Below are 284617 nucleotides of genomic sequence, written 5' to 3' on the forward strand. Positions count from 1 at the left end.
CCAAGCAGAAACTCACAAAGCGAGCGGTGCTGTCCTGAGGCAGCGGTTCTGACCGGCTATCGAGCCAAACTGACACATGGGTCTGATGGGTGGACCACTAGATGGGTAAAGAACTGGCTTGATGGCTGCACCCAAAGAGTGGCTGTCCATGGGTCCATGTCCCAGTGGAGGCCAGGGACAAGTGGAGTCCCTCAGGGATCAGTCCTGGGACCAGGCTTGTTCAACATCTCTGTGGGTGCCAGGGACAGTGGCACTGAGTGCACCCTCAGCAAGTTTGCTGATGACACCAAGCTGTGTGGTGCAGCAGACAGCTGGAGGGAAGGGATCCATCCAGAGGGACCTGGACAGGCTGAGAGGTGGGCACAAGCCAACCTCCGTTCAACAAGACCAAGTGCAGGGTCCTGCTTGTGGGTCGAGGCAATCCCAGGCCAGCACAAGTCCAGGCTGGGCAGTGACTGGCTGGAAAGCAGCCCTGAGGAGAGAGACTTCAGGGTGCTGGGGGAGGAGAAGCTCAACAGGAGCTCTCAGTGAGCACTTGCAGCCAGGAAAGCCAAGCAGAGCCTGGGCTGCATCAAGAGTAGTGTGGCCAGCAGGTCAAGGGAGGTGATTCTCCCCCTCTACTCAGCTCTGGTGAGACCCCACCTGGAGTACTGCCTCCAGTTCTGGAGCCCCTATTACAAGAGGGATCTGGAGGTGCTGGAAGGTGTCCAGAGAAGGGCCACGAGGATGAGCAGAGGGGTGGAGCACTCTCTTATGAGGACAGACTGAAGGAGTTGGGGCTGTTCAGTCTGGAGAAGAGAAGGCTCTGAGGTGACCTCATTGTGGCCTTCCAGTATCTGAAGGGGGCCTACAAGAAGGCTGGGGAGGGACTTCTCAGGATGTCAGGTAGTGATAGGACTAGGGGGAATGGAATGAAGCTGGAGGTGGGAAGATTCAGGCTGGACGTGAGGAGAAAGTTCTTCCCCGTGAGAGTGGTGAAGCCCTGGAAGGGTTGTCCCAGGGAGGTGGTTGGGGCCCTGTCCCTGGAGGTGTTTAAGCCCAGGCTGGATGAGGCTCTGGCTAGCCTGATCTAGTGTGGGGTGTCCCTGCCCATGGCAGGGGGGTTGGAACTAGATGATCCTTGTGGTCCCTTCCAACACTGACTGATACTATGAATACTATGGCTTGAGGATGGAATTGCACCTGGGAGAGAGATTTCAGAGGAATCAGAGCACATGAAATGTGAGGAGTAGCATGCATGAGCCCAGCAATCCACTGCTGAACTAGGAAGGAGAAACTGGGCAGTGAGGCAAAAGATATTCTTGGCCTCATACAGATGTGGCACTGCAAAATTCCCTCCAGACCCAACAAGGCTGCTGACTATTTCTTCAAGAGCCCACTCAGAAGAGTCTCCAATGCTCTGTGAGTCAGCATTCTCCCTTCCACTCCCTACCATGACAAGAAGCATCACTACCCAGCACAGAATGGAGGATCATGCATCTGTATGAAACAGGCCAAGGGGAAGGAGCTTCAGAATCACCTGGTTCTCAAGGAGAAGAACGCAAAAAAAGTGGATGAGAGAATGGGAGGTGCTGGGCTGGCTTTCATGGTGGCCCTGCATTGCCCCAGGCCCAGCAGCAGCTTACTGCAGAAGTGACCATTTTTAAAGGTGCTGCTGATCAATGGAAAACTTCCCAGCTAATGACATGGGCTGGTGCTTCTTTGCCCTAACACTGCCTGCTCATTTCTTCCATATGCTGTACCCCATCCCACCTGGAGGCTGCTTCTGATTGCTGGGATCAAGAAGCCACAGGATTTCTGCAGCAGGAATGTGTCCATGTTGGCAGAAAACTTTCTTAAGTGCCAGACGGGTGAGGTCCAGGCAAATGATGCTGGCCTGGGGCATGCTTGGAGGGGTTGCCTGTGGATGTGTTGACAGGAAGGCCTCCAGCTACTCCCGCTCTGCAGTCCTTGGCCAGCCACCCACGGCCTTTCCTTTTTGAAGTCATGCTGTGTCTTTATCTGTCCCCTCCTCCATCCCAACACAATGAGGATATTCCCTTGTTGAGTCTCCTGCTGCTCTCCCAAATCCCAAGGGAAAATTTGAGAGGAGTGATGTGGTTGTGAGAGAAAACATCTCTGCAGACACCAAGGGCAGTAAGTGTAATTTCTACCATGGACTTCTAGATGGATTCTGTCCTCTTCAAAGACCTATTTAGATATCCCATGGGACAGGACTCTAGAAGGGGGGGGGGGAGGCAGGATAGCTGGTTAGTATTCAAACACTACCTCCTCCAAGCTCAGGACAGAGGTATTCCCTTAAAAAATACTATAAGAAATAAAGTAAAGAAGGCAGGAAACCTGCATGGATAAGCAAGGAGCTCCTAAAACATCTCAAATGGAAGAGGGAAAGTCTACAACGCATGAAAAAAGGGTCTGATCAATTGGGAAGTTTATAGACATGCTGCCAGAACATGTAGAGACACAACAAGAAAGGCCAAGGCTCTCTTGGAACTTTAGTCTGGCTAGGGAAGTAAAAGGAACAAGAAGAGGTTCTTCAAACATACCAATGGGAAAAGGAGGAAAGGGAACAAGTAAGCCCACTGCTAAACGAGGCAGGAGGGATGACAGCAGAAGATGCAGAGATGGCAGAATTACTGAACGCCTTCTTTGCTTCAGTCTTCACCCCTAAAACCAACCCTCAGGAATCTCAGTCATTGGGAACAGGAGAGGAAAACTGTAGAGAGGAAGATATGCCACTGGCTGGTGAAGACTGGGCTAGAGATCACCTGGACAAACTGAAACTGCCCAAATCCGTGGGACCCGATAGGATGCATCCACATGTGCTGAGGGAGCTGCTGATGGTGCTGCTGAGCTGCTCTCCGTCAGTTTTGAGAAATCCTGGAGAACAGGAGAGGTGCCTGAGGACTGGAAGCAAGCCAATGTTACTGCAGTCTTCAAAAGGGGCAAGAAGGAAGACCCAGGCAACTACAGACCAGTCAGCCTCACCTCCATCCCTGGTAAGGTGATGGAGCAGCTCATTCTGGAGACCAGCTCTAACCACATGAAAGAAAAGAGGAGTAGCCAAGTTGGATTTACAAGTTATCAGGAGTAGCCAAGATGGATTTACTAAGGGGAAGCCTTGCTTGACTAATCCAATAGCCTTCTACGAAGCTGTGTCCAAATGCGTAGATGGAGAGCAGTGGATGTCATCTACCCTGACTTCAGTAAGGCATTTGACAGTCTCCCGTAACAGTCTTGTAAGAAAACTCAAACAATGTGGCATAGATGATTGGACTGTGAGGTGGACTGGAAACTGGCTCAACAACAGAGTTCAGAGGGCTGTGATCAGTGGCACAGTCAAGTTGGAGGCCTGTGGCCAGTGGTGTTCCTCAGGGATCAACACTGGGTCCAGTTTTGTTCAGTATTTTCATTGATGACCTAGCTGAGGAGATCAAGTGGACCCTTTGCTGATGATACAAAACTGGGAGGGGGTGGCTGACTGATGTGAATATGAAATATTAATAGGGCAGAAATATTGATAAAATAGTACTTATTATTTGTTCATATTAAATAGTGCAAAAACCTGATGAGCAGTATATGTAAAGGTACAGGTGTATGACCGTGGTGGCAATCTCCACACAAAGGAACTGGCAACAGTTGAAACAATTGTGAGCAAAAACAAAAATGCAAACCAGTTATTCAACTGGAACGAGAACCCACAGCACAGTGTGCTGCTTGCCCACTAGGGAAAGACTCGACCAGCACCCTGCTGCTGAAACTGAAACTGTGGCAAGGAGTCAAGCACACAGAACCTTTTACCAAGAGACTTGAGAGAAATAAACCAATTTTACTCACAAGTGATGATCTCGGGAATTTACCGGGGCTGCTGCGTTTATAATCCACAGATCACAGGACCACGCGAACACGCGCGGGGATTCAAACAAAAGCAAAATGATATTGAACACTTGAGCGCTGCAAAAGTACAGTTTCACTTGCTGAAGGCTGTGTAGCTGTAGCTAAGCTAAAATGCTGCCCAGGCTTGGGGAGCTCGGCGGTGCTGCGGCTGTCTCCAGGTCGCTCGCTCCCGGGGGCATGTGTGGAGGCAGCTCTCTGCCGCGGCTGCGGGGTGCGGCTTGGCTTCGCTGCTAGGCAGCCGTTCAGGCTGCCGGTACTGGCGAACAGGTTTCTGGGGCGCGCTGAATGCTGCCGAAGGCAGTGGGTCCACCTGGAACAAGCACTTGCGTGCTTTTCCCCTAGTGCTGGTGGCACGGCGGAGTTTGCAGAGCGCTGAGGGGAGCAGCTCCCCCGGAGCGGCTTGCAGAGCGGTGGGGGTGTGAAGGGTCCATCCCCCAGCTCAGACTGTAGCCGTCTCTCAGCTCGAAATGAGAACAGCAGCAGCTTCTCTCTGCTGCCGCTCTTCCCGGGCTTTTCCCGGTGCGGGCGTTTGGCGTGGCCCGGCGCCAGGCTCCTCGGGGCTGTGCGGCACTGTAGCTTATGGGCGACAGCTCCTTTCCCGGCTCGCGTTTCGCCCAGCTCGGGTAAGTCCCGAGTCTCCTAGGACGGGGCTGGCTGCGGACGGGCAGAGCAGGTCTCGAAAGGTTCCTGCACTCCGTGCTGCAGGATCGGTCCCCTTGGGCCCCTGTGCTGCGGTCTGCACTGGTGATGCTTAGAATTCCTCCCTGTGAGCTGGGAGTATCTGCTATCACAGAGAGGTTTTGGGGGTGGCAACTGGGTTCTGGTGAGAGCTGTCAGGACTTATGCTCACGTGAGAAGCCCCAGGGCCAAGGGGGGATTTCTGAGCAGCCATGGAAAGGCAAGGACTGATGGCCATTGGCTGCAGAGTGACTAGGGATGTCTTCCTCACCTTCAAGAAGCACTGTGTGAAAGAGGTATCACTGCAGAGTGTCCCACTCTCCAAAGACCCTGGCCCCCATCAATTTCCCCTGCTAAGCAAGGGCTTTGTCCCTCAGCAGTCAGCATGCAGATGGAAAGAACAGTCCAGGGACACAGGAAGCGTTGCAGCAAATTTTTAATGAGTCTGAAGACAGAAATGAGGTCACTCCAAGTGGAGGCACCCAACAAGAGGAGGAGCAGAAGCAGCCAAGAATCCATTTCCCTTTTCCTGTGACAGAGTCCCCACAGGACCTCTACTAACACATCCAACAAAGAGGGAGAGGCTGGAGGGTTCATCCAGCGTGCTTCCTGGGGCCCTCACAGCAGTTTTGAGCAGAGCACAAGACAATGAAGGAAAGAGAGAACAAGGCTGAGTGGAAGACAAAAGGTAGACATTGGCCATGTTTAGAGAGAGCCCAAAATATCACCTTTCAACTTGCACTTAAAGGACAAGCCAGAGGTGACCAGCAGCTCCTAAAACAATGGCCCAGAATACAATCTTCTGTCCAGCATCACGTTCAGAGTGCACAGAGGTCCTTGTCTCATGTAGTTGCCAGCAGCTCTAGCAGGGGCGGCAGGGCCGGCAAGAGTAGCGGTTGGTGATGCAGGAGAGGTCAAAGCCCCCGGAGTTGATGGGCACTCCCTCAGAGCTGAGGATGCTGCCAACAGCAGCCGAGGTGGAGGAGCCCACAGCAGTGTTCTGAGGGAAGGAGCTGAGGATGGGTCCAGGCAGGGTCACCACCACAGCAGGAGGCTCAATGACTACAGTGGAGTCCTGGCACTTCACACAGCAGGGCTCATTGCAGCTGTTGGCCAGTGGGGTTGGGCCACAGGGCTGGCAGGGTGGGCATGGCCTGCAGCAGGACATGGCTTGGGTCTGGAGCTTCACCTGGAAGAGAAGGCAGGGGAGGAAACAGAGAAGGTGAGTGGATGAAGGAGGAGCAGCCTGGTGACACTATCACAAAGGAGCCAAGGCCAAGCCTGAGTGCCCAGCTGGAATCTGTGCAGAGTCTTCATCACCCTGTTAAGAGCAACCTGGCCCAGGGACGCTCTCTCTGAGTTCAGAAACCAAAAGCTCTTCAGACACTTCCCTGCCTCCCCCCTTAGCAGACCCTCTCCCTGCTTCCCACTCTCCAGACACAAAGTTCCAAAACCCAGGACAGAACAGAGGCAATAGGAGCTGAGAGCTCCATCAGGGAGAGATCTCATTATGGAAGAGGAGCAGAAGGGGCTCCAGACTCACCTGGTTGCAAGGGAGAAGGAGGCAGGAGAAGTGGATGAGAGAGCAGGACCTGGGCTGCCTTTTATACCTGCCCCTCATTGCCGCAGGACCAGAGGCACCTTGGCAGAGGTAACAATCTTTGCAGAAGCTCATCTTGAATGCAAAGCATCACAGCTAAGGACATGGCTGTGCTTTCATTTCCTGCACTGCTGCCTTTTCATTTCCAGGTTTGTGTCAGGACCACACCCCAGCTAAAGCTTCTTCTGAGCGCTGGGAGGAAAGGCCTCAGCAGTTCCAGGTCAGGAATGCAGCAGTGCAGGCAGCAGAGTCATGAGAGGTTCCTCTGAAGTTGGCTGCCCTCTCTGAAGCTACAGGAAATGGGAAGACAAGACCCTGACATTAACCCAAATTTGAGAGCACTCCCTCTGCAGAAAAAAGGCACCCAGTGTGTGCTGGTGAGACTCCAAGGGCCAGCTGCTATTAATCCTGATCGTGATGAACACCTGAGAGCTTCCTGCCCCAACCTCATGTCATAAGTGTGTGAGAAGCCCTGCTTGTCCTGGCTGCAGCCACAGGAGTATGTCACTGCAGCACTGCTGTCTGTATGAGATGGGGATTGTGCCACAACGTAAGGGCTGCCCAGCTCATTATGCTAAGCTTGTCCTCTACTGACATGTAAAATGTCCTTGCAGAAGTGAATTTTTCAGTATTATAATGAATGCATTCATTATAATTGATACATTTAATGCAATTATATATTAATTTTAATAGATAATGTATAGAAGTATACAGTTATATATATGGACTTCACCAGAAAATGGTTTGAAAACCAACCTGTGTGATCTAATGGTTCCTATCACTTGCTTATAGTTCCAGAGCATCTCCTGCAGAAATCTGCTGGGGGCATGAGAGTCTCCTGGGCAGAAGAGGTACCATGCTTGCAGTGCAAGGCAGTGCTTACCCTGTGGTTGCCTCAGGAAGGCAGCCAGGATGAGATAGCCAAGGCACGTGCTGAGACCGATCCTGCTGCATGTGTGAGAGAGACTCCAAAGCTCACATGTCCCGGCCACAGCTCTGGATTCCCCATGGTGGGAAGAATCTGTGTGTTTACACCCAGAAGGCCTTTCACATCCTGGGCTGCATCAAAAAATGCATTGGCAGCAGATTGAGTGACGTGATTCTGCCACTTTGCTCTGCTGAGACCTCACCTGGAGCCCTATGCCCAGGTCTGGGGCCCTATGCCCAGGTCTGGGGCCCTCAATACAGGAAGGACATGGACCTCTGATGGAGAGGGTCCAGAGGTGGGCTACAAAAATTATCCGGTGGTTGCCCTGCAAGACCATTGCCTTTATCTTGACACAAACACTGAGGTATCTGTGAGTCATCTGAGGGACTGGGACCCTCATGCTGAGTGACTTATTGGGCCTCCCTTTTGGCTTTTGACCATGGCTATGCAAAGAATGACTTCCTGGAGAAGGTAGATGCATCCTGAAGGAAGTCATGACCTCATGGAGAACTGGAACAGGTTTTGGCAAGAACTGTGGTCCTGTGGAGAGGAGCCTACAGCAAAGCAGGTTTTATGTAAGGACCTGTGACTCTATGGGGCACCCACTCTGCAGTAGTCTGTTCATGAAGGACTGTACCCTGTGGAAAGGATCTAAGCTCTCCTCCCCTTTCCTCTTCTCTCCCCTAAAGAGGGAAAAAAAGTCACTCCAAGTGGAGGTCAGCAGTGCAGATAGCATGACAGGCAGCAGAGAATCTGCATTTCTTGGTCATGGGGCACCAGACATGTTTGCAGCTTTCCAGTGGTTGCTTCCACCATTGTCAGTCTTTGGTGGGTTTGTGGAATTGTTATGTACTCAGTTTTCCAGGCCTCTCTATTCAACCATAGTTCTCGATACCACAGAGGCTTAAACCACTTGGCAGTACCTCCAACTTGTCATAGGGGGCTCCGTGGAGCATCCTTCCACCTCACATTTCTGACAATGCAACAGGACCCATCAGCAAACAGGGCACATTGCTTCATGTTTCCTGGCCACAGTGGGGCCTCTTCAGAAATGTCATCTATAGCTGGGCTGGTGCAGGCCCTGTGCCATTGAGGGGCAGTTCAAGGATGATGCTGACCACAGAACCAGGTCCTTTCTCTGTGGAGCTGGGGTTATCTATGGTCACAGAGCACCTATGGGGACCAGAACTGGATTGTGGCATTTGTGTGTCTGTAGAGTTCCTGGGTGTGAGGAAAGCTGCTATGTGCTTGAGGAAGACAAGGCAGCAGGGAACAGTGTTGTGTGTTAGGGCACCAGGCAGCATCCTGGGGCTGCCTTCATCCAAGGGGTTGTTGGTTTCACAAGGGTGAGTGGCCTGCTGGAGCTGACACCAATATGAACTTGGAAACACCATGGCCGTACACAGATAGTCAACAGGGGGCCCTGCCAAATGCTGTGCTGGAAGAGTGACAAGGCTGCAAGGTGAACCTGTCCCTGCTGTGAGTGACTATGCATCTTGGTCATACCCCCTAGACTTGAGTGATGAAGGTGGGAACAAGTGGAACAGGGACTGTGGGCCATCCACAAGATTATTTACCCTTTCCCAATTCCTGATGTCCATTGGCAACACCATTTTCTGAGCTTCCTGGCTGCCAAGTGTTGTGGTTTAGGCTGGGTGCTGGCCCAGATGCCACTGCGCAGGCCACACCTGGGAGGTCCCAAGGGGTGGGCCCAGCCCAGGGGGTGGTCACAGGGACCAGGTATTCCATTCCCATAATGCCCTGCTTCCCTATAAAAAGTCCATGCGGGGTCTTCACTTCCTCTTTCGTCCCCTGCTGCTGCCTAGGTAAAATGGCGTGAGCCGCCTCCCTTGGGCCTGCTCAGGCCCAAGGCTGGGTTGGGGGGGGGGGGAAGAAAGAGCCCTGGGGGGGGGTTGGGTGTACCCCCAGGTGGGGATGGGATGTTCTTGGGTATGTTCTGGGATCTCTCTCTCTTTGTCATGGTGCTTGTGGGACTCTGTAAAACTTTCATTGTTGTTTGTTATTGTTTTCCTATTTAAACTTTCCATCACTTTTTGCAATCCGTTTGCCTGAGTCGTTATTTCTGCCTGTGGTGGGGAGGGGATCTGCCCCAACCCATTACACCAAGGGAGAAGGAGGCAGGAGAAGTGGATGAGAGAGCAGGACCTGGGCTGCCTTTTATACCTGCCCCTCATTGCCGCAGGACCAGAGGCACCTTGGCAGAGGCAACAATCTTTGCACAAGCTCATCTTGAATGCAAAGCATCACAGCTACGGACATGGCTGTGCTTTCATCTCCTGCACTGCTGCCTTTTCATCTCCAGGTTTGTGTCAGGCCCACACCCCAGTGAAGGCCTCTTGTAGTCAATGGGATAAAAGGCCCCAGGATTTATTGGAAGGAATGCTGCTTTGTGGGCACAAGATTCAAAGGAAGATTGCAGAGCAGACAACTGGTGTCAGCCTGGGATACTCTTTTGGAGCTGTTTGAAGTGCTGTTGTAAGGAAGAAGCTTCAGCAATCCTCAGTGGGTGCCTTGGGCTCCTGTGCATGAGGACCTGTCATGTCCGTGTCTCTCCTCAGCTCACCCCAATGGTCACTTGTGGCCTCCCCAGGTATGTGAATTGTGCTTCTTGATTTTGATCCAATCACACCTGACACTGTGTAGTGGTTTGAGCCTTAATTGGGATTTAAGAGCTCAGAATCCCTCCCCTGCTCCCCCTTCCTGTTTCCTGATTGAGAAAAAAAAAGGGAAGGGGAAAGAACATGGAGAGATAAGGGAAGAAAAGAAAAAGGAAAGAAAGGGAGATAAGGGAAAAAGGGAAGGAGGCAAATCTACCAAGAAATAATTTGGAGTCAGTTTGGAAGTAGAGAGTTAAAATTTTCTTTAAACAATGTTTATATATAAAACACAATAAGAGGAAGGGTTCACATGGGTAAGGAACGAGGGTGGATAGGGAGATACACAAAACCAACAGCCCTGCAGGGAAACGTGGATGCGGCAGGGAGAAAGACCAGACCCGACCACATGGCAGAGAACCAGGAGGCCAGCAGCAACTCTTGGTCTTCTCACCCAGGCAAGGCAGAAGCAAAAGAGAGCCAAATGGTCGCAGTACCCTCCCCTTTATAGCTTTGCTGGACAGGGAGGTGGGGTGGAACAGATTAACTCAGTTTCCCAGGGGGAAACCCTGTCCGGGGAGAGCAAGGCTCTCACAACCCCTCCCCTCCCCTGCTTTCAGGATGGGCATAACCCATCACACACTGCCCTCAGGAAAAAATTCTGGCCAGATTTAAGTGGTCTCCCCTTGCTGCAGTCTGTCAGCACACAAAGACTGCCATGGAAATGCCCAGAGTCTTGTCCTGCCCAAGAATGGTCTCGCCCTGCCATGGATATCCCTTGGTCACCTCAGCAGTGTCTGACACTGATGGTTCTCCTACATGTGTTGTTCTCCTGTGCAGCTTTGTGAGCAGTTTTGTTCCTGAGCACCACACAGTTTCATAGGGTCAGAAGGAGTCAAGTGCAATCTAATGGTGATGGCACCAACCTCCTGGAGATGTGTCCAAGGAAGAGGTCCAGAAATGCATCTGCTGACTCTTGAACCTTCCTTTTACTGCCTCTGTAGACCTCATACTCTGATGATGGTAATTTCAGACTCCAACATCAGTGGTTCCACTCCAGTTTGGATCCTTTCCTGGGGCAAACTAACCCAAGGAGGGGAAATCCCTTTCTTGCCTTGCAGTTGGGAACTGCCTGAGCCTTCAGCCTGGTCAGACAGATGGAGAAGCCTTTGGCAGCTGGTGACAAGTGAGGAGGAGAATGAGTCCAGAGGGAAAGATGCTGCAGTGCTGGAGAGATGGATATGGAGCCAGGCACAGCTGCAATCCCTTTCTGGCTGCACAGATTATGTGGTACCTTTCACTTCCTTGATGGAGCTTGGATTGTGCTGGAGTCATCAGCTCTAGGTCTGAGTTGGGAAGGACTGGGGTGCCTGCTGGGCACTGGCTGAAGGTTTCTTCAAGGTCAGAGTTAAAGAGAGGACAAGTGCAGATCCAAGTGGTTTTGAGGAAACTTAAAATGTAAGGGTTTTGGTCAACAGAGAAGGTTGCTTTGTTTTGCTTGAGTGTTTAAGAAGCAGATTCATAAGACAGGATGAGCAGTCTGGCAGGACACATCATGTATTGGTTCCTGAAAGAGCTGTTTTAGATAGTGGGAGAAAGAAGGGCACTTAGTGTCTGCAGAGTTTGGGGTTCTTTACAGTTCTGTTTGTGAGAGCTGCAGTCTTGGAATGCTGACAGGAGCTTGGGTATAGACACTCTGCAAGAGTCAAAGACCAAACCAGTAAGTGGGTTGAGGCTGGGGAGAGAGGAGGCAAAAGGCATCAAGCAAAGAAAGACTCCCAAGACATGCAGAGGGCAATGTGTCAGAGAGGTTGGTCACCAGGTACAGGCCTATGCCCCTTTTATCCCTCCCCTGGGAGCAGCAGAAGCTGTTGGCTGCAGGAGCAACATGTGTCACTGCTGGAGGAGACCACAGCACAGGCACTGCAGGTGTGCTGAGCAGCAGCTTTTTCTCCTCCCTATGGCAGTGGCTGTGCCCCTGGCAGAGTCATTTCCGGCAGCTCTGCTCTCGTGGGGCTCTGGCTGGGACCTGTGGCCTTTGGAGTCTCTCTCACACACGCAGCAGGATCGGTCTCAGCATGCGCCTCGCCTATCTCCTCCTGGCTGCCTTCCTGAGGCAACCACAGGGTAAGCACTGCCTTGCACTGCAAGCATGGTTCTTCTTCTGCCCAGGGCACCCTCATCCCCTCAGCAGAACTCTGCAGGAGCTGCTCTGCACTTATGGGCCAGGCTTGGGAAGCCTCAGCTCACACAGGTGGTTTTGCAGCTGCTTTCTCAAGGGGCTGGTGCTGATGGAACAGGAGAGCTCAGATGCAGAAGCAGCAGCTCCTCTCCCGACCATCTCAGCCCTCTTGCCTTCCTATCCTCTTGCCAACTGTCCACCTCTCTCAGCCCCTCTCTGCTGCTCTGTCTGGGCCCAGTGTTTCACAGCCATGGCACTGCAGAAGCTCTTTTGCCTCTCAGCACTGCACATTTTCTGACCTTGAAGCCCAAACACAGCGGGCTTTGGAGAGCTGAGGCAGGGACGTGAAAGCTCTCTCATGCCACTGACATTCTGATGTTGTCCCAGTCCCTCTCCTGGCTGGCACATGTCATTCAGCATGCCCTGGCTCTCCATTCCCTCTCAATCTCCACAGGGAACAGCCTCAAGGAACTGGCAGAGTCTCTCACATGGCAGAAAGTGTCCTGGAGGCAGTACAGTCTGTTCCCTAGAGACTCTGGGCAGCAGAAGAGTCAGGAGGGAAGAGCTGGGTGAAAGCTCAGATCTCTCTGGGGTATCTCTGTGGGAGGGAACTGGCATTCTTGTGCTGCGGGAACCACACTGAGCTGAGGTCTCAGACCTCCTGCCCAAAGACACCACCTTGCTGTGCCCATCCATGGGGCTCTGCTGCAGCTCTAGGCGCCAAGAGTCTTCTTCTCTGACACTTTGCATCTCCTCTTGTTCTGCACCTCAGAATCTTTCCCTGCACAGTCCTTGACCTTTGCTCTCTTCCAGGCACCATGGGGCAGGTCACTGTCACCCAGCAAGAAGGACAAGTCACAGTGAAGCAGGGAGACACCTTCCACACCAAATGCACATACCAGACCTCCAGCTTTAACAGCTTGTTCTGGTACCAGCAGAAGAAAGGCCAAGCTCCCCAGCTGCTCTCGTACCAGGCAGCAGCTGGCCCCAAGCACAGCAGCCGTCTGACCACACTGCTGAACACCACGGGGAAATACAGCCTGCTGCAGCTGGAGGAGGTGGAGGTAGAGGTGGAGGTCTCTGACAGTGCCTTGTACCTCTGTGCTGTGGGTGACACCATGGTGCAGGAGCTTGCTTGGCTGTGCAAGAAGCCAGGGGAGGAATGGGATATGTAGGACCTCCTCTTCTCAGTGTACTCTGCTCAGCTTGGAGGCCTCCCTTAGTCCTGCCTCATTTCTACAGCAGTGGGACAAGGCAGCACAGATGCTACTATAGGTGAGCCTTCCACCAGGCAGAGATAGGCAAAAGGCCCTGCCTGGACAAGAGCTGACTTTGGGAAGAGGTGAAGAGAATGGCCATGGGCTCTTTTCAGGGGTGCCCAGTGACAGGACAAGGGCATAAACTGGAACCCAGGAAGTTCCATATGAACATGACAAAAAACACTTTCCTGTGAGGGTGCCAACAGCCCAGGGAGATTATGAAGTCTCCTTTTCTGTCACCTTGACACTGTGTAACCTGCTCTGGGTGATCCTGCATTAGGAGAAAGGTTGAAATAGGTGATCGCCAGTGTTTCCTTCCATCTCCCACCATGCTTGGATTCTCAATGATCCCCACTCCTGTATCATTTGGGGCCTTCTTCTGAGTGAGTTTCTTTTCCCAGCACAGGGCTACTCAAACCGTGAGGAAATCCTTTCTTCATAGCCTTGTGAGCTGCTGGCACCTCAGAGCCTCCAGCAGCACTGAGCTCCTCACTGAGGAAGCAGTGATTGGGCTCTTTGTCTGCAGGACCTGCTTGGAGGCCAAGGGACTGTATCTGAGTTGAGCTGTCAGAAGCAGGGCCTGATTCCCACTGCCTGTGCAGGAGCCAGGGATGTCTCCCTCAGCTCCAAGGGACAGTGCCTGTAAGGGCCTCACTGCTGTGTTCCCTACTCTTTCCTTCCTCTGGGAATGATGAATTGGCCACTTGTGTCCCCACCTCATCCCCCAGCACCCAAGCCAATGCCTTTCTTACACAGCAACCTGAGGCAATGACACCAAAAAGGGATCCAGGTGGAGGCAGAGGCTGGGCTGTGGAAAACTTGAATGGCTCTGGAGTGGCCATTTGTGAAGGTGCTGATGATGAAGAGGAAACATCCCAGCTCATGGCATGGGCTGGATGCTTGCTTTCCCAACGCTGCCTTTTCATTTCCTGCCTCATGCCCAACCCATTCCTTCATGGAGGCTTCTTTTTTGTGCTGGGACTGAGACACCCCAGGATGTCCATGGCAGGAAGGTGTCAGTGCCAGCAGAAGCCTCACCTCAAGTGCCAAATGAAGCCAATGCAGGAAAGCAATTTTGTCCTGGTTGGGGTGTGGTGGGTTGAGAGAGAGCCTAGCTCTCCCTCCCCCACAGAGAAAGAAACCACAGCTAAACTCAGTCGGAGAAAAGCAGACTATGTTTACAAGCATATATAGGAAGCAGATTATATGTAACATGACATATACAAGTATTTTACAATATATACAGGAATATATAGCAAAGAAACACAATCAGAAACCAGACCCCCACCAGAGGGGGCTTCACCCTGTGCCCCCTTCACCCCTCTACCTCCCTTCTCCCCCAAAGAGGGTTAGAAAAGAGAAAAGGGTGGTTAACGAGGCAGAAAAAGAAGGCCTGGTAAAGGAGTTAGTATCTCTTATCTGTTAGTTGGCCAGAAGCCCAGAAGCAGTCCAGCTGAAAGGAAAAGCGAAGGGAGGAAACTGCCCGAAAGTCCCAGCCGCGCTGGGTCTAACAATCTCACCTCCCCCTTAATTCGCCAATGAAATTCGTTTAGAATACAAAATATTTTATAAACATTTAGCCAGAGTGCCTCTTCCTCAATGGCACAGCCTCGAACGGTCACATGGGGTTTCCTGTGGCTGTTTCCAGGAAAGGACCCTACAATCCTTGTCTGGTCCCCCAGGGGCTTCATTGCAAGAGCATGTGCTCACTTATGATCAGCTTCCCAGGCAGGTGGACTCTGCTGCTGGGTTACTTTCTCCTAACGCTGTCCAGATGTCTTTTCAGTATCTTCAAGTATTACTGAAAATATTGGATTGAAAATCTCTGAGAGCAGGCTGAAAGTTCCTGGGAGCAAAGGCAGCAATCGTTCGCTGACACTGGACGCCTGGCAAATCAGTGCACAAAGTCCAGGGACCCGAAGAGGATTTGGTTACAGCATTATAAAACACACATCAATACAAATTCATCACTCTTCTGATAAATCATTACCATATTCAGTACTCTCTTGCAGGTCAGGCTAATATATGCAAATGTCTCTTCTTCTGCATGCACACTCCCATCCTCCGATGAATTCTGGGGAGGGGGTTTCAGAAGACATCCCCCCAGTGTCCTCTTCGGTCTGTCTGCTAGCTGACCCCGAGGTTCACTCACGTTCAGAGAGGTGTGGACTCATTAGTAAAAGCCTTATCTGTTTAGAAGGTTTTCTGTTTTTTCTAGTCTTCAAGGATTCTGCTTAACTCACACTTTATCACCTTCCTTATGCAATTCATCACCTCCTTTCCTGAGGGCTTGCATTTCTCTTTCACAAGGATGCTCCTTCTCCAGCTGTGTTCTCAAAGAAAACAAAGCCTAACCAGATAATCATAAAGGTTTCTCTACTTTACTTATTCTATTTCACATTTATTTATACAAACTCATTTCATTATCCTATGCAATTTCCCATTCTACTCACACAAATAGGAAGTCTCACTGGGCAATGTGTACCAGGGCTTCCTCAACCCAGGAAGAAGGAAGGGATGGTTTATTCTCATTTATTTCTCACTACTCTCATTTGATTGTTGATCAATTAAATTAATTTTCCCAAGTCTAGTCTGTTCTGCCTGTGGTAGAAATTGCTGAAGTCTTTTCCTGTCCTCATCTCCACCCAGCAGCCTTTTGTTATCTTTTCTCTCCTCTAACTGGCTGAGAAGGGTTCTGACAGAGCAGCTTGCATCCAGCCTGGGTCAACCCACCACACCCTCCCAAAATGAGATCACTTTGCAGTACACAGAAGACTTCTCACTGCTGAGGCTCTAGTGTGTCTGAGGGATAACCTGATGGCTCTTTGCTGTGAGGTAAGAGGAGCTGTGGATGAAGGGAAGGGCAGGGGAGGTGTGTGCCTGGAGTTCAGCAACACCTTTGACAGCCTCTCCCGTACTTCATTTATGACTAAACTGGAGATGAATAGATTCAGTCAGGGGATTACAGAGTGGGTCGACATCTGTCTGGATAGAGAGTCATCACCAAGGTGCAAAGCCCAGCTGGTAGGTAGGCATCTCAGTTAGCCATCTTGTCACCAGCAGGACCAGGAACTACCAGTTCAAGGGATGGAGGGACCATGGAAGTGCAGTGTTCTGTGACTGAAGCAGAGGCAATTGAAAGCTGCTGGAACATGGAGAGCTCCAATTATGCAGCAGGGTACAGCAATGGCAAGACCTGGGAGGGATTTCTCTGGGAATTTCTGCTACTCCCAGCCTGCAGGAGTCTGGTCTAGTGGGAACTGTTCCACATGGATGATGACTGAGGTGACCTCTGGAGCTCCCTTCTGACTTGCCTATGATTGTCATTCCCCACCACCCCTGCCCACTCACAGCCACATTTGCCCTCACCCCCACCTATGCCTCAGCATCACTTTCAGGCACGGTGCTGGCAGTGCAGGGGGCAGCTGAAGGGAGGCTCTTGGCCTCCTCACCCCATTCACAGCTCCAGAACTCAACCAGCTCAGGGAAGCTGCTCCATGACTTGGGACAAGGGCCTGCTGCTGGGGCAGGCTGCAGATGGCTCTGGGGAGGCTGCTTCTTGCTAAGGAGGTCTTGATGGAGAGCGGGGTGAGGCCATTTGGTAGAAGCAAGCTGGGCAGCCCTGCAGACCCCTGAGTGCAGCCAGCCCCAGACCACATCCAGAGTGGCACTGGCACAGGGTGCAGCCCCTGGGCAGAGCTGGTGGAGGTGAGGGGAGCTGAGGGGAGGGGAGGCAAGAAGAAGGGAGGGGAGGCTAGGAGAGGCAAGGAGAGGAGAGGGGAGGCAAGGGGAGGGAAGGGGAGGCAAGGGGAGGGAAGGGGAGGGGAGGGAAGGGGAGGGGAGGCAAGGGGAGGGGAGGCAAGGGGAGGGGAGGGGAGGGGAGGCAAGGGGAGGGGAGGGGGTGCAAGGGGAGGCAAGGGGAGGCAAGGCGAAGTGATAGCGTGGGGCAACAAACAAGAACTGGAACACAGGAAGTTCTACCTCAACATGAGGAAAAACTTTCCTGTAACAGTACTGGAGCCCAGGAACAGGTTCACAGATTCACAGATTGCACTATGTTGGAAGGGAGCCTCAAAGGTCATCTTGTCCAACTGCCCTGCAGTGAACAGGGACGCCTCCAACTATATCAGCCTGCTCAGGGCATCATCAAGTCTGATCTTGAACATCTCCAGGGATGGGGCCTCAACCACATCCTGGCCAACCTGTTCCAGTATTTTACCACTGTAAAGAACTTTCTCCTAATATCTGACCTAAATCTACTCTGCTCCAGCTTCAAACCATTCCCCATCATCCTAGTGGTACATTCCTTTCCAAGCAACCCTTCCCAAGTGCCCAGAGAGGTTGTGGAATCTCCTCCAAAGGCTTCCAAGACCCATCTGGATGTGTTCCTGTGTGACCTGCCCTAAGTGATCCTGCTTTGGAAGAAGGGTTGGACTCTCTCCAGAGGTTCTGTTCAGCCTCTGCCTTTTTATGATTCTTGTTGCAAATTAATCACTCTCAGAGAAATTCTCTGTCCAGAACCTATCTCCATCATCTGCCAGCTGTCATAGTCTCTGCTGCTGAAGCAAAGTGATTATTCTCTCCTCAGCAGCAGCTGCAGGAGGAGCCCAGGTGCAGCAAGAACCTGTCAGCAGAAACAACCGAGGGCGCCAGCATCGCCTTTAGCTGCTCACATCCCAACGCAAATGTACTCGACTTCATCTACCGGTACCAGCAGCTCCCGAGCCAAGGTCCCACGCTCCTCGTTCGAGCTCTTTCAGGATCCAAGGAGCTGCAATCGCCTGCGGGGCAGCTGTCGGTGGCAGCAAACCATTGGCCCAGCACCCTGCGGCTCGCCCGGCCCCGGCTCAGGGACACGGCAGCGCATTCCTGCGCCCCGGGAGACGCGGGTCGCAGAGCCGGGGCTGTGGCCGCCACGGGTGGGGCAGGGCCGGCGGGACACGCGGTAGTGGGCACGCCAGGGGGCGCTGCCGTTCCGCCCGCCAGCCCCGCCCGGCCCCGGGTGCTTCCCGCGAGAGAGCGGCCGCGGCCCTGGCACGTGCAGCGGTGCCGTTGCGGCCCGGAGGTGCTGTGAGACTCTGCCGGGTTTGCTGCGCGGACAGCAAACAGAGTCACAAACAGATTAGCTGAGTTGTCCCCAGGGGCTGGAGGTCTGAGGTGACTGAAAGCTGGAAGGAGGCCTCTAGGCAGGGACTGTGGGTTCCAGAGAGTGCCTGCAGAGCTCTGTGGCTGGCAGATATGACAGAGCTATTCAATGTCTGTGGTCAGACTGAGAAGAGTCTCTTTTTCCTTCCCCCCCATCACCTATTCACACACATTGCTGGGATTCTCCCAGGAGCCGCCTTTTACCAAGCCTCAACACTGCCTACCCTCAGAGGAGAGATGCTGCAGCCCCTTGCTGCTGCCCTTCATGCTGCAGTACAGGATGCTGTTGGCCTCCTTTGGCATGAGGATCCACTGCTACAGCAGACTCAAGCACACCTTGAGCTGCTGAAACTGAGCAGGACACAGCAGTGAGTACTCAGAAGTATCTCAGCTGCTTGTTTAGCTGTTACTGTTGGACAAAGAGCTTCTTGGTAGGACACATGAAAGCTCCTGAGGCTTTTCTACCCAGCTAAAGGAACCTATGGAGGGAAAATGTCTTCCCATTTGTGCATCTGGGGATCAGCAAAAGCCTCAACTTGTGAGCAAGACCCAGCAGGCAACACATGGACAAAATTCCCAGTTCAGCCTCTTGGGCTGTCTGCCTCCTCCACCTCTGGGTAGACAAAATGGAGCTTTGTTGAGGGCTGTCCATGCCACTTACAGTAACTTCTGTGTGAGTGCCTGTGACTGGGCACACTGCTGTGAAAGAGAGAGATGGGAGCCAGTAAATGGGCGAAGATCCAACAGCCACAGGCCTGGCCAGAAAGAAGGAGGAGACCTGGTGCTGGGTGAGAGAGCCCAGGCTGCAGGCAGGGCCAGATTTTGGTCTGAGGCCTGTGGTGATGTCCAAGAGGTGCAGGAATGTGGCTGTGCTTGTGAGTGCAGAGGCTGAGGGGCTGTTGTCCCTGGGAGCTGTGTGTCACAGACACGCTGCAGACACTCAGGAGGAGAACCTCGCTGGGTGAGGAGGAGACTGGAACAGCTCTCCCGTGGTGCCAGGCTGAGAGCTGGGATGGTTTACCTGGCAGAAGAGAATCTGAGCAAATAGCTGAGGGCAGCTGTGAAGAAGGCAGAGGCAGGCTCTGCTCCATGGCACCCAGTGAGTGGCCAAGAGGCTCTGGGCACAAAGGCAATCAGCAAAGATTCATTCTGAGCATAAGGAAACACTGTGTGAGGGTGAGGGAGCACTGGCACAGGAGGCACAGAGACACTGTGGAGTCTCTGTCCCTGGAGGCATTCCAAAGCTCTCTGGAGGTTCTCCAGGACAGATTGTGAGGGGAGGCAGAGGCATGAAGGAAGGAGAGACTGCCAGGGCTGTGTCACTGGGGTCAGCAAGGGTGGTGGCCTGTGGAGGCCTCTGACTCCATTTCTGCTCTCGGTACCAGTGCAGAAGTCAATCTTCCTGCAGGTGTGGAGAGAGCCCGCAGGGCCCCTCACTGTTCAGAATGCCTTTGGCTGAGGGAGCCACAGGGGCTGCTGCTGGAGGAGGGAGAGCCCCAGAAGTTGCTTCTCAGGCACAGGAAGAAAAGATCTTTTCCCTTGCCCACTGCTTCCTTGGCTCCCCCAGCAGAGTCATTTCCAGGAGGTGCTTTGCTGACTCTCACTCCACAGGCAGCTTGGTCTCCACATGCTCCTCACCTATCTCATCCTCACTGCCTTCCTGGGGCAGTGGCTGGGTAAGTCCTGGCTCTTCCTCACTGCCTCTTTCTTCTTCTGCCCAGGAAACTGAGCAGCCTCAGCAGGTCCCTGTGGGGAAATTCTCTTCAGTTCCAGGAAAACGCTGGGAAATGTCAGCTCACTCCTGGGGTTCTGCACTCCTTGGCTCAAGATTCTACTCTTGCAGAGAGGAGAGGAGGGATATCTCAGATACCACCTTCTTTTCTCTCCCCTTTGATCCAGATCTCTGTTCATGTCTCTACTCATCTACCTGCTGCCCCCAGGCTAGATCTCAGCTGTCTCTGCTCTCCCACTTTTCTCCCTTCTCAATGCAAATTTGGAGTTCTGTTCAAAGCTGCAATAGGAACTTGAATGCCTCTTCTGGCCAGCACCTACCTACCATGGCCTCCAGTTCTCTCCTGGATGACAACACATCAAGAGCTCCCTCTTTTGTCCAGTCAGCTGAGCATTGAATTTAATCAACTACTTAGAAGCCCTGAGAGGTGACAGGGATGAGGAAGCAGGATGAATCTTTTTGTTGTAGCTCCATGGGCCCCTCAACTTGCTGATGGGTGCTGGTCCCAGCACACAATGATCAGGCATGAGAGGCTGTTCCCTGATCCTCCAGACAGTCACAAAAGAGAGAGGAGAAGCAGGAGCACTGCACAGGTCTCCTCAGGATCAGCTCCCACCCAAAACTACTCTGCACCTGAATGTGCCAAGGCCTCAAGATGCTGTGGCAGGCAAAGGAAGCTTTCTCCACCAGGGTTTTGCATCCACTCCTGGTTTGCTTCCTAGAGCACTTCCTTGTGGAGCTAGTGACATTTGCTTTCTTCCAGGCACCATGGGGCAGGTCACTGTCACCCAGCAAGAAGGGAGAAAACTTCCTGACCAAATGCACATACCAGACAACTGACTTTTGAGGCTTGCTCTGGTGCCAGCAGAAGAAAGGCCAAGCTCCCCAGCTGCTCTCGTACCAGGCAGCAGCTGGCCCCAAGCACAGCGGCCGTCTGACCACGCTGCTGAACACCACGGGGAAATACAGCCTGTTGTAGCTGGAGGAAGTGGAGGTCTCTGACAGTGCCTTGTACCTCTGTGCTGTGGGTGACACCATGGTGCAGGAGCTTGCTTGGCTGTGCAAGAAGCCAGAGGAGGGAGGAAATGTGGCTGGGCAAGGCTGAGCTTGGAATCAGGGGCCCTCACTTCTCCCTTGGTAGTGCTGCTTTCCCTGAGCACCCATGGATCTTCAGGACAAGGTCCTCTTCCAGAAGAGCACAGTGTCTGTGGCTGGAGAGGCAGAAGGTGGTGAATGAGTCTCAGGTTCCCCTTTTCCACCATGGGTGTTGTGTGAAGTGAGGAATATATTTGCTAAGAGGTGAATGCCCTTGCATTCCAGCTGAGTGCTCAGGGATCGGAGGGGCTCAGTGCTTTTGTGGTTTTGTCTCTTCATAGGATGCTGATTAGGGTGGGTTCCAATACATCCAACACCAGACACATGAACTCTTTTGCTGTAGGTTACTTGCAGTTCAGCAGTCAGATGCACCAGTCACAGGGTTTGTTAACTCTTGCACCATATGTATAGATTCTTTAAGCTTGGTGGTGCTAAGAACTGAGCTGCAGCAGTTGCCTTGCAGCTCTGAGAAAATCCAGTGGGAAAAAATCACTCAGTAGGGACTAAGGGCACATCTTACCCAAAGGACATCCCTCCTGGGGAGGGTGAGGAGAACAAAATCCCTCAATGTGTCCCCAGGGCCTTGTTGAATTCTGTTCCCCACCTTGTGTTCCAAAAGGGCCAAAATTGATACCTCAGTTACTGCAATTGAGAGATGAGACAAAGCTTGGTACAAGCAAAATGTCTCTTCATTGTACAAAGCCTTTTCTTTATATAGGCTAACACAATCAAAAGCAACTCGTGATTGGTTGTTAGATGTGTCTGTGCAACAGTCACAGATTCATGATTGGCTACTGAGGAAATGCCAGGGAGCACACATCCCTTGGCAAGGCTCAGACAGGTGTTAGACAAAAGACAAACAATCACACATCTCTTATCTAAGTTCAAACAGAAGACAAAAGACTCTATTGCAATGCTTACCAGCTCTTATTCTCAGCTCCTTGTATAGCTTCCCTGAGTCACAATGGTTCTTGGTAATCAGCTAAATGCTTTTTTCTCTCTACACAGCTGCAGTTTGTTCCCAGGGTTTATGGCCCACAAGAGCTAAAGCATTTCCTTCTATCAGCTGAGCATTGCTTGGGGTTCTACTCCCTAAATTCAATCCTTCACTCAGTTTTCTGTTGTGCGAAGTGTGGGGGTGGGACTGCAGCCACATCATGAAGTGAGCTCTCTGGTTCCACAGACATTTCTTGATGAGCCTTTCAGATTTGATGCCTTCTGCCAGGAAAATCATCTTCTGGAAAAAAATCAGCCTCTGCCTGGAAAAGTTTCTTGCAGCAGGGAATAGTAACTTCAGGATGAGTGATTTGTAGTGGTGTGGAAGAGTGAGGTAGCGAGCCTGAGGTATGTACAGAAATCATGGCTCCTACTGTCCCCTGTTTCCCTGTGTCTTACTGTGGATGACCCTCAGGAGCCCTGGTCCATAAGCCAAAGGGCACTGGGCTGGAGGTCTAGACCCACTGGAGAGGGGAGACCTGGTCACTGTCACTGTCAATACACCTAATATTGAGTAGCTGATTGAAAGTTTTCAGGAGGCAGCTTGCCTCCAGCTGATGTATGACAGGCAGTTGGTGCCAAGCAGACCCTCTGCAGTGCTAATGGTTGTGGACCCCACCTCAATGACTCCCCCTAGACAAGGTATCCTGGATAACTGAAAGGCTTTACATGGTCCAACTTCTAGACCAATTGAGAGCTGTACCTGATGGGCCATGGGAAAGAGGTGAAGGCACAGGGCAGGGCCAAGAGCCATGACTTGGAGGGAAATTTCCACCTAGTCTGGAGGTACTGATTAGAGCCTGGAAAGAAGCTGAGGGAACCCTGTACCAAACCCCCAAGAATCTCCTCCTGTTCTGAGGAGAAGCAGGAACTAAAAGCTCCCTTGGCTCCCCCAGAAAAGGCTTGAATTAACTTAGGGACCCCCAGATCTGGAAACTCCAGCACTATCCTCTGTATGTGAGCCTAGGGGCAGCAAATGGTGCTTATGGAAGGAGGCTCACAGAAAGAACCTTTCTAGTAGATCCAGGAGCACCTTATACTATGAGTGACTGATGCTCAAAGGACCTGGCCTTAAAGGACCATGTATGTGGTGTGTTGGGTTCCAGGTGAAGACACCTTGATGATAGCACTGATTGTACTTGGGGACATGCAAACACATGTTTTGGGATCTGAGAATGCAACGAACTCAAAAAGGAGGTGGTGGAAATGTGGATCTCCTGCATTCTCCATTAGCCTACTTCAGGTAGCTCCTCCTCTACCCACCTTTAAAACAGTGAATGTAAAACCCTATCCATTGCCTGTGGGTGCCTAGGAGGGGATAGCATCAGTAACTGCAGAGCTAGGGAAGCAGGGGAGAATTATTCCAATGCCCTCTCCTAGAACTCTCCTTTATGGCCAGTACACAACCAAACTAGAAACAGTAGGAACCATTGGTTGTGGCCTCCTCAATGCCAGCACCAACCCCCTAAAAGCAGTGGTACCTGACATGACTGAGCTGGTAACAGCTGCCCAAGAACAGTCTCAGATGACCTTACCCACAAGTGATCTGGTTTTTATGCTCCCCTTCAGGAAGCAGACAGGAATCATTTGACTCTGGCATGGCAGGGAGGGCAGCTTCCCTTCACTTGCGTGCCCCAAGGTGATGAACAGAAAATTCTCATTAACAGAATAACCGAGTAGATAATAATTTTCCTTGTTAGCTGAATGCTGGAATGCAGGGAGGGGGAGAGGAGTTGGCAGACAGCCTCTGCATAGATAAGGAATAGCAGGATTTTTCAGTGATTTACTTCTGTTAGTCTTGGACAAGAGGGTCTTTTGCATTAGATAAAGGACACCTGGGTGATATGTATACTTCTGCTCTTTTTAGATAGATAACCTTTGTGTAGATAGGAGGCATCTGGACTTTTCTGTGAAGTATTGACATACCACAGATAACTTTCTGTATAAAAGTTTGCCCCAAACTCTCTGAAGACACACAGGCCTTTTGAAATGATTCTGTGTCCGGTGCTGAAACAGAAGCATAATACAAGAAACTTACTGAGTCTCTTGTGTACATTTCTCTAAGTCAGTTTTGGCGACCGCGGCAGGATGATTCTGTTTGGCTGCAGGACCTGCTGAGGAGCCGGACCTCTCAGGGCCTGCCGAGACATTCTTGAGGAGAGCTCCGCTGCTCACCAGATCGCTGCAGGAACAGACAAGACTGCCAGCTAAGAGAAGGGATGCTTCTATAAAAGGGGTAACTCCGTAAGGCGTGAGGGGACGCCCTGCGCGGGAGAGAGGCATTTATTGCACCCCTAGGTAAAAGAGCTCTTGGGTTGGGACCAGGGGGGTCCCAAAGGGAACTATAAGTATCATTTAAGTGTGCGAGGGGCCAAGAGGGTCCCTAAAGAACAAAGTATTCGAAATACTGTTTAGGTTTTGAATGTGTGGCTGAGTGTGTGTGGCCAATAACTGTGTGCTAAGGACCGGTCATTATTGTTGTAATTGTATTTGTATTTGTTTTGTGTTCTGTGTGCTGTAAAAAGACAGTACTGTGTTGTATTGTGTAAAATGGGGGGGAGACAAAGTAGTGAGATCCCAAGACATAGCCCACTTGGTTGTATAATTGCCCACTGGGGGGAAATTGGAGGCCCCCCAGGAGGGTCAACAAATCAAAAGACTCTAATTAAATATTGTACCCAGTGGTGGCCATTATATAGATTAGACGGTGGAGAGAAATGGCCTGGAAATGGGACTCTGGAGTATGATACTTTACTGCAATTGATGTTGTTTTTAAGAAGAGAAAAGAAATGGGATGAGGCAATATATGCTGACATGTTTTTCTATCTCCGAGAGCATCCAGAGTTTCAAAGGGACTGTGGTATTAGAGCTCCCTCTGATCCAATGGTTTTGGCCCTGGAAAAAGAATACAAGGCCAAGAATAAGAGGCAGACAAGATTGAAAAGGTGTTGCTCTGCGTGTAGCATAGGGCAGAGGTGTCTTAAACTTGAGGAATTAAAGGACCTGCCTGAATTTTATCAATCTCCAGGAAAATTGCAAGGGGTAGTGACAGAGAGTTCAGAAAATAATGCAGGAAGTTCTGGGAGTGGCAGCAATTCAGATAGTGACACCGGAGTCAGTTCCCAGAGCTATGCTCAGGGAAGCCCAGTGGCAAGAAGGACCCGAGGAGAGCAAGCAAATGCCCCGGCTTCCCAGGCACTCATTCAAGCCCCCCTGCGACAAGCAGTAGGGCCTGAGGGGGACCCAGTCTGGACTAAGGTGCCTTTTACAAGTCATGATTTGGATAGTTGGAGAGAAAAGGCTAAAAATTATCGTCACGATCCCACAGGCACAGCTACACATTTTCGATTCATGATCAGGCAGCACAATCCAGACTGGGACGATATCCAGTTACTATTGGAACAAATGACTGAAACAGAGAAACAATTAGTTGAAAAACATGGATTGAAGCTAGCAACAGAAAGAATTCAAACCCGGGGAGGGGGGGCAAACATTGGAGACGTATTTCCACTCCAAAATCCGGAATGGAATACGAACAATGCCCTGCAAAGGGCTAGATTGGAGGAATACCGGGAGTTGGTAGCCAGGGGAATAGAAAAAGCCAAAAGCAATTAACTGGTCTGTGTTATACTCGGTCAGACAAGGGCCTGGTGAATCACCCTCGGAATTCTTAGATAAGCTGAGGGAAGTCATGAGGAAAAACACCTCTCTTGACCCAGGATCAGAAGTAGGTATACAACAACTGGTATCACTATTTATTGGGCAATCTGCTAGTGATATCAGAAAGAAGTTGCAAAAGTTGTCACCCCCGCAGGGAAGGGATTTAGAGGCACTTTTGGATGTAGCATGGAGAGTATTCTCTAACAGGGAAGAAGAAAATAGGAGAAAAGAGAAGAGAATGTTAGTAGCAGCGTTACAGGAAAGTAAGGAGACTAAAGGGACTAACAGAGTACGGTTGGAAAAAGATCAGTGTGCAATCTGCAAAAAGAAGGGACACTGGAAAAGAGAATGTCCAGAGAGGAAAAGGAAAAATAGAATTCAGGCACAACTAGAAGAGGATGACTAGGGAGGACCGGAGGAGACTATAAATACCCTAGCAGATCCTCTGGTTATAATGAAGCTAGGGGAACAAGAAAATAAACTGGAATTCTTAGTGGACACCGGAGCAACCTTTTCAGTCTTAAATCAAGCACTGCTGCCTTTGGATGAGAGCTATGTTTCTGTGGTAGGGGCTACAGGTCAAACTGAGAAGGCATATTTTTTTAAACCTCTTAAATATAAATATGGTAAAACATGGGGCTTACATAAATTTTTATATATGCCAAATGCCCCAAAGTCATTGCTGGGGAGGGATTTGTTGGAAGCATTGGGAGCTGAAATTAAATTTAATAAGGGGAAGGTAGAATTCAGAGTAAGGGAGGAACAGTTGATTGAGGTTTTAAGTCTTGCATTAATGAGCCCTCGACAAGAGAAAAACAGAATAAGAGAAAGCATAAAAGATCAAGTATATCCTGGAGTCTGGGACACTGAGCAGCCTGGAAGGGCTAAAAATGCCCTACCTGTGATAATAGATCTTAAGCCTGGAGCTCAACCAGTTAGATTAAAACAATATCCTTTAAGGAAAGAAGATAGGGAAGGAGTTTTGCCTATTGTAGAAAAATTCTTAAAGTATGGGCTGCTAACAGAGTGTGAATCAGCTTACAATACTCCAATCTTACCTGTAAGGAAACCAGCTGGAGGGTATCAGTTAGTGCAGGACCTAAGGGCTATAAATAAAATAACAAAGGATATCCATCCTGTGGTGGCAAACCCATACACCCTCTTGACTCAATTAAGAACAGAATTAGAATGGTTTACCATCTTGGATCTAAAAGATGCCTTTTTCTGTTTACCTCTGGCCCCCGAGAGCCAGCCACTGTTTGCCTTTGAATGGGAGAACCCAGAAACTAACCGAAAGTGTCAATTAACTTGGACAGTCTTGCCTCAAGGATTTAAGAACAGTCCTACTATCTTTGGAAATCAGCTTGCAAAAGAATTAGAAAAGTGGAACAAGCCAGAAGGCAATGGAGTTCTGCTACAGTATGTAGATGACATCCTGCTGGCCACCAAGACCAGGACACACTGTGAAAGGTGGACTGTGAGTATGCTGAATTTCCTGGGACTGAATGGGTATCGAGTTTCCCCACAGAAGGCCCAAATAGTACAGCAGCAAGTAACCTACTTGGGATATGAATTAACAGCAGGATGACGAGTGCTGGGCCCCAAAAGAAAGGAGGCCATCTGTTCTATCCCACTGCCAAACACAGTAAAGGCACTCCGAACCTTTTTGGGAATGACAGGGTGGTGCCGGTTGTGGATTTATAATTATGGCCTGCTTGTGAAACCCCTCTATGAATTATTGAAAGAGACTGATAAGGACTTGCAATGGAATGGGGAAGCTGAACAAGCTTTCCATACCTTAAAGAAGGAATTGATGAGGGCACCAGCACTAGGCCTATCTGATGTCACTAAACCTTTTTTATTGTATTCCCATGAAAGCCAAGGGATAGCATTCGGAGTCCTAGCACAAACCTTAGGACCCTGCCGAAGGGCAGTGGCATACCTCTCTAAACAACTGGATGAGGTAAGCAAGGGATGGCCAGGATGCCTGAGGGCCGTGGCAGCAGTTGCAATTAACATTCAAGAGTCTCGCAAATTCACAATGGGGCAGAAGATCACGGTCCTGGTTTCACACACCATCTCTGCTGTTCTAGAAGCCAAGGGAGGACACTGGCTGTCTCCACAACGATTTCTTAAATACCAAGCCATCCTAGTGGAGCAGGATGATGTAGAAATTAAAGTTGCTAACTTTGTCGATCCAGCCTTTTTCCTCCAGGGTGGTGATGGAGAACCAGTTATTCACAATTGTTTGGAAACAATTGAGGCCACTTATTCCAGCAGACCTGACCTGAAGGAAGAACCCCTGGAAAAGGCAGACCATAACTGGTACACTGATGGAAGCAGTTTTGTGACTCAGGGAGAAAGAAAAGCTGGGTACGCTGTAACTACAGCAGAAGAGGTAATCGAGGCAGAAGCCCTACCAAGTAACACCTCCACTCAAAAGGCAGAGATAATAGCACTCACCAGAGCCCTTGAGCTTTCCCAAGGGAAAAGTGCAAACCTACGGATTGACTCCAAGTATGCCTTTGGGGTGGTACATGCCCATGGAGCCATTTGGAAGGAAAGAGGACTGTTGACATCTCAAGGAAAAGGTATTAAGCATGCAGAAGAAATACTGAGGCTGCTAGAAGCAGTGCAGAAGCCAAGCAAAGTAGCCATAATGCACTGCAAAGCACACCAAAAAGGGAATACTGATCTTAGAAAGAGGCAACAGACTGGCAGATGAAACAGCAAAAAGGGTGGCCAGGGAGGGGAGGAAGGTGTCAGAGTTTGCTTTGATCCCAGATGGTAAACTGTCAATTGAGCAAAAAGAGCCAGAACCTGTGTACAGCACAGAGGATCAGAAATTAATCAAAGACCTTTCAGGGAATAGGATAGGAAAGGGCTGGGCCAGGACACCGGATGGGAAATTAATCATTCCCACTAACCTTCTCTGGGCTTTTGTTCAGATGGAACATGCAAAGACTCACTGGGGAGCAGAAGCCCTGTATGGAAAATTGGTTCAGGAGTGTATAGCACGGAAGTTATACACCACAGTAGAACAGGTAACCCGGCACTGTGAGGTGTGTCTTAAGGCTAACCCCAAAGTAAGAAGAGGAGTTAGACTGGGACAAATTAGCAAAGGAAATTATCCAGGACAACAATGGCAAATTGATTTTACTGAACTCCCAAGAACGGGGGGATACAGGTACCTGTTGGTACTCACTGACACCTTCTCTGGTTGGCCAGAAGCATTTCCCTGCCGCACAAACAAAGCACGAGAGGTTACTAAGGCAGTGTTACAAGAGATAATACCTTGTTTTGGGGTACCTGCTGCTATTTCCTCAGACAGGGGACCTCATTTTGTGGCCAAGGTGGTACAGCAGGTGAGCAAAATTTTAGGGATTGATTGGAAACTCCACACCCCCTACAATCCACATTCGAGTGGGCAAGTGGAGAAAATGAACCACTTAATCAAAAATCAGATAGTAAAAATTGGACAGGAAGCAAACCTGCCTTGGCCACAAGCATTACCAATTGCCCTGTTGCGAATTCGAACTAAGCAAAGAATAAAGGAAGGGTTGAGCCCATTTGAAATCCTGTTTGGAAGACCTTATGTAGTAGGCACTATGGACCCTTCTGAAGCAGGGCAATTTAGAGAGGAAATGTTGAACAAGTATGTTCAGCAAATTTATAAGAACCTGAGCATTGTCAACAAACAGGTGATTGGAACCAATGTGAGAGGGTTAGACAGACCAGTCCATGATGTGGAACCTGGAGATTATGTCTATATCAGATCTCTTTCAGAGAACCCTCTGGAGCCCAAGTGGACTGGACCATACCAGGTGTTACTGACATCCTTCACAGCCGTCAAAATCAAGGAACAAGCTGCTTGGATTCACCACACCAGAGTCAAGAAGACCTCAGCGAGAGAATGGAAACTCGAATCCCAGGGGCCCCTGAAGCTCAAGTTGTATCGATAATTGTGATTTGTTTGTTGATTAATACTATTAAGGGATGGGAAGGAAATATGTACTTAAATGTTAGTCAAGAATTGGCTTTGCAAACTAAATGGTAAAATTTCTACTGCACCAGGCCACCTGGCAACAGATGGAGTACATCTGTCCCAAAGAAGGGGAAAGGTCACAGTATATGAGAATGGCCTGTCCCCCAAAGGTAAAAAGATTCTGGGGAGGGAACTGGCAGCTCTCATCGACAGGGCTTTAAACTAGTTTCGAAGGGGGGAGGGGCTGAAACTAGTCCCCTCAGGCAAGAGTCTGGGGGCAGTAAGCTAGGGTCAGAGGCCAAACCAGCAGCCCAGCTGAGGTGCATGTACACTAATGCACGAAGCATGGGAAACAAACAAGAGGAGCTGGAAGCCTTGTTGCAGCAGGAAAGTTATGACGTAGTTGCCATCACGGAGACGTGGTGGGATAGCTCACATGACTGGAGTGCTGCAATTGATGGCTACAGGCTTTTCAGGAGAGATAGACAAGGAAGAAGGGGTGGAGGGGTGGCCATGTACATCAGGGAGGCACTAGATGCCATTGAGCTAGAGATTAGGGACAATCAGGTTGAATGCTTGTGGGCAAGAATTAGAGGGAAGACCGGTAGGGCAGACATCCTGGTTGGAGTCTGTTATAGACCACCCAACCAGGAGGATGATGTCGATGAAGCATTCTATAGACAGCTTAAGGCTGTCTCAAGATCTCCTGACCTTGTCCTTATGGGCGACTTCAACCTGCCTGACATCTGCTGGGATCTCAACACAGCAGAGAGGAGGCAGTCTAGGAGGTTCTTAGACTGCATGGAGGACAGCTTCTTATCCCAGGTGCTGCGTGAGCCTACCAGGGGCAAGGCTTTGCTTGACCTCCTCTTCACCAACAGGGAAGGGCTGGTGGGTGATGTGGTGGTCGGAGGCTGTTTAGGGGCCAGTGACCATGAAATAATAGAATTTTCAGTATTCAGTCAAGCTAAGAGGGCCAGCAAGAAGACCTCCACTCTGGACTTCCGGAGGGCGGACTTCAGGTTGCTCAAGGAAACAATTCAGAGGGTTCCTTGGGAGAAAGCCCTTAAAAATAAAGGGGTCCAGGAGGGCTGGACCTGCTTCAAGAAAGAGCTGATGAAGGCTCAGGAGCAGGCTGTGCCAATGTGCCGGAAGAGGAGCCGCCGGGGCAGACGGCCAGCCTGGCTGTGTAATGAACTTTTAATTGAACTAAGGGAAAAAAAGAGGGTGTATCATCTTTGGAAGAAAGGTGAGGCAACCCATGGAACGTTTAAAGAGGTTGCTAGGGCATGTAGGAGGAAAATTAGGGAGGCAAAAGCATATTTGGAACTTAAACTGGCCTCTGATGTGAAGGACAACAAAAAGTCCTTCTATAAATATATTAATAGCAAGAGGAAGGGCAGGGACAACCTCCACTCCTTGGTTGACATAGAAGGAAATGTTGTAACACAGGATGAGGAAAAGGCAGAGGTACTTAACACCTTCTTTACCTCAGTTTTTACTACCTGGAAAGAACGTCTACCAGACAGCTGGCCTGCAGAACTGGCAGAGGGAGCCAGGGAGCTGCATGGTTTCCCTTTGTTCCATGAGCAAGTGATAGGAGCTCTCCTCAGCAGCTTGGATCCCCACAAGTCCATGGGACCAGATGGGATCCATCCTAGGGTGCTGAGAGAGCTGGCAGATGAGCTGGCCAAACCACTCTCCATTATTTTTCATCAGTCCTGGCTCACTGGAGAGATCCCAGCTGACTGGAAGCTGGCCAACGTGGTACCCATCCACAAGAAGGGCCGGTTGGATGAGCCAGGGAATTACAGGCCTGTCAGCCTGACCTCAGTACCAGGAAAGATTATGGAGCAGGTCATCCTGAGTGCAATCACACAACACTTAGAGGATGGCCAAGGGATCAGGCCCAGCCAGCATGGGTTTAGGAAGGGCAGGTCCTGCCTGACCAACCTGATCTCCTTCTATGATCAGGTGACCCGCCTGGTGGATGTGGGGAGGCCTGTGGATGTAGTCTACCTGGACCTCAGCAAGGCCTTTGACACCGTTCCCCATAGCAAGCTCCTGGCCAAGCTGTCAGCCCATGGCTTGGATGGGACCACACTGCGATGGGTTAGGAACTGGCTGGAGGGCCGAGCCCAGAGAGTGGTAGTGAATGGTGCCACATCCAGCTGGCAGCCAGTCACCAGTGGTGTGCCCCAGGGATCAGTGCTGGGCCCCATGCTCTTTAACATCTTTATTGATGATCTGGACGAGGGCATCGAGTCTATCATCAGTAAATTTGCTGACGACACCAAGCTGGGCGCAGGAGTTGATCTGCTGGAGGGTAGAGAGGCTCTGCAGAGGGACCTCGACAGGCTGGGCAGTTGGGCAGAGTCCAACGGCATGAGATTTAACACATCCAAGTGCCGGGTTCTGCACATTGGCCACAGCAACCCCATGCAGAGCTACAGGCTGGGGTCAGAGTGGCTGGAGAGCAGTCAGGCTGAGAGGGACCTGGGGGTGCTGGTCGACGGTAGACTGAACATGAGCCTGCAGTGTGCCCAGGCAGCTAAAAGGGCCAATGGCATCCTGGCCTGCATCAGGAACACTGTGGCCAGCAGGAGCAGGGAGGTCATTCTGCCCCTGTACACTGCACTGGTTAGGCCGCACCTCGAGTACTGTGTCCAGTTCTGGGCCCCTCAGTTTAGGAAGGATGTTGACTTGCTGGAACGAGTCCAGAGAAGAGCAACAAAGTTGGTGAGGGGTTTGGAACATAAGCCCTACGAGGAGAGGCTGAGGGAGCTGGGGTTGCTTAGCCTGGAGAAGAGGAGACTCAGGGGTGACCTTATTACTCTCTACAACTACCTGAAGGGAGGTTGTAGACAGACAGATGTTGGTCTCTTCTTCCAGGCAAGCAGTACCAGAACAAGAGGACACAGTCTCAGGCTGCGCCAGGGGAGGTTCAGGCTGGATGTTAGAAAAAAGTTCTATACAGAAAGAGTGATTGCACATTGGAATGGGCTGCCTGGGGAGGTGGTGGAGTCGCCATCACTGGAGGTTTTTAGGAGAAGACTTGACAGGGTGCTTGGTGCTGTGGGTTAGTTGCTTGGGCGGTGTTGGATTGGTGATGGGTTGGACGCGATGATCTTGAAGGTCTCTTCCAACCTGGTTTATTCTATGTATTCTATGTATTCTATGTATTCTAATCTCTCTAACTGTTGGATATGCACTGAACTTCCTCGAGGCCAAATGAGGACCCCTTTATTTGGGGTAGCCTCAATGAATTGGACTTGGGGGCCATCAGACTGGGTGACTACATCTGATAGTAACTTCCACAATTGTCAGCATGGGAAAGATAGCTCAGAAAGCCTGGGTCCAAAGTTTGACTTATTAATTGTAGATCCTTCACAAACCCTTTTTGTAGAAAGCAATGAAAATAGTGAAAATAAGGTAGGATGGCAAAACTTAACAGGGTTGGGCTGCAGCTGGAATTACTCTTCCCCTGGAGAAGTCTCAGGTGTCAATCCATGGGTTCAGGGAAATGGCTGTACCTCTTCTAAAGAAAACAGGCTGGATGTTGTAGGGGCTGGTGTAGCCCTATTAAGTCAAACTAGTTGCTTACTCCCTTATGGATATTGGTGGTTATGTGTAGATGGGTATGCCAGAAAAAGCTTACCCCCAAAATGGACAGGAGTTTGCACGGCAGGCTACTTAACCCCACAAATCACTGTCCATCATGAGATCCTGCCTAGAGGATATTGGAGAACTCTTTGGAGAAGACACAGAAGGACAGCAAATTCCCTTGTCAGATACAACACTAGCTATCACAGTTTTGTTCGAGCATTGATCCCTGCACTAGGCGTTGCACAACTTGAAAAAGCAATAGTAAATATATCAGCTCCAATGGCAATCATTGCTAATTCAGCAGCTGATGCGGTGCAGAATCTGCAGGTGGAAGTTAAGTCTGTGAGCAGTGTGTCACTGCAAAACAGGCTGGCTTTGGATATTATTACAGCTGAAATGGGAGGGGTGTGCACCTTGATAAACACCACTTGTTGCACCTATGTAGATAAGTCAGGACAAATTAAAACTGATGTACAAAATATATGGGAACAGGGGAAAGTATTACATGAGGTGAGCAAGGATGATACGTCATATGGATTATCAGATCTCTGGGAAGAGTTAACCTCATGGATGCCCAATATGCTCTGGCTTAAACAGCTGTTGCTGGGAATTGTAATGATTATTTTATTAATAATATTATTGTTAGTTTTGGTTAAGATCATTATGTGTACTGGAAAGAGTAGTGTAGAATCTTACCAGAAGTATAAAAATGATAAACTCAGGCATGAGCTGGAAACAGGACATTATTTTAAGAAAATATAGTATAGGAATATACTCTTGGCTGTAAGAAAGGGGGGAATTGATGAACAGAAAATTCTCATTAACAGAATAACCGAGTAGATAAGAATTTTCCTTGTTAGCTGAATGCTGGAATGCAGGGAGGGGGAGAGGAGTTGGCAGACAGCCTCTGCATAGATAAGGAATAGCAGGATTTTTCAGTGATTTACTTCTGTTAGCCTTGGACAAGGGGGTCTTTTGCATTAGATAAAGGACACCTGGGTGATATGTATACTTCTGCTCTTTTTAGATAGATAACTTTTGTATAGATAGGAGGCATCTGGACTTTTCTGTGAAGTATTGACATACCACAGATAGCTTTCTGTATAAAAGTTTGCCCAAAACTCTCTGAAGACACACAGGCCTTTTGAAATGATTCTACCTGTGTCCGGCGCTGAAATAGAAGCATAATACAAGAAACTTACTGAGTGTCTTGTGTACATTTCTCTAAGTCAAAGGCATTCCCACACTTGTCCATCCTGCCTTGGCCCAGGAGCCTGCCAAAGTCACCCCAGGGAAAGGGGTCCAAGTCTATCAGTGTATTAGAGGAGCTGCTTATTGGTATCCCCTGGACACCTCCATAGTGGAAGAGGTCCAAGAAAGAATTAGTGACCTTGGAAGCAGGAATAACTCACCTGAAGTTGTGAGGTGGGTCCCAGGAGATGCAGTGAAGGGTTTGAAGTTGTGGGTTACTCACCTACCCAGGGCCAGGTCCATTGGGTCACATAATGGGAGGCACTTGAGGGCTGGAGCTATACAAGAATAGAACCTGCTGAATGGATTTCCTACACTCCCAGTGCCCTCAGGCAAAGGACCTGTAGAATGTTCCCTGACAGGCCATTAGAATGAGCCTGAAAGCCCCATGGCCCAGGATGGGCTCAGCAATTACCCCGTGGCCCCTGGGCAGGAAATGGCTGTCCCCAGCTTATTGCTTTTTGCTGTAAATCCCCTACAATTGTGCCCAGAGACAGAGAAAACCAAGACCCAGCCAGGTCCCGTCACTGTCCTGGGAAACTGCTCCTGCTGGTGTTTCCCACTGTGGGACAAGTGCCTTTAACCTTAGAACCTCCCTTCATCTCTGTGCCTGGGTGGCCTCTGACACCCATGGGAAGGAGCACAAAGTTAACAGCTGCTGAATCAGCCTTCTGTTGAAACCAGTTCTCACAGGGCTGAGTCCTCTTTTCTCTTGTCTTGTAGGCAGAGCTCACCACTGAGGACCCAAGGACCTGCAATCAAGCTGGAAGCAGATGCTCCTTTTAGGCATTTTGGTAACTGTTGTAGCTATCTGTTCTCTTTGCAGGGTGTCCATGTTGGTGCCACAGCGCTGCTTCAGGTGCCCTTTCTCCACTCCTTGTGGTCACACAGGATCAAGGAGTTGAGACCCCAGATGTCAGCTGACAAATGGCACAGGATTTCACGAGACTTTAGGGGCACCAAGATGAAGGGCTGTGTATGACATTACCTTGGGCTGCTAAAGAGGGATTAAAATTCTTTATGTGTCCTGTAAAACTGTCTTTCATTGTTAATATGACCACTGCCACTCTTGACCATTTCTGCCCATGACAGGGGATCTCCCTCAAAGTAAAGAGATCCTCATTTGGGGGGAGAACACAATTTGGGGATCAAATTACACAGCCTGGAAGAGCCTCCAAATCTTCCTGAAAACACCACCCTGTGGATGAGGACATGCAAAGCTACTTGACCAGGTATTATAATCTCTGCTCCTACACCAAAGCAGTTTCCAAACCTGTGCCTTGGCCTGAAGGCAATGCCACAGGAAGGGGTGAAGGATACAACACAATCTGTCCTGCTTGTCCTTTGGATCCTGCCTTTGATCCCTTGACAAAACCACATTTCTATGAGACAAATTTTTCCACCCCACAGTAGCCAGTATGGTGCATACAACTCCCCAGTGAGACACAAATATCACCTACCAGTGGGAGTAGTCTAATGTGGTCCTGGTCCATTCCCTCCCTGGGATGGCCTTGAACTGACCCTGCCTTTGGCCCACTGCTCAGAGGGGTGGAGAGTCCTCTTTGCAGCTCTGCTAGAGTGCTTGCTTGTGATACTGGCCATGGAGATCCCATCATTCATAGGAAGCATAAGAACTCTCATCAGAGATCTGTGCACTCGTTGGGGTTACCCATCAAAAGGATGGAGATAAACACTGTGATAGTACCAGCTGCCAGAGTAACACCTCTGAAACCTGTGGCCTTCCCTGTCCTCATTATCCCATAGCTGGAACATGTTCAAAGACTCATCCCAGCTTCACCCTTCTGAGTTACACTGACAATTGCAGTTGTAAGCAGCAGTGACACAGCTCCTTTAGAATCAGCCTGGGGTGCACAAATGGGAAACTTTATTCTTACCTAACATTGCAATATGACACAGGAGTAAAATGTGGTAGCAGAATTGCTTCTTTATGTCCCAATGCAAGATTTCATTTCAGTGTCCCTCAGACAAACACATCAACGAGGCACACCACAAACCCAGCAAGCCAGGTGTGGCCAGCAGGCAAACTCCAGGTACCCAATTGCTACAGCCCTGGGCAATTCATCTCCCTCTCTGGAGATATTCAAACCTCACCTGGATGTGTTCCTGTGTGATCTGCTCTAGGTGACCCTGCCCTGGCAGGGGGATTGAACTGGATGATCTTTAGAGGTCCCTTCCAACACCTAACATTCTGTGACTCTGTTATTTAGATGTCACCAGGGAAATGACACAGTATCAAACAATTCCAGCCCTGGGCAATTCATCTCTTGGATGTTTGAACTCACATTTGCCCCACGTTACCCTGCAAAGACACCAAATTGTTCTGCAAAACATTGCTTGGGAACTGCATTTGTGAAGCAGTTGGACTGGCTGTGCCCTTGGGGAGCTGACTTTACAAGCCCAGCAAGCACCAAAGATGCCTCTGCAGAACAGGCTGGTATTAGATATGCTGCTGTTAAAGGAACAGGGGTATATGGGATGTCAAAGCTGCATCACCACCCACAACACTTCCACCTCCACTCAAGAAGCCCTTGCCAAAATGAAGGCATTGCCACCCAGAGTACTGAGCTGTGCCCAGCCTTGCAAGCCAAAGACTGGTTGGGCAGAGTGTCCCTGGATTTCTGAGTTGTGTCCATCAGAAAGGCTTTGGGAGTCATGGGGTGGGGAAGGTGGTTAATAAACTTTGGGTTGACATTGTTGGTTGGATTTCTGGTTTTGGTGAGAGGAACAGCACCAGTTCAATGGATGATCCATTCCTTTGGCATCTGCTGCTGCTCCTCTCCTTTCTCCATCTGTCTGCTGCATAAGGATCACCAGCCCAGAAGAAGTTGAGACCCAAAACCTGGCACAAAGCTCTGTTTGAGTCACTGAGTGCAGTCCTGGCCTTGACCTAAAGGCTCTTCCTGAACCACACTGTTTGTGCCAGGCTGGTGAGCAGCAAGAGGGGACAAGGCCTGTGGAGGTGAGGCCCCTCCTGCAGCTCTGCCCTGTTCTGGATGAGTGCTAAGAGTGGCCATGGCAGCAGGAGCAGTCAGCTGACCCCTGAGACCCCCTGACCCCCAGATGCATTTTGGGAAACATCCAAAGCAAGAGAGTTCACATGCCCAGCAAAATCTGCCCAAGGGGAGGACCCCAAGAAACCAGAGACTATAGAAGAGACAAAGCAAGCCAGGCCAGCGGGGTGCCCCAGCACCCTGGAACTCCAGGTTGGAGGCTGTGCTGCACTGGTGGTGATATCTCCATATCCTTCTTGTTATCTCTGTCTTCTCTTTTCCTCCTTTGCTCTAATCTTCTCTGATTTCATTGAGCTAACACCAGGTTGAAGAACACCTGCTGTAGTGCACTGCCATTTGTGTTTGTATTTAATAAAGAGTTCAGTTGGGTTCAAAAGCCACTGGGTGCTGGGTTGACCTTGGTCTGTCTGTTGGGGATCTCAGAACCTGGCACAGCTCTGTCTCTAAGCCCAGGCTTAGAGGCAAGGGTTGTGACAGCACTGGTGCCTGAGCCTGGCTGAAGCTCTAATTGCCAAGTGCCCAGGACAGCTGGATACAGGAGAATGGCCTCCAGAAGCACCACTGCTTCCAGGAGAGACAAGCAGATGTTCCTCTGGGGCTGAGGCATCTCCCTCCGAGAGCTCTGCACTCAGCTGAAATCAATCCCAGCCTGCTCATAAAGGTGGAGCTGCTCTGGTACTGCCTTCTCCTTAGGAAGTGGCCTCATGGACCCTTCCCTGCCAGTGTGCAGGAGGAAGAGCCTTGAGGACATGATTCATCTCTTGTGCAATGGCAATTGTAGGAAGGGGCAATCAAGGGCCCTTTGGCAGTGCTAATGCCCTCCAGCCAGTGCCAGCAGAGGCTCCTGCCCAGCCAGCCCTTCCCAGCTCTGCACTCTGGGGACCTGGTGTAAGAGTCTACTCCTGGTGTGACTCAACAAAGATAAAATCACTTGCTGCTTGCCCAGACAGTACCAATCCTGGATGCAAATCACCTTGCGATTGCATCCTGATAACACTGGACTGCAGCTGGCCTATAACAATGACCCAAGGACCCAGCCATCACAAGATCATTCCTAGCTATCAGATACCCCCAGGAAGGGAAGGTGATGAGTCAATGGACTCTCCACCTGTCTCCTGATGTGTGATAAGTGGGTAGGCAGGGAGATGGAGAGGAAGGAGGTGGAGGCTCCCCTCCTCCCCCCCCCCCATCCAGACCACTGTCCAAACTCACATGAATACACAGAAAGATTTCCTGGGGAACGATACCTGGATATTTACAGGAGGATTTCCTGGCTCCTGAATTCCTGAGGGACAATGCTTGGACACATACCTAAGGACTAAAAACTGTATAAAAGACTTGACCACTACTGGCTCAGGAGGAAGAAAAACGCAGAGAGAGAAAAACACAGAGAGAGAAAAACGCAGAAGGAGGAGCATGCCACTGAGAAGGAAGGAAGCAGACTGAACCCTCTCTCCGTGTCCTAAGTCCCGCTTGCTGCCACTCATGGAGCTGACCCACGCTGCCCAGAGGGACCTCAACTATTCTCCAGCCAAAGCCTCAGCACCCTTTCTCTACAGACCCAGGCTGCCCAGAGGGATCACATCGCATCTCCAGCCAAAGCCTCAGCAACCTTTCTTTAATATGATTCCTTTCCTCTTCTCTCTCTCCCTTCTCTCTCTCCCTCTTTATCTTCTCCCTCTCCCCTTCTTATTTCCATTTTCTCTATGTAATAAATAGTCTAGCTGTTGATATTTTGGCCTCGTTTGTGCCTATTAATTTCACAACACGGGAATATTCAAAAGAACTAGTCTCCTTCCCTCTCCGGACTGAGACACCTGGGCAATCACACTCAGGGGCTGCCACAGCAAAGCCCCAGCTGGCTGGAAGCATGGAGAGTTAAATCATGATGTGGGGTTTTGGTGTGGAAATGCCCTGACACAGGGAGCAGGAAGCAGTGGTTTGCATTGCTTCCATTAGAAATTCCAAGTACAATCAGGTACTGGAGAGGGGCAAGGCAGGGAGGGGAATGGTGCTGTCAGCCTTACAGCAGGAAGGGTGGCTGCAGGTAGAGCTCCCAGACACTGGCAGGCTTTCTCTGGAACCACCCAAGACAGCTTGGTTGCATGGAACAGACACAAGGATGGGGCACAGCTGCACCCAGAAAACATCAGCAGCACAGATCTATCTCCTGAATCAAGGAGCAGCTGCTGGGACTTCTGATGGGGACTGGGATGAACCCTGAGCAGGGGAGGTGACTCCTCCAGCTCTGTCAGAGAACTGTTTCTGGATGGGTTTTGTGAGCCTTTCCAATCGCTGTTCCCCACTGCACTTGGAGCCATTGTGAGTTCCCCCAGGAGTGCCCAGAGGGTGGTGGAAGCATTAGGATCAAGACTGAGCCCAGTGAGATGAGCTGACTGGGGAACTGGGGGCTTTGCCCTCTCTGTGATGCCCAGGAGCACTTACAGTGCAGGGAGGAACTTCTGCAGGGTAGAAGTTGTGGGAGGGAGGGGCTGAGTCACTTTGCTGTGCCTGAGGCTCCTCAAAAAGCCACTTCATTTCTTCTGTAAAGCCCTCCACAAGGCTTGCTTCACTTCTTGGTTCCTGAGGGTGTAAATGAAGGGGTTCAGCACAGGAGTGACAACTGTGTTAAAGGTGTTGATGAGTTTGTTCAGGTCCAGGGAGCTGTGGGCTGATGGCTTGACATACAGGAACATGGTGGAGCCAAACCAGATGGTGACAACACTGAGATGGGCAGAGCAAGTCGAAAAGGCCTTCTTCCGGCCATGGGCTGACTGGATCCTCAGGATGGAAGAGATGATGTACAGGTAGGAGACCAGGGTGAGCACACAGGAGGCCACCACAACTAGGATGGAGACAAGGAAAGTTGCCAGCTCCACAGGCCACGTGTCACTGCAGGAGAGGGCAAGGCAGGAATCGATATCACAGAGGAAATGATTGATGAGATGTGGCCCACAGAACATCAGCCTGGATGTCAGCAAGGCCAGCAGTGAGATGGCCAGAAAGCCTCCCAGCCAGGAGCTGAGTGCCAGCCGAGCAGACAGGACACTGCTCATCAGGGAGCTGTACCTCAGGGGGCAGCAGATGGCTAAGTAGCGGTCATAGGCCATGGCAGACAGGAGAAAACACTCAGTGGAGCCCAGGGAGAGAAGAAAGAACAACTGGAGGATGCAGGCACTGAAGGAGATGGTTGGGCTTGTCCCCAGCATGACTCCTATGGCTTTGGGCACAACACCTGTGGTGTACCAGATCTCCAGGAAGGAGAGGTTGCAGAGGAAGAAGTACATTGGGGTTTGGAGGTGGCTGTTCATCCAGACCAGGGCTATGATGGCTGCATTGCCAGTCACTGCCAGGGAGTAGCTCAGTGCAAAGACCACCACAAGGGAGAGCCTGGACTGCCAGGTGCCTGGGAAGCCAAGAAGGAGGAATTCTTCCACACTCGTCCCATTTGCCATGGCCTCCCAAATGCTGAAGTCCATCTGCAGAGACAGGAAAGGTTCTGTGAGAGTTTCAAGCCTGTGCTGGTCCTTCAGACACTGCCAGCAGTGAAACAAACCCAGCTCCCTTGAAAGTGCAGTTGGTGCAGAGCATGGGAAAACAGCATCTACCCTGAGATCAAAAGGTCAGGGAAGTCCTTGGCTGCAGAAACACATCTGGGCAATTGGATCTGAGCCTCAAGGTCAGGCCAACACTGTCCCATGAAGCTGGAGAGCTACCTATCAGATCAAGCACAGGAAGGAGACAGATGGAGCTGAAGCAGCACCTGAAGGATTCCTTTCTCTCCTCTCTTCCTCCTTAGGAACTTCCATGCCAGAAATCTCGTGTGGCCAAAGGTCAGAGGATGCCCCTTAACCTGGCTCTCCTTAGACATTCAAGGCAGAATGAGGCCTTGGGCAGGCTTCACTCACCAGCTCAGCCAATGCAAATGAGCCAAACAGCAGCTCTGCACACACCATCCTCCAGATGAAGCCAGGGCCCCTTGGCTGAGGGAGAGCACTGGGAAGAGGTTGATTTCCGAGGAGCTCTGGATGCCCTGCTGCCAGCAGAAGCCTGGATGAACAGCTCCCAGCTTGCTGACTTGCTTCAGGCTCTGCTCAATTGCCCAGCGTTGTTTGCTCTCCAGCCATGCAGCAGGTTCTGAGGATGTGCTCCCGATTTTCTTGCCCCCCCCCACAGCCACCCCTGCACACCCACAAAGGAGGCCCTTGTGTGTACACAGAGAGTGAACTCTCTCCAGCTGAGCTGCAGGTACTAAGAGCAAACACCAGGAAGTCGGCAGCATCCTCAGCATAAGAACATCTCCACACCCAGCTCATTAACACACACAAGCCCAAACTGGCTGCACCCAGGAGAGGCTTTTCTGTGTTCCCTCTGTGTGCCCCAGGCAGTTTGGTCTCTGGAGGATCTCCTGGGCTTGTCCCAGCTGGATAATGCTCTCTCTCCACACAGGCCAATTAAGGGCCAGCAACAGAGTTCTCTCCAGAGGCTGCCAGGCTGGGTGTTTGCCTGCTGCCTGCGGCTGTGGTGCAGGGACTGGGCAGGATCCCAGTGCTTGCCTGTGTAGCCATTTGCTGACACCCAGAAGATGTCTGAGCCAAGGGACCAAGGGACTGGGAATGTCAAGCATCTGGTGCTGGAGGCTAACTTGTTCTTGAAAGCTCCAGGGTGGCAGAGAAGTGACGGCAACTATGGACACACGGACACAGGGAAGAGTGAGGCAAGGGGTGCAGCTACCTGGTTTCCAAGCCTGTAACCACAGTTAAGGGCTGAGAAGAAGATAAGAGTAAAGACCTATGGGCCAAGGCAGAGAAGAGAGGAGTTGGGAGAAATTAATCTCCCCTGCTTCCAGAGCAAGTGTCTCCAGGGGAGCTACTCATCTTTGATCCATTCATCATCAGTGGAGAGAATCAGGCAGTGTGTAATGGACTGGGGCAGACCCCTTCCCACCACAGGCAGAAATAATGACTCAGACAAAGGAATTGCAGAAGTGTTGGAAAGCTTAACTGGAAAGCGGTGAGTGTGTACAGAGAGCCAGAAGCACAGTGACACAAGAAACCCCAAAGCAGACCCAGAAACATCCCATCCCCACCTGGGGGTACACCCAAACCCCCCAGGGCTCTTCCTTCCCCCCCCTCCCCCCCTCCCCGCTAGGCTAGTCTCAGCTGGCCAGATCTGAGGCTGCCCATCCCCCCGTGGCCTTGGGCCTAGCCAGGCCCATGACCGGGAGACATCTCCCCCAGGTACCGGGTGTCGGAGAGGAAGGAAAGAGGAAGTGCCAGACCCCGCTGTAGATTTTACAGTGCTGTAGGGGATCATGGTAGGAAATACCCAATTTCCTTTGTCCACCCACTGGGCTGGACTTCTGGACACAGGAAACACCCCCATAGCAGAGGGCACCCAGCCCAAACTACGACACAGCATCAAGGTCATTTGCCATAATTCCACCCCTCGGCTTCTAGACTTTTCTCAAGACACCTGGGTTTCATGGCAGGAATGGGATATGAGGCTGCAGTGGCTGCCAGGAGACTTTTCCACTCATCCAAAGGGATGAGACTTAACTGTCAAAGAATCTTCTCCCCACAGCCAGCTCCTGAGCACAAACTCTCTGGAGGCATCAGTGATGCTGTCAAGAGCTCTGAGCCCATCTGCAGCCCTCTGGACAAGTGGAGCCAGTTGCCTGGTCCTGGCTGATCTTCAGCTTCTCCTTCATGCTCCGGGTCAGAGCAATTTGATCTCCCTCAGAAATGCACTGTTTCACTCTCCCCATCTGGCTGCTGACTGCCCTCAGCTCCCACAGGCTTAGCTCCAGCAAGCAGCTTCAAGTCATTCAGCAGCTGCTCCTTGCAACATCTTCTCCCTGCTCTCCTGCCCATTGCTGCTGGCCATAGCCCCAAGGTTGGGTCTTGGAGGGGACAGGAACCCACAGCAGCAGCTATGGGTCATGCCAAGGGCTGTTCCCTGCTTTACCACTCTGGCCATTCTGCAGAGCAAATCATCCTGTAGAGCCCCAGAGCCACCCCTGCCAGCCCAGCACAGCTCCTGCCACAGCAAGAGGAACAGCTCATGCTGCTGCTGAGACCTCAGGACCTCCTTGACAAGATCTGATAGTCCCTGGCAGCAAAGCAGAGCAGCCAGGGATGTCCTCTTCAGCTACCAGGCATGGGGCCCACAGAGGAACCACTGCAGAGTGTCCCAACCACCTATTCCTCTGAGAATGGAGAAGAGTCTCCTTGTGCCCTCAGTGCCTTTTACCCCACAGAAAAACCCTTCTCCTTTGACAGCTTGGGGAGTGTCCAGACAGGAAAGGACCACACAGAGGCCAGGCTTGAATACAGCAGAACTTTAATGAGTCAAAAGAGAAAAACAAAGTCACTGCAAATGGAGTATAGCAGTGCAGGAATGCCCTAAAGCCCTCAAAGTTCTCTGGTCCAGGGCCATGGAGAAGTCCCTGCATGATGTCTGTCTGCCTGCCTCAGAGAGGAAGAGGAGAGAGATGGTCCCCTCCAAGCTGGGGACTGTGCTGCCAAGGGGCAGCAAAGCAAACAAGGAAAGGGAAAGGTGAAGCCCAGCAGCTGTGCCGCAGGGAGTCCATCCTTGGGCCAGCAGCATCTTCTGAGCTCCTGGAGCTGTGTCCCTGGGGCTTCCCCAGCAGCTCTGTCAGCGCAGGTACCTTCTGCCATAGGAGTGGCTGGAGATGCCAGAGAGGTCACATCAGCCAGAGCTGATAGGCACTCCCTCACAGCTGAGGATGCTGCCAACAGCAGTGGAGCTGGAGGAGCCCACAAGGGTGTTCTGTGAGAAGGAGCTGAGGATGGGGCTGGGCAGGGTCAGCAGCACAGCAGGAGGCTCAATGGCCACAGTGGAGCTCTGGCACTGCCTGACACAGGGCTCATTGCAGCTGTTGGCCAGCGGGGTAGGGCCGCAGGGCCGGCAGGGCAGGCACTGGCTGTAGCAGGACATGGCTGGAGACTGGAGGTGCACCTGGGAGAGAGGGCAGGGAGGCAGCAGAGAAGGCAGCTGGGTGAGGAGCAGCCTGGTGACACTATCACAAAGGAGCCAAGGCCAAGACTCAGTGGGGAGCTGGAAGCTGCGCAGCAGCCACAGGGCCTTTGTCACCCTGTGAAGAGCAGCCTGGCCCAGGGAGGCTCTCCCCTCCCTCAGTTCAGACACCACAAGCTGCCTCAGCCACCTCCCAGCCTCTCCCTAAGCAGACCTTCTCCTGCTTCCCTCTCTCCGCACAAGAAGACTCAACCATCAGGAGAGAACAGAGGCAGTAGCAGCTGAGAGCTGCTCCGAGGGGAGATCTCCTTTTGGAAGAGGAGCAGAAGGGGCTCCAGACTCACCTGGCTGCCAAGGAGAAGGAGGCAGGAGAAGTGGATGAGAGAGCAGGACCTGGGCTGCCTTTTATACCTGCCCCTCATTGCTGCAGGACCAGAGGCACCTTGGCAGAGGTAACAATCTTTGCAGAAGCTCATCTTGAATGCAAAGCATCACAGCTAAGGACATGGCTGTGCTTTCATTTCCTGCACTTCTGCCTTTTCATCTCCATGTCTGTGCCAGGCCCACACCCCAGTGAAGGCTTCTTCTGAGCACTGGGTGCAAAGGATCCAGGATTTCCAGGGCAGGACTGCAGGAGTGCAGGCAGAAGACTCATTTCAGGTGCTGGAGGGGTCCGGATCAGAGCAGTGATGTCAGCCTGGGTCTCTCTGTTGGGACTGTTTGAAGTGCTGTTGTGTGTCCTCAGCTCACTTTTTTGTCTGTGCCTTGTCCTGCTCTGACCCCATCCTGTGTAACACTGCCCAGTCTCAAGGGTCTTCAGCAGAGTCCATGGCTCATGGTGCTCCTCTCTTTGTTCTCTTGTGTGCACTTAGAAGCAGACAGCTTTGTGTGGGTGCAGGTGGAGGCACAGAGTTGTGGAGAATCCACAGGGGTATGCATGAGCCTGTGAGTGAGTGTCCCTCTGTGTCCCCCAGCCCGAGGACATGTGCTGCTCATGGCAGGGACACTGCATTGCTCACTCCATGAGCACCACAGAGCAACAGAAGAAGCCTATCTCCAGCTGAATGGTGATGGCCCCAGCCTGCTGCAGATGTGTCCAGGGAAGAGGCACCACAATGAAGCTCCTGTCTCCTGAGGCCTTTTTACTGGCCCTCCAAAGCTCATGCTCCTCTGCTCACAACTCCAGCTCCAGCAAGGATGTTTCCACCCCACTTTAGGTCCCTAGTCTAAATCATTTTAACAACTCTGGGAGTGCCTGAGCATGGCTGGCTGTTCCCCTCCTGCCTCTGCAGCCCAGCACTCAGCTGCTGGAGAGTTCAAAAGGATGGAGACTGCTTCATGATTTCAGTGAGACCAGTGCCAGGGAGCTCAGCTGGCTCTGATTCCCCTATGCATGGCTCTGCTTCTGGCGGTGTGTGGGAGTCCTGCCCTTGCTGTCCTTGTCCTTGGGTGATGGCCATGGCCTCCATTGCAAGTACAGGTGGAGAGATAATGAGCAGAAGCTCTTGGGCTGCTTCTTTCTTCCAGCACAGAGCTACTGAAACCATGAGAAAATCTTTTTCAGGTTTGATCCCCACTGCCTGTGCAGGAGCCAGGGATGTCTCCCTCAGCTCCAAGGGACAGTGCCTGTAAGGGCCTCACTGCTGTGTTCCCTACTCTCTCCTTCCTCTGGGAATGATGAATTGGCCACTTGTGTCCCCACCTCATCCCCCAGCACCCAAGCCAATGCCTTTCTTACACAGCAACCTGAGGCAATGACACAAAAAAGGGATCCAGGTGGAGGCAGAGGCTGGGCTGTGGAAAACTTGAATGGCTCTGGAGTGGCCATTTGTGAAGGTGCTGATGATGAAGAGGAAACATCCCAGCTCATGGCATGGGCTGGATGCTTGCTTTCCCAACGCTGCCTTTTCATTTCCTGCCTCATGCCCAACCCATTCCTTCATGGAGGCTTCTTTTTTGTGCTGGGACTGAGACACCCCAGGATGTCCATGGCAGGAATGTGTCAGTGCCAGCAAAAGCCTCACCTCAAGTGAATCCAATGCAGGAAAGCAATTTTGTCCTGGTTGGGGTTTCCTGTGGCCCTGTTGAAAGGAAGAGGCCCTGCAACCCTGGTCTGGTCCCCCAGGGGCTTCCCTGGGAGCACATGAGCCAAGTCTTTCCCTTGCTTTTCCTTGTTCCCACCTTGCTCCTTTGTTCACTTGTGGTCAGCTTCCCAAGCAGGTGGCTCTGCAGCCTTTGGAATAACTTCAAGGAGGAACAATCCCCAGTTTCTCTGGGCAACTTGTGCCAGGGCTCCCTGTCTCCTCTCCACCCATCAACCTTTCATTATCTTTTCTCTCCTCACTCCAGCTGAGGAGGGTTCTGACCTCCAGCTTGGTGGGCACCTGGCATGTAGCCAGGTTCAATCTACCACACATTTCCTTCAGGTATTTATTCTGTTAATAAGATCCACCCCAGCCCTCCCTTCTCTGTGCTGAACAGTCCCAGCTCTCCCAGCCTTTCCTCATAGGAGAGGTGCTCCAGCTTATCCATCCTCTTTCTGCCCCTTTGGTGGATTCTCTCCAACCCAGAGCAGTTCTGTGTTGAAAGCAGATAGCATCAAGGGGTGTAAGGGACTGAAAAATATTTATAAATTTGTATCAGCATTGCTGGGAGAACAATTTGAGCCACAGAGGTTTCGTGCCTCTGGCTGCCCTTCAGGAAGAGGTTCATCTGAAGCCAATATAGGGAGGCTGGCCCTAGTACCCTGCTCCTGCTCCTGCACCTCCACCTGGTGTCTACTGATGGACTTTAGGACCCAGGAGAGTCCCTAGCAGCAGCACCAGGCCTGTGTTCCACAGCTGAGCTGGGGGACATGCCTGTTATCAGCCGTAGTGTGAACTTACAATAGACCTCACTGTGTGGTGGCTGCCAGAGAGATCTGCTGGGCTCAGGCTGCTGGGGATATGCTGGGGCACCCCCCTCGGGGGTCCATACTGGGACCTGTGCTGTTTAATATTTTTATCAATGATACTGACTGGGATTGAGGGCACCATCAGCAGTGTGCAGATGGCACCAAGCTGAGTGGTGCTGTCCATGTGCCAGAGGGACAGGATGGCATCCAGAGGGACCTGGACAAGCTGCAGAGGTGGTGCCCAGGTGAACCTCATGAGGTTCAACAAGAGCAAGTGCAGGATCCTGCACCTGGGCTGGAACAATCCTCACTGTCAATATAGGCTGAGAGATGAGGTCAGAGAAAGCAGCCCTGAGGAAAAGGACTTGGGGGTGCTGGTGGGGGAGATGCTGGACAGGAGCAGGCAGGGTGAGCTTGCAGCACAGAAGGCCAATGGGCAACTTGGGCTGCATCCAAAGCAGCATTGCCAGTGGAGACAGAGAGAAGATTCTGCCACTTCACTCTGGTGAGGTCTCATCTGCAGTGCGTCCATCTCTGGAGCCCTCAACACAGGAAGGACCTGGACCTGATGGAGCAGGTCCAGAGGAGGCCATGAAAACAATCGAGGGATTGGAACACCTCTACTACAGGCTGAGGGAGCTGAGAGTGTTCAGCCTGGGGAAGGGAAGGCTCCAAAGAGACTTTAATAGTGACCTTCCAGCATGTGAAAGGAGCTACAAGAAGGATTGAGAGAGACTGTTTGCAAAGGCCTGCAGTGACAGGCCCAGGGACAATGGTTTGAAATCAGAGAAGAGCAGCTTTAGATTGGATGTTAGGAACAAATTCTCTACCATGAGGGTGGTGGAACACTGCAACAGGTTGCCCAGGGAGGTAGTTGAAGCTGCATCCCTGGAAATATTCAAGGTCAGGCTTGACAGGGTTCTGGGCAGCCTGATCTAGCTGGGGATGTCTCTGCTGACTGCAGAGGGGGTTGGACTGGATGAGCTTTGGAGGTCCCTTCCAACCAGACTGTTAATGATTCTGTGATATGCTGTGGGGCCACCACTGCCATCATCATCTGTGAGGGCTGCCATTCCTGCTTGCTGTTTCTGGGCTGCCCTTTCTGCTCACTGCTGGCACTGCTCCTGTGCTGCTCCTGTGCTACTCCTGCTCACTGCTCCAGCCTGCTGTTCCTGTTGGCACTATTCCTGGTTGTGCTATCATGGCGCAGTGACTCCACAGATCAGACCATCCTGGTACCTCTACCTGTTGCCTGTTAAATAAAGTGGTTTGGCACTTGGCTCTGTTAATTCAGTTCCCAAGAATGTTAAGCAAGTCACCATAAAAGATCCAATTAAGCATCACTCAGAAGTTAAGCTCAGCCACGCCCGGCCCCTCTGGTATCTGAGGACAAGCTGGAAAGAAAGGGGGTTGAACTTCTGCCAAATTATCCACCATTGGATGGTGACAGGTGCCCAACTAGTCTTTGTTCCATGGATCATGACCCCCCTGGCTGAACACTGTTCAGGCAGTTTTCAATCCACTGCCTGCTTATCCAGCCTGATCAGCAACAGCTTCTCTGTAATGATCCTGTGCAGAAAACTATACTGAAATCAAGGCTGATTGTATCCACCACTCTTCTATTGTCTCCCAAGTCATTTCATCATAGCTGGATATCAGCGTGGTCGAACATCACTTGGTAAATCCAAGACCTCCAGTTCTTCTTGCTTGTTACCCATGCTGCGTGTGTTGGTGCACCTGCACTGCAACTGGGCTGCTGATTTCTCAACCCTAATTTGTATCCCACTCTCTCCTCTCCAGAGAGACTGGTTTCCTCACCCACCCACTTCAGACCTAGTTGAAAGCCCTCCTAAAGAGCCCTGCCAACTCTAGTGCTAGTACCCTCTTGCCCTTTCTAGATAATGTCACCCCATCAGGACCCAGCAGGTCAGGTGCAGTAAAAGTTGCCCCAGATCAAAGAACCCAAAATTCCGCTGCTGGCACCATCCCCTGAGCCAACTGATGGCATGGCTTCTCCTGTTCCTCTCAGTGTACTCCCCTGCCACTGAGGGAACTGAGCAGAGCACTGCTTGAGCTCCTGCCCCATCAATCAATTGTCCAAGGGCTTTGAATTCCTTTTTGAGCATCTTGGTGCCCTTCTTATCAATTTCATCACTTCCAGCTTGGATCACCAGCAATGGGTCAGAGGCTGGATTAGCTTTGGGAGTCTTCAGGTGATGTCCCTTTTCCATGCCCCAGGTAGGCAGCACACTTCCCTATGGGATGGGTCGGGATGACATATGGGTCCCTCTGTTCCCCTCAGGAGAGAGTCCCCAACAACTAAAACCCTTCTCCTTTTCTTTGTGGTGCTGGTCCTTATGGTTGGTGGGGACTGCTTTGCCTTAGGCATCTCCTTAGATGGTTCCTCTTCAGCCCTCTCATCCCCACTGCCCTTGGCTTGCAGGGCCTCATACTTACTGTGTAAGGGCAATGGGAGAGGGGCAGAGGGCTGGGATGGATTGGATGGATTCCCCTTGCTTCCTCTAACAGGGACTTGTATCCCTCCCTCCCTGTTTCTGGGGATGCCTCCCTCAAGAGGGGAGGTCTGCAAAGCCTGCTTCCACATATGTCTAACTCCCTTTCACATTCCCATATAGTCCTGAGCCTTGATACTTCATCCTTTAGCTCAGCCACCAGGTTGAGGAGAAAATTCACCTGGTTCATTTGGTTCCTCTTTGAGGGCTGTGAACCTGGTTTGTAGCTGTAAGCTCTTAGTGGGGCATGAACCTTCTGCTTGCTGCCAGAAGTCTCCAGCTTCTCCAGAGTTTGCACTTACTTTAATACCAGCAGGGGACCCTTGTCTGCTTCTCCACTGCCGTTGGGGTCTGGAGCCTTTCAAGCTGTTGCATCTCAGAGAAACTCCTGTCTCCCTTTCACCTTCTCTGGTGCCAGTCTGCTGGCTCACTGCCAACCACTGCCTGACTGAAGGATGCTGAGCACTCATTGTCTGTAATGCCTGAGGATATTCTGTGGTGTTAGCTGATGCCAGCTGCCATATCAGGAAGTGTTCTGGGAATATCCTTTAATCAGATTTGGGGAGGGCTTGCCTGGGTGTCTTTGTGATAACCATTTTTCCCACCTAGTAGAATAAATATGGTTGTGATGAATGATTTGAGGATCTGCTTGTGAGAGAAATGAAATTGAGAAAGCTTCTGCTAAGTTTGTTATCAGCTGAATCCTGGAGTCCTGGATGCCAAGGATGGTTTGGGTTTTTTTGCTAGAATAAACCCAGCTGCAGCATCACTCAACACACACAGTACCGGGGTATTTAAGAGCTCCCACTCTAAGCCCAGATTGTGTGGAGCCCACAAAGGCATTCTGGGAGATGGGGCTGAGAGTGGGGCCGTGCAGGGTCACCACCACGAGAGGGCGCTCGACCACAGCGGTGGAGCGCATGGCAACTTCTGGCCAGCGGGACTGGGCTGCAGGGATGAAAGGGTTGCACTGCTCGTGGCAGAACCTGTCCTAAGAGTGAAGATGCCCCTGGGAGAGAGGGATGTTGGGATGTGTGAGGAGTAGCCTGTAACCAATACCAAGGCACATGCAGGGCTGAGAACTGAAGGCTGTGCAGAGACGTATGGAGAATTTCTTGGCCTCATCCTGCCAGGGTCCAAAAAGTGCTACCAGCTCTTATGCAACTACTGCTTAGCCCCTGTGGCCAGAAGCCATCTCAGTACAGTTCCAGCCTCCCTCCATATCTAACATTCTCCCTCTCCCACAAGCAGCCCCCAATATCTGGCACAGGACAAAGCTGGTATCAGCTAAGAGGTTCATTGACATGACAACTCCTTTTGAGACAGAAGAGAAGGAGAAGGAGCTTCAGCCTCATGTGGGGCTCAAGGAGAAGGAGGCAAGAGAAATGGATGAGAGAGTGAGGAGCTGGGCTGGATTTTGTCCTGGGCCCTTCTTGCCCCAGGCTGCCAGACACATCCCTTCTACAGCTCATTGTTTTCTGACAAGCTCATCTTGATCCCAGCTAATGCTGAGGGCTGTGTTCTGGCTTCCTGAGTTGATGTCTTTTTGTTCACTGTTTCATGCCAGGCATTGTGACCGTTTGAGGCTGTGCCTTTAAGGAAGGGGCACTCTGGCTAAATGTTTATAAATATTCTGTATTCTAAATGAATTTCATTGGTGAATTTTTGGGGGAGTGAGATCTTGAGACCCAGAGCAGCTGGAACTTTCGTTTCTTTTCCATCGCCCTCCCTTCTAGCTGGACTGCTTCTGGGCTTCTGGCCAAATAACAGATAAGAGATACTAACCCCCCTGTACCTAGACCTCTGTCTGCCTTGCTAACTCCCTTTTTTCTCTTCTCTACCCTCTTTGGGGAAGAAGGGAGGTAGGGGGGTGAAGGGGGCACAGGGGGAAGCCCCCTCTGTTGGGGGTCTGGTTTCTGATTGTGTTTCTTTGCTGTATATTTCTGTATATATTGTAACATTCTGTGTATTTGTGTACATAATTTCCCTGCTGGGCATTGCTTTGTAAATGCAGCATTCCCTTCGCTACACCAGCTGGGCCAGTCGTGGGGTTTTTTTTCCTTACTTCTTCTTAGTAGGGGAGGGAAAGCTGGGCCTTTCCTTTCAACCCACCACAGGCATGTTCTCAGTGAGGGCATCTTTTTTGTGACAGGATGAGAGGCCCAAGCATTTCAGGAGCAAAGCACCCCAGAGTGGGCAGAGGACTCAGTTCACATGCTGGAGGAATCAAGTAAATTACACCAGTCTGGGTTGCACCTTTGAGTCTTCCTGTGGTCCTGCTGGCAGGAGTGGCCATCTTCTGGGTCTGACCCTAGCCTGCCTAACACTGCTCCAGGAAGACACTGTTTGCCTGGTTTGCCTCCTGCTCTTCTGAACCAGGGAGGGGGGAATGGGGAGAGATATGGTGCAGAGTCCTTTCCAGATCTCAGAGTGTAATCAAATTGTTTTAGTAAGACAGAATAAAAATAGGAATATAGCCAATGAGTAAAGCTTAGAGCCCCCTCCAGGTGCTGGGAACCCTGGACTCATGCAACACTGTACAGACCCAGATGGATTCTCCCATCCTGAAAGAGCTTTTGGTTTGCTCCCATGCTGTGGTGCCTTTTATTTTGTGTAATACCAAAAACTAATCATACATCATCTCCTTACATGGTGGAAGCTTATTTCTGCCATAACACCCAGCAGTGTGCAGCACAGGCTGGCACAGGGCACTCCAGCAGGTTCCCCTGCAGCAACTACTTGTGCCAGCACCCAAGTCTCTGGGCAAGGCTCCTTTACCAGCTTCCTCCTCCTGTCTTGGAGTCCTCATGTGTGGAGAAATACTGAACAGCTGCTTCCAAATAACAGAGGCTGAACTAAGAGACACTTGAAAACCCTTTGAAAAGAACATGACAGCTGTTTGCCAGAACCCCAATGCTGTGAGGAGCTGCTGTGCTTCCAAAAGCCCTCCCACCTCTGAGGAGCACACAAAGGCAGTTACACTCCTGAGCATGAGAGAGAGGTTGTCTTGCACAGCAAACTTTACAAAGGGAGAGGGAAACCCAGGGGACAGGCACTGAAGCTGTCTGCTCTCTGATGTGAAGACAATCAAAAGCAAACTGTGAGTGGGCCTTCCCACCCCAGAGGCATGACTGTGTCACACGTGCTGGCACCGTCTGCAGGGTGCAGCCATTTCACTGAGCTGCTGGAAGTGTCTGGTTCTGTTGTGTGCTGAGAGTCTCCTGAGGGACGGATTCTGGAGGTGGGGAAAATGATTTTGACCGTGGCTGTGCCAGCTTGTGTCCTGCTAATCCAATCAGCTGGGTGTATCCCATGCACTTCCTTTGGTCCTCCACAGATTTTAGTAGGCTATGGAGAGGACTGGGCTGTGCTGATGAGGTCAGGGAGAAATGCAGAGGGTGGAAGTAGCTACCTGGATTTTCCTTTTCTTTGGAAAGGCAGAAGGGTTTGGGACAGTGACAGCTTTAAACAGAACAAGGGAGAGAAGGAAGCAAGCTGCTCCTAAGACATTTCTGCCTGTGTTGCAGGTTTTGTTGGAAGTGACCCCAGAAGCAATTCCTCTCCGAGGTGGCTGCCGCAGTTGGACAGAGAGTGGTTCTGCCCTGCCAGTACAGCTCTGAGGACAGTATCAGCACTTTGAGTTTCTTTGGTACCGACAGCTGCCAGGGAAAGCCTGGAAATTTCTCCTGCATGGTTATAGTACTTCAGGCAATGCAAAGTTCCGTGATGGCAACTTCACTGTGGTGGTCTACAGAAATAAATCAGCCCCCTTAGAAATAGCAGCTCCAGGACACTGCCACTTACTACTGTGCTCTAAGACACCACGTCAAGCTAAGCCCCACTTCCACTCGTGCAAAATCTGCATTGCCAAGAAGAGCACATGAGGGCTGAGGCTCTTCAGCTTTCAACCTTCCTTTCAAACTTGAAATGATCCTCTCCTTCTTACATCAACCTTTCCAGTACCTGCCAGTCCAACTGCTCCCTATTTTCCCAAAGATCCCATCTATGCAGAAGTATTCAGACCAGGGATGTAGAAATGCAGGGCTGTGAGTCTGTCTGCAGATGAGCTGAGACATTCAGCTTTCCTCATTTCCTCACACAGTGTGCTGGGTTGAGGCAGCCCCCTCTCCCCACCACGGGCAGGAATAAAACACTCAGACAAATGGATTGCAAAAGTGATGAAAGAATAAATAGAAAGCAGTGAAGGTTACAGAGAACCCAAAGCGCAGTGACAAAGAAAGATCCCAAAGCAAACCCAGAGGCATCCCATTCCCACCTGAGGGTACACCCGAGACCCTCAGGGCTCCTTCTTCCCCCTCCCTCTGCTGGGCTAGTCTCAGCTGGCCAGGTCTGAGACTGCCCATCCCCCCGTGGCCTTGGGCCTAGCCAGGCCCAAAGCCAGGAGACATCTCCCCCAGTTACCGGCTGGCGGAGGAGGAAGAAAAGAGAGAGTGCTAGACCCCGCACTGGATCTTATAGTGGTGCAAAGAATCATGGTAGGAAATACACACAATTTCCTGTGTCCATCCCTCTGGGCTGGACTTCTGGACACAGGAAGTGAACACACCAGGGGGGCACCCAGCTCAAACTGAAACACACAGAAACCAGCACCACTCAAGAAAAGGATCAACATGCTTGGACAGGAGCTCCAGGTGCAGCAATAATCCCTACCTGGTCTTGGTTTCTCCAGAAAGTAAGGCTGCAGAACCCAGTACTGCTGGGGGGACACTGCTGGCTGAGATTCTGACCCAGCTGTGGAAGGAGCTAGGACAGACATGTCTCTGCTTTGCTCCTGGCCAGCCCTAGCCCTTGACACAACTACCCAATGGACCACAGGTCCTCATCTTGTTCTTTGCAGAGCAACCAAGGAGCAGAAAAGCATCTTTTACCTCGATGCCTCAGCACTGGGCAGGGTATCCTTCTTAACCAGATGGTTAAATGAGATCCTTCCACACCCTCCTTAGCATAAAGTCATCTCCTCTGGAAAATACTAATAAAGAGAAATGCTGAAGAAAGTGTAGTAAAACAAAGGAATATCAAAGAGATCAACAGACCATGAGATAAGAGGGGGTACCTTTTACAGGTATACACTGCCATGGGATGATCAAATAATGATGATCGATAAAGCTGAGTAAGTACTGGAGTACTGTGTCCAGCTATGGGATGCCCACCACAAGGGGGACATAGACCTGCTGGAGCAGGTCCAGGGGAGGGCCACCAAGATCATCAGAGGGATGGAGAAATCTGCTATGAAGACACTCTGGCTGAAAGAATTGTTCAGCCTGGAGAACGCTCCAGGGAGGCCTTATAGATGCATTTCAATATCTGAAGGGGGAATAGAATAGAATAGAATAGAATAGAATAGAATAGAATAGAATAGAATAGAATAGAATAGACCAGGTTGGAAGAGGCCTTCAAGATCATTGTGTCCAACCTATCATCCTACACCACCTAATCAACCAAACCATGGCACCAAGAACCCTGTCAAGTCTCCTCCTGAACACCTCCAGTGATGGTGACTCCACCACCTCCTTGGGCAGCCCATTCCAATGGGCAATCACTCTGTGTAGCACTTCCTCCTAACCTCCAGCCTAAACCTCCCCTGGCACAGTTTGAGACTGTGTCCTCTTGTTCTGGTGCTGGTTGCCTGGGAGAAGAGACCAACCTCTGCCTGTCTACAACCTCCCTTCAGGTAGTTACAGTATCACTAAGGTTGGAAGAGACCTCGAGGATCATCGAGTACCACCACAGACCTCATGACTAGAGCATGGCACCAAGTGCCACATCCAATCTCCTCTTAAACACCTCCAGGCTCGGTGACTCCACCACCTCCCTGGGCAGCACATCCCAATGACGAATGACTCACTCAGTGAAAAACTTTCTCTCACCTCCAGCCTAAACCTCCCCTGGTGCAGCTTAAGACAGTGTCCCCTTGTCCTGGTGCTGGTTGCCTGGGAGAAGAGACCAACCCACTCCTGGCTACAACCTCCCTTCAGGTAGTTGTAGAGGGCAATGAGGTCACCCCTGAGCCTGAAGTCCAGGTAGACCACATCCACAGGCCTCCCCACGTCCACCAGGCAGTCACCTGATCATAGAAGGAGATCAGGTTGGAGAGGCAGGACCTGCCCTTCCTAAATCCATGTTGGCTGGACCTGAGCCCTTGGCCATCCTTCAGGTGTGCAGTTATTGCTGCCAGGATAATCTGCTCCATCACTTTCCCTGGCACTGAGGTCAGGCTGCCAGGCCTGGAGTTTCCGGGTTCCTCCATCCGTCCTTTCTTGTGGATGGGGACCACCTTGGCCAGTTTCAGTCATCTGGGACCTCTCCAGTGAGCCAGGACTGGTGGAAAATGATGGAGAGCGGCTTGGCAGCTGTGGTGGATCGAGAGAGGACCTAGCTCTCCCTCCCCCACAGAGAAAGAAACCACAGCTAACCCAGTCAGAGAAGCAAAGCTGTATTTCCAAGCATATATGGAATGCAGGTTATGTATAACACAGTATATACAGTATTTACAATATAGATACAGAAATATACAGCAAAGAAAAATAACACAACAAAATTCCCTCCTCGAGAAGAGGAGGGTTTCCCTCCCTGTAACCCCCTCTCTCCTCCCCTACCTCCCTTTTTTCCCAAAAAGGGGTTAGAGAGAGAGAGAAAGGCAGTTATTAAGGAAAAGAGATGTTGTTAGGCTTCAAAAGCACATGCAGGGATTACTTTTGCTTATCTCAAGGTCAGCTCCAGCTAGTTTGGTGAGAAGCAGACAGGCTGGAAAGGCAGAACAGGCTGGAACTCAGAAAAATTCCAACTGCCCTACAACTTAAAGCTCCATTCTGCCAATCTACCAATGAAATTCATTTAGAATATCTGAGTGTTTTCATTCTGGAACCAAAACATTCAGCCAGAGTGTTCCCAACACTGTCCCTTTCTTAAAGGCACAGCCTCAAATGGTCACAGCAGCTCATCTGCCAGCTCTCTCAGCACCATAGGATGGATCCCATCCGGTCCCATGGACTTGTGAGTGTCCAAGTGGCTCAGCAGGTCCCCAACTAATTCCTCATGGATTTCAAGGGCATTACACTGCTCCCTGACCCCAAGGTTGTAGAGACCAATAAGGTCTTCCCTGTATTTCCTCTTCTCCAGGCTAAGCAACCCCAGCTCCCTCAGTCCCTCCTCATAGGGCTATGCTCCAGACCCCTCCCCAGCTTTGTTGCCCTTCTCTGGACACCTTCCAGCAGCTCAACATCCTTCCTAAACTGAGGGGCCCAGAACTGGACACAGTACTCGAGGTGCGGCCTAACCAGTGCAGTGTACAGGGGCAGAATGACCTCCCTGCTCCTGCTGGCCACACTGTTCTTGATGCAGGCCAGGATGCCATTGGCCCTCCTGGCTGCCTGGGCACACTGCAGGCTCATGTTCAGCCTACCATCGACCAGCACCCCCAGGTCCCTCTCCACCTGGCTGCTCTCCAGCTACTCTGACTCCAGCCTGTAGCTCTGCCTGGGGTTGTTGTGGCCAATGTGCAGAACCTGGCACTTGGATGTGTTCAATCTCATGCCCTTGGCCTCTGCCCATCTGTCCAGCCTGTCGAGGTCCCTCTGCAGAGCCTCTCTGCCCTCCAGCAGATCAACTCCTGCCCCCAGCTTGGTGTCGTCAGCAAATTTACTGATGATGGACTCAATGCCCTCATCCAGATCATCAATAAAGATGTTAAAGAGCATGGGGCCCAGCACTGATCCCTGGGGCACACCACTGGTGCCTGGCTGCCAGCTGGCTGTGGCACCATTGACCACCATTCTCTGGGCTCAGCCTCCAGCCAGTTCCTAACCCATCGCAGTGTGCTCCCATCCAAGCCATGGGCTGACAGCTTGGCCAGGAGTTTGCTGTGGGGGACGGTGTCAGAGGCTTTGCTGAAGTCCAGGTAGACTACATCCACAGCCTGCCCCGCATCCACCAGGCAGTCACCTGATCATAGAAGGAGATCAGGTTGGTGAAGCAGGACCTGCCCTTCCTAAATCCATGCTGGCTGGGTTGGCCATCCTGTAAGTGCTGTGTGATTGCACTCAAGATGACCAGTTCCATAATCTTGCCTGGCACTGAGGTCAGGCTGACAGGCCTATAATTCCCTGGCTCATCCAACTGGCCCTTCTTGTGGATTGGCACCATGTTGGCAGCTTCCAGTCTTCTGGGACCTCTCCAGTGAGCCAGGACTGCTGAAAAATGATGGAGAAAGCCTTGGCAGCTCATCTGCCAGCTCTCTCAGTATCCTAGGATGGATGGGACTGTTCAGATGGCCCTGCGATAACAGGACGAAGGGCAATGGTTTGAAACTGGAGCAGGGCAGATTTAGGTTGGACATCAGGAGGAAGTACTTTACAATAAGAGTGGTAAAATACTGAAACAGGTTGCCCAGGGACGTGGTTGAGGTCCTGTCCCTGAAGACATTCAAGGACAGACTTGATGTGTCCCTGGGCAACCTGCTCTAGCTGGAGTTGTCCCTGCTGACTGCAGAGGGGTTAGACAAGATAACCTTTGAGGGTCTCTTCTAACCCAGTGCAAGCTGTGAATCTGTGAAGTTGATAAATACTAAGACAAAAGATAATGATGATGGTGATGATGAAGATGATGAGGATGATGACTGATGGAGTTCCCTGGAGGTGTGCTCACAGTTTGGTAGCACTGGGTGCCAAAGGGCAATTTGGCTCAGCCAACCAAAGTTCAGGCAGGGTTCAGCTTCACCTGTTCTCTCCATGGAACAGACCCAGAAGCTTCCCACAGCCACAAAGGTCCTGTCTCCAAAAGTTTTTCCCACCAGGACTGTAACTGAAGTGTGCTGGGCATCACCACATGGGATCTGAAGGATCCTTTCTTGTATCCTAGCAGGAATGACAGGAAAAGATACACAAAGGTGCCCTGGCAATTCCAACAATTTTCTCATTACAACCTCTGTGCCTAAGGTGTGGGCTCTCCAGTGCTGAGGGGAAGGAGCACCTCCCTGACCTGCTGCCAGTTCTTTGTCAAGAGCACCCAAGATACCATGAAGGCTCTTTGCAACAGGTTCCTGGTTGCCCACCAGAATGCTCAGGTTCTTTTCCAAGCTGATGCTCTCCAGCTGAGCAGCCCCAGCCTGGTCAGGTGCGTGGGGCTGCTCCTCCACAGGTGCAGACCTTTGCTCTCCCCATTGTGCCCTGCAGGAGGTTCCTGCCAGAGCCACAGGCTGGAGTGCCTGTCGCGGTCCCTCTGGATGGCAGCAGAGACCTCTGTCAGCCTGTGTTAGTGCAGCGCTCGGCAGGGCACAAGGCAGGACAGCGCTCGGTGCACGCTGACAGCCCAGGGCTGCCTTGGTGCGCCGGGGCCGGGCGCGCTGCCGACCCCTTCCCACGTCCCCTCCCCCTCGTCCCCTCCCCACCCTCGCACTTCTGCCTCGAACGGGCTGGGGCAGGGTTGTCTGGGGCGATCAAGAGCAGGTCTTTGTGCAGCTGCCAATGTCGCCCGGGCTGGGTCCGTGGCTCCTGGCCTTGTCCGTGGCCACGGGGCTGGCAGGTGAGAGCCGGACGGGGCGGGCAGCGAGGCCGGCACTGGGCCAGGAGGCAGAGGGCCAGGGCGGCTTTGGGCGCTTGGTCCGAGGGCCAGGGCCAGGCGCGGCTCCATCGCGGGCAGGGCAGGGCAGGGCAGGCAAGGCAGAGCACTGCCCCGGGCGTGGGGCTTGGCTGGCACGGAAGCAGGCGGCGGCTGTGGCTGTGCCGGGCTGGGGGCTCTTGGCCGGGGCGGCAGGGGAACGGCCTCGGGCCTTGGTCACACCCAGCCGGCTGCCAGTGCTCTCCGTCCGCAGCGGTGTGTGCGCAGCCGTGGCTGGTGGAGACTGGCGGAGGGCTGCGAGCATCTGGGGATTCGGTCACCCTGCGCTGCCGCGGGCACGGCTTCCACAGGTTTGAGATTCGTGCAGTTCGGTGGTACCGTCAGACAGCTGGTGGCCAGCTCCACTGGGTGTCCGTTATTAGCGCTGATTCCTCAATCATTCGATTCGGAAAGTCCCTTGCGGGTCGAGCTACGGTGTCCCGGGACAATTCCCAGACTGAGTCATCCCTGTCCCTGCGGGCCCTGCACCCCAAGGACTCTGCCCACTACTTCTGTGCTGCTGCACAGCGGCAGGAAACCCAGCTGAGCTTGAACACAAAGCTGCTGGGGCCCGACCCAGGCTGTGTGAGGATTGGAGCTGGTGAGCGCTGAGGCACTGCTCACTTCCACTTCCAGAGCCCCAGATGCAGTCAGTTCTGAGGAGGTGGTTCAGGGTCCTTATGGCATCCAGTTGGCCTGGGCACCCTGCCTGCCTGGAGCCTCTCTCTGCCTTAGAATCATGGAATGGTCCAGGCCAGAAGGGACCTCCAAAGTTCATCCAGTCTGACCTTCCTGCAGTACACTGAGAGGAACAGGAGAAGCCATGCCATCAGTTGGCTCAGGGGATGGTGCCAGCAGCGGAATTTTGGGTTCTTTGATCTGGGGCAACTTTTACTGCACCTGACCTGCTGGGTCCTGATGGGGTGACATTATCTAGAAAGGGCAAGAGGGTACTAGCACTAGAGTTGGCAGGGCTCGTTAGGAGGGCTTTCAACTAGGTCTGAAGGGGGTGCGTGAGGAAACCAGTCTCTCTGGAGAGGAGAGAGTGGGATACAAATTAGAGTTGAGAAATCAGCAGCCCAGTTGCAGTGCAGGTACACGAACACACGCAGCATGGGTAACAAGCAAGAAGAACTGGAAGTCCTGATCTACCAGGATGACTATGATATAGTTGCCATTTCAGAAACATGGTGGGATAACACACATGATTGGAGTACTACACTGGGGGCTTACAGGCTCTTTAGGAGAGACAGGCAAGGGAGAAGAGGAGGAGGGGTGGCTCTGTATATTACGGAGTCACTCGATGCCACAGAGCTTGAGGTGGCGAATGAAAGGATTGAGAGCATGTGGGTTAAAATCAGAGGGAGGCCTAACAAAACTGACATCCTGGTTGGAGTCTGTTATAGACCGCCCAACCAGGATGAGGAGGCAGATGAAATATTCTACAAGCAACTGGAGCTTCTCTCAAGATCATCAGATCTTGTCCTTGTAGATGACTTTAACCAGCCAGGACTTAACTCAGCAGAGAGGAGGCAGTCCAGAAGATTCCTGGAGCGCATGGAGGACAGCTTCCTGCTGCAGCTGTTAAGTGAGCCTACCAGGGATCAGGCTCTGCTTGACCTGCTGCCCTCCAATAGAGAAGGTCTGGTGGGAGATGTGATGGTGGGAGGCTGCCTAGGGTGCAGTGATCATGAGCTAGTGGAGTTTTCAATATGCAGGGAGATAGGGAGGAGCACCAACAGAACCTTCACCTTGGACTGCCAGAGGGCAAACTTCAGCTTGTTCAAGCATCTTATTCGGAAAGTGCCCTGGGCAGCAGCCCTTAAGAACCAAGGGGTCCAGGATGTTTGGAGCTACTTCAAACAGGAGCTCTTGAAGGCACAGGAACAGGGGAACATGAGCCGAGGGGAAGGCTCTGGGCCTGGGTGAGCAAGGAGCTCCTGGAGGAATTAAGGGGAAAAAAGAGGCTGTATCACCTTTGGAAGGAGGGGAAGGCCTCTCCTGATACATTTAAGGATGTTGTTATAACATATAGGAGAAAAATTAGAGAGGCAAAGGCCCAGTTGGAACTCAAGCTGAACACTGCTGTGAAAGATAATAAAAAGCATGTTTATAAACACATTAATGCTAAAAAGAGGGCAAGAAGAAGCTGCACTCCTTATTGGGCCTGGAGGGGAACACCGTGACTGAAGATGAGGAAAAGGCTGAGGTCCTGAACACCTTCTTTGCCTCAATGTTTAACAGCAAGGCAGGAGTTCAGGACGAGTGGCCTCCTGAGCTGGGTCATGGGGTCGAGGAGCAGTGCAATGCCCTGGAAATCCATGAGGAATTAGTTGGGGACCTGCTGAGCCACTTGGATCCCCACAAGTCCATGGGACCAGATGGGATCCATCCTATGGTGCTAAGAGAGCTGGCAGATGAGCTGCCAAGCTGCTCTCCATCATTTTCCTCCAGTCCTGGCTCACTGGAGAGGTCCCAGATGACTGAAACTGGCCAAGGTGGTTCCCATCCACAAGAAGGGTCAGATGGAGGAACCTGGAAACTCCAGGCCTGTCAGCCTGACCTCAGTGCCAGGGAAAATGATGGAGCAGATCATCTTGGGGGGCAATCACTGCACACCTGGAGGACAGCCAAGGGCTCAGGTCCAGCCTGAATCCTGTGGATTCAGGAAGGGCAGATCCTGCCTCTCCAATCTGATCTCCTTCTATGCCCAGGTGACTGCCTGGTGGATGTGGGGCAGGCTGTGGATGTGGTCTACCTGGACTTCAGCAAGGCCTTTGACACCGTCCCCCACAGCAAACTGCTGGCCAAGCTGTCAGCCCCTGGCTTGGACAGCAGCTCTCTGAGCTGGGTTAGGACCTGGCTGGAGGCTGAGCCCAGAGAATGGTGGTGAATGGTGCCACATCCAGCTGGCAGCCAGGCACCAGTGGCGTCCCTCAGGGATCAGTGCTGGCCCCCATCCTGTTTAATATCTTTATTGATGATCTGGAGGAGGGGATTGAGTCCATCATCAGTAAATTTGCAGATGACAGCAAGTTGGGAGCTGGAGTTGATCTGTTAGAGGGCAGAAGGGCTCTGCAGAGGGACCTTGCCAGGATGGACAGATGGGCAGAGTCCAACAAGATGACATTCAACAAATCCAAGTCCTGGGTGCTGCAATTCGGCCACAATAATCCCATGCAGTGCTACAGGCTGGAGACAGAGTGGCTGAGAGCAGCCAGGCAGAAAGGGACCTGGGCGTGCTGATTGACAGCTGCCTAAACATGAGCCAGCAGTGTGCCCAGGTGGCCAAGAAGGCCAAGGGCATCCTGGCCTTTATTTGGAATAGTGTGGCCAGCAGGAGCAGGGACGTCATTGTGCCCCTGTACTCTGCGCTGGTTAGGCCACACCTTGAGTCCTGTGTCCAGTTCTGGGCCTCTCAGTTTATGAAGGATAGGCAACAGATTTCCCCATTTAGTCCAGTTTTGGGTGGTAATAATCCATCCATAGCCTCCTTCACATACTAAATGTGTTGGGAAACTGTTTTGAACATCTGTGCCAGTTCGGCCTTGAAGGGCTTTCTGTTATTTATGTAGCAATGGGGTAGGAGTTGTGGAAAAGTTCTGATGCTTGGTATGCTGAAGTCAAGCTGCCCCTGAGAAGGAAGGCAAACAAGATAAGAAGTGGACAAGAGCTGGGAAAAAGAGCAATTAGGAAATTCCATAGAGTAGTGCAAACAATGATGTAACCCTTTTAGAAAGTAACCAATAGTGTATGTTAAATTGGAATAGAATTAACTATGTATAGGATAAGGCTATAAATAAGGAAGTGTGGAACAATAAAGTTGGATTTCGTGGATCATATTGATCGTTGGTGACCCCTTCTTGTGGCATAAATGTGCTACCATCTTTCCAGGTTCTGAATTTTGCCAACAAGTCTGCCCTCTAGTGCTTGTTTGCAGTACCCATTGTTGTGTCCTATTTTCATTCTTTTCTTTCCATATTTCAGGGTTAGAGATACTCGCTTCATCAATTCCCCTGGCTATCTTTCTCCCGTGTTGGTTCGTCCACATATGTAACAGTTGGTGACATTTAGAGCTTTAGCAATATTTTCTCTTAAATTTACAAATAAATTTCTTGCTACAACAGGAATTTCATATTTCACTCCAGTCTCCATTTCATGATAGAATGATTGGAATACCAAGTTACCGCGATTGAGAGATGGAGACGACGCTTGATGCAAGCAAAGTGTCTACTTTATTGTACCAAGTCATTTCTTTATATAGGCTAACAGATCAGAAGGCTACTTGTAATTGGTAATTAGATGTGCTCTTGACAGTTACAGAATTGTGGTTGGCTGCCGAGGAAATGCAAGGGAACACACATTCCTAAGCAAGTCTCAGACAGATGTTAAACAAATGGCAAATGGTCAAGTATCTCTTATCTAAGTTCAGAGAGCAGACAGAAGGCTCTCTTGCAATGCTAACTCGCACTCGTTATCAGGTAGCTTCGTGCCTTCCTGAGGCACAAAGGCCGTAGGTAATTAGCTAAATACTTTTTTCTCTTCTACATAATTGCAGTTTGCTCACAGGGTTTGTGGCCCACAAGAGTAAAAACTTTTCCTTCTATCAGCTGACCATTGCTTGAGATTATTCCCTAAAATCAGTGCATCATTTCCCCCTTTCTGTTGCACAACAAGAACCTTCTTATGAGAACGATCAAGCAAGCATCATTGCAATATACAAGGCAACAGAAGTAATAAAAAGTAAAATAACAAAAGCATAAATGATTGTTTTAAGAAAGCTACATAATCACATAAAAAGGATGATGGGACTGGCCACTTATCCAAAGGCTATCCCATAAGGCAAGTAGAAAAAGGCTTATCAGGAGAGGCAGTAGCCAGACATAAAGCAAAACACAGCAAACCTAATCTTCACTATCTTGTACAACCTGCTTTAAAGGTATGTTACATCTTTACTTTTCTAAGATGGTCAAAAATCATCAATTGTTTGGTAGCAAGATTTCTCTAATCTGTAAAGGTAGATCTGGCCAGGCTCTAGCTTTACAGACAGAAGACTTGCAGGCAAACAGAAAGAGCAAAAGAGCTTCATTGCTTTGCCCAATATAAAATTACACATCATAGCATTTTTTGCTCATCCTAGTAAAATGATCTTATGCTGCTTTGTTTTTGCTAAGGAGAGGTACTGAGTCCTAGTGATACTCACTTCGGCCTAATGCTGTTTCTTTTTCTTTCAAATTTCTCCTAGCTAAAACGTCCATAATTCTTATATCCTCTATACATTTTGTTTCATCACATTTAAAATCACATATAAAATGAAAATTTGAGAATACAACATGCTTCAACCCTTCTTTCTTGCAACATAATACCTGAATTCCCCTCTTTTGTTTTTATAACCTAAAATGAAAATGTATTTTGTGCTATAATCAATTTTGATTTTTTCCTCTAGGTGTATAGAATTATATCAAACTGGTGGGATAACATATAAGTCCATATAAACATATTTTTCTGATCATACAATCATTAAGCAATTATGATATACAGTCTTAATTCAGATTGTTTTTGGTACATTCTTCTCGTTGTTGCTTTTGGTCTCAGATTATTATTGCAGTCATTGTGGTTGGTCTTATGTAGTTCTGGTGATTTCCAGATTCATGGGAAATGCTGTTTTTAACTCTTCTTGATTCTTGTGCTGTTGTTGAGATGGTTGCAGTACTGCACTGCTGGTATCACTAAAACCCTAGTTATAAACCATGCCTCTTTTTTCTTTTCTCCCTTTTTTTTTTTTTCTTTTAAATTTATTTTTTATTACGCTTCTATTTAGGCACCTGACACAGGCAGAATCATTTCAAAAGACCTGTGTGCCTTCAGAGAGTTTTGGGTAAACCTTTTGTATAAAAGTTATCTGTCTATAATGACAGAGGTATGTTAATATTTCACAGAAAAGTCCAGAGGCTTCCTCTCTATACAAAGGTTATCTATCTAAACATAGCAGAAGTATCCATATCATCCAGGTGTCCTTTATCTTATACAAAAGATCATCTTGTCTAAGACTAACAGAAGTAAATAACTGAAAAATCCTGTTATTCCTTATCTATGCAGAGGCTGTCTGCCAACTCCTCTCTGCCTCCATGCATTCCAGCATTTTGGCTAACAAGAGGAAGTTTCTCATCAACTCTGTTATTCTGTTAGAAAAATAAGCATTTTCTCTTCATCAATTCCTTAAAGCTACTATGAATACAAAGTAAGGCCCAAAAAAACCCATTCGATAATATACCTATAACAAATCCTTAACTTATGCTAATACCAAAAATCCTTACAAACTTAAATTACTATGTTAAAATTAATCCATCAAATTCATGTCTAAAGTGAAATAAGAAAGTTGTTACATTAACTAAAGAACACTTTCTAAAATTAAAATCTGTTTCCTACAATCCTTAACTATATTACAAGGAGCTCCTTTGAAATGCCTAGACAGACACAAAAAACAAAGTCAAGAAGGTTCGAACCAAAAGACTTAACATTTGAAGTCATTACTAAATACCTATACCTTACTATAATTACTAAATACTTCTTATCACTAAATACTTACTATTCATTATGCTTACTGGTAAGACTTAACATCAAAATTACAAATCTATAAACCACATTACAATCAATAACAATGAAATTTGTACTGTTGCTTTAAATCAGAACACAACTTTCATGAACGAATCTTATCAGAAAGACAAGGAGGGGGGGTGGAAAGGGTGGCTGTCTCAGCAAAGCACCGTAGGTTCAGAGACAAGGGTGGAAGGGGGTCGCCGCCCAGTTCACAGCCTAAGGTAGCTTTCCCTCGAAGGCAGGGCTGTGTCAATAGGTAGTAACAGCAGTGATTTGAGCTTAATTGCTGTTTGCTGTCCTTTTTGTTCTTTCTGTGGCTGTTTTGGCGGAGCAAAAGTCACTGCCTTGTCACCTTGTCCGATCTTAATTTCCCTTCTTAACATAGTCTCAACACCGAGAATGTCCCAAAACTTAGAATGTCCCTTCTGTCCACAGTCAAAACTCGTTGAAGAACTTTCAGGAGAACTTTAAAGACTCAGCGGTGGGGGGGTCCAGTGGCGGGCGGGTAGCGGGCTGCTTTTGCTGTTAGGCCTGGCGTCTGCAGCTCCAAGGTTGCAGGAGGGCCTAGCAAAGTGCTGTTAATTACTGCTGAAGTTTCCTTAGGCTCTTCTTGCGCTTTAAGCCTCTCGAAAACGATCCGCCACCACGGGAGCATGCAATGCGCCCCAACCTTCCCTGTCGTAGCAGCATCCCGTAACTTCACCCCCATCTGATTCCAAATTTTACACGTAAACACACTAGATGGTGTAACTGTCGGGATTTTCTCTTGTACCCACTTCTGCAGCACCTTAAGATCATGGCCATAAATGACTTTGCCATGCTTTTTAAGGAGTTTCTGCATGAGTTCATAAACATCTCTTTCTGAGGAAGACGCTTGATTCCCCATTTTTCGTTTCCCACAGCTCACCTCTCGTCCAGCGGGAGGGATTGCTCTGGCCGGCCGGCTTTTCCTGCTTCCTTTCAGCAGCTCATTCAAAGTTCCGTGGGACGTCGCGGCAGGTCGCAGCTTTAGCGATTCTTCACCATCACGTCGGGGTCACCATTTTACCGCGATTGAGAGATGGAGACGACGCTTGATGCAAGCAAAGTGTCTACTTTATTGTACCAAGTCATTTCTTTATATAGGCTAACAGATCAGAAGGCTACTTGTAATTGGTAATTAGATGTGCTCGTGACAGTTACAGAATCGTGGTTGGCTGCCGAGGAAATGCAAGGGAACGCACATTCCTAAGCAAGTCTCAGACAGATGTTAAACAAATGGCAAATGGTCAAGTATCTCTTATCTAAGTTCAGAGAGCAGACAGAAGGCTCTCTTGCAATGCTAACTCGCACTCGTTATCAGGTAGCTTCGCGCCTTCCTGAGGCACAAAGGCCGTAGGTAATTAGCTAAATACTTTTTTCTCTTCTACATAATTGCAGTTTGCTCACAGGGTTTGTGGCCCACAAGAGTAAAAACTTTTCCTTCTATCAGCTGACCATTGCTTGAGATTATTCCCTAAAATCAGTGCATCACCAAGTGTTGAATTCTTGACTCCTTAGTTTGCTCCTGTACTCCTATGTCTAATATTACACCAGGATTTTCACCAGTCCCATAAATCTTTAACCCATACCTGTGGTGGGTTGAAAGGAAAGGCCCAGCTTTCCCTCCCCCACTAAGAAGAAATAGCCACAGCCAACTCAGCCGGTGAAGCAAAGGGAAAAATGCTGTATTTACAAAGCAATGACCGCAGGGAATTTATGTACACAAATATACAGTATTTACAATACATACAGAAATATACAGCAAAGAAACAAAACCAGGAACAAGACCCCCTGGCAGAGGGGATTTCCCCCTGTACCCCCTTCACCCCCCTACCTCCCTTCTTCCCCAAAGAGGGTTAGAAAGAGAAAAGGGGATTTAACAAGGCAGAGGGCCTAGTACAGGAGGGTTAGTTCTTATCTGTTATTTTTGGCCAGAAGCCCAGAAGCAGTCGGCTGGAAGGGTGAGCGAAAGGAAGCGAAACTGACCGAAAGTTCCAGCTGCACTGAATCTTAAAATCATACTCCCACCTTCCTACCAATGAAATTCATTTAGAATGCCAATATTTACAAAAATATTCAGCCAGAGTGTCCCTTCCTTAAAGGCACAGCCTCAAACGGTCACACATACCCCTTTAAATCAGCCTTTTTCCAATTTCCTGGCTTGAAAACAGTCAAGTTTACTCCATTGCACTGGCGAGATGTACAATTTGGTTCTGCCTCCAGGCTTTTCAATTTTACTTCCAATCCCAACTTTCTACCCTGATAGTCATAGCCCCAGTTAGCGGTATCCCGACACACACAGCACCACCCCCATCTTCCGCAAAGATGCGACGATTGATATCGAGCTGTCGGGCTAGGAACATAATCAGGATTTATGTAACATTGGTCTCCACCCAGACAAAATTATTTTGGTTGCTTACTATAATATCATCTCCATTCTAGACTCCCACAGTTTGTATCTAAACCGTCATCTATGGCATCACATGCATCAAACGTAACCAACATTGGTTGACTAAGGTCTGTAAATATTTCACTTTTACCAACCAATCTTCCCTCCTGGTTATTTTTTCTGACTTCTATCCACCACTTATAAGGAACTTCCCTGGGGTCATAACAGACCACCTTATCATTCTTTTCCTTACACCTATCACATTTCATCTGATGGTATGAGAAACCGGAGTGTGTTGCCAGAAATGTCCTTGGTGCATGAGAGTTACGCACTGGCTACAATTTTGTGCTTTCTCAATGGAAAGCACAATTTGGACTAAAATTAAGAGAGGTCTGGTACAGGCCATCATAGCCCAATGCCACTTCCGAAAGGGGTTGCCTCCCTTGGCAGGCAAAACGTTGGCAATACTTCTGGTCTTACCCTCTCAGTTATATGTCCCACTCTGTTAGCCAGCCTCTTACCTAAGCCTCTTTTTTTTCCACCCCTGAGTCTCTTAACAGTTTAAAAATGTCTCTCGTTAATTTACTCCCTCGATGTGCCGGGGCTATGTGACAAGTATATTCCCAATCTCCTGCTAATATTTCCCAATGCAAAGGGAAATAATTTTGATCTCCACAAAAAAGTTTTACTATTTCTACAAAGTCCTCGCCTTCCATTTCCAGAGTGTGCCTATCTTCTCTACACTGGGGACATAACATTTGTTGGTTATGGTAGATGCATGACCAGAGCTGTTTGCAGTTACAACAGCAACAAGTAATCCAAGTTGAACGCTCCCCTGGATGTTTTACACAAGTTATAAGATTATTTCCTGGTCCGACACACGTTCCCAGCTCTCTCCCGACTCACTCTACTTCACAAGCTGGAGCATATATTCTAGATGAAGGTGAGGTTATAGACAGGCCAGATCCTCCAGTTTGCCAAGGATTAGTTTCTAATAAGGTAATCCCATAACTATATTCCTCATGATATGCTACAGCAGTTTTTTCTAACTCAAGTCCTGGTTCAATTCTGAACCATTTATAAAGACTAGAGCAAATTCATGGATTTACTGGAGGCTGTGCCCAGTACACCAGGGTGTTATTTGTTTCTTTGCAGCTTTATCTTCAAGTTTCCAGGCGTTGAGTCTATTCTTCACCTAGATTACTCCTTGAGGGGTCCTTTTACCCTAGAAACATGAGTCCATCCTCTTTCAATAGTTCTTATAGTAGTTTCAGAAGTTAGTAAGACAAGAAAGGGTCCCTCCCATTTGGGAGAAAGTGACTTTTCCTTCCAGACTTTAATTAACACGTAGTCTCCTATTCGTATTTTATGTATTGGGAATCCCAAGGGTGCTGTTTCAGCCAATATCCCTTTTAATCATAATTCCTCAAGATTTCTCCCTATAGTTTTTATATATTGTTGTCTAGTTGTATCTTCTATCATCAGGTGTCCCACTGCCATTCCATGGAAATATGGTATCCCATACAACCTTTCAAAAGGGGAGATGCCGGGTCCAGAATTTGGCATTGTTCAAATATTTACCAAAGCCAGAGGCAGACACCTTACCCAAGGTAATTTTGTCTCTATCATTAATTTTGATGATTGTTGTTTTAACGTTTGATTCATTCTTTCTACCCGTCCTGAACTTTGAGGATGCCATCGGGTATGGTACTCCCAGGTAATGCCTAGGGCTTCAGTCATCAACCTAACAATCTTTGAGGTGAAATGTGTTCCCTGGTCTGAATCAAATACCTTAATAATCCCAAATCGTGGGTGTAGGAAAGCAGAAAGTATCTATGGAAGGTTTCAGGACAAGAAAGAACAACAGGCCACTGCTACTGGAAGGATGGCTTGATGATAAAGAAGAGCTGACTGTGGTAAACAACCTGAAGTGCGAGACAGGAGGACACTTGCCTCCATGCTGGAGAAGATCAACCTGCTATGGGATGAAGATAACAATGGACAGCTGCATATCAAAGGAGAAAACTCAGCAGCAGTGGTGCAAGAATGTCAGGGAATTGCTTACCCTGCTTGATTTTTCCTATATAAGCTGCTTGTTCTGTACCAATAAACGATTCCTGCCTCACCAACAAGGGAGTCCCTGCATGCTTTCCAACACGTGGGATTATATGTTCTAGTATGATTTTTACTACTGATTGTGCCGTTGCTGCAGCAGTTGGGAAGGCTTCGACCCAGTGGGTTAGTTGGTCTTTCATTACTAATAAATATTTGTATCTTCCTATTTTAGGTAATTCCATAAAGTCTACTTGCATCCTTTCAAAAGGTCTGTAGGCTGTTTTCCTTCCCTCTGTCAGGGTTTGTCTCATAGCCTTCTTATTTATCTTTTGACATATCAGACAGCCTTGGGTAGCTTGTTTTGCAGTTTCAAAGGTACCTATGCACCCATGGTATTTCAAAAAATGATCACATAATGCTCTAGTACCCCAATGAGTGCCCTCATGTAACCCATGTATAATTCTTGTAGGGTATTCCTTGGGTAATATTTCTCTATTATCTGGGAGTATCCATTTACCCTTAACTAATTTTGCTCCCAGTCTTTTAATTTCATCTAATTCACCAGAAGTATATTTTTTTGTCATTAATCTCTTCCTTTTGTTGCACTAAATATGCTTTAACTGGCTCTTTTAAGGCTGCCCTTTTTGCTTTTTCATCAGCCAGATTATTCCCCCTTATCTGATACCCAGTTCCCTTTTGGTGTCCTTTCACATGTACTACAGCAACTTCCTTTGGTCCTTTTAAGGCCTGTAAAACTTGAGATATTAATTCCTGATGTATTAGGTCATTCCCTTGTGTATTTATTAATCCCCTTTCCTCCCAAATCTTCTCAAAGGTATGTACAACTCCATGTGCATACTTGGAGTCTGTGTATATAGTTCCTTCCAGGCCCTTTAAGATTTCCAAAGCTCAGTACAATGCATGTAACTCACATGCCTGAGCTGACCAGGTAGGACTAAGAGAGTCAGATTCCTTAACCACCATCTTGATTCCATCTACTCTTGCATATCCTAACTGATCTTTTCCTTCTATAACCCTGGATGACCCATCTATAAAAAGGCTTTCTCCTTCAGACAATTCTGTTTCCTCCAAATCAGGCCTTATTTTCCTTTGCAATTCTATTACCTCAATACAATTGTGGTTCAAATTATTAATAGGTTCTCCATATAAAAATTGAGCAGGATTTTGGGCACCTGTTACCCTTAAATCCAAATCTGATGTTTCCATTAAAATGGTCTCATACTTCAAAAGGCAACTATCAGTTAGCCATTTTTCAGCTTTGTTGGGAAATGGTTTGAACATCTGTGCAAATTAGGCCTTGAAGGACTTTCTGTTATTAATATAGCAATGGAGTAGGAGTTGTGGAAAAGTTCTGATGCTTGGTATGCTGAAGTCAAGCTGCCCCTGAGAAGGAAGGCAAACAAGATATGAAGTGGACAAGAGCTGGGAAAAAGAGCAATTAGGAAATTCCACAGAGTAGTGAAAACAATGATGTAACCTTTTAGAAAGTAACCAATAGTGTGTGTTAAATTAGAATAGAATTAACTATGTATAAGATAAGACTATAAATAAGGAAGTGTGGAACAATAAAGTTGGATTTTGTTGATCATATTGATCGTTGGCGACCCCTTCTTGCGACAAATGGCGCCTGAACAAGGGACCCCACAGAGAGGGTTCGACCCCACAGAGAGGGTCATAGACTCACAGAGAAGTCTGAAGGTTCCTCGAGGACTAAGTGTACGTTCATGAGCGCGGAGGCAAGAAGCCAGCCTGGGATAGCAGTACCAGAGGCTGATCACTCGGACAAAGAGAAGGAATACAGCCTGGGAGCCGAAGACGCTGTAGACCTGGAACTGCTGAGACTGTGCGCAGAGGTATTAACGTTAATATGGGCAGGCAGGCAGCGTATTACTCAAGTGCTTTTTAGAAAAGCGAAATATTAAAGGCATCGATTTAAAGAAAGAATTAGAGCCTTTGTTAGAATATGCTGAGAAGTTGGGATATTTTAAAGATCCCAACGATGTTTTTGATAGAACACTGTGGAAAGAATTAGGACAAGATTTATGGATGAAAAGTATAGATGATGATAAGGCTGCTAAGAAGAATAGTAAGCCATGGAGAGCGGTTATGGTAACACTCGATCAGCATGCTGCAGAACAAAAAGCTGCTATTCAGGCACGGCAAAAATTACAACCAAATGGGGAAGAGGAGCGAGGGGCAGAGTCGGCAGGCCGACGGCAAACTTGGGCGGGCCGGCATCAGCGGGCCCGAGGAAAGGAGCAGCGGACACCGACGGGTAACGGATCGCGGCAGTGAAGTTCATGGATGTCGGTGAATATGGAACAAGAGGCAGTGCTCTCCTTATTGCAATGCTTTTTAGAAAAGTGTAAGGCGCAGATATCGCCCAAAGTAATTCCTGGGCTTTTGGCCCATGGATCCGCTTTAGGGGATTTCCCTAGCGGAGATAGTTATTTTGATGAAACTTGTTAGACAGACTATGGAAACAGACTGTGGGACTGGGTCACTATCAAGCTGCAAAAGCCGTGGCAAGAATGCATAAACTGTATTAAAAAATATAAACTAGAACAGCGAATGGCTGCTGCAGTTACAGCAAAGTTGTCGGGACGAGATGCAGCCCTAGTTCTATCTGAGAGCCGGACGATGTGTTTCAAAGTATCGACCGATCGACCGGGGCCGCCCCCGATACATCTTGCGGCAGCCACATCGCGTTTTGCTAGCCAGCACTACTTTTTCCCCCAGCGGGGAAAAAGCCGAGAGAAGGCAGCTCAGTGCGTTCGATCTCGTTCATCAACAACTTCCTCTGATATCGCCAGCAAGGGCTCGGATTCGGAGACAACAACACCGCCACCGAGGAATTCGAACAGCGCCGACTTTGCTTTACGGCCCCTCTGAGAAACAACGGAGTGCTTGGGGGCTCGCGGTGAGGGCGTTCTTACCACCGCACCCCGCCCGCCAGTCCTGCCGGCCCCCGCGGATACCGACGGCTCCGACCAAGGCAGTACCGACTGACGCACCACTGATACCGGCAGCACTGACAGCAGCAGCAGCCCAGCGGCGGCCGCTTGCCTGGCCCCCGCCCCTTTCCCCCGCAGAGGCTCGCACCAGCGACCCCCCCCCCCCGCAGCGGCTTCAGCCGCAACTCTGCTCTGATTTAAAGCAACAGTGCTAGTTTTCTCATTTCTGGTTGTAATGTCTTTCAGAGATTTGTTATTTAGAGTTTTGCTAAGTTTTTGATGATTGGTATGCATTTGGCACTTGTGGGTGGTTAATACGTAGCCGTTGTGCTAAGGTGTGAAGATTTGTTATTTAGAGTTTTGCTGGGTTTTCCTGGTGAGCATAGTGAATGGTATGCATTTAGTACTTGTGGGAAGTTAATGCACGGTGATTGTACTGAGGTGTGAGTACTTGGTGATGAGTTCACCTTGTGAGATTTTCTTTTGGTTCGAACCTTCTCAGTTGTGTGCCTAAGCATTTCAAAGGAGCTCCATGTAATATTGTAATAATGTTAAGGTTTGTAGTGAATAGGTATTAATCTTCAATGGTATTCTTTAGCTAACGTAACGTCTTTAGATTTCCTTCTTAGACATAGATTACAAAAAATACAAAAAATAAAAAAAAAAAGGGGTAACAAATGAAAAGAACAAGAAATTTTTAAAATGGTAAACAAAAAAGGTAACAAGTGCAAAGAAAAAGTTTAAACACACAAAAAATAACAGGTACAAAAACTCCGGATACAAAAATAGAGTACTAAATAACAGAATAAAGTACTGAATACCAGAATAATAAACAAGAAGAGCAACAATAAAAAAAGAATATTAAAATCAAAATATGCCAAACTAAAAAATCATAAGGATTGCTGACAAAATAGCTTTTAACAAAAATGTAAGAATTGCTAGTAATAAATAAAAAATAAGGATTATCAAGACTACTAGATTAAAACAAAAACTCTATAAAAAGAAGACATCAAGAAAGTTAAAATGCACAATAATAATAAAAGGAATTAATAGAAAAGCAGGTTACAAATATAATAAAAAGGCAAAAATACAAAATAAAAATAGAAAATAGATTAAATGAACTAAACATGCAAAAAAAAAATTGAAGAATATAAGATCAAACTAAAAGATTCAATTCTAGATAAAAATTAATAAAAAATAAAATAAAGTTAAAAATAAAAAGGTGATTAGTATAACAAATTAAAATACAGATTAAAAATTATAATGACAAAATACAAATAATAATTAGGAAAGTAGACAAGAAATAAATTTTTAAAAAACAAATGACAAGTAGGTCGCCTCGAACCTTCTTTCCTGCTACCTGTGATCATCGCAATAAACAACGGCAGAGGAATCAAGACCATGAGGACACAGCATTGCCCATGAAGCTGAACATCAATCATCTGGGATCACAAACGCCATTCAGAAGAATGTACCATGGCACCATGTGAATTAGGACTGAATATTATGGTTGTTTGATAACTTTGTCTTCTCTCTTGTTAACTAGGGATAAAGTTTCATCTTTACATTTTGCCAAACAAAAACTGAACCAAAACAAAAAAAAAGGGGGGAATAGAGAGAATCCCCCCATAGCAGAAAAAATTAGCTCATGGTAACCCTAGAGATGCTGTAACCGTAGAAACATCAACCCTAGAAGTGCTGTAACCCTCTCACCACAAGACACACAGCACAACTGTCATGAAATGACAACCAGCAAACCTGCTTAGCACTGACCTCAATGACTGTCACGATGACCCAAGATGTCAACAGAAAGCATCTAACTTCTAACTGAGTGTCGTGACTGCTTAACTGTTGCATGGATGTTAAGAGATTGGAATTACTAGGATGAGCAAAAATACGTTATTTTGTGTAATTTTATATTGGGCAAAGCAATGAAGCTTTTTGCTCTTGCTGTTTGCCTGCAGATTTCTGCCTGTGAAGCTACAGCCTGGCCAGATCTACCTTTATAGATTAAAGAAATCTTGCTGCCATTAAACAATTGATGATTTTTGACCATCCTAGAGAAAATAAAAATGCAACATGCCCCTAAAGCAGATTGTAAAAGATAGTGCTAAGGATTGCATTTGTGTCTTAATCTCTGTGTGCAATGTGTTCAGGCATAATCAAGTCTTCTCTGTCAATAAGTGAAATGTAAAGATCAGAACTATTAAGATCTAAGTTCTTCTTTACAATGTCTGTTATCTTTGACCGTGTATTATGCCAACACTGTTAGAACATTCTAACCAGTTCAACTTAAGCTCCGTGTCTTGTATGGGTGACATGGGCCAACGTGACAGGCAGTAACAAATTTTGTTTGAGCTTGCAGACAGTGGGTTATAAAAGAAGTTTTAAGGTTTTTAGGTATTATTGTACTAATTTTTATTATTGTTAAGCTTGTTTATAATTGTATTATGCAAAGTGTTCAAAGAATAACCTCCAAGGCCTTACTTGCACAAAAGAAAAACGGGGGAATTGTTGGGAAATGGTTTGAACATCTGTGCAAATTAGGCCTTGAAGGACTTTCTGTTATTAATATAGCAATGGAGTAGGAGTTGTGGAAAAGTTCTGATGCTTGGTATGCTGAAGTCAAGCTGCCCCTGAGAAGGAAGGCAAACAAGATATGAAGTGGACAAGAGCTGGGAAAAAGAGCAATTAGGAAATTCCACAGAGTAGTGAAAACAATGATGTAACCTTTTAGAAAGTAACCAATAGTATGTGTTAAATTAGAATAGAATTAACTATGTATAAGATAAGACTATAAATAAGGAAGTGTGGAACAATAAAGTTGGATTTTGTTGATCATATTGATCGTTGGCGACCCCTTCTTGCGACAGCTTTTTGTTGCAACATCTCTCTTATGAGGGGAGAGTACTTTAAGGGTAGCTCCAAAGGTTATTTTTTTTAGCCTCTTCTACCAATAAGGCTGCTGCCACTAACGACTGGAAGCAAGTAGGGCCACCTTTGACTAATGGGGCCTAGTAATGTAGCAAAATATCCAATAGGTTTCTTGCTTCCTGACCAATCCTGAGTCAGTTCCCCACCTGCAGTTTGATTTAGGATATTTATGAATAATTGAAAAGGCCTACAAATCTCAGGCAAAGGCACTACTGGTGCTTCATATAATACTTCCTTTAACTCTTGAACTCTCTCCTCGTCTTCATGAGTCCACTTCATTAGATCAGTGACTAACTTTTCATACTAAAGTTTTACCTTTTCACTGCATCCTTCTATCTATTGTATGTAATATCCTAATAATCCTAAGATTGTCTAATTTCCTTTTTAGTTTTTGGTGGTGATAAGGCTAATGTCCCAGATATCCTTTCTGGATCTAATTTCTTCCTCCCATTACTAAGCCAATGTCCCAAATATTTTACCTAATTTTCCACAAATTGTCATTTTGATCTAGACAGCTTTCATCCTTTTTTGCCAAAGAAATTCAGCAGTTCTATAGTTCCTCTTTTAACATCTCCCTGTGCTTGTCCAGCTGTCAACAAATCATCCACCTATTGGCAAGTTTTATGTCTGAGGATGATTATTTGAAGGTTGACAACAGTTTTTCAAGAGCTTGACCAAACAAGTTTGGGGATTCTGTAAATCCCTGAGGGAGGACTGTCCACTTCGGTTGTTGTTTACAACCATTCAAAGGATCCTCCCACTCAAATGCCAAATCATCCCTGCTCTGTTCATCGAATGGACAGGCCCAAAACACATCCTTTAAATCTATCACACTATACCAAACCAAACTTGGGGGCTTGCCACTACCAGGAATCATCGGGTCATAGTCCTTTGGTTTACTGCTCTGAGGTCTTGCACCAATCTGTAAGGACCCATCAGGCTTCAAAACTGGTAGAACAGGAGTATTACGCGGAGACATACAAGGACACAGTCTCAGGCTGCGCCAGGGGAGATTCAGGCTGGATGTTAGAAAAAAGTTCTATACAGAAAGAGTGATTGCACATTGGAATGGGCTGCCTGGGGAGGTGGTGGAGTCGCCATCACTGGAGGTTTTTAGGAGAAGACTTGACGGGGTACTTGGTGCTGTGGGTTAGTTGCTTGGGCGGTGTTGGATTGGTTGATGGGTTGGACGCGATGATCTTGAAGGTCTCTTCCAACCTGGTTTATTCTATGTATTCTATGTATTCTATGTAAGGCTCCAGGGTATCCTCACGTACTAACTCATCTACCATTGGCTTCAACCCTTCTTTTCCCTTAAGAGGAACAGGGTATTGTTTCACTTGAATTGGTATCTCTGGGTTTCTTTCAATTTTAATAGGTGTCATGTCTAATTTCCCTGTCTCTCCTGGGGTATACCAAACCTCAGGGTTAATTTGTTCCTCATCCTCAAGGGTTAGCATGTAAAGCCTAACTTTCAACTCTCCATTTTCTATTCCTATCTTTATCCCTAATTCCACCATTAAGTCCCTTCCCAAAAGGTTATTCTCAGCTTCTGATACTAACAATAATCCCCTAAAACTATCTTATGTTTTGATTCCAATTCAACATTTTCAATAATGGGCACTTGGAACGGTTCTCCTTTTGCCCCTACTACCAGAGCAGGATTTTTCCCTACCCTGCATCGTTCCAGAATTCTTGTAGATTGTTCTGCTCCCATATCAACTAAAAATGCTACCTCCTCCCCTTGGGATCCCACTTTCTTTAGCGACGAAGATGATTGGAATCAATACGGCTGACCAATATGATCGGGTATTGATCCTTTATTGTTCCAGTATTGCAGGCCTATGGTGCAGGCCTATGGTGAGAGTATAGCACAGCAAAGTAAAGCATGGAAGGAGAAGAGATAGGACAGGTGAAAGAAGTGCGTAGCAAGGGAAGTTCCACAACTTATATAAACTCAGGGTGCCTTGTTGGCATGGACTCATTGGTTCCCTATGAGTGACCACACATCACACTATTATAGATTATTGGTCCAACTACTGATGACACGCGAAGTTTGGTGATGCAGGTGCATGTCCTGTTGTCCCAAGATAACTTGCTGTGTTTATAGCTACCAGTGCATTGCATTAGTTACAGTGCTGCAAGACAGCACTCTTTGGTGCACTGCTAGCTGGCTCTGCACTTATGCTGAGCGTGGCCTACCACCATGTGAGGCTCTAGGCCTGCACTGCCAGATTGCTCACACTGCTCGTCACTGGCATTGCCACAACTTTCCATTTTATCAAGGGCTCCTTTGGTGGTTTGGACCCAAGGAAATAGAGCCCCTGACACCCCTCTTCCTCTTAAACATTTTTTATCCTGTTCCCTTTTTCTGCAGTTTCACTTTAGAAGTCCCTTCCTCCCACAGCAGCAACACGTAGGTTTATCCTCGCGCCGAGGAGTCCTTTCGTTATTCCTGCCTGAAATCTGGGACAAATCCCTTGTGCTTATCTAAATAAACCTTCTGGGGTTTGCTTCTTTTTGTGTGTTCCTCGAATTGCAGCCACAAATATTTTTGCTTTTGCCTTTTGTTTCTCTTCATCCCTTCTAACAGATACTCTCTGAGCTTCCCTCAGTAATGCCTGCAGACCCCTACCTTGCCAGTCGTCTGTCTTTTCTAACTTCTTTCTAATGTCTCCCCAAGACCTGGCCACAAACTGGGTTTTTAACAAGGCTTCTCCCACTGGAGAGGCAGGCTCTATCCCCGAATACATCTGTAAGCGCTTTCTCACTTGCTCAAGCCAGTCTGTAGGTGACTCATCTCTTCCTTGATGTTCACTAAAAGCTTTATTAATATTTTGTCCTCTTGAGACTGCTTCCCTAATACCAGTTATTATCAGAGTTCAAAGATCTCTCACATTTTGTCTGCCCTGTTCAGTTTGATGGTCCCAGTTAGGGCATGCATTAGGCCATTTCTGGTCTCCAGGAGGCCCTGCTTGATTTTGTTGCTCCCACAAGTGCATCCATGCTTGCCTAATCATTTGTCTCTCTTCAGTTATGAAGAGAATCCCCATAACAGGCTGCATGCCATCCCAAGTATAAGTATTGTGTCCTAAAAATTGGGCAAGTCTTTCAGAAACTCCTAGAGGGTCATACAAAAGTTTTCCCATTTCCCTTTTAAATATTCTGACATCTGTATTTAGGGAAACACTCACAAATCCTATTCCCCCAATGTTCCCTCCCATAGGAACCTCCCTAAGAGGATATAAATTTCCCTTTAACTCTTTTTCAGATTCTCCTGATTTCTGAGTTGAACCTGGTTTACTCATTCTTTGGGCAGATGGAAGAGAAGAAGATGGGGCTGATGGAACTACTAAATTTTCATCTTCTTCCTCTTCTGATTCTTCCTCATATGGAAGAGGTAGATTTTCTAAGGGTTCCGATGTTTTAGGGGGTAAAGTTTCTAAAGGCTCTTTCTTTATCCTTATCTTCTTTATTTCTATCCTCTCTCCTCTTCCCTTGCCTCCCTTCCTGGAGAACATAGAATTTTGAATATCTCTTTGCTGTTACCCAAGAGCCCTTCCACATATGTGCATAATTGCTTTCTTCTTGACTAAAAGGTTCCTTACTGTTCACATAGAGATTTAAGGCCCGACACAGCCAATCATCACTTGATCCAAATTTTGGCCAAAATATATGGTCAGGTGGAATGGGTTGTTTAGTCCATTCAACCATGCAATATTGAATCATTTTCTCTTTACTTTTTCCCTTTGATTCCTTCCAATCATCCCAATATTGTAAAATCCTTCCCAGGAGACTGTCCTGAGGAATATCTGGCAAATTGCTCCCTAGTCCTTCCTTGAGGTCTCTCCTTGGACCTCCTGAACCACGGGATTTACTTCCCCTCTGACCCATAGTCTTGGGGTTCAAGTATTCCCTTTTAAACCCCGAATCCCGGCTGAGTTCACTCACCAATCTTTCCCTTGCGTTCCTTCACCAGCCAAGCCCCTCGTGGGACATCGGAACCATGGTTAGAAGAACTCCACACTCGCTTTGCAATGAAATTGTGTCTCATACACACTCCTTTCACACAGCCATTCCCTCCCTGACCAAGAGATACTCGCAGCCCGAGGCCCTCTCTTGGGTCTTCATGCGCACTAGGAATTACAGGGAAAAAACCCTGCAGCTCATCAGGAGCTTAGGTTCCTTTGTTTGCCGTGTTACAGTTCATGCCTCTCTGTAGATCGATCAAATCACTACAGGACATGAGCCACCATTAAGGTGGGGCCGCCCCCCACCAAGGTCTAATATTTGATCAACCTTAACAGAGTGCCCACATTCTCCACCCAATTGTTATAGAAACTCGTAGCCAATTCAGAACTGTATTAGCTTTATTGAAAAGGGTGAGCAAAAGCTGTTGGTCCCAGCAGCAAACACAACAGCGCTGGGTGCAGCGGTGAGGCTCGGCTCCACTCACATGCATGCCGCATACAGCAGCCTACAGCTTTTTGTACTTCATCCTCATTCATATTCAAATAGTTTCTTGGAAAAGGAGTTTCAGTTCCAGGCAGACTCCTCCCATGAGTTCAGCAACCTGCAGCAGCCATGGTTGCACCCTGGGGGTCTTTTCCCTCTCCCTCTGGTGGTTGTGGATGAAGTCAAGAGTCTTCCTCGGTTGTGCTCCCTTTGTCCTGCGCACACCTACTTATTCCCTGTTACATAACATCTTGTTGAGCTAACTTCTTGCTGCACACAGCAGAACTTCTTGCAACTTTAGGCACCAAACTAACTCACAGCCATATATGGTAACAGGTGATTCGTACACATCCTGCTGTCTTGTTCACCTAGCACCAATCATACTTCTCACAGTCACCTGCAGTGGGATAGGGGAGGCAGTCGAAGGGTACAAGTGAGAAAACTCGTATGTAAAGAGTTTAAGAAGTAAAGCAGGAGCTGCACTCCCAAGCCCTGACTCCCCTTGCAGGCAGATGTTCAGCCACTCCCAGGAAAGCAGACCTGCCTCACACAGAGCAGCTAATGAGCAAGGACAAATGTCCCAACTCCAAACATCCCCTTCTCCCCTCCTTTGCCTCAGATTTATTGCATCACAGAACTTCCTGCAGTATGGAATATCCCTTTGGCCATCTGTGCTCAGCTCTACAGCTGCTGGGACAACAGGAGAAATGGAGAAGGCCCTGCTGCTTCGTAAGCACAGATCAGCAATAACTAAAACATCGGGGTGTGAGCAGCATGGTTTGGTATGTTCAAGGTAGTTGTTAGATTATGTAGGAATAAAATTAGAGAGGCAAAGGCCCAGTTGGAACTCAAGCTGAACACCTCTGTCAAAGACAATAAAAAGCATTTTTACAAATATATCAACACTAAAAAGAAGGTCAAGAAGAACCTGCACTCCTTACTGGACCTGGAGGGGAACATGATGACCGAAGACGAGGAAAAGGCTGAGGTCCTGAACACCTTCTTTGCCTCAATGTTTAACAGCAAGGCAGGAGTTCAGGACGAGTGGCCTCCTGAGCTGGGTCATGGGGTCGAGGAGCAGTGCAATGCCCTGGAAATCCATGAGGAATTAGTTGGGGACCTGCTGAGCCACTTGGACACTCACAAGTCCATGGGACCGGATGGGATCCATCCTAGGGTGCTGAGAGAGCTGGCAGATGAGCTGCCAAGCTGCTCTCCATCATTTTCCTCCAGTCCTGGCTCACTGGAGAGGTCCCAGATGACTGAAACTGGCCAAGGTGGTCCCCATCCACAAGAAGGGACGGATGGAGGAACCTGGAAACTCCAGGCCTGTCAGCCTGACCTCAGTGCCAGGGAAAATGATGGAGCAGATCATCTTGGGGGGCAATCACTGCACACCTGGAGGACAGCCAAGGGCTCAGGTCCAGCCAGCATGGATTCAGGAAGGGCAGATCCTGCCTCTCCAACCTGATCTCCTTCTATGCCCAGGTGACCCATCCAACCTGGCCTCAAACACTTCCAGAAAAGGGCCATCCACAGTTTCCCTGGGCAACCTGTTCCTGTGTCTCATCCCCATAAGTAAGTAATTTCTAGCTAATATCCAATCTAACCCTCCCCTCTTCAGCTTAAACCTATGATCCCTTGTCCTATCACTACATGCCCTTGGAAAATATCCACCCCCAGCTTTCTTGTAGGCCCCTGTCAGGTACTGAAAGGCTGCTATAAGGACTCCCTGGAGTATTCTCCTCCAGGCTGAATAGTCCTGCAGCCTGTCCCCATAGTGGAGGTCCTCCAGTTCTCTGATCCTCTTCATTGCCCTCCTCTGGACCTGCTCCAACAGTTCAATGTCCTTCTTGTGTTGGGGGCTGTCTCGGCCCAGAAGCTGGGAGTGAGACACAGTTCTTTTAACAAATGTCAAGAGTTAAAATGAACTCTTTTAAAGACAGTCTGGTGGACGTGGGGAGGCCTGTGGATGTAGTCTACCTGGACTTCAGCAAGGCCTTTGACACCGTCCCCCACAGTAAACTGCTGGCTAAGCTGTCAGCTCGTGGTTTGGACAGCAACACTCTGTGCTGGGTTAGGAACTGGCTGGAGGGCCGAGCCCAGAGAGTGGTGGTGAATGGTGCCACATCCAGCTGGCAGCCAGGCACCAGTGGTGTGCCCCAAGGATCAGTGCTGGGCCCCATCCTCTTTAACATCTTCATTGATGATCTGGATGAGGGGGTTGAGTCAGTCATCAGCAAGTTTGCAGATGACACCAAGTTAGGAGCAGATGTTGGTCAGTTAGAGGATAGAAAGGCTCTGCAGAGGGACCTCGACCGACTGGACAGATGGGCAGAGGCCAATGGGATGGCATTTAACAACTCCAAGTGCCGGGTGCTGCACTTTGGCCACGGCAACCCCATGCAGAGCTACAGGCTGGGGTCAGAGTGGCTGAGAGCTGCCAGACAGAGAGGGACCTGGGGGTGCTGATTGACAGCCACCTAAACATGAGCCAGCAGTGTGCCCAGGGGGCCAAGAAGGCCAAGGGCATCCTGGCCTGCAGCAGGAAGAGTGTGGCCAGCAGGAGCAGGGAGGTCATTGTGCCCCTGTACTCTGCATTAGTTAGGCCACACCTTGAGTCCTGTGTCCAGTTCTGGGCCCCTCAGTTTAAGAAGGACATTGAGACACTTGAACGTGTCCAGAGAAGGGCAACAAGGCTGGGGAGAGGCCTTGAGCACAGCCCTGTGAGGAGAGGCTGAGGGAGCTGGGATTGTTTAGCCTGGAGGAGAGGAGGATCAGGGATGACCTTATTGCCCTCTACAACTACCTGAAAGGTGGTTGTAGCCAGGAAGGGATTGGTCTCTTCTCCCAGGCAACCAGCACCAGAACAAGGGGACACAGTCTCAAGCTGTTTCAGGGGAGGTTTAGACTTGAGTTAAGGAGAAAGTTCTTCACTGAGCAAGTCGTTCGTCATTGGAATGTGCTGCCCAGGGAGGTGGTGGAGTCACCGAGCCTGGAGGTGTTCAAGAGGAGATTGGACGTGGCACTTGGTGCCATGATCTAGTCATAAGGTCTGTGGAGACAGGTTGGACTTGATGATCCTTGGGGTCTCTTCCAACCTTAGTTATACTGTGATACTGTGATTCAGAAGAAATTGCAGCTGCCCATGGAGGCTGTAGTGAAGAAAGTTCACCAAAGCTGCTACTCAACACCAGCTGAGCCTGCTTCAAGGTGAAGGGTTGCACCAGACATTTATCAAAGGCTCATTACAGCGTCCTCTCTTCTACCATCCTAAGAGCAAAACTGGCTCCTCTTCTGCTCTAGGAAGGCTGAATGGATGGCATCAGGCCTGATGGCCAACCTGAGCTTTTCAAGGGACACAGCTTTGGGATTACTCTTGTGCCCTTGAGGTTGTGACTGTGGGGAAGGCTTCTAGTCTTTCCTGCTTGACTCATGCACTGCCAACATGCTGCCATGTACCCCCTGCAATTCTCTGCCAAGGCCTTTGGCTGTGATTGAATTCCCTTGTCTCTGCTCTGTCCATGATCCCTGCCAGAATCCCTGCCTCCAACAAGCTGTGGCCAGCAGTCAGGCTCTCAGGCTGCAGGAAGCAGCAGGTTGCCCAGTCCAGTGCGGCTGCCTATTATTGCCCAGCCTCCCAAAGCCAGGCTTAGGATTGTATGTGGTTGTACAACCTCATTGCACACGTATGGACCTGTGTCTGCAGCTTTAGACAGGAACATCACACCACAGGATGTAAGGGAAGACAATCAGTGTCAGCTCTTTCATGTAAGAGAAGCTCCAGTCCCATTATCACCTTCTTGGCCTTCACTTTTCTCTCTTCTGGATGCAAGTCTCTCCTGTGCTGGGGAGCCAACAAGTAGACCCTGTACCCAAGGTGGGTCCTCACCAGTGCCGAGGGGAAGGATCACTTCTGTGACCTGCTGCCAATACTTTGCAGGGGCACCCGAGGCACCATGAAAACTCTACTCTCTGCCAGAGTTCTGCATTCCTGGTTGCCTACCAGAACCCGAGGTCCTTTTCTGAGCTGGTGCTCTCCAGATGAGCAGCCCAAGCCTGCCCTGATGCAGGGCTTGGCAGAGCACAACGCGAGACACCGCCGTGGCAACGCAAAGCCAGCAGCATTCGAGCGCCGAGGAAGGACTGAGTGCCGGAGCCGACAGCCCTGCGCCGCGGCCTCTCCTGCTTCCGGCGCTGCGACCCGAAGGGGCCACGGCGGGAGTGCCGCGGGATGGGGCGGGGCTGTCGGGGGCGCTCAGGAGAGGCTCCGAGCGCGGCTCGGCTCGGCTCGGATCCGCTCGGCTGTTCTGCAGCTGCCGCCGGGACCGATGTCGCCCGGGCTGGGTCCGTGGCTCCTGGCCTTGTCCGTGGCCGCGGGGCTGGCAGGTGAGAGCCGGACGGGGCGGGCAGCGAGGCCGGCACTGGGCCAGGAGGCAGAGGGCCAGGGCGGCTTTGGGCGCTTGGTCCGAGGGCCAGGGCCAGGCGCGGCTCCATCGCGGGCAGGGCAGGGCAGGCAAGGCAGAGCACTGCCCCGGGCGTGGGGCTTGGCCGGCACGGAAGCAGGCGGCGGCTGTGGCTGTGCCGGGCCGGGGGCTCTTGGCCGGGGCGGCAGGGGAACGGCCTCGGGCCTTGGTCACACCCAGCCGGCTGCCAGTGCTCTCCGTCCGCAGCGGTGTGTGCGCAGCCGTGGCTGGTGGAGACTGGCGGAGGGCTGCGAGCATCTGGGGATTCGGTCACCCTGCGCTGCCGCGGGCACGGCTTCCACAGGTTTGAGATTCGTGCAGTTCGGTGGTACCGTCAGACAGCTGGTGGCCAGCTCCACTGGGTGTCCGTTATTAGCGCTGATTCCTCAATCATTCGATTCGGAAAGTCCCTTGCGGGTCGAGCTACGGTGTCCCGGGACAATTCCCAGACTGAGTCATCCCTGTCCCTGCGGGCCCTGCACCCCAAGGACTCTGCCCACTACTTCTGTGCTGCTGCACAGCGGCAGGAAACCCAGCTGAGCTTGAACACAAAGCTGCTGTGGCCCGACCCAGGCTGTGTGAGGATTGGAGCTGGTGAGTGCTGAGGCACTGCTCACTTCCACTTCCCGAGTCCCAAATGCAGTCAGTTCTGAGGAGGTGGTTCAAGGTGCCCTGACCTTTCTGAACCTGAGAGTGATCATGGTTGCTTCTTCCTCACTGTAACAGCCACTGGCCAGGTGGTCTTGGAGCAATCCAGGGAACTGAACGTGAAAGAGGATGCTGGAGGCACCTTCCTGTGCAGCATGAGAGGAGACAGAATGGAGAACTACTACATGTTCTGGTACCGGCAGGGCCTTCGTGGCACTCTGGAATGGATTTGTAGGGAAGGTGATTACTATGGAGAAGGTTTCCAGAATCACTTTAAAGAATCACTGGAGGGCTCTCAGAATAGATTCACTCTGCAGATCCAGGCAGCAAAGCCAGGGGATGAAGCAGTGTATTACTGTGCTGCTGATAGTCGCACCCTGGAGCAGCTCTGCAGCAGAGTGGCCCAAAAAGCAGTGGCAGAGAACACAGATGTGTCAGGATTGCTGTCTGGCAGCTGCTAACCAGGTCAAAGTTAGTGTCATGTGGTGACAGGTGCAGGAAACAGACCTTTGGTGTGCTGGCAGCAAACAGCAGGGAAGGGTGGTTGAAGGGCTGAGAGCATTTCTGGTGTAGGAGGATCTCTGGGGAGCTTAAGTGGCTGTGTGGTGCAGTGGAGGTTTGTGCACATTGCCTGGGGTCCTGCCCAGCACTGTCCATTGTTTTCCTCTGTGGCTTGGATGTAGAGCTGTGGGTTCCTGGGGATGCAGTGTGGCAGCGTCCAGGAATATTGTGGTGGCTGTAGCCAGGCTCTTTAGGAAGGACAGGTCAGTGTGAGTAGTGCTGTGGTGGGAGGCTCCTACAGATCACATGAACAGGAAAAAGAACTAGGCAAGGTGAGGTAGGCTAAGCTTGTCTGGTCAGCAGATGCACAGCTGGCTTCACTTTATCAGTCCCCACCCTCAACTGGACAGTGGGAGAAAGTAGAGTGCAAGGATCGTGGGTCAAGATGAAGACAGGGAGATGAGCCAGCAATTGCTGTCACAGCTTGGGAAAGGAATTTAATTTCTTGCAAGGAATCACAGTAGGATGATGAGAAAGAAGAACACGTGGAGTGGTGTGGCTCAGTTGGTAGCACATAAGACCTTTAATGGGGAAGGTCGTGAGTTCAAGCCTGCAGTGGGCACTAGTGTCCTCCCTACTCTAGTCATGAGGTCTGTGGTGACAGGTTGGACTCGATGATCTTTGAGGTCTCTTCCAACCTTAGTGATACTGATACTGAACAAATCTGAGTACACATTGCCACCACCCTTCCTTTCTTTCCAGGCTCAACATCACTCCTGACTTCTCTACCTGCCTCTAACAAGCAGGGCACAGGGATGGGGAATGGAGCTTGCTGCCAGTTCCTGACCCTTTTCTCTGATGAGTCTTCCTTCTTATGCTCTACCCCTGCACCAGCAGAGAGCCCCCCCACCACGGAGACAGTTCTGCATGAACTTCTCCAACAAGAGTCTTTCCAATGGGCTGCAGTTCTTCACAAAGCCCTCCAGCATGGCTCCTGTGCATGGGGTGTAGTCCTTCAGGAACGGACTGCTCCAGTATGGACTTCTGCTGGGCATGGGCACCTACAAGAAAATCTGTTCCTGCCTGGGCTCTCACCCACAGGACCACCGTTCCTGGCAGGAGCCTGCCACAGTGTGAGCTCTCCAGTGGTCTCCAAGCTTCCTTCAGGGCACATCCACTTACTGGTGCATGGCATCCTCCACAGACTGCACAGTGGTATCTTCTCCACCATGCACCTTCGTGGGCTGCAGGGAGTGTGGTAGGTTGAGAGAGGGCTTAGCTCTCCCTCCTCCACAGAGTAAGAAACCACAGCTAACTCAGTCGAAGAGCAAAAGCTATATATTTACAAGCATATATGGAAAGCAGGTTATATATAACACAATATATATAGGTATTTACAATATATACACAGAAATACACAGCAAAGACAAATAACACAACAAAAATCCCTCCCTCAGGGAGGGATCCCCTCTTTGGAACCCCCTCTCTCCCCCCCTTACCTCCCTTTTTCCCCAAAAAGGGGTTAGAGAGAGAGAAAGGCAAGTTACTAAGGAAAAGAGTTGTTAGCAAGCTTCAAAAGCCCATGCAGGATTAGTGTTTGCTTATCTGAAGGCCAAGTCCAGCAGTTCGCAGAAGAAGCAGGCAGGGAGAACAGGCTGAAACACCAAACTCCCCCAACTCCCAAACCGAACTGAACTGAGGAAAAAATTTTCCAACCGCTTCACAATCTAAAGCTGAATTTTTGTTTATCAACCAATGAAATTCGTTTAGAATATCAGAATGTTTTTGTTCTAGTACCAAAAACATTAGCCAGTGTGTTCCAGCAGTGTTTGTTCTTAAAGGCACAGCCTCAAACGACCACAGTCCACCCCTTTCTAAACAATTTCATTGGCTGTTCGTATTGTCCATCCAATCCAGAACAATATTTACAGTTCGTAAGTTAAGTTCATCGTCCATTCCGGCTATACTCAGATGTAGATGATTCAGAAGTCCAAGAAAATCCAAAATCAAGAAAATGGAAAACAGTTTGTCTCTCCGCAGACGAAGCGAAGAAAAAGGGAAACAGGGACTCAGGGACTCTCAGTTGACTCAGGGCTCTCAGGGTTCTCAGGGTTCGTGCACCGTAGATTCCTCAGGGACTCTTTCCTTTGGACGCGCTGTAGCTGTACAACATTCTGAAATTAAACTCTCTCAGCTAAAGTTAAATCTCTTTGTGGAATACACTGAATTTCACCATTCTCTTGCATTACCCAATAAGTGTGACCCGGACCTTCTGCTGAAACCACCCCTCGGACAGGTTTAGCCTCTCCTGAGGGCGAAAATACCCAAACAGTTTTACCTAACAGATTCTTTTCCCTAACAACAGGAACTCTATCACCTTCTACTTTCTGTAGCAGATCAGAATGTGCAGGTCCAGCTCGGTTCACTGAACCTCTACTGTTCACCAGCCAGGTTGCTTGTGCTAAATGTTTCTCCCAGTTTTTCAAAGATCCACCTCCCATGGCTTTGAGAGTGGTCTTCAACAAACCGTTGTAGCATTCAATCTTCCCTGCAGCTGGTGCATAGTAAGGAATATGGAAAATCCACTCAATACCGTGCTCTTTTGCCCAGCTCTTTACAAGGTTGTTCTTGAAGTGAGTTCCGTTGTCTGACTCAATCCTCTCTGGAGTTCCGTGTCTCCACAGGATCTGTCTCTCCAGACCGAGAATGGTGTTGCGTGCAGTTGCATGTGGGACTGCGTAAGTTTCCAGCCATCCAGTGTTTGCCTCTACCATAGTAAGCACGTACTGCTTACCAGAACGAGAACGTGGTAGAGTGATGTAGTCAATCTGCCAAGCTTCACCATACCTGTATTTGGACCATCTGTCACCATACCACAAGGGCTTAATTCTCTTTGCCTGCTTAATAGCAGCACAAATGTCACAGTCATGGATGACTTGTGTGATGGCATCCATGGAAATGTCTATGGATCTGTCACGAGCCCATTGGTATGTTGCATCTCTGCCTTGATGTCCTGACGAATCGTGAGCCCACCGAGCTAAGAATATCTCACCTCGGTGTTTCCAGTCGAGATCAAGTTCAGAGTCCTTGTCTACTTGAGAAACTCTTGCAGCTAGATCTGCCTGATGGTTGTGCTGCTGTTCCTCAGTAGCTTTGCTCTTGGGAATGTGAGCATCAATGTGTCTCACTTTCACTGGAATTCTCTCGATTCGATCAGCAATGTCTTGCCACAGTTCAGCTGCCCAGATGGGTTTTCCTTTCCTCTGCCAGCCATTCTTTTTCCAGTTCTTTAGCCAACCCCATAGAGCATTGGCTACCATCCATGAGTCGGTGTAGAGATAAAGCTTTGGCCATCTCTCCCGTTCAGCCACGTCGAGAGCTAGCTGGACAGCTTTTACCTCTGCAAACTGACTGGATTCTCCTTCTCCATCCTTCGCCTCTGCAACTCGGCGTGTTGGACTCCACACGGCAGACTTCCACCTTCGCTTGTTCCCGACGAGACAACAGGAACCGTCTGTGAACAAAGCATATTTCTTTTCATCATCAGAAAGGTCATTGTAAGGAGGAGCTTCCTCAGCACGAGTTACTCTCTCCTCTGGAGGTTTAGCACAGTTGGTATCTTCAGGCCAACTTGAGATCACCTCCACCAGACCAGGTCTTTCAAGATTTCCCATTCGAGCTCTCTGTGTTATCAGGGCCATCCACTTAGACCAGGTGGAATCTGTGGCATGATGTGGTGTGGAACCTTTGCCTTTGAACATCCAATTCAAAACTGGCAATCTGGGAGCTAAGAGAAGTTGTGACTCAGTTCCAATTACTTCAGAAGCTGCTTTCACTCCTTCATAGGCAGCTAGAATCTCTTTCTCTGTTGGAGTGTAATTAGCCTCTGAACCTCTGTAACCTCGACTCCAGAAACCAAGAGGTCGTCCACGTGTCTCACCTGGAGCTTTTTGCCACAAGCACCAGGTTGGACCATTGTCACCTGCAGCCGTGTACAAAATGTTCTTAATGTCTGGACCATCTCGCACAGGTCCCAGACCCACTGCTTGTACCACTTCTTGCTTTATCTGGTCAAAGGCTGCTTGCTGTTCAGGTCCCCAGTGGAAACTGTTCCTCTTTCGAGTCACATCATACAGAGGTTTCACAATCTGACTGTATCCAGGAATGTGTAGTCTCCAAAATCCCACTATCCCCAAGAAACGTAGAGTTTCTTGCTTGTTCGTGGGATTTGCCATGGTAGAGACTCTATTTACCACATCCACTGGAATGTGTCGGCGTCCATCCTGCCACTGCACTCCCAGAAACTGGATCTCTGTGGTAGGACCTTTCACTTTGTCTCTCTTGATGGCAAAACCTGCATTCAGGAGAATGTCCATGATTTTGTTACCTTTCTCGAAGACTTCCTCAGCAGTTTTACCCCAGACGATGATATCATCGATGAACTGGATGTGTTCTGGAGCACCACCTTCCTCCAGAGCATCATGGATTACTGCATGACAGATGCTGGAGCTGTGGATCCAGCCCATTGGCAGTCTGTTGAAAGTGTACTGGATTCCTCTCCAGGTGAAAGCAAACTGAGGCCTGCATTCCTCTGCTATGGGAATAGAGAAGAAGGCATTAGCAATGTCTATGGTAGCATACCATTTGGCCTCTTTGGATTCCAGCTCATACTGGAGTTCCATCATGTCTGGTACTGCTGCACTCATAGGCGGAGTTACTTCATTCAGGGCTCGGTAGTCCACTGTCAGACGCCAGTCTCCATTCGGCTTTCGCACAGGCCACACTGGACTGTTGAAAGGTGAATGAGTTTTGCTGATGACTTTCTGACTCTCCAACTGACGAATCAGATTCTGAATGGGCAACAAAGAGTCACGGTTGGTTCTGTATTGTCTGTGATGCACAGTCCGAGAAGCAACCGGCAACTTAATGTCCTGAATCTTGTGTTGTCCCACAACTGCAGATTCATCAGAAAGCTCAGGTCTAGCAGACAGCTTCAGTTTTTGTCCATCAATTTCTACAGAAGCTACTCCAAAAGCCCATTTGTAACCTTTAGGGTCTTTGAAACGCCCTTCTCTCAGAAAATCAATTCCCAAAATACAAGGTGCATCAGGTCCGGTCACAACTGTATGCTTTTTCCATTGTTTACCAGTTAAGCTTATATTAACCTCCACTTTACTTAACTCTTGAGATCCACCAGTGACTCCCAGAATAGTTATGGACTCTGATCCCTGATAATTTGATGGCAATATGGTGCACTGAGCTCCTGTGTCAACCAAGGCCCTGTACTTCTGAAAGTGTGAAGTGCCAGGCCACTGGATGTACACATCCCAATAGATTCTGTTATCTGTATTACCCCTCTCCTCCCCCTGGCGGGAGGCAGGGCACCCCTAGTTATGGGGAACATGTCCACAGGTGCAACGAGCACACTGTGCAGTGTTAGAACTGGAGCCACTGTTGGAGCTACTAGAGTTGTCCTGGGGAACTGTAGAAGTAACAGCTACCCTTCTGGTATTGCTACCTCGGGTTCTGCCACTTTGCAGTTCTCTCAGTCTCCTGAAAAGATTAGAAGTTGGTTGACCATCCCACCTGTTCATGTTCTCACCAAACTGATCACGCAGGGTAATCCAAATAGTCCTACGTGACTGCCTTGGTGGTCTGTTTTGGTTTGATCTGTTTTGGAATGACCTCCTTGGAGGATGTCTATTCCTCACAGATGAAACCTGTACCCACCTGGAGGAAGAATTGGAGTCATCTCTTTGTGCCAATTGGGAGATGGTGTTTTTAAATTCATCCTTCAGCTCTTTCATGCAATTCTCCAGTTTTCCAGACAGAGTTTCAATGGCTGAAACCAAAGAAACACGTGTCATGCTATCATCCAATTGTCTCAATTGATCAGTGAATTGGCCAACCGTAAGAGGAGCTCCACCATAATTTCTTGCTACAATTCTGCTTGCCAGAATGTTTGCATAATTGGAAGGAGCAAGCTTGATGAGCTTTTTAGTAAGACCATTTCCTACAGGAACATCATCAGGATTCAGAGATTCATGTTCACCATAGAGTACCTCTCTAACAGCAAATTCTCTCAGACGCTTAATTCCCTCATCTATGGTAGTCCAGGGCTTAGGATTCCATGGAAGATCATCTCGGGAAGGGTATCTCATGAGAACTGCCATTAGAAGGCGTATCCACAGATTAACCTTACCGAGAGCCTTGCCTAGATGTCTATCTATTCCATTATCCTTTGAGAGAGTTCCTAGCTGGGCTGCTGACTTGTCTCCAACCATTAGAGCTGGAGCACCTGTATCATAACATCTACCAAGCCAAGCGAGAACTGGCTCCTTATCTGCTCTGAGATAGTCTTTTCTCACATTTCTAAGCTCCTCCCGGGGTGAAGAGCAGTCAGTTATGTCATCTTGTTCTTGCTCCTCTGCCTCCTGTTCCTCAACTTGTGGTCCCAACAACCTCTCAAAGATCCCTTTAAGCTGAGAAGCACCACCACTAGCTGCTGTCCTACCAAGAGATGCATCTCGATCCTCTGATGATCTCAATAACTCAGCTATATTTTTAAGACAGATTTTCTCTTCCTCCCCAGCAGAAGAACCTTGCTGTGCATCCCCGTCAGCTCCTGAATCAGCTTTAGTCTTACCCTTCCTTGTTGTTAAAACTGCTACTTGCTTTACTGGAGCTGTGTTTGGGTTTCCAGCTGCCTTATTATCAGAAGCTGATAAGCTTTGAGACAGATTAGTTGCTTTGGAGGACGCTTCCGCTCCTGCCATGGAAGAAGGAGGAAATGACTTTGCCTCGTTAATGGTGGCTGCCTGGGACACAGGAGCCGCCATGTTTGGGGCTACTGTAGCCCCTGGCTGCTTGCCAGAATCATCACCATTGCTATTCAGAGCTGCCTTGCCGATTGACTTTTTAGCTTTATCTTTAACTGACACAGATCCTCCATTATCACCCTCACTGGATGGACTTCTGCTGGGCATGGGCACCTACAAGAAAATCTGTTCCTGCCTGGGCTCTCACCCACAGGACCACCGTTCCTGGCAGGAGCCTGCCACAGTGTGAGCTCTCCAGTGGTCTCCAAGCTTCCTTCAGGGCACATCCACTTACTGGTGCATGGCATCCTCCACAGACTGCACAGTGGTATCTTCTCCACCATGCACCTTCGTGGGCTGCAGGGAGTCAGCCTGCATCACCACAGGCTGCAGGAAAATCTCTGCCCAGGTGCCTGAAGCTCCTTCCCCACCTCCTTCCTGACTGACTTTGTGAAGAGGTGCTCCAGTCCTATTATCACCGTGGCCTTCATTTGCCTCTTTCCTGGAGGCTTTCTCCTGTGCCACGGAGTCAACAAGTAGACCCTGTGCCCAAGGTGTGAGTTCTCCAGTGCTGAGGGGAAGGAGCACCTCCCTGACCTGCTGCCAGTTCTTTGTCAAGAGCACCCAAGATACCATGAAGGCTCTTTGCAACAGGTTCCTGGTTGCCCACCAGAATGCTCAGGTTCCTTTCCGAGCTGATGCTCTCCAGCTGTGCAGCCCCAGCCTGGTCAGGTGCGTGGGGCTGCTCCTCCACAGGTGCAGACCTTTGCTCTCCCCATTGTGCCCTGCAGGAGGTTCCTGCCAGAGCATTTCTCCAGCCTGTCACGGTCTCTCTGGATAGCACTCCCTGACCCCCTTCAGCAAGGCACAAATTGGGACAGTGCAGAGCCAGCAGTCTTTGTGCACCAGGGCCACGCTCTGCGATGGCCACCGGCCCTGCCCCACGTGAGTCCCACGCGCTGCTCTTCTTGTGCCTGGAAACGCTGCGGGCTGGGGCAGGGCTGTCGGGGGTGGTAAGGAGTGGCTCCGAGTGTGGCTCGGCTCAGCTCAGCTCAGCTCAGATCCGCTCAGCTGCTCTGTGGCTGCCGTCAGGACTGGTGTTGCCCAGGCTGGGTCCGTGGCTCCTGGCCTTGTCTGTGGCTGGGGGACCAGTAGGTGAGAGCCGGACGGGGTGGGCAGTGAGGCCGGCACTGGGCCAGGAGGCAGACAGCCAGGATGGCTTTGGACACTTGGTCCGAGGGCCAGGGCCAGGCACGGCTCCATCACAGGCAGGGCAGAGCACTGTCCGGGGTGTGGGGCTTGGCCGGCACAGAAGCAGGCAGTGGCTGCGACTGTGCCGGGCCGGGGCTCTTGGCCGGGGTGGCAGGGGAATGGCCTTGGGCCCTGGTCACACCCAGCCGACTGCCAGTGCTCTCCGTCCACAGCGGTGTGTGCGCAGCCGTGGCTGGTAGAGACTGGCGGAGGGCTGCGAGCATCTGGGGACTCTGTCACCCTGCGCTGCTGCGGGCACGGCTTCGACAGGTTTGAGATTGGTGCTGTTCAGTGGCAGCGTCAGACAGCTGGGGCCAGCTCCAGTGTGTGTTTTACATCCACTTCTCTGGTGCCACAAAGTATGCGGCAGCAGTGCAGCATCCACGGTGTCTTGGGACAGTTCCCTCTCCAAGTCATCTCTGTTCCCCTGGGCTCTGCACCCCCAGGACTCTGTCAACTACTGCTGTGCTGGTACAGTGACAGGAAACACAGATGAGATTTAACAAAACTCTTGCCATAGTCCCAGCTCTTGGCTTTTTTGTTGGGATGGAGCTGCATCCCAGACTCCCTGCAGACTGTTCTCAAGAGTCCTGTAGTTACAGCACACAGTTTTGAAATGTTTCATTCTCACACAGAGTTTTTTACTTGGTCCTGTTCTTCAGTAATCCTCCTTGCCACCTTCCCATGCCTCCTAATAGTCCTTGCTCCTCTCATGCTCCAGAGAGTGCTCCAGCTTTGAAAAGCTTTGTAGTGCAGACACTCAGTCATGGCCCATCTGGTGAGGTGTGTTGATGGCCCTGCTCTGGCCTTGGGCATGTCTTATGTGCATTTGCTCCAGCTCACCAGTTTTGCTGCTGAAGGGAGGTGCAGAGGAAATGCAGAAAGTGTTACAGGAGCTCACTGGAAGAAAGGGGAAGTCTCCTCTTGCTGTTCTGACACTATAAATGGAGCAAGAGCTTGTGAGCCATGTGTGTTTGCAGCTGCTGGATCCTGGCAATCACAAGCAGAAGTTCAGGGAACTGGTGGAGTAGACAAAGCAACTGCTTGAGCTGTTCCTGCCTGTTAATCCTTGTCTCCTGGGTCACAGGTGCCCTTTCTCAGGTGCAGACAGAGGCCTCTGGTCCCACAGTAGGGAAGATCTCTGTGGTGGTTTGAAAGGAAAGGCTCTGCTTTCCCTCCCCCACTGAGAAAGAAACCACGGCTAAACCCAGTCGGAGAAATGAGATTATATTTTACAAGGAAACAGATTATATGTAACACAACAAATACAGGTATTTTACAGTATATACAGGAATATACAGCCAATGAACTCTACCAGAAACCAGACCCCCCACAGAGGGGGCTTCCCCCTGTGCCCCCTTCACCCCCCTACCTCCCTTCTCCCCTAAAGAGGTAGAAGAAGAGACGAGGACGGTTAACAGGGCAGGAAAGGAAGAAAGGCCTTGCACAGGAGTTAGTATCTTATCTTAGTTGGCCAGAATCCCAGAAGCAGATCCAGCCGAGAGGGACAGCGAAGGAAGGAAGACTGAGAGAAAGTTCCCAACTGGGTCCAATCTCTCCTCCCACAATCCTACCAATGAAATTCGTTTAGAAAACCAAAATATTTTACAAACATTTAGCCAGTGTGCCCCTTCCTTAAAGGCACAGCGTCAAACGGCCACAATCTCTGAGTCTCTCATGCTCACCTGCCACATCTCTGGTGTACTTATCAACAGTAGCAGCTATGCTTGGGACTGGGTCCATCAGACTCCTGGAAGAGATATGCACCATATTGCATTGCAGTATCCTTTCACAGGACTCCAGCACATTGCTTCATCCTTCCAGACCCAAGTCACCATCTCTGCAGACCTCTCCAGGAACCAGCTGGTGCTGCAAGTGCTCTCACCTTCAGCTGCAGACACGGGCACCTATTTCTGAAGCACCAGAGAGCTAGAAAAGGGCACAATGCTTGAAACACAGGCAAGGCCAGGGCAGAAATGAGAGGAGGGGATTTAAATCTAGCCAGGTGTTTTGTAGTTCCTGTAAGAAGACTTCTCAGGAATAGCCTGGGCTGGCTTTCCTGGAAAGGGGCACAGCAGTGCTACAGCAGCAGCAGAGTCTCTTAGAAGCACACACAAAACCCATGAACGTGTTACTAATCTTTAGCTATTCCCTGTCTCTCCCACAGGCAGAAAGCAGAGGAACAGGTTTATTTAAGAAGCACAACGAGCACTGGAGGACTAAAATTTGAACATGGAAACCCAGAGGTGCATAGAGTTGTGAAAAATCATGTTCAGGGAGGCCCAGAGCAGTAAGAGCTGACCTGTAGAGCCCCTTTTCCTGCCACGTGCACTCCTGCCCTTCAGCGGTGCTGGTTGAGACAACCAAAACACTCAGGGTCTCACACTGAGGGCCAGCCCGGAATTTAATGGCACAACCTCAGTGGTAAGGATATGGAGGGTGTCCTTCACCAGAACAGAATTGCAGCTCTCCATGGACTTAGAATCATAGAATTGTTAGGGTCAGAAGGGACCTCAAGGATCATCTAGTTCCAACCCCCCTGCCTGTAGCCCTGTAGGGCCTCTTCCACTTGGGTGGTCTGGAAGATCCTTGCAAAGGAAAAGGCATGTGGAGAAGAGTCAGCAGGACACAGCAAGTGGAGGAATAAGGTGCTGGGCCAGAGTGGGGAGCATGTCTGCACAGGGATGCTCAGAGGCTCCCATCTGTGGGGAGCACCCCCAGCATCAAGAGATATGGGCCTCCAGGAGGGACAAGCTGCCAGCCCTATGGCCAACTCAAAAGTCTCAGCAGCAGCCTACTGGCTGCCTTCAGAGGAAGGTCAAGGAAGGCGGGGGGTGTTGAGCAACATATCACCTTTTGCTCACCAGAGGTTTTGCTGCCAAGGAAGGGCTCTGTTATTGCGTGAGAGGCACCTGGGAGGGCACCCACAGCTTCAAGTTCTGCTTCTCCAGCCCCGCCTCGCACCTTCGGTGGTGTCATCGACTGAGGGAAAGACAGAGGGAGGGCAGATGTGGGCAGAGCTGGTCTGCAGGCAGAGAAGCCAAAGAGAGGGGAGACAGCGCAGGCCTGGCCATGTAGACTGCCATACATGTGGGGTTATTGCCCATCCTGGGTAAGGCAAAGGAAGAGCTGATTGCTTCCAGAAGGAAGCATGTCCCTGTGCTCTGCATGGCTCTGTGGAGCTGTGCTGACAGCCTGCAGCCTGACCTGCCCTGGCTCAGCCTCCTCCCTGCAGAGCACAGTGAGAAGAAGAATCCTCCTCTTGTAGCGGTGAGTCAGACACTTGTATCCAGCCTGCCCCCTCTGCAGTGGGACGAGGTGGAGTAGTTTAAGCTTCATCCAGAATCCAAAAGCCCAAAAGGAACAGATCTAGATTTGCCTCCCCTTCCCCCTTTTCCTGGTAAGGTGAAAGCAAATTAGGCAAGAGAAAGGAGAGGCAGAATCATGTAAAAAATGCTCTGGAATTGGTTCCAAAGTACAAAGGTAATTCTTTAATATATACAGCATTTGAGTAAGAGGGAAGGTTACACAGGTATAAGGAATAGGGTAAATAGAAAAAATAGACAAAACCAGGCCCAGCTGGCATTGGATTCCCTGGATACAAGTGGATTCTGTTCTTTAGAAGTACAGATGCAGCATGGAGGGAACCACTCCTGCTCAGGAAGCAGGAGCAGCAAAGACCTGTCGAGCAGGTGAGGCTGGGGAAAAGGAGTGATCCGAGAAAAGGGCTCCCCTTAAATAGGCTTTGCTGGACCTTTGACTCAGGGGACCCCTCCTCCTAGGAGGGGGAAAACCAAGTCCCTCTCTGCCCACCTGGATCAGGTTTCTTTTGTCTACCTAGGGGCTGGTTTCTTTTCAGCCCCCCTCCAAGGATAGGTGTAACCTTGCACAGGAGGGCACTGTGAGAGACTAAATCTTGTCTCTCCTGATGTGACTCAACAAAGATAAAATCACCTTTGCTGCTTGCCCAGACAATAGCTGATGGGTATTGGGCAGAGCCACTGGAATGACTCTCAGGAAGGTGCATAGATAAGGATTGCTCAGGAGACTGCAGCTGTCCTGGAAATGGGCTCTGGAATATCCATACCTAAAAACTGTATAAGATCTGAGCAACTACTGGCTCAGGAGAAGGAAAACACAGAAGGAAAAGACCAGGGCAATGCTGCTCTGAAGAAAAATGGAGAGAATACCAGGACAGACACCACCATGGAGCCTGGAAAGAAGCAGACCAAGAGGAACCTTCTCTCCGTGTCCTAAGTTCTGCCTGCTGCAACTCATGGAGCTGAAGAGGCTGCTCAGAGGACAGCACAGCCAACAAGGACATCTCCAAAGCCAAAGCTGCAGCAGACTTCCTCCACAGACTCAAAGTGTCTTGGGGGGTGAGGGGTGTGGTAATAGAATTCCTTTCCTCTTCTCTCTCCCTCTTCTCTCTCTCCCTCTCTATTCTCTCTCTCTCCCCTTCTGATCCATCCACTTTATTTGTGTAATAAATAGCCTCAAGAGCTGTTGATATTTTGGCCTCGTTTGTGCCTCTAATTTCATGACATGGGAATATCCAAAAGCACTGAGGCTTTTATGTCCATTGTTGCTATTTTCCTCCTTTTCCGTTCTATTAAACTGTCTGTAACTCAACCCATGAGTTTTGCTAATTTTGGGGGGGTTTTCAGTCTCTTCCATGTCCCACTTGGCAGTGGACCAAGCAAGTGGCTGTGTGATGCTTTGTTTCTGGCTGGTGTTAAACTCCCACATTCAGCTGGAGTCAAAGAGAAGGTTTTAATCTTCCAACTAGTCCAGTGTCATCACAATGTGCCACCAGCATTGCTCTGACCTTTGCTCATTGAAATGATCATAGGTTCTTCCTCACTTCAGCAGTCATTGTGCAGGTGGTCTTGGAGCTACACATCAAGGAACTGCCTGTGCAAGAGTGTGATGGAGTCAGCAGCAAACAGCACCATGGTGTCTGATGCCTCATGGGAACTGCTCTTTCTTCCCTCACTGCCCTCTTTCTTCCCTCGCTGCCCCTGTGGGAGATGCTTCCTGTCTGGTAATGGAGGGGGAGTTATCTCAAGGCCACTTAGGCCTGGCTAGGCCTAATGCCAGGAGAAGGGGGAAGGGTAATCTCAGGTCTGGCCAGCTGACTAGCCTAACAGTGGAGGGGGGGAAGAAAGAGCCCTGGGGGTTTTGGCTGTACCCTCAGGTGAGGAGAGGAGAGTGCTGGGAGGCTTCTGGGAGAGGCAAAAGCCCAGTTAGAACAATAAGCTGGCCACTTCTGTGGAAGATAATAAAAAGCATGTCTACAAATACATTAATGCTAGAAAGAGGGCAAGAAGAACCTCCACTCCTTATTGGGCCTGGAGGGGAACACTGAAGATGAGGAAAAGGCTGAGGTTCTAAATACCTTCTTTGCCTCCTTTTTCAACAGTAAGACAGGAGGACTCTAGGATCACTGGCCTCCTGAACTGGTTGATGGAGCCAGGGAGCAGCATAGTAACACCGAAATCCATAAGGAATTAGTTTGGGACTTGCTGAGCCACTTGGGACTGGATAGGATCCATCCTAGGGTGCTGAGAGAGATGGCAAGCCTCTCTCCATTTTCCACCAGTCCTGGCTCACTGGAGAGGTCCCAGATGACTGGAAGCTGCCAACATGATGCCCATCCACAAGACGGGCTGGAAGGAGGAACCAGGGAATTCCAAGCCTTTCAGTCTGACCTCAGTGCCAGGGAAAATTATGGAGCAGAAAATCTTGAGTGCAATCACACAGCACTTACAGGGACTCTCTCCTGAAGGGGACTGAGCGACCCATATGTCATCCCGACCCATCCCACAGGGAGATCTGCTCCCTACCTGGGGCCTGGGTAAGGAACATCACAAGGAGACTCCCAAAGCTAATCCAGCCTCTGACTCTTACCCATTTGTAATGGGTTGGGGCAGATCCCCTTCCCACCACAGGCAGAAATAACGACTCAGGCAAACGGATTGCAAAAGTGATGGAAAGTTTAAATAGGAAAACAACAATAAACAACAATGAAAGTTTTACAGAGACCCACAAGCACCGTGACAAAGAGAGAGATCCCAGAACATACCCAAGAACATCCCATCCCCAGCTGTGGGTACACCCAACCCCCACCCAGGGCTCTTTCCCCACCCCCCCCCCCAACCCAGCCTTGGGCCTGGGCAGGCCCAAGGGAGGCAGCTCACGCCATTTTACCTAGGCAGCAGCAAGGGACAAAAGAGGAAGTGAAGACCCCGCATGGACTTTTTATAGGGAAGCAGGGCATTATGGGAATGGAATACCTGGTCCCTGTGACCACCCCCTGGGCTGGGCCCACCCCTTGGGACCTCCCAGGTGTGGCCTGCACAGTGGCATCTGGGCCAGCACCCAGCCTAAACCACCACACACCACCCCTTATTCCATACCATAATCCCTGCACCCAGAACACATCAAATTAGAACTCTTCTAATGACATGTCTAGCAACAGTCCATGTCTTCATCTGGGCATCCTTCCACACAGTCTCTCATTCAGGCTCAAGCATCAGTCCATTCCAGTTGTTCTTCCTCATATGATGGAACCTCCCAGCGACACAGTCCTTCTCCTGCAGTTTGAATTCCTTGTGGACTCCTTGGGACATCCTGGTCACCTGGAAATACCTCACAACTTCTCAGCCAAGCCTTTATTTGCATTTACAGTTACTCAGCGGCTTTTTTCCACCCCTGGGGCAAGCCGGTCGGAGCAATCAGGCTCCACGACCGCTTTTTCCATCCCTCCAGGGAACCACAACCGACAGCTTCTGGCCAGTCCAAAGCTACACCAATGCACATCACAGGCACATCGCCCCCCCACGGGGCGTTCGCATACCGAGGCATCACCGCATCCGGTTCACATCCCTCCCCCGGAGGGGGCGGCTGCAGCACAGCTTGCTGAGAAGAGAGGAGGCTGAGCCAGGTGCTCGGCGCCGTTTTCAGAACATGTCCGAAAACACCAGGGAAAGATTTACAGCTGCCGCCGCCGCCTGAACACAGCCCGGCTCGGGCGGGGCTGCCACGGCTGCTTGAACGCGGCCCGGCCCAGCCCCGCCCCCGCCGTCTCTGTCGCCGCGATGCAGAGTTAAAGTCACCTCCAGCCCTTCGGGCATCCAAACGGTTGTTTCAGCCAAAGCCACGAGCGTGTTCTCAGTGCCTTTGAGAACAGCTTTCCAGCTGAAGTCCCCGCTCGCCCTCGGGTTGCTGCAGCAGTCGCTTGCCCGCTCGCCACGGGTGTCCGCCCCCGCAGCGGCCGCGGGCCGACCACGCTCTGCTTGCCACTGCCCCTCCTCCGCTCCCTGTCGCTCCGCAGAGAACGAGGAGAAGGCTGGTCTCGCCTTCTTAGGCTACTCGAGCATTCTTAAGCCACCCTGGGCAGAACGTTACAGAAAGAGCCACCCTTCGCTGTTCCCAAGCAACAGGAGGGACTTCCATGCCATCAGCCACGTACCAGCTATCCTTCTGCAGTCCACAGGAGTTCACACAGTCGCCCCGGCAACAAAACCTGAGCCCCAACTTCCCAAACCCAAACCGACGCCCAGAACTAAATTTAAACTCTCCATCTTTTGCAATCCGAGCTGCAGTTGGCCCCACGTTGGTGCGCCAAAGTGTAATGGGTTGGGGCAGGTCCCCTCCCCACCACAGGCAGAAATAAGGACTCAGGCAAACGGATTGCAAAAGTGATGGAAAGTTTAAATAGGAAAACAACAATAAACAACAATGAAAGTTTTACAGAGACCCACAAGCACCGTGACAAAGAGAGAGATCCCAGAACATACCCAAGAACATCCCATCCCCACCTGGGGGTACACCCAACCCCCACCCAGGGCTCTTTCCCCCCCCCCCCAACCCAGCCTTGGGCCTGGGCAGGCCCAAGGGAGGCGGCTCACGCCATTTTACCTAGGCAGCAGCAGGGGACAAAAGAGGAAGTGAAGACCCCGCATGGCCTTTTTATAGGGGAGCAGGGCATTATGGGAATGGAATACCTGGTCCCTGTGACCACCCCCTGGGCTGGGCCCACCCCTTGGGACCTCCCAGGTGTGGCCAGCACAGTGGCATCTGGGCCAGCACCCAACCTGAACCACCACACCATTGCTGGTGCTCCAAGCTAGAAGTGATGAAATTGATAAGAAGGGCACCAGGATGCTCAAAAAGAAATTCAAAGCCCTTGGACAATTGATTTATGGGGCAGGAGCTCAAGCAGTGCTCTGCTCAGTTCCCTCAGTGGCAGGGGAGTACACTGAGAGGAACAGGAGAAGCCATGCCATCAGTTGGCTCAGGGGATGGTGCCAGCAGCGGAATTTTGGGTTCTTTGATCTGGGGCAACTTTTACTGCACCTGACCTGCTGGGTCCTGATGGGGTGACATTATCTAGAAAGGGCAAGAGGGTACTAGCACTAGAGTTGGCAGGGCTCGTTAGGAGGGCTTTCAACTAGGTCTGAAGGGGGTGCGTGAGGAAACCAGTCTCTCTGGAGAGGAGAGAGTGGGATACAAATTAGAGTTGAGAAATCAGCAGCCCAGTTGCAGTGCAGGTACACGAACACACGCAGCATGGGTAACAAGCAAGAAGAACTGGAAGTCCTGATCTACCAGGATGACTATGATATAGTTGCCATTTCAGAAACATGGTGGGATAACACACATGATTGGAGTACTACGCTGGGGGCTTACAGGCTCTTTAGGAGAGACAGGCAAGGGAGAAGAGGAGGAGGGGTGGCTCTGTATATTACGGAGTCACTCGATGCCACAGAGCTTGAGGTGGCGAATGAAAGGATTGAGAGCATGTGGGTTAAAATCAGAGGGAGGCCTAACAAAACTGACATCCTGGTTGGAGTCTGTTATAGACCGCCCAACCAGGATGAGGAGGCAGATGAAATATTCTACAAGCAACTGGAGCTTCTCTCAAGATCATCAGATCTTGTCCTTGTAGATGACTTTAACCAGCCAGGACTTAACTCAGCAGAGAGGAGGCAGTCCAGAAGATTCCTGGAGCGCATGGAGGACAGCTTCCTGCTGCAGCTGTTAAGTGAGCCTACCAGGGATCAGGCTCTGCTTGACCTGCTGCCCTCCAATAGAGAAGGTCTGGTGGGAGATGTGATGGTGGGAGGCTGCCTAGGTTGCAGTGATCATGAGCTAGTGGAGTTTTCAATATGCAGGGAGATAGGGAGGAGCACCAACAGAACCTTCACCTTGGACTGCCAGAGGGCAAACTTCAGCTTGTTCAAGCATCTTATTCGGAAAGTGCCCTGGGCAGCAGCCCTTAAGAACCAAGGGGTCCAGGATGTTTGGAGCTACTTCAAACAGGAGCTCTTGAAGGCACAGGAACAGGGGAACATGAGCCGAGGGGAAGGCTCTGGGCCTGGGTGAGCAAGGAGCTCCTGGAGGAATTAAGGGGAAAAAAGAGGCTGTATCACCTTTGGAAGGAGGGGAAGGCCTCTCCTGATACATTTAAGGATGTTGTTATAACATATAGGAGAAAAATTAGAGAGGCAAAGGCCCAGTTGGAACTCAAGCTGAACACTGCTGTGAAAGATAATAAAAAGCATGTTTATAAACACATTAATGCTAAAAAGAGGGCAAGAAGAAGCTGCACTCCTTATTGGGCCTGGAGGGGAACACCGTGACTGAAGATGAGGAAAAGGCTGAGGTCCTGAACACCTTCTTTGCCTCAATGTTTAACAGCAAGGCAGGAGTTCAGGACGAGTGGCCTCCTGAGCTGGGTCATGGGGTCGAGGAGCCCTGATAATCCATGAGGAATTAGTTGGGGACCTGCTGAGCCACTTGGATCCCCACAAGTCTATGGGACCGGATAGGATCCATCCTATGGTGCTGAGAGAGCTGGCAGATGAGCTGCCAAGCTGCTCTCCATCATTTTCCTCCAGTCCTGGCTCACTGGAGAGGTCCCAGATGACTGAAACTGGCCAAGGTGGTCCCCATCCACAAGAAGGGACGGATGGAGGAACCTGGAAACTCCAGGCCTGTCAGCCTGACCTCAGTGCCAGGGAAAATGATGGAGCAGATCATCTTGGGGGGCAATCACTGCACACCTGGAGGACAGCCAAGGGCTCAGGTCCAGCCAGCATGGATTCAGGAAGGGCAGATCCTGCCTCTCCAACCTGATCTCCTTCTATGCCCAGGTGACTGCCTGGTGGATGTGGGGCAGGCTGTGGATGTGGTCTACCTGGACTTCAGCAAGGCCTTTGACACCGTCCCCCACAGCAAACTGCTGGCCAAGCTGTCAGCCCCTGGCTTGGACAGCAACACTGAGCTGGGTGAGGAACTGGCTGGAGGATGAGCCCAGAGAGTGGTGGTGAATGGTGCCACAGCCAGCTGGCAGCCAGGCACCAGTGGCATCCCCCAGGGATCAGTGCTGGCCCCCATCCTGTTTAATATCTTTATTGATGATCTGGAGGAGGGGATTGAGTCCATCATCAGTAAATTTGAAGATGACAGCAAGTTGGGAGCTGGAGTTGATCTGTTAGAGGGCAGAAGGGCTCTACAGAGGGACCTTGCCAGGATGGACAGATGGGCAGAGTCCAACAAGATGACATTCAACAAATCCAAGTGCCAGGTGCTGCACTTTGGTCACAACAACTCCAGGCAGTGCTACAGGCTGGGGACAGAGTGGCTGAGAGCAGCCAGGCAGAAAGGGACCTGGGGGTAGTGGTTGACAGCTGCCTAAACATGAGGCAGCAGTGTGCCCAGGTGGCCAAGAAGGCAAATGGCCTCCTGGCCTGCATTTGGAATAGTGTGGCCAGCAGGAGCAGGGAGGTCATTGTGCCCTGTGCTCAGCACTGGTTAGGCCACACCTTGAGTCCTGTGTCCAGTTCTCAGCTCTTCAATTTAAGAAGGATATTGAGAGACTTGAAGGTGTCCAGAGAAGGGCAACCAGGCTGGGGAGGGGTATGGAGCACAGCCCTGAGATGAGAGGCTCAGGGAGCTGGGGGTGTTCAGCCTGGAGAAGAGGAGGCTCAGGGGAGATCTTCTTGCTGTCTACAACTACCTGAAGGGTGGTTGTAGACAGGTGGGGGTTGGTCTCTTCTCCCAGGCACCCAGCACCAGAACAAGTGGACACAGTCTCAAGCTGCACCAGGGGAAGTTTCGGCTCGAGGTGAGGAAAAAGTTCTTCACAGAGAGAGTTGTTGGCTGTTGGAATGTGCTGCCCAGGGAGGTGGTGGAGTCACCATCCCTGGAGGTTTTCAAGAGCAGATTGGATATGGCACTTGGAGCCATGGTCTAGTAGTCATGAGGTGTTGGGTGACAGGTTGGACTTGATGATCTTTGAGATCTTTTCCAACATTATTGTTTCTATGATTCTATTCTGTGCTTATCTCGTTACTCCCTTTTGAAAGACCAACCAGCAATAGATCCATGGCAGAGGCCCACACCAATTAACCAGCTTTACACAAAGAAATGGAACCAGCAGAGTACACTAAAAGCTCCCAATGGATGCAGTCAGTGCTGGTAGTGTGCCGGTGAGAAGCACTGAGGTATCCATCTGCTGGCCTGACAGTCAAGTAAAGTTTACTGCTTGTCAGGATTCTCACCCAGGATGTCTCAGAGAGTCTGCCACCACTGGTCAAAAGCACAGACTCCTAGTCTCTACTTCTTTTCCATGTGGCACCGATGGCACAGTAGTACAAAACCTGGGCAATGTCAACTAGGACTTGAGAGTCCATGAGGTGACAATAAAAGGCATAGGTGCCAAGGTGATCTTTTCCTTCTGACGTCACTGCCAGGGCTTTGCTTTCTGCAGTCATGTTCTTTGATGAATACATCCTCTTCAGGAGAGATGGGATCCACCTCTGTAGAAGAGGAAGGAGAATCCTCAATAGCACATTGGCTGACGGTGGACTGTGCTTTAAACTAATAAACCTGGTGAGTAGTGTCCAGAGCTGTGGCACCTGCACCTTCATAAGCAACAGAGTGAATGAAAGCAGTCAGCAATGCTCCCCAGGCCTTTCTGAGTTCAGGCACCCTGAGTTTAGCCACCTCAAGGGCAGGCATATCAGTGCACATCATCTGGGCAACAAACTGGGAACTGGAGCTCCATGCCCAGTCTCAGAGTTATGACATAAGAATCACAGAAACTTGAAGAAGTCTCATTGTGCTTGGAAGAGCACAATGGATGGCTACAAACCCACTCAGAGGTAGAAAAGGAAGAGGAGACAGACTTGCACTTTATGTAAGAGACCTTTGAGTACATGGAGGTGAGCTGTGGGCCCACAGAAGTTCTATCAAATACCAAACCTGGAAAGTGATGCCAAGGGCTTCTACAGGTATGTCAACCAGAAAAGGAAAGTCAGAGCAAGTGTGACCCCTGAGGAGGAAGACTGGCAAGCTGACAACAGATGAGAAGACCGAGGTACTGAACGGTTTTGCTTCAGTCTTCACTCTTGACCTCTCTTCTCATTCCTCTTGAGTAGGTGAATTTCAAGGCAGGGAATGAGGGTGCAAAGTTCCTCCACCTGTAAAAGAAGATCAGATTTGAGACCACCTGAGGAACCTGAACATACCAAAGTCCATGGGACCTGACGATGCATCCTAGAGTCCTGAAGGAATTGGCTGATGTAGTTGCCAGGCCACTTTCCATGACCTTTGAAAAGTCTTGGCAGTCAGGTGAAGTTCCTGGGGACTGGGGAAAGGGAAACACTGCACCCATTGTTAAAAAAGGGTAGAGGAGAATCCTGGGACCTACCCACATGTCAGCCTCACCTCTGTGCCATGTAACAGATTCTCCTAGCAGTTCTGACATGGCACATGGAGGCCAGGGAGGTGACCAAGGCCAGCCAACAAGGCTTCACTAAGTGCAAATCCCACCTGACAAACCTAGTGGCTTTCTATGATGGAGTGACTACATCAGCAGACAAGGGATGACCCATGGATGTCATCTGTCTGGACTTTTGCAAGGCTTTTGACACAGTTCCCCCCAACATCTTTCTCTCAGCTGAAGTGAGATGGTTTTCATGAGTGGACTGTTTGGGGGATAAAGACTTTTCTGGATGTCCACATCCAGAGGTTAGTGGTCAATGGCTCTATGTCTGGATGGAGAACAGTGATGAGTGGTGACCCTCAGGGGGTGTTAATATCCCCATAAATGCCATAGTGGGAGTGAGCACATCCTCAGTAAATTTGCAGGTGACACCAAGCTGAGTGGTGCAGGTGACACAGCTGAGGGATGGGATCTATCCAGAGGGACCTGGACAAGCTTGAGAAGCAGGCCATTGTGAACCTCATGAGGTTCAACAAGGCCAAGTGCAAGGCCATGCACCTGGGTTGGCACAACTCCTGCTATCAGTCAAGGCTGGGAGATGATGGCATTGAGAGCAGTGCTGTGGAGGACAGGTGGGGTACTGGTGGATACTGTGTGGGTAAAAGCTGGACATGAGCTGACAATAGGAGCTTGAGGCACAGAAAACCAACTGTATCCTGGGCTGCACCAAAAGTAACACAGGCAGCAGCCTGATTCTTCCTTTCTGCTCTGCTCTCTCCCATCTGGAGTGCTGGCTCTTTCCTGCAAAAGGCTGGACCAGATGATCTTCCAACATCTGTCCCTGCAAGGGCTGTTCTATGTTTCTGTTCTGTGAACTTCAGAGAGTATGTGAGCTTCAGTGTATGGGGAAGTGCAGGGCAGTGCACATGGCTCTCTTTTCCCTCCATGGCCTGGCTGCAGAGCTGTGGGATCATGGACACATAGTGAGGTAGCTTATAGAAGTACTGCAATGGATGGAGCCAGGCTGATTAGAAAAGAGAGGGTGGGAAGGTGAGAAGCAGCTGGAATGCCTGGAGCTCTGTTTTGGGATGTAAGCGGAGCCAGCCTGTGGGCCAGGATTAGACAGCAGATCAGCCTGGGTGACACTGCTGGGTGGCTGCTCCTGGTCACCTCATGAGGAACAAAAATTGATGACTTCTTCAGACAACTGGAAGAAGCCTCACTTCCAGTGGTCCTGGTCCTCATGGGGTGCTTGAGCCACAGCAAGTGTCTGTTGGGGAGAGAGCACAGCAGGGCACAGGCAATCAAGCAGGTTTCTACAGTGTACTGACAAACATTTCCTGGCACAGGTGGCTGATGAGCTGGAGTTTCTGCTTGCAAACGAGGGACACTTTGGTGGTGGACATGAAGATGAGGGCAGCCTTGTCTGCAGTGATCATTCAGTGTTTGAGCTCAGGATCTAAAGAACAGGGAGCAATGCAAAAAGTGGGACTGAAGCCCTGAACGTCAGGAGATCAGAATTTGCACTCTTGAGGGATGTGCTTGGAGGAATCCTATAGATGATGGTGCTGGGCAGAGGAGTGGTCCAGAACTTTGCACTGGAGAGCAAAGCTACCTTCCAGCCAGCCTGTTTTCCCCATGGTCTGGTTCTGAGTTGTTTGGTTTTTTCCATACCTTTCTCTGCCAGATTCCAGGCAAGGAATCACAGGAAAACACAGGCAGGATCAGGGCAGAAATGGAAGGAGGTGGATTAAATCCTGCCAGGCCTCTGTCGTTGGCTTTGAGAAGACTTCTCAGGAATGAGCTGGGCTGGGCTTTCCAGGAAAGGGGCATAGGGTGGCTGCAGCAGGAGAGACTTTCTCAAGCACACACAAACCCCCAAAATGCTGTTACCTTCTTCCTTCCCTTGCCCTTCTCTCCCAGAGACAGAAAAAGACAGGATTTGGGTTTTTTTAAATTATTTTGGAAGAAGGCCAGTGAGCACTGGAGGGACTGAAATTTGAACGTGGAAGGGCAGAACTCAGTTACTTTTGCATAGCTCATGTTGTTCAGGGAGTCTCAGTAGTGTTGCAGCACCTAACAAGAGCCAGCTGGATCCGAGGGTGGCACTGCACCAGAAACTGCACTACCCAGGTGAGTTTTCCCAGGATATGATGAAAAATGTCTGCTATGCACTTATGGCTTTGGCTCCCTGTGAACACACACACACACACATGTCCTGAGCACTGCCTATCCATGTCTGGAAGACAGGAATGGAGAGCAGAAAGCAAGCCCCACAATCCAGGAGGAGATGATCAACGGCCAGTTGTGCCAATAATAGCCATGGGCACAGCCTCCTATAAATGTGTGATGAAATCAGATGGATGTGCCAGGAGCTGTTCCCCCCAAAAAAGAAAATTGTCTTAAAATACAAATTGAGATTTTTTTGGGTCAAGAATAATGATGATGGAAGGCTTAGCATAGTTTCTTCTGGAGAGAAGCAGGGTAGACCTTTCAGCTAGGGCTGATGGATTTCAGCCAACCATGCACACACAAACCACCTGCTAGTTCCCTTCCAAAACTTATCTTCATCTGCTGAGGAGACTTCTCTAAAGCAAAGACGAGCTCCATCTCTTATCATTACCTCTGAAGCAGACCTCAGGGACAGATCTTCAGGGGAGCAGAGGAAGCCTAAACACTCTCTAGTACGTCCCTGGCAATACTGGAGTGCCTCCTGGAAGTTTTCTTTGAGGGGATGCACCAGGACAGAGACAGGAAAAGCAAAGGCAGCACTCAGCTGTTAAACCAACCAAAGCTGGGCGTGTGGCCTGTGGAAGCTGTGAGGGCAGCTGTGTTTCCGTGGCCACCCAGATGGAAAGAGGCTTTAACTGCACCTGAGAGCTCAGTGACAAGCAGGGTGCTCTGGGAAGATTTGGCAGCTGATGAAGATGTAATATAGTTAACGATTATAGTAAATAAGGTTTTAATTTTAAAAAGTATTCTTTAGTTAATGTAACAACTTTTTTTATTTCTTTTTAGACGTTGCTTTGATAATTTAATTTTAATATAGTTCTTTAAGTTTTTAGGGATTTTTGGTATTAGCATCAGTTAAGGGTTTGATATAGGTGTCAGAAATAGTTTTTAATATTTGGCTTTGGCAAGGGGAATTGCTGGGGACTGTGAGGTTCGATCTTTGGGCTGATTGGTTGATTGTGGTCTTTATTGTGTGGGGTTCGATCCTTGTGTATTAGGAGAGAAAGGTGAGACACCGACATGTCTGAAGACTGACCAGGTCAAAAGTGCAGGTTTTGTCCCAGCCCTGATAGAGAGGGGTGGGAGAGTGCTGGGGAAAGGTATGAATATGTATGAGTATGTCTGTTTGCCGTCTCTATAAGCTCAACTCGTGTTGTTATGGTGCCTCTAGCAAACCTGCTATGCCCCAGCGCTGTTTTGCCTTTATTTTATGATATACTGGTTGTATTTAAAATTTAGCAGTGAGCTCATGTCTCACACAGGTATATTATAGAATGATTTTTTTTAGTGATTTCTTTGTATTCATACTAGTTTTAAGGATTATATACTAAAAAAAAAAAAAAAAAAGACAAAACCAAAAGCGATGCAGTGCTGCAATCATCTCAACAACAGCACAAGAATCAAGAAGATGAAAAAAGAGCATTTCCTGTGAAGCTGAGAATCACCAGAACTACCTAACACCGACCACAATGACTTACAATAATCTGAGACCAAAAGCAACAATGTACCAAAACCCATCTGGATTAGGACTGAGTATTATGATTGCTTAATTGCTGTGTGATTAGAGAAAATGTTCACATGGATTTATATGGTAACTCACCAGTTTGTCATAATTTTAAATAGTTATAGGAAAAGTCAAAATTAATTACAGCACAAAACCCATTTTCATTTTAGGTTATAAACACAAAAAAGGGGGATTCAGGTATTATGTTACAAGAAAGAATAGTTAAAACATACTATGTTCTCAAATTTTCATTTCATGTGTGGTTTCAAATGTGATTTAACAAAATTTGTAGCAGATATAAGAATTATGGAAGGTTTAGCTAGGAGAAATTTGAAAGAAGAACAAACAACATCAGGCCAAAGTGAGTATCAATAGGACCCAGTACCTTTCCTTAGCAAAAACAAAGCATCAAGAGATCAGCATTGTTAGGATGAGTAAAAATGCATTACCGTGTTATGGTCAGTTTGATATTGGGCAGAACCATGAATATTCAGGATGCCTTCTCTGAAGCAGCCAAGGAGCCTTTTCACTCCTGCTGTTTGCCTGCAAGTATTTTCTTTATTTATGGAGATGGAGTCTGGCCAGATCTATCTTTATGGATCAAGGAGAATCTTGCTAACATTAAACAACTTCTGATTTTTGACCATCTTGGAAAAGTAAAGATGTAACATACCTTTAGAGCAGATTGTAAAAGACAGTGCTGAGGATTAGGTTTGTTGTGTTTTGCTTTATGTCTGGCTACTGCCTCTCCTGATAATCCTTTTTCTACTTGCCTTATGGGACAGCCTTTGGATAACTGGCCAGTCCCATCATCTCTTTCTCATGTGATTATGCAGCTTTCTTAAAACAATCATTTATGCTTTTGTTGCTTTACTCTTTTTGTTACTTTTGTTACCTTGTATATTGCAATGCTTACAATGCTTGCTTGATTGTTCTCTTCAGAAGGTTCTTCTTGTGCAACAGAAAGGGAGAAATGATGGACTGAATTTAGGGAGTAGAACCTCAAGCAAAGCTCAGCTGATAGAAGGAAATGTTTTAGCTCTTGTAGGCCATAAACCCTGAGAACAAACTGCAGCTGTGTAGAGAGAAAAAAGCATTTAGCTGATTACCAAGAACCATTGTGACTCAGGGAAGCCACACAACTACCTGAGAATAAGCGCTGGTAAACATTGCAATAGAGTCTTTTGTCTTCTGTCTGAACTTAGATAAGAGAGGTGTGATTGTTTGTCTTTTGTCTAACACCTGTCTGAGCCTTGCCAAGGGATATGTGCTCCCTGGCATTTTCTTGGCAGCCAATCATGAATCTGTGACTGTTGCACAGACACATCTAATAACCAATCACAAGTTGCTTTTGATTATGTTAACCTATATAAAGACAAGACTTTGTACAATAAAGGAGACACCTTTCTTGTATCAAGCTTTGTCCCATCTCTCAATCGTGGTACAAACCCAGGTAAAAGGCAACTTCAGACAACCATTACTAGGTTTTTCCTGCCCTCAAACTCAGCTAAAGGCACATATAAATGAATCAGAAATCCAAAGCACAGCCAGCTCAATGTCAGTCTGAGTTCAAAGATCAAAGAACTGAGAGCAAAAATGCTGCATATGACCAAGAAACAAATTCCAAGGCCCTTAGAAAAATGACAAGAAATAGTAGAAATAAAATATTTCACTAAATAAAGCAGCATTAGCACATGGAGTCCATTAAACCACCACCAGCTAAACCAAACTGACTCGAATAAAGATGGCCTGAGTTTTCGTTTGGCATGAAAACAGGCTCTGACAACAGAAATACCTGAAGGCCCAGGAGGACTTTGGAGAATGTGGAACAAAATTAAATTGAACATTAATGATGGAGGCAGCTGCTTCCCACAGTATCACAGTATCACTAAGGTTGGAAGAGACCCCAAGGATCATCAAGTCCAACCTGTCTCGACAGACCTCACGACTAGACCATGGCACCAAGTGCCACGTCCAATCTCCCCTTGAACACCTCCAGGGACGGTGACTCCACCACGTCCCTGGGCAGCACATTCCAATGATGAACGACTCGCTCAGTGAAGAACTTTCTCCTCACCTTGAGTCTAAACCTCCCCTGGCACAGCTTGAGACTGTGTCCTCTTGTTCTGGTGCTGGTTGCCTGGGAGAAGAGACCAACCCCTTCCTGGCTACAACCACCTTTCAGGTAGTTGTAGAGGGCAATAAGGTCATCCCTGATCCTCCTCTCCTCCAGGCTAAACAATCCCAGCTCCCTCAGCCTCTCCTCACAGGGCTGTGCTCAAGGCCTCTCCCCAGCCTTGTTGCCCTTCTCTGGACACGTTCAAGTGTCTCAATGTCCTTCTTAAACTGAGGGGCCCAGAACTGGACACAGGACTCAAGGTGTGGCCTAACTAATGCAGAGTACAGGGGCACAATGACCTCCCTGCTCCTGCTGGCCACACTATTCCTAATACAGGCCAGGATGCCATTGGCCCTCTTGGCCACCTGGGCACACTGCTGGCTCATGTTTAGGTGGCTGTCAATCAGCACCCCCAGGTCCCTCTCTGTCTGGCAGCTCTCAGCCACTCTGACCCCAGCCTGTAGCTCTGCATGGGGTTGCCGTGGCCAAAGTGCAGCACCCGGCACTTGGAGTTGTTAAATGCCATCCCATTGGCCTCTGCCCATCTGTCCAGTCGGTCGAGGTCCCTCTGCAGAGCCTTTCTATCCTCTAACTGACCAACATCTGCTCCTAACTTGGTGTCATCTGCAAACTTGCTGATGACTGACTCAACCCCCTCATCCAGATCATCAATGAAGATGTTAAAGAGGATGGGGCCCAGCACTGATCCCTGGGGGACACCACTGGTGCCTGGCTGCCAGCCGGATGTGGCACCATTCACCACCACTCTCTGGGCTCGGCCCTCCAGCCAGTTCCTAACCCAGCACAGAGTGTTGCTGTCCAAACCACGAGCTGACAGCTTAGCCAGCAGTTTACTGTGGGGGACGGTGTCAAAGGCCTTGCTGAAGTCCAGGTAGACTACATCCACAGGCCTCCCCACGTCCACCAGACTGTCTTTAAAAGAGTTCATTTTAACTCTTGACATTTGTTAAAAGAACTGTGTCTCACTCCCAGCTTCTGGGCCGAGACAGCCCCCAACACAAGAAGGACATTGAACTGTTGGAGCAGGTCCAGAGGAGGGCAATGAAGAGGATCAGAGAACTGGAGGACCTCCACTATGGGGACAGGCTGCAGGACTATTCAGCCTGGAGGAGAATACTCCAGGGAGTCCTTATAGCAGCCTTTCAGTACCTGACAGGGGCCTACAAGAAAGCTGGGGGTGGATATTTTCCAAGGGCATGTAGTGATAGGACAAGGGATCATAGGTTTAAGCTGAAGAGGGGAGGGTTAGATTGGATATTAGCTAGAAATTACTTACTTATGGGGATGAGACACAGGAACAGGTTGCCCAGGGAAACTGTGGATGGCCCTTTTCTGGAAGTGTTTGAGGCCAGGTTGGATGAGACCTTAAGCCACATGGACTAGTGGGAGGTGTCCCTTCCAACCCAATGTATTCTATGATTCTAAAGCCAGTAATTGTGCCTTTTCAGTGAGAACAGCTCTAACAACTCTAAAGGAGCATTTTTTCCCCCTTTTTGCTAAGTCAAGACAATATTTTAGTGAGAACTCAGTGCAGCTCTATCTGCACTTCAAAGGACATGAAAGAGAAGACATCACCTGGCACTGAAAAAAGCAAATGTTTTTGTAGAACTCTCTACCACTGGGTGGACTACCACAGTGACTGCCAGAGACTCAACCACCACACACAAACTGGCTCACTCCCTGACTTCTCCTGGTGGTGGAAACATTCATGGGGCCTGCAGAGTCTCTCTTTTCTCAGCCCGCTGTAAGCACGTACACAAATTTGATTCCTAGGATGACTCAGACAGCAGAAAGACCTTTCTGTGCAAGAGCAATTTCCTCAACATTTGGCATAAGCTCTTGGATCTTGCAAGCAGCTCTTTTCTGACATCTAATCAGCAGCTCCAGTTGGTGCAGCGGGTGTATCATTGTATGGCAGTTATGAAAAGTTAATAGGCAGAACGATTAATAAAAATATTAATAACTTTATTAATAAAAAAATCATGGGAAATATGAATAAAAACTATTTACTAGTTCTAAATACTCAGCTGTGGAACAGATCCCTCAACAGCAGGAACATGGAACAATTTATGAGCAAAAATCCAGAAACAGCAAACAGTAATTTAAACTGCAAAGAAAAATGAGAAGAACGTCGGCAACACGGCAGCTGTGCCCACAAACGGGGGGGGAGCTCTGCAGTTCTCCAGGGCAACAGAGCTTTGAACAGATGCTTATGAAGATCCAATCTCATAGATCACTCACTGCAGATCACTTCAGTGCAGGACCTTCAGTCGCAAGGGTTATAATCCACAGATCCTGGCACCCCACAGCATGCGCTAGGATTGAAACAACACCAAACTGGCATCAAACAGGTGGAGGCTGCAGGAATAGAATCATAGAATCAATAATGTTGGAAAAGATCTCAGAGATCATCAAGTCCAACCTGTCACCCAATACCTCCAATACCTCCAGGGACGGTGACTCTACCACCTCCCTGGGCAGCACATTCCAATGGCTAACAACTCCCTCTGGGAAGAACTTTCTCCTCACCTCCAGCCTAAACCTCCCCTGGTGCAGCTTGAAACTGTGTCCTCTTGTACTGGTGCTGCTTGCCTGGGAGAAGAGACCAACCCCCACCTGGCTATAACCTCCCTTCAGGTAGTTGTAGACAGCAAGAAGATCTCCCCTGAGCCTCCTCTTCTCCAGGCTAAACAACCCCAGCTCCCTCAGCCTCTCATCTCAGGGCTGTGCTCCAGACCCCTCCCCAGCCTGGTTGCCCTTCTTTGGACACCTTCAAGTGTCTCAATGTCCTTCTTAAATTGAGGGGCCCAGAACTGGACACAGGACTCAAAGGTGTGGCCTAACCAGTGCTGAGCACAGGGCACAATGACTTCCTTGCTCCTGCTGGCCACACTGTTCCTGATGCAGGCCAGGATGCCATTTGCCTTCGTGGCCACCTGGGCACACTGATGGCTCCTGTTCAGCTGCTGTCAACCAGTACCCCCAGGTCCCTTTCTGCCTGGCTGCTCTCCAGCCACTCTGTCCCCAGCCTGTAGCACTGCCTGGGGTTGTTGTGGCCAAAGTGCAGCGCCTGGCATTTGGACTTGTTGAATGCCATCATGTTGGACTTTGCCCATCTGTCCATCCTGGCAAGGTCCCTCTTCAGAGCTCTCCTACCCTCTAACAGATCAACTCCTGCCCCCATGTGGTAGTGAGAAAGTTCAATCCTTCCACCACACAAACCACAGCTAATTCAGTCAGAGAAGCGAATGAAAAAGGCTGTATTTTACAAGCAGGATGACTTGCAATGAATATATGCACAACATACAGTATTTACAGTACACACAAAAATATACAGGAAAGAACATAACACAGAAACTCGCTCTGGAGGAGAATTCCCCCTCCAGGTCCCCCCAAAACCCCTTTTCCACTTCCTCCCCTTTTCCCAAAAAGGATTAAAGATTGAAAATGGATATGAAGGGAAATTTTGTTAGCTCAAAGCTGTTGTTAAGCAAAAAAAAAAAAAAAAGTCAGTTTTCTTATCTCATAAGTCCAAGGTCAGCACCGGCCAAGAAAAGAAGGGAGTAAGCAGCTGAACAAACTGAACAGACTGTAGCTGTCCTTTCCTTAATGGCACAGCCTAAAACTGTCACAATCCACCCCTTCGAAACAATTACATTGGCTGCTGGCAGTGTCCATCTTATCTAAAACAATATGTATAATTTGTAAGTAAAGTTCACAGTCCATTTCAGCTATCCTCAGATGTAGATGATTCAGAAGTCCAAGAAAATCAGAAAACAACAAAACAGAAAACATTTTGTCTCTTTGCAGATGAAGTGAAGAAAGGGAATCAGGGCCTCTCAGTTGACTCAGGGCTCTCAGGGTCCTCAGGGTTCGTGCATCATAGATTCCTCAGGGATTCTTCCTTTGGACATGCTGTAGCTGTACAACAGTCTGAAATTAAACTCTCTCAGCTAAAGTTAAATTTCTTTGTGGAATACACTGAATTTCACCATTCTCTTGCATTACCCAATAAGTGTGACCCGGACCTTCAGCTGAAACCACCCCTCAGACAGGTTTAGCCTCTCCTGAGCAAGAGAGCTGCTTGTTGTTCAGGTCCCCAGTGGAAACTGTTTCTCTTTCGAGTCACATCATAGAGAGGTTTCACAATATGACAGTATCCAGGAATGTGCAGTCTCCAAAATCTCACTGTACCCAAAAAAGAGAGAAAGCAGATGAACAGACTGAACTCAGACTAAATCCTTAAAGTTACATTCCTACTGATCTACAAATTAAATTCATTTAGAATTATCTTTGTTTTCCTTTTTACACAAAAACATTCAGCTAGAGTATTCTGTAGGTGTGCTTTCCTTAAAGACACAGCCTAAAATTGTCACACCCCAGCTTGGTGTCATCTGCAATTTTACTGATGATGGACTCAATCCCCTCCTCCAGATCATCAATAAAGATATTAAAGAGCATGGGGCCCATCACTGATCCCTGAGGGACACCACTAGTGACTGGCTGCCAGCTGGATGTGGCACCATTCACCACCATTCTCTGGGCTCAGCCTCCAGCCAGGTCCTAACCCAGCTCAGAGTGCTGCTGTCCAAGCCAGGGGCTGACAGCTTGTTCAGGAGTTTGCTGTGGGGGACAGTGTCAAAGGCCTTGCTGAAGTCCAGGCAGACTACATCCACAGCCTGCCCCACATCCACCAAGCAGTCATCTGGGCATAGAAGGAGATCAAGTTGGTGAGGCAGGACCTGCCCTTCCTGAATCCATGCTGGCTAGGCCTGATCCCTTGGCCATCCTGTAAGTGCTGTGTGATTGCACATAATCTTGCCTGGCACTGAGGTCAGGCTGACAGGTCTGGAATTCCCTGGCTCATCCAATCTGGCGCTTCTTGTGGATGGGCACCACATTGGCCAGCTTTCAGTCATCTGGGACCTCTTCAGTGAGTCAGGACTGGTGGTAAATGATGGAGAGAGGCTTAGTAGCTCATCTGCCAGCTCTCTCAACACCCTAGTTTCACTTTATGTTTGCTTCTACAGCTTGTTGCTGAGGCACACACAGGGTTTATCTCCAAAGGCTTTGTAGCTTAAAGCTTTGTAGCAAAGAGGTTGCTGCCGAGGCTTGCAGGGCTGTTGGCTTTGTAGCTTTGCCTGTTTGGAGAGGTTCTTCAGCTGCAGTCTTTGAAGCAGTGCTCGTTGCTTCTTCCAATGAAACAAAACTGTCCTGGGGCCTTGGCTGCCCTGGGGTTCACCTCTCAGCCTGGCAAGACATCTCTCTGCTCCTGGACACATCTGTCTGCTCCTGGACACCTCTGCCTGCTCCTGGACACGTCTGCCTGCTCCTGGACACGTCTCTCTGCTCCTGGACACGTCTGTCTGCTCCTGGACACATCTGCCTGCTCCTGGACACGTCTCTCTGCTCCTGGACACGTCTTTCTGCTCCTGGACACATCTGCCTGCTCCTGGACATGTCTGCCTGCTCCTGGACACATCTGCCTGCTCCTGGACAAGTCTCTCTGCTCCTGGACACGTCTGTCTGCTCCTGGACATGTCTTTCTGCTCCTGGACACTTCTCTCTGCTCCTGGACATGTCTGCCTGCTCCTGGACACGTCTTTCTGCTCCTGGACATGTCTCTCTGCTCCTGTGCTTTGCAACGCTTTTCAGCAAGGGCTCTTGCAGTCTTTCTGAGTAAACTGAAGCACAGCTCAGATTCCAAACCGCAAGGCAAGCAAGGCTTGTCTTCCAGGACTTGCAGGGCTAAGGCTTGTGGCTTCTCCCAGCTCTTGGACAAGGCAAGGCAAGGCACTCACTCTTGGTCTGGTATTGATAGATTTCCTGAGACAATGCGGGCAGTGACAACAAAGATTAAGAGATAAAAACCTGATACCCTAACCTGTAGAATCAGTTTTCTCCAAATGTGGCCCACTTGGACCCCAAGGCATGCTCAGACAAGCCTGGGACATGTGGGCAATCTCCTGAAAACCAGACTTGTTGTCTCCTGCCCCATTGTCTGATTTGGAGCATTTTGGAGGCTTTTTTCCCTTCAGGACAGTGGGGACTAACCCACTCTATTTGGATGTTTCCATTTAGGCTTAGCATTATGCTCTCTTTGCCTGAAAGCACACTCAGGAGGTAAGATTTGTTGACACTGGTTTTGGTAAGAATAAAGATGCTTTTAACCTAATCTCCCACAGTGTCTATCAGTAGATGCATGAAGGGCAAGAACAGGAGACTAGAAAGGATACTTCCCTCTAGTAATCTCCTAGCTACTAGGACAAGGACTTTGAATCATGCATGGTTTGCTGTGTCTACCATTTATGAGTGTGTTTAGCCTGGAGAAGAGAAGGATCAGGGGTGACCTCATTGCCCTCTACAACTACCTGAAAGGTGGTTGTAGCCAGGAGGGGGTTGGTCTCTTCTCCCAGGCAACCAGCACCAGAACAAGGGGACACAGTCTCAAGCTGCGCCAGGGGAGGTTTAGACTCGAAGTGAGGAGAAAGTTCTTCACTGAGTGAGTCATTCATCATTGGAATGTGCTGCCCAGGGAGGTGGTGGAGTCACCATCCCTGGAGATGTTCAAGAGGAGATTGGATGTGGCACTTGGTGCCATGGTCTAGTCATGAGGTCTACCAAGACAGGTTGGACTCGATGATCCTTGGGGTCTCTTCCAACCTTAGTTATACTGTGATGCTGTGATACTGTAACTGACCTCCTTGTTCAGCATTTTGTGCTTCTGTCACCTTTGCAGCACTTGAGTGCTTTGTCAGAATGAACCATTCCTAAGCTTGAAAGAGATGATCTCTGAAAGTCAAGCAGCTCTCCTAGACCCCTCCTCTGCTCAGCACCATAATCTATGAGATTCCTCCAAGACATCCCTCCAAGACTCTAACAGACTTCTAGATGCAGGTAGTGGATGAGCCAACAAGGAGAGGCACACTGCTGGACCTCCTATTGACTAATAAAGAAGGACTGGTTGGGGACATTAAGGTCGGGAGCAGCCTTGGCAACAATGATCATGACATGGTGGAGTTCAGTATTGCACAGGGTAGAAGCAGGGCTGTTAGAAGGATTACAGCCCTGGACTTATGCAGGGCTAACTTTGTACCCTTCAGAGATCTACCCATGAGCTAAGACTCTGGAAGGTAAAGGAGCCCAGAAAAAGTTGGACAAATTCTAAATTGCACTCTTCCAAGCCCAAGATAGGTTTGTTCCCTTGAGTGAAAAATGGGGTGGAGGTGCCAGGAGACCTGCATGGATGAGCAAGGAGCTTCTGAAGGAAAACTCCTGGAAGAAAGAAACTTACAGTTTGTGGAAGAAGGCACTTGTCACATGGGAGAACTATAGACTAGTTGCCAGGGCATGTAGGAAGGCCACAAGGAAGGCCAAAGCCCTCTTGGAACTAAAACTGGCAAAGGAAGTAAAAAAGAACAAGAAGAGCTTCTTCAAATCTATCAGCAGGAAAAGGCAGAGTAGGGCAAGTGTGGCCCCACTGCTGAACGAGGCAGCCCTGAGAGCTGAGCATGCAGAAAAAACAGAGTTGCTAAATACCTTCTTTGTTTCAGTTTTTATTCCTAAGCCTGAACTCCCCTGTGAACTCCAGACCCTGGATGAAGCCTGGAGGAGAGAAGTCTCTCCAGCAGTCAATGAAGACTGGGTTAGGGATCCGTTACATAGATTGAATATTCACAGTCCATGGGCCCCAGGGAGATGCACCCAAGAGAGCACTGCCTGATGTTGATCTACAACTCTCCATCAGTTTTGCAAGGTCCTGGTAGACAGGAGAGGATCTGAGGACTGGAGGGAAGCCATTGTCACTTCAGGCTTCAAAAGGAGCAAGAAAGAAGTTCCAGGAAACTACAGACCGGTGAGCCCCACATCCATCCCTGGAAAAATGATGGAGCAGCTCATTCTGGAGGTCACCTCTTGGCACTTGAAAGAGGAGAAAGTGATCAGGAGTAGTCAGTATGGATTCACCAAGGAGAAATCAGGCTTGGGTAATCTAACCTGGGAGTCCTGGTTGCCAACAAGTTCTGCATGGGACAGCAATGTGCCCTGGGGGCCAAGAAGGCCAATGGGGTCCTGGAGTACATTCAGAGGAGTGTGTCCAGCAGAGCTAGGGAGGTTCTCCTCCCCTTCTGCTCTGCCCTAGTGAGGCCCTGCATGGAATATTGCATCCAGTTCTGGGCTCCCCAGTTCACGAGGGACAGGGATCTGCTGGAGAGAGTCCAAGGGAGGGCTCCAAGGTTGCTGAAGGGACTGCAGCACTGCCTGGGGAGGAGAGGCTGAGAGCCCTGGAGAGGAGAAGACTGAGAGAGATCTGATCAATGTCTATCAATAGCTGAGGGCTGGGGGTCAGGAGGGAGGGGCCAGGCTCTGCTCAGTTGCACCCTGGGACAGGACAAGGAGCAATGGATGGAAACTACAGCACAGGAGGTTGCACCTCAACATAAGGAGGACCTTCTGCACTGGGAGGCTCCCAGAGCCCTGGAGCAGGCTGCCCAGAGAGGTTGTGGAGTCTCCTTCTCTGGAGCCTTTCCAGCCCTATCTGGATGTGTTCCTGTGTGACCTGTTCTGGATTCTATGCTCCTGCTCTGGCAGGGGGTTGGACTGGAAGATCTCCAGAGGTCCCTTCCAAACTCTAACATCCTGTGATCTCTGAAGAGCCCAAATTCTGATCTCCTGAAGTCTAGGGCTTTGGTCCCATGTTTTTCTTTACTTCCTCCTCTATGGATCCTGAGCTCAAACACTATATGATCACTGCAGCCAAGGCTGCCCTCATCTTCATACCCATCACCAAGTCCCCTTCTTTTGCAAGCAGAAGGTCCAGCTCATCAGTGACCTGTGCTGGGAAATTTTCATCAGTACACAGGTGAAGGGTGCTGAGAACAAGTCTTGTGAGGAGCAGCTGTGGTGGGCTACGCCCATCCTGGAAAAAAACAGGGGAGGGAGGGCTCATGAGAGTATTTTTTGCCCTCCCTGGAGGGTGTTTTCTCCCCTGGGAAACTGACTTGCTCTGTTCCACTTCCCCCTCTCCTTGTCCAGCAGGGGTATGAAAGGGAAGAGAATTGCTCTCTTCCTGCTGCTTCCACACTTTGCAAAGGACTGGTTCTGCATCTCATGTTGGTTTTTTTTCCTATCTTTTCCTTCTCCCATCCATCCTTGTTCCTTACCCTTGTGAACCCTGCCTGTCATTGTTACATAAATAAATATATATATACTGTTTAAAGGAAAATTCTTTGCCTCTCTACTTCCAAGCCAAACCCAAATTATTTCTTGGTGGATTTGCTCCTGTGAGGAATGAACCCACTGCTGAACTTTACAAGCAGTTCATCATAAAATAAAGGCAAAACAGCGCTGGGCGCAGAGCAGGTTTGCTAGAGGCATACCATGACAACCTGAGTTGAATTTATATAGATGGCAAACAGACATATTCATCTATTCAAATATGCATATTCATCTATTCAAACATGCATATTCATATTCATACCTTTCCCCAGCACTCTCCCACCCCTCTCCATCAGAGCTGGGACAAAACCTGCACTTTTGACCTGGCCAGTCTTCAGACATATCGGTGCCTCACCTTTCTCTCCCAATATACAAGAATCGAACCCCACACAATACAGACCACAACCAATCAGCCCAACGATGGAACCCCAGGTCCCCAGCAATTCCCTTTGCAAAAGCCAAATATTAAAAACCATTTCTCACGATCCCTCCCCTTCTTTCTACTACATTTGGCTTGAGCCATAACAACCTAATGTGGTGGGTTAACGCCCTTTTCTGAAAACAAAGCTGGGTGGAGGGCTTGCAGGTACTTTACCTTCCCTGCAGGGCGTTTTCCCCTAGGAAGCTGAGTTTGTTCCACTCCCCCCTCCCTGCCCAGCTAGGGTATAAAAAGCAGGACGTCATAGCTGTTGGGTCTCCTTTTGGCTCCTGCCTCTGCTGGATGAGAGCTGCTGCATCTGCCCTCCTGCTCCTCAGCCACGTGGCTGGACCTGATCCTTCTTCCTGCTGCCTCCACACCTCCTTAGAGAAAGTCTGGTTTTGTATTATTCTTTCTTGTCCCCCTCCCATCCATCCTTGTTTCTTGCCCCTTGTGAACCTTTCCTGTTATTGTTATATATATATATATTGTTTAAAGAAAATTCTTCACCTCTCTACTTCCAAGCCGACTCCAGATTATTGTTTAGTGGATTTGCTCCTTACCCTTTTTTTCCCCCCCTCTCTGTTTGAGGGGAGGAGGGGGAAGTGGGGGAGAGATTCTCAGCCTTTCCCCCATCTGGGCTTTTAACTCCCAGCTAAGGCTCAAAGCACTACAATTTTTTGGCGCCTCCAATGTGGGGTTTGGAAATTAATCTTGCATTGGGAAAGCAATACTTTGAAAAAGGGACTGGAAGTAGAGATGGCAATTTTAAAGAACCTGATGGTCCAAGCCTTTGCATGGGTGTTTGGTTGGATATTTTGGACCCACATCTACAAATTAATAACTTACCATGTGGTGTGGTTAATGACAGAGATGCTGCTCAACTGGATAAAAACTTTACCAATGCAGTTGGGCATGTATCTCTTGAATTCATTGAATTTCACTGTCAGTGGTAACTTTTCTAACATAGGAAATTATCCTGAAGCAGGCTATGAAGCCAATGGTGTAGATAAAAGTGCCTGTGATGGAAAATTGCTTTACATTGCAATATGCTCCATATGCTTACATGTAATCCTTATAGGGGCATTTGCTGTGACCATGTTGGGTGGGGGAAGAGCTAACCCATGAAGAGCTGTTTGGAGGGTGATAACACATTGCTTTGCACTCTTTAATGACTGGGGGCGTGTCTGCTGTGGGCATTGTAAGCACTCTGTAAACACAAAGAGGGAGGGGTCAGGTTGTAATGAGTGTGCCAGATCTCAGCCTGAGCCCCAGGCACAAGGGTTTGCCCCACCACCAGCAGTTCCGCACTTAACCCCTGATGCTCCTGCCAATGCAGTCTCTCTAGCGCCTGTCACCACACACAGGAAAAGAAGTCAAAAATCATCACCTAGCACAGATGGTAAGGAAGGAACCTCAGCAGGGCCCAGCACCTCACAGAACCCAGCAGTGGATGAGGATGAGTCAGACCAGGAAATAACTGTTACATCTCTACCCAGAAAGGAACTAAGGCAAACTTGTCTGGACTACGCAAGGAAAGAGGGTGAGCCAATACTAAGCTGGGCCCTGAGATGCTGGGATGAGGGGGTGGACACAGGGGACCTGGATAAGAGGGAGGCGAAGCTTTTAGGCTCCCTGACTCGTGATGCTGGTCTGGACAAAGAGTTAGCCAAACTCCATGGAACACACACTCTCTGGGCCTGGATTCTCAATGCCATCAAGAGCCCGTACCGCTCGAGAGATGACCTGCCCTGGGCCCCAGTTAGATGGACAGCTCTGGAACAGGGCATTCAGTATCTGAGACAGATGGCTGTGATGGAAATAATTTATGGGGATGGCCAGCTCCCTTTGGACCCAGATGAGGTGCCCATGAAATGGCCCTCTGTAAAGAAACTCACCCAGCGTGCTCCTCAGAAATATGCTCACACATTAGGAGGGATGCTCCTGACCGGACAGGATGGAAGTCCTAAAACTGTGTGTGAGTTTGCCAGTGATTTAAGGGAATATGAGGACAGCGTAAATCAGAAACCCCTGACCTCAGCCATAGAAACTATGGCTAAAGACATTGTCAAAGAGATCAAGACTTCCATGTCTGAACTGAAAAAGGGGAGCGATGCCTCCTTTTCCCCTTCTCCTTCAGAATGGGTCCAGGTTTCACAATCAGGAACAGGCGGCCTTCCCCCTGGAGATCACCCCAAGCCAATCTAGGGATGTCAAGGGGGTCTCTGTGGAGGTTCCTCTGTGACCATGTGGAGGACATGGACACCTGGCATGGCCAACCCACCTCTGCCCTCTGGGACAGAGTGCGGGAACTACAAGGTGGCCACACTGGGGATAACTCATCCAGGAGGAGGGCTGCCCCAGTTTCCCTGAGTGGTCCCTCTCACTCAAGAGACCCTTCCCCTAGTAACACAGGACCCCATGACAAGTATGGGCATCACCACCAGCATTAGAGGTGCCCTACCGCCAGCCAGGTGGAGGCTAGGGACAACAGAGTGTACTGGGATGTCTATGTCAAATGGCCTGGCACTTCAGAAGCCCTGAAGTACCAAGCTCTGGTGGACACAGTGGCCCAATGCATCCTGATACCATCAAGGTACAAAGTGGCTGAGCCCATAAGCATTCAGGGAGTCACAGGGGGCTCGCAAGACCTGACTGTACTGCAGGCTCAGATAAGCCTGACCGGGAATGAATGGGGAAAGCACGACATAGTGACTGGTCCAGATGCACCTTGCATTCTTGGCATTGACTTTCTGCAGGAGGGATGCTTCGAGGACCCAAGACAGCACAAATGGGCATTTGGGGTAGCATCTGTAGAGACTGCAGGCAAAGAACAGCTGTCCACCATGCCCGAGCTGTCGGATGAGCCCCCCGTAGTGGGCAGCCATAAGGTGCAGGATTTGAAGTTCCCTCTTGCCTCTCGCATAGTACATGGCAGGCAATACAGGACCAACAGAGACTCTCTGCACCCCATACACCAACTGATTCGACGACTGGAGAGCCAGAAGGTGATCAGCAAGGCTCACTCCCCTTTCAACGGCCCGATATGGCCAGTGCAGAAGGCAAATGGGGAATGGAGACTGACCGTGGACTGCCGTGGCCTGAATGAAGTGACTCCTCTGATCAGCGCTGCCGTGCCGGACATGCTGGAGCTGCAGTACGAGCTGGAATCGAAGGCGGCCAAGTGGTATGCCACAATTGACATTGCTAATGCCTTTTTCTCCATTCCCATTGCAGAAGAATGCAGGCCACAGCTGGCTTTCACCTGGAGGGGAGTACAGTATCAACGGAATCGGTTGCCTCAGGGCTGGGTCCATAGCTCAACCATCTGCCATGAGACTGCCTTAGAGAAAGGTGGAGCCCCTGAGTATCTGCAGTTCATTGATGACATCAATGAGATCAAGAATGTGCTGTACACTGTGGCTGGTGAGAATGGTCCTACGTGGAGCTTGTGGCAGAAGGCCCCTGGTGAAGCCAGGGGCAGGCCCCTAGGTTTCTGGAGTGAGGTACAAAGGCTCCGAGGCCAACTACATCGCGACAGAGAAAGAAATCCTAGCTGTGTAGGAGGGTGTCCGGGCTGCCTCTGAGGTCATTGGGACTGAGTCACCTCTATTCCTAGCTCCAAGGCTTCCAGTCCTGACCTGGATGTTCAAAGGGAGAGGCTCAACCCCACTTCATGCCACAGATGCCACCTGGAGTAAGTGGATGGCCCTGATAACTCAGTGAGCTCGGATGGGGAGCTTCAAACACCCTGGCAGAGTGGAATTGATCACCAACTGGCCAGAGGGTGCTGACTTTGGAATGCCACCAGAGCAGACAGTGACCCATGCTGAGGAGGCTCCCCCATACAATGATGTGGTAGGTTGAGAGAGGGCTTAGCTCTCTCTCCTCCACAGAGTAAGAAACCACAACTAGCCCAATCGAAGAGCAAGCTCTATATTTACAAGCATATATGGAAAGCAGGTTATATATAACACAATATATACAGGTATTTACAATATATACACAGAAATATATAGCAAAGAGAAATAACGCAACAAAAATCGCTCCCCGAGGGAGGGATCCCCTCTTTGGAACCCCCTCTCTCCCCCCCTACCTCCCTTTTTCCCCAAAAAGGGGTTAGAGAGAGAGAAAGGCAAGTTACTAAGGAAAAGAGTTGTTAGTAAGCTTCAAAAGCCCATGCAGGATTAGTGTTTGCTTATCTGAAGGCCAACTCCAGCAGTTCGCAGAAGAAGCAGGCAGGGAGAACAGGCTGAAACTCCAACTCCCCCAACTCCCAAGCCAAACTGAACTGAGGAAAAAAAAAATTTCCAACTGCTTCACAATCTAAAGCAGAATTTTTGTTTATCAACCAATGAAATTCATTTAGAATATCAGAATGTTTTGGTTCTAGTACCGAAAACATTAGCCAGTGTGTTCCAGCAGTGTTTGTTCTTAAAGGCACAGCCTCAAACGACCACAAATGATCTCCCTGACAATGAGAAATGCTATGCTCTATTTACAGATGGGCCCTGCCGGCTTGTAGGCAGCAAGCGGAGATGGAAGGCAGCTGTCTGGAGCCCGACAAGGCAAGTGGTGGAAGCAAGGGATGGAGAAGGCGGATCCAGTCAGCACGCAGAGGGAAAAGCTGTCCAGCTGGCCCTGGATATAGCAGTGTAATGGGTTGGGGCAGATCCCCTCCCCACCACAGGCAGAAATAACGACTCAGGCAAACGGATTGCAAAAGTGATGAAAGTTTAAATAGAAAGCAGTGAATGTTACAGAACACCCAAAGCGCAGTGACAAAGAAAGATCCCATCCCCACCTGAGGGTGCATGCAAAACCCCCAGGGCTCCTTCTTCCCCCTCCCTCTGCTGGGCTAGTCTCAGCTGGCCAGGCCTGAGACTGCCCATCCCCCTGTGGCCTTGGGCCCAGTCAGGCCCATGGCCGGGAGATCTCTCCCCCAGTTACCAAGTCTCGGAGAGGGAAGGAAAGAGGAAGTGCCAGACTCCGCACTGGATCTTATAGTGGTGCAAAGAATTATGGTAGGAAATACACAATTTCCTGTGTCCATCCCTCTGGGCTGGACTTCTGGACACAGGAAGTGAATGCACCAGGGGGGCACCCAGCTCAAACTACAACATGCCACCCCTGTATTTCATACCATAATCCTTGCACCCAAACACATCATCAGATCAGAAAACTTCTGATGACATGTCCGGCGAAGTCCACATCTTCATCTGGGCGTCCACTCAAACAGTCTCTCATTCAGGCTCAAGCATCAGTCCATTCCAGTTGTTCTTCCTCATGTGATGGAACCTCCCAGCGACGCAGTCCTTCTCCTGCAGTGTGAATTCCTTGTGGACTCCTTGGGACATCCTGGTCACCTGGAAATACCTCACAACTTCTCAGCCAAGCCTTTACTCTCATATTCAGCGGCAAATTCTCCACCCCTGGGGCAGGCCAGTCGGAACAATCCGGCTCCATGACTGCCTTTTTCAATCCATCCAGGGTGCCGCAGCCAACCACTTTCACGCGGACCAAAGCTACATGGATGCATGTCAGAGGCACTCCGCACCCCCCGGCTGGGCGCTCGCGTACCGAGGCAGGACAGCATCCGGCTGCACAACCTCCACCCCCGGAAGAGGGAGGAGCTGCGCCACAGCCCACTGAAGAAGCAGGGAGGCGGAGCCAGGTGCTCGGCGCCATTCTCGGAACACATCCGAAAACACCAGGGAAAGATTTACAGCTGCCGCCGCCGCCTGAACGCAGCCCGGCTCGGGCGGTGCCGCCGCCGCCGCTTGAACGCGGCCCGGCCCGGCCCCCACCGTCTCTGTCGCCGCGATGCAGAGTCCGAGTCACCTCCAGCAGTCGCTTGCCCGCTCGCCGCGGGTGTCCGCTCCCCGCAGCGGCCGCGGGCCGACCACGCTCTGCTTGTCGCTGCCCCTCCTCCGCTCCCCGCCGCTCCGCAGATAACGAGGAGAAGGCAGGTCTCGCCTTCTTAGGCTACTCGAGCATTCTTAAGCTACCCTGGGCAGAAAGTCACAGAAAGAACCACCCCTCGCTGTTCCCAAACAACAGTAGGGACTTCCATGCCATCAGCCACGCACCAGCTATCCTTCTGCAGTCCACAGGAGTTCACACAGTCGCCCCAGTAACACAAAACCTGAGCCCCAACTTTCCAAACCCAAACCAACGCCCAGAACTAAATTTAAACTCTCCATCTTTTGCAATCCGAGCTGCAGTTGGCCCGACATTGGGCACCAAAATGTAATGGGTTGGGGCAGATCCCCTCCCCACCACAGGCAGAAATAACGACTCAGGCAAACGGATTGCAAAAGTGATGAAAGTTTAAATAGAAAGCAGTGAATGTTACAGAAAACCCAAAGCGCAGTGACAAAGAAAGATCCCATCCCCACCTGAGGGTGCATGCAAAACCCCCAGGGCTCCTTCTTCCCCCTCCCTCTGCTGGGCTAGTCTCAGCTGGCCAGGCCTGAGACTGCCCATCCCCCTGTGGCCTTGGGCCCAGTCAGGCCCATGGCCGGGAGGTCTCTCCCCCAGTTACCAAGTCTCGGAGAGGGAAGGAAAGAGGAAGTGCCAGACTCTGCACTGGGTCTTATAGTGGTGCAAAGAATTATGGTAGGAAATACACAATTTCCTGTGTCCATCCCTCTGGGCTGGACTTCTGGACACAGGAAGTGAATGCACCAGGGGGGCACCCAGCTCAAACTACAACAAGCAGAATGAGAGAACTGGCCAGTGCTGTACCTCTACACTGACTCCTGGATGGCAGCCAATGCCTTGTGGGGGTGGCTGAAGGATTGGAGGAGGAATGGGTGGCAGAGAAAAGGGAAGCCGGTTTGGGCTGCTATCCAGTGGCAAGACATCGCTGCCCGCCTGGACTGGCTGCCAATAAAGGTACAGCACATCGATGCACACATCCCCAGGAGCAGAGCCACTGAGGAGCACAAGCACAACCACCAAGCAGATCTGGCAGCTAAAATCTCCCAAACAGACTTGGACTGGTGTGATCGTTTGAGGCTGTGCCTTTAAGACAAAACAGTGCTGGGACACTCTGGCTGAATGTTTCCGGTACTAGAACAAAAACATTCTGATATTCTAAACGAATTTCATTGGTGGATGGATAAAATGCAGCTTTAGATTGTGGAGCAGTTGGATTTTTTTTTTTTTCTCAGTTCAGTTTGGTTTGGGAGTTTGGGAGTGTGGGTTTCAGCCTGTTCTCCCTGCCTGCCTCTCTGCGAACTGCTGGCGTTGGCCTTCAGATAAGCAAACACTAATCCTGCATGGGCTTTTGAAGCTTACTAACAACCCTTTTCCTTAGTAACTTGCCTTTGTTTCCCTCTAACCTGTTTTTGGGGAAAAAGGGAGGTGGGGGGGGAGAGAGGGGGTTACAGGGAGGGGATCCCTCCTCGGGGAGGGATTTTTGTTGTGTTATTTCTCTTTGCTGTATATTTCTGTGTATATATTGTAAATACCTGTATAGATTGTGTTATATATAACCTGCTTTCCATATATGCTTGTAAATATATAGCTTTGCTCCTCCGACTGGGTTTAGCTGTGGTTTCTTACTCTGTGGAGGAGAGAGAGCTAAGCCCTCTCTCAACGTACTACCACTGGGAACACAAGGGCGAGCTGTTCTTAGCTTGCTGGGCCCATGACACTTCTGGCCACCAAAAGCAAAAGCCTTGTCACCTTGTCTGATCTTAATTTCCTTTCTTAACATAGTCTCAAAACTGAGTTGTGATCTTTTAACTTAGAATGTCCCTTCTGTCCACAATCAAAACACGCTGGAGGACTTTCAAGACTCAGCGGTGGGGGGGGGTCCAGTGGCGGGGCGGGGGGAGGGGGTGTGGGTGTGTGTAGGGGGTAGCGGGCTGCTGTTGCTGCTAGGCCTAGTGTCTGCAGCTCCAAGGTTGCAGGAGGGCTTAGCAAAGTGTTGTTACTTACTGCTGAAGTTGCCTTAGGGTCTTCTGCTAGTTGTTCTAAAGAATCTTTAACTCATTTCCACGCTGTAAAGGAAGATGTAGCAATTTCGCTTACTTTCGTTGCCATCCCGAGCTCTGTACTGGCTCCCAATATTGCTTTCTCTTCTTGCACTTTAAGCCTCTCAAATGTGATCCACCAAAAGGGAAGCAAGCGCTGAGCTTCAGTGTTCCCTGTTGTAGCTGCATCCCAAAGCCTTATGCCTGCCTGATCCCAAACTTCTTTTGTAAACACATTCGATGCGGTAAGATCAGGGATCTTCACCTGTACCCATTTCAAGACTATCTTAAGATCGTGGCCTGAAATGACTTTGCCATGTTTTTTAAGGAGGTCCTGCATTAGTTCATAAACATCTCTTTCTGAGATGTTCATTCCCCATATTTCATTTCCAACAGCTCACTTCTCGTCATACCGGGAGGGTTATGTTCAGGCCGGCTGGCTCCTGCTTCCTTTCAGCAGCTCGACTCCATCATCCTGCCTCGGTCTCACAGTGGCAAACATACTGACCATGGTGGAGGCAAGTACAGGGTGGCTGGAAACCTACCCAGTACCTCATGCCACTGCTTGCAACACCATCCTGGGCCTAGAGAGACATGTCCTGTCTCTCGGCACCCCCAGGAGGATTGAATCAGACAATGGAGCCCACTTCAGGAACCATCTCCTAAGGGACTGGGCAAAGGAACATGGCATTGAGTGGATTTACCTCATCCCATACCCTGCACCAGCTGCGGGGTAGGTCGAGCGCTACAATGGCTTGCTAAAGACCACCCTAAAAGCCATGGGGGGTGGAATCTTTAGGAACTGGGAAAGACACCTAGCTCAAGGCACTTGGGTAGTGAGCAGCAGAGGACCTGTGAACCGAGCTGGTCCTGCCCAGTCCGACCTGCTGCAAACAGTGGATGGAGATGGGGTTCCTGTGATTGCTGAGAAGAACCTGCTGGGGAGGTCGGTGTGGGTTTTTCCTGCTGCTGGTGGGGGCAAACCAACCGGAGGGGTGGTCTCTGCTGAGGGGCCTGGTCACAGGTACTGGGTCATGTTAGAAACTGGGGACATTCAGTGTATCCCACAGCGGAACGTGACTCTGGCTGAGAGGGGATGAACTCAGAGGGGGCAGAGCAGATCAATGTATTGCAGTCACTGTATAATGTAAGTTCTAAGTTTTCTCTCTCCCAGCTGTGGTGGTTTAGGCTGGGTGCTGGCCCAGATGCCACTGCGCAGGCCACACCTGGGAGGTCCCAAGGGGTGGGCCCAGCCCAGGGGGTGGTCACAGGGACCAGGTATTCCATTCCCGTAATGCCCTGCTCCCCTATAAAAAGGCCATGCGGGGTCTTCACTTCCTCTTTCGTCCCCTGCTGCTGCCTAGGTAAAATGGCGTGAGCTGCCTCCCTTGGGCCTGCTCAGGCCCAAGGCTGGGTTGGGGGGGGGAGAAAGAGCCCTGGGGGGGTTTGGGTGTACCCCCAGGTGGGGATGGGATGTTCTTGGGTATGTTCTGGGATCTCTCTCTTTGTCATGGTGCTTGTGGGTATCTGTAAAACTTTCATTGTTGTTTGTTATTGTTTTCCTATTTAAACTTTCCATCACTTTTGCAATCCGTTTGTCTGAGTCGTTATTTCTGCCTGTGGTGGGGAGGGGGTCTGCCCCAACCCATTACATTTTGGCGCGCCAACGTGGGGCCAACTGCAGCTCGGATTGCAAAAGATGGAGAGTTTAAATTTAGTTCTGGGCGTCGGCTTGGGTTTGGAAAGTTGGGGCTCAGGTTTTTTTGCCGGGGCAACTGTGTGAACTCCTGTGGACTGCAGAAGGATAGCTGGTACGTGGTCGATGGCATGGAAGTCCCTCCTGTTGCTTGGGAACAGCGAGGGGTGGCTCTTTCTATGACTTTCTGCCCAGGGTGGCTTAAAAGTGCTCGAGTAGCCTAAGAAGGCGAGACCTGCCTTCTCCTCGTTCTCTGCGGAGCGGCAGGGAGCGGAGGAGGGGCAGCAGCAAGCAGAGCGTGGTCGGCCCACGGCCGCTGCGGGGGGCGGACACCCACGGCGAGCGGGCAAGCGACTGCTGGAGGTGACTCGGACTCTGCATCGCGGCGACAGAGACGACGGGGGCCGGGCCGGGCCGCGTTCAAGCGGCGGCGGCGGCACCGCCTGAGCCGGGCTGCGTTCAGGCGGTGGCAGCAGCTGTAAATCTTTCCCTGGTGTTTTCGGGCATGTTCTGAAAACGGCACCGAGCACCTGGCTCCGCCTCCTCTCTTCTCAGCGAGCTGTGCTGCAGCCACCCCCTCCGGGGGAGGGCTGTGAACCGGATGCGGTGATGCCTCGGTATGCGAACGCCCCTTGGGGGGGCGATGTTCCTGCAATGTGCATTGGTGTAGCTTTGGACTGGCCAGAAGCTGTCGGTTGTGGTTCCCTGGAGGGATGGAAAAAGCGGTCGTGGAGCCTGATTGCTCCGACCGGCTTGCCCCAGGGGTGGAAAAAGCCGCTGAGTAACTGTAAATGAAGATAAAGGCTTGGCTGAGAAGTTGTGAGGTGTTTCCAGGTGACCAGGATGTCCCAAGGAGTCCACAAGGAATTCACATTGCAGGAGAAGGACTGCGTCGCTGGGAGGTTCCATCATATGAGGAAGAACAACTGGAATGGACTGATGCTTGAGCCTGAATGAGAGACTGTGTGGAAGGACGCCCAGAAGAAGACATGGACTGTTGCTAGACATGTCATTAGAAGAGTTCTAATTTGATGATATGTTCTGGGTGCAGGGATTATGGTATGGAATAAGGGGGGGTGTGTGGTGGTTTAGGCTGGGTGCTGGCCCAGATGCCACTGCGCAGGCCACACCTGGGAGGTCCCAAGGGGTGGGCCCAGCCCAGGGGGTGGTCACAGGGACCAGGTATTCCATTCCCATAATGCCCTGCTCCCCTATAAATAGGCCATGCGGGGTCTTCACTTCCTCTTTCGTCCCCTGCTGCTGCCTAGGTAAAATGGCGTGAGCTGCCTCCCTTGGGCCTGCTCAGGCCCAAGGCTGGGTTGGGGGGGGGGAGAAAGAGCCCTGGGGGGGTTTGGGTGTACCCCCAGGTGGGGATGGGATGTTCTTGGGTATGTTCTGGGATCTCTCTCTTTGTCATGGTGCTTGTGGGTATCTGTAAAACTTTCATTGTTGTTTGTTATTGTTTTCCTATTTAAACTTTCCATCACTTTTGCAATCCGTTTGTCTGAGTCGTTATTTCTGCCTGTGGTGGGGAGGGGGTCTGCCCCAACCCATTACACCAGCTTAATACCAGCCTGGCATCCAGCACTCAATATGAACACACCGCACACCAATCCACAGAGCTCCTGTGCCATCTCACCTGCACCTGTTCCTGATGTCACTACAGCAACGGACTGTTCCTGCTTCCTTACAGCAATGGACTGTTCCCATTATTTTTGTTGCAGTTTGAGCTGGGTGCCCCCCTGGTGTGTTCACTTCCTGTGTCCAGAAGTCCAGCCCAGAGGGATGGACACAGGAAATTGTGTGTATTTCCTACCATAATTCTTTGCACCACTATAAGATCCAGTGCGGGGTCTAGCACTTTCTCTTTTCTTCCTCCTCCGCCAGCCGGTAACTGGGGGAGATGTCTCCTGGCTTTGGGCATGGCTAGGCCCAAGGCCACGGGGGGATGGGCAGTCTCAGGCCTGGCCAGCTGAGACTAGCCCAGCAGAGGGAGGGGGAAGAAGGAGCCCTGAGGGTCTCGGGTGTACCCTCAGGTGGGAATGGGATGCCTCTGGGTTTGCTTTGGGATCTTTCTTTGTCACTGCGCTTTGGGTTTTCTGTAACATTCACTGCTTTCTATTTAAACTTTCATCACTTTTGCAATCCGTTTGTCTGAGTGTTTTATTCCTGCCCGTGGTGGGGAGAGAGGGGGCTGCCTCAACCCAGCACATTCTTGGTAGCAGAGGATGGTTGTTGTGGGGAGGGGGTCTGCCTCTAAACCCACCACATTCTTGGCGAGCCAGCCAGGAGAGGAGTTTGTTATTGTGTGCATTCTGCAGATCGGATTGCAAAAGATAAGAGAGTTTAAATTTAGTTCTGGGCGTCGTTCTGGTTTTCTGGCAGTTGGGGCTCAAAGTGTTGTTGTTGGGGCGATGGTGTGAGTTCTTGTGGATTGCAGGGGGACACCTGGTGCGTGGCCGGTGGCACAGAGCCCCTCCTGCTATTTCAAGCAGGGGTGGCTCTTAACCATCGGAATTGGGGCATCGCTTGAGAATGCGGGACCTGCCCCTCCTCCACCTTTACTCTCTGCGGAGCGGCAGAAGCGGCGGGGGGGTGAAGTGGGGGAAGGGGCAGCGGCGAGCAGATCAAAGTCAGGTCCGTTCTCGCTGCGGCGTAGGGCCAGCCGCGGCGGAGCGGGCGAGCCCGGCTCCCAGTACCCAAGAAGGGCGAACGGGAACTCAGTTTGAAAGCTGTTCTCAAGGGCCCTGGGGACGCGGTTATGGCTTTCGCTGGAGGAGCCGTTTGAATGCCCAAGGGGTGGAGGCGATTTTGATTCTGTACCACGGCGGTAGAGGTGGCTGGAGCCCTGCTGTATGCTTGGGTTGCGGCGCTGGAGGGCCGGGCCGTGCGCTCAGAGCGGCGATGGCGGCTCGGGCCGTCCTGCTTGGACTGTGGCGGTGGCGGGTTCGGCCGTGCGCCCGGGGCAGTGACGGCGGCCCCGGCTGTGCACTCGGGCTGCGGCGGCTGAGGGCCAAGCCGTGCGCTCGGAGCGGCGGCGGCGGCTCGGGCCGTGCACTCGGAGCGGCGTCGGGGCCAGCCCTGTTCTCTTCCCCGACGTTTTCGGACGAGTTCCGAAAATGGCGCCTAGCACCTGCCTCCACCTCCCTTCTTCTCAGCAGGTTGTGGAGCAGCCCCTCCCTCTCCCGGGGTGGGGCTGTGTACTTGGAGCTGCCACATCTGCGGTACGCGAACGCCCAGTGGAGGGGCGGTGTACCTGTGGCATGCATCTCCACGTGCTCGGGTTCGCCTCAGTCCCCTGCGTTGCTGCGGCACTTTAAAAGCCGCCAGCACCGCACGGCCGGTCCATTTCAGCCACCCTCTTGCTCAGATGCGTGCGCTGCTGTGCTTTTTCTAAAACTTGCCCAGCAGGTGCCGCGGGCAGGGCTGGCCATGGTGGGAACTCGCCGCAATAATGCCTTTAAGAAATCAGTCTCAACTCAGACTGAGAGGGAATATAAGAAGGTAGGTAAGTGTCATAAGCAAGAGGTAGGTGTCCAGGCATCTGGCTGCAGACAGTGCTGGAGTCTGGCGCTTGAGATGCAAGGTACTGGGGACAACTCCTGCATAACATGTGAGCAGATTGACTATTTACTTAACTTAGTGGCCAGCCTGAAGGACGAGGTTGCTAGACTTAGAGATGTAAGAGATTGTAGAAGGGTAACAGACCTGAGTAACCAGGCTCTGCAGGTCTCCCAGGCAGAGGCTGGTTATTCAAAGAGCAGAGGGGAATGGACACAAATTCCTCTCAAAAGAAGTTAAGTTAAACCTCCTTGTCTCCCAACACCTTCCCCACTGCCCTTGGAAAACAAGTACAGGGCATTGGAGGTCGAGGGTGAGGTGATTCTGATGGAGGACACACCATCTGGGTTTTTGCCTGAGGCCAAGCAGCCTAAGGCCAAGCAGCCCAAGGCCAAGCAGCCCAAGGCTAACCAGCCTTCCCCTGATATCAGGACCTGCTCCCTTAAAAAAAAGAGGAGGGTAATTGTCATTGGTGATTCTCTCCTGAAGGGAACAGAAGGCCCCATATGTCGGCCAGACCCTACACACAGGGAAGTCTGTTGCCTCCCGGGAGCTATGGTCAAGGATGTTACCAGAAGGATGCCCAGTTTGGTGCAGCCCTCTGACTACTACCCATTACTAGTTATGCAGTTAGGGAATGATGATGTTGCAACCAGAACTTCCAGGGCTATCAAGAACGACTTCAGGGCCCTGGGGGATCTCATTGAGGGGTCAGGTGCTCAAATAATTTTCTCATCTATACCCTTAGTTACAGGAGGGAATACCATAAGGAACAGGACAGCAGCCATAGTCAACAAGTGGCTTAGAGGCTGGTGTAGTCAAAAGAATTTTGGGTTTTTCGATATTGAAAAACTGTCTAATGCACCAGGTCAGCTGGCAACAGATGAAGCACATCTGTCCCAGAGGAGGGGAAAGATCAGAGTGTATGAAAATGGCCTATCCCTCAAAGGGAAAAAGATTCTAGGAAGGCAATTGGCAGGTTTCATAGATAGGGCTTTAAACTAGATTCGAAGGGGGAAGGGGCTGAAACCAGTCCCCCCAGGCAGGAGTCTGGGGGTGATAAGCTTGAGCCAGAGGTGAAACCAGCAGCCCGGCTGAAGTGCATGTACACTAATGCACGAAGCTTGGGTAACAAACAAGAGGAGCTGGAAGCCTTGCTGCAGCAGGAAAGTTATGATGTAGTTGCCATCACAGAGATGTGGTGGGACGACTCACATGACTGGAGCGCTGCAATTGATGGCTACAGGCTTTTCAGAAAAGACAGGCAGGGAAGAAGGGGTGGAGGGGTGGCCCTGTACATCAGGGAGGCACTAGATGCCATTGAGATGGAGATTAGGGATCATCAGGTTGAGTGCCTATGGGTGAGAATTAGAGGGAAGGCTAATAGGGCTGACATCCTGGTTGGAGTCTGTTATAGACCACCCAACCAGGAAGAAAAAGTTGATGAAGCATTTTTTAGGCAACTTAAGGCTGTCTCAAGATCGCCTGACCTTGTTCTCATGGGCGACTTCAACCTGCCTGACATCTGCTGGGATCTCAACACAGCAGAGAGGAGACAGTCCAGGAGGTTTTTGGAATGCATGGAGGACAGCTTCTTATCCCAGGTGCTGAGTGAGCCTACCAGGGGTAAGGCTATGCTAGACCTCCTCTTCACCAACAGGGAAGGGCTGGTGGGTGATGTGGTGGTCGGAGGCTGTTTAGGGGCCAGCGACCATGAGATAATTGAATTTTCAGTATTTGGTCAAGTTAAGAGGGGCAGCAAGAAGACCTCCACTCTGGACTTCCGGAGGGCGGACTTCAGGTTGCTCAAGGAACTAACTCAGAAGGTTCCTTGGGAGACAGCCCTTAGAAACAAAGGGGTCCAGGAGAGCTGGGACTACTTCAAGGAGGAACTCTTGAAGGCACAGGATCAGGTTGTGCCAATGCGCCGGAAGAGGAGCCGCCGGGGCAGACGGCCAGCCTGGATGGGTAATGAGCTTCTAAAAGAACTAAGGGAAAAAAAGAGGGTGTATCATCTTTGGAAGAAAGGGGAGGCAAACCATGAAAAGTTTAAGGATGTTGCTAGGTCTTGTAGGAAGAAAATTAGGGAGGCAAAAGCACATTTGGAGCTTAGACTGGCCTCTGCTGTGAAGGACAACAAAAAGTCCTTCTACAAATACATTAATAGCAAGAAGAAGGGCAGGGACAACCTCCACTCCTTGGTGGACACGGAGGGGAATGTTGTAACAAAGGATGAGGAGAAGGCAGAGTTACTTAACAACTTCTTTGCCTCAATTTTTTCTAGCAGGACAGAATGTCTTCCAGACAGCTGGCCTGCAGAGCTGGCAGAAGGAGTTAGGGAGCAGCATAGTCTTCCTCTGTTCCAGAATGGGGTAGTTGGTGATCTGCTTAGCCACTTGGATCCCCACAAGTCCATGGTACCAGATGGGATCCATCCCAGGGTGCTGAGAGAGCTGGCAGATGTGCTGGCCAAGCCGCTCTCCATCATTTTTCAGCAGTCCTGGCTCACTGGAGACATTCCAGATGACTGGAAGCTGGCCAACGTGGTGCCCATCCACAAGAAGGGCCGGTTGGATGAGCCAGGGAATTATAGAGCTGTCAGCCTGACCTCAGTGCCAGGCAAGATTATGGAACAGGTCATCTTGAGTGCAGTTGCACAGAACTTGGAGGATGGCCAAGGGATCAGGTCCAGCCAGCATGGGTTTAGGAAGGGCAGGTCCTGCCTGACCAACCTGATCTCCTTCTATGATCAGGTGACCCGCCTGGTGGATGCGGGGCAGGCTGTGGATGTAGTCTACCTGGACCTCAGCAAGGCCTTTGACACCGTCCCCCACAGCAAACTCCTGGCCAAGCTGTCAGCCCCTGGCTTGGATGGGAGCACACTGCGATGGGTTAGGACCTGGCTGGAGGGCCGAGCCCAGAGAGTGGTGGTGAATGGTGCCACATCCAGCTGGCAGCCAGTCACCAGTGGTGTGCCCCAAGGATCAGTGCTGGGCCCCATGCTCTTTAACATCTTTATTGATGATCTGGATGAGGGCATTGAGTCCATCATCAGTAAATTTGCTGATGATACCAAGCTGGGGGCAGGAGTTGATCTGCTGGAGGGTAGAGAGGCTCTGCAGAGGGACCTCGACAGGCTGCACAGATGGGCAGAGTCCAACAGCATGAGATTTAACACATCCAAGTGCCGGGTTCTGCACATTGGCCACAGCAACCCCATGCTGTGCTACAAGCTGGGGTCAGAGTGGCTGGAGAGCAGTCAGGCTGAGAGAGACCTGGGGGTGCTGGTTGATGGTAGACTGAACATGAGCCTGCAGTGCGTCCAGGCAGCCAGGAGGGCCAGTGGCATCCTGGCCTGCATCAGGAACAGTGTGGCCAGCAGGAGCAGGGAGGTCATTCTGCCCCTGTACACTGCACTGGTTAGGCCGCACCTTGAGTACTGTGTCCAGTTCTGGGCCCCTCAGTTTAGGAAGGATGTTGACTTGCTGGAGCGTGTCCAGAAAAGGGCAACAAGGTTGGTGAGGGGCTTGGAGCACAAGCCCTATGAGGAGAGATTGAGGGAGCTGGGGTTGCTTAGTCTGGAGAAGAGGAGACTCAGGGGTGACCTTATTGCTCTCTACAACTACCTGAAGGGGGGTTGTAGTGAGGCGGAGGTTGGTCTCTTCTCCCAGGCAACCAGTACCAGAACAAGAGGACACAGTCTCAGGCTGCGTCAGGGGAGGTTTAGGCTGGAGGTTAGGAGGAAGTTTTACACAGAGAGAGTGATTGCCCACTGGAATGGGCTGCCTGAGGAGGTGGTGGGGTCGCCGTCGCTGGGGGTGTTCAGGGTGAGGCTTGACAGGATGCTTGGTTGTATGGTTTAGTTGATTAGGTGGTGTCGGATGATAGGTTGGACATGATGATCTCGAAGGTCTCTTCCAACCTGGTTAATTCTATTCTATTCTATCTGTGGAGCCTCGGGCCGTGGCTGAAAGCGGTCAGCACTGGGCTTGGGATAGGTCCGTGCAGTGTTGAGAGAGGCTCAGCGTGCTATTTTCCTGGAGGGGTGGAGAAGCAGCAGAGCCTGATTGTTCTGACTGGCTTGCCCCAGGAGTGGAAATATGCCACTGAGTAGATCGAGATGGGAATGAAGGTTTGGTTGAGAAGTTGTGAGGTTCTTTCCAGGTGACCAGGATGTCCAACAGATCCATGAAGAGCTTGCACCGCAGAAGAGTGAACTCTGCATCGCTGGAGGTTCCATTAGATGAGAGGAGAAGAACTGGAATGGACTGACACTTGAGCTTGAATGAGAAACTGTTTGAGTGGATGCCCAGATGAAGAGATAGACTGTCCTAAGAAGGGGTCGACAACAATCAATATGATCCACGAAATCCAACTTTATTGTTCCACACGTCCTTATTTATAGCCTTATCTTATACATAGTTAATTCTATTCTAATTTAACACACACTATTGGTTACTTTCTAAAAGGTTACATCATTGTTTTCACTACTCTATGGAATTTCCTAATTGCTCTCTTTCCCAGTTCTTCGCTACTCCTTATCTTATTTGCCTTCCTTCTCAGGGGCAGCTTGACTTCAGCATACCAAGCATCAGAACCTTTCCACAACTCCTACCCCATTGCTACATAAACAACAGAAAGCCCTTCAAGGCCGAACCTGCACAGATGTTCAAAACCGTTTCCCAACAATTCCCCCGTTGTTATTTTTTTTACAAATAAGGCCTTAAGGGTTATTCTTTGAACACTTTACATAATACAATCAGGCTTAACAATAATCAGAATTAATACAATGATACCTAAAAACCTAAAAGCTTCTTTTGTCAATCAGGCTCTAGGCCTAAACTGCCAGATTGCTCACACTACTTGTTGCTGGCATTTGGTCATAAGAGTTGTTCTCATCTTATACAAGATATTACTTGCATACACGAAAGCAAACAAATTAAAGCTAAGCTATATAGCAAAAACAAAAGTTCCATAACACAGCATGTCTAACAGACTGATACAAGGCACAAAGCTTAAGTTGAACTAGTTACAATGTTCTAACAGAGCTAGCATAATACATGGTAAAAGATAACAAACATTGTAAAGAAGAACTTAGATCTTAATAGTTCCAGTCTTTACATTTCACTTATTGACAGAGAAGACTTGATTATGCCTGAACACATTGCACACAGAGATTAAGACACAAATGCAATCCTTAGCACTATCTTTTACAATCTGCTTTAGGGGTATGTTGCATTTTTATTTTCTCTAGGATGGTCAAAAATCATCAATTGTTTAATGGCAGCAAGATTTCTTTAATCTGTAAAGGTAGATCTGGCCAGGCTCTAGCTTCACAGTTAGAAATCTGCAGATAAATAGCAAGAGCAAAAAGAGCTTCTTTGCTTTGCCCAACAAAATTACACAAAATAATGTGTTTTTGCTCATCCTAGTAATTCTGATCTCTTCACATTCACACAACAGTTACGCAGTCACGACACTCAGAAGTTAGATGCTTTCTGTTGACATCTTGGATCATCGTGACAGACATTGAGGTCAGCGCTAGGCAGGTTTGCTGACTGTCATTTTCATGACAGTTGTGCTGTGTGTCTTGTGGTGAGAGGATTACAGCACTTCTAGGGTTACCATGAGCTGATTTTTTCTGCTATGGGGGCATTCTCTCTATTTTCCCCCCTTTTTTTTTGTTTGTTTGGTTTTGTTTTGGTTCAGTTTTCATTTGGCGAAATGTAAAGATGAAACTTTATCCCCTAGGATGTCTGCATTCAGAGGCACACTTAGTTAATAAAAGAGAAGACAAAGTTATCCAACAACCATATTATTCAGTCCTAATTCACGTGGTGCCATGGTACATTCTTCTGAATGACGTTTGTGATCCCAGATGATCGATGTTCAGCTTCATGGGAGATGCTGTGTCCTCATGGTCTTGATTCCTCTGCTGTTGTTTATTGCGATGATCACAGGTAGCAGGAAAGAATGCTTGAGGCGACCTACTTGTCATTTGTTTTTAAAATCTATTTCTTGTTTACTTTCCTAATTATTATTTGTATTTTGTTGTTGTAATTTTTAATCTGTATTTTGTTATTCTAATCACCTTTTTATTTTTAATTTTAATGTATTTTTTTCTAGTATTTAATCTTTTATTTTGTTTGATCTTATATTCTTTAATTTTTTGGGGGTTTAATTCATTTAATCTATTTTCTTTTTTTATTTTGTATTTTTGCTTTTTTATTATATTTTATAACCTGCTTTTCTATTAATTCCTTTTATTATTACTATGCATTTTAACTTTCTTGATGTTTTCTTTTTACAGAGTTTTTGTTTTAATCTAGTAGTCTTGATAATCCTTATTTTTTATTTATTACTGGCAATTCTTACGTTTTTGTTAACAGCTATTTTGTCAGCAATCCTTATGATTTTTTAGTTTATCATATTTTGTTTTTAATATTTTTTACTTTTATTGCTGCTCTTCTTGTTTATTATTCCGTTTAGTACTCTAATCTGTTATTTAGTACTCTATTTTTTGTATCCAGAGTTTTTGTACTTTTGTTATATTTTGGTATGTTTAAACTTTTTCTTCGCACTTGATACCTTTCTGTTTACCATTTTAAAAATTTTTTGTTCTTTGCACTTGTTACCCCCCTTTTTTTTTCAATTCTTTTTTTTGTAGTCTATGTCTAAGAAAGAAATCTAAAAACCTTACATTAGCGAAAGAATACCTTAGAAAATGAATACCTATTCACTACAAACCTTAACATTATTACAATATTACATGGAGCTCCTTTGAAATGCCTAGGCAGACACAAAAAAAACAAAGACAAGAAGGTTCGAACCAAAAGAAAATCTCACAAGGTAAACTCATCACTAAGTACTCACACCTCAGTACAACCACTATGCATTAGCTATCTGCAAGTACTAAATGCATACCATTCATCACACTCACCAGGAAAACCCAGCAAAACTCTAAATAACAAATCTTCACACCTTAGCACAATCGCTATGTATTAATTACCCACAAGTACCAAATGCGTATCATTCACCATTCTTATTACAAAGACTTAGCAAAACTCTAAATAGCAAATCTGTGAAAGACATTGCAATCAGAAATGAAGAAATGAAGAAATTAGTACTGGAACTTTAAATCAGAGCAGAGCTGTTGTCCACAAGAGTCGTACCAGAAAATTGTCCTTTGTCTGGGGGTGGAGGTAGGGGTAGGGGTGGCTAGCAAGGTGCACCCTTGGTTGATCCGTACCACACGGCGGGACGACGATTGCTGGCAGGCGTACCAGGGGGACGCAGCGGTACGCGGGTCTGCAGAGGCGGCCCCGGGAGTGAGGAATACCGGAGGGGCGGGCCCGACAGCAGGCGGCCCGGCAGGTTTCTTGGCCAGCGGCTTCTCGTTCGCTGGGCTTAAAGCAACAGCAGGCTACCCGGAGCGGTCCAGGGGTTTCGGTGCAGTGTAAGCACGAATGCTGCTGAGTAATCCCTGGAGTTAAGAGGGCTCGGAGCGGCACGTGGCGCTCTTCTCTCCACTATGGTGGGGTTAAGCAATTGCGCGGGTGACCTGGCACGGTCAAGTCCCTTCTTCCCCGATAATTAGGCAGATCTTACCCTCGGGGGTTGATCCAGTCCATGCAGTGGCGACGGGGGTGGGGTGGGGTGTGTGTCCTGTCCCGGTCGGGGTGACTGGCTGTGGCAACGCTGGCTCCTTAGCTCAGCGTGGTGTCCTTCCTCTATGGAAATAATTCCTCCAGTCGCTTCTCACATGCAGATGCCTTGATATGCGTGCATGTATGTAACAGAAGCTAAACAATAAACTCAATTGCAGAGGCAGCGGCTCGGACTTAACTATCGAGCTAGCACAGAGACAGAAATGGAGAAGGAAGGCAGGAAGGCAGGAAGGCACTTGTTTGCTCACTGGGGTAATACTTATAGAATCCCTCGAGGCTAGGTTTGACCAATGGGCATTCTCATAAACAACTGGCTTCAGCCTATGGGAAAGCATGAAGCTAGAATTCTTCCATATTTGGGGAATGCACGAGCACAGCATGCACCACATGCATGCAAGCCTGGCTTTTGTCTTCCTCCTGAGGGAGGGGGAGCTCGCCCACATGCTGGGGCAAGGTTCAATATCTCGGCACAATGTGCCTTTCACCACAGGCTCAAAGCACCACAGCAGCTGAGGGACCTGGAGTTGTTCAGTCTGAAGAAGAGGAGGCTGATGGGAGACCTCACTGCTCTCCACAACTCCCTGAAAGGAGGGTGGAGTGAGGTGGGGGTTGGGCTCTTTTCTCTAGGATCAGGTGGTGGAAGGAGAGGAAATGGCCTGAAATTGTGCCAGGGGAGGCTTAGGTTGGAGAGGAGGAAAAATTTCTTTGCTGCAAGAGTGGTCAGGGACTGGCACAGGATCCCTGGAGGTGTTCCAGAAACCTGTGGCACTTAGGGACATGGTTCAATGGCCACGGCGGTGTCAGAAGTCAACCATTGGACTTGATGATCTTAGAGGACTTTTCCAAATGAAACAGTTCTATGTTTTTATAAGCCTGACCCACAGGCTGGCTCATCCTGCAGCCCAAAACAGAGCTCTGGACATTCCACCTGCTCTCACAGACAGGGCAATTCCTCCTTGCCTTCCCAGCCTCTCTTTTCTAATCAGCCTGTCTCCAACCACTGCACTACTCCTGTAACCTACCTCACTATGTGTTCATGATCCCACAGCTCTGCAGCCATGGAGGGCAAACACAGTGTGGTGGTTTAGGCTGGGTGCTGGCCCAGATGCCACTGCACAGACCACACCTGGGAGGTCCCAAGGGGTGGGCCCAGCCCAGGGGGTGGTCACAGGGAACCAGGTATTCCATTCTCATAATGCCCTGCTCCCCTATAAAATGTCCATGCGGGGTCTTCACTTCCTCTTTCATCCCCTGCTGCTACCTAGGTAAAATGGCTGAGCTGCCTCCCTTGGGCCTGCCCAGGCCCACGGCTGGGTTGGGGGGGAGGAAAGAGCCCTGGGGGGGGGTTGGGTGTACCTCCAGGTGGGGATGGGATGTTCTTGGGTATGTTCTGGGATCTCTCTCTTTTATCATGGTTCTCTGTAAAACTTTCATTGTTGTTTTTTATTGTTTTCCTATTTAAACTTTCCATCACTTCTGCAATTCGTTTGTCTGAGTCCTTATTTCTGCCTGTGGTGGGGAGGGGATCTGCCCCAACCCATTACACACAGTGATGCTGGAGAGGAACCCAGGCCATGTGCACCACCCTCACTTCACCCCAGATGGAGATTCTGGAGTCGTGTGAGCTACCCCACCACATCTCTGTGTTGTGAATGAGACCTATAACTACTCTCAACTACTTTGCTTGTGTGTTCCCCACACTGTCTGCATTTGTGCATGAGCATTGCAAAGAGGCACCCAGCCATGCTCATTGCCCAGAGAAGGTCTGAGGGGCTCCTTTTTCCCCACTGCCACTTCCTTATTTAAGTGCACAACCCGAAGTGCATCTCATTCTGCTTCTGGTTTGAAATGAAGCCTGTCCTGTTCCTATCACTCCTCATACATTTTGCACCAACCTTTGCCACCATTTTATTGTCATTAAATTATTGCTCATCCTCTTCCTCTCATGTTCCAAGTTTTAAGCTCTTCCAATCAGGTTGCCCAGCCTGTTGGCACACATGCTTTTGCCTCATATGGATCCCATCTTTCTAAACAGTCCTCTGTCCTTAGAAAGGATCCTGTGGTCATAGAATCCAAATCTCTTCTGCCATTGCAACTGTGCTACCAACTCTTGACCAGCAGGATCCATCTGCTCCTCATTCTCACCAACAGGAACAAAGAGAAACTCACCTGGCCCACATGCCTTTGACCACCCAGAGCCTGCTTGATACACTCCAGGGGTGCCCTGGCAACATCATTTAAAATCCACATGGAAGAGCAGCAAGGGGTAATAATCTGTGGGGGTGTGGTGGGTTGAGAGGAAAGGCTCTGCTTTCCCTCCCCCACTGAGAAAGAAACCACAGCTAAAACTCAGCTGGAGAAATGAGTATATTTTACAAGGAAACAGATTATATGTAACACAACAAATACAGGTATTTTACAATATATACAGGAATATACAGCAAATAAACACAGTCAGAAACCAGATCCCAACAGAGGGGGCTTCCCCCTGTGCCCCCTTCACCCCCCTACCTCCCTTCTCCCCCAAAGAGGTAGAAGAAGAGAAAAAAAGGGGAGTTAGTACAGCAGAGGCCTAAGCACAGGGAGTTAGTTCTTATCTCTTGGCAAGAAGCCCAGAAGCAGATCCAGCCGAAAGGGACAGTGAAGGAAGGAAGACTGAGAGAAAGTTCCCAGCTCCCCTGGGTCCAATCTTACCTCCCACAATCCTACCAATGAAATTCGTTTAGAATACCAAAATATTTTATAAACATTTAGCCAGTGTGCCCCTTCCTTAAAGGCACAGCGTCAAACGGTCACAGTCCACCCCTTCTAAACAATTTCATTGGTTGTTCGTACTGTCCATCCAATTGGAAACAATATTTACAGTTCGTGAGTAAAGTTCATAGTCCGTTCCGGCTATACTCAGATGTAGACGATTCAGAAGTCCAAGAAAATCAGAAAACAAGAAAATGGAAACAGCTTGTCTCTCTGCAGACAAAGTGAAGAAAAGGGAAACAGGAACACAGGGACTCTTAGTTGACTCAGGGCTCTCAGGGTTCTCAGGGTTTGTGCACTGTGGATTCCTCAGGGATTCTTCCTTTGGGTGCATTGTAGCTGTACAACAGTCTGAAATTAAACTCTTTCAGCTAAAGTTAAATTTCTTTGTGGAATACACTGAATTTGACCATTCTCCTGCATTACCCAATAAGTGTGACCCGAACCTTCTGCTGAAACCACCCCTCAGACAGGTTTAGCCTCTCTGGAGGGTGAAAATACTCAAACAGTTTTACCTAACAGATTCTTTTCTCTAACAACAGGAACTCTATCACCTTCTACTCTCCATAGCAGATCTGAATGTGCCGGTCCAGCTCGGTTCACTGAACCTCTACTATTCACCAGCCAGGTTGCTTGTGCTAAATGTTTCTCCCAGTTTTTCAAAGATCCACCTCCCATGGCTTTGAGAGTGGTCTTCAACAAACCGTTGTAGCATTCAATCTTCCCTGCAGCTGGTGCATAGTAAGGAATATGGAAAATCCACTCAATACCGTGCTCTTTTGCCCAGCTCTTTACAAGGTTGTTCTTGAAATAAGTTCCGTTGTCTGACTCAGTCCTCTCTGGAGTTCCGTGTCTCCACAGGATCTGTCGCTCCAGACCGAGAATGGTGTTGCGTGCAGTTGTGTGTGGAACTGGATAAGTTTCCAGCCATCCGGTGTTTGCCTCTATCATAGTAAACACGTATTGCTTACCAGAACGAGAATGTGGTAGAGTGATGTAGTCAATCTGCCAAGCTTCACCATACCTGTACTTGGACCATCTGTCACCATGCCACAAGGGCTTAATTCACTTAGCCTGCTTAATAGCAGCACAAATGTCACAGTCATCAATGACTTGTGTGATGGCATCCATGGAAATGTCTATGGATCTGTCACGAGCCCACTGGTAGGTTGCATCTCTGCCTTGATGTCCTGATGAATCATGAGCCCACCGAGCTAAGAATATCTCACCTCGGTGTTTCCAGCCGAGATCAAGTTCAGAGTCCTTGTCTACTTGAGAAACTCTTGCAGCTAAATCTGCCTGATGGGTGTGCTGCTGTTCCTCAGTAGCTTTGCTCTTAGGAATGTGAGCATCAATGTGTCTCACCTTCACTGGAATTCTCTCGACTTGATCAGCAATGTCTTGCCACAGTTCAGCTGCCCAGATGGGTTTTCCTTTCCTCTGCCAGTCATTCTTCTTCCAGTTCTTTAGCCAACCCCATAGAGCATTGGCTACCATCCATGAGTCGGTGTAGAGATAAAGCTTTGGCCATCTCTCACGTTCAGCTACATCGAGAGCTAGATGGACAGCTTTTACCTCTGCAAACTGACTGGATTCTCCTTCTCCATCCTTCGCCTCTGCAACTCGGCGTGTTGGACTCCACACTGCAGACTTCCACTTCGCTTGTTCCTGACGAGACGACAGGAACCGTCTGTGAACAAAGCATATTTCTTCTCATCATCAGAAAGGTCATTGTAAGGAGGAGCTTCCTCAGCATGAGTTACTCTCTCCTCTGGAGGTTTGGTACAGTTGGTATCTTCAGGCCAACTTGAGATCACCTCCACCAGACCAGGTCTTTCAAGATTTCCCATTCGAGCTCTCTGTGTTATCAGAGCCATCCACTTGGACCAGGTGGAATATGTGGCATGATGTGGTGTGGAACCTTTGCCTTTGAACATCCAATTCAAAACTGGCAATCTCGGAGCTAAGAGAAGTTGTGATACAGTTCCAATCACTTCAGAAGCTGCTTTTACTCCTTCATAGGCAGCTAGAATCTCTTTCTCTGTTGGAGTGTAATTAGCCTCTGAACCTCTGTACCCTCGACTCCAGAAGCCAAAAGGTCGTCCACGTGTCTCACCTGGAGCTTTTTGCCATAAGCACCAGGTTGGACCATTGTCACCTGCAGCCATGTACAAAATGTTCTTAATGTTTGGACCATCTTGCACAGGTCCCAGACCCACTGCTTGTACCACTTCTTGCTTTATCTGGTCAAAGGCTGCTTGTTGTTCAGGTCCCCAGTGGAAACTGTTCCTCTTTCGAGTCACATCATACAGAGGTTTCACAATCTGACTGTATCCAGGAATGTGCAGTCTCCAAAATCCCACTGTCCCCAAGAAACGTAGAGTTTCTTGCTTGTTCATGGGATTTGCCATGGTAGAGACTCTATTTAACACATCCACTGGAATGTGTCGGCGTCCATCCTGCCACTGCACTCCCAGAAACTGGATCTCTGTGGTAGGACCTTTCACCTTGTCTCTTTTGATGGCAAAACCTGCATTCAGAAGAATGTCCATGATTTTGTTACCTTTCTCGAAGACTTCCTCATCAGTTTTACCCCAGACGATGATATCATTGATGAACTGGATGTGTTCTGGAGCACCACCTTCCTCCAGAGCATCGTGGATTACTGCATGACAGATGCTGGAGCTGTGGATCCAGCCCATCGGCAGTCTGTTGAAAGTGTACTGGATTCCTCTCCAGGTGAAAGCAAACTGAGGCCTGCATTCCTCTGCTATGGGAATAGAGAAGAAGGCATTAGCAATGTCTATGGTAGCATACCATTTGGCCTCTTTGGATTCCAGCTCATACTGGAGTTCCATCATGTCTGGTACTGCTGCACTCATAGGCGGAGTTACTGCATTCAGGGCTCGGTAGTCCACTGTCAGACGCCAGTGTCCATTCGGCTTTCGCACAGGCCACACTGGACTGTTGAAAGGTGAATGAGTTTTGCTGATGACTTTCTGACTCTCCAACTGATGAATCAGATTCTGAATGGGCAACAAAGAGCCACGGTTGGTTCTGTATTGTCTGTGATGCACAGTCTGAGAAGCAACTGGCAATTTAATGTCCTGAATCTTGTGTTGTCCCACAACTGCAGATTCATCAGAGAGTTCAGGTCTAACAGACAGCTTCAGCTTTTGTCCATCAACTTCTACAGAAGCTACTCCAAAAGCCCATTAGTAACCTTTAGGGTCCTTGAAACGCCCTTCTCTCAGAAAATCAATTCCCAAAATACAAGGTGCATCAGGTCCGGTCACAACTGTATGCTTCCACCACTGTTTACCAGTTAGACTTATATTAACCTCTACCTTACTTAACTCTTGAGATCCACCAGTGACTCCCAGAATAGTTATGGACTCTGATCCCTGATAATTTGATGGCAATATGGTGCACTGAGCTCCTGTGTCAACCATGGCCCTGTACTTCTGAAAGTGTGAAGTGCCAGGCCACTGGATATACACATCCCAATAGATTCTGTTATCTCCATTATCCCTCTCCTCCCCCTGGTGGGAGGCAGGGCACCCCTAATTGTGGGGAACATTCCCACAGGTGCAACGAGCACACTGTGCAGTGTTAGAACTGGAGCCACTGTTGGAGCTGTCATAGTTGTCCTGGGGAACTGTGGAAGTAACAGCTACCCTTCTGGTATTGCTACCCTGGGTTCTGCCACTTTGCAGTTCCCTCAGTCTCCTGAAAAGATTAGAAGTTGGTTGGCCATCCCACCTGTTCATGTTCTCACCAAACAGATCACATAGAGTTATCCAAATGGTCCTATGTGATTGCCTTGGTGGTCTGTTTTGGTTTGGCCTGGTTTGGAATGACCTCCTTGGAGGATGTCTATTCCTCACAGCTGAAACCTGCACCCACCTGGAGGAAGAATTGGAATCATCTCTTCGTGCCAATTGGCATATGGAATCTTTGATTTCATCCTTCAGCTCTCTCATGCAATCCTTCATCTCGCTAGACAGAGCTTTAATGGCTGAAACCAAAGAAACACGTGTCATGCTATCATCCAATTGTCTCAGTTGATCAGTGAATTGGCCAACCGTGGGAGGATCTCCACCATAATTTCTTGCCACAATTCTACTTGCCAAAATGTTTGCATAATTGGAAGGAGCAAGTTTGATAAGCTTTTTAGCAAGACCAGCTGCCACAGGAATATCGTCAGGATTCAGCGTATCATGGTCACCATAGAGTATCTCTCTAATGGCAAACTCTCTCAGACGCTTAATTCCCTCATCTATGGTAGTCCAGGGCTTAGGATTCCATGGAAGGTCATCTCGGGAAGGGTATCTCAGTGAAACCGCCATTAAAAGGCGTATCCACAGATTAACCTTACTGAGAATCTTGGCTAGATGTCTATCTATTCCATTATCCTTTGAGAGAGTTCCCAGCTGAGCTGCTGACTTGTCTCCAACTATTAGAGCTGGAGCACCTGTATCATAACACCTAGCAAGCCAAGATAGGATGGGTTCCTTATCTGCTCTGAGGTAATCTTTGCGGACATTGCGAAGCTCCTCCCTTGGTGATGAGCAGCTCTGCAGGTCATCTTCCTCTTCATCTATCACATCTTCCTGAATGTTTTGTCCTCATAATCCTGCTGTCACTCTCCTAAAGATCTCTTTAAGCTGAGAAGCACCACTGCCAGCTGCTGTCTTAGCTGCATCTCCATCCTGTGATGATCTCAATAACTCAGCTATATCTCTAAGACGAACCTTTTCTTCATCTCCAGCAGGCCCTTTCCTAGCAGAGGTTCCCTCACCAGGATCAGTCTGTCTAGCAGAGGTTCCCTCACTGGGATCAGTCTCCTGCTCTTCTCCTCCATTAGCTCCATTATCTCCTGGATCAGCTTTGGCCTTTCCACCTCTGGTCTTTAAGACTGCTACTTGTTTAACTGGAGCTGTGTTTGAATTTACAGCCACTTTGATAGAAGCTGACAGGTCCTGATCTAAACCAGCTGCCGTGGGGCCCCCTTCCGGTCCTGTCATGGCGGACGGAAATGACCTTGTCTTGTTACCGGTCGCCATCTTGGGAATGGGAGCCACCCCTGGCTGCTTGCCAAAGTCATGGAGAGGAGCGTTTAGGGCAGCTTTTCCAACAGGTTTTGCTATTTTTCTAACTGACACAGATTCTCCCCCTTCCTTGTCAGTCGAGGACCCTGGGGCAGATTTAGAGGGATGCCTATGCTTCCTGGATTTTTGTTTAATCACAAAACATGGTTGAGAAACCTTTTTCTCTCTACATAGAGCCCACAGTAGATACACAATAATTATCAGCAACAGCAGGATTACACCCATCAAATAAATCACCTTAGGATCCCAGCCAGCACTTAAAGTTAGTCTTTGACCTCCTGAAGCCTTAAACTCCCTTATCTCGATTGGCAAAGTGGAAGACGTTCTATTGCCATAATTAGTGAGCCGGAAAAAACCCAAACAGCATTCATACAACAGCTGGATCCTATGCCTAAACCACAAATAGATTTCACGCATTAAATATTTACCTATTTGGTCTAACATCAATCCGATGCAGTACCGGTAGACCAATATAGAACACACGGAAAACAGCAACTGCTTAAAAACCCACAACATCTTAATTTCATTTCTCTGGCTGAGACAAGCAATAAATCAACTTAATTACTTAATTACCAGGTCCCATGTTGGTGAGCCAAAAAGGAGTGTGGTGGGTTGAGAGGAAAGGCTCTGCTTTCCCTCCCCCACTGAGAAAGAAACCGCAGCTAAAACTCAGTCGGAGAAATGAGTGTATTTTACAAGGAAACAGATTATATGTAACACAACAAATACAGGTATTTTACAATATATACAGGAATATACAGCAAATAAACACAGTCAGAAACCGGACCCCCAACAGAGGGGGCTTCCCCCTGTGCCCCCTTCACCCCCCTACCTCCCTTCTCCCCCAAAGAGGTAGAAGAAGAGAAAAAAAGGGGAGTTAGTACAGCAGAGGCCTAAGCACAGGGAGTTAGTTCTTATCTCTTGGCAAGAAGCCCAGAAGCAGTCCAGTGTGGAAGGGACAGCGAAGAAAGGAAGACTGAGAGAAAGTTCCCAGCTCCCCTGGGTCCAATCTTACCTCCCACAATCCTACCAATGAAATTCGTTTAGAATACCAAAATATTTTATAAACATTTAGCCAGTGTGCCCCTTCCTTAAAGGCACAGCGTCAAACGGTCACGGGGGATAATGAGTTTTGCAAGTGCTTTGGCATGGCAAGCAGGAAACCTCCCTAGATGGCAGGTCCAGCTGCCAGAGGAGGCTTCTGTTTCTTGCAGCAGGAAGCCTTCTGTTACTGACACTGCTGCCTTTGGTGCTCCTGTGTGGTCTGTGGGCTCAGACACCTTGTTTGCTATGACAGCACTGAATCTATTCTCTAGTTGCAAATCTGCAGGTGAAGCAAGAAGCCTTCCTCTTGGTGCCAGAAGTCACAAGCTCCCACCTTGGGAACCTCCATTTCCCATCCTGGTGTCCAGACTCAGCTCCTGAAGCTGTAGAGTCTCAGGGATTGAGTTCATCTCTTGTCATCAAGGCCCAGATAGTGCTAAGGATGCACTAATTGATCATCATGAAGGATTTGATCAACCTGTAAAAACTTCTTTACTCTTTAATAGCCACTTCCATGGGACCAGTGCCACCACCTACCAAAGGACATCACTTTACCTCCTTTCTCTTCTTGCCTAAAACAGGACAAAGACTTTCTAAGGCACCAAATGACAACCAGACACCAGCTGTATGAGCCCAAATGAAGCATGTTCCTTATGCTTCTGAGCACTGAAGCCAAATTCAAGGTGAAAAAGCAAACATCTTCCAGCAGCCCAGGAGAATTTTGTGAAATGCTTTGAGATAGCAATAGAAGTACTGATACTTCTATATTTTTTCCTGCCTTCTCTGCATCTTAACTCCATGACACTTTTCAGAGGTGTCTTGTCATCCCCAAGTTTTCCCTTCATTTTATTTCAGCCTCTCTTATTACCCTAAGCTTCCATTTCAAAGAACAGGCCTGAGCCCTGTCTGCATTTCAAAAGAGACTTCAAGCTTTTTTTCTCCCTTCCTTTGTTTTTCCAGGGAACCTTTAGTTCCTCACCACAGCAGCTACTGTCTCAGGGCTCAAGGCCTGTCTTGGGATGTACTGCTTGTCTCACAGGACAGACTGGTTGTGTCTTGAGCTGTTTTCGAACTTCTTCCTTTGCTTCCTAATCAATATAGAGTTCAAGCATGTGAAAGAGTTTACAGCATAGGTGTGAGAAAGTGTCCTTGCTGCCTGTCATGGCTAGAGTTGAGCCTGCTGCTGTTATTCATTCCCTGCTGCAGTCTTGCCAGCTTCAAAATGAAAGTGCTGGCTGGAGCAGACTATGATGGGGCTTGAAATTTAGACTGCGACATGGGAAGCTTCCTGCTCTGGTTGCTGCTTCTGGTTCCAGGCCCTTGGGTGTTGGCTCTTTCTGCAGACATGGTGGTGGAATGGGTGGCAGTTGGGCAGCACTGGCTTTGGTTTTCTGTTCTATGCCGTTTTGTTGGATTCCCCCCCCCCCCCCCCCTGTATTTTGCCATACTGCTTCTGCAAAAAGGCTAAGCCAAGGTAATTGAGCATTGTATCATTAGATTAATTAGATTAATATCTTAGGCAATTACACATTGTGCTGATGATCTTAGGTTATATTAAACTCTTATCTCTTTATCTCAACCCTGAGCTCTGTGTGTTACTCCTCTCCTCACTCTGTGCTGGGTGTCAGCCATGTTAGCCCTTCTGCTAAACTGCTGCACTGCCACAGAAGGTGGAGGGGGTTTGGGTCCCCCCCCAAGCACTCCTGCAGGCACAGACACACAAATATTTTGCTGAATAATCCCCTATGAATGTGTGTTGCAGTTTGAGCTGGGTGCCCCCCGGTATGTTCATTTCCTGTGTCCAGAAGTCCAGCCCAGAGGGATGGACACAGGAAATTGTGTATTTCCTACCATAATTCTTTGCACCACTATAAGATCCAGTGCGGAGTCTAGCACTGTCTCTTTTCTTCCTCCTCCTCCAGCCGGTAACTGGGGGAGATGTCTCCTGGCTTTGGGCCTGGCTAGGCCCAAGGCCACAGGGGGATGGGCAGTCTCAGGCCTGGCCAGCTGAGACTAGCCCAGCAGAGGGAGGGGGAAGAAGGAGCCCTGAGGGTCTCGGGTGTACCCTCAGGTGGGAATGGGATGCCTCTGGGTTTGCTTTGGGATCTTTCTTTGTCCCTGCGCTTTGGGTTCTCTGTAACATTCACTGCTTTCTATTTAAACTTTCATCACTTTTGCAATCCGTTTGTCTGAGTGTTTTATTCCTGCCCGTGGTGGGGAGAGAGGGGGCTGCCTCAACCCAGCACATTCTTGGTAGCAGAGGATGGTTGTTGTGGGGAGGGGTTCTGCCTCTAAACCCACTACATTCTTGGCGAGCCAGGCAGGAGAGGAGTTTGCTGTTGTGTGCATTCTGCAGATCGGATTGCAAAAGATAAGAGAGTTTAAATTTAGTTCTGGGCGTCGTTCTGGTTCTCTGGCAGTTGGGGCTCAAGTGTTGTTGTTGTTGGGGCGATTGTGTGAGTTCTCGTGGATTGCCGGGGGACACTTGGTGCATGGCCGGTGGCACGGAGCACCTCCTGCTATTTCAAGCAGGGGTGGCTCTTAATCATCGGAACTGGGGCATCGCTTGAGAATGCGGGACCTGCCCCTCGTCCACCTTTACTCTCTGCGGAGCGGCAGAAGCGGCGGGGGGTGAAGTGGGGGAAGGGGCAGCGGCGAGCAGATCAAAGTCGGGTCCATTCTCGCTGCGGGGTAGGGCTAGCCACTGCGGAGCGGGCGAGCCCGGCTCCCGATACCCAGGAAGGGCAAACGGGAACTCAGTTCGAAAGCTGTTCTCAAGGGCCCTGGGGACGCGTTTATGGTTTTCGCTGGAGGAGCCGTTTGAATGCCCGAGGGGTGGAGGCGATTTTGATTCTGTACCGTGGTGGTAGAGGTGGCTGGAGCCCTGCTGTATGCTCGGGTTGCGGCGCCGGAGGGCCGGGCCGTGCGCTCGGAGCTGCGGCGGCGGCTCGGGCCGTGCACTCGGAGCGGCGGCGGGGCCAGCCCTGTTCTCTTCCCCGACGTTTTCGGACGAGTTCCGAAAATGGCGCCTAGCACCTGGCTCCACCTCCCTTCTTCTCAGCAGGTTGTGGAGCAGCCCCTCCCTCTCCCGGGGTGGGGCTGTGTACTTGGAGCTGCCACATCTGCGGTATGCGAACGCCTAGTGGAGGGGCGGTGTACCTGTGGCATGCGTCTGTGGAGCCTCGGGCCGCGGCTGAAAGCGGTCAGCACTGGGCTTGGGATAGGTCCATGCAGTGTTGAGAGAGGCTCAGCGTGCTGTTTTCCTGGAGGGGTGGAGAAGCAGCAGAGCTTGATCGTTCTGACTGGCTTGCCCCAGGGGTGGAAATATGCCGCTGAGTAGATCGAGATGGGAATGAAGGTTTGGTTGAGAAGTTGTGAGGTTCTTTCCAGGTGACCAGGATGTCCAACGGATCCATGAAGAGCTTGCACCGCAGAAGAGTGAACTCTGCATCGTGGGAGGTTCCATTAGATGAGAGAAGAAGAACTGGAATGGACTGACACTTGAGCTTGAATGAGAGACTGTTTGAGTGGACGCCCAGATGAAGATGTGGACTTCGCCGGACATGTCATCAGAAGATTTCTGATTTGATGATGTGTTTAGGTGCAAAGATTATGGTATGAAATAAGGGGTGGCGTGTTGCAGTTTGAGCTGGGTGGCCCCCTGGTGTGTTCACTTCCTGTGTCCAGAAGTCCAGCCCAGAGGGATGGACACAGGAAATTGTGTGTATTTCCTACCATAATTCTTTGCACCACTATAAGATCCAGTGCGGGGTCTAGCACTTTCTCTTTTCTTCCTCCTCCGCCAGCCGGTAACTGGGGGAGATGTCTCCTGGCTTTGGGCATGGCTAGGCCCAAGGCCACGGGGGGATGGGCAGTCTCAGGCCTGGCCAGCTGAGACTAGCCCAGCAGAGGGAGGGGGAAGAAGGAGCCCTGAGGGTCTCGGGTGTACCCTCAGGTGGGAATGGGATGCCTCTGGGTTTGCTTTGGGATCTTTCTTTGTCACTGCGCTTTGGGTTTTCTGTAACATTCACTGCTTTCTATTTAAACTTTCATCACTTTTGCAATCCGTTTGTCTGAGTGTTTTATTCCTGCCCGTGGTGGGGAGAGAGGGGGCTGCCTCAACCCAGCACAATGTGTCATAGGTAGGAGGAATAATTGTATTAGGTAGGTGTGACTTTGTAAAAGCTCCTCTAGAAATAGCCACAAAACTTTTCCTTCAAGGCTTTGGACCCATCTCCCATGGAGCCCAGTGCTCAAGAAATAGAAATGCTTCCTCTTATGCACAAGGGTGCTTAAGTGTTTTGATTCCAGTATCACTTCTTTCCTCCCCCTCTACTCTGCCCTCATGAGTCCTCATCTGGAATACTGTGTTCAGTTCTGGACTTTCCAGTTCAAGAAGGTCAAGGAACTACTGGAGAGAGTCCAGCAGAGAGCCATGAGGATGCTGAAGGGACTGGAACCTCTACCTTAGGAGGAAAGGCTAAGAGACCTGGGGCTATTTAGCCTGGAAAAGAGGAGACTAAGAGGGGATCTGTAATGCCTATAAACATCTAAAGGGTGAGGGTCTGCAGCATGGATCCAGGCTCTTGTCAGTGGTGGTCAGTGACAGGACAAGAGACAATGGACACAAACTGGAACACAGAGGTTCCATCTGAACCGTAGGGAAAACTTTTTTCCTGTGAGGGTGGCAGAGCCCTGGAGCAGGCTGCCCAGAGTGGCTGTGTTGTCTCCTTCTCTAGAGACTTTCAAAACCCACTTGGATGTGTTCCTGTGTGATTCACTCCAGATGATCCTGCTCTAGCAGGGTTGTTGGACTGGATGCTCTTCAGAGGTCTCTTCCAAGCCCTACCACTCTGTGACAGGCACATCTTGTTTCTGCATGTGGTATTTTGGGTCAGAAGTCACTAGAGGAGTCATGTGACAGAATTCTGTGCAGGGACAGAGAAGGCAGAGGCAGTTTTTGTACTGGAGTGTAGCACGGTGTTGGGGGCTGGAGTTCCACAATGATACAAACAATGTGGGGCCCTGTACAAAGACCCAAGGAGGGTGAAAAGGCAGTGTTTTGAGAAAGGAAGGAAATGAGTGACTTAAATTACTAAGGAGACAAATGCAACATTATTTTCATGTTTGTATTGGTCATGGCAATTCTGAGCTCGCTGCGTTTCTGAAAGACAAGAGAAGGAGACCTTGGGAGTTCTGTACTCACTCAAGACAATGAAAATCAATCAACTATTCTATTTTTTCCCCCTCTTTCCAATTATGGAAGAAAATGTGGCTCTGGACACCTTCATGGAGCTGCATGCATGGCTAGCTGGGACAGATACTCTGCTTTTCACCTGCTGGGTTTGAACAACACTTTTGAACAGCCTGGGGAGAGTTCTTTATTGCAATAAGGATTAGCAGTGTGTGGTCTGACAAGCTCATATTTGGAAGTGGCACCACTCTCATGGTTGAACCAAGTAAGTGCTGTTACTGTGTGTCTAAAAGTCATACTAAAATTAAGGTGGGGGAGGGCAAAAGAATCCAATGGGTTTGGGTCACTGTAGGAATTTCCTGCTGCAGTATTCCCTAAAGGGCACTCTCCTCGGCCAGGGTTTCAAGCTGAGTCCTCTACTTGTATCTGCTTAGGAAGGCTTCACGGAAACTGCTACCTCTCTGTATATCACATTTACTGCATGATCCCCAGACACCTGGTGTGCACTACTTAAGATCTTAGAATTTATTCCCAGTCTGCATTCCCAGTGTTCTCTGCCCCAAATTTACTGGAAAGTGTCCCATCCTCCTGTGGCTTTTCACTGGCTTACTTGGAGCAGCAATGCACAGCTCAGTGAAGAGCTGACAGTGGACAGAAGTGTTAAGACCAACCTTCCACTCCCTTGTGAGAGAACTTGGTTCTGGACACTGGTACCACACTCCTACTGTCACCAGATATGTAATTCCAGAGGCATGGAGACAGGGGAGGAAGGAGGTTACATAAGGGCTTAAAATTGTGCAACTGCCTCATGTCCAGGACCACTGAGAGTGAGTGGCAGCTGGCTAGCAAGTTGCCTAGGCTTTGAAATGGGAAATGTGGTGAGAAGGGATTACAGCAAGCTTTAGTTCTCTCTTATCTTTGTATGAACTGAAGAGAAAAAAGTTCAATAGAAAAAGACTAAAGAAATAGAATAGAAAAAGAAAGATAACTTCCTGTGCTAAGAAATGCCACTACCAGAATGTGACACAAATATCCCTCCCAAAGGCAAGCAGTGGCAGGGATACATGGCTGTGTTTTCAGAAGAGTGGCACTCAGCTGAGGCTTCTGAGGTCTGATAAAGAAATAATTCTGTATTAATTGCAATTGCACTGTGCACATTTGCTCTTGCTGAAGATCCTACCCAGGGAGCTATGCCACAGAAGCAGCTTGCTGGCAAAACTGGCAAGCAGGCTGTTCAGAAATCAGGAAACATGGGAAGCCTTTAAAGATCTTCTCAGGTAAGAAGAAAAGAGAGGGCTAAGAGGCTCTGACATGTTACACCACCTACAAAGGAAATGTGAGTAGGGAGACTGAGCACAAAGAGCCTTTGCTGACCGCATGGTTAACAGTGTGTGACTGCTGCGCTCGTCTTTGGGAAGGGCACTTGGCTGACCGTGGAGCCAAGTAAGTGTTCCTTACACATCAGCCTTTGCTGAGTTGCTATTCTTTGGATTTTCACTTCCTTCCCCACCCCCGTGCTCCTTTCCCTTTTTTTTTTACCTCCTAAAATTCAGGCAGCCATTCTTTCATGCTTTAAAGTCCCTAGTTAAAATGTAAGCTTTCTATCCATAGCCCACCTGGATGTGTTCCTGTGTGACCTGCCCCAGGTGACCCTGCAGGGGGGTTGGACTGGATGATCTCTGGAGGTCCCTTCCAACACCTAGCATTTTGTGATTCTGTGATACTGTGCAGATAAGCAATTCACAGACTTCTGATTGCTTCTCTCCTACTGTCCCATCTTAGAGAGAAAAATCCTTCTTGCATCTGAGCATTCGTTATTGAAATGTGAACCTTGAACCCCTGCTCTAGAGGCAGTGTTTCATTTCTGCAAGCAATGGAAAGGACTGCTCTTTGCCCTGCCACTCTTGCTTTGGTTAGACCTTTTAGTCACAACAGAAGATTTGAGGGAGGTGAGGGAGAGTAAAGGAAAATCAGTTATTCCTTCACATCTCATGAATATACAAGAAAGAACTTGCTAGAGCTTTGTTTTAGGAAAGCAGAATAGTTAGGGTTTTGGAGAGGTGCCATAAGGTCTCATTTGCAGGCCCCTTACTGACAAAGGACCCACATACAGGCACAAGCTTCTGGCAGAAGGAAGCTTAGGATCCTATAGAACTGAAGCTCCTCTGAAAAGCCTTCTCCCAGGCACTTTCTCTCTTTGGTCTTTCGAAAGCAGCAGCAAGAAACAATGACAAAAAAGGCAGGTAGTCATTAACCGTGCTGGGAATTAGTCCCAGCTATACATAGGTGACACAGAACCCAGGTGAGCTTGTGATCAAATCAAATCAAATCAAATCAAACCATGCCCTTTTTTTACAGACAATCGAAGAAATTCTACCCCAGAAGTCATTGTGATGAAATCAAAGCATCTGGGAGAGGGTGGCAGCTCTGGGAAAGCAGCTTGTTTGGCAAGGAATTCCAACACAAAGAACATCAGCCTGGAGGTGTCACCTAATGAAGTGGTGTATGAACAGAGTCCACCCATTCTGACCTCAGAGGGCTTGTACAATGCGATCAAAGTGGTCAACATGACAGAAGACACAAAGGTGATCTGCACAGCTACATTTGATGGCATCCCTTACACAGGGAGCACATCAGGTACGATGCCATGGTACAGCTGCAGCTTGCCCCTGGGGGCTGTGTCATCTAGCACCTGCTGGTTCTCCTGCCAGTGAGCACTGCCCTGGGTGACCAGCAGAGACAGAAGGGCAGTGCTGGGAGAGTTGGTCGGGCTCAGAGATACTGAAGTCCTGTCCCAAGCTAAAGGTTTCTTTGATTCTAAGACATCTGAAACTTAAGCAAGTAGAGCTGAAAGATTCTTGAAACCCCTAAAATCAACAGCCTTAAGTACTTAACAACCCAGAGTTACTCTCTGGGGGGGGTGAGAGGTGTGGGGAGGAGACACAATCTCTTTTAAAATGCACATTTACTTGCGAGTAAAACTTCAGCCCACGGCAGCAAACCTCTAGAGCACAGCCTGAAAAAGCAGCGAGTCGAAGGGGTGATGTGGCTTTGGTCTCTTCCTAAAGCACTTTTCCTGCTTTGAGGAATTGGTTTTGTCGTTGTGAATATTTAAACACTAAAACCAAATCAGCTCAGGAATTCTTTCCTGCAAAATATTCGCCTCAATTTAATGCCTGAGGTGACTGAGCGTGGGAACCCTGGCTGCACTGCCCACGTGCTCCTGCGGGAAGGGTCACAGAATGTTGTGTTTAATCCTTTGCAATGTGGATACACTTTATGAGGCTTTTTGTTTACCAACCTACAGAACCTACAGAAAAGGAGAATGAAAACCCAGGAGAGATTGAAGAGCCAGCAACAGGGAAGGTTTGCAACACCACAGACACCTCTACAGAAGGTTAGTTACCTAAACACGTGGTTACATTACTGTGCTGGGAATAGATGCCTGGAAAAGTATTTCCTGAGGGGCAGAGGAACTGGAATACAACTTGTTCAGCAACCACAACATGCTTTTTCAAGGCTTAGTAACAGACAGGCATCAGGAAGCAAAATCCACTCCAGACATCCTCCTCCCCTGCCATGTTTCTGCATCATCTCTTCTCTTGCTGCTGTTTCTTTCCTTGAAACTGTTACCTGTGGGGTTGCCATTTCCTGCTAACATCACAACATCCCAAGCTAGGTGTGACAGTTTTAGGCTGTGCCTGTAAGAAAGGACAGCTAATGAAACACTAGCTCTCACTACCACACTAGGACACGATCTCTGCCATCTTTCCTCCAACACCAAGCAGATACCCAGGTGGAGAAAGTGAACATGCTGTCCATGGCTGTGTTGGGACTGAGAGTCCTGCTGGCAAAAACCATCGCCTTCAATACACTGATGAGCATCAAGCTGTTTCTGTTCTGAGGTAAGGAGGCACGTGGCCTGATCTGTAGGGATTCTGGTGGCCTGTCTTTGTGCACTTCTCTAACTCCACTGCCAATCACACCTCTTCATCTGCTCCTTTCTCTTTTTTGTTTGCTTAAATAACTTGAAGGTTTCTGGGGAAAAAACAAAGAGGACAAAACCAGCAAGCAACCCCCCCCCCCCCCAAAACTGCAGCCCCTCCCACTCTGCCTCCTAAACCGAAAGAAAGCCTTTCTGTATCTGCAGCTCAGCAATTTGTGACTGCTCCCCAGCTGGGGCTTTTATCTGCAGCAAACTTGTCTTGCCAGAGCCAACTCAGGTGCTGGCAGAAATGCCTGAGGGGCACCGCATTGGCCTTTCAAGTGGCAGAGCGCAAAGCCTGGAGGAAAATCAAGACAAATGAGGAGTCAAAAGCAAAGTCTCCAAAACACAAACATGTAAAGAAGTGAGAGGAAAGAGAGGGGGGAGGGAGGATTTTAAAATTAAGCTCTACAAAGAGGCACAGAAGATAGTCCAGCCTAAGATTTGTGAGTCTGGACAGCTGTCAGACAAAGGCATGTAGGACCAACTGCAGAAAATGCAGTTTAAAAGACTGCCTTAGTTTAAAGAGCAGAGAGGATTTTATTCCCAAAGGAAGTGAAATAGAAGAGGCTCTCATTGAATTGGAGAGAAATACAGAAACTGTATTAAAAAATACACAGGAAAATATAGAATTCATGAACCTTAACACCTAATATATATGCAGCACACATGAACCCCTCCCAAACCCTCCCCCAACCAGGCTAAACCACAGGTCCCCAAGTGCACCTTTTCTCCCCCCGTCCCACCTCCCCCCCCATTGTCTCCCTGTCCTTAGCAGGCCATAACTGCACAGGAGAAAATTATCCAGGCCCTTAAAGGCCAGCAGCAGGCCTCCTCCCTCATGTCAGCAGATGAGGACTCCCTCCAAAGAGCCAAAGGGAGGGAGGAGAGGATGGAGTTGGCCTTGCTGCCATCTCACAAAGAGACAACAGAACTCTGTATTGAATAACAAAATTACAGCTTTCTGGGGTCCCTCTCCTGGACCTTTCTGGTCCTCCTGGAGGACTCAGCTCCATGTTTTTTTAAAAAGGTACCTGCCTCAAACAAGACATTTTGCTCTTCCAGACAGGGGAGAAGCAAGACAACAGCAGTCTGAAGGGCAGCAGAAGAAAGCCTGTGCCAGCAGCACCACAGGTGGAACAGCCAGTGCCAGATCTGACAGCAATCATCCAGAGCACAGCCCAGCCCCTTCTCACCGTTGCATCCTGCCTAGCTGCTTCATGTAGGTTAAGATAGTAACTGCTTTTGCTTTCTCCGTGAGCTGGGGACAGTGTATTGTTCCTCACCCTCATGCCAAGGAGAATTTGTCTCCCTACTCTTCCAGCCTTTGCACAGAAGCATCCACCCTGCTGAAACAGTTTTGACAAATCCATGCCTCTGTAGCTCTGTGACCTCTGCAACCCCTTTCACAGGCACAGTGCATTGCTGCTGTAGCACTGCTGAGGGAATTCAGACACAGGAGCTGCCATTTATAGCTTTAATGGTTTTTAAACAGCTTTAATAGCAACAATTTCCCAGGGCAGGTGAGAGGACCTCTGTTGGATCTGAAGTGATTCCGTTCAACCCAGCTCAATAATGTTCACCCCTAGAAGCATTTCTTTCTTTATTAAACCTGTACTTCCTCTGCAAAGTGCATGCAGGTGCATTTTAGCTCGATGTAGCAAAGGCCAAAATAAAGTTCTACTAAGCCAAAATGCTGTGGTTTGTCCTATGGCTTCTCTTCTGAATTTGGGATGAAGATTGCTGGTATCCAACAGACATAGTGAGCAGTGATGTTAGGAATGTGGCATTGATAACCTGCTGGCTGATCTTGTCTCTCTAGGCTTTGTACAGGGAAGTGGAGATTCTCTTTGGCACATTAAAAAGCTTCAACAGGACCATGAAATGCAGGCTTGACTTAAGGGCTCTGAATGAGAGTTGGTCTTTCAAGTCCCTGTGCAGAGACCTCAGCAAGAGAATTTGCATCACAGCAAACAGAGGCTCACCTCTGAGGACAGACCAGGGAAGGGACAGCTTGATGCCAGCACAAGGAAAGACAGACATGCCAGAGAGAAGGAAACACACTGGGGTTTCCCACTCCTTGATACTAGGAAGAGGCCAATGAGAAATACTGTCTGGTGGTTTGATGAGTGATAGTTTCCACAGCAGCTTGGCCATCAGCCAGACAGACCCCAACAGATGCATGCCCCAAGGCATCCTGCAGAAGCAGCGGGCAGGATGCTGCGGTCAGCACTTCTGGCTAAGCTCCACCCTGCAGATAACTCCCCCTTGTTTTGAAAAACAATCTGACCACATCCTGAAGAGGAAATCAGGTTTTTACACACTGACTGAGCTACTGTTGGCTTCAAGGCAGCCTCTGCATTGCATGGAGTTGTTTCCTCAAGCTTTGTCAGGTTAGCCGCTCGGCCCCTGAGGATGCCTAGAGGAAGACCCTCACCCTGTGCAGAAGGTAACTGGCAAACCCAAACCAGCAAAACATCTCCAGGGAGGGGACATCCACAGCCTCCCTGGGCAACCTGTGCCAGTGCCACCCCGCCCTCACTCTCAACAATTTCTTCCTCATCTCCAGTTTCAATCTCCCCTCCTCAGGTTTCAATCTATTCCCTCTCATCCTGTAAAAAGTCCCTTCCTGGCTTTCTTGCAGGCCCCCTCCAGGTACTGGGAGGCTTCTCTAAGGCCTCCTCAGAGCCTTCTTTTCTCCAGGCTGAATAGCCCCAGCTCTCCCAGCCTGTCCCCACAGGGGAAGTTCTTCAAATCTCTGATTATCTTTGTGGGCTCCTCCAGACCCTCTCCAGCAGCTCCAGGTCCTTCTTGTGCTGGGGCCCCCAGAACTGGAGGCAGTGCTGCAGGTGGGGTCTCACAGGAACCTGTCTTAGGGCTTGCTTAGCACTTTCGTGCCAAAGGAGGGGAGGGAGGTTTGCTGTTAGCTGCTTTGCAAATGAGTCAGGATGTAAAGTGGCTCTTTGCTACCACTGCAAGCCCCAGCTGGGGCTGAGAGCAGTGCCTCTGGCCACTCCTCCTTGTGCTGGTGTCCTGTGCAGGGGCTGCATTTGGAATGAAGATCACCAATGGACTCGAAAGGGACTGAGAGCAGCCCCCACACTTGCTGGGAGTTTTAACTTTGTAACATCAAATTCCATCAGTATATTCTTTTCAGTTCAGCTTTATAACCGAGATGGCAAACCAGGCTTCATTTCAGGTTCTGGTCACACAACGTCAGGTAGGCTTTGCCATGTGCTGACACTGCTTTAAGCAGCACCACAGTGTTGAGAACAGCCAATGCTACATAGCTGAATCCTTCTGTTGTCTGAAGCAGCATTAAAAATACAGTAAAATAAAGACATTCCTGCATTCTGCAGGGCATGGTCTGATCTCTCTGTTCTGCTGCCTCACAAACACAAACAAGTTCCTGATAGAATAGGGGAGGTGAATGGAAAGTGAGTTGATCTCTCCTTGATCTCTCCTGCTAACTGCCGGTCAAAGTGTTTATTGTGCTCAGCACATCTGAGTGAGGAAAGCTGGGAACTAGGTCAGCCCAACGCCCGCAACAGGAGCTGTCTTTGCACATCTCTTGGTTCTCCGTTTGCCTTCTTGCCTTGCCAGCAGGGGCAGGAGGGAACCCTTGGTCTGTGATCCAGGAGCTTTAGAAAGTCCAGCGCCAGGAACTTGCAGGTGATAGAAGATGAGTAGTTGAAGTGAGAACCAGAGAATCACAGAATATTAGGGGTTGGAAGGGACCTCCAGAGCTCATCCAGTCCAACCCCCTGCCAGAGCAGGGCACCCAGGGCAGGTCACACAGGAACACATCCAGGAGGATTTGGAAATCTCCAGAGGAGACTCCACAACCTCTCTGGGCAGCCTGCCCCAGGGCTCTGCACCCTCACAGGGACAAAGTTTCCCCTTCTGTTCCCCTGGCACCTCCTCTGCTCCAGCTTGCCCCCAGTGCCCCTTGTGCTGTGTTTGGACATCCCTGAGCAGAGCCTGGCTCCAGCCCTGCACAGCTTTCTGCCCAGCAGTGGGGGCAGCCCTCAGGCTCCTCTGCTCCCAGCTCCCAGCCCCAGCTCCCTCAGCCTGGCCCCACAGGAGATGTTGCAGTGCCTGCAGCAGCTCTGTGCCTCTGAGCTGGATGTTGCCCCCTCTTTCACTTTGTCTCTGTACTTGCTCATGAGAACAACTCTCGAGCCACAGCCTCTGCCATTGAGCTGATTGTTGTTAGCTTCTGCCATACCTGCACGATACTGAAAGCCTCTGCATCGTGAGAAGCAATCGTGAGGATCATCTCCAGAGGGAGGACCTTCGCTGAGCCCGAGGAGCCCAGCATCGCCACAGCCAGTCGTACCGACCAGGAGAGCCCACCGTGCCACCGGAGACATGGACCAACCCCTGAGGGTAAGATCTGCCCAGCTGCCAGGGAGAAAGGACTTGATCGAGACCGACTCCACATATGCCTAGCCCCACTGTAGTGGGAGAGGAGCCACCACCTGTGCCGCTCTGAGCCCTGTGACCCTCAGGGAAGACTAAAGCACTGTTCGTGCCTATACTGCACCAAACCTGGGACCACTCCGAGCGTCCCGCTGTTCCTTTAAGCCCAGTAAACGAGAAGCCGCCGCTCAACGCAGCTGCTTTCTCTCCCCGAGGCCCTGAGAATCGCCGTAGCTGGGCCGACCCCACAGCCTTGCCTGCTGTCGTGTCTTCCGAGCCCTGTTGTGCGAGCCGACTCCCGAGGGCCGACCCCACGGGCCGACCCCATGGGCCGATCCCGACCAGGACCGATCCCTGTTGTCTGGAGGGATTCGACTGAGTCCTGAAGGGAACCTGCTTCCGAGCTAAGCCCAGGTTCCATCATTCCCTCTCCACTGCTGCAGAGAGAGGAGACAGTAACCCAGCACCGCCGTCCAACTCGACTGGGAACCAGTCCAGCGACAGTAGTCTGCCGGACCTCTTCCCTGCTACAAACAACAGCTACAGAGTATCTCCCAGGTGCTTTCCACCCACTAGCACTCAGTTCAACTCATCCGCGTCTAGCAGAGTAATCGCTGACACATAGATTATAACATTGCTGTATATAGCCAGCCAAGTCGCCATCTAGTGGCCAAGCAGCAGAACTGCACCCTTTGTTATATAAATATAGAAATAGTCTGTAGATAGTTCCATTAAGCTCTAATCATAACACTGAGCCACTTATGGAATGTATTTCACGAACGTGCTCTAGAACATGTGTAAAAGTTAGTGATCCATTGGTTATTCATATTTTTCTAACAACAATATTTTCATAATTCATAATTCATATTCATACATTTAATAACCTCTTCATCACTACTTCCTCCTAATGCCCAACCTAAATCTGCCCTGCTGCAGTTTCAAACCATTGCCTCTCATCCTATCCTCACAGCCCTTCTGAACAGTCCCTCCCAAGCCTGCCTGGAGGTCCCCTGTAGATACTGAAATGCAGCTCTAAGGTCTCCCTGCAGCCTTCTCTTCTCCAGGCTCCACAGCCCCAACTCTCCCAGTCTGTCCCCACAAGAGAGGTTTTCCAGCCCTCTGAGCATCTCTGTGGCCTCCTCTGGACTCCAACAGGAGTGTCTCCACGGGACAGCAATGTGCCATCATGGCCAAGATGGCCAATAGTATCCTGGGTTGCACCAAGCAAAGTGTGGCCAGCAGGTCTAGGGAGGTTCTCCTCCCTCTCTACTCTGCCCCAGTGAGACCACACCTGCAATCCTGTGTCCAGTTTGGGGCTTCCCAGTTCAAGAGAGACAGAGACCTGCTGGAGAGAGTCCAATGGAGAGCTGCAAGGGCGATGAAGGGACTGGAACAGCTCTGCCATGAAGAGAGACTGAGAGCCCTGGGGCTGTTCTGTTCAGTGTGCAGAAGAGAAGGCTGAAAGGGATCTGATCAATGTCTTTCAGTATCTGAGAGCTGGGGGTCAGGATGAAGGTGCCGAGCTCTTAGGACCGGTGTCCAGGGATAGGACAAGGAACAGCAGGTAGAAGCTGGAACCCAGGAGGTTACAACTCAACATGAGGAGACAATTCTGTATGGTGAGGGTGCTGGAACCCTGGAGCAGGCTGCCCAGAGAAGTTGTAGAGTCTTCTCTGGAGACTTTCTAAACCCACCTGGATGTGTTCCTGTGTGACCTGCTCTGGGGAACCCTGCTCTGGCAGGGGGCTTGGACTATATTTACTCCTCTCAAACTTTAATTTGCAGACAATTTTACACTGCAGCCTGGAAATACAAAGAGTTCTTCTGTACTTAAGGGTTTCCTATCCTTATTTATTATATCTGACATTTTCATTTGCTTATTGGATATCTTACAAAATTACTTCCTGGAAACTTTTACTTCAAACCATGATTTTTATTTGTTGATCAGAGTTTTAAATTCCAGGCCATTGACAGCACTGTTTGTTCAGCACCTGGGGTGCTGACAATGCCAATGTTCTTTAGAAGGAAATGGGACTGGAACTGCTCAGACTCCAACAATGCTACACTAATGCTGTAGCACCCTCAGAAGTCCCTTCCAAGCACAGCCATTCTGTGTTGTGTGTCTGCATGTGACCTTCTCTCCTTTCTGGAAGAGATGCTCCATTGGAATTTAGAGAGCTCTGATGTGAGGTCATCTCAAAACCTGAGCTTGATGCTGCTGGGAGGAGCTTTGGCATCCAGGAATTTAAGGATAATTTCTTCTCTCGATGGGAAACTTCCCAATTACCTATGAGCACAGGTTTGCTCTCTGATGCAAACCATTCAAGGTCCAATCCGTAGGCCAAGCTGATTTTGCTTCTGTCTTCATCACAAGGCTTTGAGGTTTATTTCTTTTAGAGTTAATATCTTCAGGCTGAGAGCTGTGGTTGGAAAATGCCTGTGCTTTTCTCCTGATCACTGAGGGACACTGCTGAGTTTGGATCACTCACATGTGTAGGATCCATTTCTGGTCTGCCTCAAGGCATGGAGTTTCCTTGAACAAGTGAGAAGTGCAGAGTGGCAGTTTCTTAAGTGAAGGTTTTTATTGCTCACAATCAATCAGAAGCTGAAATACCATTTAAAAAGCAGGGAGAACATCTGTCAGGGATCAAAGCCTTCCCTGGCCAGCATTTTGCAAAGCTCTGCTCTGGTGTAGCTTTGGTGCTGGCAATCAGAAGCTTACTCCTGGAGGAGCAGTGCACTTAGAAGCAACCCATGGAAGCCTGGAGGAAGTGTGAAAGGCTTTGGGAAGCAAGTGCCTGGGTTTCTGAGGACAGCATGCATACAGATGTGGGCCACAGAGGTCCAACACCATTTCCTCACAGTAACTGATGATTTGCATATTTGCTTTATTCTCAGTTTCCAGAATGCAGATGATGAATGACAAATGAGGACTTAGCTTGGAATATTTCAGCACTTTGATGGATTCTTCACAGCCTTTGATGTTTTGCTTTTACAACCTAAGTTACAGGTAAATTGAAAGGCAATGTCCTTGCCTGAGGCTCCTGATCGCTGACATCTTTTGATGAGCCATATTTTTGAGGGTCTTTAGCCTCCAGCAATGATTTATCTTAGTGATTTAGTGGCCTTATCCAGTGTTCAGCAAGCATCAGGATTTTCAGCACAGATGTTTGTTCCCAGGCAGACAATCAGCCCTTTGATAGGAGCAGTTAAGAACTTAACCTACTTTATTTGCTTACAAAAAGTGAGGCAAAAAGCAGATTTCATCTCACCTGCAGTAGCTCAGTACTGCTGCTGCTTGTGTGCTTGGATCTGCCCCAGGAGCAGCAGCAATGTGCTGCAGCATGTTCTGGCAAGGTTCAGTGGAGCAGCTACAGCTAGATTTTGAGCCAGAGCTGATGTTTGTTTGCCAGCAAATGAGGTACCACTAGAAATGAAGTTGATTACAGCCTGAGTTACTGCATGTACCCTGGGTGTGAGTTCTTCCTGCAGCTGGTAATTCACCTTCAGGAGCAGGCATGAACTGATGGTAAGAGCAGCTGGTTTCTTCCTAGTGAAGAATGGTCTGACAAAGGTTTCCATGGTGGAAAGTAGAAGTTTAGGCTTCCAGTTGACAGTGGGAAGAAAGGAAAGGGATGCAGAGAGTTCAGTACAACAGGCTGAGGGTAGTGTCTTTGGTTAAGCCCTGAGCCTGGTTCAGAAATGGACTGTGGGCATCATCCCTGAACACTCCTGATGCAGTTAGCTTCCCTTCCAGGACAGGAGGAGTTAAGAAGGCAGCTGAGTGTCCCTGGGTGGTTTTTGTAAGGCACTTGCTGGCTGTGTCAGTACAGGAACCCTTGGGAAGCTATCATTTGGGCAAGGAACAAGAGTTGCTGTAACTCCAGGTGAGAAGTGAAGAATCTCATCTCCAAAGGTTGACAACCTAACTCCTGTCTCCAAGACTGACCCCCCATCTCAAACCAGTTTTACTGATTACACTCCATCTCCTGCTGAGATGGAATTCCCTGTGATTGAGTTTCCATCCATTGGCCTTTATCCTGTCAGTGGGTAACACTGAAAAGAGCCTGGCTGCATCCTCCTGACAGCCATCCTTCAGGTATAGCTTTGGTCATAGCTAAGTTCTCCCAGAGCCTGTGCACACTTCAGCTGGAAGCCAGCAGCAGTGTGAATCAGATTGGCTTCGAGACTGTCAGATTCTGCTCTGCCCTTCCAGTCCCAGTGAGATGCTTTGGAGCTTGTGCTCAAGGCCTTCAGCGTTAGGCTTTCATTGCCAGGACAATACCTTGCCAGGGGCTGAGTCAAGCAGCTGCTCACTTCCTACCTATTGTGAGACTGCAGCGGTGCCTGTTCAAAGCTGCTGCCAAACTAAGCAATGAATAAGTAATTGGAAGTTTGGAAGTAGACTTCCCTTTCAGGCTTAATCCTCCCAGTGCTCATTCCAGCTAATTCCAATGCTATCCTGTTCTGCCAGGCTGTTTAACTTCACTGTCTGTAGCATACCTCAGAGCAAATGGTCATTTGCGCTGCTATGGAGAGGCAGAGAGCCCTGGGAGAGACATCAGGAAAGGGAAATACATTTTCTTTTCACTTAAAAGAAAGAAATCAGAACAGGATAATAGGAAACAAATTTCCAGTTTGCAGTTTTAGCTTAAAGAAATTATCTGAGGAGGAAAGGAGGGAAACCATCCCAGGCAGCACCTCCCATAAAATATCTCTAGACAGTATTGGGGTTTGCTTTGTTTTGGGGTTGGTTTCAGTTTGTTTGGGCTTTTCCCCCCCTGGTTCTACCATGAAAGGCACTTTTCCTTAGTGAGACTCACTAAGATTCACTCTTCTCTAGGATTCTTCTAGTCAAGAAATTCTTAAGTTCAGACTTCAGAGCTGATTGTTGTAGAAGACTCTCAGGCAGGACAACTGTGGGACCTCCAGAGCTCATCCAGTCCAGCCCCCTGCCAGAGCAGGGGCACCCAGGGCAGGTCACACAGGAACACATCCAGGAGGGTTTGGAATCTCTCCGGAGGAGACTCCACAGCCTCTCTGGGCAGCCTGCTCCAGGGCACAAAGTCCTGACACCAAGGAGGTGTTGTCTGGATAACAACACTCAGCTTTTTTAACCTGTTTCTGCTCATCCTCTTCAAGGTGTGGAGATCTGTCTGGCTTTGCAGGAAAGAAAAATCCCGCGGGGGAGAAAGTGAAAACTGAGTGGAAAGCACAAGACACAAAGCCAGGGGCACAAAGCACTTTGCTCTAAGGAGTTTGCTTTCACCAAGAGAGAAAAGTTCCTGAAGTGTTCTCCTGAAGTTGCTTGAAGGCCAGAGGTCCTGGGGTAGGCTAAGGTGGTCAAACTTCCTGGGAAGCAGGAAGAGGGGAGAGTTCCTCTTGCTCTGAATTAAAGAAAAAAAAAAATATCTGGAGTTTTCCAAAGCTACTTTGGAAGTGCAGCCAGCTGAAGTGATTGGTCCATGATGGCAGCCTGCAGAGTGCCAATGTTCCATGGTGCACTCTCAAATTCTGCAGGAATCTTGCACTTGGTTTTCCTGTCTCTGTTATGTAAAAGTTTAGTAAAGGTTGTGCCCAGCTCTGGGCCACCCAGTTCAAGAAGGACCTCAGAGAACTGCTTGAGAGAGTCCAGCCCAGGGGCACAGAGCTGCTGCAGGCAGTGGAACATCTCCCTGTGAACACAGCTGAGGGAGCTGGGGCTGGGAGCTGGGAGCAGAGGAGACTGAGGGCTGCCCTCATTGCTGGGGATAAAGATGTGCAGGGCTGGAGCCAGGCTCTGCTCAGGGATGTCCAAACACAGCACAAGGGGCACTAGGGGCAAGCTGGAGCAGAGGAGGTGCCAGGGGAACAGAAGGGGAAACTTTGTCCCTGTGAGGGTGCAGAGCCCTGGGGCAGGCTGCCCACAGGGGTTGTGGAGTCTCCTCTGGAGATTTCCAAATCCTCCTGGATGTGTTCCTGTGTGACCTGCCCTGGGTGCCCTGCTCTGGCAGGGGGTTGGACTGGATGAGCTCTGGAGGTCCCTTCCAACCCTGAACATTCTGTGATGCTGTGAATCCCTGAGCTGTGCTTTGTGAGCAGAAGGAGGCTTCTGCAGCTTTCCCCTTGGATCCACAGGTGAAACTGCTTCTGCTGCATTTGGTGGTAATCATCTCTCTTTCCAAAGGTTTGGTCTTGATGCTATTCAAAATGCAGGGTGTGACTCCTCCGGAAGGGAAGACTGCACAGGGCTCATGACATCTTCATTGTTGCATGTCTGAAATCCTCACGTGATGAGGGGTGGTGGCATCCCCCACCGAGATGGATGTAGAACTGCTGTGAATGGCTGAAATCATGTGCATAAGCATCACAGAAATTCATTAGGAGTACAGTTAATTATTTGTCTGCAAGGGCAAAGTTCTCTCTCTCCATTGTATTTTAGTCTGAATGCAAGATCTGAGCTCTTGGTGAGGAGCAAAGACCAAAGGCTTGCAGTTAGAGTGCAGGACTTTTCTCTCTCCAGGCAGCTCACACAATAGAGATGCTCAGATGAGATTTCAGCTATGCCTGGATTTCCTTTGCTGTGCTGAGTAAATCTGGGACAGGCTCAGCTTGGGTCATTCTGTCAGAGCTGGTTGTGTGTTCTGTGCATGGCTGAGGAGCAGGAAGGGGTTTTGCAAAGGAATGGAGTGATGTGTGAGCTCAGGAGCTGCTGCTGAGCTGCAGTTTGGCAAAGGAACAAGGCTCAGCATTAAAGCAGGTAAGTGCCTGATCTGAACAAGTCTTGAGAAGTACCTGGAGAATCAGTGCTTGGAACTGACAGCAGCCTTTGCAGGGAAGCTTGTAAGCTTTACAGGGGCTTGCAGTGATAGGATGAGAGGGAATGGATTGAAGGGGGGGCGGGGATGGAGATTGAGAAGAAATTCTCAACAGTGAGGGTGGGGAGACCCTGGCACAGGCTGCCCAGGGAGGCTGGGGCTGCCTCCTGCCTGGGGGTTCAGGCTGGATGAGGCCTTGAGCAGCCTGGGCTGGTGGGAGGTGTCCCTGCCCATGGCAGGGGGCTGGAACTGGATGGTCTTTAAGGTCTCTTCCAACCCAAACTGTTCTATGAATCTATGAATCAGGATGCTGGGTACCTGCTGCTTCTGGGGCTGAAATGAGAGTGTGGCTGGAACAGGGAGTGTCAAGGCAGCAGCAACAGCCTGTGGAGAGAGGCTGCTAGGGCAGAGGAGCCCTCCCCTCAGTGATTCCAGTGCAAGTTCCTACTCACATAAAGGACTCCCTGCAAAACTGCATCAGTGTAAAGCAGCATGGAGTGCCAGAAGAGCTGTGACAAACCTTCCCCCAAGCTACAGAATGCTCTCATTCCTCAAGCTTCAGCTTCATGGCTTTCCTTGGTAGAAAGAGCCATTGCACAGTATAGAAGAATGGATTTTCCTTGTGCTTTCCACACTTTCTCCTCCTGGAGAGCATCTTAAGGGCTACCCATGTGTGGGATTACAAGTGAAGAACAGAGAAAGGAGAAGATGGCTCTCCAGAGACTTGGGAAGCCTCTGCCCTGTAACAAAAGATACTTTGCTGTGCATTAGTAGGGAGAGAAGAGCCAGTGGAAGCTCTGCTCCTGTGAGCACTGCACCAAGCATCCTAGCCAGGCACTCTGCTCTGTTACATCTTCCCCTGCAAGACGATTCAGGGCAGAGCAGTGCAGTGCTTCCCTTTTCAGCCCAAGGCACAGCTTGGACAGGAAGTGTTCACTGGATCTTTCCTGCAGAGCAGGTTCTAACTTACCCCTGGCTATGCCAAAGCATCTCATGCTCAGGGCACTTCATCTTTCTTGACCTGTAAAAAGTATTGACCTGAAACCTGCCAGGAGATAGGGAGAAGATAACCCAGAAGAGAACCTCAGCTTTGTGGGGATATCTAACAAGCGTTTTGCACACTGAGTTTTGTCAGTGAGTGGAGTCCCCTGCCGCGGAAGCTGAAGTGAGCAGAGCAGCAGGGGGAGTTGTGAGGCAGCTTTTGCTGTGTGTATGGACGAAACGCTGCAGGTTTGTCTCTGGAGGAGGAACCAGGCTGCTGCTGAAGCCCAGCAGGTACCTCCCCAGAGCACCTCTGTGCTTTTGTCAGAGCTCCCTTAAAATGCAGAGGGAAGAGCTGCTTTAAATTAGGAAGGAGAGAGGGCATGGGGAAGAACAGCACAGTTTGGCTGTCACTCCTCTGCCAGGCTGATGTGAGTGACCAGCTCAGGGACTGCTGCTGTTCTGCTGTGAACCCTGTCCCCTGGAAGCTCCATGTCAGACAGGATTAGGCCTACAGGGGAACAGATCTGAGATGAGTTTGCTTGCCCAAAAGAAAAGGTGAAACTGGTGTCTAGCATTGAGGTCTGGATGCCCTGCTTGGTTCATTTCCAACTGAAATAACATGAACAATTAGGACCCTAAACTGGTTTTCTCTACATTTTCTTTGCTAATTTTTTCTTGGCCTCTTCTCTTACAAGTGTGCTCACTTCCCTAGCTCCTGGCTGCCCTGGCTAAAGGCCTTTAGGCCATGAGATATCTTGGAAGCAGCTCCATTAGTTGTTAAAAAAAACTGGCTGAGAGACCAGACTGCCCATCCAGCTCAGGGCTGGGCTGTTTGCTTGTCTCCTTTGCCAGAAGTCCTGCAGTGTGCACTGCAGAGATGTCCTCAGGTGCCTGGAGGAATTGAGAGAGGGGCAGGGCAGCAGAGGGGCACTGGTGTTTGAGGGCTGATGGAGAGGGCTCTGTGGGATTCTGGACTTATAGAATTCCCCCTGGTGTGGCTCAGCAGAGCTCACAAACTGGAGATTAGGAAGCAATTCATGACAGTGAGGCTGGGGAGACTCTGGCACAGGTTGCCCATGGAGGCTGTGGATGTCCCCTCCCTGGAGGTGTTCAGGCCAGGCTGGATGGGACTGTGAGCCACCTGGGCTGGTGGAGGAGTCCCTGCCCATGGCAGGGGGTTGGAGCTGGATGAGCTTTAAAGTCCCTTCCTAGCCAAACCATTTTAGGATTCTGTGATTTGCCCAAGAGGGCAAATGGTGCTCTGGATCCCACAGGCAGGCTGGAGTGGTCTTCACTTGGGGATGTGGCTGACCCTCAGTGCCAGTCAGCACTGCCCAGTGGAGCTCAGCCTGAGAAGGGAGTGGGAAGGTTTTTGCTGGGAGAGGAAGCACTGTGGCACTGCAGCAGCTTCCAGGCACACAGCTGCCTTTGGCTCTGGAACCAGGCTCACTGTCAGGCCATGTAAGTGCAGGCCTGACCCTCTGCTTTTGGTTTTCTCAGAGGTGTTTGTTGGGCTGGCTCAGAGCAGTCTGGCTGGGGGTTAGGCCACCTGTGTGACCATATCTAATACAGACTTTGCTTAAGGGAAGGTGGAAACTTGGTCCAAAGTGACTCTTCTGTGTCTCAGGTTGTCTGGGGCAGTCCAAGGGGTGTCCTGCTCATTGCCAGATGTCCCCAGCTGCCATGTCCTACACCACTGCATCTCACTGAGCTTTCATAAACAGTGGAAGCACTCTTGGCCCTTCGGCTGCCCCTCCAAACCCAGACGTGGCTGGAGAAAGGCTTGGGGAGAAGTGGAGCTTCTGACCTGCCTGGTTGGGCTTTTTGTCATGGAAGGAAATGCTGTGTGACACTGGCTACAGGCAGATGAGCTTTGGCTCAGGCACCAGACTGTCTGCAGCCCAGTGAGTGTGCAGCTTTCCTCTCTCAAAACTCTGTGTTGCTGGAGCTCACTGTGACATATTTGTTTGTCTCTGGCAATCTATAGGTGGGAAGCTGAGCTTCACTGCTTACTCTGACCCTACTCTGGGTCACCTTCCCACCTCTGACACCTGAGGTGACTTAGATCCACTTATTGCCATGCAGCTGACCAAGGACAATGGCATTGGTCAAGGGGAGGCTGGAGGAGATCTCATGGAGATCTAGACAGGTACTAAGAGCTTCCCTCAGAGGCAGAGCCAGGACTGAATGGAGCCAAGGCCTCCAACACCTACTGAGGAGGAGGCTGAAGGAAGAGGCTCATTTTGTAAGGCTCTGGCACACAGTGCTGGTGCTGCATGGGGAAAATCCAGCTGGAGAAGTGGAACCAAGGTTGTGGTTGCCCCAGGTGAGCTGTCCCTGCTCGGAGGCTGGTGGCTCTCCTCTTGCTCGTGGTGCTCCTGGGCTGTAGTGAGGTGAGGAAGAGGAAGAAGCAATGGGCATGGAGGTGAAAGGTGAAGCCCTGGGAGCCTGTGTGTGAGGGATTTGCCTGGGCAGTGCTCTTGGGGTGGCTGGGAGAGTGCCAGGGTTTCTGCTATGGCAAACACCGCAGTGTGGATGGCTACCAAGTTACCTTTGGGGCTGAGACCAGGCTGGTGGTAAAGCCAGGTAAGAATTCTGAGATTTGGGACACTGAGCTGCTGAGAGAACATTCAGTCGAGCCAAGGCCAAGGACAGTGTTTGCTTGGAGCAGGGAAATGGCTTCCTTCAGAAGCTGCTGCTGCCAAACCAGGAGTGACAGAGGCATCCTGGGTGCTGCAGATGGTTCCCAACCCCAGGTTAGGGTCACTCTGGTTTGAGTCATAGCTGCAGAAAATCTGCTGCCTTTTCTCATCTGGAGGTAAAGCAGGAATAGGAAAATTGGACCTTCCCTGTGAAGTAATCAGTGATGAGCTGTGAGGGACTGGGCTCAGGAGATCTGGGAGACTGAGCAGCAGCTGTGTGTATGCAGACACAGACTGAGAGATGCTGCTACAGTGTGCAGACAGAGGAAGGGTCAAGAGAGGAATGACCAGGTGGTGGACAATAGCCACACCAGTGAGTGCCAGGAAGACCAAGCAGGTTGAGGAATGTGGCTGAAGGAAGTGTTTGCTGAGGAGGTGGCCAGCACCATTGCTTGGGATGCTCCAAGAGGAATCTTGCATTGTCCTGTTCTCAAGGCTCCATCCTGCAGCCCTGCACCCCAGGGCACCTTTGTGCAAAGCCTTTGGTCACAGTGTAGTGCTTATGAACCACTGACATTTGGAGCTGGAACCAAGCTCAGGGTTCACACAGGTATGTCTGAAACCTTGGATGTGATTCCTCTTGGGGCTGCTTCTTTCCCTTCCCTTTTGCCTGCTCCATCACTCCACAGTGTATTAGGAATAGAACCACAAATGTTCAGCTGGTGGAAGAGGAAGGGCTCTCCATGGCTGAATGTGGATTTCCCCTCCCTGCCCCTCCTGGAGAAGCTTTGCACATGCAAGAGGAAGGCGAACAGGAATCCTACACCAAAAAATCCTCTTGTAGAAGAGAACCCAAGGGAAATGGTGAAAGCTACTGTGGGCCAGGAAAATGCAGTGGAGAAGGGGGAATGGTTTGAAGCTGAGAGCAGGGTTAGACTGGAGCTGAGGAAGAATTTCTTCAGCACAAGGGTAGTGAGACTCTGGAACAGGTTTCTCAGGGAGGCTGTGGCTGCCTCCTCCCTGGAAGTGTTGAAGGCCAGGCTGGATGAGGCCCTGAGCAACCTGGGCTGGTGGGAGGTGCCCTGCCCATAGCAGGGGGTTTGAGTAGATGACCTCTGAGGTCGCTTCCAATCCAACCCATTCTATGATTCTATGTGGAGCTCTCAGCAAGCTGGAGGAGCCATAAATCAAGGATTTGCCTGAGGGCACTGACATGTTCCCAAATTACCCTTATGGTCATGTCTGCATGCAGCTGCCCCAGCCCTTGCTCTGTGCAAGCTAAGAGCTTCCCCAGTGTGTGGTGAACCATCAGTGCTTGATGGCAGAACAAGCAATGGTTTCCCTGACACGGAGACTCTCCACCCAAACTTCTGCTTGCTTGGGAGAAGCCAATTGCAAGTCTGCTCTGGAGCCACTCTTGACTAAGTCAGATGGCAAAGCCATGGGTTAATGATGTTGTGAGAAGTCATTGGTCACTGGGTGAGCTCTGCAGTGTCAGGAAAGACACCTGACCTTGAGAGAGAAATCTGAGTGGCAGGCTAAAACATGCAGAAAGAGATGAAGGTAGAACTTGTGCTGCAGGAAGCTGAAGGATGAACGTGGTGGAGGGGAATGCTAAGGAACAAGTGTCTGAGAGTTTGAAGGATGCAAACCACCACATGAGAAGAAAGTCAGAAGAAAGGTCCTAGATAGAGGGAGCTGTCTAATGATGGAGAGGAGAGGTTCTTTTGGTGCACTGTGGAAGGTCCCATCCAAGACCACTCTGGATCTTGTAGAGGGCTGTGCCAGCAGTTACCAACTCACCTTTGGATCTGGGGAAGACTTCTGGTTTTACCAGGTACACTCATCCTGATTTCTTGCTTCATTTGCAGGATTGTTGTGGATAAGCTCCAAGAACTGGAAAATGACAGCTGCCAGAGGCTGAGGCCTCACCCTAACCTGTGGAATTCATTCCACAGCAGCTGTCCAAGCAGTCTTCCCTGGGGCAGCTGCAGGCAGGCAGCTTTCAGTGCTTTCGTCAGCTGCACTCTGGGGATAAGCTGGGCCAGGCCTGGCTTTGCTCTCCTGTGGATTTCTTTGCTCCTAAAGGCAATTCCAGGCCACTTCCATAGGCCTCAAGCAGTCCTGGATGCTGTGAGATGAAAATGCACTGAATGGCTGTGCCATTGCTGGACATGGGCTGGCAAAGTGAGCTCAGAGGGCAGAAATCCAGATGTGCCCTGGGCTGATAGAAGAGTGGGCAGCAGGGTGAGGAAGGGGATTCTGTCCCTCTGCTCTGATAAGATCCTACCTTGTGTACTGCATCCAGCTCTGGAGTGCTCAGCTCAGCCAGGGACCTGTTGGAGCAGGGCCAGAGGAGGCCACAGCAGTGCTGGTAGGGCTGCAAGCCCTCTGCTGTGAGGCCAGGCTGGAGAAGACACTGTGGTGACATTGTTGTGGCCTTTCAATACACAAAGGGGGCTGATAAGAAAGATGGGGACAGACTTTTGGGGCTTGCAGCAATAGGACAAGAGGTGATGGTTTTAAACCAAGAGATTCAGTCTAGATTTAAGGAAGACATTTTTTACACTGGGAGTGGTGAAATACAGAATCACAGAATACATCTGGTTGCAAGAGGCCTTCAAGATCATCCAGTCTGACCAGGTCCACATGTTATTTAAACACCTCCAGTGATGGTGGCTCCAGCACTGCCCTGGGCAGCCTGTTGCAATGTTTAAGGACCCTTCCAGTGAAGAACTGTTTCCCAACATCCAGTGTGGACCTCCCCTGACACAGCTTGAAACCATTTCCTCTGGTCCTGTTCTTTGCCACCAGGGAGAAGAGGCTGCCCCCTCCTCGCTCCAGCCTCCTTTCAGCTAGAGAGCAATGAGGTCTCCCTCAGCCTCCTCTTCTGCAGCCTGAACACCCCCAGCTCCCTCAGATGCTCCTCGTAGGCCCCGAGCTCCAGGCCCTTCAGGAGCCTCACTGCCTTTCCATACAAGAGCAGGTTGCCCAGGGAGGTGGTAGGAGCCCAGCTCCTGGAAGCATTCAAGGTTAATTTGTTTGGGGCTCTGGACAGCTGACCACAGAGGGGTTGGAGCAGATGAGCTTTAAACATCCCTTCCAAACCACAGCTGTCTGTGAGGCTGTGATTCTGGGCACATCCCCTGGTGCTGGTGAGGACAGCTGAGCTGTTTGCTTGTAGCAGAGTCCCACCAAGAAGCAGTGAATGTTGAACATGTTTAGTATAGCTCTGGGCACCCTTCAGCTGCTTTGCCTACAGCTGGTCCTGTATTGCCCACAGGCACTGAGGTGGATTCTGCTTGTTGCTCAGACTTGAATCCAGATGTGCAGAGCTGGTAGCAGCTGCACAGACATCTGCTGCACATAGCTAGGCAGGTGAGAGTGGATGAATCCTGGAGCAACAGTGGGAGGGCTCTGGCTGCCTTTGCAACTGCCTGGGAAGCTCTCAGATCTAGTCAGGGTCACAATGTGCCACTGAAACCTGTAAGGAGAGAGCTGCAACCGAGGTTGAAGAGGTTCTTGCAAAGCCTCCTTGGGTCCTGTGAATTATGGGGTGGAATAGGCTGCAAGCTGACAGCAGGGAGAGGAACCTTGCTGCTGATGGGGCAAGAGGGTAGCAAATGGTGAAACATTCAGAGGGGAAAGGGCTGAAAGAGAGTGGCCCTGGCTGCATGGCTCAGTGAGCAGGAGCTTGTAGGTGATGGAAAAGCAAACAGCAGACCTGGGAACAGTCTGCTGCTCTGAGGGCTGCAACACAACTGGCTGAAGGATTTCCCTCTCTGTTTCTGCTCCTGGTAGTTTCCTAGGGGATTTCTTTAGTGCATTGATGGTGACTTGAATCAACATCTTTGGTCATTGCTCTCAAGCTCTCCCTGCTCTGCAGTGCCTGCTGGGCTGCCAGCCAGCACATGCTGGGAAGCCCTGGAGGTTTGTGTAGGGGCTGGCAGCAGTGTGCCACTCAGGGGTATGTGAAACTCACCCTTGGAGCTGGGACTCCACTTCTCCTTGCTCCAGGTAAGTTTGAGCTTTCAGTTCCATATTCACAGCAGGATTAGCAAATCATTTGTTCATGCACAGATGGCCTGGGGACATTCTTGGCAGCAGGTTTCAACTTCTTTTTGGCTTCCCTTGACAAAAACCATCTGGAGTGGAGATGCTGTCCTAGAGTCCAGGTGCTTGGCTCTGGTATGGCAGTGACCCAGTGCAGAATGGACTGCTGGGGAATACCGTGATTGAGAGATGGAGACGACGCTTGATGCAAGCAAAGTGTCTACTTTATTGTACCAAGTCATTTCTTTATATAGGCTAACAGATCAGAAGGCTACTTGTAATTGGTAATTAGATGTGCTCGTGACAGTTACAGAATCGTGGTTGGCTGCCGAGGAAATGCAAGGGAACACACATTCCTAAGCAAGTCTCAGACAGATGTTAGACAAATGGCAAATGGTCAAGCATCTCTTATCTAAGTTCAGAGAGCAGACAGAAGGTTCTCTTGCAATGCTAACTCGCACTCGTTATCAGGTAGCTTCGTGCCTTCCTGAGGCACAAAGGCCGTTGGTAATTAGCTAAATACTTTTTTCTCTTCTACATAATTGCAGTTTGCTCACAGGGTTTGTGGCCCACAAGAGTAAAAACTTTTCCTTCTATCAGCTGACCATTGCTTGAGATTAATCCCTAAAATCAGTGCATCAGGGGAAGGTGCTGCAACAGGTTTGGCAGCGATGGCTTGGTGCATTGCATCTTTAAAATGATCTCTCTGAGCTGTTCTGACAAGAATGGCTTAGAGGATGGATTTTCTCACTCAGCCTGAGGCAGTGTCATGGTTTTTTGGGTTTCAAATCTAAAAGTAAAGTGTAAAAACTGATGGCAGAGTGTGAGCGGTCAGGAGTGAGAAAAGTTGGTTGGGAAGGGGAACCAACTCTTTGTGATGCCTGGTGACTCCCTTTCCTTTGGAGCACAGCCCTGTGAGGAGAGGCTGAGGGAGCTGGGGCTGCTTAGCCTGGAGAGGAGGAGGCTCAGGGGAGACCTTGCTCAGGATTTATCCTGCTGCAGCACCCAGGCAGCTGTTTTGCCAGTCCAGCACCTGAGCTCTCCTCACACTCTGGGTGTCTTCCTCCAGCTCTGTGCATTAGCTTTCTCCTGGGACCATCACAGGCTGCTGCTCTAAGGTGCTGCCAACTGGCAGCTGAAGAGGTGAAGAACATTTATCCCAGTGGTGAGGCTGAGGTCTGCTCTGGAACCAGGCTCTGAGACAATTTCTAAAAGGCAAGACTGAGGCCAAACCTCCCCCATGGGAAGAAGTGAGAACTGCTTCCCCTGGCAGCTAGCTTCAGTAGTTCTGCAATGTTTACTAGTCTGAGGACAAAGTAAGTGTTAGTCACAACTCTCAGCTCTACACAGGAGCAGTTCATCAGTTTAGAAATGTGATCTGAAGCTCTGTTCAACCCTGAGAGCCTGAGCTCCATGGAAGCTGCAGCCAGAGGGTGGCTGGCAGCCCCAGATCTGCTCCTTGGCTGCAGGATCTTTGCTGCTATTTCATCTCTTCACCTTCACAGCACTGCAGGGCCCATAGCATTTTACACAAGAACAAGGCTCTGGGAAGCACTTTCTCAAGGAATCAGGGCTCAAGAGCTGCAGAAGGTGAAATGTGTGCTCAGAGCATGAGCATACAAAGTTAGATGTGCAAACAATAGTTTAACCACAGGTAGTGTTTTGATCTGGGGGCAAAATCCAAGTCTAACTTGGACTTCCTGGCAGAGTTTGACGCAAAAGAACAGAAATAAACCCCAGGCGTCTTACATCTGCAGCCTGAGTTCCCCAAAACCCTCTTCTGCAGGTCAAAATTTGGGGAAAAAAGTCTTGCAGTGCTCTGTCAGGAGGAGGAACCCAATGACACCCTGCAGGAAGCTCTTGACAGGCTGTTCATGTGGGCAAGCAGGAGCTGTGTGAAGGTTAATGAGGCCAAGTGCAAGGTCTTGCACCTGGGAACACACAACCCAGGAATGCAGCTCAGGCTGGAAGCCACCTGGCTGGAGAGCAGCACTGTGGAGAGAGACCTGGGGGTCTTGGTGGACAAAAGGCTCAAGATGAGAAAGCAGTGAGCTGCTGGGGCAAAGAAAGCCACCAGGGTGCTGGGCTGCAGGGTTGGTCAGGGTGTCACAGGCAGGGATAAAGAGGTCATTGTCCCCACTCTGCTCATGCGCTGGGCAGGCTGCACCTGGAGCACTCTGCACAGCTTTGGTCCCCTGCTGTACAAGAACGCTGGGGACAGGCTGGAGAGGGTCCAGAGCAGGGCCACAGGAGTGATCAGAGGCCTGGCAGCCCTGTCATAGGAAGGAAGGCTGAGAGAGCTGGGGTTGCTGAGCCTGGAGAAGAGAAGGCTTAGGGCAGACCTCACAACCATGTACAAGCACATAAAAGGTGGCCGCCATGAGGAGGGAGACTCCCTTTGTGTGCAGCCCCATGGTAAAGCCCAGGGCTGAATGGGACAAGCTGCTACTGGGGAGATTCCAACTGGATGCCAGGAAAAAACCCTTCAAGCTATTGGACATTGGAATAAACTCCCCAGAGAGGTGCTGGGTTCCCCTACATTAGACAGTGTCAAGGCCCAGCTTGCCAGGCTGCTGGGCCAGCTCATTGCAACTCTGTTCTTACCCTGAAAGGTAGGGCTGGATGATCCTTGAGGTCCCTTCCAACCTGGCATGCCATGAATCTGTGACACATTGTGGTAGGTTGAGAGAGGGCCTAGCTCTCCCTCCCCCACAGAGAAAGAAACCACAGCTAACCCAGTCGGAGAAGCAAAGCTGTATTTCCAAGCATATATGGAATGCAGGTTATGTATAACACAGTATATACAGTATTTACAATATAGATACAGAAATATACAGCAAAGAAAAATAACATAACAAAATTCCCTCCTCAGGGAGGGTTTCCCTCCCTGGAACCCCCTCTCTCTCCCCCCCCCCCACCTCCCTTTTTTCCCAAAAAGGGGTTAGAGAGAGAGAGAAAGGCAGTTATTAAGGAAAAAAGATGTTATTAGGCTTCAAAAGCACATGCAGGGATTACTTTTGCTTATCTCAAGGTCAGCTCCAGCTAGTTTGGTGAGAAGCAGACAGGCTGGAAAGGCAGAACAGGCTGGAACTCAGAAAAATTCCAACTGCCCTACAACTTAAAGCTGCATTCTGCCAATCTACCAATGAAATTCGTTTAGAATATCATGTTTTCATTTTGATACAAAATTAAAACATGATTCAGCCAGTGTCCCAGTACTGTCCCTTTCTTAAAGGCACAGCCTCAAACGGCCACACACATCGACTCGCTCATGGTTTCCCCCTCACTGTAGCCATGCCCTCCCACTCTGCATTGGCCTTCTCCTGGGGGAACACCATCAGACTGATGGTGAATGTGGACATCCTCATCCATCCACATCTACAGGGAAGGCAGAGTGCCCCATGGCTGCTCAGTTCCCTCCAGACACAGGACATCCCCCAGCAGTGATGCAAGAAGAATGTATCCAGGCCAGGAGCCAAAAGCATCTGGGTGCAGAGTGGAGCTGCAGGAGTTGTGGCAGAGGGATGAGGGTAGAGAGGCACATCTGGGCTGTAGATGCCCAAATTACCATTTGAGATGCTGAAGGGATCCTGCCTGGCCACACAAGACAACAAAACCTTCATGCAGCTCCTGCATCACCTGCTGTGGCTGCCTTGGTGCTCCAAAGGTGCCCCAGTACAAGGTCCCTGTGATCAGGAGCTGCTTACTGGAACCACAGAGAAACCTCCAGAGCTCAGAGCCTGCATGGTGAGGCTGAAGGAGCTGGGGCTGTGTGCTCTCACCTAATGTCTCTTCTCTTGTCCATTTCCAGATGTCACTCCCTCCCCCTCAGCCCACAGGCTGACCTCTCCCGATGATGAGGATCTGGCAATGTGCATTGTCACAGACTACTGCCCTGAGGAGCTCACTCTGAACTTCACTGCTGGGCAGACAGAGGCTGTTGTGGAGGTGGCGACAGCCGAGCACGGGCGGGAAGCAAGCTACCTGTCCACCTACTGGGCCAGGAAGGATGAAATGCAGTGTGGTGCAAACCATGAGGGCTTTGGGCAGCTGGAGGGAGAGGATCCTGACAGTGGTAAGGGCACTGCTGATGCTGCAGGGCTGGGGCTCTCTGCTCTGTGTGCTAGCAGGGTAAGCAGGATGTGGTCACATCTCCTACCCTGCCAGCACTGCTGCTGTGTGCTCCCACGCTCCAGAGGCACCGGTGCCTGCTTGCCTCTGCTGTCTTTTGTCCTCCTTCTTGGTGGAAACACGAGTGAGGGTCAGCAGATTGGTACAGTCACAGCAGAGAGGTCTGAAAATCACACTGGGCTGGATACAAAGCTCGAAATTCTCTGGCCAGTGGGACACTGAAGTCTCTTTGCATCACATTTTATGACCAGGAAACTGCTCATATTTTATGACCAGGAGAAATTAGTGTTTCTGGGAGGCCGCACAGGCCAGAAGCTCTCACCCAGCCCCCCTGAGCAGAGGTATCTTCATCAACTCCTGAAGCAGAACATTTCTGTTATTAATTGGATGTCTTATTGCTGTCTGCAGGTGCCAGCTCTGTCTGTGTCACAGAGATGTCTCCACACTTCAGGACAGGTATGCACATTGCATTTGAAGAGTAAAGCTTAGCCTGATCAAGGAGACATCTTCCCAAGCTTTTTGATGATGTCCTGTTTGCAGTGTTCCTGATGGAGCAAAAAAGCTCAGGCTGGAAATTTCCAAAAGGGCTCCACAGGCTCTAAAGAGCCAGGCTGGAGGCCACTGGGTTAATGAAGTCTTCCAGATCTGAGCTGATGATTTTATGTGGCCAGGGTAGCCAGTGGCTAGGCGCTGGTGCTAAGCCAAAGAAGGACTCCCCATGACAGGATGATTTAAGGCACTGATATGAGTCAGCCTTACTGGCTGCCTGCCCACAGTTCAGCTTCAAAGAGCTGCTTTTATTTTGGGTGCACAAGCAGCTCATGAGGCAGGAGATAAGCAGCTGGTTCCTGCAGCATGTGCTCTAAGCAGCATTGCACTAAAGATAGCTGCACCTGAGCAAGCTTTGCTGCAGCCCATGGCTGTGGAGCACATGAATCACTGCTGGCCCCCAAGCAGTTGCTGCCCCTGCTAGCTCAGAGTGCTGAGCCTGCCTCTGTACTTGTCCTGCTTGCAGATAGCTGAGCTGCAAACAGGTATTTGCTGGAAAGGAACCAGAGAGCCAAATGGTTCCAAACCACTACCTGACAAACACTCATCACTGGCCTGGGCTGCTTTGCTCAGGCATTGCAAAGAGAGGCTTCCAAAAGCAGGCAGAAAATGGCCTTCTGAGGGCAGCTCCCTGCTTCCCAGGACAGATCAATCTGTTTTCAAAGGAAAATGGCTTTCTAACTTCAGAGTAATGGGAAACTCAAACAGGCTTTGTCTTCTTCCAATGAAATTTGACTTGTTTACACCCCACTCATCTTAAAAAAATATAGGAAAAGGCAGGAGGAACAACCTCCAGCATCCTGGGCTCATGATAGGCTGTGTGTAAACCCAGCTGGGTGGTTGGTAGACCTGCATGCTGGGCAGCAAAGTGGCTGTTAAGTGAGAGCTCAGCCCCTGAACAGCTGAGGGAATGAGAGAGTGAGTGGAGCTGCTGTCCTGGCTGGCTCAGCACCCAGGGTGGAGGAGACTCACTGGAAGTGTTTCTAAGTCAGCCTGCAAGGGAGGACATCTCAGTGACTGCATTCTCTGTTCCTGTACAGATGAAAACCTGAACTGGCTGTCTTTGACACAGCTGGGCCTGAAGATCACTTTGCTGAAAGGAGTCCTTTTTAATGTGCTGATGACAATGCTCATGTGGAAAATCAAGCGAGTGTGCTGGGGTAGGGCCTCTGACAGCAACCAGCAGGGTCAGTCCCTTAGCTCTGAGAGTTCCTTCTCTTTATTCATGCAGTCTGCCCAGCAGCAAACCCCCTCCACTCCTTTACCCATGTGATTGTTTTCACCCATCCCTCAAGTCTACTAATGTTTTCTTACCTACATGCAAATGTAACTTTCCTTCTTTCTGCCCATCTCCCTACCCCTGCTCCCATCCCTTCCCTTGTCTGCATTCGTCCACCACATTCATCCTCTGACCAGTCTCCAGCTGGGAAACTTTGATGCTTATTTAAGACCTCAGGCCTAATGTATCTGGTTTGGCCCAGTGCCTCTTTGTCCTCTTTCTCTTGCCTGGCACTTCAGGCCTAGAGTTGTGCAGCTCTGGATCCCAAATCAGGATTTAGCAGCCCTGGGTTTTTGTTTCAGGAATAACAGTGACCAGATGGTGCAGTTCTGAATGCCACAAAATCCTGCTGAGTTTTCCTGTTGCAAGGGAAGTCACTGCTGGCTCTCTGCACCTGCCCAGCCACTCATCTCAGCTGCTTTGTTTGTGCTGTCCTAAAGCCGCTCGACACATTCAGCTTGCCGGGGTCCTGCAGCCTGACTCTGCATGGAGCACAGTTGGCTACAGCTGCAAATTGCCAAACATCACAATTCCTTGTGTGAGGCTGAGCCACAGTTTCTGGGTGGGACAGTGTTGGTTGCTGAAAGCTGCAGGCCCTGGAGTGTGAATTTTCACAGCCTGGTGTCCATCAGGAGTGCAGCTCTGGGAGTGCATCCCCAGGCACCACTGCAGCTCCACACGAAGCCCTCTGAAGAGCAATGGGAGACTGGCCCAGGGTGCTGTGCACCACCTCCTGCTGCCCACCACCTCCTGCTGCCCTCAGCTAGAGCACAGCAAGGTATCCTATTTTTCCCCAGAAGGTGTGCTGCTGGGTGTTCCTCTGCCTCGGTTTGAGTGGGCAGAAAGCTACTGCACCCCTCCAAAGGAGTGAAACAGAAACACTGCACAGAACTGGAGATTTAGGTGGAAATACTGTTCACAGACCCACAAAAAAAAACTAATTTCATATTCAGCATCAGCCCAGTTCTCCACCTGGGCTTTCCAAAACCTTCTAAAACCTTCCCCCCAGTCAGGCCAAAAACCAGGACTCAATGCCCACCCCCCTCCCCGCCTCCCTGCTTCCCCCCAGCCTAGGCCCAAATTCTGCAGCACTGAGTTCATTGCACAGCAAAGGCTGCAGAAAGGCCTCCCCTGAAACACCAACCAAGAGATAAAGGCTGGGAGCAGGGAGTGGGAGAAAAGGGGAAGAACAAACTGAAGCCCCTTCATATGGGGAAGATGCAGCATGATGGGAATGGAGTAACAAAGATTACACTTCCCTGTGTCCACCTGCCAGACTGTCCATCCCCTTGGGGGACTTCTATCTCTGTGGTTAGGACATCCCAGTCTTAAACCCTGGACACCCAGGAGTCCTGAACTCAGTGAAATTCTCACCTCCTGAGCACAGAACACAGGACTGGTTTGCAGTGGTTTTTGAAATCTCTCTGACCTTAACACTGCCTGAGTTCAAACCAGCTGAAGCCATGGCTTGTGCTTAGTGGCATTCAAACTCCTGCTCCAGCTTAGCTCTACCAACCTTGCATTTCTCAGTTTCTATTTGTAAGCATTGCATAAGCCTGGAGCTGCTGCCCTGTCCATGGCTGCTGGCCTTGGAAACGGTGCCCACAGGTGAGATCTGCAGGCACCAGCTCTTGGCCAGTGCTGGGGCAGCTCTGGTGTCTCAGCAGCTCTGGGGCCTTTGGCTGCCATTAAACAATTCTTATCAAAAAGCAGAATCTTGTCTGTCTTCTGTATCTGTAGTCTGAGGAACTTGTTTCACCCTTCAGATGAGCCCAAAGGGGTGAGGGAGGGGAGCAGGGACTCTCCTTTTCAGCCTGGCTTGACCACCAGGCACTGTTTGTTGCCACTGTGGATGCACCACAGTGGGTGGGGAATGGCTGCAAGTCCCTTCCCAGGTCACATCCTTGCTGTGTCTGGGAGAGCCCAGCCTGGCTGGCTGAGAGGGAGTGGAACAGAGGAGAACGCCTCTCACAGAGTCATGGAATTGCCAGGTTGGAAAAGACCTTAAGCTCACTGAGTCCAACCACAACCCAGCATCTCCCCAACAGCCGTTAGACCACGTCCCTGAGCTCCTCATCCAGATGTCTCTTAAACATCCCCAGGGATGCTGACACCACTACTTCCCTGGGCAGCCTAGTTCAGTGCCTGATGAGCCTTTCCCTCACTCTCCTCCAAGAGCAGACTCTGCTATCACAGAATCCCAGACTCACAGGATGTTAGAGGTTGTAAGGGACCTCCAGAGGCCATGAAGTCCAATCCCCTGCCAGAGCAGGGTCACCCAGGGCAGGTCACACAGGAAGACATCCATGTGGGGTCAGAAAGTCTCCAGAGAAGGAGACTCCACAACCTCTCTGGGCAGCTCTCTTCAGCTTTCTCAGAGCAAAGAAGTTTCTCCTTATGCTGAGGTGAAACTTCCTGGGTTCCAGTTTGTACCTGTTGTTCCTTGGCCTATCCCTGGGCACCACCAAAAACCCCAGCTCCCTCAGCCTGTCCTAGGAGCAGAGTTGTTCTGACTCCCTGATCATTTTTGTGGCCCTCCTCTGGACCCACTCCATCAGATCCCCTCTTAGCCTTCTCCTTTCCAGACTAATCAGCCCCAGGTCTGTCTTTCCTCACAGGAGAGTTCTGAAGGCAAAGGTAAAACACAGCTTGCCCACAGTGAGGACTAGGAAGCAGCTCAGGTTCCTGTGGGCAGATTTCTGCTGCTATGGGGAACACATCAGCCCAAAGTGCCCTGGCTCTAAGTGTCCCCAGTCCCAAGCATCACTGCAGAGCACGGTGCCTGCTTTGTGTTGCTGGCACCAAGGGACCAGCTTTGTGCCTGTCAGGTTCTGTTTGTCACTGGCAGGGCTGGAAAGACATTTTACTCTTTGTGAAATTGATGTCTCCATCTTCTGAAGCACCAGAGTCCTCTGGAGGGAGAAATAAGAGGGGTCTGAGAGAAACACACCTGCAGAGCTTGAACCTTGCTTGTACCTCACACCGCTGCCCAGGCTGGGTGGCAGGAGAAGCATTGCCAGCCTGGTGGAGCTGATTGCCCCCCTGGGATCTTTCCCTGCCATGGGATCTGACTCCACAGTGCTGAGCAGCAGCACAACAAAGTCTCCCTGGCCTCCTGCCATGGTGCTGCCCCCTGACCAGTCAGCAGTGGCCTTTCACAGGGTGACAGTGTGACCCCTTTCAAGGGACAATCTCAACCTCCTGGGTCTGTTGCCCTGATTATCTTATAGTACAGGTGTCCAGGGACTCATTTGCCTGTCTCTCCCCTAACACAACAGCCCCTCCCATCTCTCCTCATCTGGGGGAAGCCCACTCCTCATTAACTGCCAAATTCCACACAGCTCTTGAAGCTTACATTTCACTTACGATGAGGTCCACCACAGGACAGGGGCACAGCCTGAGGGACCTGCCTAGCCCCTGCTTGGATGACAAAGCAAATCTTGGGACTTCACAGATTTCCAGAAGCCTTCAGGGACATGGAAGAAAAGTGTCCATGCTCCTTAACCTTTAGCAGCCATCTCTCCTCACCCCCACTCCTTGCTGTGTGGTCAAGGAGGAAGGGCAGTGTGCTGCCTCCCCCCACATCTCCAGGTTAAAGACCCCAGTGACAAGATGTGCTGAGTGTACAGAGAACCTTAGATGTATTGACTCGTGGTGCAAAGCTGAATGCATAGGTCCAGTTCAAAGGTCTAGTTCAGATACTAGGCCTCCAACCCAGCACTACCACAACCTGCAACCTCCAGCACCACTTGGTACTTTCTTGTTTATTTTGAGAAAGAAAAGCCTGAGTGCAAAGCCAAGGCAGGAAATAACAGAGTGGGACAGGATGTAGAAGGGGTCTCATGGCCCAGGTGGGGCAGGAAGAGGACACACCACCAGTTCCATGACGCCACAGTTGAGATCTGGGTAACCTTCTGGTGCTCCTCCACCACAGAAACCACTTCCTCTGGAAAGTGGAGCACAAAACAAGGTGTGGGGAGCAGGGCTGGTGTGGCACACGGCAGGGAGGAGAAGCATGTGGAAAGGAACAGCAGCCGTTAGCCCACAAGCCAAAGTGAGGTGAGGACACCCTCCCTTCCTGCCCCTCACCACAGCCTGCCCTGGGGCCTGGGGGTGTTGTTTTGGGTACAGCAGCCAGGGCTGAGCTACAGGGGCAGGGGAAAGGAGAGGACAGCACACAGCAGAAAGTGTGGTGGGTGTGCAAGAATTTGCTGGCACCCTGCTATACAGGCAGTGAAAATCCCTTCTGCTCAAGAGTGGGGGGAGATGAGGCAGCCCAGAGAATCCTCACACACTGGCAGGGAGGGAGATGTTGCCATGGTCCATCTCTAGCTCACTCTCTCCTATGCCACCTATGGTTAGGAAACCAATTTGGATCTTTTCTAGGGGTTTTGCTGGAGGAAAGGCCCTGCCCAGCATCTCTCACCTCCTTAGACAGCCCTGCACAAAAAGCTGCCTCTCCTGCTCCCTGCGGCAGTGTGAGCAGGGACCTGAGCGTGGCCTTCATAAGGTGCAGAGCTTGAACGTAGCTACAGGCTTGGGGAAGCTTATTCAGATGTGGGAGTAGCTGTGACAGGAGCCGAATTCTGGCGCTGAGTGTCAGGCAAGCGAAGGCGCTGCGAGCTGTTGGAAAGCAGGGCAGAAGCCCAGGGCAGCGCCTCGCCGGCCAGGGGCTCCGGTGCAGTTCTCCGGAGTGGCCACAGGAGGGCCCCAGGCCGGAGCGCTCTGGAGCCGCAGGGTGGCGCTGGCGGCCTGCCAAACGCCAAGGGCAGCCCGAGCGGTTCCTGCCCTCGGGAGGGGCTGCCTCTGCCTGCCAGGCTCGGCCACCACCCCTGTGCCCTGCCTGCTCCCAGCACACAGCTGGCTCCATTTGAAAACCCCAGCAGCCTGGGGCCGGGCGGTGGTGGCACAGCTGGCAGCAACTCGGAGTCATAGAGATGCTGATGGGATGCTGGGGCTGGACGGGACCTCTGAGCATCATCCAGTCCACCACCCCCCCACAGCAGGGGCACCCACAGCAGGCTGGGTTTGGAATCTTTCCACAGAAGGAGACTCCACAACTACCTGGGACAGCTTGCTCCAGGGCTCCAGCACCCTCACACCAGAGAAGCTTCTCCTTAAGTTCAAGTGAAACCTCCTGGGCTCTAGGTTGTACTCATTGCCCCTTGTCCTATCCCTGGCCACCTCCAAGTATCCAGCTCCATCCTCACAACCTTCACCCCAGGCTAAACAGCCCCAGAGCTCTCAGCTTCTCCTCCTCAGGCAGGTGCTCCAGACCCCTCATCAGTACTGGATCCTCTCCAGTAGTTCCCTGCCCCTCCTGAGGTGGGGAGCCCAGAGCTGGACACAGTTCTCCAGATGTGGCCTCACCAGGGCATAGTGAAGGTGGAGAACCTGCCTCTATCTGGTGGCCACACTCTTCTTCATGCACCCCAGGAGCCCATTGGCCTTCTTGAGTACAAGGGCATCTTGCTGGCTCATGGGGAACTTCTTGTCTACCAGGACTCCCAGATCCTTCTTTGCAGAGCTGCTCCCCAGCAGGTCACCCCTCTCCTGTCCTGGTGCCTGTTGTTATTCTTCTCCAGGTGCAGGACTCTACACTTGCCCTGGCTGAACTCCATGAGGTTCCTGTGTCCAGCTCTCAGGCTGCCCAGGTCACACTGGATGGCAGCACAGCCTGAGGGGGTGTCAGCCACCCCTCCAGTTCTGTGTCATCAGCAGTGTGTGAGTCCACTCTGTGCCTTCATCCATTGATGAAGATACTGAGCAAGACTGGCGCCAGCACTGACCCCTGGGGAACACCACAGGCCACAGGCCTGCAATTGGACCCTGCACTGTTGGTCACAACCCTCTGTGCTCTGTCCTTCAGCCAGGTCTCAACCCACCTGTCTACTCATCTGACCCACACTTCCTGAGCCTGCCTGTGAGGATGTGATGGGAGAGTGTCAAGAGCCTTGCTGAAGTCACTGGTCTCTCATGTGCCCTGCTGAGCCCACCAGTTCCAACCACAGGCCTTGACAGCATCCATTGAGACAGTGAAGATCCTGCTCCTCACACCTCACTCTTGGGAGGCTCTGTTGGGCAAGAGATTTCACACTTGAATGGGTTCAGGGCTGCAACACAACTGGAACTGCTAAAAAGCAACATGATTCCCATGATTCAGCTCTGAGACTGAAGGTACCAGACCCCCTGCTTGGCCTCCCAAGTGCCAGAGGAGGAGAATTTGTCTCATAGCCTCAAGGCACACTTTCCCCACCCAGGGTTTCAGCTGCAGGACAAACCATGAACAAGAAGCACGAAGCAGGATTAGCAGGATGAGACCTCATGCCTGGAGGTAACCCAGGTAAACTATGCAGGCAGAGATGTGGGGGAGCCAGCTGGAGTTGGGATCTTGTCCTGTGCCCAGAGCAGATCACCACAGGGCTCTGGCTTTCCATCAGGACAAAGGAGCCCTTGGCCTCAGGGCAGGAGCCAGCCTGGGCTTCAGGAGACAACAGCCATGGGCCAAAGCTATTGAATTTAAACCATGCAGTGTTTTAGAGGGGGAATGAAGTTCAGCCTGAGGGGTGAGCTCCTCCATGGGCTCAAAACAACTCATGTGCAGCTCTAAGGCACTGGCACAGCCTGGCAGCCCCTGCCAACACCCGTGGGTCGATCAGCACATCAGACTGAGGCCGATGCTGTGGCTGGGCAGCTGGATCAGAACCAGGCCTTCGGGAGTCTGTGCATGCAGCTGGAGCATCCAGCTGTGCTTTGAGGGATATGGGAGGGCCTGTGTGAAAGTGGACCTGGGGATGTGCTGCAGGACATCCTCAGCTTCCTCCCCACACCACTAACCACAGCCTAACCCAAATTTCCCAGAGCTCTGAAGCCTGAGGGCACATTGGCAAGGGACCTGCCATGAGCTAAAGGGGCAGAAAGAAGGGAGATGAAAAGGGTGGATGACAACTGAGTTTCCATGACAGCTTGTTTCCTGCTTCCTTCTGAAACTGGGGCACAGAAAAAACCACCTGCTGGGTACAAAGTGAAAGTGTAAAACCAGGGAGTCATGCCTGAGGGAATTTGGGTGTCAGAAGAACCTCTGTATGTGTCACCACCAGGAAGAAGACTGCAGGGTTAGAAAGAGCTTTATTGGCAGGAAAGATGACAGGACCTGTGGTGAGGCTGCAGACCCTCCCATAAGATAGTCTGTGGGGAAAAATGGTGTGCCCTGTGTGTCCCTCTTCCACTGAGGAGGCAGGCAGGAGTCTGCTGGGGAACAGCACGTCCCAGTGCCACGATCTGGCATCAGAGCCCAAGAGGAAGTGAGCACCTGGAAAGAGAGGATGGCAACATGAAGAACATTCTGCAGAGGGATAAGAAACCTCACAAGCTGCTATGATCTTGTGGCCCCAGTAACAACAGAGCAAGTCCTACACCCACCAGCATCAAGCTCCCCCTGTCCCAAACAAGCCCCTCTCATCTGCCACGCGATGGCCTCCAAACAGGACAACCACTGCAAGCAGCCCAGGGTTCCAGCTCCTCTGCCAAGTAGCACTGGGTACTTCTCTCACAAGAGTGAAATGTGGGTGTCTGTGGCACCTGTGGTTAGACTGCCTCTTAAATGATGCAAGACAGAGCCTGACCCTGTGTCACCCTTGGGGACAACAGCTTAGCTGTGCTTGGCCAAGACAAAGCCTGCGTTAGGACTCCCAGATTCATTCTCTCTAGCTCTGTCCCAGCTCTGCAGAAGTGCTGAAGTCCTGTGAACTCTGCTTGTGTCTTTGTGCCCCCCTGGATCAGCACCTTGTGGTCTCTTCTGGAGCTCAGCCAACAAAATTGATGACCACGAGGTGCAGGATGGTGTTGGCAAAGAGGAAGTCAGCAAAGGCTCGCTCCGGGGAGATGCCCTGGAACTCGCCTTTGTTCTGGGGATTGATCTGGATCCGGAGGCAAACTGCATGGCAGAGAAAGAAGAGGTCAGATCATGGCAGATGTCATGGCGGGAAGCAGTGTCCCCCTGAGGCTGTCCACCCCAGTCTGGGCTCCTGTTCTACCAGGGTGCAAGAAAAGGCAACTCCACCTTTAGAATGAGCAGGACACTGGCGGAGGATCTGCACAGGGATATTATGCACTCAGCTCTCGCACAGTTCTGCTCTGGGGTGGCCAAGCCCTGAGGGGAACAGGCTCACAGGAAGAAATGAGGCTCTGGCTGTGCCCCCCATGGCTGAGCTGGGGAGAGCTGCACCGGGGTAAGGGGGCTTTGGGGGTGCTATGGAGAGCAAGTTCTGCTGCAGCCATTGCCAGAGCAGCATGGGATAGTCGCTGAAGGTCATCACAAAAGTGAAGGCTCCAGGACTGCCAGGGATGGGCAAGGAGAGGCCGAGGCAGCAGCCAGCTCTGTGCCGAGCAGCATCCTGCGGCGGGGCAGGGGCCTGGGGAGGAAGGGGTGCCGGAGGCTGCCGGCGGAGGTCAGAGGGCTGCCGTGGGGCTGCCGTGAGCTGCGCGGAAGGCCTGCGGCTGCTAAGGGCACCCCGCGGCTCCTGCAAGGGCTCTGGGCCCTTCTGAGCAGCTCTCCGACGGCGCCGCGGGGAGGCTCAGGCTTTGCTACGGGGAGCAGGCGCTGGGGGCCGCGGGGCCCGGAACACTGACCGCCCAGGATGAAGCTGCCGACGGCGGAGATGAAGCCGCTGAGGAAGGAGTTGAAGGGGAAGGTGCCGACGCCGAGGCAGTAGCCGAACTGCAGCGCGCCGGTGAGCAGCACGTAGAGCAGGTAGGCGTCCAGCACCTTGAGCCGGCTCGGCGTGCCGCTGCCGTACTCCGCCAGGAAGCGCCGCACCACCGAGCCCACCGAGCCCGCGGTCCCCGCGCCCGCCGCGCCCGACATGCTGCCGGTGAGGTGGCCGGAACCGCCCCGGCCGCGCTTCCGCCGCTCGGCACCGCAGGGCAGGGCGGGAGGGCTGCGCAGGCGCACGGCAGCGGCAGGAGCGGGGCTGGCGCCGGGGCAGGGGCGGGGGCAGGGGCAGGGCTGAGGGCGGGGCAGGGGCAGGGCTGAGGGCGGGGCCAGATGCGGGGGGCGGGGGCTCCCCACAGGGCGGAACTGGGGAGGAGGGGGTGGGAGGGGGCATGAGAGCCTGGCGCGGGGCGTGCTCCCGCCTGGCGCGCGCGCGCTAGCGGCCGGTTCGGTCCGCACCTTCGGAGCTTTACAGGAGCCAATGAGAGCTCAGCGGCTGCTGTTGCTAGGCAGATTAGAGAGCGACGCCTTGAGAGCCGAGGGGTGGCAGATTCCAGGGCGGTGCCCAAGGCCGCCCGTGGCGGGAAGGCTTTGGGTTTAAAACTCGCCTGAGGATGAGCCCAACGTGAGCGAAAGAGCTCTGCTGCTTGTGGGTGCTTTGCGGGGAAGAAAAAGACGTTTCAAGAGCTCAGGCGCAGGGATCCCCGAGAGCATGCCCGGGGAACCTGGGGGCTTCCTGTGGTGCAGTTACAGCATCAGGGGCCAGGCAAAAGCAGCTGGTGGCAGCTACCAGCCTCTGCCCTGCTCCCAGACTGGGAAAGCCCGGACCTGAGGGTGTGATGAACAGAAAATTCTCATTAACAGAATAACCGAGTAGATAAGAATTTTCCTTGTTAGCTGAATGCTGGAATGCAGGGAGGGGGAGAGGAGTTGGCAGACAGCCTCTGCATAGATAAGGAATAGCAGGATTTTTCAGTGATTTACTTCTGTTAGTCTTGGACAAGAGGGTTTTTTGTATTAGATAAAGGACACCTGGATGATATGTATACTTCTGCTATTTTTAGATAGATAATCTTTGTATAGATAGGAAGCATCTGGGCTTTTCTGTGAAGTATTGACATACCACAGATAACTTTCTGTATAAAAGTTTGCCCAAAACTCTCTGAAGACACACAGGCCTTTTGAAATGATTCTACCTGTGTCCGGCGCTGAAATAGAAGCATAATACAAGAAACTTACTGAGTCTCTTGTGTACCTTTCTCTAAGTCAGGTGGCCACTGGATGGCTGCTCTCGGAGACCTGTGGTCAGTGGCTGAAGGTCCAAATGGAGCCCAGTGCCGGGGGAGTTGCTCAGGGGTCAGGCTGGGACCAGCGCTGTGTAACCTTTGTCAGCAACATGGACACGGCACTGAGCACTCAGCACTGCCAGTGACACCAAGCTGTGTGGCTGGAGGGAAGGATCCATCCCGAGAGACCTAGACAGGCTGCAGAGCTGGGCCCAAGCCAACCTCATGAGGTGCAACAAGGCGGAGTGCAAGGTTCCTGCAGCTGGGTCAGGGCAATCCCAAGCACAAATCCAGGCTGGGCAAGCAGTGGATGGAGAGCAGCCTGGAGGAGAAGGACCTGGGAGTGTCAGCTGATGGAAAGCTCCCCATGAGCTGGCAATGGCTGCTTGCAACCCAGCAGGCAGCTCTGCTCAGACCACTCCTGCAGCACTGCCTCCAATTCTGGGGCCCACAGCACAAGAAGGACCTGGAGCTGTTGGAGATTGTCCAGAGGAAGCCATGAAGATAGCCTCCTCCACAAAGAGCCTGGAGAACCTCCCTTGTGGGGACAGGCTGGGAGTGCTGGGGCTGTCCAGCCTGGAGAAGAGAAAGCTCCAGGGAGACCTTAGAGCAGCCTTGCAGCACCTGAAAGGTCTCCAGGAGAGGTGGGGAGGGACTTTTTGACAAGGACTGGGAGTGCCAGGATGGAGGGACAATGGCTTTGAGCTAGAAGAGGGGGATTTTATACTAGAGATGAGGAAGAAATTCTTGACAGTGAGGGTGGGGAGACATTGGAGCAGGTTGCCCCTTCCCTGGAGGTGTTCAAGGCCAGGTTTGATGAGGCCTTAAGCAGCCTGGGCTGGTGGGAGGTGTCCCAGCTCATGACAGGGGGATTGGGACTGGATGATATTTAAGATCCCTTCCAACCCAAAGTATTCCATGAATCTGTGAACCCAGTTTTCCCAGCTGAGGGAGCTGGGGCTGGAGAAGACAAGGATCCAGGGAGACCTTAGAGCAGCTTTCCAGTACCTGAAGGGGGTAGTGGAACACTGCAACAGGTTGCTCAGGAAGGTGGTTGGGGCCCATCACTGGAGATATTCAAGGTGAGGCTCTGGGCAACCTGATTGTGGTGGTTTAGGCTGGGTGCTGGCCCAGATGCCACTGCACAGGCCACACCTGGGAGGTCCCAAAAGGATCCAGCCCAGTGGGTGGTCACAGGAAGCCAGGTATTTCACCCAGAATTCTCTGCTCCTCTATAAAACATCCGCACGGGGTCCTGACCTCCTCTTTCGTCCCCTGCTGCTGCCTAGGTCAAATGCCTGAGCTGCCTCCCTTGGGCCTGCCCAGGCCCAAGGCTGAGTTGGGGGGGAAGAAAGAGCCCTTGGGGGGGAGGGGTAGTTGGGTGTACCCCCAGGTGGGCATAGGACGTTGTTGGGTGTGTTCTGGGATCTCTCTCTCTGTGTCACAGTGCTAGTGGTTTTCTGTAAGACTTTCATTGTTTTTCCATTTGAACTTTCCACCATTTTTGCAATCCATTTTGTCTGAGTCTTTCTTTGCCTGTGGTGGGAAAATTGTTCTCCCAAACCACGACACTGATCTAGTGGAGGATGTCCCTGATGACTGCAGAGGGGATTGGACTGGAGAATGGAGTGGAATGGAATGGAATGGAGTAGAATTAACCAGGTTGGAAAAGATCTCTGAGATCATCAACCTATCACCCAACACCACCTAATCAAGTAAACCGTGGCACCAAGTGCCTCACCAGGCTCTTCCTAAACATGTCCAGGGATGGTGACTCCACCACATCCCTGGGCAGCACTTTACAGTGGCCAATCACTCTTTCTGGGAAGAATTTATTCCTAACCTCCAGCCTAAACCTCCCCTGGCACAGCCTGAGACTGTGTCCTCTTGTTCTGGTGCTGGTTGCCTGGGAGAAGAGACCAACCCCCACCTGGCTACAACCTCCCTTCAGGGAGTTGTACACAGCAAGACGGTCTCCCCTGAGCCTCCTCTTCTCCAGGCTAGGCAACCCCGGCTCCCTCAGCCTCTCCTCACAGGGCTGTGCTCCAGACCCCTCCCCAGCTTTGTTGCCCTTCTCTGGACACCTTCCAGCAAGTCGACCTCCTTCCTAAACTGAGGGGCCCAGAACTGGACACAGTACTCGAGGTGCGGCCTAACCAGTGCAGTGTACAGGGGCAGAATGACCTCCCTGCTCCTGCTGGCCACACTGTTCCTGATGCAGGCCAGGATGCCATTGGCCCTCTTGGCTGCCTGGGCACACTGCAGGCTCATGTTCAGCCTACCATCGACCAGCACCCCCAGGTCCCTCTCTGTCTGGCTGCTCTCCAGCCACTCTGACCCCAGCCTGTAGCTCTGCCTGGGGTTGTTGTGGCCAATGTGCAGAACCTGGCACTTGGATGTGTTAAATCTCATGCTCTTGGCCTCTGCCCATCTGCCCAACCTGTCGAGGTCCCTCTGCAGAGCCTCTCTACCCTCCAGCAGATCAACTCCTGCCCCCAGCTTGGTGTCATCTGCAAATTTACTGATGATGGACTCAGTGCCCTCATCCAGATCATCAATAAAGATGTTAAAGAGCATGAGGCCCAGCACTGATCCCTGGGGCACACCACTGGTGCCTGGCTGCCAGCTGGCTGTGGCACTATTCACCACCACTCTCTGGGCTCGGCCCTCCAGCTGCTGTCCAAGCCATGGGCTGACGTCTTGGCCAGGAGTTTGCTGTGGGGGATGGTGTCAAAGGCCTTGCTGAGGTCCAGGTAGACTACATCCACAGCCTGCCCCACATCCACCAAGCAGTCACGTGATCATAGAAGGAGATCAGGTTGGTCAGGCAGGACCTGCCCTTCCTGAATCCATGCTGGCTGGGTCTGATCCCTTGGCCATCCTGTAAGTGCTGTGTGACTGCACTCAAGATGACCAGTTCCATAACCTTGCCTGGCACTGAGGTCAGGCTGACTGGCCTGTAATTCCCTGGCTCATCCAACCGGCCCTTCTTGTGGATGGGCACCACGTTGGCCAGCTTCCAGTCTTCTGGGACCTCTCCAGTGAGCCAGGGCTTGTGAAAAATGATGGAGATAGGCTTCGCAGCTCATCTGCCAGCTCTCTCAGCACCCTAGGATGGATCCCATCTGGTCCCATGGACTTGTGGTGATCCAAGCGGCTGAGGAGATCTCTAACTACCTCCTCCTCGATCACAGGGGAACTATGCTGCTCCCTGACTCCATCTGCCAGCTCAGGAGGCCACTTGTCCTGCAGACAACCTATCCTGCTATTAAAAATTGAGGCAAAGTACCTCTGCTTTTTCCTCATCTTTTGTTACTACATTCCCCTCTGTGTCCTGTTGCCTTTTATTTTTACAAGCTGATTGCTTGTGGCAGGCAAAGACGATCTGGTCCGGGGGGGGTACAGCGGCCACACCCAGGCTGCTGGTCCATCGGCACACTGACACCAATGTGGTGGATGGCAAATGGCGTTTATTGCTGGTTGTTATCAGCTTTTATAACCTTGGAGTTACAATGTCACCTCCGTCTGCTTACATCATGGCCTGAATACCATAGGCTACAGAAAACCTTATCTACACGTACAGCACGCAATCTTCCGGCCGCTTGTCCCTAGCTACCACAGTGTCCCCCAAGGAGTGGAGGTTGTCCTTGCCCTCCTCTTGCTATTAATATATTTGTAGAAGGATTTCTTGTTGTCCCTCACAGCAGAGGCCAGTCCAAGCTCTAAATGTGCTTTTGCCTCCCTAATTTTCTTCCTACAGGACCTGGCAACATCCTTAAACATTCCATGGGTTGCCTCCCCTTTCTTCCAAAGATGGTACACCCTCTTTTTTCCCCTTAGCTCCTTCAGAAGCTCTTTGCCCATCCAGGCTGTCTGCCCTGGGGTTCATCTCCAGCACATTGGCACAGCCTGCTCTGAGCCTTCAAGAGTTCTTCCTGGAAGCAGCTGCAGCCCCCCTGGACCCCTTTGTTTTTCAGGGCTGTTTCCCAAGGAACCTTCTGAGTTAGTTCCTTGAATAACTTGAAGTTTGCCCTCTGGAAGTCCAGAGTGGAAGCTTTGTTGCTGGCCCTCTTAGCTTGAGTGCATATTGAACACTCAATTAACTCATTGTCACAACTCAATTATTTCATGGAGATCACTTCAACCCAGCCCATTCTATGGTTCCACAAATCTATGAACCCAGTCTTCTTGCTGTTGACAAGGTTCACACCTCCCAGTTTCCCTGCAGCTGGGATGCTCTTCATGTGGATGATCATCTTGAATGTGCTCTGCGAGGAAGGTGGAGCATTCTTCTGTCGCCTGCCCTCTGACAGAAGTGGTGTTTGTGTATCATTTAGAGGACAGAGTCTCAAGCTGCTCCAGGGGAAGTTTAGGCTGGAGGTGAGGAGAAAGTTCTTCACTGAGAGAGTTGTTGACCATGGGAATGTGCTGCCCAGGGAGGTGGTGGAGTCCCCATCCCTGGAAGTGTTCAAGAGGGGATTGGACATGGCACTTGGTGCCATGGTTTAGTCATGAGGTCTGTGGTGACAGGTTGGACTTGCTGATCTTTGAGGTTTTTTCCAACCTTATTGATTCTATGATTCTATGATTTGCATTACATCATGGCATCAATCCTGTAGCCTGAATCTTTGGAGACATTGTCCCTTCTAACTTCTATACTTGCTGTGGATGTCTTCTCTTTATCTGTTTCCCATTTGAAGTCCATGTCTGTAAGTGGCAGGGCTGAGCTGGGCTGCGTCAGGTGCCTCATCCTCTGATCATGCCTCCAGTGTCCCCTGAAGGATCCTTACCTGTAGGAGAGACCTTTGTTACAGAAACTCGTAGCCAATTCAGAACTGTATTAGCTTTATTGAAAAGGGTGAGCAAAAGCTGTTGGTCCCAGCAGCAAACACAACAGCGCTGGGTGCGGCGGTGAGGCTCGGCTCCACTCACATGCATGCCGCATACAGCAGCCTACATCTTTTTGTATTTCATCCTCATCCATATTCAAATAGTTTCTTGGAAAAGGAGTTTCAGTTCCAGGCAGACTCCTCCCATGAGTTCAGCAACCTGCAGCAGCCATGGTTGCACCTTGGGGGTCTTTTCCCTCTCCCTCTGGTGGTTGTGGATGAAGTCAAGAGTCTTCCTCAGTTGTGCTCCCGTTGTCCTGCGCACACCTACTTATTCCCTGTTACATAACATCTTGTTGAGCTAACGTCTTGCTGCACACAGCAGAACTTCTTGCAGCTTTAGGCACCAAACTCACTCACAGCCATATATGGTAACAGGTGATTCATACACATCCTGCTGTCTTGTTCACCTAGCACCAATCATACTTCTTCACCTTCTACATTTCTGAGCTCTGCTTCTGTGGGTGGGAGATGGGATTGGCAGCAGGATTTTGCTAGGACACAGTCTGAGAGGTTACCTCCTCCTTCTATGGCCTCTGGTGTCCTGATGTGCTAAAGTCTCAGCAGTCATGGAGGAAACTGGGACCTGAGGTTGGATATTCCCCCAGGGTTTCTCTGCAGTACCCAGAAGGGGGCTGGATACCTTTCTCCTTTGGTCATTGCCTATTTTTGTGGTATCTAAGGAATCATTACCTATGCCCTCTCTCTTGTCCGGCACAGAACAAAGGTGTGTGGGAATGGATTCCACAGCCATGTCCCTTGCTTCTTACCCCAAATGCCAGCAACTGCCACTCTTGTGGAGGTCCTCTGCATGTTTACATCTACAGAGAACCATTAGAAACTGCCCACTTTGCTCTTCACTTTACTGAACACAACAGCTCTGTGCCGAGTCCTGGCTGGTGGCTGCAGTCTTGGGGCACGCCAGCAATTTTGGTGGTGCTCAGAATTGCTGGTACCTGTGAAAGGTTGCCATGCTGATGATCAGAGGAACACAGGCAGGAAGTCATCTCCTTTCATCAGACAATGGCTGCATTTGATGTTCTCTCCATGACCCTAAGGAACAATGTTTTGGGAGGGGATGGCAAATGCTACCCCAGAGTGAGGCTGCACATGAAATCATGGTGAACTGTGCAGTGGAGAGGTGAATCCTAAAGAGCTGGACCTCCAAGTTAAAAAGGTGATGATCAATACTTCAGAGTAAGCTGGGCAGGGACTGGCTTGAGAGCATCCCTGAAGAAAAGGCCTTGGGGGTGCTGATGGAGGACAAGCTCAACAGGAGCCAGCAGTGAGCACTTGCAGCCCAGAGAGCCAAGCAGAGCTTGGGCTGCACAAAGAGCAACATAACCAGCAGGCTGAGGAAGGTGATTCTCCCCCCTTTACTCTGCTCTGCTGAGACCACACCTGAAATACTGCATCCAGTTCTGGACCCCTATTACGGGAAGGTGCTGGAAGGTATCCAGAGAAGGGCCACAAGGATGATCAGAGGGCTGGAGCTGCTCTGCTATGAGGACAGACTGAGGGAGTTGGAGACAACCTAGAGAAGGTCATGAGCAACTCTGTCCAGCTTTGAAGTTAGCTTTGCTCTTAGCAAGGGATTGGCCCTCCAGAGGTCTTTGCCAATCTCATTTCCTTTGTGGTTTGATTCTTTTCTTGCTGTTCTTCAAACTTCCACAGATGTTCTCCCAGGTGTTGGGCTGATTTCAGTACCTAATTGGTCCCTGAGGTTTGGCTTAGCACAGCAATGCCACATTCTACTGCTCCTATAAAAAGGAGCCGAAAAGAGATTTATTTGGCCAAATTCAAATGACAAAGTTAACACAGGAGAAACACCAGACTCAGGATCCTTTTTGAAGCATCCTGGGGTGTTGTGGGTATACTGGTGACTATTTGGACCATTTCTTAGAGTTTGGATGTGATACTTTGGAGCGAGGGAAATATTAAGGGGTCTATGGCTTGGAAAACTGAACTTCCAGTCTTCAAACCAAAGGCTTTTAGTGGTTGCTAAAGGAGTTTCTTGTTTTAAGGGACCACTGTCAGCTTCCCTAGTTCCCTAGTTTTTTCTTTTTTTGAGAAGGGGTTTGTTTTGGTTTGGTGTTTTGTGAGCTGGTGCTAAGGAACTGTGTTCGGCTGAAGAAGGCTATTAAAGGGGAAGGATTTGAGAATGATGTGATAAGCAGGGCTGTAGTATCCTACCATTTTGCTGAGCATTTTGTAAGAAGCTTGGAAGTAAGAAAATTGAGTGGCCTGTTGGATGTGGACTATGAGCTCTCTAAGATGTGCTTACTCTCCCTGGTAGCTCATTGTGTTGGTGTTTGCTTTGCTCATGCAGACATATCTGAAATGAGTCTGAAGATGCAAAGATCCAGACACAAGAGAGGAAACCTGGGAGACCTGAGTGCAAAATGAGACATTTGTTTCTTTGTTCAAGGAGGCCTGGTGTCTGGGAGGAAAGGAAGGACAATGCAGTTGGAAACCCAGAGGTGAGGTCTTGCAATCCTGCAGGAAAAGAACATGCTTGAAGTGCATCAGCCAGAGTGTTCAGGTTCCACTTCACTTCCACAGGGCAGTGGTGCCTGTTGCAGTGCAGGTAGCACAGTGCCCTGACCAATGCACAGGTCTGACTTTGGGGTAGGATGCTGTAAGGTGAAAGGATACTTGGAGACAGCTGCTCTGAAGAAGAAAGAATGACCCTCAGCATCAGAGCTGATCCACTGGATCCCCTTTCTCCCTTTAGCCTCTTGCTTAGTGTGGTGTTTCTCCAGGTCCCTTTTATATTTGTCTGCTTGCAGGGGCAACCTGACAACCTACTCAGCTCTTTTTCCCTGTGAAGTCCCTCCCTCCTCTCTCTTTTGCTATCTCATTCTTGCTGCAGTAATTTTCTCTTTTGCAATACCGCTGTGTCCAGCAACCAGTCTGATCTGCTCCGGTGTCAGCCTGCATGTGCCTGCGGTCCTGCAGCACTGCTTTTGAATTCATTCCAGCTGGGAAGCCCTTGGGCACTTACTCCAAGTACTCAACTGTGTGCCTTTGGTTTTTCTCTCTGATGGAGGCTGAACGTTGTCAGTGCGTTCCAGGGCTGTAACAGTTTCTGCGTGCTCTACTGAGGGCAAACTGCACCAGTCATACTAACTGGAGTGAGAGCTGACTGCTACAGACAGCTATGTGAAGAGGATTGCGACTGGCTCCTGGGGCTGCTCCTCTCTTTTACAAGGGATTGTCACTAGTACTGCCTTTCAATGTTCACCAAGACAAACTGCTCTGTTGTCTTCCAGTAGTTCTCAAGAAGGGCCATTTTCTTTCTTTTTCTGACAGCAGTGGCACCTCAATGAACCACACAAGAGTGGTGGAATTTGTCCTCTTGGGGCTGACCAACAACCGGCAGCTGGAGATCATCCTCTTTCTGTTTCTTATGGTTGCCTACGTCTTGATCTTGCTTGGAAACATCACTGTCGTCAGTGTCACTCTGGTGAGCCCTAGCCTTCAGACTCCAATGTACTACTTCCTCAGAATTTTTTCCCTGCTGGAAATCACTTTCACCACCACATTCATTCCCAGCACCCTCTACAGCCTTCTGACAGAGAGGAAGAGGATCTCCTTGCCTGGCTGTTTCCTTCAGATGCTGCTTTTCTTTTTCTTGGGCACCTGCACTTTTTTCCACATGGCAGCGATGTCCTTCGATCGCTTTGTTGCCATTTGCCTCCCGCTGCATTACACAACAATTATGAAGACCAGGTTTTTTCTCCAGCTGATCCTGACTTGCTGGGCAGTGAGTTTTCTCTTGATGTTTCCCCCCACCATTATGATTGTCCAGTTGCCGTTCTGTGGTCCCAATGTCATGAACCAGTTTTACTGTGACACCTCCTGCCTGTTGCAGCTGTCCTGCACAGACACAGGGTTCATTGAAGGACTGATGCTTATCGTACTGACTATCCTCATAGTTGGTACCTTTATAGTGACTGCTGTTAGTTACAGCTGCATTGTTATCACCATCTTGCACATCCCATCTTCCACAGGTCGCAAGAAGGCATTTTCCACTTGCTCAGCTCACCTGGTGGTGGTGCTGGTATTTTACAGCACCTGTACTTACCGGTACATCCGCCCAGCACAGCGAGGTGGGCAGGACTCAGACAAAGTGCTTGCTTTCTTGTTTTCTGTGGTGACTCAGATGCTTAACCCTTACATCTATTCACTCAGGAACAATCAAGTCAAACAAGCCTTGAAGGAGAGCATGCTGAAGGCATTTTCTAGCTCCCTAAGGCAGTAGCCCATCCAAGTGACCAAATTGTTTCCAGATGTGCCATTGGTGTTGTGTAACTGAATTAAAGATGCTGATTTCCAAAGGCTTGTGCCTTCTGCCTGTTATGTAGTTCCTTCTGTTAGCAACCAAAATACTCTAACACAGAAAGGATCTTCTAGGCCTCCAATGTCCTGACTCAGCTTTGTCTGCATACTTTTGCCCCTTGCTCTGGTGGGTTAACCTTGGCTAACAACCAAATTCCCCCCAGCTGATCACTCACCCCTTTCAACCCATGATGGGACAGATCAGGGGCAGAAAACAGGAAAAAAAGCAAAACCAAGAAATGTTGTAGGTTGATATAAAGACAAGGAGATCATTTACCAATTACCATCATGAGTAATGACTGAACAGAGAACTTGTAGAGCTCAAGAGGAAAAAGAAATGGTATGAAAGAATAGCAGGTTTGGCAGGAAGATTACAGAGCTATGATTTGTATGTGCAGGAAGAAGACACAAAAGGCCAAAGCTCAGAGTTGAAGCTGGGCAGTGCTATATCTGACAACAAGAAGGGTTTGAAGTCCATCAACAGCAAAAGGAGGTCCAAAGAAAACAGTGTACTGATACTTGTTGAAGATGGTCACCAGACTAATAGGGTTGAAGGTAAAGCACAAGTATAAAATCACAGAATCATGTAGGTTGGAATAGACCCTTAAGATCATCGAGTCCCAGCATCAACCTAAGACTACCAAATCCACCACTAAACCATGTCTCTAAGTGCCATGTCTATATGTCTTTTAAACTCCTCCAGGGACGGTGTCTCCACCTCTTCCCTGCACAGCTGTCCCAGGGCTTGGCAGTCCTTTGGGGGAAGAAATTGCTCCTGAAGACCAACACAAAGCTCCCCTGGTGAACTCAAGGACATTTCCTCTTGTTTTGTCACTTATTATCAGGGATAAAAGACCAAGCTGCACCTGGCTCCTTTCAGGGAGTTGTAGAGAGCAATGAGGTCTTCTCTTAGCCTCCTTTTCTCCAGACTAAACAGCCTCAGGTCCCTGAGCTGCTCCTCACCAGCCCTTCTCTCCAGACCCTTCACCAGCTTCCTTGCCCTTCTCTGGCCCCGCTCCAGCCCCTCAACATCTTTTTTTGTAGTGAGGACCCCAAAACTGAACCCAGCACTCAAGCTGTGGCCTTACCAGTTGTGATGGGTTGAGGCAGAACCCCTCCCCACCACGAACAAAAATAATGACTCAGACAAAGGGATTGCAAAAGTGATAGAAAGTTTAAATGGAAAGCAGTGAGTGTGTACAGAGAGCCAGAAGCACAGTGACACAAGAGATCCCAAAGCACACCCAGAAATATCCTATCCCCACCTGAGGGTACACCCAAGACCCCCAGGGCTCCTTCTTCCCTCCCCCCTCCACTGCTAGGCTAGTCTCACCCGGCCAGGTCTGAGACTGCCCATCCCCCCGTGGCCTTGGGCCAAGCCAGGCCAAAAGGCGGGAAGACATCTCCCCCAGTTACTGGGTGGTGGTGAGGGAACAAAGAGGAGGTCCCAGACACCCCACTGAGATAGAATACATAGAATAGAATACATAGAATAGAATAAACCAGGTTGGAAGAGACCTTCAAGATCATCGCATCCAACCCATCAACCAATCAAACACCACCCAAACAACTAACCCACGGCACCAAGCACCCCATCAAGTCTCCTCCTGAAAACCTCCAGTGATGGCGACTCCACCACCTCCCCAGGCAGCCCATTCCAATGGGCAATCACTCTTTCTGTATAGAACTGTTTCCTAACATCTAGCTTGAACCTCCCCTGGCGCAGCCTGAGACTGTGTCCTCTTGTTCTGGTACTGGCCGCCTGGGAGAAGAGACCAACATCTGTCTGTCTACAACCTCCCTTCAGGTAGTTGTAGAGAGTAATAAGGTCACCCCTGAGTCTCCTCTTCTCCAGGCTAAGCAACCCCAGCTCCCTCAGCCTCTGCTCATAGGGCTTATGTTCCAAACCCCTCACCAACTTTGTTGCTCTTCTCTGGACTCGTTCCAGCAAGTCAACATCCTTCCTAAACTGAGGGGCCCAGAACTGGACACAGTACTCGAGGTGTGGCCTAACCAGTGCAGTGTACAGGGGCAGAATGACCTCCCTGCTCCTGCTGGCCACACTGTTCCTGATGCAAGCCAGGATGCCATTGGCCCTCTTAGCTGCCTGGGCACACTGCAGCCTCATGTTCAGCCTACCATCGACCAGTACCCCCAGGTCCCTCTCAGCCTGACTGCTCTCCAGCCACTCTGACCCCAGCCTGTAGCTCTGCATGGGGTTGTTGTGGCCAATGTGCAGAACCCGGCACTTGGATGTGTTAAATCTCATGCCCTTGGATTCTGCCCATCTGTCCAGCCTGTCGAGGTCCCTCTGCAGAGCCTCTCTACTCTCCAGCAGATCAACTCCTGCCCCCAGCTTGGTGTCATCAGCAAATTTACTGATGATGGACTCAATGTCCTCATCCAGATCATCAATAAAGATGTTAAAGAGCATGGGGCCCAGCACTGATCCCTGGGGCACACCACTGGTGACTGGCTGCCAGCTGGATGTGGCACCATTCACCACCACTCTCTGGGCTCGGCACTCCAGCCAGTTCCTAACCCATCGCAGTGTGCTCCCATCCAAGCCATGGGCTGACATCTTGGCCAGGAGTTTGCTATGGGGAACGGTGTCAAAGGCCTTGCTGAGGTCCAGGTAGACTACATCCACAGGCCTCCCCACATCCACCAGGCGGGTCACGTGATCATAGAAGGAGATCAGGTTGGTCAGGCAGGACCTGCCCTTCCTAAACCCATGCTGGCTGGGCCTGATCCCTTGGCCATCCTCTAAGTGTTGTGTGATTGCACTCAGGATGACCAGTTCCATAATCTTTCCTGGCACTGAGGTCAGGCTGACTGGCCTGTAATTCCCTGGCTCATCCAACCGGCCCTTCTTGTGGATGGGCACCACGTTGGCCAGCTTCCAGCCATCTGGGATCTCTCCAGTGAGCCAGGACTGATGAAAAATCACGGAGAGTGGCTTGGCCAGCTCATCTGCCAGCTCTCTCAGCACCCTAGGATGGATCCCATCTGGTCTCATGGACTTGTGGGGGTCTAAGCTGCTGAGGAGAGCTCCTATCACTTGCTCATGGAACACAGGGAAACTATGCAGCTCCCTGGCTCCTGCCAGCTCTGCAGGCCAGCTGTCTGGTAGACGTTCTTTCCCGCTAGTAAAAATTGAGGTAAAGAAGGTGTTAAGTACCTCTGCCTTTTCCTCATCCTGTGATACAACATTTCCCTCCATGTCAACCAAGGAGTGAAGGTTGTCCCTGCCCTTCCTCTTGCTATTAATATATTTATAGAAGGGCTTTTTGTTGTCCTTCACATCAGAGGCCAGTTTGAGTTCCAAATGTGCTTTTGCCTCCCTAATTTTCCTCCTACATGCCCTAGCAACCTCTTTAAACATTCCATGGGTTGCCTCACCTTTCTTCCAAAGATGATACACCCTCTTTTTTCCCCTTAGTTCTGTTAAAAGTTCATTACACAACCAGGCTGGCCGTCTGCCCCAGAGGCTCATCTTCCACCACATTGGCACAGCCTGTTCCTGAGCCTTCATCAGTTCTTTCTGCCTGACAGCAGTCATGAAGGGGGCGGCTGTTCTGAAGAATCTCCACAACAGGAAGCTGCCAGGGCTGGAGGGCAGCTGCTGAGGGGATTATTCCATCAATCCCCCCTGCCTCACACACATTGTTTTGGAAGCTGCCTTTGCACTGGCTGCTGAGGCCTGCATGGCTCCACGTGTGTGAATGTGAAGGCCCCTGTCAGGAGCAGCAAAGGCCAAGCTGGTCCACAAGGGAAAGTGAGTTAGTATTCAGTATCACTAAGGTTGGAAGAGACCTCAAAGATCATCGAGTCCAACCTGTCACCACAGACCTCATGACTAGAGTAGGGAGGACACTAGTGCCCACTGCAGGCTTGAACTCACGACCTTCCCCATTAAAGGTCTTATGTGCCACCAACTGAGCCACACCAGGGGGCCCAAGCCGAGTGCAGCGGGAAGGTGGATGGAGCAGTGACCTGACCAACAAGGAACCAGGATGCTGAGAGGTCAGGGTCAGGACTGGGTCATGGGAGAGTGGTCAGGACCAGCCCATGGTCACCCAGTAAGTCAGGTAACAGAGGGGCAGGACTTTGCTTTCTTCACAACAGCTTTTAGTCTGTATCAGTATCACTAAGGTTGGAAGAGACCTCAAAGATCATCGAGTCCAACCTGTCACCACAGACCTCATGACTAGAGTAGTGAGGACACTAGTGTCCACTGCAGGCTTGAACTCAAGACCTTCCCATTAAGCGTCTTATGTGCTTCCAACTGAGCCACACCATACACTGCTTAGCAGTAGTGCACACAGCCAACTGAACTGCAGTAGGCTCATTTGCCTTAAGTCCCACTGTTTGCAAACCTTCTTCATAAAAGTTACAATTTATTCCATCTATGAGCATTCTGTTCCTGTCTGCTTTCAACAGCAGTGCACACAGGTGTTCACAAAGTGAGGGCATGCAGGGAGCTTCAGTAATTAACTCAGGTTTGAACATGGATGCTGAGAGCTTGAAGTCTCTGCTCTGTTCCTGTCTGGTTTAAGAGGTCAAATCCAGCTGGCAATGTGTAAAATAGCTGTGTCTGTGCAGTGAGAGCATAGAAGTCAGTGCTGGGTTAACCTTGGCTCTTGCCAAGTGCTCACCAAACTGCTCTGTCGTTCCCCTGTCTCAGCAGGACAGGGAGAAAAAACAGGATGAAAAACTTGTGAGTCAGGGTAGAGGCAGTTTAGTACAGAAGGAAAGAGTGCAGACAAAAGTCAAAGGAACAACAACAAAGTCAATTATTCTTTATTTGCCATCAGCAGGCCAAGCCCAGCCCCTCCCTGGGACACAGGACCTCAGTGCCCCGCAGATAAAGACCTTCACAATGAATGTGCCCCCTTCCTCCTCCTCTCTCTGAGCATTTCTTGCTGAGCAGGATGTCAGATGTTCAGGAATCTCTCTTTGGTCAGACTGGCTCAGCTGTCCCAGCTGTGTGCCCTGCCAGCCTGGTGCCCACCCCCAGCCTACTGGTCTTTAGGAGGAGGGATTGGGGTGAAGATTCAGCCTTGGTGGTGAGCACTGCTCAGCAGGAGCCCAAAAACTCCTGGGTGAGCAGCTCTCTTCCTGCAGTCACAAGGTGCTTACAGGGCTGTAAGGGATGCTGTGAGGAAGTGAACTTTCTCCCAGCCAGACTCAACCCAACATGTGCAGAACACAGCAAGGAAAAAGAAATCATCTTCATGGAATTATAGCCATGGAGGAACAAGCAGCTTCTTGGCATGTTGGCTGAGACAAAGGAAGAGAGAAAAGAAATACTAGAGAAACAGGGAATGACTTGCAAAGATCTTAGTTCAGATGGAAAATTCTCTTCCCCCTGCTCCAGGTGTGTCAGAGTCTGAAAAATCTGTAAAACTTGAAGCATTGTGAGCTGTTGTTGCTGAATTCCCAAATGCAGTAATGCCAAGGGGCACTTGGTATTCCAGCAGGAAAAAGAAGCAGTGGGACAACCAACCACAACTGCTCTCAGCTCCAGGTGGGGGTTCACCTTCCAGCAGTACACAGGCAGGCAGAGCAGGGCCATGGCCATCTGGGGAAGGGCTGTGCAGTGGAAGCCCTGATTGAGCTGCAGAGGAAAAGCACTTCAGGTAGGGCTGCATCACAGCAGACTAGGCTGAAAGATGTTTCTAAGAGGTAAATCCTACTGCTTTTGGTCAAGTTAGAAAAGTTCATTTTAAAGCTCTCTTCTATCCTTTAAGGTTCCTGTAGGATGAAAATATTCTGGTGGACATCAGCACACAGGCTGTGAAGGAAATAGTGGCAGGAGGGGTGAATTGGTGTATAATCAGCTGTGCCTGTTAGACAGTCACCAGAGTGCAGCTGAATGCCAGAATCCCTCAGGTGTTTCTCCACCTTCCATTTGCATAGAGGATTTTGGGGTAAGAAGGGCAGAAATGCAGCTGACAGCCTAAGCAGGCTGCCAGCAGGAGCTCCAAATGCAAACTGTCCTGCAGCAAGGGAGTGGGAAATTTCCCATAGTCTTTCCTACTGACAGAGAGGTTGTGAATCCGGAATCATTTTTATTCTCTTTGGAAGTGTTGCTCTTTTGGATGTTGTCTGACCAAAGTGCCGATGTTTCAATATGATTGTCCAGAACCAGGACAGTAGCAGCCCATGGTCGAGAGAGTTCCTCTCACAGTGCACTCAGAACACTGCACAGAATTCTGTGCCCAGATTGTGTCTGCACTGAGGTCAGTTGTGTGTGCAACAATCTCCAATTTAACAAAGTACCACCAGGTCACTGGCACAGCACTTCCTCATTTCTCAGCCCTGTGTTCTTTTAGCTTCTGGAGGAAGGCTTTAACAGAAAGCAAAACACACACAAAAGCAGATGCAAGGAAACCCTCAAAAGAAAACCAAACTACAAACCCCTACTAAGCCCTAAAAACCACACCACAAGACTGGAGAGGAGAGGAGGGGGTGGGAGAGAGACAGAAGAGAAATTGAGGTTTTCCTAACTAAAATAAAGAAGACTTCTCATCATTTGCTGCACAATCTGTCATATTTCCTTGGTATGCTGTCTGTCATCTTGGGTGATGGAAGGGTCACCTGCCCAAGAGCGACCCTGTTCCTTTCTTCTGACTGGAGGTTCCTACATCAGAGCTTGTTTCTGTTGGCTGGATATGGAGCCGCACTTCCTGACCCTGCAGGTTTCAACAAGCATTGCCAGCTGAGGTAAGGCAAGCAGTCAATATCTTCCTGAGCTTTTCCTGGGGATTTCTGGTCTTTACCAAGTTCAGTAGCCACAGACACTCAGCAGTCTGTCCAGGTATTAGAAATCGTACAGTTCTCCACAGGTGTATTGGTCTGGTGCAGGTGATCCAAACCGCCTCTGCAGTTCTGTGTTGTGCTTTCCAAACCCAAGGAAACAAATGCTGTGAAAAGCGTGCATAAGACAAAATAAATCACAGTTATAACCTCTCATCTATTATGGTATGCAGGATGTTCAGAAAGAAAGTTAGCAGCACAACCACACAATGGTAGCAAGAGCATCTTCCTGCTGTAATCACTCAATGGTCGTAGGCCAATAATTCAATGTGGTGTTTGATGCTCTGTTCCAGGTCGGGATGGGTTCTGTCTCAGCTGGGTACATGGCAGATGGGGACTGCAGAAACGAAACCGTTGTCTCGACATTTATGCTCCTGGAATTTGGAAGTATCCCAGAAGTACAATCTCTTCTCTTCTTCCTGTTCTTCACGATCTATGTCATGACTGTGATTGGCAACAGCCTCATTTTAGTGCTGGTGGTGGCTGACCAGCACCTTCACACGCCCATGTACTTCTTCCTGTGCAACTTGTCCTGCTTGGAGATCTGCTACAGCTCTACCATCCTGCCCAGGATGTTGTCCAGCTTTCTGAGTGGGGACAAGAGCATTTCTATTGGCAGCTGCATCACACAGCTTTACTTCTTTGGTTCTCTAGCAGTCACTGAGAGTTTTCTTTTATCGGCGATGTCCTATGATCGGTATTTGGCAGTCTGCAAACCTCTTCACTACAGAGCTGCCATGAGCAGCAGATTCTGTCTGCAGCTTGTGGCTTGGTCTTGGATGAGTGGCTTGCTGGTTATGGCCATCAGCTGCTTCCTGATTTTACAACATTCCTTCTGTGGTCCCAGGTTTATCAACCATTTCTTTTGTGATTTCACTCCATTGATCAAACTCTCCTGCTGTGACACCAGCCTGACTGAGATGGTGGTGTCCATCCTCTCATCACTATGTGCACTACCCCCTTTCCTACTGACCCTGGTGTCCTACACCTGTGTCATCACCACTGTCCTGAGAATGTCTTCTACCACTGGGACACAAAAGGCTTTTTCCACCTGCTTTTCCCACCTGATTGTTATTACTGTTTTTTATGGAAGCTTAATAACTGTTTACATCCTGCCAAGAACCAGGACTCTGAGAGCACTGAATAAAGTCTTCTCTGTTTTCTACACTGTTGTGACTCCCCTGCTCAACCCCCTCATCTACAGTCTGAGAAACAGAGAGGTGAAGGATGCTCTGTGGAAAGTAGTCAAGAAATGTGAAAATGTCCTGAAGGTCAGAATGTTCTGTCCATTTTCTTGCTCTGGAAGACAATGAAAGAAAATAATTTATGGTATTTGAAGGAAGATTCTCCTCTTTACATTTTCAGCACTCAGAGCCTGGTTACTTACCCCAGACTTTTCACTGTCCAGTTAGCTGATCTCACCTGCCTGAGCTGCCCTAAAGGGAGGAGAAAAGGTCATCTCTCTGCTTACCTGGCCCACTAGTTCTGATTTCAGCATCTAATTATTCTCTTTTACTCTGCTCTGGTGAGGCTCCACCTCAAATACTGCCTCCAGTTCTGGTGTCCCCAGCATAAGAAGGACACAGAGCTGGTGGAGTGTGTCCAGAGAGGGCACAAAGATGATCCAAGGCCTGGAGCAGCTCTGCTGTGAGGCCAAGCTGAGGGAGCTGGGGGAGCCTGGAGAACACTCCAGGGGGACCTTAGAGCTGCCTGCCAGTACCTGAAGGGATCCTGCAGGAAGGCTACAGAAGGGTTTTTCATAAGGATGTCTAGAGACAGGAGAAGGAGCAATGGTTTGAAACTGAGGCAGAGCAGGGTCAGACTGGAGCTGAGGAAGAAGTTCTTCAGTGTGAGGGTGGTGAGACTCTGGCACAGGCTGCCCAGGGAGGCTGTGGCTGCCTGCTGCCTGGGGGTGTTCAAGGCCAGTTTGGATGAGACCTTGAACAACTGAGTTTAGTTGAGAGGTGTCCCTGTCTATGGTGGGGAGGTTGAAGTGGATGATCTCTGAGGTCCCATCCAACCTAAGCCATTCTGTGATTGCCCAGAGCAGCTGATTGCAGTCCCTCTCCTCTGAGCAGTCACCCATTTCACTTAAGAGTCTTTGAGGACAGTTGATTCTTAGGTGAATAATTGAGATTTAGAGAGTAACTTTTTTTTGTGCAGTTAAGGGCAGGTCAGAGGAATGAATCTGATTCAGAGGGAGCAATTTGGTCTCTGCTTTAGAGTAACCACACCAGCATGACTTCAGCTGTCTCAGTGACACAGCTAACTGCATAGCCAGAATGTGGCACACTGGAAAAAAATGAAATGACAGGCTAGTAACTCTGAATTGGTTATGTTTTAGACAAGTCATACTCATACGTGTTTGTCATTGTTGTCTCAGCTGTTGCCAGCCATTAACATGAACTTACTCCACACATTTTCTCTCCTAGACTCGACATTGATGGAAAATGTAAGCACAAGGTCTATGGAGATGCCTCAACCAAAGTCCTCCTATAAGATGGTTTTGTAAGGAAGCAGATACAACCTTTTTGATGCCATCAAGGGACACAATTAAGAGCGCCTTGGAAGGTGGGAAGGTATTTTCATCTCATCCAGGCATACACACTGCAGTTATCAACCTGAGATAATCATCTAGCTTGACTTGAGGACTGCCTGGGTGAGGCTGTTGGGACACTGCACAACAGGCTGAAAGATGCTTTTGGTCAAGTTAGAAAAGTTCATTTTAAAGCTCTCTTCTATCCTCTGAGGTTCCTGTAGGTTGGAAATACTCTGGTGGACATTGGTGCACAGGCTGTGAAGGAAATAGCAGCAGGAGGAGTGAATTGGTGCACAACAGTGAGCATCTCAACATTAACTCAACCACCACAGGGGAGAGCACCTGCTTTGTGCGTACCAGCACGTGAGCAGCTGAACCACAGCCACGGAGTCAATTCTGCATTAATACCTTGGGATGCAAAGATGGCTGAAGAAAGAGAACTGTCTTCAATCATCACAGAATGGCTTAGGTTGTAAGGGACCTTAGACATCATGCACTCCAACCTTCCTGCCATGGGCAGGAATGCTTCGCATTTCCCTTGCACAGTTCTCCTCAGGACACTCACCTTCTCAGGTTGGTCACTACAAATTGCCTGAGATTTTAACATTCCTTTCATATTTTGTGTCTGTGGTTCAGATGCCCAAGCCACAATCTGTCACCCCAGAGGTCTTGAAGAATCAACAAAGGGAAATTTACACAAACTGGTGATTTCTTTGGCCTTTTGTGGGAGTTCCCTGCAGGACAGGCTGAGCCATCCTGTCTAACATCACTGTTTAAAGGCTTTTGCTGCAGCAGTTTTCTTTAGAAGCTTAAGGAGAGTGGGTTTCCGAGGCAGCTACCCTCACATATTTCATGACCCATTGCAAGCCAGGACTCTGCAAAGTGCAGCGGCGAAGTCACTCTTTCCACCAACAGGACCTCTGCTGATTCTCCAAGGATGGCATTTGTAAAGATGTCAAAATTTCCACTTTGCCACAGTATGTGCTTGGGACTGGCAATTGAACCTCTGCAGGGGGAGATTTGCCTTTGTTCGAAGTAGAGAAGGCCATGTTTGGTCTGTAGCTTGGAGAAGAGTGGAAACACCTCGTAACTGAAGGAGAGAAGCTGGGCACAGTCTGCTTGGATGTGTTAAAATATTGTTTTGCTCTTTTAACCTATTGTATGCCTTAATCACAGGCATGCCAGTAGAAAAAGCCAATTGAGAGGTGACAGCTGTGCCTTCTGACAGGCTAGAGAACCTTGCTGTGCAACTTAATAAAGGCCTTCACCTGTTTACATCTTGCCCTATGAGCTGTGCTCGGGGTGAATCGAACATCTATATTACAACAAACCTCATAAGACTTAGGGTAGTCTTTGCAAAGCATTTTTTCCCTGGGGACCAGGACTCATCTGAGCAAAGTGCCTCCAAAACAACCTTCACTGCAGCTAGGCAGCCCAAGATTCCCCTTGGAGCTGGTGAGGAGAAAAACATGGCTCACGTGGCTCAGTTGATCTCTTTTAGATATTGAAGGAGCAATCCATGAGCATAACCAAAATAAAGCAGTGTGTAAGTTGGCTGCCTGAAGACAAACATCTACCCTGGGGTAGCCAAAAGAATTCTCTGAGGCTTACATATGTAATCCAGAACATAAGGGATACCTACAGCTGAAGGCTGAGTAAGATATGCCCCAGCACCTGCTGACAACAGACATCTGTTGAGGGAACTGAGTGTCTCCTTAGCACCTTTTCAGATGGTTTGTGGTGTGTTGTGTGGCTTCCAACTGTGTATCCAAAAGGCTGCCTGGCTTTAGACATTTGTGTAAATCTCATATCCTGTAGAAGATCCAAAGTGATCTTACTGCTCTCTACAACCCCCTGAAAGGAGGTTGGAGCAAGGAGAGGGCAGCCTCTTCTCCTTGGTGGCAAGAGACAGGAGCAGAAGAAATGGTTCCACATTGTGCTATGGGAGGCTCAGGCTGGATGCTAGGAGATATTTCTGCCCTGGAAGGGTTCTCAGACATTGGAAGAGGCTGCCCAGGGCAGTGCTGGAGTCACCATCCCTGGGGGTGCTCAAGCAGCCTGTGGAGGTGGTGCTTAAGGATATGGTTTAGTGTCAAACCTTCAGGGCTGGGTTGAGGGTTGGACTAGAGGTCTCTTCCAGCCAGATGTATTCTGCAACTCTGTGATACCAGAAGAGGATTCTTGAAAAACTTTCAAGCTCCTTTGTCCTCCATGGAAGCTTCCCACAGAATCCCTCTCAATGGAGCTCTGAGGGAGCTGAAGTTTGCTCACCTCAAATCTCTAGTCAGTGCATGTGGCAGTCCTCTGCAGATGCTGTGGATGTGTTGAGCTGTACTCAGCGCAGTCAGCAGAGGGGGGACTCAGCTGGGCCTTAGGCACAGAGCACCCTTTTAGCTGTCCCCCATCAGATTATCCAAAAGGGCTCTGGTTTTTCCTGTACTGTATCTAACCACCTGATGTAGATGCTTCCTTCTAGTGGCCCTGCACTTCTCAATTCAGCACTACACAACCTCAACATCAAGTTGTAGATGCAACCAAAACTTCTGTTTAGGGGACAAAGCTCCTAGAGTATCAATATCCTTGTGTCACCTCTTCACTTCTCGTGCTGTAAAGTCTGGATTCTTCATGGGAGGTAGCACCACATAGGGAACCAATTCTCTCAGTGAGCTCCAGAAGTGAAGGGGTGAGGGGAAACATGGCTATGACAGACAGTGATCCTAAAGGCAGTGACCAAGGAGATCAAACTAAGCTGAGCAAAGCACCTGACAAAGACCTTGTGCCAGCCATACTGAGGGAATTTCATGCTGAGGAGCATGTTCCTCATGATCAGAGGGAAGCTCCTGTGTTTCGGTTTGTGCCCATTGCCTCTTGTCTCATTCTGTCTTTTGCATTCCCTCACATTAGAATAGAGTAGACTAGAATAGAATAGACCAGGTTGGAAGAGACCTTCAAGATCATCACATCCAACCTATCATCCAACAACACCTAATCAACTAAACCATGCAACCAAGCACCCTATCAAGTCTCCTCCTGAACACCTCCAGGGATGGTGACTCCACCACCTCCCCAGGCAGCCCATTCCAATGGGCAATCACTCTCTGTGTAGAACTTCCAGCTAACCTCCAGCCTAAACCTCCCCTGGCACAGCCTGAGACTGTGTCCTCTTGTTCTGGTACTGGTTGCCTGGGAGAAGAGACCAAGCCCCACCTGGCTACAACTTCCCTTCAGGGAGTTGTACACAGCAAGAAGGTCTCCCCTGAGCCTCCTCTTCTCCAGGCTAAGCAACCCCAGCTCCCTCAGCCTCTCCTCACAGGGCTATGCTCCAGACCCCTCCCCAGCTTTGTTGCCCTTCTCTGGACACCTTCCAGCAAGTCAACCTCCTTCCTAAACTGAGGAGCCCAGAACTGGACACAGTACTCGAGGTGCGGCCTAACCAGTGCAGTGTACAGGGGCAGAATGACCTCCCTGCTCCTGCTGGCCACACTGTTCCTGATGCAGGCCAGGATGCCATTGGCCCTCTTGGCTGCCTGGGCACACTGCAGCCTCATGTTCATCCTACCATCGACCAGTACCCCCAAGTCTCTCTCTGCCTGGCAGCTCTCCAGCCACTCTGACCCCAGCCTGTAGCACAGCATGGGGTTGCTGTGGCCAATGTGTAGAACCTGGCACTTGGATGTGTTCAATCTCATGCCGTTGGACTCTGCCCATCTGTGCAGCCTGTCGAGGTCCCTCTGCAGAGCCTCTCTACCCTCCAGCAGATCAACTCCTGCCCCCAGCTTGGTGTCGTCAGCAAATTTGCTGATGATGGACTCAATGGCCTCAACCAGATCATCAATAAAGATGTTAAAGAGCATGGGGCCCAGTACTGATCCCTGGGGGACACCACTGGTGCCTGGCTGCCAGCTGGATGTGGCACCATTCACCACCACTCTCTGGGCTCAGCCCTCCAGCCAGTTCCTAACCCAGCTCAGAGTGCTGCTGTCCAAGCCATGGGCTGACAGCTTGGACAGGAGTTTGCTGTGGGGGATGGTGTCAAAGGCCTTGCTGAAGTCCAGGCAGACTACATCCACAGCCTGCCCCACATCCACCAGGCAGTCACCTGATCATAGAAGGAGATCAGGTTGGTCAGGCAGGACCTGCCCTTCCTAAATCCATGCTGGCTGGATCTGATCCCTTGGCCATCCTGTAAGTGCTGTGTGACTGCACTCAAGATGACCAGTTCCATAACCTTGCCTGGCACTGAGGTCAGGCTGACAGGTCTGGAATTCCCTGGCTCATCCAACCGGCCCTTCTTGTGGATGGGCACCACGTTGGCCAGCTTCCAGTCTTCTGGGACCTCTCCAGTGAGCCAGGACTTGTGAAAATGATGGAGAGCTTGGCAGCTCATCTGCCAGCTCTCTCAGCACCCTAGGATGGATCCCATCCAGTCCCATGGACTTGTGGTGATCCAAGCAGCTGAGGAGATCTCTAACTACCTCCTCCTCGATCACAGGGGAACTATGCTGCTCCCTGACTCCATCTGCCAGCTCAGGAGGCCACTTGTCCTGCAGACAACCTATCCTGCTATTAAAAATTGAGGCAAAGTACCTCTGCTTTTTCCTCATCTTTTGTTACTACATTCCCCTCCGTGTCCCCCAAGGAGTGGAGGTTGTCCTTGCCCTCCTCTTGCTATTAATATATTTGTAGAAGGATTTCTTGTTGTCCCTCACAGCAGAGGCCAGTCCAAGCTCTAAATGTGCTTTTGCCTCCCTAATTTTCTTCCTACAGGACCTGGCAACATCCTTAAACATTCCATGGGTTGCCTCCCTTTTCTTCCAAAGATGGTACACCCTCTTTTTTCCCCTTAGCTCCTTCAGAAGCTCTTTGCCCATCCAGGCTGTCTGCCCTGGGGCTCATCTCCAGCACATTGGCACAGCCTGCTCTGAGCCTTCAAGAGTTCTTCCTGGAAGCAGCTGCAGCCTCCCTGGACCCCTTTGTTTTTCAGGGCTGTTTCCCAAGGAACCTTCTGAGTTAGTTCCTTGAGTAACTTGAAGTCTGCCCTCCAGCAGTCCAGAGTGGAGTTCTTCTTGCTGCCCCTCTTAGCTTGACCAAATACTGAAAATTCAATTATCTCGTGGTCACTGGCCCCTAAATGCCCTCCAACCACCACATCGCCCACTAGCTGGGTTGGGGCAGATCCCCTCCCCACCACAGGCAGAAATAAGGACTCAGACAAACAGATTGCAGAAGTGATGGAAAGTTTAAATAGGAAAACAATAAAAAACAACAATGAAAGTTTTACAGAGACCCACAAGCACCGTGACAAAAGAGAGAGATCCCAGAACATACCCAAGAACATCCCATCCCCACCTGGCGGTACACCAAACTACCACCTCCCCCCCCCCCCCAGGGCTCTTTCCTCCTCACTCCCCAACCCAGCCTTGGGCCTGGGCAGGCCCAAGGGAGGCAGCTCAGCCATTTTACCTAGGCAGCAGCAGGGGACAAAAGAGGAAGTGAAGACCCCGCATGGACATTTTATAGGGGAGCAGGGCATTATGGGAATGGAATACCTGGTTCCCTGTGACCACCCCCTGGACTGGGCCCACCCCTTGGGACCTCCCAGGTGTGGCCTGTGCAGTGGAGTCTGGGCCAGCACCCAGCCTAAACCACCACACCAGCCCTTCCCTATTGGTGAAGAGGAGGTCAAGCAGAGCCTTACCCCTGGTAGGCTTGCGCAGCACCTGGGATAAGAGTGGCTGAGAGCTGCCAAACAGAGAGGGACCTGGGGGTGCTGATTGACAGCTGCCTAAACATGAGCCAGCAGTGTGCCCAGGTGGTCAAGAGGGCCAATGGCATCCTGGCCTGCATTAGGAATAGTGTGGTCAGCAGGAGCAGGGAGGTCATTGTGCCCCTGTACTCTGCATTGGTTAGGCCACACCTTGAGTCCTGTGTCCAGTTCTGGGCCCCTTAGTTTAGGAAGGACATTGAGACACTTGAACGTGTCAGGCTGGTGAGAGGCCTTGAGCACAGCCCTATGAGGAGAGGCTGAGGGAGCTGGGATTGTTTCGCCTGGAGAAGAGGAGGCTCAGGGGTGACCTCATTGCCCTCTACAACTCCCTGAAAGGTGGTTGTAGCCAGGAAGGGGCTGGTCTCTTCTCTCTAGCAACCAGCACCAGAACAAGAGGACACAGTCTCAAGCTGCATCAGGGGAAATTTAGGCTGGACCTGAGCCCTAGGCTGTCCTTCAGGTGCGCAGTTATTGCTGCCAGGATAATCTGCTCCATCGCTTTCCCTGGCACTGAGGTCAGGCTGCCAGGCCTGAAGTTTCCAGGTTCCTCCATCCGACCCTACCTGTGGATGGGGACCACACTGGCCAGTTTCCAATCATCTGGGACCTCTCCAGTGAGCCAGGACTGGTGGAAAATGATGGAGAGCAGCTTGGCAGCTCATCTGCCAGCTCTCTCAGCACCATAGGATGGATCCCATCCGGTCCCACGGACTTGTGGGGATCCAAGTGACTCAGCAGGTCCCCAACTAATTCCTCATGGATTTCCAGGGCATTGCACTGCTCCTCGACCCCATCACCCAGCTCAGGAGGCCACTCGTCCTGAACTCCTGCCTTGCTGTTAAACATTGAGGCAAAGAAGGTGTTCAGGACCTCAGCCTTTTCCTCATCTTCAGTCACAGTGTTCCCCTCCAGGCCCAATGAGGAGTGCAGCTTCTTCTTGCCCTCTTTTTAGCATTAATGTATTTATAAACATGCTTTTTATTATCTTTCACAGCAGTGTTCGGCTTGAGTTCCAGCTGGGACTTTGCCTCTCTAATTTTTCTCCTATATGTTATAACAACATCCTTAAATGTATCAGGAGAGGCCTTCCCCTCCTTCCAAAGGTGATACAGCCTCTTTTTTCCCCTTAATTCCTCCAGGAGCTTCTTGCTCACCCAGGCCCAGAGCCTTCCCCTCGGCTCATGTTCCCCTGTTCCTGTGCCTTCAAGAGCTCCTGTTTGAAGTAGCTCCAAACATCCTGGACCCCTTGGTTCTTAAGGGCTGCTGCCCAGGGCACTTTCCGAATAAGATGCTTGAACAAGCTGAAGTTTGCCCTCTGGCAGTCCAAGGTGAAGATTCTGTTGGTGCTCCTCCCTATCTCCCTGCATATTGAAAACTCCACTAGCTCATGATCACTGCACCCTAGACAGCCTCCCACCATCACATCTCCCACCAGACCAAAGTCTATTAGGTTGTTCTCTAACGAGCTTTTCATGGAATGTATCTGGTTGGAAGAGACCTTCAAGATCAACCAGGCCAAGCTCCCACCCAGCACTGAAGGGTCAACAGCAAACCATCGAATACATAGAATAAACCAGGTTGGAAGAGACCTTCAAGATCATCACGTCCAACCCATCAACCAATACAACACCACCTAAACAACTAACCCATGGCACCAAGCACCCCATCAAGTCCTCTCCTGAAAACCTCCAATGTTGGCGACTCCACCACCTCCCCAGGCAGCCCATTCCAATGGGCAATCACTCTCTCTGTGTAGAACTTCTTCCTAACATCCAACCTAAACCTCCCCTGGTGCAGCCTGAGACTGTGTCCTCTTGTTCTGGTACAGGCTGCCATGTCCCTAAGCACCAGGTCCAGACACTGCTTGAACACCTCCAGGAACGGTGATTCCAGCACTGCCCTGGGCAGCCTGTTCCAATGTCTGAGAGCCCTTCCAGTGAAGAAAGATTTCCTGAGATCCAGCCTGAGCCTCCCCTGCTGCAGCTTGGAACCACTGCTTCTGCTCCTGTCCCTTGCTACCAAGGAGCAGAGGCTGTCCCCTCCTCACTGCAACCTCCCTTCAGGGAGCTGGAGAGAGCAAGGAGGTCTCCCTCAGCCTCCTCTTCTCCAGTCTGAACACCCCCAGCTCCCTTAGCTGCTCCTCACAGCCCAGGGGCTCCAGGCCCTTCTCCAGCCTCACTGCCCTGCTCTGGACAGTCTCCAGCCCCTCAGTGTCCTTCCTGGAGTGAGCGGCCCAGAGCTGAACACAGCACTTGAGGTGTGGCCTCCCCAGTGCTGAGCACAGGGGGATGGTCACCTCCTGTTGAGCATGAGCCAAACTCTACAGCCAGCAGGCAGTTTGGGGGAACATCTCCATCTTGGTGGCAAGGAGAATTCGGTAGGATGGACGTGGCCAGGCTGTGGCAGCAGAAAAAGAGGCCCTAGCACATGGAATGATTTAGCATGGTGGCAGCTGAAAAGGGACCCCTTGATGCTGAAACAATCTCACTTAAGCTGCAGAAGTAGTTCACATTCCTAAACTTAATGAAGTTCCTGCTTAATGAACCTGATCTCCTTCTACACAAGGTGACCTGCTTAGTAGGTGAGGGGCAGGCTGTGGGTGTTTTCATCTGCACTTTAGTGAAGTCTTTGACACCGTTTCCCACAGAATCCTCCTGGAGGTACTGGCTGCTCATGGCTTCGATGGGTGGAGGCTTTGCTGGGGTAAAACCTGTCTGGATAGGCCCAGAGAGTGGCGGGGAATGGAGTGAAATCCAGTAGGCATCTGGTCACATGTGATGCTCCCCATGGCTCAGAACTGGGTCCAGGGATGTTTAACATTATCAGTGAGGGCACTGAGGCACCTGCAATAGGTTTGCAGATGACATTAAACTGGGTTGCAGTGTTGATCTGCTGGAGGGTAGGAAGGCTCTTCTGAGGGATCTGGGCAGGCTGGATCCACAGCTGAGGTGAATGGGATGAGGTTCAACAAGGCCAAGGGCTGGGGGCAGTGCATTTTGGTCACAACAACCCCAGGAAGGCTCCAGGCTAGGGGCAGAGTGGCTGGAAAGTTGCCTGGCAGAAAAGGACCTGGGGGTACTGGTTTACAGCAGCTGAAGAGGAGCCAGGGAGTGCCCAGGTGGCCAAGAATGCCACCAGCATCCTGGCCTGGATCGGCAATGGTGTAGGCAGCAGAAGTGTACTGTGTTTGGCTGAGCTGGAGTTGATGCTCCCCAGAGCACCTTCCTAGTGCTGTGTTTGGCAGTGCTGTATCTGGGTGTTGATACCACAGCAGTGTTTTGGCTGCTGCTGAGCCCAGCACCCAGGCTGTGCTCTTCCAACCTTTCCCACCCCAAGAGTACACTGAGGAGTGGGCAAGATCTTGGGAGGGGACACAGCCAGGCCAGCTGACCCAAGCTGACCAAAGGAGTATTCCATGCCAGGTGACATCAGCTCAGGCAGAAAAGCTAGGCAACAGAAGGCAGTGTGGGATATTTGTTGACGGCATCTGTCCTCCAGAGCAGCCACAGAGCCCTGCCCAGGAGTGACCTAAGCACCGTGCAGCTTGATGGGCAGCAGAGAACATCTCTGATTTGCCTCCACGAGCAGCCTTTGCTTTGGCTTTGCATTATTAAATTGCTTCTATTCATTACAGGCCTCTTGATGTATTTTCCCCTCTCCCCTGTCCATCTAAGAAGGGAAGTGGTAGAGCAGCTCTGGTGGGCATTTGGCCCTCACCAGGTCAAACCACCACAAGGAGCAGGGCAATGATTGTGCCACTGTACTGGGCACTGGTGAGGCCATGGCTTGAATACTGGGTTCGGTTTTGGGTCCCTCAATGCAAGAATACTGAGGGGCTGGAGCAGATCCAGAGAAGGGCAATGAAGCTGGTGAAGGGTCTGGAGAACAGGGCTGGTGAGGAGCCACACTGGCATCACTGAGATGTGGTGGGATGGCTCCCATGACTGCAGTGTGGCATTAGATGGGTACAGGTTCTTCAGGAAAGACAGGCAGGAGAGGAGTCCATGAAGCTCCACCTGGGGACAGAAGAAGAGGTGACAGAAAGCTGATGGTGAGCGTTAAAGGGCAGGCAAGGGGAAGTGACATCATAGTGGGGATCTCCTACAGGCCACCTGACCAAGAGGACTGAGTGGATCAGGCCCTCTATAGGCAGAGAGGAGCAGCTTCGCGGTCACAAGCCCTGGTCCTCCCGGCAGATTTCAACCACCCTGATGTCTGTTGGAAGGCTAACACAGCAGGGGACCAATCTGAGAGGTTTCCGGAATGCACTGAGTTTCTTCCTCCAGGTACTAAAGGAACCCACATAAAAGATGCTATGCTGGATGTTGTCCTCTCCAGCAAGGAGGGGCTGGTGAGCAATGTGAAACTTAAGGGCAGCCTTGGCTGCAGCAATCATGAACCAGTTGATCTGAAGATCCCCGAGGTGTCAAAGGGGTGTCAAAGAGGGTGTGAAGCAAGCTCACTACTCTGGGCCTCAAGAGAGAAGACTTCATCCTCCTCAGGGATCTCATTGGCAAAATGTCCTAGGATAAAACCCTGGAGGGAAGAGGGGCCAAGAAACAAGGTCAATATTCAAGCAATATCGCCTCCAAGCCCTGGAGCAGTGCATGCCAAGAAGGAAGAAGGCAGGCAAGAGTGCCAGGAAATGGGCATGGGTGAAAAAGGTGCTCCTGGAATTTCTTGGGCACAAAATGAGAGCCTCTAAGGAATGGAAGCGAGAACCGGCCCTGCGGGAGGACAACAAAGATGTCCAAGGGATCAGAGGGACTTGAACAGGTCAGAGAGATGAGCCCGAGCCAGCCTCAGGAGGTTCAACAAGGCCATGTGCAGGGACCTGTGTGGGAACCCAGGGGTGGTAGATGATAAAAGGCTTTGCTGAACTTCAGACCTGTGTGAGAATGGACGGGGGCTGGCAGTGTGTCTGGAGCAGACGGAGAGCAGGTGCTGAAAGCCACCTGTGGCAGTGAGAGTGTAAGCGGCGGATTCGAGGATCGGTAGGCTGTGGGAAAGGGAAGTAAAGCAGGTACAAATCTCTCCATAAATAGCCACCTGTCCCACAGGTCAGGGCCATCTGACCACCTGCAGCAGTGGCCACCTCTCCACAGGCTGGTCCGTCAGCTTCTATTTCAGCTTGTTGTGGTGGGACCACCAGGATCGGGCCCACTGCATTTCACAACACTCATGAATGGAAGTCCTGCACCTGGGTCAGGCCAATCCCAAGCACAACTCCATGCTGGGTGAGGAGTGTGTTGACAGCAGCCTGGAGGAGGCTTTGGGGTGTCAGTTGGTGACAATATCCCCAGGAGCCAGCAGTGGTCCCTGGCAGCCTAGCAGGCATCTGTGTGCTGAGCTGCATCCAGAGCAGGGAGAGCAGCAGCACAGGGAGGGGATTCTGGCCCCTCTGCTCTGCTCTGCTCTGCTCTGCTCTGCTCTGCTCTGCTCTGCTCAGACGCCACCTGCGGCACTGCCTCCAGCTCTGGGGCCCCCAGAACAAGAAGGACCTGGAACTGTTGTAGAGGGTCCAGAGGAGTCCACAAAGATGATCAGAGGGCTGGAGCACCTCTGAGAGCTGAGGCTGTTCAGCCTGAAGAAGAGAAGGCTCCAGGCCTTCCAGTATCGGAAGGCGGCTACAAGAAAGCTGGAAAGGGCCTTTTTATAAGGGCTTGTAGTGATAGAACAAGAGGGGGCGCATTGAAGCTTGGGGAAGGGAAATTTAGACTGGAGAGTAGGAAAAAGTTCTTTAGAGTGAGAGTGGTGAGACACTGACACACTTTGCCCAGATGTCTCCTCCCTGGAGGTACTCAAGGACAGGCTGGATGAGGCCTTGAGCAACCTGGGCTAGTGGAAGGTGTCCCTGCCCATGGCCAGGGGGGTTGGAACTGGATGACCTTTGAGGTCACTTCCAACCCAAAGCATCTTGTAAATCTATGAAGCTGTGAGTTCAGATGGTGTGGCTCATGGAGGTGTCAGCAGTGTGTGTTGCAGTCACTGTGTCCTGGCTGATCATTGCAGCTGGAGCCTGGGAAGCAGGACCTGTGTACATGCCAGAGTCTTGGAGGAGCAGGTTAGGAGAGGTGGTTTCATGACCTTTGCTTTCCACATGCCCTGTGTGTAGACTGCTGAGTGAAAGGACCCCCTGGCACCTGAGGGTTGCTGTTTGACTTCTGTAAGGGCAGTGTGAAGCAGGAGAAGTCTGTGGCTTTCTGTGCTGCCTGTAACCAAAGTCTGTTAGTTTGTTCTCTAACGAGCCCTGGTGGGAACACGTTGTCCAACTCGTTTCTAGTCCTGCATCTCTCCCCGGGCTCCATTAAAGCTCCAAGTAACTTTCGTCTCTGCTTCTGGCTGTGGTCTCCTCAAGGTAGTTTGCCAGATTTTGCCATAGCTACAAAGCAAGTGGGAGGAAGCTGCACATTCCTCAAGGGGCTCATTAAGAAGCTGGCAGCCAAAATGAGCTCTGCCTTTGCCTTTCTGCCACTCCCTGCAGAGCTGTGAGCCTTGTGGGGATCATTGCAGAGATGTTTCCAGGAAAACCCAGGGCACCAGTTTTGTTTGTCCTTTGTTTTAATCATGTGTGACAACAAGAGTGGAGATGAAGCAGTTCTGGAAGGAAATCAGTTCATCTTTGCTGCTGGAAACCAGGAAGAGAGAGGAAAGCATCTTGGTGGTCAAGCAGCAAGTGGCCAGAGACAGGCTTGGATTCATGTGCTGGGGATGGGGCAGCTCTCCTTACAGTCTCTTCTCTTGTCACCACCACCCAGTGTCAGAGGCCTTCTTTGCCAGGCCTTGTTCTGCCCTAATTAGCACTTGGTACCTGTCGTTGCGCTCACTGTGCATAGGGGCAGGAGGGATATTCACCAGCATGGCAAAATCATTTCAAGGCCTTTCTTTTGATGAAGGATAGTAATGAAAAGAGTCATCTCTTTCACTCTGGTCCCCCTGAACTCCATTTCCCTCAGGACATGAACCTGCAAAGAGCTCCTCAGTGGAGATGGGCAGGTGACAGAAATGTTCAGGAAGCATTAGGATAAGAAAAGTTTAACCAACAGAATGAGCAGAACTAGATTACAATAAACTGAATGCAGATGCAGAAGAGAATGTGATGGGCTGGCCAGATGGGCTGGGTTAGCAGAGGGAGAGGACAGCTGGGCCTTGGCTTGCCTGGCTCAGGAGCCACAGAGTGACTGACCGAGGGCTATGATTAGGAGCATTGACTCGGGATGGCTTTTGTTCTCTAAACGTCATCTGTCAGCATTTCCATGGTGGGAACATGGGAAGCTATAACAAACGGATTTCAGGTGTGAGCAATGGATTCAGCTGGAGCAGAGGTGGTTTATGGTGCGCTGATGAAGGAGATGGTCTCACATCTGTAGCATTTACAGGCTTTGGTCATTGATGTCACACTTACAGGAACCCATCTTATTTAAGCCTTAGGAAATAGGAATGGGTCTAATCCCACCTAACATCAGTGACTGGATTCAGCACCTGACTCGCAGCTCTGTGTAGGCATCTGAACCCAGGTGTTAGGAGCTGTGTGCAGATGGCCTTTCCTGGCCTACACTAAAAGACCACAGCAGGGGTAGTTAGAAGGCATCATGGACAGCCAGAGCTATGAGGTGTCCATAGCTTGTCCTGACCCAGGGCACTGCCAACAAAACAGCGACCTGGGAAGTTATTGGATACTACTAATGGCAAATGGGGAGTAGGAGCTTAGCAGAGCTAAGGTAGAAATTGCCAGAACAACCATGTCATAAATATCAAAGAAGTCTTTAACTGTAGCAAACCCTGGGTGTGAGGAAAGGGCAAGCAGGGGAAACTTTTGACATGAGAGGGGTGGCCAGTGGCAAAGGGGAGGAACTTGAAGGAAAAAAGAATATCAGGTGAAGCAATCATGGGATGTTGACTGTTTGATACATCTGTCCAACCACCCTCCTCTTGATCAGTAAGTGTGGAACAGAGGAATCCTGCTGCTGTCATGACCACATCTGTCAGGTTGGGAGACCTGGTGTCTTCTTCAGTTTGGGGAAGGACCAGATGGGGACAGGCAAGGCATTCTGACTTCCTAGCGAGAAGCTCTCTTCTGCTGCCATCTTGTGCTAGTTTAGATGCTCTGGACTACAGCATGGACAGGACCAGCATGAGAAGTAGAAAATCCTTGGAGTTGATGAGCAGAAAATTCTTTAAAACTAATTCCCGAGTTTCACAAGACAGCAGAGTAACAGAGCTGATGAGGAGATGCCCAACTGAATGACTTGTAAAAGCATTTAATCCAAAATCAGGTAGTAAAAATCAAACAGGATGCAAACCCTCCTCGGCCACAAGCATTACCGAGTGCCCTGCTGCGAATTCAAACTCAGCAAAGGACGAAGGAAGGGTTGAGCCCATTTGAAATCTGTTTGGAAGACCTTATGCAGTAGGAACTCTGGACCCTTCCGAACCAGGGCAATGCAGAGAGGCAACGTTGAACAAGTTTGTTCAGCAGATTGATAAGCACCTCAGCATTGTTACCAAACAGGTGCCTGGAACCCATGTGAGAGGGTTAGACAGACCAGGCCATGATGTGGAACCTGGAGACTATGTCTATGTCAGGCCTCTTTCAGAGAATCCCTCTGGAGCCCAAGTGGACAGGCCCATCTCAGGTGTTACTGACATCCTTCACAGCCATTAACATCAAGGAAGAAGCTGCCTGGATCCACCACACCCGAGTCAAGAAGACTTCACTGGGAGAAGGGAAACTCGAATCCCAGGGACTCCTAAAGCTCAAGCTCTATGGATAGTTGTGGCCTGTTTGTTGGTTAATACTACTGAGGGATGGGAAGGAAATATGTATTTAAATGTTAGTCGGGAACTGGCTTTGCAAACTGCTGGATATGCACTGAACTTCCCCAAGGCCAGATGAGGACCCTGCTATTTGGGGTAGCTTCAGTGAGTTGGACACGGGGGCCACCAGTCTGATAGCGGTTTCCAGAATTCTCAGCATGGGAAAGATGATTCAGAAATCATTGCTCAGCAGCTGACACAGTGCAGCATCTGCAGGAGGAAGTCAAGGCTGCGAGTGGTGTGTCAGTGCAAACCAGGCTGGTTTGGCTATGGTTGCAGCTGAAAGGGGAGGGGGCTGTGCCTGGACTAACAGCAATTGTTGCCCTTCTGTAGATAAGCCAGGACAAATGAAAACTGATGTACAAAACATATGGGAACAAGGTAAAGTACTGCATGAGGAGAGCAAGGATGATAGGTCATATGGATTTTCAAACCTCTGAGAAGAATTAACCTCATGGATGCCCAACGTTTTCTGGCTTAAACAGCTGTTGGTAGGAATTGTAATGATTATCATATCAATAGTATTAATATTAGTTTTGATTAAGGTAGTTATGTGCACTGGAAAAATGGGGTGGAATCATACCAGAAGTATAAAAATGATAAACTTAGGCATGAGCTGGAAACAGGAAATCATTTTAAGAAAACAGAGTCTACTCTTGGATGTAAGAAAGGGGGAACTGCTGAGTAGAAAATCCTCGGAGCTGATGAGCAGAAAATTCTTAAAAAATAATCCCCAAGTTTAACAGAGTAACAGAGTTGATAAGGAGATGCCCAACTAAATGAAATGACCACACTGATGAAGAACTCCCCTTGTTATGGTTGGCTGGAATGCAGGAAGGGGCAGATGGACCTTGAAGAAAGGAAGAAATCCTTGTGTCACTCTTAGCTGGATAACCTTTGCGTCGACAGGAAGCACCGGGACTGTCTGTGCAATATCAGCACACCGCTGGCATTTTAGATAGAGAACTTTTGGCCTAGAGGCCTGCACTGAACCCTCTGTTGGTGCCCAGCTTTGGGAAAGATCCCTCTGTGCCCAGCGCTGTAACAAAAGCATAATAGGTGAGACTGAGTTTCTTGTCCTTCTCTAAATCAAGCAGATAGAGCTTAGAGGCTCCACAAGCTCCTGTACAGTAGGAGCTGCAAGCCAGGCTGAACCTATGAGAGCGTCTCAATGGAATTGCCCTTCTGAGGTTCAGAAGTGGCTTAAATAGGCATGGTTTAGGGCATTGGAGGCATTGTCGTGGTTTGGGTGACACAACACAGGATGAGCCTTGCAGCCTGGGGCCTAAGTGTCCCAAAGTCACACTCCATTGTCACAGTATAATTCTTGAGTACGAAAGATAAGTAAGCACCTTCAAGGCATTGTTCATCTGGTACAGAGTCTGCTTAGCTTGCAGGGATTCATGCCATAGGCTAGCAAGCAGGATGCTGGCAGTGTCTGTCTCTCTGTCACAACCTGGTTATCCTGTACCCCCTGGTCAGCAGGGGGGGTCGTGGTAGGATTCAAATCATTCCCTTGGAGTAAATAAAGTGAACCAATGTCAAATGGTTAATGAATTGGGTTTGATTGGACTAGAGCAGAGATAAAATGGGAAGGAAAAGGAGAGGGGAAAGTAGTGAGACAAAGAGAGGAAGAGAGAGAGAGCGGGAGATCGTGAGAGAGCAAAGGAAGCGATATCCAGTTCCCTGGGTTCAGCTCTGTGGCAGTGTATTCAACCCCCCCCCCCCATTATGTGTAACAAGCTCCCAGAATGATCACAGGAAAGTCTGCACACACACAATTTGCAAAGGGAAGCCTCGGCAGCAGCAGCAGAAGTGGAGTGGTGCAGAGCCGGCGGAGCGGTGCAGAGCCGGCGGAGCAGTGCGGGCAGAGGGAGCCCTCTGGGCCATGTAGGCAGTGTGGAGTGGAGTGGCTGCGGGACCTGGCAGGGATGGGTCACTGCTCCCCCATCAGCATCTCGGGCAGGGTTGGTGCCTCCAGAGCTGTGCAGAGTGGGGTGAGTGCGTCGGCCTTTCAGTGGCGCCGCTGCAGTGCCTTTAAGCCAGGCGGTCAGGCCGTGCCACAGCCTGTGTCCATGAGGCCGCTGAGATCTCACGCTCCCCCATGACACCAAGGGCAGCTTGGACTCTTTGTCCAGACCGGGCAAAATTAATTCCTCTCTTCTTTCCATTCAGTACCTTTCAGTGGACTTCTGTCCCTTGGACTGACAGCAGTCCCTTGTGTCAGCAGCAGCAGCTGAGGGAATTAACACAGAACAGCTTCCTTTTGTCTGCCATCACCATATCCCGGTAGCAGCTGTCAGCTGTCACTACCACAGCACACTGAGATTCCTCGTTCTCGTGCTCAGGCCTCACGTTCCCAAGAAGGCTGCTGTGAGAGACCAAAGCTTGTTTCTCCTGATGTGACTCAACAAAGATAAAATCACCTTTGCTGCTTGCCCAGACAATAGCTGATGTGTGTTGGGCAGAGCCACTGGAATGACTCTTGGGAAGGTGCAAAGATAACATTGCTCACTGGACCACAGCTGGCCTCACAACAATGGACCGAGGCCACCCTCGGGAATATGCATAAGACAAGATAATCTCCACCCATCAAGTACCCTGGAAAGGGAGGATGGTGAGACAATGGATTCACCACCTGGCCCCTGATTTCCTGAGGAACAATACTTGGACACATACCTAAGGACTGAAAGCTGTATAAAAGACTTGAGCAGTTGCTCAAGTTGGCTCAGAAGAAGAAAAACAGAGAACCAAAACACAGAAGGACAATGCTGCTGAGAAGGAAAACGGAGACAATACCAGGAGAGGAAAAATGGGGTGACCTCATTGCTGTCTACAGCTACCTGAAAGGTGGTTGTAGCCAGGAAGGGGTTGGTCTCTTCTCCCAGGCAACCAGCACCAGAACAAGAGGACACAGTCTCAAGCTGCACCAGGGGAGGTTTAGGCTGGAGGTGAGGAGAAAGTTCTTCATGGAGAGAGTCATTTGTCACTGGAATGTGCTGCCCAGGGAGGTGGTGGAGTCACCGTCCCTGGAGGTGTTCAAGAGGGGATTGGACGTGGCACTTGGTGCCATGGTCTAGTCATGAGGCCACATCCAGCTGGCGGCCAGTCACCAGTGGCGTCCCCCAGGGATCAGTGCTGGGCCCCATCCTCTGTAACATCTTCATTGATGGTCTGGATGAGGGGGTTGAGTCAGTCATCAGCAAGTTTGCAGATGACACCAAGTTAGGAGCAGATGTTGGTCAGTTAGAGGGTAGACAGGCTCTGCAGAGGGACCTCGACCGACTGGACAGATGGGCAGAGGCCAATGGGATGCCATTTAACAAGTCCAAGTGCCGGGTGCTGCACTTTGGCCATGGCAACCCCAGGCAGAGCTACAGGCTGGAGTCAGAGTGGCTGGAGAGCTGCCAAACAGAGAGGGACCTGGGGGTGCTGATCGACACCCACCTAAACATGAGCCAGCAGTGTGCCCAGGAGGCCAAGAGGGCCAATGGCATCTTGGCCTGCATTAGGAATAGTGTGGCCAGCAGGAGCAGGGAGGTCATTGTGCCCCTGTACTCTGCATTGGTTAGGCCACACCTTGAGTCCTGTGTCCAGTTCTGGGCCCCTCAGTTTAGGAAGGACATTGAGACACTTGAAGGTGTCCAGAGAAGGGCAACAAGGCTGGGGAGAGGCCTTGAGCACAAGCCCTATGAGGAGAGGCTGAGGGAGCTGGGACTGTTTAGCCTGGAGAAGAGGAGGCTCAGGGGTGACCTCATTGCCCTCTACAACTCCCTGAAAGGTGGTTGTAGCCAGGAAGGGGTTGGTCTCTTCTCTCTAGCAACCAGCACCAGAACGAGGGGACACAGTCTCAAGCTGTGCCAGGGGAAGTTTAGGCTGGAGGTGAGGAGAAAGTTCTTCACCGAGAGAGTCATTGGTCATTGGAATGGGCTGCCCAGGGAGGTGGTGGAGTCACCATCTCTCGAGGTCTTCAAGAGGAGATTGGATGTGGCACTTGGTGCCATGGTCTAGTCATGAGGTTTGTGGTGACAGGTTGGACTCGATGATCCTCGAGGTCTCTTCCAACCTTGGCGATACTGTGATACTGTGACAGCGACATCATCATGGAGCCTGTAAGAAGCAGAACCCTCTCTCCGTGCCCTAAGTTCTGCCTACTGCAACTCATGGAGCTGAAGAGGCTGTCCAGAGGACCACCTCTCTTCTACAGCCAAAGCCTCAGCACCCTTTCTCTACATCTCCTGCAGCACCTTTCCTCCACAGACTCAAAGTGTCTTGTGGGGGTGATGGGTGTGGTAATATAATTCCTTTCCTCTTCTCTCTCTCTCACTCTCAGTTTTCTCTCTCTCCCTTTCTGATCCATCCACTTTATTCACGCAATAAATAGTCCAGCTGTTGATCTTTGGTCTCCTTTGTGCCTCTAATTTCGCAACACGGGAATATGCGAAAGACCTGAGGCTCTTTCCCTCTCTGGACCGAGACAGCTGCACACACAGGTGAGCTTGAACATGCTTTTATTGGTGGCCAGAGAACAGAGCAGGAGGTAGCACTTGGAGAGCAGTGGGAGGAGGGAGAAACATGAAACTGTGGGAGCTTGGGACTGTGTTTTTAGCTTGCCAGGGAGACATTCCTTGGTGCCGAAGCAGAAGGCATGGGAGCTTCTCTGACTCCACTTCAGCTGCCCCTGGAAGCCTCTGAGCATCAGCAGGTGGTTGATGCCTTGTGGAAATGGGGCACTGAGCAGTTTAGTCCGAGGAGGAAGCCTCAGGCAGGCCTTGGAGCAGAAACCTGCTCAGCTCTTTACGTATCCAGAGCTCAAAATAGGACACTCTGGTAAATACTAAAGGGAAGAAGTGATTTCTGTGTCCATGGGAAATGATGCCATGAGCCTTCCCTTTGCAGACCAAGGGGCCACCAGAATCACCCTGTCAGGTAAAAGGAGTGGCAGGGGTCAGGCACGTCAGAGCACTGCTGCCCTGCCCTAAGGAAGAAAGTGACCCTGTAGCCTCCCTCTGGGTGAAGAACCTCCTCCTTTGGGCATCTCCCTCCAGGCCCAGTTCTGCAGGGCTTGTAGCTGCCTTACTACTCCTCTAAGCCATTTGGTGAGGACACCTGACGTTCAAAGATGGCCTTCACAACCCTGAAAAGAAGAATCTGGTCCTGCTTTAGACACCTGGGAATGTCTGAGCCATCCCAGTTTGTCAGGAGGATATGACAAAGGTCTTACATGAGACCTGCAGCCTGCTGGAGCTGTGGCCAGACCGGGTGCAATATCCTCAGGCATGTAAAAGGGCATCTGATGATGGCTGTTGGGCAACTGCACCCTGGTTCAGCCAGCACATCAGTTTCAGAGCTCCTGCAAGGAGCCTCTGCACATCGTCCTGAACAGTCTACATCATTTTAATCCCCTTAATCCCCGACTTGAGAACCAGCCTGACTGTCTAATCCCAACCTCATCCCAGGCTTGAAGCCCCAAACAACACTTACAGGTAAAGTAGATTTTTTGCCATCCTTATCACCAGCACAGATCATAGCCTGCTGTATCTACTGCCTCTTGAAAGTCTTCACACAGTCTTTCTCTGCACCTTCAGGTCCACTTCTCTCAGAACACTACTCAGGCCTTCATTTGGTGATGTCCTGCCCCAGACAGCTACTTGGCATGTCCTTCCTGGTTTCACATAATCATTTTGACTGGTCTTCCTTAGTCAGTTTGGCTTTTGGCTTCAGCTGCCAAGCAGAGAGAACATTGGGTTAGAGCAGGTAAAGGAATGGGAAGAAGTTTCTGGGGCTGGAGAAGTGAGCAGGGGCAGAGCCTGCAGGCAGCAAGGATGTGCAAGGACAAACCTTCAGCAGCATGATGTAATTTTTGAGGTTAGTTTCTGAATAACTGGGGTGGATGACCCAGTGGTCAACGTGGAAGACCTGCCAACCTGGTTCTTCCTCTTTCATGTTGTGGGCTCCCAGGGTGACTCTGATAGTCACTTTCCTGCAAGGAAACACCAACATGTTCCAGCTGCCCTGACCATAGTGGCATGGCCCCGGTGGCAGTGATGTGCAGGAGATGGGATTGCAATAATCCTCCTCAGAGATTAGTTCTCAGCAAGCTGCCCTCTGTAGCCTGGGTTCCTTTCACAGTTCAGCTGAGGAATGGGAAACACTGACCTCTCTTCTCCAGGAGCAGGTCCGGTAAGAGCCATGGACCAGGGGACCTGTGCTGAGGAATCCTGTCCCAGGCACACAGGCCCTAGCAGACAGTTCCTGTAACTCAGCAGGGAAGACTCAGCTCACAGGGAGCCCTGATGTGCCTGTAGGCACAGAGAACTCCTTCACCCCAGACCAGAACTCCTCATGACTGTGTAAGACTTGAGAAACCTCAGGTACAGAAAGACAGAGCCTTCCCTTCTTCCAGCCACACAGTGAGCTGCGGAGAGCTCTGCTCCTGGGTGGATCAAGAAGCCTCCACACGTAAATGTCTCTGGATTACATCCACCTAAGTCACTTGTAACAGACACACAGGCCATGTAGGGCCTGGAGTGGGGCTTAACGTCCTGTCCACCAACGATCCTTCCTGGAAGAGAGATGCCAAGTGATAATAACATGCTGCTATCTCCCATCGTGTGCCCAGCTGCCAGCCTCTGGTGTCGTGGGCCAGTGGTGCCAGGAGCTCTCCTCCCTTGGGCAACAGAGAGAAAAACAAGCAGCACTTCCTCGGGATGACACCTGACTGCACATCTAAAGCTCTGTCAAAGGGCATCTTTGGTGTCAGGCACACACTGAGCCAGGAGATCAGAGAGCAGAGATGTGAGAAAAGACGAGGCAGGTACCAGACAGATTGCCCACTTGATGCCCATTTCTGCCTTTGCATGCCCTTGGCTAATTCTCACCTATCTGTACTCACCAGCCCCAGCCCACGGGAGAAGGACAAAAGCACTTATGAGCAGAAGCAGCATCTTCTAGCAGTTCCCTGCAGAGCCAGAACAGTTATGGCCAGGCAGGGGGCAAGTACAGAATGACAACTTACTTATAGTGGTCTGGAGCTGAAGCAGGAAAACTCAACCTGCCATCCGCTTCTGTCCCTTGCTGCTTTTGTTCTTGCAAACCCAGGCTGTGGTTTGCTGAGGGGCTCATGTCACCATTTCTCCTTTTTGTCACCAGCTCCTCCTAAGGCTGGAGAGATCTGGGCTTGATCACAGTGCTCAGGCAGCAGTGAGAGGAGTGGGATGTCTCCAGTCCAGCGTTACCCCATTGGAGACCCTTGGCGAGAGCCTCCTTGCATCCTAGACATAAATTGGTCTGGTTTGCTTTTCGTTGTCTTTATTTCCTCTGATAGGAACTGAGACCCAGACAGGGCCAGGTCGAGGTCCTGGTTTTTATTGGAGGGGTTGGCTGCCATCAGATGTGCCCTGCCTGAGACTGCCCTGAAGCTCTCCCTGGAGAAGTGGCTCTGGTGGCACAAGAGAGTGTGTGCATGTGCGTGCACCTGTGTGTGCATGTCTGTGTGTGCGTGTGTGTGCTTGTGCATACGTGTGTGTGCATGTACGTGTGCGTGTGTGTATGTGCGTGCTTATGCATGTGTGCATGCCCGTGTGCATGAGTATGTGTGTGTGAGAGTGTGAATGTGTCTGTGTGCATGTGTGCGTGAATGTCTCTGTGTGTTTGCATGTGTGTGAATGTGTGCATGCATGTGTGCGTGCATGTGTGTAATGGGTTGGGGCAGATCCCCTCCCCACCACAGGCAGAAATAACGACTCAGGCAAACGGATTGCAAAAGTGATGAAAGTTTAAATAGAAAGCAGTGAATGTTACAGAACACCCAAAGCACAGTGACAAAGAAAGATCCCATCCCCACCTGAGGGTGCATCCAAAACCCCCAGGGCTCCTTCTTCCCCCTCCCTCTGCTGGGCTAGTCTCAGCTGGCCAGGCCTGAGACTGCCCATCCCCCTGTGGCCTTGGGCCCAATCAGGCCCATGGCCGGGAGATCTCTCCCCCAGTTACCAAGTCTCGGAGAGGGAAGGAAAAAGAGGAAGTGCCAGACCCCACCGCAAAATTTATAGTGGTGCAAGGGATTATGGTAGAAATACCTAATTTCCTGAGTCCACCCACTGGGATGGACTTCTGGACACAGGAAACACCCCTGTAGCAGAGGGCACCCAGCCCAAACTACGACAGGAGCCACCCCTTATTTCATACCATAATCCCTGCACCCAAACACATCATCAGATCAGAAAACTTCTGATGACATGTCCGGCGGAGTCCATATCTTCATCTGGGTGTCCACTCAACCAGTCTCTCATTTAGGCTCAAGCATCAGTCCATTCCAGTTGTTCTTCCTCATGTGATGGAACCTCCCAGCGACGCAGTCCTTCTCCTGCAGTGTGAATTCCTTGTGGACTCCTTGGGACATCCTGGTCACCTGGAAATACCTCACAACTTCTCAGCCAAGCCTTTACTCTCCTATTCAGCGGCAAATTCTCCACCCCTGGGGCAGGCCAGTCGGAACAATCTAGCTCCACGACTGCCTTTTTCAATCCATCCAGGGTGCCGCAACCAACAGCTTTCACGCGGACCAAAGCTACACGGATGCATGTCAGAGGCACTCCGCACCCCCCACTGGGCGCTCGCGTACCGAGGCAGGACAGCATCCGGCTGCACAACCTCCACCCCCGGAAGAGGGAGGAGCTGCGCCACAGCCCACTGAAGAAGCAGGGAGGCGGAGCCAGGTGCTCGGCGCCATTTTCGGAACACGTCCGAAAACACCAGGGAAAGATTTACAGCTGCCGCCGCCGCCTGAACGCAGCCCGGCTCGGGCGGTGCCGCCGCCGCCGCTTGAACGCAGCCCGGCCCAGCCCCCGCCGTCTCTGTCGCCGCGATGCAGAGTCCGAGTCACCTCCAGCAGTCGCTTGCCCGCTCGCCGCGGGTGTCCGCCCCCAGCAGCGGCTGCGGGCCGACCACGCTCTGCTTGCCGCTGCCCCTCCTCCGCTCCCTGCCGCTCCGCAGAGAACGAGGAGAAGGCAGGTCTCGCCTTCTTAGGCTACTCGAGCATTCTTAAGCCACCCTGGGCAGAAAGTCACAGAAAGAGCCACCCCTCGCTGTTCCCAAGCAACAGTAGGGGCTTCCATGCCATCGACCACGCACCAGCTATCCTTCTGCAGTCCACAGGAGTTCACACAGTCGCCCCGGTAACACAAAACCTGAGCCCCAACTTTCCAAACCCAAACCGACGCCCAGAACTAAATTTAAACTCTCCATCTTTTGCAATCCGAGCTGCAGTTGGCCCCACGTTGGTGCGCCAAAATGTAATGGGTTGGGGCAGATCCCCTCCCCACCACAGGCAGAAATAACGACTCAGGCAAACGGATTGCAGAAGTGATGGAAGTTTAAATAGAAAGCAGTGAATGTTACAGAAAACCCAAAGCGCAGTGACAAAGAAAGATCCCATCCCCACCTGAGGGTGCATCCAAAACCCCCAGGGCTCCTTCTTCCCCCTCCCTCTGCTGGGCTAGTCTCAGCTGGCCAGGCCTGAGACTGCCCATCCCCCTGTGGCCTTGGGCCCAATCAGGCCCATGGCCGGGAGATCTCTCCCCCAGTTACCAAGTCTCGGAGAGGGAAGGAAAAAGAGGAAGTGCCAGACCCCACCGCAAAATTTATAGTGGTGCAAGGGATTATGGTAGAAATACCTAACTTCCTGAGTCCACCCACTGGGATGGACTTCTGGACACAGGAAACACCCCTGTAGCAGAGGGCACCCAGCCCAAACTACGACACCTCCTCAATCCTTTTGTCCTATGCAAAAGGGAGTTAGTTGAGGCTTCATCCCTGGAGATGTTCAAGGTCAGGCTCAACAGGGCTCTGAGCAATCTGATCTGGTGGAGGATGTCCCTGCTCACTGCAGCAGGTTGGACTGGATGACCTGTGGATGTCCCTTCCAACCCAAACCATTCTATGATTCTATCACCACAAGCCCTTGTAAGAAGTCCCTCCCCAGCTCTTTTGTAGCCCCCTGCAACTACTGGAAGGCCTTCTCTGAGCCTTCTCTTCTCCAGGCTGAACAACCTGAGCTTCCTCAGCCTATCCCCATAAGAGAGGGGCTCCAGCACTCTGACTTCTTTCTGCATTGCCATGAAAGACTATCAAGTGGCTCTTCCCTCTGACAGTTACAGATTCCTTCCTCCCATGATACCATCTTCCATATCATCCCACTGTGGTGTCATGGGAGCTGTTTTCCTGAGGGCCATTGTCATGGACTGAGTTGAACCTGCTGCTGTTATTCAGTCCCTGCTGCAGTCATGCCAGCTTCAAAACAAAAGTTCTGGCTGGAGCAGACTCTGATGGGACTTGAAGTTGAGACTGCAACATGGGAAGCATGAAATGGGCAGTATTCAAGGTGAGGACACAACTTTCCTTTCTTCTGCAAGAAAGCAAGCCTCTGCTGATCCAAAGCAGCTGCTTGAAGTAATGTGTCCTCATGTGCTTTAGGGTTGGCCATATTATTGAGAAATATTTGTAAGAACAAGATCAGGGACAAATCCTACAGGCTCTGAGATAACAGCAGAGTCTCCTAACCTTCCCTGAGCTGGCATTACTTCCTCTTTGTGTTTCTGACATCTTTCCCCATTGCAACCAAAAGGGTGTGGATGGTTAAGGTCAGAGGCAACTCTCTTCACTGGGGGTTTCTAAAGTTTGGTGAGGTCAATGCCCTCCTTACAGCAGGTGAATGTTTTACTTCTTTTCCCAGGTGATTCTTATGTTGTAAGAAGAACATCAAAGTGCTGCAACAGGTGTGGTATATCCCCAAGAAGATAAACTGTCTGAAACCTTGCTCAAAAACCTTGATAAAAGCAAAGGAGAAGAGTTGTTTCTTTTTTTAGTGACTGTTTTTAAGTAGTTAAGTCTCTCAATCATCTTTCCTTCCCTCCTTCCTTCCTTCTACTGTGGCAACACTGAAAGTGATCTCGGGTCCCCTCAAAAGTCTTTCCCAAATGCTTCACAACATTTGTAACCTTTTTTTTTTTTTTTTTTCCCTTTACTTTGACAAGAGGATTTCAACTACCTGTGAGGAATTTAGATGTCCATCTGAAGTGGACAAGAATCTGCCACTGCAGATGGTTGCAGCTGAGGCACACAGAATAAACCAGCTCTTCTGAAACCCCACCTTCTGCACTGCACCCAGTTCTGGTGCCCCCAGCACAAGGACATGGAACTGGTTGAGAGAGTCCAGAGGATGCCATGTAGATGGTGAGAATGCTGGAGCACCTCCCTGATAGGGACAGGGTGAAAGCTGGGGTTGTTCAGCCTAGAGAATAGAAGACTCCAGGGAAACCTCAGAGCAGCCTTCCCAGCACCTCAGGGGGGCTACAAGAAAGTAGGGGAGGGACATTTGGTAAGGGCTTATAGTGACAGGATGAGAGGGAATGGATTGAAGGTTGAGGAGGGAGGATGTAGACTGGAGGTTAGGAAGAAAATCTCTACAGTCAGATGAGGCACTGGAACAGGTTGCACAGATGTCCCTCCCTAGAGGTGTTCGAGGCCAGGTTGGATGAGGCCTTGAGCCACCTGGTCTGATAGGAGGAGTCCCTGCCTGTGGGACTCTTGCTGGAACTGGATGATCTGTAAGGTTCCTTCCAACATGAACCATTCTAGGATTCTAAGAATATCCTTCAGAAGATGATTATGAACAGGACTTAACAGACATCTGAAAACATCACAGTATCTCAGTATCACAGTATAGATAAGGTTGGTAGAGACCTCAAGGATCACCAAGTCCAACCTGTCACCACAGACCTCATGACCAAGTGCCACAACCAGTCCCCTCTTGAACACCTACAGGGACGGTGACTCCACCACCTCCCTGGGCAGCACATTCCAATGACGAACGACTCGCTCAGTGAAGAAATTTCTCCTCACCTCAAGTCTAAACCTCCCCTGGAACAGCTTGAGACTGTGTCCTCTTGTTCTGGTGCTGGTTGCTAGAGAGAAGAGACCAGCCCCTTCCTGGCTACAACCACCTTTCAGGGAGTTGTAGAGGGCAATGAGGTCACCCCTGAGCCTCCTCTTCTCCAGGCTAAACAATCCCAGCTCCCTCAGCCTCTCCTCATAGGGCTGTGCTCAAGGCCTCTCCCCAGCCTTGTTGCCCTTCTCTGCACACCTTCAAGTGTCTCGATGTCCTTCTTAAACTGAGGGGCCCAGAACTGGACACAGTACTCAAGGTGTGGCCTAACCAATGCAGAGTACAGGGGCACAATGACCTCCCTGCTCCTGCTGGCCACACTATTCCTAATGCAGGCCAGGATGCCATTGGCCTTCTTGGCCTCCTGGGCACACTGCTGGCTCATGTTTAGGCAGCAATCTCCTCCTCCCTCTCCTCCGCAGCAGTGGAGAGGGAATAATGGAACCTGGGCTTAGCTCAGAAGCAGGTTCCCTTCAGGACTCAGTCGAATCCCTCCAGACAACAAGGATCGGTCCTGGTGGGGGTAGGCCCATGGGGTCAGCCCTCGGAGTTGGCTCACACGGCAGGGCGGGGCGATGGTTGCCGATAAGCAGCTCGGATGTTTCCGATTGGACTCGACAGCAGGCAAGGCTGTGGGGTCGGCCTGGCTATGGCAAATCTCGGGGCTGATGTAAACAGCCTCGGGGAGAGAATGCAGCTGCGTTGAGCGGCGGCTTCTCATTTACTTGGCTTAAAGGAACAGCAGGACGCTCAGAGTGGTCCCGGGTTCGGTGCAGTATAGGCACGAACAGTGCTTTAGTCTTCCCTGAGGTTCACAGGGCTCAGAGCGGCACAGGTGGTCGCTCCTCTCCCGCTACGGTGGGGCTAGGCATATGTGGACTCGGTCTCGATCAAGTCCTTTCTCTCTGGCAGCTGGGCAGACCTTACCCTCGGGGGTTGGTCCATGTCTCCAGTGGCAAGGTGGGCTCTCCCGGTCCGTACGACTGGTAGTGACGACGCTGGACTCCAGGCCTCCCTCTGCTTCTGAACCTGGCCCTAAATGGTTCTCCCAGCTGTGAAGGAGAATGCCTTCCTCCAGATCAGCCTGTGGGCTTATCACCTGTTGAGAAACTATCCAATATTTGTTTTAAAACACTTATTTCAAATTAAATCATATCTTAATAACACAAAAATCTTTAATCAAACCTGTGGCTGTTTGAGGCTGTGCCTTTAAGAAAGGGGCACACTGGCTAAATGTTTATAAAATATTTTGGTATTCTAAATGAATTTCATTGGTAGAATTGTGGGAGGTGAGATTGGACCCAGGGGAGCTGGGAACTTTCTCTCAGTCTTCCTTCCTTCACTGTCCCTTTCGGCTGGATCTGCTTCTGGGCTTCTTGCCAAGAGATAAGAACTAACAAACTCCCTGTGCCAGGCCTTTCTTCCTTTCCTGCCCTGTTAACCGTCTGGATCTCTTTCTTCTACCTCTTTGGGGGAGAAGGGAGGTAGGGGGGTGAAGGGGGCACAGGGGGAAGCCCCCTCTGTGGGGGGTCTGGTTTCTGGTTGAGTTCATTTGCTGTATATTCCTGTATATATTGTAAAATACCTATATTTGTTGTGTTACATATAATCTGTTTCCTTGTATGTTGCAGTTTGATCTGGGTGCCCCCCTGGTGTGTTCACTTCCTGTGTCCAGAAGTCCAGCCCAGAGGGATGGACACAGGAAATTGTGTATTTCCTACCATAATTCTTTGCACCACTATAAGATCCAGTGCGGAGTCTAGCACGTTCTTTTTTTTTCCTCCTCCGCCAGCCGGTAACTGGGGGAGGATGTCTCCTGGCTTTGGGCCTGGCTAGGCCCAAGGCCACGGGGGGGATGGGCAGTCTCAGGCCTGGCCAGCTGAGACTAGCCCAGCAGAGGGAGGGGGAAGAAGGAGTCCTGAGGGTCTCGGGTGTACCCTCAGGTGGGAATGGGATGCCTCTGGGTTTGCTTTGGGATCTTTCTTTCTCACTGCGCTTTGGGTTCTCTGTAACATTCACCGCTTTCTATTTAAACTTTCATCACTTTTGCAATCCGTTTGTCTGAGTGTTTTATTCCTGCCCGTGGTGGGGAGAGAGGGGGCTGCCTCAACCCAGCACATTGTAAAATATCTCATTTCTCCGACTGGGTTTAGCCATGGTCTCTTTCTCAGTGGGGGAGGGAAAGCAGAGCCTTTCCGTTCAAACCACTACACTCCTTTTTTTTTTGGAGCCCAATGTGGGGCCCGGCAATTAAGTAATTAAGTTGATTTATTGCTTGTCTCAGCCGGAGAAACAAAATTAAGATGTTGTGGGTTTTTAAGCAGTTGCTGTTTTCCGTGTGTTCTATATTGGTCTACCGGTACTGCATCGGGTTGATGTTAGACCAGCTAGGTAAATATTTAATGCGTAAAATCTATTTGTGGTTTATGCACAGGATCCAGCTGTTGTATAAACACTGTTTGGGTTTTTTTCGGCTCACTAATTACGGCAATAGAACGTCTTCTACTTTGCCGATCGAGATAAGGGAGTTTAAGGCTTCAGGAGGTCAGAGAGTAACTTTAAGTGCTGGCTGGGATCTTAAGGTGATTTATTTGACGGGTGTAATCCTGCTGTTGCTGATAATTAATGTCTATCTGCTGTGGGCTCTACATAGAGAGAAAAAGGTTTCTCGACCATGTTTTGTGATTAAACAAAAATCCAGGAAGCGTAGGCGTTCCTCTAAATCTGCCCCAGAGTCCTCGAGTGATGAGGAAGGGGCTGTGTCAGTTAGAAAAATAGCAAAACCTATTGGAAAAGCTGCCTTAAATGCTCCTCTCCATGACTTTGGCAAGCAGCCAGGGGTGGCTCCCATTCCCAAGATGGCGACCGGTAACAAGACAAGGTCATTTCCGTCCGCCATGACAAGACCGGAAGGGGCCCCCACGGCAGCTGGTTTAGATCAGGACCTGTCAGCTTCTGTCAAGATGGCTGTAAATTCAAACACAGCTCCGGTTAAACAAGTAGCAGTCTTAAAGACCAGAGGTGGAAAGGCCAAAGCTGATCCAGGAGCTAGTGGAGCTAATGGAGGAGAAGAGCAGGAGACCAATCCCGGTGAGGGAACCTCTGCTAGACAGACTGATCCTGGTGAGGGAACCTCTGCTAGGAAAGGGCCTGCTGGAGATGAAGAGAAGGTTTGTCTTAGAGATATAGCTGAGTTATTGAGATCATCACAGGATGGAGATGCAGCTAAGACAGCAGCTGGCAGTGGTGCTTCTCAGCTTAAAGAGATCCTTAGGAGAGTGACAGCAGGATTATGGGGACAAAACGTTCAGGAAGATGTGATAGATGAAGAGGAGGATGACCTGCAGAGCTGCTCGTCACCAAGGGAGGAGCTTCGCAATGTCCGCAAAGATTACCTCAGAGCAGATAAGGAACCCATCCTATCTTGGCTTGCTAGGTGTTATGATACAGGTGCTCCAGCTCTAATAGTTGGAGACAAGTCAGCAGCTCAGCTGGGAACTCTCTCAAAGGATAATGGAATAGATAGACATCTAGCCAAGATTCTCGGTAAGGTTAATCTGTGGATACGCCTTTTAATGGCGGTTTCACTGAGATACCCTTCCCGAGATGACCTTTCATGGAATCCTAAGCCCTGGACTACCATAGATGAGGGAATTAAGCGTCTGAGAGAGTTTGCCATTAGAGAGATACTCTATGGTGACCATGATACGCTGAATCCTGACGATATTCCTGTGGCAGCTGGTCTTGCTAAAAAGCTTATCAAGCTTGCTCCTTCCAATTATGCAAACATTTTGGCAAGTAGAATTGTGGCAAGAAATTATGGTGGAGATCCTCCCACGGTTGGCCAATTCACTGATCAACTGAGACAATTGGATGATAGCATGACACGTGTTTCTTTGGTTTCAGCCATTAAAGCTCTGTCTAGTGAGATGAAGGATTGCATGAGAGAGCTGAAGGATGAAATCAAAGATTCCATATACCAATTGGCACAAAGAGATAATTCCAATTCTTCCTCCAGGTGGGTGCAGGTTTCAGCTGTGAGGAATAGACGTCCTCCAAGGAGGTCATTCCAAAACAGGCCAAACCAAAACAGACCACCAAGGCAATCACATAGGACCATTTGGATAACTCTACGTGATCAGTTTGGTGAGAACATGAACAGATGGGATGGCCAACCAACTTCTAATCTTTTCAGGAGACTGAGGGAACTGCAAAGTGGCAGAACCCAGGGTAGCAATACCAGAAGGGTAGCTGTTACTTCCACAGTTCCCCAGGACAACTATGACAGCTCCAACAGTGGCTCCAGTTCTAACACTGCACAGTGTGCTCGTTGCACCTGTGGGAATGTTCCCCACAATTAGGGGTGCCCTGCCTCCCACCAGGGGGAGGAGAGGGATAATGGAGATAAAAGAATCTATTGGGATGTGTACATCCAGTGGCCTGGCACGTCACACTTTCGGAAGTACAGGGCCATGGTTGACACAGGAGCTCAGTGCACCATATTGCCATCAAATTATCAGGGATCAGAGTCCATAACTATTCTGGGAGTCACTGGTGGATCTCAAGAGTTAAGTAAGGTAGAGGTTAATATAAGTCTAACTGGTAAACAGTGGAGGAAGCATACAGTTGTGACTGGACCTGATGCACCTTGTATTTTGGGAATTGATTTTCTGAGAGAAGGGCGTTTCAAGGACCCTAAAGGTTACAAATGGGCTTTTGGAGTAGCTTCTGTAGAAATTGATGGGCAAAAGCTGAAGCTGTCTGCTAGACCTGAACTCTCTGATGAATCTGCAGTTGTGGGACAACACAAGATTCAGGACATTAAATTGCCGGTTGCTTCTCAGACTGTGCATCACAGACAATACAGAACCAACCATGGCTCTTTGTTGCCCATTCAGAATCTGATTCATCAGTTGGAGAGTCAGAAAGTCATCAGCAAAACTCATTCACCTTTCAACAGTCCAGTGTGGCCTGTGCGAAAGCCGAATGGAGACTGGCGTCTGACAGTGGACTACCGAGCCCTGAATGAAGTAACTCCGCCTATGAGTGCAGCAGTACCAGACATGATGGAACTCCAGTATGAGCTGGAATCCAAAGAGGCCAAATGGTATGCCACCATAGACATTGCTAATGCCTTCTTCTCTATTCCCATAGCAGAGGAATGCAGGCCTCAGTTTGCTTTCACGTGGAGAGGAATCCAGTACACTTTCAACAGACTGCCAATGGGCTGGATCCACAGCTCCAGCATCTGTCATGCAGTGATCCATGATGCTCTGGAGGAAGGTGGTGCTCCAGAACACATCCAGTTCATCGATGATATCATCGTCTGGGGTAAAACTGCTGAGGAAGTCTTCGAGAAAGGTAACAAAATCATGGACATTCTTCTGAATGCAGGTTTCACCATCAAGAGAGACAAGGTGAAAGGTCCTACCACAGAGATCCAGTTTCTGGGAGTGCAGTGGCAGGATGGATGCAGACACATTCCAGTGGATGTGGTAAATAGAGTCTCTACCATGGCAAATCCCACAAACAAGCACGAAACTCTACGTTTCTTGGGGACAGTGGGATTTTGGAGACTACACATTCCTGGATACAGTCAGATTGTGAAACCTCTGTATGATGTGACTCGAAAGAGGAACAGTTTCCACTGGGGACCTGAACAACAGGCAGCCTTTGACCAGATAAAGCAAGAGGTAGTTCAAGCAGTGGGTCTGGGACCTGTCCGAGATGGTCCAGACATTAAGAACATTTTGTACATGGCTGCAGGTGACAATGGTCCAACCTGGTGCTTGTGGCAAAAAGCTCCAGGTGAGACACGTGGACGACTCTTGGTTTCTGGAGTTGAGGGTACAGAGGTGCAGAGGCTAATTATAATCCAACAGAGAAAGAGATTCTAGCTGCCTATGAAGGAGTAAAAGCAGCTTCTGAAATAATTGGAACTGAGTCACAACTTCTCCTAGCTCCCAGATTGCCAGTTTTGAATTGGATGTTCAAAGGCAAAGGTTCCACACCACATCATGCTACAGATTCCACCTGGTCCAAGTGGATGGCTCTGATAACACAGAGAGCTCGAATGGGAAATCTTGAAAGACCTGGTCTGGTGGAGGTGATCTCAAGTTGGCCTGAAGATACCAACTGTACCAAACCTCCAGAGGAGAGAGTAACTTGTGCTGAGAAAGCTCCTCCTTACAATGACCTTTCTGATGATGAGAAGATGTATGCTTTGTTCACAGACGGTTCCTGTCGTCTCGTCAGGAACAAGCGAAGGTGGAAGTCTGCCGTGTGGAGTCCAACACGCCGAGTTGCAGAGGCGAAGGATGGAGAAGGAGAATCCAGTTTGCAGAGGTAAAAGCTGTCCAGCTAGCTCTCGACGTAGCTGAACATGAGAGATGGCCAAAGCTTTATCTCTACACCGACTCATGGATGGTAGCCAATGCTCTATGGGGTTGGCTAAAGAACTGGAAAAAGAATGGCTGGCAGAGGAAAGGAAAACCCATCTGGGCAGCCGACCTGTGGCAAGACATTGCTGATCGAGTCGTGAGAATTCCAGTGAAGGTGAGACACATTGATGCTCGCATTCCTAAGAGCAAAGCTACTGAGGAACAGCAACACAACCATCAGGCAGATTTAGATGCAAGAGTTTCTCAGGTAGACAAGGACTCTGAACTTGATCTTGACTGGAAGCACCGAGGTGAGATATTCTTAGCTCGGTGGGCTCACGATTCATCAGGACATCAAGGCAGAGATGCAACCTACCAATGGGCTCGTGACAGATCCATAGACATTTCCATGGATGCCATCACACAAGTCATCCATGACTGTGACATTTGTGGTGCTATTAAGCAGGCAAAGCGAATTAAGCCCTTGTGGTATGGTGACAGATGGTCCAAGTACAGGTATGGTGAAGCTTGGCAGATTGACTACATCACTCTACCACGTTCTCGTTCTGGTAAGCAATACGTGCTTACTATGGTAGAGACGAACACTGGATGGTTGGAAACTTATCCAGTTCCACACACAACTGCACGCAACACCATTCTGGGTCTGGAGGGACAGACCCTGTGGAGACACGGAACTACAGAGAGTGTTGAGTCAGACAATGGAATTCATTTCAAGAACAACCTTGTAAAGAGCTGGGCAAAAGAGCACGGTATTGAGCGGATTTTCCACATTCCTTACTATGCACCAGCTGCAGGCAAGATTGAATGCTACAACGGTTTGTTGAAGACCACTCTCAAAGCCATGGGAGGTGGATCTTTGAAAAACTGGGAGAAACATTTAGCACAAGCAACCTGGCTGGTGAACAGTAGAGGTTCAGTGAACCGAGCTGGACCGGCACATTCAGATCTGCTACAGAGAGTAGAAGGTGATAGAGTTCCTGTTGTTAGAGAAAAGAACCTGTTAGGTAAAACTGTTTGGGTATTTTCGCCCTCAGGAGAGGCTAAACCTGTCCGAGGGGTGGTTTCAGCAGAAGGTCCAGGTCACACTTATTGGGTAATGCAGGAGAATGGTCAAATTCAGTGTATTCCACAAAGAAATTTAACTTTAGCTGAAAGAGTTTAATTTCAGACTGTTGTACAGCTACAACACATCCAAAGGAAGAATCCCTGAGGAATCTACAGTGCACGAACCCTGAGAGCCCTGAGTCAACTGAGAGTCCCTGTGTTCCTGTTTGCCTTTTCTTCACTTCGTTTATGGAGATACAAGCCGGTTTCCATTTTCTTATTTCCTGACTTTTTGGACTTCTGAATCATCTACATCTGAGTATAGCCGGAACGGACTATGAACTTTACTCACGAACTGTAAATATTGTTTCTGATTGGATGGACAGTACGAACGACCAATGAAATTGTTTAGAAGGGGTGGACTGTGGCAGTTTGAGGCTGTGTCTTTAAGAAAGGGGCACACTGGCTAAATGTTTATAAAATATTTTGGTATTCTAAACGAATTTCATTGGTAGAATTGTGGGAGGTGAGATTGGACCCAGGGGAGCTGGGAACTTTCTCTCAGTCTTCCTTCCTTCACTGTCCCTTTCGGCTGAATCTGCTTCTGGGCTTCTTGCCAAGAGATAAGAACTAACAAACTCCCTGTGCCAGGCCTTTCTTCCTTTCCTGCCCTGTTAACCGTCCGGATCTCTTTCTTCTACCTCTTTGGGGGAGAAGGGAGGTAGGGAGGTGAAGGGGGCACAGGGGGAAGCCCCCTCTGTGGGGGGTCTGGTTTCTGGTTGAGTTCATTTGCTGTATATTCCTGTATATATTGTAAAATACCTGTATTTGTTATGTCACATATAATCTGTTTCCTTGTAAAATATAATCTCATTTCTCCAACTGGGTTTAGCCATGGTCTCTTTCTCAGTGGGGGAGGGAAAGCAGAGCCTTTCCGTTCAAACCACTACAAAACCATTATTCAAGACTATAAGAAATGAATCATCATCATTACCTGCTAAATCTCAGGTTGTTGGCAATGACTTTCCCTCATTCTTGCCTAGATTTACTTTTTTTAAGACACAGCGATGGCAAACAATGAAAAGAAGGAGCCAGAGTAGGTAGAAATGAATTGCTAGGAACCTATTTGTATTCATTTCTAAGGTTTGGGAAGGGAAGGTTTGGGAAGGGAAGGGAAGGTTTGGAAAGGGAAGGGAAGGTTTGGGATGGTTTGGGAAGGTTTGGGAAGGGAAGGTTTGGGAAGGGAAGGTTTGGGAAGGTTTGGGAAGGTTTGGGAAGGGAAAGTTTGGGAAGGGAAGGGAAGGTTTGGGAAGGGAAGGGAAGGTTTGGGAAGGGAAGGTTTGGGAAGGGAAGGGAAGGGAAGGTGTGGGAAGGGAAGGAAAGGTTTGGGAAGGGAAGGTTTGGGAAGGGAAGGGAAGGTTTGGGAAGGGAAGGGAAGGTGTGGGAAGGTTTGGGAAGGGAAGGTGTGGGAAGGGAAGGGAAGGTGTGGGAAGGGAAGGGAAAGGAAGGTGTGGGAAGGGAAGGGAAGGTGTGGGAAGGGAAGGGAAGGGAAGGTGTGGGAAGGGAAAGGAAGGTGTGGGAAGGGAAGGGAAGGTGTGGGAAGGGAAGGGAAGGTGTGGGAAGGGAAGGGAAGGGAAGGTGTGGGAAGGGAAGGGAAGGTGTGGGAAGGGAAGGTGTGGGAAGGGAAGGTGTGGGAAGGGAAGGGAAGGTGTGGGAAAGGAAGGGAAGGTGTGGGAAGGAAGGGAAGGGAAGGGAAGGGAAGGGAAGGGAAGGGAAGGGAAGGGAAGGGAAGGGAAGGGCAGGGAAGGGAAGGGAAGGGAAGGGAAGGGAAGGGAAGGGAAGGGAAGGGAAGGGAAGGGAAGGGAAGGGAAGGGAAGGGAAGGGAAGGGAAGGGAAGGGAAGGGAAGGGAAGGGAAGGGAAGGGAAGGGAAGGGAAGGGAAGGGAAGGGAAGGGAAGGGAAGGGAAGGGAAGGGAAGGGAAGGGAAGGTATCCCATCCCAGTAGAGAAGGTTTGGTCAGGCTGATTCTGTCCTTTAATCACACATCCTTGATGTTATTTTTCAGGCCTGGTCATCAGCTGGCTCAGGATACACAATCCTTAGGGCTAGGGATGTCAGACAGGGTGTCTGAAGGAGCCACTCTATTCCCACTGTAGAGATGGGGGAGGGAAAGCTGCCATTGCAAACAGCACTGCCTCTGCTATGGCAAGCATCAGATTGGTTTCTCACCTCCCAGTGCCCCCAGAGCGAGCACTGAGTTCTGAACAACCAACTATGGCATGTGTAAGCTCAGCTGTAAGCAATCCCACCCCTAAGGGAAATGGGGATTTCAAGAGACTGTACTTAAGCCTGGAGTAAGGCATGTGTCAGAGGTAGCTCAGCTGTTCTCTTGCACACAAAAGCCCAAAGGTGGTGTGAGCTCTCTGCCTTTTTCGTTGCATCCAGCTCAGCTAAGTTGCAACACCCTTAACAAATTCCTTTTCTTCTCTGTGAGACAAGTCTCTGGCAGCTGGCATTCATGACCTCTTTGTGAGAGGCAAGGAAACTCCGTGGATGGTGCTTCAGAGCAAGCACCCCTGATGTTCCATGGAAGGTAACTTGTGCTTGTGTCACAGATGATTCAAACTGTGGCAGGAGTGCAGCTGCACTGAAAAGACAATGTAAAACCTGCACTGACAGCTGACTGCAAGGGTCCTCGGCCCAACACTGTCCCTAGTGCAAGACAGCCATGGAGATTCATCTGGTGGAACTTGCATGATCCCTTTTGGAGGCACTGGATGAGGCACAGAACTGCTGAAGGTAGGACATTTATTTCAAAATGCTTCTTGTGAACACATAAAGCAAAGGAAGAGCTAAGACCAAAATTTGAAGGTCCTCGCAGCCTCTCAACACGAATGAAGGAAAGTGAGAGCTGTTTCTGAGAGCTGCCCTGCATCAGGGAATAAAGCCCTTCCAGCAAAACAAGGGCTGCTGTGGGGTTATTGACTTTAATGGACAGCTAATGACCATAGCAGGAGGCCAAAACTTTCCTGAGAGATCAAAAAGCACAATTAGGTTGATTCTACTGCAGCCTCCTGGATCTAACAAGTTGAGAAAACGGCTGTGAATGTTCTGCAAACTGCAGGGAATTGTTCCTGCTGTTCTGCACAGGTTGTCTCCAGGGATGTCTCAGAATGTGGAGCTGCAGTCAGACAGGGCTCTTTCCTCTCTGTGCTGATGGAAACAGTCAAACCCAGAAAGGTTCTTGTAGAAACATCAGGCTGTTACATGCCTGGGAACCTTGGAGCTTCTTTATTGTGCCTTCAAGCGAGAGCCCTCTGTGGCTCCCAGATCCACAGCTTTCACTTTGCTGCTCAGCTTAGAAAAGCCTCTGACAAAAGGCATCTAAAGCTAGTGTTAGATGCCTTGGAGGAAGGCTGTCTTGCCTGCTGTTCCCTCAGCAGAAAACACCAGGCTGCAGCAGAGTGCCAGCAGGTGCTTCTAAGAGGAGTGCTGCCCACTGATCCTTAAGGCAGCTAAATACTGAACTTCCCCTCAGTGCAGAAAGCATCTCTGGAACCAGCTGGGACCTGAGAGCTTAGTTCAGCTCAGCCAGCTCCAGAGACACACCCTTCAATTCAGTGACTCTCCAGAGATTCCCAAGTCTCCTCACCTGTGGAACTGACAGCATCACTGTGATCTTGACACAGTGACTACCCCTCTGACAGTCATTTGATTCCTCTCAAATGAAGCCAATAGAGGGACCAGAACCAGGAAACCACACTCTGCTGACCAGATTTGTCCTCTCTGGATGGTCCAACCACCCCCAAGTGCAGCTCTTGCTCTTCTTCACCTTCTGCTTAATCTACACCATCACCATCACTGGGAACCTGCTCATCCTCATGGTCACAGTGCACCCCAGCCTCCACATGCCCATGTACTTCTTTCTTCGGGTCCTGTCCCTCCTGGACATTTCCACAGCATCAACCGTTGTCCCCAAGATGCTGGCAAGCTTCCTGTCAGAGGACAGAAGCATCTCCTACATGGGCTGTGCCTCACAGCTCTACTGGGTGATCTTCTCAACAGCCACTGAATGCTACCTCTTGGCAGCCATGGCCTATGACCGTTACGTGGCTGTGTGCAGCCCCCTCAGATACGCAGCCATCATGAACAGCAGAGTTTGTCTCTCCTTTGTCCTGCTGGCCTGCTGCAGTGGTACTGTTGTGTCTGTGGTGCAGACAGCTTGGGTGCTCACACTGCCCTTCTGTGGGCCCAGGAAGATGAACTCCTTCTTCTGTGATATTCCTCCACTCCTCATGCTTTCCTGCACTGACACCTTTCCCTATGAAATGCAGATCATTGTGGCCACAGTGCTGGTCCTCTTTACACCATGTTGTCTCATCCTGGTATCCTATGCTTGCATCATCTCCAGCACCCTCAAAATTTCCTCTGCAGAGGGCAGACAAAAGACCTTCTCCACCTGTTCCTCACACCTTATTGTTGTAACACTCTATTATGCCAGTGGGACCTTGATTTACTTACGGCCCAAATCCAGTAGTTCACAAGACACTAAGAAGTTCCTGGCTCTCATCTACACAACCATAGTTCCCACACTGAATCCCCTGATTTACAGCCTGAGGAATAAAGCCATAAAAGATGTTCTGAGCAGAATGATGACTGACATGGTGAAGAAATATATAATTTGTTGTCCATGACTGTGTAGTTTAAATTTTTTATGTCCATTCTCGGGGCTGTGCAAGCTTCACAAGCTCACTGGGAACAGCAGAAACCAAGAGGCAGTCTGTAAGTATCTGCTTCTTGTTATCAAGGACTTCCAAATGGAGAAAGGAATCCATAGCAGTCACCTCTATGGACACAGCTTAGTGACCAGGAGCCGCCCCTGTGCCCAACAGAGGTTCCAAGATAGAGCTACCACTGCCCAAACCTGAGCCAATGAGTAACATGATTCCTCTGCAATAACATATTTGTTTTGCACCCTGTCTGAGAGAGAGGGGTGAGCAAAACATTACTGCAGGTACCAAGGTCATGGAAAAGATGGTGCACATGCAGGTGATGGCCAATAAAAGGCCTCCTTAGGCCCATTCCCAAAGTTTGTGTCTTCTTGTTTCAAAGCAAAAGGAGCTGTTGAAGGTGGCTGTGTCCAGGGTCTTGGGAACCAGAAACTGCCTTGCTGTTATATCTGGACTGGGTCCATGGGAAGCAGCTACAGCAGCTCCTGCCATGACTCTGCAGTGTGGCTCAGAACTTTCAGGCACACAGAGATGTGCAGCCCAGACACAACTGCAGGAACACACCAGGAAGGTGGTGCAAGGGGGTATCACGATGCAGTGGTGCATAGTCTGTCAGAAGTTCAAGCTCCTTGCTTTCCAGATTGTCCTCAGATATCAGAGGGGCTGGGGACAGCTGAGCTTAATTTCTGAGTGATGTCCAATTGGAGCTTTTATTGTGAGTAGCTTAACATTCTTGCAAACATAATTAAGACTCAAAATGGAGCCACATGCCAAACCACTTTATTTAAGAGGCAACAGGTAGAGCTACCAGGATGGTCTGATCTGTAGAGAGCACTGCACCATGACAGTGTGTGGTGGCTTGAAAATTCCCCCCAGCATGAAATTGCCAGCCCAGCCCAGCTGGAAACAAATGAAGCTGTATTTACAAGCACAACTACAATCTACAATGCAATGAATATGTAAAAAATACACAGGATTTACAATTTATAAACAGCACGAGGACCCCCTGGCCAAAAAGCAGGGGAGCTAATAGCTTCCCACTCCCTGCCCCCTCCTACGCCCCTGGACACAAAGGGACAAGGGAAAAGAGCAGAGAGTTATTTTGCTGGGATACTCAGCCAAAACAAAGAGCACAGCCAAGGTCAATCAGAAGCAAGTTAGTGTCTCCCAGGGTGAGGAAACCAAAAGAAAGAAAGTTTACATATCCAAGTTTTATGTCTGTTACCAACCCAATGGATTGTTTACAGCTTGTCTTGTTTTCCTTTTTACACCCAACAGGAATTTATTTACTTTCTACCACTTTCTGTTCAAGACCTGTGGAGAATTGTAAGGGTACAGCCACAAACTACCACACAGGAATAGCACAACTAGAAGAGCAGTTGGGAGCAGCAAGCAGGAACACCGCAGGAAGAGCAGGGAAGGGCAGCTCTCAGAGAGGAAGGCGATAGTGGTGGCTGACAGCAGAGCTCCAGCAGCCTGAGCAGATTCTTTAGCAGCCCCTACAGCAGGTTCTCTTGCAGCCCCCCACAACAGATACCCTGGCAGCCTGCCCCACTGTAACACATTTTATAACTTCACACAGCTGCTAAAAATAGCCATGCCTCCTCCCACTCCCCCCTCCACTCAGCAGTGGAATGAGCGCTTGGTGCCACCACTGGGGTGGGCCACCCTCCCCTTGCTGGCTCTGCCTGTGTGGCAGCCACAGGACCAAAATCTCTGTGGCTCAATCTACTCTCCCAACAATGTTCAGGCAAATCTCTACATACATTTTGGTCCCTTACACCTCCCTCTGGCACAACTTTATTTGCACTCATAACAAAAAAAAACCTATTCTACAGAGACAGAACAGAGAATGGAATGGAATGGAATGGAATGGAATGGAATGGAATGGAATGGAATGGAATGGAATGGAATGGACTAAACTAGACTAGACTAGAATTAACCAGATTAACCAGGTTGGAAAAGACCTTTGAGATCATCAAGTCTGACCTATCATCCAACACCGTCTAATCGACTTGTGGTGGGTTAACACCCATTCTGAAAACAAAACCAAAGCAGGGGGGAGGGCTTGCGGGTACTTTGCCCTCCCTGCAGGGTATTTTCCCCCTGGGAAGCTGAGTCTGTTGCACTCCCCCCTCCCTGCCCAGCTAGGGTATATGTGGCTCAGTTGGTGTGCCAATTTATTCAGGTTCATTTGCCGGCTCGACAACAAGGTGGGGGGGGAGGGGGGAACCACGTTGGGAGGGACACCACCTGGCTCAGTTGATAGCACATAAGACTCTTAATGGCAAGGTCGTGAGTTCAAGCCTGCAGTGGGCAGCAATGTCTTCCCTTTTTATACCCTAGCTGTGCAGGGTATAAAAACTCAGACTCAGTTTCCCAGGGGGAAAACACCTTTGCTTTCCTTTTTATACCCGACTGTAGATTTGCTGATACTCAGGAGGTGCAGTGTCTGCCCTTGGATCCCCAGGATCTGGCACCTGGGCAGGTGAGGCCTAAAGGGTCAATACCACCACAACAGGTGGTACAGACCCTCTGGCTCACCACACCCTCCTCCCAGCCTCACACAAACACAACAAGCCCCCACCATGGGCACACTGGGAACCTCCACACAGCTGCACTCAGGTGCTCAGTCCGTGCAGTACCTGTCCTGGGAGCCACCCACAGCTTTCCAGCTCTCTTGCATGCACAGCAACACCCACAGCTGGCCACAGGCTACCCACTAGCAATGAGACACTCGACTGTAGAAACTCAGTCAACTCAGTAACCTCCCTGCAGCCCAGGCCTCCCAGCTGTAGGCATCTGTGCAGGAAGGCCCCTGAGACACCCAGCCTCACTGCAGGGGCTGTCACAAAACCCATCCAAAGGTGCCTTTGTGTGATGCAGCCACCAGCAACCTGCCTTAGACACTCATCCTGAGCAAAGCAAACAGTGGCCTTTGAAAGACCCAGGCAGATTTGTCTATTTGCATTCTAAGTTCTCTCTGGAGGACTTCTTCAGCTTTGCAAAGTGCCACCAAGAAATGAAGCTGTCAAAAGCCCCTTGTGTCTTTCTTGTTAAGAGCCTTCCTGTCTGAAGGAGCCTTGTGGTCGGGAGCTGCAGCAGCAGGGGTGGAAGCAAGTCTCACATAGCATCTGCATGTGGCCTGTCAGTTCCCACAGTGCTGTGACAGAAGCACAGCTCCTGCTCTTCTCATGGCCTTAGGGCTTAGAGAACTCCTGCTGAAATCACTGCAGAGATAGAGTTCCATCAGAAGACAAGAGGAGACCAGGCAAGGAGCAAGGCCAGAGAACTGCACTGTCAAGGTACCTGGTTATGCACAACCAGCCCCTTATATCCCCACACACCCCACAGTTTGTCCCCAACTCACCTTCCTCCATCCTTGACCCTTGCTTTAAACATCCAATCCTATCTTCTGTACCATTTGCAAATGCTGCTCCTGCCATCCCAGGGTAAGTCTCTGCAGCCTGCAGGCAGTGAAGTTCCACAGCCTGCAAAGGGCCAGAATCAAAGGCAAAGCCACACAGAGAAGCTACAGGACAGAGCTGGCTTCTCAGCTTAGCCACCAGCTGTGAGGGAATGTCTCCTGCTTCTTGAACAAAGCATAAAGCCAAGCACTGAGGGAGGACCCTTCTCTCCCTCCACATACCCCAATCCAACCAGCCAATGTTTTGTGCAAACCTGGGAGGCCACCTAGCTGAGCTCTCACAGTGTACAGGAAGGAGCAGGGAGGGCAAAGTACCTGCAAGCCCTCCCTCCTGTTTTGTTTTTGTTTTCAGAATGGGTGTTAACCCACCACACAACTAAACCTTGGCACCAAGTGCCTCATCCAGGCTCTTCTTAAACACCTCCAGGGATGCTGACTCCACCACCTCCCTGGGCAGCACATCCCAGTGGCCAATCTCTCTTTCTGGGAAGAATTTCTTCCTAACATACAGCCTAAATCTCCCCTGGCACAGCTTAAGAATGTCTCCTCTTGTTCTGGTGCTGGTTGCCTGGGAGAAGAGACCAACCCCCACCTGGCTACAACCTCCCTTCAGGGAGTTGTAGACAGCAAGAAGGTCTCCCCTGAGCCTCCTCTTCTCCTGGCTAAGCAACCCTGGCTCCCTCAGCCTCTCCTCACAGGGCTGTGCTCCAAACCCCTCCCCAGCTTTGTTGCCCTTCACTGGACACCTTCCAGCATCTCAACATCTTTCCTAAACTGAGGGGCCCAGAACAGGACTCCAGGTGTGGCCTAACCAGTGCTGAGCACAGGGCACAATGACTTCCCTGCTCCTGCTGGCCACACTCTTCCTGATACAGGCCAGAATGCCATTTGGTTTCTTGGCCACCCGGGCACACTGCTGGCTCATGTTCAGCCTACTATCAACCAGTACCCCCAGGTCCCCACAAGGTGTGAGCTCTTACGCAGCATGTACACCAGGCCTGCAGGGGCACTACAGAGCGTGCATGACGCTGTGGGTAACAGCAGCCATTTCCCCCATGGTTCTCCTGGGTGCCATGAGAGCCAGGCAAAACAAAGCAGAACATTGACTTGCCCTGCTTAGGTTTGTCTATATGATTAAAAGGAAGGAACAATCCTCTTCCTCCCCTGATCCCCCAGAACTTTACAATCAATCCCTGGTTTTGTAAAATTACTTAGGTCCTTAGCTGATGTGAAGCATTTTATATTTCTGGAGTTTAGTTTACCTTTTTGTTGTGAATATGCCCTCAGAAAATGAGCGGCAGATACACCAATGAAAATGTATGTTAAATTTATTCACAAACTCTGTAACGGGGTATTTACAGTCACCCTTCACAGGTATCAATATCCGGTCAGTGAAACAATGTTTACAGAATGTTTAAATATGGGCACTTGAATCAAACAATTCACAGAACTTAGAATCGAAACTAATTCAGAAAGTGGTGGGGGAGGGGTTGATCAGTGATCGGCAACCCTCCACTCGGGGCAATCCAAACGCTACCTTAACTGGAAACTCTCTAAAGAAAGGCTTAACTTACAAGCTGAGGACTTCGTGAGGTCTCCCCTTAATGATATTTATAGTCCAGAAACGTGGCACGGATGTGCCATGAGACGGAGACAGGAAATGGTGCTGGCCGTGTGGCTGCACCGTGTGGCTGCTGCTTCTCCCAGCACAAAGGTCTCCCACTCAAGGTGGGGCTGTGGCAGGTCAGCGACGCTGGCTCACACGGGCTGCTGGCGCTTCTCCTGCAGCAAGGGATCGCGTCGTGGTCAATCCCACGGGATACTGTCCACGGCACTGCACGCAGCTGGGTGACGGTGGCAAAGGAGCGTGAGGTCTCTTGGGGCACTGGATTGAGTCTCGGGCAAGGTGAACCACGACAGCACTGGCACGCACACACTCCCAGGCTCCAACACGATGTGGGGGGGGGGGGCTCATTTACCAAACGACCCCTATTTACCATTTGCCCCCGTGAATACTGGTCCAATGAGCATTCTGTTGCTAATGCAAGATTAACCAATGGACTAACACCTACCAAATATGGTGTAAGTATATGCTATGCCCAGGCTGTTTACCTGGACTCAGTGGCGCCAGGATCCCCCCTGTTCCCCCCAGAAAGGAGAGGGAAACAAAAAGAGGGTTAACGCTCAGAGGAGTATGTTCCAGAAATGTTTGGGGCACAATCCTGACCATAAGCATCCTTCACTACACTTTTGTAAATGTCACTTTCCTTTGGCTTCCGAGTTCTGCATTTGATTTCTTTGAAGACTTACTCCACTTCGTTGGAGGTAATCTCAACCCACCACAATGTTGTTAGTTGGCTTGCTAAAGTCAGCTAGGGTTATCCCTACATGAACCCTCTCTTCCCTTGCCTTCCTTTGCTACTTTGACCATTCAAGCACCGTGGATAACCATCCCTGAGGCTGAGGCAGCTCTGTGGCGCAAACTATTCTCTCATAAACGCTGAGACAAATCTCTGGCTCTGGTTTGGAGCCTTCCAGGGAGAGACAAGCACTGCAAACCCTGCTGGCACCAGCAGCATCAGCTGCTCCAGCTCTAGCCCAGCAGGGTCTGCAAGTGGGACACACTCTCTGCGCATGCACACACATGCACACGTGAACATACATACACATATACACCTGCACATGCACACATGCACACACACACACATTCACACACACACACATTCACACACACACATGCATACACACATGCACACACACATACACACACGCTCACATGCATGCACACACACATGCACACACACATGCACATGCACACACATACACAAATTCACACACCTGCACACACGCATGCACATGTGATATGTTAAGTAACATTGTTTATTAGGAAGATATTATAGAAACTGCATTTAGGCTTATACAAGGCTAGCATTGTTTATCAAGCAGGATGTAACTAAAACTGTGAGAACACAACAATCCTGGGAAAACTGGAAGAACACAACAATCCTGGGAAACTGTAAGAACACAACAATTCTAGGAAACTGTAAACAATTCTGAGAAACTGTAAGGGCACTGGAGGAAGACTTCTTACTTCAGCCTCAACGACCACCAGATGTAATATGCAAGGCGGAACTACAGAGTATAAAAGAAGACGGCTTGTATAGTTCTGTTACGGCAGTTGGTGGAGCGGTGACTCCCCTGTCGTCCAGCGCTGCATTTTGCTTATATTCTGCTTGCTTTTATTATTCAATAAATTCGGAGTGGATTTTTATCACTTGTGTGGTCTCAATTTATAACAAATTTGGTGCCGTGACTCGGATAGGGAGAGCGATCTCTGACCCTTCGGGGAGGTGCCCCGCGAATTCACTCGTGGCCCCGGGAGGAATCAGATGTATGCCTATACCCTACCGACGAACCTAAATTTCAGAATATAGAGCAAAAGGAGAACCGGTTAAATCCCATAATATTCTGTGCACAGAAGTCCAGATGGAGACGTAGGACGCATGAGTGTACTGCAAAATTGTTGCAGGGGTTCTGTACGGGCGGGATTGGTGGTCCTGGAATACAGTGAACGAGAGGTCCAACACAGCGGACCAAGTGAGTGCAGACCCTTTAGTACTGCGGTTCCCATATCCTGCGAGGGACTGGGCCAGGAAAAAGGGGAGCGTGTGTGAGTGTGTTTGTTGGTATTCCAGAAGATGGGAGCGAAGGGAAGCAAGCCCTCCAGCCCCATGGATAAGTTACCCCCAGTACCTAAGAATTCTCCCCTATCCTTTATTTTAGAAAATTGGAATTATTATTCTGGGACCAAGGGAAAGAGTAAACGAAAGATGATCTTTTATTGTACTAAGGTATGGGGAGGAAAAGAAATAAGTAGAAATGTCTTTTGGCCTATTTTTGGTTCAGAGGAGGATTGGGTAAGACAAAAATTAAACTTTTGGGTAAATGGCAAAAAGCCTTTTAACCCTGAGGAGAGCCAATATGCTAAAATCTGGGTACAAATACCAGGAACTGTTTCATCATTATATCCTCTAAAGGAACTAGATGAAAAGCGAGAAAAGAAAAGAAACACAGAAGAGGACTCACTTTTAATTCCTCCACCCTATGTGCCACCTCCACCGGCACCGGCGCCCGTAATTGCTAGGGCTCCCACCCCTCCACCTGAGTCAGACCCTGTGGATCCCGATTCACCTCCCAGGCGCCGAACTAGAAGTCAGAAGGAGGCAGCCCAGGCATATCCCCTAAGGGAAATGCCTATGGGGGGACCTCAGCCAGTAATTGGATATATTTCAGTACCTCTAAATTCGGCTGACTTGAGGGATTTTAAAAAGACTGAAATGGGTAATTTGATAGAAGATCCACTTGGGGTAGCGGAACGATTAGATCAGTTCCTAGGACCTAATCTTTATACTTGGGAGGAGATGCAATCTATCCTCAGTCAGTTATTTACCACTGAGGAAAGAGAAATGATTAGACAAGCTGGTATGAGGATATGGGATGCTCAGCATGCCCAGGGACCTCTGGCAGACATAAAATGGCCACTCCAGAGACCCGACTGGGGACAACCAGAACCAATTCCACCGAACTCATATGCAGGATTTAAGAACAATTGTAATTCAGGAGATTCGAGAAGCTGTCCCCCGTGGCCAAAACATTAATAAAGCATTTAATGAGATGCAAAAGAAGGATGAAAGTCCTACTGAATGGCTAGAGAGGCTGCGAAAGGTATTACAACTGTATTCAGGAGTAAATCCTGACAGCCCGGTAGGACAAGCACTGTTAAAAACTCCTTTTGTGGCTAAATCCTGGGAAGACATTAGGAAGAAAATTGAGAAATTAGAAGATTGGCAGGATAGGGGATTGGATGAACTTTTGAGAGAAGCTCAGAAGGTATATGTAAGAAGGGATGAAGAGAACAATAAGAGACAAGTAAAGATGATGGTGGCAGCAGTAAAAGAAGGAAACAAAGACAGGGTAACAGATCAACAACCAATGGGAGCAAATAGGAAAGTAGTAAGAAAGGAGCAAGGAAGTTGTTATTACTGTGGAAAGAAGGGGCATATTAAAAGGAACTGTAGAGAGAGAGTGAAAGATGAGGAAACCCTAAAGGTAGAATAGGGGAGTCAGGGGCTCTATCTTTTGGGGGATCGGAGTCATGAGCCCTTGATAAAGTTAAAAGTGGGTCCCCAAAACCAAGAATTTACCTTTATAGTTGACACAGGAGCTGAAAGATCTACCTTACAGGTTATTCCAGAAGGTTGTAAGGTCTCTCCCGAAACTGTACGAGTAATTGGAGCAAAAGGAGAACCTTTTAAAGTTAATAAAATAAAGAATGTAATTTTTGAGACAGAAAATAAATTTGGACTAGGTGAACTTTTACTCGTCCCAGAGGCGGAGTATAATTTGTTGGGATGAGACTTAATTGTGGAATTACAATTAGAAATCAAAGTAGAGAACTAAGAATTGACTGTACTGTCATATCCTTTGACAATGGAAGATGAAAAGCAGGTAAATTCTAATGTATGGTATACCCCAGAGACTACTAGTAAGCTACAGATACCCCCATTAAAAGTTCAGATAACTGATCCACAGGTACCCGTAAGAATAAAACAGTACCCCATTTCCTTGGAGGGAAAGAAGGGATTAAAACCAGAAGTGGACAGATTGTTGAAACAAGGAATATTGGAACCTTGTATGTCTCCCTTTAATACGCCCATCTTACCAGTTAAGAAACCAAATGGGAAATACAGACTGGTCCATGATTTAAGGGAAATAAATAAGAGAACAATTACTCGTTTCCCAGTGGTTGCTAATCCACATACCCTATTAAGTAAGTTAGGGCCACATAACTCATGGTATAGTGTCATAGATTTAAAGGATGCCTTTTGGGCCTGCCCACTAGCGGAAGAGAGCCGAGATTATTTTGCATTCGAATGGGAAGACCCAGAAACAAATCGAAAACAGCAACTGAGGTGGACAGTATTACCACAAGGGTTTACAGAGTCTCCAAATCTTTTTGGACAAGCCCTAGAGGAATTATTAAAAGAATACCAAGTTGGACCAGGGAATATCTTATTACAATATGTTGATGATTTACTCATTGCTGGGGACGATAAGGAAAATGTAAGAAAAGAAAGTATCAGCCTTTTAAATTTTTTGACTGAAAAAGGCTTACGGGTATCACAAGATAAGTTACAGTTTGTAGAAGAAAAGGTGAAGTATTTAGGACATTATTTGTTCCAGGGGAAAAAGATTTTAGACCCCGAACGGATAAAAGGAATCTCAGAACTTCCGATACCAACAACAAAATGACAGATTCGGCAAGCACTAGGATTGCTGGGATATTGTAGACAATGGATTGAGAATTATAGTTCTAAAGTAAAATTTTTATATGAGCGACTTGTTGAAGATAAGTTGCCTAAGTGGACACAGGAAGAATGTGAAAAATTTCAAGCTTTAAAACTTGAACTAAGTCGGGCCCCTGTATTAAGCTTGCCCGATCTAAAAAGGCCTTTTCATCTATTTGTAAATATACATGAAGGGACAGCGTTTGGAGTTCTGACCCAGGAATGGGCCGGACAAAAGAAACCAGTAGCCTACCTCTCTAAGATGCTAGACCCTGTCAGTCGGGGCTGGCCAAGTTGTTTACAGATCATTGTTGCTGCTGCCCTATTCCTTGAAGAGACAAACCTTATTACTTTTAGTGGAGAAGTAATTTTGTATGCACCTCATAACATAAGGGGGGGTTCTACAACAAAAGGCAGAGAAATGGCTGACTGATAGTAGACTTATAAAATATGAAGGAATATTGATAGAATCCCCAATGCTGACCTTAAGCTCTACTACAACTGTTAATCCGGCCGAATTTTTATATCCAGGGGAAACTCCCGATTTGATACACGATTGTGTGGTAGGTTGAGAGAGGGCTTAGCTCTCCCTCCTCCACAGAGTAAGAAACCACAACTAGCCCAGTCGAAAGAGCAAGCTCTATATTTAGAAGCATATATGGAAAGCAGGTTATATGTAACACAATATATACAGGTATTTACAATATATACACAGAAATACACAGCAAAGACAAATAACACAACAAAAATCCCTCCCCGAGGGAGGGATCCCCTCCTTGGAACCCCCTCTCTCCCCCCCCCACCTCCCTTTTTCCCCAAAAAGGGGTTAGAGAGAGAGAAAGGCAAGTTACTAAGGAAAAGAGCTGTTAGTAAGCTTCAAAAGCCCATGCAGGATTAGTGTTTGCTTATCTGAAGGCCAACTCCAGCAGTTCGCAGAAAGAGAGAGCAGGCAGGGAGAACAGGCTGAAACCTCCAACTCCCCCAACTCCCAAACCAAACTGAACTGAGGAAAAAAAAAAAAATTCCAACTGCTTCACAATCTAAAGCTGCATTTTTGTTTATCAACCAATGAAATTAGTTTAGAATATCAGAATGTTTTGGTTCTAGTACCGAAAACATTAGCCAGTGTGTTCCAGCACTGTTTGTCCTTAAAGGCACAGCCTCAAACGACCACAGATTGTTTTCAAACCATTGAACAACAAACAAGGATAAGACCTGATGTGGAAGAAGAAGAATTGGAAAACGGGGAAGTGTTGTTTGTAGATGGATCATCGCAAATAGTAGAAGGGAAAAGGCTTTCAGGATATGCAGTAGTCCAACTGTCTAATGGGGAATTCAGGATTATGGAATCAGGACCCTTAATTGCAAGCTGGTCTGCTCAAGCCTGTGAATTATATGCTCTTTGGAAAGCACTATTGTTGTTAAAGGAAAAGGCAGGAACCATATATACGGACTCGCGATATGCGTTTGGAGTGGTACATACCTTTGGAAAAATATGGGAAGAAAGGGGATTTGTGAACTTGCAAGGGAAAGGACTAATACATTTAGAACTAATACGGCGAGTGTTAGAAGCACTAAGAGGGCCTAATAGGATAGCCATTGTCCACATCCAAAAGGAATAGATTATCAAACAAGAGGAAACAATGTTGCAGATACTGAAGCAAAACGAGCAGCTGGTAATAGACATACTTTGCTGACTATGCAAGTAACGGATAAAGACAGATCATTTTGCTTTGGGTCTTTAGAGAAGGAGAAGTTAGAACAAATGGGAGTTGTAAGAAAGGATGATAAATATGTGTTGCCTGACGGGAGGGAAGCCTTACCAAAAGGGTTTGCAACCGAAATGTTATCCAAAATACATAATAAAACACATTGGGGAACTCAGGCGTTGGTAGATCATTTTGAACAACTTTATGCCTGTGCCGGAGTATATAACCTTGCTAAAACGGTTATAGCCGCTTGTGAGGTTTGCCAAAAGGTAAATCATACTCGCATAAGGCGAAAACCTTTTGGAGGGCGCCTACTTGCCTATTGGCCATTCTCAAATATCCAAATCGATTTTACAGAATTACCAAGAGTGGGGAGGTACAAATATTTGTTAGTCTTGGTGGATCACTTAACCCATTATGTTGAGGCATTCCCTACCTCAAGGGCAACAGCTAACCAGGTTACTAAAATATTATTAGAACATATTATACCTCGGTATGGGATAACAGAAGTAATAGACTCAGATAGGGGACCGCATTTTATATCAAAAATTATTAGGGATTTGATGGAAATTTTAGGCATCAAATGGGAATATCACACCCCCTGGCATCCTTAAAGTTCAGGAAAGGTAGAAAGGATGAATGGAGAAATAAAGATTATTCTTACTAAATTAATGATAGAAACAAAATTATCTTGGGTAAAATGTCTACCAATGGCCTTATTGATTCTCCGAACCAGACCTCGAGCCGATTTAGGGCTATCAGCCTTTGAAATGCTGTATGGTATGCCATACAGAATTGAAAAACCCCAAACCAATGTGTTAATTAGAGATCAGGCTGTTAATGAATATATTTCTAAATTATCAGAACATCGTAATAAGCTATGGAGGCAAGGATTTGTTGCACAGAGGCCTCCGTTGGATTTGAAAATACATAAGATTGAGCCTGGAGATTGGGTACTTGTAAAAAACCTGGAAAGAAGAGACTTTGAAACCCAAATGGGAGGGACATTATCTTGTGCTACTTACCACAGAGACAGCGATTCGAACTTCGGAACGTGGATGGACGCATGCGAGTCGTATTAAAGGACCCGTGGCCCCCCTGCAGTGGAAAGTGATCAGCACACCTGGAGACACCAAAGTGATCTTAAAACGATAAGTGATGATACAAACCTTTGATTATTTCTCTACTTTACCATTTAGTGTACAGTGTATAATAGCGTTTATAATAGCCACTGTTATATCTATGGTGGTATATTATTTTTGGAAGATTGTAAAGTGTGGACAAGGAGTGTGTTAACATTTATGAGTCAGAAGGAGGAAAGAAATCAAGGGATATATAATAGATGTGCTGAGGTTCAGTCAAAACCTGTTCCAGATATTCTGGATAACCCCGACATACGCATTAAATGTGGAAAATTGGATGTGATTGCTATCCATTTGTCTGCTTCAAGTGCAAAAAGTGTCAAGAAAAGTGGTGGAAACATTGTAGGGAAGGATTTCCTCCCCGAGGGGTGTGTAGTGTTTATTATTGTTATAGTCCATTGGAGTCAGCTCCATTTGCAATAGATATCATAAAAGTCCAGTGTAGATGGGAAATTAAGGCTGTAAGGTGCAACGGGTATATGGTAAAGGCAAAATCGTGGCCTGCCTATACTACGCGTCTGAATAAATATAAGAGACATATTCCTACCAGGGACTCTTGCTGCCAAGAAGATGGTACACCCCGTGGCTTGCTGCAACCAAGTCGACGGGCAAAGCAGAGGAGAAACCCTTGTGAAGGGAAAAAGTCTCAAACTTGGGATGCACAAGCAACCTTGGCCGAACTTCCCCAGGACTGGTAGGATCAAGATTGGTTTTAAACCCCGGCCTTTCCCTTTCTTGACTATTTTCTGCACTTGTTCAGTCGTGTGGATTAATTTAAGAGTGGCAGGAAACCCACATGAACCAGCTCGATGGCAGCTAATTAATATGCAGAAAGAAGGAATTGTACAGGAACATTTAACCCCAAAAGCAGGATGGAATTTTTCAGTACATTTGCATTCCTTGATACCTGTTGAGGAATGGGGATGCAATGGACCAACTTGTCCTGCGAGTAACAAACTTACAGCACAATGCAAGGCATTTTATATGTGTCCATCCTCAAACTCAGGGAGGAGTTATTGTAATTATGCAGAGCATTACTTTTGTGGATACTGGGGATGTGAAACAGTAGCATCCGATTGGAAACCAAAGATAAAAGATAAATTCATAGATGTGACCTGGGGTCCACCCGGATGCAAAATACCTAAACATGGACATAACGGGGTCTTACTTGGATCTTGTGGAGCTCCAGTATGTTGGAGAATAGAAATAACCATTAAGCAACCAGAAAATGAGGGATGGCTCATAGGCAGAATGTGGGGAATCAGGTTTTGGGAATCTGCAGGCGATAAGGGAAGCATATTCAAAATTTGGAAACAACGACTTCCTCATGACTCTTATTCCATAGGCCCTAACTCTCTTTTGAATCCGGATCTGGATAAGGACGTAAGAAACATGAGTTTATTGGTAGATAAAAACTCCAATGAAACCAACGACGTATTAATTAAGAAGGATTTATTATCTGAGTCCCTAGTTCCTGTTTGGACAGATCCATTATGGAATATAATGTAAGCCTCCTATGTAGCCTTAAATAAGACTAAGCCAAACCTAACCGAGGATTGTTGGTTATGCCACAGTATAAGACCTCCCTATTTTGAGGCCATAGCAATAACAAGTAAAATACAGTGGTCTAATGGTACAAATCCCCCTGAATGTAATTGGGACGAGCAGAAAAACCATACACAAGGAATAACCCTTCAAATGGTGATAGGTAAAGGGAAGTGTATCGGGCATATTCCTATAAAGTATCAATCTTTGTGTAACTAAACAATTGGAGAAACTGCAATAGATCGACATAGAAATAAAGGTGATAAATGGCTGATTCCATCAGAAGGGGCTAAATGGGTTTGTTCAGACGTAGGGGTGACACCTTGTTTGTCCCTTGAGGTGTTTGATAAATCTCAATTTTGTGTTCAAGTGACCATAGTCCCTAGAATAATATATCGTACCTCCGAAGAGATTTTTCATCATTTTGAAGGGAAACTTTCAAGACATGTACGAGAACCTATCACTGCAATAACACTTGCTACACTGTTGGTAGCTGGAGGGGTAGGGGCCGGAACAGGCATAGCTTCAATAATAAAAAGCCAAGAATTACAGAATCTACAAACAGCAGTGAACGAGGATCTGGAAAGAGTGGAACAATCAATAAAAAATTTAGCTACGTCTGTAAAGTTCTTATCAGAAGTGGTATTACAGAACAGAAGAGGGCTTGACTTGGTGTTCTTAAAGGAAGGGGGTTTGTGTGTAGCCTTGAAAGAAGAATGTTGTTCATATGCTGACCATACGGGGGTGGTACTGGATGCGATGGACGAACTACGTAAAAGATTAGATCAACGAAAGAAAGAAAGAGAAGCTAACAGGTCATGGTATGAAAATTGGTTTAGTATGTCACCTTGGTTAACCACTCTATTGTCCACATTAGCAGGACCGCTTATTGTTATTGTGTTGGGATTAATTTTTGGACCATGTATTTTGAAATATAAATTAAATTTTGTTAGAGAACGTTTTGATGTGGCAAAGTTATTAGTGTTAACTATGAAGGAGAAATCAGGATATGATGTTGTATCTGTATCTGATGATTATCATGACAGTAGAGAATGTAATTGTACTGATTGTTATATATGCAAAAGTTAGATAGCGGAGCTTAATAAACAAATAGTATAAAAAGAAAAAGGGGGGATTGTGATATGTTAAGTAACATTGTTTATTAGGAAGCTATTATAGAAACTGCATTTAGGCTTATACAAGGCTAGCATTGTTTATCAAGCAGGATGTAACTAAAACTGTAAGAACACAACAATCCTGGGAAAACTGGAAGAGCACAACAATCCTGGGAAACTGTAAGAACACAACAATTCTAGGAAACTGTAAACAATTCTGAGAAACTGTAAGGGCACTGGAGGAAGACTTCTTACTTCAGCCTCAACGACCACCAGATGTAATATGCAAGGCGGAACTACAGAGTATAAAAGAAGACGGCTTGTATAGTTCTGTTACAGCAGTTGGTGGAGCGGTGACTCCCCTGTTGTCCAGCGCTGCATTTTGCTTATATTCTGCTTGCTTTTATTATTCAATAAATTCGGAGTGGATTTTTATCACTTGTGTGGTCTCAATTTATAACACACACACGCATGCACACACAGACATACACACACACACGCATGCACACATTCACACTCACACATACTCAAGCACATGCGCACGCACACATGCATATGCACGCACATACACACATGCACATGTGCATGCACACACATATACACAAGCACACACATGCACACACGCATATGCACACACATGCGCACAGACATGCACACAGACACACGTGCATGCACACGCACACACATGCATGCACACATTCGCACACACATACAAACACACACACACGTTCACACACACATGCACACAGACACACATTCACACACACATACTCATGCACACGCACATGCACACACGCATAAGCATGCACATACAGACACACACATGTACATGCACACACACATGCACACACACATGCACACACAGACATGCACAGACACACGTGCATGCACACGCACATACATGCACACATGCATGCACACATTCGCACACACAAACACACACATTCACACGCACACGCACACAGACACATTCACACTCTCACACACATATACACATACTCATGCACACGCGCATAAGCACACACATAAGCATGCACATACAGACACACACGTGCATGCACACACATGTATGCACAAGCACACACATGCACGCACAACCACACACATGCACACACGCATAAGCACGCACATACAGACACACACATGTGCATGCACACATGCATGCACAAGCACACACATGCACACACGCATAAGCATGCACATACACGTGCATGCACACACATGTATGCACAAGCACACACATGCACACACGCATATGCACACACAGACATGCACACACAGGCGTGCACATGCACACACACATTCACACACACATATGCACACACAGACATGCACACACAGGCGTGCACATGCACACACACATTCACACACACACATGCACACACAGACATACAGAGACACATGCATGCACACGCATGTATGCACATGCACACACATGCACACACAACATGCACACACACGCGCACGCATGCACACACACATTCACGCACACACATGCATACACAGACATGCAGAGACACACGTGCATGCACACGCACACGCACACACATGTGCACACACATTGTCGTAGTTTGGGCTGGGTGCCCTCTGCTACAGGGGTGTTTCCTGTGTCCAGAAGTCCATCCCAGTGGGTGGACTCAGGAAGTTAGGTATTTCTACCATAATCCCTTGCACCACTATAAATTTTGCGGTGGGGTCTGGCACTTCCTCTTTTTCCTTCCCTCTCCGAGACTTGGTAACTGGGGGAGAGATCTCCCGGCCATGGGCCTGATTGGGCCCAAGGCCACAGGGGGATGGGCAGTCTCAGGCCTGGCCAGCTGAGACTAGCCCAGCAGAGGGAGGGGGAAGAAGGAGCCCTGGGGGTTTTGGATGCACCCTCAGGTGGGGATGGGATCTTTCTTTGTCACTGCGCTTTGGGTTTTCTGTAACATTCACTGCTTTCTATTTAAACTTCCATCACTTCTGCAATCCGTTTGCCTGAGTCGTTATTTCTGCCTGTGGTGGGGAGGGGATCTGCCCCAACCCATTACATTTTGGCGCACCAACGTGGGGCCAACTGCAGCTCGGATTGCAAAAGATGGAGAGTTTAAATTTAGTTCTGGGCGTCGGTTTGGGTTTGGAAAGTTGGGGCTCAGGTTTTGTGTTACCGGGGCGACTGTGTGAACTCCTGTGGACTGCAGAAGGATAGCTGGTGCGTGGTCGATGGCATGGAAGCCCCTACTGTTGCTTGGGAACAGCGAGGGGTGGTTCTTTCTGTGACTTTCTGCCCAGGGTGGCTTAAGAATGCTCGAGTAGCCTAAGAAGGCGAGACCTGCCTTCTCCTCGTTCTCTGCGGAGCGGCAGGGAGCGGAGGAGGGGCAGCGGCAAGCAGAGCGTGGTCGGCCCGCAGCCGCTGCGGGGAGCGGACACCCGCGGCGAGCGGGCAAGCGACTGCTGGAGGTGACTCGGACTCTGCATCGCGGCGACAGAGACGGCGGGGGCCGGGCCGGGCTGCGTTCAAGCGGCGGCGGCGGCACCGCCCGAGCCGGGCTGCGTTCAGGCGGCGGCGGCAGCTGTAAATCTTTCCCTGGTGTTTTCGGACGTGTTCCGAAAATGGCGCCGAGCACCTGGCTCCGCCTCCCTGCTTCTTCAGTGGGCTGTGGCGCAGCTCCTCCCTCTTCCGGGGGTGGAGGTTGTGCAGCCGGATGCTGTCCTGCCTCGGTACGCGAGCGCCCAGTGGGGGGTGCGGAGTGCCTCTGACATGCATCCGTGTAGCTTTGGTCCGCGTGAAAGCTGTTGGTTGCGGCACCCTGGATGGATTGAAAAAGGCAGTCGTGGAGCTAGATTGTTCCGACTGGCCTGCCCCAGGGGTGGAGAATTTGCCGCTGAATAGGAGAGTAAAGGCTTGGCTGAGAAGTTGTGAGGTATTTCCAGGTGACCAGGATGTCCCAAGGAGTCCACAAGGAATTCACACTGCAGGAGAAGGACTGCGTCGCTGGGAGGTTCCATCACATGAGGAAGAACAACTGGAATGGACTGATGCTTGAGCCTAAATGAGAGACTGGTTGAGTGGACACCCAGATGAAGATATGGACTCCGCCGGACATGTCATCAGAAGTTTTCTGATCTGATGATGTGTTTGGGTGCAGGGATTATGGTATGAAATAAGGGGTGGCTCCTGTCGTAGTTTGGGCTGGGTGCCCTCTGCTACAGGGGTGTTTCCTGTGTCCAGAAGTCCATCCCAGTGGGTGGACTCAGGAAATTAGGTATTTCTACCATAATCCCTTGCACCACTATAAATTTTGCGGTGGGGTCTGGCACTTCCTCTTTTTCCTTCCCTCTCCGAGACTTGGTAACTGGGGGAGAGATCTCCCGGCCATGGGCCTGATTGGGCCCAAGGCCACAGGGGGATGGGCAGTCTCAGGCCTGGCCAGCTGAGACTAGCCCAGCAGAGGGAGGGGGAAGAAGGAGCCCTGGGGGTTTTGGATGCACCCTCAGGTGGGGATGGGATCTTTCTTTGTCACTGTGCTTTGGGTGTTCTGTAACATTCACTGCTTTCTATTTAAACTTTCATCACTTTTGCAATCCGTTTGCCTGAGTCGTTATTTCTGCCTGTGGTGGGGAGGGGATCTGCCCCAACCCATTACACACATGCACGCACACATGCATGCACACATTCACACACATGCAAACACACAGAGACATTCACGCACACATGCACACAGACACATTCACACTCTCACACACACATACTCATGCACACGGGCATGCACACATGCATAAGCACGCACATACACACACGCACACGTACATGCACACACACGTATGCACAAGCACACACACGCACACACAGACATGCACACACAGGTGCACGCACATGCACACACTCTCTTGTGCCACCAGAGCCACTTCTCCAGGGAGAGCTTCAGGGCAGTCTCAGGCAGGGCACATCTGATGGCAGCCAACCCCTCCAATAAAAACCAGGACCTCGACCTGGCCCTGTCTGGGTCTCAGTTCCTATCAGAGGAAATAAAGACAACGAAAAGCAAACCAGACCAATTTATGTCTAGGATGCAAGGAGGCTCTCGCCAAGGGTCTCCAATGGGGTAACGCTGGACTGGAGACATCCCACTCCTCTCACTGCTGCCTGAGCACTGTGATCAAGCCCAGATCTCTCCAGCCTTAGGAGGAGCTGGTGACAAAAAGGAGAAATGGTGACATGAGCCCCTCAGCAAACCACAGCCTGGGTTTGCAAGAACAAAAGCAGCAAGGGACAGAAGCGGATGGCAGGTTGAGTTTTCCTGCTTCAGCTCCAGACCACTATAAGTAAGTTGTCATTCTGTACTTGCCCCCTGCCTGGCCATAACTGTTCTGGCTCTGCAGGGAACTGCTAGAAGATGCTGCTTCTGCTCATAAGTGCTTTTGTCCTTCTCCCATGGGCTGGGGCTGGTGAGTACAGATAGGTGAGAATTAGCCAAGGGCATGCAAAGGCAGAAATGGGCATCAAGTGGGCAATCTGTCTGGTACCTGCCTCGTCTTTTCTCACATCTCTGCTCTCTGATCTCCTGGCTCAGTGTGTGCCTGACACCAAAGATGCCCTTTGACAGAGCTTTAGATGTGCAGTCAGGTGTCATCCCGAGGAAGTGCTGCTTGTTTTTCTCTCTGTTGCCCAAGGGAGGAGAGCTCCTGGCACCACTGGCCCACGACACCAGAGGCTGGCAGCTGGGCACACGATGGGAGATAGCAGCATGTTATTATCACTTGGCATCTCTCTTCCAGGAAGGATCGTTGGTGGACAGGACGTTAAGCCCCACTCCAGGCCCTACATGGCCTGTGTGTCTGTTACAAGTGACTTAGGTGGATGTAATCCAGAGACATTTACGTGTGGAGGCTTCTTGATCCACCCAGGAGCAGAGCTCTCCGCAGCTCACTGTGTGGCTGGAAGAAGGGAAGGCTCTGTCTTTCTGTACCTGAGGTTTCTCAAGTCTTACACAGTCATGAGGAGTTCTGGTCTGGGGTGAAGGAGTTCTCTGTGCCTACAGGCACATCAGGGCTCCCTGTGAGCTGAGTCTTCCCTGCTGAGTTACAGGAACTGTCTGCTAGGGCCTGTGTGCCTGGGACAGGATTCCTCAGCACAGGTCCCCTGGTCCATGGCTCTTACTGGACCTGCTCCTGGAGAAGAGAGGTCAGTGTTTCCCATTCCTCAGCTGAACTGTGAAAGGAACCCAGGCTACAGAGGGCAGCTTGCTGAGAACTAATCTCTGAGGAGGATTATTGCAATCCCATCTCCTGCACATCACTGCCACCGGGGCCATGCCACTATGGTCAGGGCAGCTGGAACATGTTGGTGTTTCCTTGCAGGAAAGTGACTATCAGAGTCACCCTGGGAGCCCACAACATGAAAGAGGAAGAACCAGGTTGGCAGGTCTTCCACGTTGACCACTGGGTCATCCACCCCAGTTATTCAGAAACTAACCTCAAAAATTACATCATGCTGCTGAAGGTTTGTCCTTGCACATCCTTGCTGCCTGCAGGCTCTGCCCCTGCTCACTTCTCCAGCCCCAGAAACTTCTTCCCATTCCTTTACCTGCTCTAACCCAATGTTCTCTCTGCTTGGCAGCTGAAGCCAAAAGCCAAACTGACTAAGGAAGACCAGTCAAAATGATTATGTGAAACCAGGAAGGACATGCCAAGTAGCTGTCTGGGGCAGGACATCACCAAATGAAGGCCTGAGTAGTGTTCTGAGAGAAGTGGACCTGAAGGTGCAGAGAAAGACTGTGTGAAGACTTTCAAGAGGCAGTAGATACAGCAGGCTATGATCTGTGCTGGTGATAAGGATGGCAAAAAATCTACTTTACCTGTAAGTGTTGTTTGGGGCTTCAAGCCTGGGATGAGGTTGGGATTAGACAGTCAGGCTGGTTCTCAAGTCGGGGATTAAGGGGATTAAAATGATGTAGACTGTTCAGGACGATGTGCAGAGGCTCCTTGCAGGAGCTCTGAAACTGATGTGCTGGCTGAACCAGGGTGCAGTTGCCCAACAGCCATCATCAGATGCCCTTTTACATGCCTGAGGATATTGCACCCGGTCTGGCCACAGCTCCAGCAGGCTGCAGGTCTCATGTAAGACCTTTGTCATATCCTCCTGACAAACTGGGATGGCTCAGACATTCCCAGGTGTCTAAAGCAGGACCAGATTCTTCTTTTCAGGGTTGTGAAGGCCATCTTTGAACGTCAGGTGTCCTCACCAAATGGCTTAGAGGAGTAGTAAGGCAGCTACAAGCCCTGCAGAACTGGGCCTGGAGGGAGATGCCCAAAGGAGGAGGTTCTTCACCCAGAGGGAGGCTACAGGGTCACTTTCTTCCTTAGGGCAGGGCAGCAGTGCTCTGACGTGCCTGACCCCTGCCACTCCTTTTACCTGACAGGGTGATTCTGGTGGCCCCTTGGTCTGCAAAGGGAAGGCTCATGGCATCATTTCCCATGGACACAGAAATCACTTCTTCCCTTTAGTATTTACCAGAGTGTCCTATTTTGAGCTCTGGATACGTAAAGAGCTGAGCAGGTTTCTGCTCCAAGGCCTGCCTGAGGCTTCCTCCTCGGACTAAACTGCTCAGTGCCCCATTTCCACAAGGCATCAACCACCTGCTGATGCTCAGAGGCTTCCAGGGGCAGCTGAAGTGGAGTCAGAGAAGCTCCCATGCCTTCTGCTTCGGCACCAAGGAATGTCTCCCTGGCAAGCTAAAAACACAGTCCCAAGCTCCCACAGTTTCATGTTTCTCCCTCCTCCCACTGCTCTCCAAGTGCTACCTCCTGCTCTGTTCTCTGGCCACCAATAAAAGCATGTTCAAGCTCACCTGTGTGTGCAGCTGTCTCGGTCCAGAGAGGGAAAGAGCCTCAGGTCTTTCGCATATTCCCGTGTTGCGAAATTAGAGGCACAAAGGAGACCAAAGATCAACAGCTGGACTATTTATTGCGTGAATAAAGTGGATGGATCAGAAAGGGAGAGAGAGAAAACTGAGAGTGAGAGAGAGAGAAGAGGAAAGGAATTATATTACCACACCCATCACCCCCACAAGACACTTTGAGTCTGTGGAGGAAAGGTGCTGCAGGAGATGTAGAGAAAGGGTGCTGAGGCTTTGGCTGTAGAAGAGAGGTGGTCCTCTGGACAGCCTCTTCAGCTCCATGAGTTGCAGTAGGCAGAACTTAGGGCACGGAGAGAGGGTTCTGCTTCTTACAGGCTCCATGATGATGTCGCTGTCACAGTATCACAGTATCGCCAAGGTTGGAAGAGACCTCGAGGATCATCGAGTCCAACCTGTCACCACAAACCTCATGACTAGACCATGGCACCAAGTGCCACATCCAATCTCCTCTTGAAGACCTCGAGAGATGGTGACTCCACCACCTCCCTGGGCAGCCCATTCCAATGACCAATGACTCTCTCGGTGAAGAACTTTCTCCTCACCTCCAGCCTAAACTTCCCCTGGCACAGCTTGAGACTGTGTCCCCTCGTTCTGGTGCTGGTTGCTAGAGAGAAGAGACCAACCCCTTCCTGGCTACAACCACCTTTCAGGGAGTTGTAGAGGGCAATGAGGTCACCCCTGAGCCTCCTCTTCTCCAGGCTAAACAGTCCCAGCTCCCTCAGCCTCTCCTCATAGGGCTTGTGCTCAAGGCCTCTCCCCAGCCTTGTTGCCCTTCTCTGGACACCTTCAAGTGTCTCAATGTCCTTCCTAAACTGAGGGGCCCAGAACTGGACACAGGACTCAAGGTGTGGCCTAACCAATGCAGAGTACAGGGGCACAATGACCTCCCTGCTCCTGCTGGCCACACTATTCCTAATGCAGGCCAAGATGCCATTGGCCCTCTTGGCCTCCTGGGCACACTGCTGGCTCATGTTTAGGTGGGTGTCGATCAGCACCCCCAGGTCCCTCTCTGTTTGGCAGCTCTCCAGCCACTCTGACTCCAGCCTGTAGCTCTGCCTGGGGTTGCCATGGCCAAAGTGCAGCACCCGGCACTTGGACTTGTTAAATGGCATCCCATTGGCCTCTGCCCATCTGTCCAGTCGGTCGAGGTCCCTCTGCAGAGCCTGTCTACCCTCTAACTGACCAACATCTGCTCCTAACTTGGTGTCATCTGCAAACTTGCTGATGACTGACTCAACCCCCTCATCCAGACCATCAATGAAGATGTTACAGAGGATGGGGCCCAGCACTGATCCCTGGGGGACGCCACTGGTGACTGGCCGCCAGCTGGATGTGGCCTCATGACTAGACCATGGCACCAAGTGCCACGTCCAATCCCCTCTTGAACACCTCCAGGGACGGTGACTCCACCACCTCCCTGGGCAGCACATTCCAGTGACAAATGACTCTCTCCATGAAGAACTTTCTCCTCACCTCCAGCCTAAACCTCCCCTGGTGCAGCTTGAGACTGTGTCCTCTTGTTCTGGTGCTGGTTGCCTGGGAGAAGAGACCAACCCCTTCCTGGCTACAACCACCTTTCAGGTAGCTGTAGACAGCAATGAGGTCACCCCATTTTTCCTCTCCTGGTATTGTCTCCGTTTTCCTTCTCAGCAGCATTGTCCTTCTGTGTTTTGGTTCTCTGTTTTTCTTCTTCTGAGCCAACTTGAGCAACTGCTCAAGTCTTTTATACAGCTTTCAGTCCTTAGGTATGTGTCCAAGTATTGTTCCTCAGGAAATCAGGGGCCAGGTGGTGAATCCATTGTCTCACCATCCTCCCTTTCCAGGGTACTTGATGGGTGGAGATTATCTTGTCTTATGCATATTCCCGAGGGTGGCCTCGGTCCATTGTTGTGAGGCCAGCTGTGGTCCAGTGAGCAATGTTATCTTTGCACCTTCCCAAGAGTCATTCCAGTGGCTCTGCCCAACACACATCAGCTATTGTCTGGGCAAGCAGCAAAGGTGATTTTATCTTTGTTGAGTCACATCAGGAGAAACAAGCTTTGGTCTCTCACAGCAGCCTTCTTGGGAACGTGAGGCCTGAGCACGAGAACGAGGAATCTCAGTGTGCTGTGGTAGTGACAGCTGACAGCTGCTACCGGGATATGGTGATGGCAGACAAAAGGAAGCTGTTCTGTGTTAATTCCCTCAGCTGCTGCTGCTGACACAAGGGACTGCTGTCAGTCCAAGGGACAGAAGTCCACTGAAAGGTACTGAATGGAAAGAAGAGAGGAATTAATTTTGCCCGGTCTGGACAAAGAGTCCAAGCTGCCCTTGGTGTCATGGGGGAGCGTGAGATCTCAGCGGCCTCATGGACACAGGCTGTGGCACGGCCTGACCGCCTGGCTTAAAGGCACTGCAGCGGCGCCACTGAAAGGCCGACGCACTCACCCCACTCTGCACAGCTCTGGAGGCACCAACCCTGCCCGAGATGCTGATGGGGGAGCAGTGACCCATCCCTGCCAGGTCCCGCAGCCACTCCACTCCACACTGCCTACATGGCCCAGAGGGCTCCCTCTGCCCGCACTGCTCCGCCGGCTCTGCACCGCTCCGCCGGCTCTGCACCACTCCACTTCTGCTGCTGCTGCCGAGGCTTCCCTTTGCAAATTGTGTGTGTGCAGACTTTCCTGTGATCATTCTGGGAGCTTGTTACACATAATGGGGGGGGGGGGTTGAATACACTGCCACAGAGCTGAACCCAGGGAACTGGATATCGCTTCCTTTGCTCTCTCACGATCTCCCGCTCTCTCTCTCTTCCTCTCTTTGTCTCACTACTTTCCCCTCTCCTTTTCCTTCCCATTTTATCTCTGCTCTAGTCCAATCAAACCCAATTCATTAACCATTTGACATTGGTTCACTTTATTTACTCCAAGGGAATGATTTGAATCCTACCACGACCCCCCCTGCTGACCAGGGGGTACAGGATAACCAGGTTGTGACAGAGAGACAGACACTGCCAGCATCCTGCTTGCTAGCCTATGGCATGAATCCCTGCAAGCTAAGCAGACTCTGTACCAGATGAACAATGCCTTGAAGGTGCTTACTTATCTTTCGTACTCAAGAATTATACTGTGACAATGGAGTGTGACTTTGGACACTTAGGCCCCAGGCTGCAAGGCTCATCCTGTGTTGTGTCACCCAAACCACGACAATGCCTCCAATGCCCTAAACCATGCCTATTTAAGCCACTTCTGAACCTCAGAAGGGCAATTCCATTGAGACGCTCTCATAGGTTCAGCCTGGCTTGCAGCTCCTACTGTACAGGAGCTTGTGGAGCCTCTAAGCTCTATCTGCTTGATTTAGAGAAGGACAAGAAACTCAGTCTCACCTATTATGCTTTTGTTACAGCGCTGGGCACAGAGGGATCTTTCCCAAAGCTGGGCACCAACAGAGGGTTCAGTGCAGGCCTCTAGGCCAAAAGTTCTCTATCTAAAATGCCAGCGGTGTGCTGATATTGCACAGACAGTCCCGGTGCTTCCTGTCGACGCAAAGGTTATCCAGCTAAGAGTGACACAAGGATTTCTTCCTTTCTTCAAGGTCCATCTGCCCCTTCCTGCATTCCAGCCAACCATAACAAGGGGAGTTCTTCATCAGTGTGGTCATTTCATTTAGTTGGGCATCTCCTTATCAACTCTGTTACTCTGTTAAACTTGGGGATTATTTTTAAGAATTTTCTGCTCATCAGCTCCGAGGATTTTCTACTCAGCAGTTCCCCCTTTCTTACATCCAAGAGTAGACTCTGTTTTCTTAAAATGATTTCCTGTTTCCAGCTCATGCCTAAGTTTATCATTTTTATACTTCTGGTATGATTCCACCCCATTTTTCCAGTGCACATAACTACCTTAATCAAAACTAATATTAATACTATTGATATGATAATCATTACAATTCCTACCAACAGCTGTTTAAGCCAGAAAACGTTGGGCATCCATGAGGTTAATTCTTCTCAGAGGTTTGAAAATCCATATGACCTATCATCCTTGCTCTCCTCATGCAGTACTTTACCTTGTTCCCATATGTTTTGTACATCAGTTTTCATTTGTCCTGGCTTATCTACAGAAGGGCAACAATTGCTGTTAGTCCAGGCACAGCCCCCTCCCCTTTCAGCTGCAACCATAGCCAAACCAGCCTGGTTTGCACTGACACACCACTCGCAGCCTTGACTTCCTCCTGCAGATGCTGCACTGTGTCAGCTGCTGAGCAATGATTTCTGAATCATCTTTCCCATGCTGAGAATTCTGGAAACCGCTATCAGACTGGTGGCCCCCGTGTCCAACTCACTGAAGCTACCCCAAATAGCAGGGTCCTCATCTGGCCTTGGGGAAGTTCAGTGCATATCCAGCAGTTTGCAAAGCCAGTTCCCGACTAACATTTAAATACATATTTCCTTCCCATCCCTCAGTAGTATTAACCAACAAACAGGCCACAACTATCCATAGAGCTTGAGCTTTAGGAGTCCCTGGGATTCGAGTTTCCCTTCTCCCAGTGAAGTCTTCTTGACTCGGGTGTGGTGGATCCAGGCAGCTTCTTCCTTGATGTTAATGGCTGTGAAGGATGTCAGTAACACCTGAGATGGGCCTGTCCACTTGGGCTCCAGAGGGATTCTCTGAAAGAGGCCTGACATAGACATAGTCTCCAGGTTCCACATCATGGCCTGGTCTGTCTAACCCTCTCACATGGGTTCCAGGCACCTGTTTGGTAACAATGCTGAGGTGCTTATCAATCTGCTGAACAAACTTGTTCAACGTTGCCTCTCTGCATTGCCCTGGTTCGGAAGGGTCCAGAGTTCCTACTGCATAAGGTCTTCCAAACAGATTTCAAATGGGCTCAACCCTTCCTTCGTCCTTTGCTGAGTTTGAATTCGCAGCAGGGCACTCGGTAATGCTTGTGGCCGAGGAGGGTTTGCATCCTGTTTGATTTTTACTACCTGATTTTGGATTAAATGCTTTTACAAGTCATTCAGTTGGGCATCTCCTCATCAGCTCTGTTACTCTGCTGTCTTGTGAAACTCGGGAATTAGTTTTAAAGAATTTTCTGCTCATCAACTCCAAGGATTTTCTACTTCTCATGCTGGTCCTGTCCATGCTGTAGTCCAGAGCATCTAAACTAGCACAAGATGGCAGCAGAAGAGAGCTTCTCGCTAGGAAGTCAGAATGCCTTGCCTGTCCCCATCTGGTCCTTCCCCAAACTGAAGAAGACACCAGGTCTCCCAACCTGACAGATGTGGTCATGACAGCAGCAGGATTCCTCTGTTCCACACTTACTGATCAAGAGGAGGGTGGTTGGACAGATGTATCAAACAGTCAACATCCCATGATTGCTTCACCTGATATTCTTTTTTCCTTCAAGTTCCTCCCCTTTGCCACTGGCCACCCCTCTCATGTCAAAAGTTTCCCCTGCTTGCCCTTTCCTCACACCCAGGGTTTGCTACAGTTAAAGACTTCTTTGATATTTATGACATGGTTGTTCTGGCAATTTCTACCTTAGCTCTGCTAAGCTCCTACTCCCCATTTGCCATTAGTAGTATCCAATAACTTCCCAGGTCGCTGTTTTGTTGGCAGTGCCCTGGGTCAGGACAAGCTATGGACACCTCATAGCTCTGGCTGTCCATGATGCCTTCTAACTACCCCTGCTGTGGTCTTTTAGTGTAGGCCAGGAAAGGCCATCTGCACACAGCTCCTAACACCTGGGTTCAGATGCCTACACAGAGCTGCGAGTCAGGTGCTGAATCCAGTCACTGATGTTAGGTGGGATTAGACCCATTCCTATTTCCTAAGGCTTAAATAAGATGGGTTCCTGTAAGTGTGACATCAATGACCAAAGCCTGTAAATGCTACAGATGTGAGACCATCTCCTTCATCAGCGCACCATAAACCACCTCTGCTCCAGCTGAATCCATTGCTCACACCTGAAATCCGTTTGTTATAGCTTCCCATGTTCCCACCATGGAAATGCTGACAGATGACGTTTAGAGAACAAAAGCCATCCCGAGTCAATGCTCCTAATCATAGCCCTCGGTCAGTCACTCTGTGGCTCCTGAGCCAGGCAAGCCAAGGCCCAGCTGTCCTCTCCCTCTGCTAACCCAGCCCATCTGGCCAGCCCATCACATTCTCTTCTGCATCTGCATTCAGTTTATTGTAATCTAGTTCTGCTCATTCTGTTGGTTAAACTTTTCTTATCCTAATGCTTCCTGAACATTTCTGTCACCTGCCCATCTCCACTGAGGAGCTCTTTGCAGGTTCATGTCCTGAGGGAAATGGAGTTCAGGGGGACCAGAGTGAAAGAGATGACTCTTTTCATTACTATCCTTCATCAAAAGAAAGGCCTTGAAATGATTTTGCCATGCTGGTGAATATCCCTCCTGCCCCTATGCACAGTGAGCGCAACGACAGGTACCAAGTGCTAATTAGGGCAGAACAAGGCCTGGCAAAGAAGGCCTCTGACACTGGGTGGTGGTGACAAGAGAAGAGACTGTAAGGAGAGCTGCCCCATCCCCAGCACATGAATCCAAGCCTGTCTCTGGCCACTTGCTGCTTGACCACCAAGATGCTTTCCTCTCTCTTCCTGGTTTCCAGCAGCAAAGATGAACTGATTTCCTTCCAGAACTGCTTCATCTCCACTCTTGTTGTCACACATGATTAAAACAAAGGACAAACAAAACTGGTGCCCTGGGTTTTCCTGGAAACATCTCTGCAATGATCCCCACAAGGCTCACAGCTCTGCAGGGAGTGGCAGAAAGGCAAAGGCAGAGCTCATTTTGGCTGCCAGCTTCTTAATGAGCCCCTTGAGGAATGTGCAGCTTCCTCCCACTTGCTTTGTAGCTATGGCAAAATCTGGCAAACTACCTTGAGGAGACCACAGCCAGAAGCAGAGACGAAAGTTACTTGGAGCTTTAATGGAGCCCGGGGAGAGATGCAGGACTAGAAACGAGTTGGACAACGTGTTCCCACCAGGGCTCGTTAGAGAACAAACTAACAGACTTTGGTTACAGGCAGCACAGAAAGCCACAGACTTCTCCTGCTTCACACTGCCCTTACAGAAGTCAAACAGCAACCCTCAGGTGCCAGGGGGTCCTTTCACTCAGCAGTCTACACACAGGGCATGTGGAAAGCAAAGGTCATGAAACCACCTCTCCTAACCTGCTCCTCCAAGACTCTGGCATGTACACAGGTCCTGCTTCCCAGGCTCCAGCTGCAATGATCAGCCAGGACACAGTGACTGCAACACACACTGCTGACACCTCCATGAGCCACACCATCTGAACTCACAGCTTCATAGATTTACAAGATGCTTTGGGTTGGAAGTGACCTCAAAGGTCATCCAGTTCCAACCCCCCTGGCCATGGGCAGGGACACCTTCCACTAGCCCAGGTTGCTCAAGGCCTCATCCAGCCTGTCCTTGAGTACCTCCAGGGAGGAGACATCTGGGCAAAGTGTGTCAGTGTCTCACCACTCTCACTCTAAAGAACTTTTTCCTACTCTCCAGTCTAAATTTCCCTTCCCCAAGCTTCAATGCGCCCCCTCTTGTTCTATCACTACAAGCCCTTATAAAAAGGCCCTTTCCAGCTTTCTTGTAGCCGCCTTCCGATACTGGAAGGCCTGGAGCCTTCTCTTCTTCAGGCTGAACAGCCTCAGCTCTCAGAGGTGCTCCAGCCCTCTGATCATCTTTGTGGACTCCTCTGGACCCTCTACAACAGTTCCAGGTCCTTCTTGTTCTGGGGGCCCCAGAGCTGGAGGCAGTGCCGCAGGTGGCGTCTGAGCAGAGCAGAGCAGAGCAGAGCAGAGCAGAGCAGAGCAGAGCAGAGCAGAGGGGCAGAATCCCCTCCCTGTGCTGCTGCTCTCCCTGCTCTGGATGCAGCTCAGCACACAGATGCCTGCTAGGCTGCCAGGGACCACTGCTGGCTCCTGGGGATATTGTCACCAACTGACACCCCAAAGCCTCCTCCAGGCTGCTGTCAACACACTCCTCACCCAGCATGGAGTTGTGCTTGGGATTGGCCTGACCCAGGTGCAGGACTTCCATTCATGAGTGTTGTGAAATGCAGTGGGCCCGATCCTGGTGGTCCCACCACAACAAGCTGAAATAGAAGCTGACGGACCAGCCTGTGGAGAGGTGGCCACTGCTGCAGGTGGTCAGATGGCCCTGACCTGTGGGACAGGTGGCTATTTATGGAGAGATTTGTACCTGCTTTACTTCCCTTTCCCACAGCCTACC

General features: G+C 49.9%; 9 protein-coding genes and 1 long non-coding RNA gene across 10 annotated transcripts; 6 read left to right on the top strand and 4 right to left on the bottom strand.

Moving 5' to 3' along the window:
* Positions 1-5437: 5437 nt before the first annotated feature.
* LOC128898987 (feather keratin Cos1-1/Cos1-3/Cos2-1-like) lies at positions 5438-6148 on the bottom strand. The gene is made up of 2 exons (XM_054176867.1): positions 6119-6148; positions 5438-5764 (listed from the first exon to the last, which is right to left on the bottom strand). The coding sequence occupies exon 2, from the start codon at positions 5741-5743 to the stop codon at positions 5438-5440; it is 306 nt and encodes a 101-aa protein (XP_054032842.1). The 5' UTR covers positions 5744-5764; positions 6119-6148.
* A 5430-nt stretch (positions 6149-11578) lies between these two features.
* On the top strand, positions 11579-187965 carry LOC128898994 (M1-specific T cell receptor alpha chain-like). Its single transcript, XM_054176878.1, has 8 exons — positions 11579-11845; positions 12714-13010; positions 50582-50596; positions 170290-170343; positions 184744-185007; positions 185472-185519; positions 186653-186772; positions 187961-187965. The coding sequence occupies exons 1-8, from the start codon at positions 11797-11799 to the stop codon at positions 187963-187965; spliced, it is 852 nt and encodes a 283-aa protein (XP_054032853.1). The 5' UTR covers positions 11579-11796.
* Positions 40196-43371, bottom strand: LOC104300327 (olfactory receptor 6F1). Its single transcript, XM_054176961.1, has 3 exons — positions 43339-43371; positions 41570-41644; positions 40196-41140 (listed from the first exon to the last, which is right to left on the bottom strand). Exons 1-3 carry the CDS (start codon positions 43369-43371, stop codon positions 40196-40198), a joined length of 1053 nt encoding a protein of 350 aa, XP_054032936.1.
* Positions 161362-163192, top strand: LOC128899009 (uncharacterized). The gene is made up of 3 exons (XR_008463037.1): positions 161362-161446; positions 161838-161954; positions 163100-163192. It is a non-coding gene; the product is annotated as an uncharacterized LOC128899009 (long non-coding RNA).
* A 6026-nt stretch (positions 187966-193991) lies between the features above and the next one.
* DAD1 (defender against cell death 1) lies at positions 193992-195826 on the bottom strand. The gene is made up of 3 exons (XM_054176899.1): positions 195523-195826; positions 194677-194827; positions 193992-194203 (listed from the first exon to the last, which is right to left on the bottom strand). The coding sequence occupies exons 1-2, from the start codon at positions 195755-195757 to the stop codon at positions 194697-194699; spliced, it is 366 nt and encodes a 121-aa protein (XP_054032874.1). The 5' UTR covers positions 195758-195826; the 3' UTR covers positions 193992-194203; positions 194677-194696.
* A 9278-nt stretch (positions 195827-205104) lies between these two features.
* Positions 205105-206043, top strand: LOC104299632 (olfactory receptor 49-like). Its single transcript, XM_009899811.1, has one exon. The coding sequence runs from the start codon at positions 205105-205107 to the stop codon at positions 206041-206043; it is 939 nt and encodes a 312-aa protein (XP_009898113.1).
* Positions 206044-213265: 7222 nt separating this feature from the next.
* On the top strand, positions 213266-230022 carry LOC104299630 (olfactory receptor 2AP1). Its single transcript, XM_054176879.1, has 2 exons — positions 213266-214213; positions 229846-230022. Exons 1-2 carry the CDS (start codon positions 213266-213268, stop codon positions 230020-230022), a joined length of 1125 nt encoding a protein of 374 aa, XP_054032854.1.
* A 4785-nt stretch (positions 230023-234807) lies between these two features.
* On the bottom strand, positions 234808-237012 carry LOC104308171 (granzyme B(G,H)-like). The gene is given in 7 exon segments (XM_054176880.1): positions 234808-234987; positions 235550-235635; positions 235638-235759; positions 235761-235789; positions 235907-236048; positions 236444-236630; positions 236961-237012. Coding segments are annotated over 7 exon segments (798 nt in total).
* Positions 237013-244867: 7855 nt separating this feature from the next.
* Positions 244868-254147, top strand: LOC104299629 (olfactory receptor 10A7). Its single transcript, XM_054176881.1, has 2 exons — positions 244868-244877; positions 253207-254147. The coding sequence occupies exons 1-2, from the start codon at positions 244868-244870 to the stop codon at positions 254145-254147; spliced, it is 951 nt and encodes a 316-aa protein (XP_054032856.1).
* Positions 254148-273844: 19697 nt separating this feature from the next.
* LOC128898995 (granzyme B(G,H)-like) lies at positions 273845-276049 on the top strand. Its single transcript, XM_054176882.1, is given in 7 exon segments — positions 273845-273896; positions 274227-274413; positions 274809-274950; positions 275068-275096; positions 275098-275219; positions 275222-275307; positions 275870-276049. Coding segments are annotated over 7 exon segments (798 nt in total).
* Positions 276050-284617: the final 8568 nt, after the last annotated feature.

This window comes from Dryobates pubescens, chromosome 36 (genome assembly GCF_014839835.1).
Source record: "Dryobates pubescens isolate bDryPub1 chromosome 36, bDryPub1.pri, whole genome shotgun sequence".
Lineage (NCBI taxonomy): Eukaryota > Metazoa > Chordata > Aves > Piciformes > Picidae > Dryobates > Dryobates pubescens.

Coding starts and splice junctions, on each gene's coding strand:
- LOC128898987 (XM_054176867.1), bottom strand. CDS start 5,743: ATGTCCTGCTGCAGGCCATGCCCACCCTGCCAGCCCTGTGGCCCAACC.
- LOC128898994 (XM_054176878.1), top strand. CDS start 11,797: ATGCGCCTCGCCTATCTCCTCCTGGCTGCCTTCCTGAGGCAACCACAG. Junction 170,344..184,743: donor AAGAGTTGCTGTAACTCCAG/GTGAGAAGTGAA, acceptor GTCCATTTCCAG/ATGTCACTCCCTCCCCCTCA. Junction 185,008..185,471: donor GGGAGAGGATCCTGACAGTG/GTAAGGGCACTG, acceptor TGCTGTCTGCAG/GTGCCAGCTCTGTCTGTGTC.
- LOC104300327 (XM_054176961.1), bottom strand. CDS start 43,371: ATGAAGGAGAAGCTGAAGATCAGCCAGGACCAG. Junction 41,645..43,338: donor TGAAGATCAGCCAGGACCAG/GCAACTGGCTCC, acceptor GCTCTCCCTCAG/CCAAGGGGCCCTGGCTTCAT. Junction 41,141..41,569: donor CATTTGCATTGGCTGAGCTG/GTGAGTGAAGCC, acceptor CTGTCTCTGCAG/ATGGACTTCAGCATTTGGGA.
- DAD1 (XM_054176899.1), bottom strand. CDS start 195,757: ATGTCGGGCGCGGCGGGCGCGGGGACCGCGGGCTCGGTGGGCTCGGTG. Junction 194,828..195,522: donor CGGCAGCTTCATCCTGGGCG/GTCAGTGTTCCG, acceptor TCTGCCATGCAG/TTTGCCTCCGGATCCAGATC.
- LOC104299632 (XM_009899811.1), top strand. CDS start 205,105: ATGAACCACACAAGAGTGGTGGAATTTGTCCTCTTGGGGCTGACCAAC.
- LOC104299630 (XM_054176879.1), top strand. CDS start 213,266: ATGGCAGATGGGGACTGCAGAAACGAAACCGTTGTCTCGACATTTATG. Junction 214,214..229,845: donor AATGTGAAAATGTCCTGAAG/GTCAGAATGTTC, acceptor GGCCTCTTTCAG/AGAATCCCTCTGGAGCCCAA.